Consider the following 276,591-nt stretch of genomic DNA (forward strand, 5'->3'; position numbering starts at 1 on the left):
GGTATCAGGGAATATTCCTGGTCCTTCTCACTTGTTTCACATGCCACTCTGCAGAGCTAGGTTTTATTATTGTTTAAATAAATTATATTTTTATGGTAAACAAAATAATGCATGTGCTTAAGTTTTTTTTTTTGTTTTTTTTTAAAATCAAATAGCACTAGAATGTCCATGAGGAAATCAAATGTCCCTTCCTGCCTTTTCCCACTGTCAGCGTTTGGTTGGTGTCAGCGTTTGGTTGTTCTCTCTGGTTTTGGGCTCCAGGTAAGATGTTTATATGGTTATTTCTTGATGTTCCGATGCCAGGTATTTCTGCGGCCGTCCTGTCCTGCAGAAGAGGCTTCAGCCCTCCTAAGCCCACTACTCCCACCTCCCCAGCCTCACTCCCCACCAGCACCAGAGGGCTTCATCCCAGTCTTAGGCAACAGCTGGTCAAGGGTTTTGTGATGATTAGGTAAATGTTCTTCTCTGAAGGTCATGAAGTGGTCGATGACAGTTTCCCCTTCAAATTCACTTGCTTATGCTCTGGAGTTAATGCTTTTTTTTTTTTTAACTGCAAGGTATTTTGAGATAGGATCCCTCTAATTTTTCATTCCATCTACTCTGAACCTGGTGCTACTGTCAAGTGTCCTGGCATTGCGCTATGTGACAGAGTCCCTTTCACCCTGGGCCTTCCTGGCAAAGCACTCTAACTTCCGTGGCCGCTTCTCTGTGGTGCTGGGAAGGATCCTCCTTCCTGGGCGATGGACGGCTCGGCCGCCGGGTGGTTCTCAACCCCCAGGAGGTGTGTGCTCCACAAGCTTCCTGGAAGGGGTGCTGGTGATTTGTTTTGTTTTGTTTGAGACCTTACATTTCTGAAAATGTTTGTATTCCAGTCTCATACTTGGCTGGTCCATTCCAATAAGCATACAATCCAGGCAGGACATTCTTTTCCCTTCCATTTTTAAGGCAACTGATTGCTCTGTCATATTCTAGCTTCCAGGGTTGACATGAGAAGTCCAAAGTCAGGTTTCCTGTTTTGTTTTTTAATAGTACCAGGGATAGAACCCAGCAGTGGTGGACCATTGAGTTACTAGTCCATTATCCCCTAGTCCTTTTCATTGTTATTTTGAGATAGGATCCCTCTAAGTTGCCAGGCTGACCTCAAATTTGCGATCCTCCTGCCTCAGCCTCTGAGTAGCTGGAATCACAGGCAATGCCAGGGTTAAAAATTTAAAAATGACCAAAACAAAACAAAAAAACCCCAAACATGTGCACAGAGTTGCAAAATCAAATTATAAGCCTTTAAAAAAAAAAAAACAAAACAACAAAAATATTTGCCTCATCTGATCTCCTTCCAGCCTGGTGTCTGCTTCCTGGAAGTGATTTTTTTTTTAAATATTTTTTTTTTAGTGATATATTGGCCCAATATTTTTATTTTGTTTATTTATTTTTATGTGGTGCTGAGGATCGAACCCAGGTTCTCACACGTAAGAGGCGAGTGCTCTACCGCTGAGCCACAACCCCAGGTCCCTGGAAGTGATTTCTTTGGATTCTTCTGAACTTGACTCCATATTTGAAAACAATACACTTGTGCTACTCCTTATTGCTCCTTCAACGTCAGCCTTTCTATTGTGGAAGAGGAGGGTTTTGCCCACTCTTTCTCCTTCCTTACCATCCCCTCCCCTCCGCACCCTCTCAGTGTGACTATCAGTTTTGGGTGAAGTCATCATGGTTTACATGTACCGTATAAACTTTATGGCCAATTGAGCCATGACTGGATTTCAGGCCTTGGGTGACTTCTGAGTTTCCCTAGAGATTAGTAATTACCTTCTTGCTTGGACTTATTTGGTTTTCTTTGGATCTATCACCAAATTCTCTGATAGAGTGGAAACATTCCTCTCTGGATAGCAGCAGAAGTCCCAGGGAATCCGTCCCAGGGAATCCATCCCTGGGTTCTCCCTCAGGCAGCTCCTCCTGGAGCCTGGGTCACACCTGCCCTGGCTGCTTCTGGCTACAGGGCCCTCCCATCCTGGGATCTGGATTCTTTTTTTTTTTTTAAGAGAGAGAGATTTTTTTTTAAGAGAGAGAGAGAGAGAGAGAGAGAGAGAGAGAGAGAGAGAGAGAGAATTTTAATATTTATTTATTTATTTTTTTAGTTCTCGGCAGACACAAGATCTTTGTTTGTATGTGGTGCTGAGGATCGAACCCGGGCCGCACGCATGCCAGGCAAGCAAGCGTGTTACCGCTTGAGCCACATCCCCAGCCCCTGGATTCTTAAATTTCCTCTCTTGGATTAATTTCTAATTTTAGAGAAAGGGTGTCTGGAACCTTCCACCTTTTGGAGCTGCTGTGGAGAATCAATACTGGGCTGGTTTCTGATCTTTTGTGTGTGACTCTCCCTCTCTGGAGGTTTTAGAATTTCCTCACAATGGCATTCTGAAACGTTGCCATCCTGTGCCCAGTATGGTCTTTTTGCACTTCTGTGATGTTCCTTTCCGTTGAGAGGCTTGTGACCATGAGTCCCTGAGCGTTTTTGGTGTTACATCTTTATTACTTTCCTCTCTCCATTTTGCCCTATTAGATATGGGGTGTTAAGTGAACACCATCCCAAAATGGGACACTCTAAATCCAGACACTTCAGAAAGGGTATATCCCACAAAAATGGGGTGTCTCCTCCCAGCTCAGCTGATGCCAGTGAAAGGCTCACCTGGCCAGAGCTTCCCGGCCCTGGGTGCTGGACTCCCCATCCCCAGAGATTCTGGTGGGATGGGTCAGGGTGGGGTCTGAACAGCTGCATTTTATAATCTTTCAGGTGAACCTCATGAGCGGCCAGGGCTGAGACCACGGGGCTGACCCACCACCCCATTTCGAAAGCCCAGCCAGCTGTGTCCTGAGGACCCTGCTTGCTCACAGGGAGCTAAGGTGGAGCTACGGCCGGCGTTATGGGAGGCTGGTGTGGGGGCTCTGCTGGGGGGAGCCTGCTCTTGAGAGAAGGCCCGGCTCCTGCAGAAGCTTTCAGAGGCTTAAGAATACTATTTGCAGCCCAGGCCCCAGAGCACCCACAGGCTTCCCAGCCCCCTCCCCAGGAGAGCAGCACCCACCTGCCTCACTGCATGGCTAGGTTTGGAGCCTGCCTTGTGCCTGTGGTTGTCTCCCATTCTTGGGGAGGTAGAAGTGGTTTCATTTTCAGATACAGACCTAGCGCCCAGGGGAGAAGGTAGGACTGCCTGCCTGGGGCCAGCTGCTGCTATCACATCAGAGGCACAGACCTTAAGTCCAGGCCTTTCCTCCTCCACCCAGCTCACGCCCCATCACTATTTCATTCAACAAACATTTAATGACTTTCCTGGGCTCTGTGCCAAATGGGCACTGGGGGACAGTGGTGGGCAAAGCAGTGGATCTAATGGTCTGCTTCCATTACTTATGCCATCACTTCTCTCCAGCCAGCTGGGGGCCAGGGGACAACTTTGTTTTTGCCCAGCCTCATCCAGCACAGGTCATGATAAGGCCTGGGGGACATTAGGAATTACTGTTGCCACTGTTGTTATGTCCAACAGGAGGGGGCCAGTAGGGCTGGGCCTGCCGCCAGCAGAAGCCACATTAACAATTAAGGTCTTTGCGACTTTCATTCCACCCTCACTGCATGAAATATTCAGGCACCAGAGGAGATTGGTCTCAGATCTCTGCAGTGGGCAAGCTGGGCTGTGGGGTGGCACTGCTGGCTGTGGACCCTGGGCCCAGGGCAGCCCTGAGGCCTGGCATGCAGGGAACATCAGAGGCTGTGGGGCTGGCTGGGTGTGGCCTAGAGGTGCCTGATGCAGAAGGTGCAGCTGCTGACAGTCACAGAGATACACAGCTGGGCTCAAAGACTGTGTGTCTGGGGCCTGGGACTTATCGCCTAAGTAAACCCTGTAATTATCTTACAAGCAGCATAATCACGTTGCATTATATTAGTGCAAGCATGAAAACATCAATTTGATAAATACAAACATTTCAAATAAATCACAAGTGGGTAAACCTGTTTCTTCTCCTCTCCCTTCCCCTAGTACACTGGGTCCCTTGAGTATGAAGTTGGAGTGGGCTTCTCTTCTGCTGAGAGCTGAGAGGAGAGAGAGAGAGAGAGCAGGATGTGGAGCAGGAAGGAGGAGGTCTAGCCTACCAGTGGTGACAAATGGTCAGTTAGCAAGGACAGGTAAGGCACAGCCTGGACCCTGGGAGCAGGAGTGTAAGTTAGCACTTGTTTGGAAAGCAGACCAGTCCATCCTCTGGTCCAGCTGAAGTGTGTGCACCACAGGACTGACTCAGCCATTCTGTCTGGGTCCAGGCCTGAGCCAAATTCACGCTCATGTGCATCAGGATGCATGTACAAGACTGTCCACAGCAGCACTATAAATGAATGACCTTCAATGGGAGAGTAGGCTGTAAAAGACAGGTGCATACAACGGATACTAGATAGCAGCTTTACTTGACCAGTGGCAAGTTTGCCCCTGGAGGCCATTCAGTAATATCTGAAGATATATATTTTTTTCTTTTTTGGTACTGGGGACTGAATCCACAACCTTCCGCATGCTAGGCAAGTGCTCTATCACTGAGTACATCCTCGGCCCTTTTTATTTTTTGAGACAGGGTCTCACTAGGTTGCCCAGGCTGGTTTCGAATTGAGATCCTCCTGCCTCAGCCTCTGAGTTGCTGGGATTACAGGTGTGCACCACCATGTATGGCTCAGTTTTTGTTTTTTAAAAGTGGGTGAAGGGGTGCTACTTCCATCCAATGGGTAAATGTTGGTAAACATTCTACAATGCTTAGGACAGCACCTGCCCTCCAACTCCCCTCCACTAATTAAAGATCTATTGGGTCTAAAATGTCAATTGAGGGGCTGGGGTTGTAGCTCAGTGGTGGAGCACTTGCCTAGCATATGTGAGGCACTGGGTTTGATCCTCAGCACCACATAAAAAAATAAAATGAATAAAATAAAGGTATTGTGACCATCTACAACTAAAATAAATTTTTAATTTGAAAAAATTTTTTAAATATCAACTGAGCTGAGGTTGAGCAATTTGGTATACAGCTGTGAGAAGGAATAAACTAAGCTACATATGCCATCATAATAATGAGTGGAAGTGGCAGGCTGCAAGTGTAATGTCACTTAAATAAATTTCAAAAGCATGCAAACATCCAGCACTGTGTCATAGGGGGACTGCGGTAAGCCTGAAGCAAGTGCAACATCGCACAACATTCAGAGCCCTGGCTGTTCTGGGAGGGGGAGGGGGAGGGCTGGGGTGGATTCCTTCAGCTGGGTGGTGGGTTCCCTACTCCCTGCTTATTAACTAATCCATTATGAAAATAAGTGCATCAAGGTGAGAGTTAGTCCTGTGAAGAGCTCAGAAGGGTGGTAGAGAATTTCGGTGGCTCCAGCTTTGAATTGAGGGGCAAGGAGGGGTGCAGAGGCCAGCACCTCCAATCCGTTCCTTTATCTCCACTCCTAGGCTGCTCCAGTCTGACTTATCTGACCTCAGTGGCTCCTTGATGTCTCTGCCTCTCAGCTGCACATCCCCTTATGCCTCCAGGCTCCGACTCTCTAAGCAAACCTAAGTCTGGCCAGGTCTCTCTTCTGGGCCTTCTGGTTAGACCTGAGGTACTTTACCAGCATAGGAGGCTTTCTGGACTTCAGCCCCACTAACTCCCTAAAAAATCAGTGACTCCAGCCAACTGTGGGGTGAATGAGTGTTCACTCCTGCAGACCTCCAGTTGCTGCCCCGTAGGGGGTCAACACTGCAGCTCCTGCCCTTTCCCCTCCCACACGTGGAAACAAGGACACTCCATTACTGAGCTCTGTCTGGAGGTGCTGTATAACCTGCCTTCCTGGCTTTCTCTGATTACCATTTCTCCCGCTGACCCTGCATTTTGGAGAATTTTATCTACCATGTGTTAGCATGGGAGTTCTCAACCCCACCTCTTAAAAACACCGTGTGGCTCAGACCTGACACCTACATGCCAGGGACGGTGGCAGATCAGCTCTGTTCTAAAGGCTCTCAGCTTTTACTGAGCAGCTCAAGGACTGCTGGAGCTCCAGGGTTTGATTTTACTTTGCATGACAAAGCATAGATCTTGTGACTAAAAGCTAAAAGAAGCTCTCTTGGCATTTCACCATGCTGGTTCTGTTGGACTGTGTTATGGGGGGCATATGCCTCTGGTTGGACCCCAGCATCCAGGACCCTCAGGGAGGGGGCTCTGCCCTGGAAGTCCCTCTTGCTTTAGAACCCTGTTTCAGCCTTGGGCCCTCTCACTCCTGCCATCTTGTCCTCTTCTGCCCAACCATGTCCTTCCTCAAGCCACACAAGAACCTCACCTCTAGCATCTTGTCTTGGCTCTACAGGGAGGATGTTAGCAAAGCCCTGGAGGCTCTTGGATGGGGCACTCCTGTCTGAGCACTCTGCAGGTGATACCCCATTTAGGTAAAGGCTGCATTTGGTCTTAGCTGAAGCTGTGGCCTTGGAAGATCAGGGGTGCAGGCCATGGGAGAGGATAGCACAAAACAGAGAATCATCTCAGCAACTTCCCTGGTGAGTTAGGGTGTCCTGTAGTGTGTCCTGTGTCCAGCCTTCCTGGGAGCAATTGCCTGTACATAGACTTAGCTCTGGGTAAGCCTCTGGGCAGCTGGTTAATATGGCTTTCTGGGGGTTAAAACATATCTGCAGCTTCCTCAGGCACAGTATGAAACCCCCTCCTTCTCTAAACGCAAACTGGGCTGGGCTGGGCTGGACAGGCAGAGCACAGTGCTCCAGCAGGAAGGACACCCTCTATTCAGCACTGACTCATGTGTGCTGAGTCTGGGGAACCTCAACAGCAGGGTATAACCTTGGAAGCACTTTGCCTAGCCTGGCCTCTCTCCATCACCCTCTCCTGACCATCTACCTGGAAAAGGAGGTGGGTAGGTAGGTAGGGGACCTGGTACTGAATCTGGACCTCTCTGTATGGACCCCATCTCTTTTCCACACAGGGGCCAGACAGAGCCTCTTAAAAGGTAAGCCAGGTCATTCTACTTCCCTACTGAATAGTATCCCCTCAGCTTTCCCAGCTGCTTTAGACCCTGCACGATCTGGCCCTCTGACCCCTGAGAGCATCTCTCACTCAGGGCAATTCTAGGGTCTCTGCCCCAGCTATTCCCTCCACCTAGGACGCCCTTCCCCCTTCCTTCTTCCTCATCGCCCAGATCTAAGCTTCTATAGTCGTCCTAAGTCTCTCCCTGACCAGGGAGATCTAAGGCAACTGATGATCACTTTTTATGACAGCACCTGTCTTAATTCCCTGCACAGTACTTAAGACAGTCCCAGTTATCTTGTTTATTATCTTCTCCCCCCTCCTTCTCCCAGAATGCCTGAATCCCCAGAGGGCAGTGGCTTCTGCTGTCCTGTCCCATGCAGAACCCCCGGGGCTGGGGAGGGAAGTGGGGGCTAGAACAGGTCTAGCAGAGAGCAGGCTCTGGGCACACAGTTGTTCAATGAATGGTTGAGCAAACCTAAATGGGGACATTAGCTGCTTCGCGGGCACGCGCTCCAGGCCGTGGGCCGCTCACGGTAGCGTGCTCGGGTTTTTATCTCCTGGCGAGTCCCAGGGGAGGGACACCTCCCTCCGCCCGCTTTCAGCAGACGCGCGGTAAATGCGCTTTGGGGACCAGAGGATAATAGCCTCTAGCGTGGGAAGATCGGGGTGCCCCGCACGGTTACTGGTGGCAAGGGGATTTTGCAGTCGCTGATCTTCCCCGGACTCCGGCATTAAGGCCCCAGTGCAAGACTTTCTCCACCTTTCCCAGTGGTTTCCACAGCGCGAATTGCAGATTCCCGTCCGATCCCAGGGATTTAGCGGTGGAGTCGGTGAAAAAGTAGGGCTCTGAGCGCCGCTCCCACTGAGGGGCAAGTCTCGGAGCCCTCGCCCCATGGTGGCTGGGACCAGGGTACGGATCTTGCTCCGGGACGCGGCTGGCAAGGCCCTGGCCCTTCCGGGAGCAGACGCCGAATCTAACCCCTGGGCCAGTGGAAGCGCAGTCCCACGGCGAGCTCTACGAGAGAACCCGGGCGGAGATGGGGGCGGAGGAGCCCGGGGGCAAGGAAAGGGACAAAGAGCGGCCCGCCCGACCCCCCACGTAGGAGTCCTATTGTTCGTCAAGTCTCACACGGTGCCGAACTCGGGTGCCCTCGGGAGGCGGGGGGGGGGGGGAGCTGTCGCCTATATTCTAGGCATTTGTTTATTAGGGGTGAGAAAGGGAGGGCGGGGGACGCGGGACCGGGAGGGGGCTCGGGTCCCATTTCCGCGCGTCGCCTTTAAGGGAAGCCCTGCCCTACCTTTCCCACCGTCCCCCTCCTCTCCCGCGGCCGTACCTGCATTTTAAAAGCGCCCTGTAGCCCTGGGATTGGCCAAGGCCGCGTCCTCCCGGCGCAGAAACTTGAACCGCGGGGTGGCTGGGGGGGGGGATGGAAACCCAGCGGACGGACAGTACCATCTCCACGGCTTCCCCCGCGTGTGCCCCTCCTCTCCCACACACCCCCAGAGAGGCCCAATCGGACGGGCGGGAGGGCGGGACCGCGGCTCCTACGCGCCTCTGGCAGGGCGCCGGGCGGGCGGGCGCACGGCGATGGGGGACGTGGGGGCCGGCCGCGCCTCCGCCAGCCCCCCGCACTCCCCCGGAGGCGGGGCCGGCCCGCGGCGCCCCGCCCCCTCCCCGCCCGGGGTGGGCGGAGCGGCTGGGGCTCCGGGAGCTGGGCCGGGGGCGGGCCTCCGCCTGCTTCGCCCGAGCCTGGAGAACCCCGGCACCGCGGCCGCCGACGCAGCAGTCGTCCTCGCTCCAGAGCCCTGAGGCGCGCGGGCTCCCGGGCGGCCCAGGCGGGTGCTGCGTGAGGGCGCGTGAGGCAGCGTGGGGCTGGCCGCAGGCGCCCCTGTCCGTCCCCCGCCCGCTCGCTAACCGGCCCAGCCAAGCCCCCGCGCGGGGAGCGCCGGCCCGGCGAGGGCGAGGGCGATGCCGCGGTGACGGCCCCGCCATGGCGAAGCCCCCGGCGGGGGCGGCGTCGGCGTCGGAGGAGCTGAGCCAGGTACCGGACGAGGAGCTGCTGCGCTGGAGCAAGGAGGAGCTGGCGCGGCGGCTGCGGCGCGCGGAGGGCGAGAAGGTGGGCCTCATGTTGGAGCACGGCGGCCTGATGCGCGACGTGAACCGGAGGCTGCAGCAGCACCTGCTGGAGATCCGCGGCCTCAAGGACGTGAACCAGAGGCTGCAGGACGACAACCAGGAGCTCCGAGAGCTGTGCTGTTTCCTCGACGACGACCGGCAGAAGGGGCGCAAGCTGGCGCGTGAGTGGCAGCGCTTCGGGCGCCACGCGGCCGGCGCCGTGTGGCACGAGGTGGCCCGCTCGCAGCAGAAGCTGCGGGAGCTCGAGGCACGCCAGGAGGCCCTGCTGCGCGAGAACCTGGAGCTGAAGGAGCTGGTACTGCTGCTGGACGAGGAGCGCACTGCTCTGGCTGCGTCAGGGGGCGCGGGCGGCAGCGGCGCCGGAGGTGCGGGCTCCCGCAGCTCCATCGACAGCCAGGCCAGCCTGAGCGGGCCACTGGCTGGCGGCGCCGCCGGCGCCGGGGCCCGCGACGTGGGCGACGGCAGCAGCACGTCGAGCGCTGGCAGCGGCGGCAGCCCCGACCACCACCACCACGTTCCACCCGCTCTCCTGTCTTCTGGGCCTCACAAGGCTCCCGATGGCAAGGCTGGAGCCACACGCCGGTCCCTGGACGACCTGTCGGCTCCGCCGCACCACCGCAGCATCCCCAACGGCTTGCACGGTGAGGATAACCACCTGCCGCCCTGTGCGGGTTCGCAGGGCTGCTACCGCGCTGGCGGCTCGGGTTCGTGCGGCCCTGGGGTGGGGAGAGGCGCCAGTCCTGGACCCGGTATCTTCAGCTGGCGTCGCACTCTTCAGCTGGCGTCGCACTCGGTCCGGGCGAACCCAAATTCACCTGCATGGGGCTTTGGGTGGGGGTAGTTAGTCAAGTGATGATGCGTGTTCCTGTCCAGGTTAGAATCCGCGGCCGGCGCTGTCCTAGAAAAGTTTCTTGCCTGCGGAGTTGTCGGTGTTACAGTCCAGCACTGCGGCGCTGGCCGGGGGCTTCATCCCAGGTTGGAAATCCTTGTCCCGGGACCAAAGGATCTTCATGAAAAAAACTGAAAGGCGCTTTGGGGCACAAAAGAATTTCCCCATACTTGGAGCAACAGGCGTCCCCCAACCCCAAGGGACATCCGCGGGGGTGCTGTGACTGCATTGCGCCTCTGCTTTCCCCAGCTGCATCCTGGACTCTCAGGGGTCTGACAGACCAAAGGCAGGCTTGACACCTAGGCTGCTGACCAGAGTTCTGCACTTCTGGCCGGGGGGTCTTTCTCAAGGCTCTGAGATTTAGAGATGTAGTTGGAATGGATTCTGGCTTTTCACCTCTGTGTGCCTCAGTTTCCTTAGTTGTAAAGTGGAGAGGATGATCCCTGCCTCCTGGATTTGTGGTGGAGATAAGGCTCCCGAAAGGGTTTGTAAACTGTTGATGGCCTTTCAGGAAGTACAGTGGTCATCTGTGGCTAGGGTGTGGATGGGAGGATCTTCAGGAAGGCACAGCACTATCTTCAGCCATGTTGCTGCAGAGGGTGTCCCGATCTGGGTTCTGGGAGCCCAGCAGCCTGCCCCTGTCCCTGCCCTCTGTTCACTGACTCTGCCCTGCCCCTTCCCTCCTCTCCTGCCTGGTGGATGACCGTCCACCCTGTTCTTTCACGTTTTTGGAGGCTTCTTCCTGGTTCTGATGGCAGTTGCTACTGCCTGAATTATTTTCCTGGTGGTGGGGGACAAGCAGCTCTTTCTGGTTCTCCTTAAAGCTTTTTCCCAATTCAGAGAAAAAAAAAACATATATATGCTTTAAGTAACTGCTCTTCCTCAAAGTGACAGCCTGAGCCATGGAGGGACACTTTCTCTTTGGTTTGATGACTGAGTGACTCTGAAAGCATATTGCGGGTGGGAAAAAGAAGAGTGGAGGTTATACCTGTGGAGGTGAGGGACAGCATAGCAGATTTTCCTTTATTTACCCCCCTAAGCCTGAGTTCAAGGCAGGTCTGGGTTTGGAGGGATATTTTGTTACTGATTAGCCATCTACCACTACAACTCAGGTTTCTTTTTGTAACTCTGCATCCACCCCGCCTCCAATCCCAGGCTTCTTAAAGCCAGCTCCAGTAGCTCAAAGTTAAGTGGTTAAATTTGGGGGGAATGCACCTGTTATTTAGAGTTCCTTGGCCCCTTTGACCTCATCTTTGGGAGGGTCAGTTTCCTGGGCCTCAGTTTCTCCAAGTGCAGTTAAGGAGGGAATGTCTGCAGCCCTCTGTCTGGAAATGAAATGTTTCTGGTTTTCAGCTGCGTCATCCATGACACTTGGCAAGAGCGATTCTCTGCGGGACTGTGGAGGGCTTGAGTGTCCTAGACGATGTGCAGGGAAGGTCTGGCATGTTTTGTGCAAGGAGACACATCTGGGTCTGGCCCAGAGTTTCAGTTGCAGCAGTGAATAATGCAGGAGAGGGAGGCTGGGCTAGACTCTGGGTTTTCCACCCCCTGGGCCCTGGTAGGTGTGGAGATATCCGGTTTCCTGCAGAATCCCCAAGTCCCAAGTCCACTTGGAACAGGTCTGCTGCAGATTTTGTAGCAGCAAAGCTTTGGTTTGGGGGAAAATGAAAACTCGGCATTATTATCATCACAAATTTCAGTTACAGCTGGGATTTCTTGTTTTGTTTTGTCTTTTAAAGCCATGGGTGGCCTTGAGATGTTCTCCTACCAATAGGAACAGAATGCCCAGGACCAGGAAAGGCCCTTCTCTAGAAACCAGGCTTTTCAATCCTGGGACCTGTAGCTTTAAGTTGGTGAGGTTCATGGCTGAACTGAACGAGGAAAGGAGCCTCTGTCCAGGTGCTGGTGAAAGTGGAGAAGGTAGTGAGTGGGCTTATGCCTTGGTTCCTGGGCTCAGTTCGTGCTCACAGAGGTAATATTAGCCTCACTTTGCAGACATGCATGTGGAGGCTCAGAGAGGTTCTGGCCTTGCCTTGGAAGACAGCTGCCATTGGAAGTACTGGTCCTAGGTGGGGTCTCCATCAGGTTATCTGCTCTGGCCTGTCGTCATTCACCTTAGCTATCAGTCAGGGCACCCTGGTGGGTCCCCATTCTTGATTCCTGACCCAGTGTTGCCCTCCTTCTCCATGCTGGGAGATGTCGCTTCCTTTGGTGACCGCTGAGCAGATGGTGGAGAGCCCCCCTTCCCAGAGCATCAGGCTGCCTTGCTTAGAATATTGGCTTCTTTACCTGCCTTGGGCAAGTTAGTCCACTTTGCCCAGCCTCTCTCTGCTTCTCTTCTGGAGGGTGAGGCAGAACCCAAAGGGCCCCTTTACTCACATGAGGTCAGTGAGGTCGGCTTCTGTACACTGTGGGTCTCAATAGTTGCTGGCGTCCTGGGAGCTTGTTAGACACCCGTTGGCTTCACTGCCAGACTCTGCTTGCAGTTTAGGTAGCCTGCCTGAAGGTTTGCACCTGAGCTTTATGTGTAGCTGCACCTGCTGCTGGACCATCGTGGTCCTGAATCCTCTGTGGGGAGGCTTCAAGTGGCAGTGGTGGGACATGGCCATCTGTATTCAAGGCAGTCCCTTGGCTGAGGCAGGCCTGGCGGGCCTGTGAATGCGTATGCAAATAGGACTCTCTCCTGAGCAGTTTTTTCTGGAGGTCTGGCCTAGGCTGTCTGAGGTCTGGACCAGCTAGGATGCTATTTGCTCCATGCCAGTGTTGTACTTTGAGAAGCTCAAACGTCAGAAATTCAGGTTCCCCCCTGGAACTGATGTGATCTGCAAACAAATGCATTTTCATTTCTTTTCCCTGCCCTTCCCCCACCCGGTGAAACCCATTGCTCCTCCTTACCCCCAGACCTGTCCTGCCCTCCTCATGCCCCATGACTTGTTCCCTTGTGGCTGACCCAGAGAAACCTCTGGCAAGCCCATGAATGGGTGCCATTTACTTTTTAAAGTTTGGGTTGAAATTTTGAGCTTCTCAAAAGGAGCTGGGTTTGTTCTCCAGCTTGTGTTTTTAAAAGGGAGGGTGGGGCAGGGGTAGTTTGGGCCTTTAAAAAAAGACAGAGTATACCAGCCCTGAATGGGCCTTTTCTGTGGGGCCTGTGTGTGGCTAATAAGGCCGCCTCTCCTAAGCCCAGCTACCCGGAGCAAAGGTCACTGAAGATAATGGGGTGAGTTATATAAGCTTCTTCCTCCCCCACCTGACCCTGAGGGATCTGTCCATGGCCTTGGAGTTCTGGGCCCTCAGGACCATGCACAAAAGTGGGTCCAACTGAGGAGCTGTCAGTCAGGTGGCCCACCCAGCGCTTTACAGTTTCCCGCAAAGAGCTTTCTAGTCATTCTGCTTCCCAGGACGGAGGCCTCAGCACTGGGGAAACTGAGGCTTGACTAGGTGTGTGGCTCTAGGTCTTGGCCTTTGGGGCCTGGGATGAGTCTTGGGTCTCCTGTGTCAGCAACCAGAGCCTGTTGCCCTGTTCCTGCTGCCCAGCAAATTCTGGGGGCGAGGCCGTGTACAGAGCAGGGTGGCTCCTCTTCTGCAGGCCCTGAGCCCTTTCCTGCCATCCTGTTCCCTGCTGCAGCTGCCTGTGTAAAGCGGTGACCCTCCTTCCTTGTGATTCTTGCGTTCCCTCACTCCTCTGATCTGGACTGGCTTCTCACGGCAGTGCTCATGGTGCCAGAACCCTCACACGCTGGGTCCCTGAGCTCCCGGGACACAATATTGTCCCAGGACCAGCACGCTCTGGGAGGAAGTCACTGTTGCTTGGTTCTCTCTTCTACCTGTGGGCTGTTCAGCACCACGTCTGTGCTGCTCATTTGCACAGCGAAGGTCTAACTTTAGGCAAGTTCTTGAATCTGTGTGGGGCCTCTGTTTTCTCTCTCTCTCTCTTTTTTTTTTTTTTTTTTTTTGTGGTGCTGGGGATTGAACCCAGGGCGTTGTGCATTTGAGGCAAGCACTCTACCAACTGAGCTCTGTCCCCAGCCCAGGGCCTCTGTTTTCTCATCTGCAAAGTGGGAAAACATGACCAGACCTTGGGTTGAGGGAAGAGGGAGTGTGCTGACCTGTGAAAACTGCAGCGTAGCTAATCTCCAGGCGACAGCACTCAGCTCTGGGCATGACCGGGGCAGTGTCGCTGCTGGCTGGGGCTCTGGCTCCAGGGTCAGAGAGCTCTGGGTGAATCTGGCCTGGCTGCTGCTCTGTGACTTTGGAGCTTACCAAGCCTTCTCAACCTTGGTGGCTGCATCTGTATCCTGAGAATAATAATATCCTGGTCCTAGAAATGGACTCTAAAGGATGGGTTTTGTGATCTTTCATTTTTGGTCTGGCCCTTGTGGATTGGCCTCCCTGGGGCGTGGGTAGGGAATTCCCAGACACAGGCTGTGAGCGGGGCCCTTGTACCCAGCGCTGTCTCAGAGCCAGGGTCCTGGTCTAGTTGAATAGAAGGAAGATGGCATTCAGCTAAGGTCTGGAAATGGGGTCTGGACCAGGGTTTTGAGAGCCCAAGGCCTGCAAAGCATACTCAGGTCATGGTGGGGGTGGGGGTGCTGTTTGTAGCCTTAAGGTGCTAGGATTGGGGGTGAGAGCAAAGTTCCAGTGGTTCAGACTTCAGCACCCACAAAACGTGGTGAAGGTGGACCATGCGGGCTCCAAAGCTGGGAGCTCTCCTTTAGGGGAGGTGTGCTAGCACCCACCTGGTGAAGGGCATTCCTGAGCCCCATGTGGATGGGGCTTGTGGACACCCTCCCACAGCTCTCGGAATCTTTGATTGTGCTGGTAGAAAATTGTCAGGTGGGAGGGTGGGGCGATGTTGTCAGGGCAGCTGGGAAGTGGGATTTGGAGGTGGTGACAGAACTTGCCCATCAAACAGGAAGGGAAACATTAGCAGATAATTAGTGAGCATTTACTACACCCGGTTCCCAGCGCCTCCTGCATGTGATTCATGTCATCTGGCTTGGGGAGTGGCAGTTCAGGAGCATCAGTCTGGGGACTCTCAGAGGTAAGGGGGAGGAAACTTGGACCTCTAGGGATGACCATAGCTAAGACAGTGGCTGCAGGACAGAACTTTCTCTGTAGGTGTGCCGACCTGGCGGATCTGTTCCGTGCTCTGCCCCCCCGGCCCCTGTCTTCCTCCTTGGACCTCTGACCTGTAGGGTCAGGTGGTCCTGAGCCAATGAGAGGCTCAGGCAGGTCAGCACCTGTGGGAGATGCTGGCTGTCCTCCTGGCTGACATGGTCTCTCTGCATTCTCTGCCCGCTCACAGAATAGTCGTGGCCCACGGCTGCTCTTCCCTTCCTACAGCCAGGGTGGGTGTCTGGGATCTGTGCAGGGACCTCCCTGGGATCTCAGACTGGCAGGTATCTAATTCCTATCTCCCTGGTGCATCATGGAGAAGGGATCCCAGTGGCTTCCCAAAAGGCTTGGGACAGAGGAATAAGTGTCTCGTTGATAGGATGGATTCTCCTTTTATTCCAGAATGCCAGGAGTGCTTCCCCTTCCATCAGAAAGAACCCAGAACTGGTCATTGTCAGATATCCCCTGTCCCCACAGGCAGAGGGCTCTGGGCAGGCCTGGAGCAGGGTCACCTAGGGATGGATGCCTACTCTTCCCTAGTCTCTGATGATCTCCATCTCCCTGGGGAGCAGAGCAGAAAGGTCGGGGGTTGTTGATCCCCCTGCAGATGCACTAGCCACTGTTTAACAAAGGTGTGGTGTCTAATGAAGTGCTCAGGTGAAGGCCCTTGGAGGCTGAGGTCAGTTTCCTGATCCTTCTTCCCTGTTCCCCAGAGGCTGGGATGGACTGCTGTTTGCTTAGTTCAAGATGGGCCGTTTCCTCTGTTGCGCTGTGGGGTGTGTCTGGGAATCCACGTGAGCATTTACTGAGAGGTCTGCCCCCTTCCTTGGGAAATGTTCTTGGAGCAGTTGGTGCATCCACCACTGATGGTATCTTAGAAGGAGGAAATGCCAGGCTCCGGAGAGCCGGAAACCCCGAGCCAGCTGCAGGAGCCCTCAGACACTGAGATTGGGGAAGGAAGGGGACATGGCCCAGGTTGGCCACATGGTGCAGTGGGGGAGCCCTGGCAGCCCCGCCCCACCCAGGGTCCACTGTTTGCCATTCCTGACTGTGTTTGTGAGCTTGCAAGGCTGAGTCCCTCCCTGGTCCTCTTGAATCCCAGCTTGACACTGATGGGATCCAAATGTCTTTTGGAACCAAATGTGTGCCTGTCCGGCTCTGAGATCTGTTGTGTGTGTGTGTGTGTGTGTGTGTGTGTATTACTGGGGGTTGAATCCAGGGGCCTAACCACTGAGCTGCATCGCCAGTCCTTTTTATATTTTATTTTGAGACAAGGGTTCCACTAAGTTGCTCAGGGCCTTATTAAGTTGCTGAGGCTGGTCTTGAACTTGTGGTCCTCCTGCCTCAGCCTCCTAATTCTCACCATACCCAGCCTGCTTTGTTTTATCTCACTTGCCACTCCCATCAGTGGGGATCTCCATTGATTGGGAACAGGCTCAGCATGGTGAGGTGAGCCCCATGAAGTCACATGGGGCCAGTGGTGGGAATGGAGGTGGACTGGGAGGTCCTGTCCTGCGACCCTGCCTGTGCCGTTTGCCCTGCCTCCTGGTGTGTTTCTTCACCAGACCCTGCCCTCTTTGTGCTCTGGGGGCTTTTGGGCTCTTTGGGTGGGCTGGCAGCTTAGGAAAGGGTGACTGAAATTCGGTGCCCTGGGCCAGCATTCTCTCCTCTGTAAGATGGGAGGCTGGGCTGGGTGGCACTGAGGGTCCAGAACCAGGTTGCACAGACTCAGTCATGGGACAGGGCCACCTCTCTGCCCTGCTGCAATCACATTGGTGGCCTGGAGCCAGCCTTTTATATTTCTGGGAATTCTCTTTCTAGGCCCCCAGGTTAGCGTTTTGTTTCTTCCCTGGGGTTTGGTCCCCAGCTTGGGGCAAGTCGGGGGACTGTCCACTGGGGTGGTGGGGTGGCGTGGTGAGGCTGCCTGTGACAGCATGGTGCTGCTCTGAGGCTTTGAGATGGTGACCTGTCCAGATGCTGGCTCAACTGAGACCCCTGCCTGGGTCAGCCCCTTCCCCTGTGGCCTGCTGGAATGACCTGCCTCCCCGTCTGGCTAACTCTGGTAAAGGCCTGGATGCTGGCTTGAGGGCCAGAGAACACTGAGTGCTGACTCCTGGGGCGGGTTTGCTGGGGACAAGGCTGCATGTCCTCAGCAAGTTCCTCTGTTTGCCAGCGGGTCCCTCCCAGGCTGTAGGTTCCCGAGGGCAGAGCCCAGTCTTCCTGGTGTGCAGTCAGTGCTGGAGCTGGGGGTGGGTGAGTGGATAAGGTGCCCCCTCCTTTGTTTATTAAGCTGGATGGTGGTCAAGCCACTTGTGACCCCCTTTTCTTTTCCCACTTGCTGTACTTGGCACCAGATGGTGTTTAATTACATCCCCCTAATCTAGCCTGCCATGGTGGTGATTTGCTCAACCCTGCCTTCCCCATTCCCCTTTATCACTCTAAAAAAGATACCTTTTTTTTGCTTTTACTGGTGGTTCCTCACCATGGCTGTATGTTGGTGTTCTGTGGGCTTAAGAAATAGTGCATCTGGGCCTGGCCTCAGAGATGGACGTGTGATCGCCAGGGCTCCGGAAGTCCTGCCCACTGGCCAGAGCCCTTCTGGGAAGATGCAGGAGAACACCTGAAGGGCCTGCAGGGGTCACATGAGCTGGAGATGGACCCAGTCAGCAGGTCAGCTGGAGAGGACACTGCCCCATGGAAGGGCATCCTGGGGCCTGGTGGGCTGGGCCTGGAGGTGGTATCAGTTCATACTAGTGGCAAGGCTGAGACGGCCTGCTTGGGTTGCTCCCTCATTGACCTTTTCTGCATGGACACTCAGGGAGGTGGCTCTGTTGTGCTCAGCTGGGGGCTTCCAGGCCACAGTGGGAAGCCCGCAGGTCCCCAGTGCTGGCTCTGCAGTGGTGCAGCCTGGCTGGCACCCAGCTGTCTACCCTGGGAGCCCTCAGGGACTGCCAGGCTGCACTGCCACGGTGGGGCTCCGCCTCCCACACCCCGTGGCTGGCACTCGGCTGCCCCGAAGCAGGACTCTTTAGACTTATTCACCGGGGCAGATGCAGGCTGGATTGGTGGCACTGAGATGCAGCTGTAAAGAGTCGACCCATTTCCAAAAATAGACCAGCCACTGTCAGGGGACGCATCTCTTTGTCTCCCCAAATCTATCTTTCTGCCGGCTCCCAGGTGGTAAGGCAAGAAGGAGGCCTGCTCTTGTCTAGGAATCAGAGGCTCCTGCGAACGTCCTGCTCCCCTGCTCGCCACAAGGCTCCGATTGTGTGTGGGCGCTGAAGGAGCCTGCCTGTCACCACGTGCGGCACCGGCTGGCCTCCCTAATGAGCCCTCTCTGGGAGTGGCCCTTTGTGGCAGGTTCCGGCCACGCTGCCCGCGCCAGGACTCCATTTCCCGCTGCTTGGCTGCTTCATATCCCTTGGTGGCTGGTGGGACAATAGGAAGCCCCCGCCCCCACCCCCCAGCCTTTCTCCTTTTCCTGTATTTCCCGTATTTTCTAGAGTGCACGCACACCACTTTGATGCTGGGACAGAGAATTAAGAGGCAGATCTCTCCCTCTTACAGGGCCCCCCTTCTCCCCGAGGCCTGGCCCCCTTGTCTTTGCCCAGACCCTCCTGTGCCCCCTCCCCCATTATCTCCTTTTGGGCTTCTCCCCTGGATACAGGCTCCTGTTTCCTGATGCAGAGCAATCAAAGAAAACCCCTCCCCTCTTCCATCCTGTCCCTGGGGCCCCTCCTTCTCCCTGGAAGGAAATTTGTGTTGCTTCTTGCCCTGGGCAGCCCCAGACCCTGGGCAGGGTGGCTTCTTCTCCATCCTCCCCTTTCCAGCCCCTGTGGCTGGTGGGAACGCCGTCCTAGGCTGCGCCGCTGCTGGTCACCATCCTCTCCACTTCACCTTTCTGGGCCTGGGACCCTGCCTCTCTCACCTGTGTTCCTGAGCCTCTGCTTCAAGGTCTCCTGGCTCTGGCCCTGAGCTGTCCACTAGCCCTTCAGTTCAGTTTAATTACAATTAAGTGGCACAAGACCTTCTAGCTTCTCAGCCTCACTGGGCACCGTGTGTGTGTCTGGGACCTTGTCAGCAGTGAGATGACGAGTGCTCCGTCCCTGGGAGTCCTACAGGGCAGCTCTGGGCTAGACCGTCCTTCCCTGGGCCATGCGGCTCCCACTTGTCCCCAGAAGGAAGTCTTGACACCTGAGCATGGTGTCAGGGACTCCAGTGCCAGCCTTCCTGACGTCTCCACCTGGCTGTGGAGTTCTGACCCTGGACCTGCTTGTCAACGGCCCTCTCCTGCCCCTGGACCTGCTGAAACCCCACCATCCTGCTGAGGCTTAGGTCGGCCCTGGAGGAGAACAGGCCACAGGGCACGTGACCTGCAGCCCTCATCCCCTGGTACCCTGAGCTGGGCTCCTGGAGGTGTCCCTGTGCTGGTGGTGCCAGGTCCTCTGCGTGCAGGAGATGGCTGGTGGCCCTGAGCCGTGGGCGTGGGGGGTGGGTCCACATGTCTGTGCAGAGAACCCAGACTCAGGGAGGCCGCCCAGCTCCAGGGTCTCCCTGGCACCGGCAGAGCCCAGCAAGCTCCTTCTCACTGCCAGCTTCCTATTCTCAAAATGAGGCCAAGAAGGATGAGGATCAGAAAACAAAGAAAATGGCTTTTGAGCTGGTGGGGTGGAGCGGGGCGTTGGGAGAATAGACACGGGCCAGCGCCACACTCCCTGCCGGCTCTCCCCTTCTGAGGATGCAGACCCGCCTCGGCCACATCCTTATAGGCTTGGAGCCTGGTTTCCCTCCTGCCTCCGTGCCGTTGATTCCCTGTGGCAGCCACAGCTGAGACTGGCAAGCGGGCAGGCGCCTCTAGGGGTCAAGTGAGCTGCCTGGGTCCAGCTGTCTGCAGTGAGGCCATTACACACCACACCTGGGGCTCTGGCCTTGGGCCTGGTCCCTCTGCTCTCCACAGCCTCATCTGCTTTTGCTTTGTGTGTGTGGGGGGGGAGAGGGGAACTGGTGATCAGGGTGACATCAGGGGGGTGACATCAGGGTATTCCTAGTGGCATAGGCCAGAGTGAGACTGGGTCTAGGAGCCTGTGGACTTAGGCTGTCCACCTGGCTCCCAGCCCTGTGCCCTGCAAGGGGTGGCTTCATCTCCACAAAGGGACCTAGAGCATCCCTGACCTTGTGGTGGGAGGGTCTCGGGAAAGCCCCTTCTAAGCTCTTGTCTAACTCTGGACGTGCAGGGGCACTGTGGGTGGAGGGGGAGCTGTGGCGGGGACGCCTCCTGTCCGTGTCCCTGGAGTTTCCCAGTGTCTCTGCTGCCCAGGCCTTCTGTTCTCCTCTCCTCCTCCTGGGGGGCATTTCTGGCTCAGTGGGCCCCTCCATTGTGTCCTGTCAGAATTCCTCCTGCTGGCAGGTGGGTGCATCCCTCCAGGAGGGTGATCAGGAGGCCCTGGGATGCTCCCCGCTAGGGTGATCCCTGGCTTGGGTGCCTCTTGGACCTGCAGAGCTGCTAATTCCTTTCCACTGAATTAAGAGCTTGTTGCGGGAGTGCTGACCTGGTTGTGGGCAACGTGATCCGCCCGAGCTGTGTGGGGCTGAGGGTTGTGGGCACATGCATGAAAGACCCCTTGTTTTCCGTGCAGCCCAAACTGTGTGAGCATGGAGAGGCAGGAGAGTGGCCATCCCACGGGTCTGCCCTTCTGCTGACTGCAGCTGTCTCTTTGACTCCCAGGACCCCTGTGGCACAGGAACTTCCTGGCCTGCTGCTTAGTTTTGGGGCTGGGGACAGGAGGTAGCTGCCCCAGGCAGTCCCTACTATCTCCAGTGAGCCTTGTTCTCCTTTCTGGCACTGACCACTGGTCAGTGGCCTCTGCAGCCATCACCTGCTGTGTCCTCAGGATCACTTAGCCAAGGGGCTGGTGGGCTTCAGGGAACCCCAGCCTCTGAGGTGACTGTGCACTCAAGCGCTTTCCTTGGGACACTGTCCTTGGCTTTCATCTGAGGCTGAAAGTGTCCCAGGGCTCAGGAAAGATGAAGAACCCTGGTCGTAGGTTTGGCGACGTTCCTTCTGAGGCCTTTAAAAAAATAACAAACTTTAATGCATGTTCACAGTTAGGAAATGCCACACAGAACCTAAAGGCATAAAGCGGAGTGGAACCTAAGTTCTTGGGGGGCGAGGGTCTCTGGACATCCCTGCAGCTCTGCTGTCCTATGAGCACTCCGTTCCCCTTGTTCATCCGTCCTCAGAGGTCACCCGGGTGACGCTGCGTGTGCTTCATTCCTGAAGCCGTTTTTATTTGTGGGAGGGCTTTACGGGTTGGGTACATGTTTTCATGCCACTCTCTTTGCTGGCTTTATTTCTGGTTGGTCTCTGCCCAGTTTCCTGTGGGTGGATCAGATCTGTGGTGCTTACAGACCCCCGAGGAACTTGGGAAAGTTCTAGAAGGCTGGGCCCCTCCTGGTTATCACCTGGCCCGGTGGCTGCTCCCAGCCCAGCTTCCCCTGCCCAGGGTTGTTTCCACAGTCCTGCGGTGAGGGTTTAAGAACCTGCAGTGGCTGTTTCTGGCTTCAGGCTGTCACCTTCCAGGTGTGCCTCGGGTGGGGGGATGATTGATCTGACCCAGAATCCAAGGCAGCAGCCAGAGGGGTCCTTTTCCTCCCAGTCCCCACCCCAGGAGGCTTCCTTTCCCCAGCTCACCCACAGGCCTCACCGGCCAGACCCCACAGTAGCCCTGGGACTCGGCTATTGAAGGCAGGGCAGAATGAGAAGGGGACTCATTTCCTTCTTTTGAATGGTGACCTTGGCCTCTCCTTCCTTACTCCTGCAGACCAGGCCTCTGTTCTCTGATGACTCCTGACTATGTCTGTGGGCTCCCTTTTCTCTGACTCAACAGACGTGCATTGCATGTTCGCTTCAATGAGACGAGCAGGCTCGGGAGCTGGGCTGAGGAGGAGGCGGTTTGTGCACCCTCAGGGCCAAGGCTGAGGCCGGCCACCCTTGGCCAGCCTGACCTATATCTGCCTCCAAAAGGTGCTAATGTATAGAAGTCCCTCCTTGTCCATGGGCATATGCTTTCCAAGACCCCAGTGGATGCCTCTACACAGGTGATGGGAACAGTGGGTAGTGTATGCAGCGTGGATACGTTGGACCAGGTTGATTCATGTTCCAGGAGAGGCAGGAGGATGGCATGAATTATTCTGGAACTTTCCATCTAATATATTTGGGCTCTGGTTGACTGTGGGTAACTGAGACTGAGGAAAGTGAAACCATGACAAGGGTGACTGCAGAACTGGAGGGCCGCCTGCCTGCAGTGTTTGGCATCCTGCTGGGTGGGGAAGCCTCCAGGACTTAGCCCAGATGCCCTCTCGCCAGCCCCCCTCCTCCCACGGTGTGCTGATTGGCAGCTGGAAGAGCCCCGTGGAGAACCCTGCTTGGGGGGCCCTTGCAGCCTGGGGAGGAGGATACGGGGCTCCAGGAGGGGGCTGGGAGGCAGAGGCAAGCTGGGAGGGCCCAGGGAGTATGCAGGGTGCTGGGCGGGGGCTCCCTGCCTCCCCAAGGAAGTGGAGTCTTCTGGGGAGAGTGATGTGGCTTTGTTTATTCACAGCAACCGAAGCTTCCGAGACCGACTGTGGTGTGAGGGGCTCCAGGCTATACTTCAGTGTCCTGCCTGTGTGCCCAGGGGTGGGCTAGGACAGGCAGGGTCAGCCTCCTCTGCACCAATGTGGGGGTCAGAAAGGCCCCACAGCCCTTGCTTGCCCATGACCATGTCCTGAGAAGCATGGCTGTCCCTGGGTGCCTGGGCCTCTGGGTCTGTGCTGTCCCCCACACCAGGCCGTCCCTGAGTGGGGACTGAGTGGAACAATGCAGGAGGCAGATCCCAGCCCCCCGGGGGGGGGGTGGCCGTCTCACCTAGTTGAGGAGCTGAGAGGGCAGGGCCACCTGGGCGCCCTGTGGAGTGGCCTGAGGCTGAGGGCTTTCTAAGGGCCATCGCATAGGGGGACGGAACAACTCCATGTGTGGTATTTCTTGGTTCTTTTTTCTTAAAAAATAAATAAATTTAATAATAAGATCTTGCTCCAAGGCCTAGAAGGAGACAGACTTAGCATCAGGCCCTGAGCTGTTTTCTTGTCACAAGCCACCAGGCTTCGCCAGGAATTAACTGCCTGGTGGAAGACGGGGATCTTCTCCTGGGGCCTGAGTCTGAGTGACCAGGGCAGCAGGGCTGTGGGCCCAGGGTGCCTTGCTCAAATCCCAGGAGCTGCCCGACAGCAGGGGCAGCTTGGCCCGTGGGCCTGGGCACCCCCTCCTGCCTTTGATCCTGTCAATACCTTCCGCAGTGGGCCCAGGGGCAGTTTGTGGGGAAGAGGAAGTGGATCTGGCTGTCCTCTGTGTGGTACCATCTTGTGGGGCCACTCCCTCCCACACCCACCACGGGACCAAGCAGGACAGAAGGGCAGGGGACTTTTGGTTGTCCTGAGCCCGCCTGGCATGATTTGGGGCTGTGACAAAGGAACAGCTTCCTACTGGCCCCGGGAAGGGGGACAGGGGCTTGAGGGGCAGCGGTAGGGGCTGTGGAGGAGCAGGAGGTGGGAGCCTGAGTGAGATAGCTGGGGGCTCTTGGCACCCCTGCGGGGACAGCCACACAGACGGTAGGGCCTTCTTCCTAAAGCCAGCCACAGTGCTGAGCCCCTGTGATCCCAGTGGCTTGGGAGGCTGAGGCGGGAGTATCACGAGTTCAAAGCCAGCCTCAGCAACTTAGTGAGGCCCTAAGCACCTCAGTGAGACCCTGTCTCAAAATAAAATATTGAAAAGGGCTGAGGATGTGGCTGAGTGGTTGAGAACTCCTGGGTTCAATCCCCAGTACCAACAACAAAAAAGAGTCTTCTTTCTAAAAATGGATGTACTTGTCATTAAGGGCCTCAGCAGTAGGCTGGGGGTGGGGGCTGCTTGCAAATGTGCAAATTAGGAACCAGAGCTCCTCCAGTGGGTGCCAGGCCTGGCATTTGGCAGGTGCCCCCACCCCCTCTGCCTGTCTCCTGCCTGTGGGAGTGGAACTTCCCTGGTTCAGCATTTGAACCTTCAAAATCTTGCGTTGTTGTCTTCAGCCCCAGTGCCACCAGCATGAGGGACATTAGTGGCAGATGGACCTGGGCCTCTGGTCCCAGCCCCTGGGTGGTGTCCTGCTTGCCTCTGCTTGAGAGGCCCATGGGGTTGGCTGTCTCCTAACTGGCTTTGAGTGTGGGGAGGAGGAAGGGCAGACTTCTTGGTGGCAGCCCTGGGAGTCAAGGGTCTGGTCTGGCCCAACAAGGCCTGGGAGTCACTGCCGGGTGCCCCTTCCTTGGGGCCTCATCTCTAGGGCCCCCTGAGGTCCCCTGAGCGCTGCCATTTCAGGGCCTTAAAATCACACGGAGTCATTGTTACCGATTGGCCTGGGCATGGCTCCGAGCTGGGAGGGTGACCTGGAGCAAATGTTCTGCCCCAGAAGCTGTGCGTGGGGTGGGGGAGGGGCTGCTGTTGGCGGGCTCCGTGCCCTGGGCCCTGAGCAGGGCCACTTCCCAGTTTCAGGCCTGAGGTCCTGGGGAGAAGGGGCTCACCCACCTACCTGCTGCATTTGGCAAGGGACTGAGGCAGCCCTGTCCCGCTGACTGCTGGGCAGATCCTAAGCGAGGAGGTGACGTGGTTACCTGACTGGCACCCTGAGCGTCCATGCCCCCAAGAAGGTCTAGAGGGGCATCTGAGCTCTGGTCCTGGCTCCATCTCTGGGATCCCAGATGAACCATCCAAACCCGGGCGCCTCACCTCGTTTGTTCCATAGTATGGGCTGTTGAGGGCCAAGCGAGACGTGTGGGTGACACACTGACTATCACCGTAGTGGAGAGGGTGGCAGCTGATAGTCCCCAGGCACACTCTGTATCCTCACACATTCAACTCGGCAGCACTGAGGTGCTTCTTACGCTTTCTCGGAGGCTCCAGGGGAATCGGGGTGCAGGCCTGTCGGCAGGGTCCCAGCGTGGGAAGCCGCCGAGCAGGGGTACTGGTGGCTGCCACCTCGCTGCTTCTGCTTGCTTCTCTGCACTTCCAGGAGCTTCCCCTCCCTGTGACTTTTCTGACTCCACAACTACTGCTGCTTATTACAGAAAATTGAGAGAAATAACCATCTTCCGCCCCCGTGCCCAGACAGCCCTGTGTAGCACTGTGACGAGTGGGGACACTGTTGTTGCCAATGAGCACATGTCCTCACTTACCCTGGAGGACTTGCTGCCGAGTGGCGTAGTAAGGAGGCAGTTCTTGCCTGGAGGGTGACTTCCCCCTCTGGGGGCTGCGGATCGGTTATACGGACTTGAAAGGTGGGTGATGGGAGAAATCTTATGGGAACCTGTCATGGTGGCACCTGCCTGTGACCTCAGGGACATGGAGTCCGAGGCAGGAGGATCACAAGTTTGAGGCTACAACTTAGTGAGATCCTGTCTCAAAAAAGGGGCCTCAGGTGGTAGAGGACCCCTGAGCTGAATCCCTCGCACTGCCCCCTCTTGTCCCTAAAGCTGCACAGGACTTTAGGTCGCCTGCTCTGCCTGGCAGGTGTCTCCTTGTGTGGTCATACTCCCCGATGTTGCTGCGTGCAGCCTTCTAAATACACCCTGGGATCCCCTGGTAGGGCTCGGGGGGCCAGGACCTCCGCTGGTGTGACAAGCCACATGAGCACCTCTGGGGTGGGAGTGGGGAGCCAGGTGGCCCTTTCTTTGGCTCTGTGGGAGGGCACACAGGCAGGGCCACTGCAGTGAGGAGACTCACAGCCTCTGGCCATCACACTGGACAGACGTCCTGCCTGGGTAGGGAGGGGGGGCAGCCACCAGCTGCCATCTCACCTGGTCCTGTCAGGTTCCACCCCAGCCCCTATCACCTCCTTGCGTGATTTGTCACTTATGGAGATACAGAGTGTCACCTGTACCTCCACAGTTCTTTTTTCATTGGGGAAAAGCTCGGAAGACATGGAAAAATTCATGATTGAAATTTTAAAATCATGTATCATCTTGCCCTCACCAGGGCTGCCATGTGCCCCCCGACCCAAGATCTGCCAGTTGTGACGTCTCAGAGAGACGCCGTGCTTACTACCGGCAGTGCAGAGAGCTCACTTCAGACCCAAGCTCAGATTCTGTCTTTCTTCCATGCACTCATTTCCCCCCCACCCCCTCTTTGTCTCTGGTGTTCCATGAGATTTCATCTCATGTATAGATTTGTTATTGGCACTTTTAAAAAGTAAATTTTTTTTTTTTTTGGTACTGGTGATTGAACCCAGGGGTGCTTAATTACTGAGCCACATCCCCAGCCCTTTTTGTTTTGAGACAGAGCCTCCATAAGTCGCTATGGCGTCACGGAGTTGCTGAAGCTGGGATCCTCCTGCCCCAGCCTCCTGACTCACTGGGATTGCAGTGACCAGCAAGACATGCTTTTTAGAACACAAATTTCCCAACTTGCTATTGCTACAATTTTTAGTTCCAGCTCTTTTTACCTGTTGAGAATGTTTTATCCCATCTTTGGCTCTTCTCTTATGTATCATTTTAAGGGGCCCTTGGCTTGTCCCATCATGTGGACAGAGGTCCTTCTGGGGACCTCAGGGTGTTCAGAAGTGCTGATTCTTGGTGCACTGATGAGTGTGGGCTGGGTCTTGGCTTGGGGGTCATGGGTCCTGACAAGGGTCAGGAGGCACGCCTGGTGCCCCCTTTGAGTAAGGTGACAGCTTTGGAGCCAGGTGGGCTCTGCTATTGTCCCTCTCTCCCCGTCTCTGGGTGTGATCACCCCAGTTGGCTGGGCTTGCGTGAATGTGAGGTGCATATATGAAAGCTGCCTGGACAAGACCCCAGGCGGCAGACCATGGCCCCCGGGGAGGAAGGGGCTGCAGTCTCGACCAGTCTCATCCCCTCCATGAGCCTGCTTCCCTCTGGAGGAGTTGGACACACTCAAATGTCCTTTGTGGGCTTGTTGGGGGAAAGAGGAAGGATCCACATGGTGCACTGATGACCCGTGCCCATGTCTGAAATGAGGAAGACTCCAGAGATTAGTATTTTAGGACTGATCAGGCCCCCCCACCCCGACTGCTGGCACCCAGGGCCTGCCTGTGCCTGCCGGGCAGATGCTTTGCCACTAAGCCACATCCCCACTCCTGCCTCACCTTTTGTGATGGCTGGACCACACAGCCCAAAGATGGTTTTGTCTAAAATAGCTGCTCACATCTGGGTCCATTTCCCAAAGGTCGTGGGCCTCCTCCGCACTGTCCTGTCGACAGGATGTCTCGCTGCAGGCCCATTGAGAAATCCCCCTGGAAATCCTCCTTTGGCCCTGGCGCAGGCAGGCGAGAGAATTGAAGACAATGGGGACAGGGGAACAAAAGGCACAATTGTTGGGGCTGCCGGGCAGGGGGTCAGCGGATGTCCAGGGCCAGGGCCGCAGACCCATCTTAGTCCATGGATTTCTGCCCTGGGGATGGCCGTGGTGGTGCCCTGGGGAGGAGGGGAGGGGAGGCTGACCTAGCTCCCAGGCTCCACACTCTGTCCTCCTGCTGGCAGTTCCTTCCAAGAGGTAGGACATGGACATTTATCCTCAGGGGCTGTGTCCCTTGGAGGCAGGGTTCCGACCCCAGTGGGTCTGACCAGCTTGCCCTGGTGGAGAGGTGGTCTCTCATGAAGCTCCAGGTTGACCAGGCCCTGCCCACCCTGCCTTGTCCTTCTGCATCAGGCAGCTCAAGATGAACCCGTGCCAATCTGATCACGGGTCTGTGACCTTGTGGCTTTGGGCACACCTGCACTCCTTCTCCAGTGCCCCCTCTGCTCTCGGCCTCCTGCTGCCTGTCTGCCCCCAGGGCCACCACCTGCAGCCCTCACTTTCCCCTTCCTGAGCGTAGCCTCCCCCTGCACCCAATCCTGTGGGGACCCCTCAGCCTCAGCATCAAGATCAGTGTCCTGGGAACGAAGCTGGAGGTGCTCTGCCATCTGGCTCTGATTCCTTTTCCAAAACCTCCCACCTGTCATGGATGCTTCTGTGACCCCAGGCTAGTGGTCCCTGAGTAGGGTCCGTCCCTGACTCCCTGCCTGGGCCCTGCAGCCTTCTCACCCTTCAGTCCCCTCCCCTCCTGCACTTGGGATTCCCACTTGTTTTAAAGGTGAGGCTGAAATGCCGACTCCTCTTGTCACTTTTCCAGCTACCCTCTCCCACCATTGTCCCTAAACTCCCTCTCCCTCAGTGCTGGGCATGTGTCAGCCCCTTCTCTGCACTCCCAGGGGGGCATGATCCTGTCTGTCAAGACTCTGTCACCACTGTCCACGTGGGGGTGTGGCTGTGGGTGTGACTTGCAGGTGCTGGTGACCTCCTTGGAAGGACAGGTGAGGCCTGGTACTGAGACCTGATACTGGACCTGCCCATTTCAGGTGCCTTACTGAGCTGCCTGGCTCTCCTTCCCTGAGGTTCCCTGGGTCCAGGTTGCTGCTTCCTGACCCAGGGCTCTGGCCACCTTGCTGGCTGACCAAGTTCCTGGAAGCTCTCTGCTCTCTAGCAGACACCCCAGGAAGGTGAGGCTGAGACCCAGGGGCCAGCCCCACCCCAGTGAGTCACTTGGAGGGGTGTGGTTTGTCATGGCCATGGCTGGGGTCACTGGCCCCTCCTCCCAGCTGAGCTGAGGGACTGAGCCAGATGGTGATGGGCGTGGGCAGGGAGGTCTAGCCTCAGCCCACCGAGTCAACAGCCCAGCTGTCCTGTGCCTCAGTTTCCTCATTGCCAAGAGGGTCAGGAAGTGAGGCAGGCAGGAGTGGGGTGGGGTCTCTCCCCAGCCATTCCACTTCCCCCTCCCAGCCACTCTGACTCACAGGCCTGCCCCTGCCTTGCTGAAGGGCCACAGGACAGCTGACTTCGTTGTCTTCATGTCCCATGCCCTCCTGGGTAGCCTGTGCACCCAGGCTTGCCGGTCACAATCCCAGGTCCCAGTCCTTGCCTTCCAGCCCCTTCCTTCCTTCTGGGTTTCCTGCCTGGGTGGTTTGGGGCTGGGTTCCTGGAGAGACTGCGAAGAGCAGGGTGTGAGTCAGCCAGCCGGTAGCCGGGAACGCCCTGGGACCTGTGTGGGTGCCCTGGCTCCTTCAGGGTGAGTGGGCAGGAGCCGGGGCGGAGGTCCCGCTGCCCTGCCCCCAGCCCTAGTTCTCCTGGCCATGGAGTCTGCAGCCAGCTTCTCTGCTTTATACCCACAGATGCAGCAAGTAGGGACCCTGTGGCCTCCTGGTGTCCCCCTGACTAGCTACCCAGACAGAGCAGGCCCCAGAGAAAACTCTGGGCCCTGTCCTGGGCCAGTGCCAGGCAGCAGGCAGGAGTGAGGAGTGGGGCCCTTGATTCTTAGGGTGCTGAGGAGCTTGACTGGGGGAGGTGTGAGTGTCTGTGTGTCCTACACCTGCGCGGCCCGTACCTGTGCTGGCCTTGGACCCTGTGTCCCTCCCCCATGGCTGTGTGCAGTGGCTTAACCTCATCCCCCCATGGCTTCTAGTTTTGCTGTTGATCTTTCATTAACCGCCCACACTGCTGGGCCTTGGCGGGCATGGGTTCATGGGGAGAGAGGACAAGTCTATTTCCTTTGATGCAAACGCTGTCGCTCCCTCTCACTCCTCCCAAGAACAGCACTGACTTCTCTGAGCCCTTTCCTAGGGCGCATTTGAAAATCTGGCTGGGATGTGACTGCCCACGAAGGGTTTGAGGGGACAGGTGGCTGTGTGTAACCCTGTTGGTGCTCACATGCTCCCCAAGCCCTCTGTCCATCCACGGCCCTGCTGAGCGTGTGGAGCAGGGGGCTCACTGCCAACTTGGCCACGCTGTGTCCCACAGGGTGGGTGCTTAGAGCTCATAGCCCCTCTGCATTGCTTATGGGATGCTTCCTGCAGATGAGGAAACCAAGGCTTGGAGCCCCAAGGAAGCTGTGTAGGTCATGCCCAGGAGACCCGCCAGACCCAGGTGGCCCTGAGCCTGGAGGTACCTCCCCTTGGACACACAGTCCCCTAGGCTCCCTGGTGTGTCCCCTGAGAGATGGGGCTAGGGAGACCTAGGCCACAGTTCTGCCTCTGGCCATGGCACCAAGCCCAGTGGAGAAGTGGAGGGACTGCCCCCTGCTTCATGAGACGCAGTGTCTTCTACAAGGTGTTCCTGTGATGTCCCGTGTCCCACACCCCAGGGAACCTGCTTGGCTAGTGGAGGAAGAAGAGCAACCCTGGCGTGCTCCAGGGAGACCAGTGTGCCTTGGGCTCCTGCTGCCCAGTGTCCTCTCTGAGAAGTGGGCTCAGCCAGCCTTCTGCGGGGCTGCACAGATGGTGCAGCAGCAGGCTCTTCGGAGGTCACGAGGCAGTGCTTAGCAGGAGTTTCCTGAGCCCCTGGAACGGGGCCACCCGTGGGAGAGACTTGAAACCAGAGAGGAGCTGGGAGCGTGCCGTCTGGGGTCTGGAACTGGCCCACCTCTGCACAGCCTCGTCCCAGCGATGTCTGCTTGGAGTCTCAAAGCCTCTAGAACCTGGACCTCCCAGGTTCTTGAGGTGAGGCTGCCAGACCAGAGAGGCAGGTCTGCTGATGTGGTTTATGGGAATGTGGGGATGACACTGTCCTGTTCTGGGGTGAGGACAGGCAGACCAGTGCGTCATCAGGTATTCTGGGGGTGACCCTCCTCCAGACCTGGGCTTTTCCTGGGCCAGCCTAGTCCAGAAATCTCAGCAGGAAGGGACTCCCTGACCATGCTCAGTGCCTGGGACCCCTGGCCCTGGGCCTAGGTGGCTTAGGGGTGGGTTTTGGGGGGCCCTGCGTGCCTGGCTCTGGCTCTGTTTGCTGAAGGGACTAGGAATCCCCACAAATGGACAGTTTGACAGTGACCTGTTTATATCTGGGGTGCACACTGGCCTGCCTGTGTGGATCTCGGCTGCTCTCTGGGGATGGAGGGGATGTGTGTGAGCCATCCCTGGGGACCCGTGAGGACTGTGAGCTGGTGGTGGAGGTGGCTGGTTCTCCCTGGGTCTTCTGGGGTAGCTTGAGTGCTGGAAGGGGGGTCACCTAGGCCTGCAGGTTCCTGATTGGTAACTCAGAGTCCCCAGTTCCAGCCAGCAGTTGCAGAACACAGCTCATCTGTGACGTCAGCCTGTGGGGGTGGTCCCCTTCCCTGGCAGTGGCTCCGTTTGTCTTGTTTGGTCTCGGATGGCCTGTGATGGCCTGGGGACTCAGGGCAGGGCTGGAATTCTGGCGTGGGGCAGCCTGATGGCTGCAGTGCCTGGTCACAAGGGCTCACATGTGTGGAGCAGGATTCAGAGAAGGCCCCACAGTAGGTTGGGGGGAGGGTTACCATGGCTGCCACATTATGGGTCATTTAGGGAGGACAGTGTGCTGTCACAAATATGTGCAAGCCATTTCTTCCAGAGTTGGCTGCAGGTATTTTTGTCGCGCTTTGAGCTTTGGGGAGAGTTTTCTCCCTTTCTGGGGTCCTTGTGTCCACCCTGGAGGCACACTGAAGGGGACGAGGCTGATGCCGGCTGAGCTCTGGAGGGTATACAGGAGGCGATGGGACTCTTCAGCTGACGGAGTGCTGCGGGACCCAAGCTTGAAAGTCATAGGGCCTCTCCCAGCCTCCTGAAGTCTCTGCCACTCCCCTGGCACAGTCCCACTGAAGGATCCGAGTCCCTGTGTGCTGGCCAAGGGTCGAAAGTAGCCCGACCCCCTCCCAAGTCTCCTGAGTAAGGGAGCTGGGGCAGAGCAGGCTGAATCTCAGGGGTGGTGCAGTTAAACAGGAGGAGGCCGGCCAGGACAAGCCACCTTCCCACTGAGGTCTGAAAGGCCATCCTCTGGCTGCAGTCCCCACCCTCCAGGAAGCCCAGGCATCTTCTCTGTGACCAAGTCACTTGCTTCTCAGGGTCTCTGAATGTAAAAAGGAGGATGACCTGGAGTGGCCCAGGTCCCACTGAGTGCCTTCCAGGGTCCATCTCTGGGTGGGGACCTGGCCGGGGTGTCCTTTATCTACTAGTGCCCCTGTGCAGGTCCTTGGCTGGTCCAGTTTGCATACGTGGCAATGGGTTGAGGAACATACCCTGGTTGTGGGTCCAAGGGCCGCAGGGCCAGCAGGCCAGCCCAGTGTGGCCAGGGCAGGCAGGAGGACCTGTGATCGTACTCCTCCTTTCTCCACCCTCACTCCCTGCATTCCCTGCATTCCGCTGCCCTCTCTGGCTCCCACCTCCCTTGCTGGCCAGCCCTCCCCTCTCCTTCATCTTCACTGCCTCCCTGCCCAGGGCCTGCTTGGAGTTTTCAGGGGAAAAAGTGCCTCAGCTTGGGGGTGGGGGTGGGTGCTGGGTGGGTGTCAGGGCTGAGGTGGGGTGAGAGTGAGCCAGGGGTGGGTGCGGCACTGGGAGCCTCTGTGAGTGTGTCCCGGATCCTGGAAAGGTTCCCTGAGATCAGATCTCGCTGCTCTGTGATCTCGCTGCTCTGGCGAGGAACCTGCGCAGAAATCCCTAGAGCCATTCTCACCTCTTTATGGAGCGGCCCTGGGGACCGGGGCTTGCGCTGCCTTGGCTGAGCGGTGGCATGTTAGCACAGCTGGGCACTTTGGAGGCATAGCGTGCATATGTGTGTATGTGTGTGTGTGTGTGTGTGTGGTGGTGGGGGGGTGATGGTAGACGCAGGAGGTGCTCAGGAGGACACAGGAGGACAGTAGTGCTCCTGTCCTGCAGGTTCTGTCCTGCAGGCACCTGGCGGCTGAGCTGCTCCTTCCATCAAAAAGGATGTTCGGAACTGTGAGCTCTAAATGGCAGCTCCTGAGTGTGGTCATTCCGCTTGTCTTTCCCATTCCAGGGTGACATGGAGGGGATTCCAGCAAGGCGGGATCTGGACAGCCCCCCTCATGTGAATGTCGTCCAGTACTCTCGGAGAGTCCAGAGGTTGCACGGCAGGCTTGCGCAGGCACTGCCATTTCCAGAAATCCCAGACAGAGATGTGTTGGGGCTTGCCCTGGGTCAACCAGCAGTGCAGTGGTCTCTGACAGCTGTGGCAACGGGGCCAGCTGTGGAACTCCTGGCTTCAGGAGAAACGGTGGTGTGTTGTGCCTGGCCTCTTGATGCCCCCAGATACCCAGTGGCTCTACCTGCCCCTTCTTGTTCCAGGCACCAGGCTCTGTCTCACAGTGTCTCCCATGGTCACATGGTGCCCCTAACTCTGAGGTTAATATTGTCCCACCTTGTACGCAGCAGAGGCAAGGCCCAGAGGTCAGGCACCCTGGTCAGTCACCCTGGTATCAGAGAGGAGGAATTGGATCTCCTTGCCCTCACCCACCCCCAGGGTGCTCGGGGCATTTGTTGAGCACCGGGCTTAGTTTCTGGGCCCAGCGGATCCTTTTGTGAGCAGGATGGATGGCGGTCTCCCCGGGAAGACAGACTAGCAAACAAGCTAGTGGACACAATGGTTTTGCATGGTGGCAGGCCTGGGTTCTTAGAAGAGAGACCAGGGGAGGTGGGCTTGGAGCTTTTCTATCAGGGAAGGTGTGGAGCTTTCCAGAAGTGCCCCGAGAGACCCAGAGGAGGAGGAGCCATAGGATCAGCACGGTATCCAGAGCTAGCAGAGATGGGACCACCACAGCTTTACGTCTCCTGGTTCCCCGAGGAGGGTGGGCTTGGCATGGGGCTGGTGCAGGTGGGAGGTTGAGACACTGGTCCCTGCCCTTCAGTGCCCTTGTGCAGAGTTGAAGAGAGGAGATGGTGACAATGATGTGGGACAACTCTGACATCCTGGTCTTAGGACTTGTGTTATTTCCTGGAAAAAAGCAATTCATTTTTGAAGGAGGCTTAGCGACCCCCAGGGAGTAGAGGAACTCCCAGGGAGGACCACAGCTCGACTATCCACCAACTCCTCTGGGGTCCCTCCTGGGCTGATATAGCCAGGCCAAGGTGACGAAAGCCCACCCTGGAGGTTCGCCTAGGGCCCACTGCCCTGTGAACATGAGCCCTCAGGCTAGAGAGGGTATGTGGGGAATCTGACCCCTGCCTCTGACTTCCAGAGACTTCCAGAGGCTGGGATGGGGTCAGGGTTAGGCTTAGTGTTACAGGACCCAGCCCAGGGAGCTGCCCCTGGAGACAGTCACAGCGGCCTCAAGCTGGTCATCTACTTTGAAGTATTCCTATTGTCAGGTCCCAGACAGGCCACAAATGACCCTGTGTGTGTGATTCAATTTCCATCCACCTCTTTTCCCAGGAGTTCCTAGCATCATAAATCTTCCTGCAAAAGGGGAGGAAGGCGGGAATCCAGGAGGCTATAAGGCATTTTTAACATCTGTGACCATGTTTGATGTTTTAAGGATGGAGGCTCCTGTCCACTCCCCAGGAGAGGGTGGTTGGGCCTCCTGTCCAGGGAGCCCATGACCATGCCTTGGCCTGCTATGCTACTTCTTTGGACTGCTTTTCATCTCTCCAGCGAAGCCCGTAAGCCCATGATGCAGCTCCGTTGTGCGAATTCAGCGTGCCCAGGTAGAGAGGCATTTGGTCACCACAGCAGTTGGGGTTGGTGTGGGTTAGAAATTGGTAGCCATTGTTCCAACAGACCTGGGCCAGGCGGCCTGGGGGAAGATTTGGCAACAGGGTTAGAGGCCTGCCTGTCTTTGGCCACTCCAGGCTCTCCCCAGGACAGGTCCCTGGCTGGTCCCTGGGTTTGGGAGAGGAGGCAGTGGCCCCTGGCAGGGCTTCTTTTGTCTTCCTTTACTCTCGCCACCATTCCTTCTTCCCATCTGGGAGGCTGGTTGGCAGAGCACTCGCAGATGGCACAGGCAGGGCAGGCAGGGCAGGGTGGGGGCACTGTGGGTGGGGTGGAGACTGCAGGGGCTGGCTTTATGCCGGCCTGGAGCTGGAGAAGCCTCCGGTGGGGCCGTTAGACAGGAGGTGGGTGGCCCTCCCCCTGGAGGGAGGAAGCCCCTTTCCATTGTCTGGATCTGCTGGTGGGGGCTCTGCCACCTCCCCATTTGGCTCCTCCTCCAAAGCCATATGTACTTGTCAAGGCCACATGGCCCATTGTGGCCAGGGGCTGACAAGGTTAGCACCTGAGTGTGGTGGTGCTGGTGTCTCCACTAGGAGCCCCCCGTTCCCAGGGCCCATGGGTCATGCCTCAGGCCCTGGAACTGGTTTCTGTCTGACCCTGTGGATGACAACCCTGCCCCTTTGGACTCTGCCCTCCCCTGTTACCTCCCCAGAAGCCTCAGCTTGGCATAGAAGTTGTCCCTATCCAAAGGAGCACACAGGCCTGGCACTAGCCCCTGCTGCCCTGGGTTCCACCTGGGCCTTTGCTTCTGGCCGCTGCTGTGATTCCTTATCCTAAAATGTGTTGACCAGAGACTTGCACAGAAGGATGAGCTGCAACCAAGGGCTGCCCAGATTCCTGCCCATTCTGAATCTGACAGTGGGAAGAGTGTCATTGGGGCCCCACTGCTGGGGCTCACAGACTGGGCACTGCCTGCTGGGTGTTCTTGGGCCTGGTCAACCCCTGCACCTCTTTCTTAGTGGCAAGATGAGGAAATGCTAGAACCTTCCTAATGGCAGGGTCGCAGTGAGGATAGATGGGATGAGGTATGTCAGGTGCTCAGAAGAGACTGAAGTCTGTGGGTGGACATCACTGGATTTGGTCTCAGGAAGGGTCATTGCAAGTCCCACATTAAAAATCCCCCTCGGGAGCTCTTCCCACTACACATGGTGTGAACGACACAGGTTAAAGCTGGGGATGTGATGAGCCCCTTCAAAGTGCAGCTCCCTGTCCTGGGACAGCAGCCTTATTGCTGATGGTCATCTGAACCTTGGCACCCTCCGTCCACCGCCTGGGAAGTGTTGCTGCTTAAGTGTGAGGTGTGTGATGCTTAAGCTGGAGACGAAGCTGCAGAGAACCAACATGTCCTGAGCTGCAACAGGGCTCCCTGGGTGGTGTGGGTGGGATCCCAAATTTGAGACTGGGCCAGACTGGCCAGCTCTTGGTTCTGGAGTGTCCTGGCTTTGTGGCCTGGGGCAGTTGGGGCACTGTCTCTTGTCTTCTTGGAGCCACCCTAGGTAGTTGGCCATGGGTTTTGGCCCGTGGTGCCAGGGACTAGGCCATCATCACCTAGACACCCACAGTGGTGGGGTGCTGCCTGGGGGCAGGGCCATCTTTGATGGCACCTGGAAACTTAGGCTCAGGTGTCCCGGGAACCTGGGGCTGTGCTGGGCACTAGCATCTCCAGGAGAGAGAGGCCCTCCTTGCCTCTAGGATTTACCTGGAAGGTGAGGTTGAGGGCGTGGACCCTGCAGAAGTGTCTTGGGAGCCCCTCCCACATCACTCCAGTTCTGTGGGTGATGTACGAGTCCCCACCCCCGACTACCGGTCCACGGCCTGGCTGGTAGCCTGACTGAAGTCACGTTGGATTTGCCCTTTTCTCCGAGAGTCTGCATCTGGCTTCTGGCCAAACCACTAATAATAATGCAACTCAAAGTGATCCTTGCTCTTGTGGATGTGTGGCCTGGTCTGCCCTGTCGCTCCATGCAGAGGGAGGCTCAGCTCCCTTCTCCCGAAGGGAACCCCCTTGCCCTCCACCAGACCCGCTGTGCCCCATGGCCATGGCCCAGGGTCCAGCAGCCTCTTCCCTCGAGCCGAGACCTCATGTCCTTGCCTGGGGTCCCATCCAGCCCATCAGGAGGGTGCTGTCTTCTGAGCACCTAAGAGTCTTACAGAGGAGCTTCTGGGGCTTGCTCGCCTCTGAGAGAAGCTGGGAGATGCCCTGAGATACTTCTTTTTTTTTTTTTTTTTTTTCTTAAAGAGAGAGTGAGAGAGGAGAGAGAGAGAGAGAGAGAGAGAGAGAGAGAGAGAGAGAGAGAGAGAGAGAGAGAGAATTTTTAATATTTATTTTTTGGTTCTCGGTGGACACAACATCTTTGTTGGTATGTGGTGCTGAGGATCGAACCCGGGTTGCACGTATGCCAGGCGAGCGCGCTACCGCTTGAGCCACATCCCCAGCCCCCTGAGATACTTCTGGCGGAGGAGGTGAAGGAGTTAGGAGGGGTGCGGTCCAGGGCCCAGCCTCCCAGAAATGAGCCCACCTGGCTGCCTCACCAGCTGGGGGCTGGGCCCTGATTATAGACCCCAAGCTTGTATCAGAAGTTGCCATGTTGATTTGTCACTGTGTCCAGAGAGCGTCCTGGGACTGGGCCATGGTGCCTTGTGCTTGTCATTTCATCCCTCTGTCACCCAGACCAGGAGCTGCCTTCCACATTTTGTAGGTGAGGAAGCTGAATCGAGGTCCAGAGATGGGTTTAGCTGGAGGGAGACTGGTGTGGGGACTTGGGGCAGCCCTGAGCTTGGCTGTAAAAGGGCAGAGGTGCTCAGGGTCTCTTGGAGGGGCTGAGCGCTGCCTTCTGGCACCCTGGGTGTGTGGAATGTCACAGCAGCACTCTGATCTTGGAGGCCAGGGTGCAACAGATCTCCCTGGAACTAACCCACCCATCTTCTGCCTCTGCCACTCCCTGGTCAGAGCCATGTGGGTCCCTTCCCTTTGATGGAGGATGAGTGAAGTGACCAGAGCCGTGATCCCCTGAGGGTCACTGCTGCATGCAGAAGACTGGCACCCTGGCCAGGCAGCAGGATGGGATGGTGTGGGGCTGGGCACCTTGTCCAAGAGCCAAGGTTTGCCCATGAGTCTTTTTGGGGCAGAAGGTGTCCCGTAGGAGGTGGGCTTCTGCCCACACCCTGATTTTGAGGTTCCTCTCTGGGTGGATCGGCCCTGGATTCACAGCTTAGGCTTCCTCGGACCATTCTGGGTGACATGGGCTATTTACACCACTGCCCAGAGCCTCGTTTCCCCACCTCTACATTAAAGCAGTGATGGTGTTTACCAGGTAGATCTGAGATGACCCAGGTGGTCAGAGTGTGGCCTGTGGTGAGTGTGAGTAGGTACTGGCAGTGTGGGCGATGGGTGGGTCTTCACCAAGCCAGCGCCCAGAAAAACCCTGTTTCCCTTTAAGGCAGCACTTGGTAAGATTTACCAAGTCACAGCCAGGAGAGCACAGACTTCCTTCTTGCTCTGCCTGACCTGCGACCACTGTGAGGTTGCCCGTTTGCTGTCAGTGTTGTCTCTGTCAATCTGCCTGGTGGACGGCCAGCACCCAGAGCATTTCTGGGTTGCACACGGACAGTGCACCGAGCCTCTGGGCTCAGGCTGGAGCAGCCAGTGCAGCCACATGGTGATGGCTGCCTTCCCTTGCCTTGGGCTGGGGAACCACCAGCCTGTCCTCATTTGTCATTATGCCTCCTTTGGGGTCCCCCTGCCCTCCTGCCCTGGCTGCTGAATGTCTATTGGTGTTTGTTGCTGCTCAGCTGGACCATGGGTTATTAAGCTGCAGGGCTGGTGGGCTAGGCTGGCATCCTGCTGGTACTGCTCTTCCTGGCTGCCCAGGCAGGCTGCCCACCTTCCAGCCACTCTCCTGGCTGCATACATACATCATGGGACAGTGTGGGGCCGGGCACCTGTTCAAGAGCCAAAGTTTGCCCATGGGCCTTTTTGGGGCAGGAGGTGCCCCGTAGGTGAGGTTGCCCATTTGCTGTCAGCGCTGTACCATCCGGGGGTTAATGCATTCAGGGTGTATCAGCAGCAGAATTGTTAGGCCTCCATTTATTCTAGAACTCAGTTTGGTCCCAGGTTGGGCTGCCATCAGGTTTTGGATGGTCTCTCACAGAGGGTCCTAAGGTGGCTAACTTTTATATGCAGGACTGAGGCCCCTCATGGGCACCCCTCTCTTTCTGGGCACTGTGCTAGATATGGCTCCCTCGAGAAGTAGCAGGCCTCCCATCCCCTCCAGGGCTCAAGCTCCGAAGCCTGGATAATCTTGCTCAGAACCGTCCAGCGGGTGTGGAGGAAGAGGGCCCTCTCTGGCTCCAAGGGGTATGTGAGGATGGGACCAAGGGAGGAAGGGAGCAGCTCCAGTTCATGTGGGGTGTGGAGACCAGGGATTCTGAAAGAGAGCAAGAGCCCATTGTCCCCAAGGGCCCGTGCTGTAGTTTCAGCTGGTTCTCATTGGCAAAACCAGTTGGGGGACAGTGAGGTCAGTGGCCCGTGACTAAGTCCCCAGTGCAGCCGCTTGACTGCGTGCTCTGAGGCCTGCGGCTGTTGGGGGAGGGCCTGTGTCCCTGCCTCTGTTGAAGGTGGCTGGTAGCCTCAGGTGGTGGCTGCTGCCAGCCAGATTCCTGTGTTCTGGAGAATTCTATGGACAAGCACACATTCCTCACTGAGGGTTCCCTCCTGCATTTGCCCCCAAGTACCTTCTCACCCTGTCCAGTGTCCCTCTAAATTGAACTCAGTCTGCCCAGAAGGACCCTGATGGCTAGGTTTCTGTCTTTTTGTAAGGAAATGTAATCGGGACAGCTGTGGAGGGGGCTTAAAAGACTGGGCTGTTTCCCACAGTGTTGCAGGATGCGCCCAGGGCAAACCACCACAGGTCTCCACCTCGGTTTTCCGCCTGCCTTAACCGGGCACTTCCCACCGCTGAGACCGTTTCAGATCCTGGGCATGCATCACAGGCCAGATGGGTCCTGCCCTCGGCGGCCCAAGTCAGGTGGTGGAGGCTGATGTGGGGAAGGGTCCCGAGATGAGATCGGGTCCAAGAGAACTGGAGGCGCGGGTGGAGGGCAGATTGCTGGTGCCACTTGCGGGGTAATCCTGGAAGGCTCTGTCGGGGAACAGAAGGGAGAGGCTTCAGAAAAAGCCCAGATGCCTTCCTGTGGAGCCCAGTCCTGGATATGCAACCTGGTGCTCAGCTTGGCCGAGTTCTGAGGCTGCTGGCTTTTCCACCCCTTTTGTCCTGTGGGCAGCAGGGAGCCTGGTTCTTCCCTCGTAAGAGGAGTAAGAGGACCGGGTGCTAACCCTTCACCACAGAGGATTAAACAATGCTTTTAGGCCAGGAGATGGTTGATGTGTCACATGGCTGACGTGAGTGTGAGTGGGGCCAGCCTCTCTTGAGGGCAGTTTGGCAATTTCTAGACACTTACAAAGGCATGAACCCTTTAACCCAGCAACCCCGCTGCTGGGACTTTGTCCTATAAGTAAACTGGCAGGCACCCTTGGAAATGGCGCAGGTGCAGGCCAGTCACGTGAAATGGTGCTGGAATGGTGAGCGCGGAGACGGCCCAGGGCCCCACGACCAGTGGGAGCCCAGCATCAGCTCAGCCCACCTGCTCCGGAGTGTGCTACTGCAAAGGCCCCTTACCCAGGGAGCCAGGCTGGGCACGCTGGCGCATGTGCCAGCGGCCCATGGGCGGCATGATTTATGTCTGCCGGCTGGCAAGCAGGGCTCTACTGCCTTCTGCCAGCATCGTGGGAAGCGTGGTGCCTGGCGTCTTCCTGCCCACTCTCTCACCTCCCTGTTTCCTCCTGGAATCTCGCAGATGCACAGCCACTGTGCAGTCACTGGCTGGTGCCTGCCTGCTTCCTTGCGGGGAGGTACCTACCCCAGGTACTCCAGTTGGCCCAGCCGTGCTTGCTCATGCCCATGAGCTCAGGGAGCAGGAGGCTGCAGGGTAGGGGCCGGGTGTGTGTCACTTGGGCCAGTTCCCAGGTCTCCTGCCCACAGCCCTGCAGGGGCCGACAGCATGAGCGATTGGCTTGCCGGGGCTGCTCACCAAGCCACGCCATCTGGCGGAGCTATTGTTGACCACACAAAGGATGGAGCGCGGCAGGGCAGGGGCAGGGGCCCGGGCCCAGGCCCAGGCCCGAGGAGTGGACAGAGGCTGGGGGAGGGTGTTGCCTGTGCTCCCAACACACCCTGCTCCTGGAGGCACCCATTTTTCCTGCCACAGTTGAGGTTTAGATCTGTTATTGCTTCTTGGGTTGGGGTGGTGGGGGGTGAGGTGTGACTCTACTCCCCCCCCCCCCCCCGAATCTTCAGTTAGCGTGTCTTAAACCACTCTTGGTTCTGAGCTGATTTATTGCTCTGCTAAGATGCAAAGGCAGTTTTATGTACTAGGTAATTAAGTGGCATTATGGACGGCTTGAGAATAAGTGGCTGCTGTTTTAATAATTGAAATAAATGACCCCTTGACGGCTGCCCAGCTCGATGTTGTTTTCCAGTGTCAAGACCCGGAAAGACAGAGTGAGCGTTTGAGTTCATGAACACCTGTGTGTGCACGTATGTTTATATGTGTATGCCTGCATGTACATAACCTGTATGTGTGTATGTGTACCTGTGCACTCATGGGTGCATGTAGGCGCCCGCCTGTGTACCTGTGTGGCTCTGTGTGTGGACCTGTGCACTCAGGCAGGCTTTAGCTCTTGTTTCCTGTGGGTCAGCCCTGGTTTAAGCCCCTGCTCTGGCCCCTTGTGGGAACCTGCTGGGTTTCAACTGGGCTGATTCCACCTACCTCATGGCCCCTGCCCAGCCCAGCCCAGCTCCGCTGTTGAGCTTGCTGCCTGGAGGGTACTGGTTCCTGTGCTGTGCCTGTGTGACCTACCTTTATCACCAGGACCACCCAGGGGCTTTGGGGACTCTCAGGACTGTCCCAAGGTGACCAACTGAGCATCTTCCCATCCCAGGCCTCAGTTGCTCTTTCTGAAAAATGGGAGGTTCTGAGACAGTTTCCTGCCATTTCTGTGCCCAGCTGTGGCTATGCCGTGACTCATGGAGAAGTGGCAGAGAGAGTCCAGAGACACCATCATGGCTGGGCCAGGGCGAGGCCTGTCCTGCCCCTCCTAGGGCAGCTAGCCAGCCCTTGGGGATGAGTGCCACCCCTCTGCAGGTGGCCCTGATGCATCCCTCTGGCTTCCTCCGGCTTGCTGCAGCGAGGGGGAAGAACCTTGTCCTGGTGTCTGATCCCAAGGCCAGTGTGGGGCCAGCTGGGCAGTGTGGGTGCCTGGGCCTGCCCACGGGGGCAGGTGTGGGCCTCTGGGCTCTGGGATTGAAGCCCCTCCTTGCCGACCCCGAAGCCCCAGCGTGTCTTCTCTGAGCGTCTTTTTCAGCCGCCTAAATGGAGTGCTGCCAGAGTCGGTTGGTTGCCCGAGCAACCCGCCCAAGCTCGCTGTGGTCCCAAAGCTAAAGACCCAGACAGGCTGAGTTCTGCTCCCCACTGCAGCGGCTGGGAAGGGTGCCTGAAGGCAATCTTGCTTCTGAATGACCCCGGGGTCTGTGGGCATCCCTCCTCCATGGAGTGGCTGACCTTTGCCCCACCTCCCGTGGATGGAAGGGGAGGCCCCTGTGGCCCAGGAGGGAGGCCCCCCCCAGCCCTGGGCTGCCTCACCAGGGCCTGCCCCCACTGTTGCTGTCCCCTCCTGTGGCGTCCCTGAATTTTGCAGGTTTGGGTGGAGGTAGTGGCCAGGGCTCTACACAGCTGCTGGTCCTGAAGTTGGGGAAGATGCCTAGTGTTGGGGACATGAGAGCCTCTGTCCCACTTCCCCTTGCTCCCCTGCGCCTGGAGTGGGGCTGGCACTACCCCAGCGGCTCCTCTGTGCTCCTGTGGACCTCAGGCTCCTGCAGGGCTATGGGGTGAGCTGGTCATTGGCCAGGATTTGGAGGCAGATTGGAACAGTCCTGAGAGTCCCCAAAGCCTCTGGGTGATCCTGGTGATGAGGCTAGGAGCTGTTGGTTGCTGAACTGGGGAGGCTGGGTGCTCACAGGGCTTCAGGTTGTGATTTGGGAGCCTCTTTCCAGTTTCCCCTTCTGGGAGCTTCCTCAGCCCCTGAGTGCGGGGTTTGTGGTGCCCAAAGACACCGCACATGCTGCCCAATAGCTTTTGTGCAGAGCAAACGGGCACCTCTTAGAGTGACCAATTGAGAAAGACATAATGAGGTCAGATGGAGGGCCGTGGGAGGAGGGGCAGTGAGCCCCAGAGTCCCCTGAAGCTGAGGAGGTGGGGCCCGAGGGAGGGGTTGTCTCATGCTCGGTTGAGCAGGGGTGGCTGGTGAGCCGTACCTGGGGACCCAGGCAGGCCCGGGGGTCTCTGGGGGTTGTCTTCCTCCTCTGCATGGGGGGGAGTTTTAGATCTGTTCGCTGGTAGTAAAGCGCTGGCCGGCGATGTCTGTGAGGCATGGCCTTGTGGTGCCCTGTCCCCAGTGCTGGAGAAGGGCAGTGAACCTTCTTAATACCCTGTTTTTCTAGTTGACCAAAGGGACTGCTCTACCAGTGTCCCCTGGAGGAGGCCAAGGTGGGCTGAATGCTCTGCTGCTCTATGAAGGCCGAGAAGGTGCCCGCCTCCTGACTTGGGCCAAGGCACACAGAGCACTGGCCCATCGCGGGGCTGCCTAGTCTTGGTGACATATGAGAGTTTCGCAGGATACCCCAGTGCCTGGAGGGATGAAGTCCCAGCTGGTCTTCTTGAGGCCTGTGGGCCTGGACTGGGTCTCCTTGCCCAACTCGGGGTCTTTTCACACCTGCTTTCCAGAGGCCCATTTGGCCTTGAGTCTAAGAGGGACCCAGGAGTGTGGCATGTTGGAGGGCCTGGAGGTGAGTGCCAGCAGACCGTCCTGCTCACCACCTGCCTCTAGCTGCCATCTGGTGTGTCCGTCGAGGTCAACCCTGTCGTTCATTGTGTGGAGCAGAACCCTGCGGCAAGTGGATAACGTGGCCTTTAGTGGCTTTTAGATTCTGTTGAGGAGAGCAGCGGAACTCTCCTCATAAATGCAGCCTGACCCAGGGAGGGGACAGGAAATGCTGTCCCATCACCTGGCCCAAGCTTCTGCTGGGCTGTGGCCTAACTCTGGCAAGGTGACGTTGGGTATTGGGATAGGAGGACTTTGTAGGGGACCAAGGACCAGGTCAGACAGAGGTCATTGGCCTAGCCTGCTGGATGGGCTGGATCCACTCGGCAAGGGACAGCAGGCCAGGGTCAGCTGGCCTCAGATACAGGGCTGCTCCTGCCCCACATGGTACTCCGGAGGCAGTGCCAGCCAGCAGGACGGAGTTGCCTTTGGCAAGCTCTGGGCTGGAAGGAGGGCCCTGGGCTGAGTTGTCCTTGCTAGGAGGGGCCCTGCTGGGACTGGGCTCTCTCTCTGCTAAGCTCTTTGGCCCTGGGGCCTGGGGGTCCATTTCACTGGGCCCACTCCGTACATCTGGATCCCACTGCACCAAGACAGACCATGGGCAGCTCCGCAGGGTACGGACTGGCTTCTCAGCCCAGCTCTGGGTTCCCCGTGTTGCCTGGGGAGGCTGTCCCTTCTCGGGGTGCTGGGGTGTCAGGGCAGAGCTGGGCTGTGGCGGTTGACTAACAAGCCGTGTGCTTTGTTTTTTTTTTTTTTTTTTAAAATATTATTTTAGTTGTTGATGGACCTTTATTTTTTATTTATTGATTTACATGCGGTGCTGAGAGTTGAACCCAGTGCCTCACACATGCTAGATAAGTGTTCTACCACTGAGCTACAATCCAGCCCCTTGGTGGTGTTTTGTGACGGTGTCCACCGCTTTCCCTGTCCTGGAGACTTCTCTCCAGGCTGGGGCTGCGGGGCAGGGGGATGTCTGGAGTGCACTGAGCTCCTGCCAGGTTCCAGCTGGGGCTCCCTTTGTAAAACCCTTATCCACAGCACTGAGTGTCACCTGGGGGCACCTGGGGGTACCTGGGGGTGTCTCTGAGGCTCAGCTCCTTCTTTCCAGGGGCCTGACCTGCAGCCTGGAGCCTCACCTGGCACCTGGGCAGGGCAGTTGCACCAGGTGCCTGTCACCCTCTTCCTGCCCTATAGTTTGCTCAGGGTGACTTTGTTGGCAGCGGTCCCTGCTGTGATCTTACCAGGAGTGTGGTCATTACCATTTCCCAGACAGGAAACCCGATGGGGAAATTGGCAGGCTGTCCTAGGTTCTCCCAGCCGACCCTCCTGCCTTCTGTGTGTGGGGGTCTGCAGGCCCCTCTCTTTGCTGGGACTCAGAGTGCAGACTTTGGTGATGTCCCCTCAGAGGCTACTCTGGCCGGAGAGGCCCTGAGTCCCTGGGGCTGGTGCCCAGGGCCTGTCTGCTGGCAGGCAGTTGGCACACATCATTGCCACCAAGGGGTGAGAATCACAGCAAGGCACTACTGGTGAGTGGCATCAGGCAGAGTTGATTTTTTAAAAGATTGCCAAGATGTCCTCAGAGGAACTTAGGAAGATGTGGAAAAGAAAAGCCCAAACCCACCAGCCCCGTCCCCAGTTCCTGCTCTCACGACCCTCCCCATGACTCCCCGTCGTCGGTTTCCCTGGAGTGTGGTGTGCTGGCTGCAGGTCAGTCCCCTCCACGTGCCCCAGGGTTGCTTTTCTCAGCTGCGTGGGCCTTGGTGGGGGCTGAGCAGCGTCCCTCAGGGAGGCTCTCGCCAGGCTCGCTGCTGCTGGACGGGCGCCAGCGGCTTCTTCCTGGCTCCCCTTCCCCACAGGGTGTGGTGCATTGGCAGCGTGGGGTTCGCCGGCCCAGCTGGGTCCTCTGCAGTCGGGCAACACTGGAAACCGGGTCTCGGGGGACCCTGCGCAGCCCCAGGTCCGCCCGCCTGTGCGGATGTCTGCTGAAGCGGGCGCTGCGGCGGGTGTGGGGTGCTGCATTTTCTGTGTGAATTCCTCCTTCTGGCTCCTTGGCATTGTTTGAAAGACGCTGGACAAAATGCACTCATTTTTTCCTGTGCCTCGGTGGTGACAGTACGTGCTTTGCCGTCAGCACAGGGGATTCAGGCACCTCTTTGGGGAGCAGATCAGAAAAGCTGCCTGGGATTTGTTTTAGGTCCCCTTGGAGTCGTCCCCAGGGACAGCCATCGGGGCAGGTAGCGGGGAGCCCATCGTGTCCTCAGAAGCCTGTCTGAGCCGGGATGTCCCAGCCCGGCTCACCACTGAGCCCGGCCCGGGGGGCCATGGTGAAGAGCTAGACAGCTTCTCCCGTGGGGCTGGCTTGGTTTATTTCCTTCAGGACTGATGATGTTTAAAATGTACCCTTTTATTACAGCTGGGGAAACTAAACATAGGCAGGAAGCCACCAGCCCACTTGTCTGGTGTCACAGAGCAAGCGAGGCAGTGGCCAAGGGGCCAGTGTCCCTCAGGTGGCTCTTGTGACCTTGAATAGCCTGACTGCAGCTGGTAGGTCCCCAGACTGTGCCCTTGGGAGTATGAGCCTGGGCCTTGGGCGTTCAGGTCCTGGCTACACCACTTGGCTCTTTGTGACCTTAGGTGAGTCGCCTCGTCTCCCTGGGCCTCAGTGTCCCCTCTTATAAACGGAAATACTTATATTGCCCTCAGGGTTACCATGAGGACCAGCCAAGGCGGCCAAGGTGAGTGCACGCCTGGAGCCCTGGGGTTCTGGAAGTGGGACGGGGCTCTTTCTCTTGGGACAGAAGTTCCTGCGAACCTTCTCTTAGATTCACCAGTTGCTCTGCCTCCTGGTGCTGTCTTTCTCTAGGGACTTCTTTCCTGAGCCATTTGAATGAAGCTGGCCTTGGTACATGGCTCTGCTTGAGCACTTTGGTGTGCGTTTCTCAGGAACAAAGACTTTGACATCCAAAGAGCCAGGACAACGATTGCCACCAGGAGGCTTGTCATTGACGGGTGCCTCTAGATTGATTTTTTTCCTAATCCATGATTACACGTGGTAATTCCCTCTTTACCTTCTGTCATCTGAAACCTCACCACCCCTTTTTGTTGATATTTTGAAGAATGTAGAGGAGAAGTTCTACCCATTCAGCGCCATCTGCTTGTCGTCATGTTGAGGCTGTGCACTGGGGCAGAAGGAACGGGGCCTGTGGTGTCTTCTGCCAGGGGCTCTGGGGGTCTTGGTGAGCATGCCGGGTCCAGGGGTAGGCAGTCCCTGGTGGGACGCTTACTGTGTCTTTGTAAATGACAGCTCTGTGGTGGTGTGTGCGTGTGCGTGTGTGTGGGGGGTGGTACCCCGTCACTCTGCCCCGGAGCTACTTCTCCAACCCTTTTTCAAAAATGTTCATTTTGAGGCAGGGTCTTGCTTCATTGCCCAGGCTGGTCTGGAACTTGAGGTCCCCCTGCCTCACTGTCCATGGATGTGCCACTGTACTCAGCAATAATGACTGACTCTTGGGAGCACTTGGAGACTGTGCAGATCCCCCCCACTCCCCCAGCAATGCTGGGATGGAGCCAGGGCCTCGTGCTGCTGGGCAAGCGCTGTTCTGCTGAGCCGAACCCTGGCCCAGGCGGCCACCTCGGTCTCCAGCAGACATTCGGGTGGGGTAACTGTGTTCTCTACCTTCATCCTCCTTCCTTCTGGGCGTGAGCCCCTGCTTCCTTTTTGACCTGTGTGCGGATTAAAAAAAATACATATATCAGTGTGGACTCTTAAAATGGGAATTTTATTTTATCCGGCAGGTTGTAATCCCAGCTCTCCTAATCACTATCATTGTCATCTGGCCCGGGACAAGCAGCTGGCTCTGTGCCTGGGAGGGGAAGGGACTCAATGGCCTCATGTTCTTATAGGGCTGCTCTGGGGCCAGGGCACCTGCTCTTGGCCTGGTGCTGCTGCTGGGTTTCCCTGTGGCTCTGGACGTGTTGAGGACACCTCAGGTCCCCCAGTTCTCCCTGGTCCAGGAGAGGCTGGGACAGGCTGAGCACCGAGGCCCGCTCCTCTGTCACCTGCAGAGTGATGACCAGAGGGTGGCTCCCTCAAGCCCTGCCCCTCCTACTCACCTCAGCTGGCCTTCTGAAGGCTCAAGGCCTGTTGTTTTTGTTGGTGACCAAACATTGACCTCATCCTGGCTCTGCTCTCTGCTGGCCTTTGTGGCAGGCACCGTGGCGTCTTGCCTGGGTGAGCCGGGCTCCCCTGTACCTTCCCATAGGTGGCCGCCAGTGCAGGAAGGTCCTTGGAGGCTGTCAACTCCTTTGCTGTCCAGAGTGGTAGTCTGGGCCCAGAATGAGGAGGAAACCTGCCCAGCGTCACACAGCAAGGTGGTGGCAGGGCCAGGGCTGGAGCCCAGGCCTCTGGTGCATGGGCTTCACTGTCACTGCAGGAGCCTCTGTGCCCCCTTACAGTGGCAGGTTTCATGGTGGGACTGCAGGGGTGGCCCTCCGCCTCCGAGAGCCCGAGGTGGATGTTTGGTCCCATGGAAGGAGCTGAATGCCCTGAGAAGAGGAGCCTGAGTCTGGGGCCGTGTCCAACCTGGGCAGGTGGGGGTGGCCTCTTGTTGGCAGGGGTTCTCATTTGACAGCTGGGTCGTGGTCCCTGCTCTGTCCCTGTGCAGGGTTTCAAGCAGCTAGAGAAGCCCTGTGTGCAGGACAGTGAGGGTCCCCAACAGTCTCAGTGCCCCTGCCTGAGTGCCCATGTGCTGGGACTTGGCGTGGGGATGGTTGTGCTGTGCCGGAGGCAGTCTGCGGGGCTTGCCCGGGCGTGTGCACGACGTCTTCTCCAAATATCCCATGTGCCAGACCGGCACACCCAGCGCAGGACCTCACCTGCAAGGGCCAGCAGGGGCCAGGGAAGGGGTCTCCCTACAAGCGGAGGCCTTGGCCAGAGGCGTAGGACTGTGGAAGAGCTGTGTGTTGGGATGACCACAGTCACCTCCGGTTCCTAGAGCTGATGGGCAGGTGTGAGAGCAGGAAGGGCCTGGGAGGGTGAGGCTGGGGAGGCTGGACACAGTGTGGAGGACTGATTTTTTTTTTTAAATTTTTTTTTTTTTTTTGAGAGAGAGAGAGAGAATTTTATTTTTAATATTTATTTTTTAGTTCTCAGCGGACACAACATCTTTGTTGGTATGTGGTGCTGAGGATCGAACCCGGGTCGCACGCATGCCAGGCGAGCGCGCTACCAGTTGAGCCACATCCCCAGCCCAATGTGGAGCACTGATTGACCAGGATGTGGCGCTGAGCTCACCAGCAGGTGCCGTGGTGGGGGAGGGGTGGGCAGCAGGCCTGGCCCTGCTCTGTCCCTCCAGTTAGCCGCACTCTTGCAGAGCACAGAACTGGAAGAAGGCAGGACGGGTCTCCCTGGTCCCCATGTCTGGGCCAACCTCTGGGATGGGGTAGGCAGAGATTCCTGAAGAGCCCTGGGGAATTGCTCCCAGGCAGCACCCGCTCCAGCTCCAGGGCCTCACTGGGGTCTGGTCACCGGTGCCAGCCCAGCCTGGCTGCGCCTTTTAGCCCATGCCCACTGGCCTGGCATGCGGTCATGGGTAGCCATGAAGGCCACCCTTGTGAGGCACAAGACTGGGGCTGCCTCTTTCCTTCAAGGCTGGCCCTGAGGAGCAGGCCTCCCTTGCAGAGGCCACGCCGAGGCTCAGGGAAGTCAGTTACTCAGGTGCTGTGGGGAGTGAGCGGCCCCTTTGGGTTTGAACCCCTAACTTGTGCTGGTGAAGACTCTGGCCTGCTACCCCAGCACCCCTCGGGCAGTCCTTCCTAGTTGGAGATGAGGATGCCGAGAGGCTCAGAGATGTTTAGTCAGGGGTGTGTGGTCACCTGGCCTGGCAGAGGGCCAAGAGCCATGCAGGAAGTAGAGGGTTTTCCAAGCCCTGCCCAAGGGCTGCCCATGACCTTTGAGCACTGGAAGCTCACGCCCCCCTCTTTATGGAGGAGAACCTTGGGTCTAAAGAGCAGTGGCTCCAGCGGCTCTTCTGGTGAAGTAGTCAGGCCCAAGGGTCACCAGGTGGGCTGTGAGGCAAAGCCAGGGCAGGACAAGGCTCAAGCAGGGGTGGAAGCTAGGGAGGCAGCCACCTGCATCAAGGTGCAGGCACCTGCAGCTGGCCAGCCCCTCCCCAGGGGGGGAGGTCGGGAGCCTCACATGGGCGCTGAGGCTTCTGCCCTGCACATGCAGCCAGCCCAGGCCTCCGCTAGCCCAGGCCTCCCCACAGGGGCTGGTCCGGGGTCCTCAGTGCCTTCTGGAGCAGTCCTCATAAAGGCTCAGGTGTGGCCCAGTCCTGGAGGAGGCAGGTGTGTGGCCTTCTCAGCAGGTGGCCCCACAGCCCTCCTGCAGCCCTTCCACGCAGCAGCCAAGCGCCCACTGGCAGCTGGGATGAGCTCTCTGTTTCTAAACAGCTGCTCAGTGGGGCCAGGCCAGCCTGGCTAATCCAGGCTCATCTCCCCATTTTGAGTTCCCTACCCTTAATCCCATCTGCAAAGTCCCTTTGGCCATGGGAAAGACCGTTCACAGATCCAGAGGTCGGGATGTGGACTCTTTGGGGCGACATTGTTCGGCTGACTGCCATTGAGCAGCCCAGGCTGAGCACTCTAAGCAGAGTCAGGGTCTCAGGTTGCCTCTGGGGGAGCTGAGGCCTGAGGTCAGGTAGAGGGTGCTGCTGGACCTGGGACCCCCAACCCCGTTCCTTCCTCCAGGCCATACTGCCCCTTCTGAGTGGAACCCCAGGCCACCCCGTGCTGCAGCTTCTGTTGTTTGCAGTGCAGGGCACCGATGAGCTCCTCTTGCCACCGCCCCCGGCTGAGAGGACTTGGCTCTTCTCCATGGCCGGAAGAAGGTTCCCTCCCCAGGAACTCTGGGAGGAGGGCACATCAGACCGGCTGGCTGGTGACCATTTGGTCAGCAATCGCCCTGCTGTTGGTTTCACGGGAAGTGGGAAGTCCGGCAGCTGCGCCGACGCAGGTCTGTCTGGCTTCTCCCTGGGTGGGTCCCCACCACGCTGTCTAATTGCAGGGATGCCGCCTGGTAGGAGATGAGTCGCATCCCTGTGATGCCCTCTGAGTTCTCTAGGCCTCCTGCCCTCCTTCCTCTGGGGCTTGGGAGTAGGGTAGGGCTTGCTAAGGTCACACAGCAGGCTGGGCAGGAGGGGACCTGCTCTGGCCTCTGTCTGCTGGGGTTGGATCAGAACCCAGGGCCTTGTGCATGCGAGGCGAGCACTCCACCGACTGAGATAGATCCCCAGCCCTGACCGTCTTTGTTAACCTCTCCCTTTTCTTTAAAATTAAGAGATAGATTAAAAGTGCTCAGCTTAGAGGACAGTGAGAATCCCCAGCTGCCCCTTATCACAGGGTCAGTAAAGCATCTGCGCTTCAGATCTTGGCCTTTTAAGAACTCTGTCTGGGCAGGCGGCGCCTGGAGTACCCTGCCTGGGGCTCACCCCTCTCCTGTAGGTCGCCTCCCGCTCCTGCCTGGTGATGACAGTCTGCTTTATATAAATACCGCCAGGGAACTTGTTCCCCACCCCCCCACTGGGTTCCCAGGACGCGTCCCTGTTGAGATGAGTGTTTCTAGTTGGTTTGTTTCTCCTTTTTTTTAAAACTGGCACATCAGGGTGGGATTTGTTGTTACCTATTTGTACCTGTACACACTGCGGCAATAGAGTTTGGTGGCTGTCACTCCCCAGTATGTCCCCTCCGTTGGTTCGTGTTCACCTGTCTGGTGTTTCATGGGTTCTCCCGGGGAGGGAGGAGGTACAGAAGCTTTCCATTTCTTGAGAATACGGCCCCTATGGCGGGCACGTGTTGTCTGCCTGTCCCCGTGCTGTAGTTTGGTCCCCGTGCTGTAGTTCCCAGAGGCTGTGAGTCTTTCGGCTACAGGACGGGCCAGGGCGTGTGTCCTCTGCTGTGTAGTCAGCATCCTGCCGCGGCACCTGGGCTCACGTGTTCCCGTCACACCTCTGTCACACCGAGGACTGGGTGGTATCTCACTGTTGTGGCGTTTCCTTGGTGACACCTGCAGTTGGGCATCTTCTCACCTACTTCTCAGCCACCTGGTTTCCTCTTGTGACTCACCATTTTTTGCCCCTCCTCCTACATCTCCTTCTGGATCCACAGGAATCTCTGCCCATTTCTGCAGTGGTCAGGGCTTGCACCTGCGCCCCCCACCCCCACCCCGCCGGCTGCTGTTTTCTAACTTTGTTCCCATCTCTGTTGATTAAGAAATCCTTTTCTGCTAGGTAATCCCAGTGGCTTGGGAGGCTGAGGCAGGAGGACTGTAAGTTTGAGGCCAGCCTCAGCAACTTAGCAATGCCCTGGCTCAAAATAAAAAAAAAATAAAAAGGGGCTGGCTCAGTGGTTAGGCACCCCTGAGTTCAATTCCTGTTACAAAAAACAAACAAAAACAGGAAAACAAAAAAATTTTCCTACCTGAAATTTTGTATTTAAAAAAAGCCTTTAAAAATTAATGGCTTTATTGAGATAGCGTTCACTTGCTCTAGAAACATGTGTGTTTGCATATATGCATTCACATTCCTACAAACACACACACACACACACACACACACACACACACACACACCCCTGTGGAAGGGTGTGGACTGGCAGACCTGCCTGGAGCCCAGCTCTTTCTCTTGCTCTGAAGGCCTTTGATCCCCTCACCTCCAGCCACACCTAGGTTTTCTGTCGGCTGAGCCTCCTGCACCACTTATAAATGGCTGGGTCCCTGGGGTCCCCTCTCCTGTGCCTTCCCACTGTCTTGCCCTGCCCTCTCTTGGACAGAGGGCTCCAGAAGGCGGGGTTGTGTGGTCATTCTGGCCCTCACAGAGTACCTGGCACTTGGTAGGACTCCCTTGACATCCAGCAGTGGAACCGCTCCCCACCCTCTCAGGCCTTCCCTTCATGTAAGAAGGGACTGGCCCCTCCATCCCAGGGCTCAGCAAGTGTCCCTCCCCTCCCTGCAGACCTGGGCCTGCATGCTGAGTCCACCACCGTGGACCGTGCTGTGGCTGTACTGTGCCGCTCAGCTCCACCGATGACTAGGCAGGGCCAGGAGGGCGCGGGCTCCCTGGGAGGAGGCCAGAGGCCAGATCTGAGCAGTCCCCAGAGCAGTCCCCGCAGTCCCCATGCCTCGTAGATCAGGGGCTCCGGATTCCAGGGGTGTGTTAGAATCACCTGGAGGGACTTTCAGACAAACACTGATGCCCAGGCTCCTCCCCCAGAGAGCATTTTTTAAAGTCATTATGAGTGAAATTGGGGTTGGCAGGAGGGTGTCATGACATCACAGCCATCCTTGCTGGCCACTGAAAAGACCGTCCCTGCTCCATCACCCCCCATCCCTGCTCCATCACCCCCATCCCTGCTCCTTCTTCCCTTTGTCCTCTGCTCCGTCCCCCCTCCATCCCTGCTCCGTCCCCCATCCATCCCTGCTCCACCCCCACTCCATCCCTGCTCCACCCCCCCTCCATCCCTGCTCCATCCCCCCTCCATCCCTGCTCCGTCCCCCCTCCATCCCTGCTCCATCCCCCCCTCCGTCCCTGCTCCATCCCCCCTCCATCCCTGCTCCACCCCCCCTCCATCCCTGCTCCATCCCCCCTCCATCCCTGCTCCATCCCCCCCTCCGTCCCTGCTCCATCCCCCCTCCATCCCTGCTCCACCCCCCCTCCATCCCTGCTCCATCCCCCCTCCATCCCTGCTCCGTCCCCCCTCCATCCCTGCTCCATCCCCCCTCCATCCCTGCTCCGTCCCCACTCTATCCCTGCTCCGTCTCCCCCATCCCTGCCCCGTCCCCCCTCCATCCCTGCTCCGTCCCCCCTCCATCCCTGCTCCGTCCCCCCTCCGTCCCTGCTCCGTCCCCCCTCCATCCCTGCTCCGTCCCCCCTCCATCACTGCTCCGTCCCCCCTCCCATCCCTGCTCCGTCCCCCCCATCCCTGCTCCGTCCCCCCTCCATCCCTGCTCCATCCCCCCCTCCGTCCCTGCTCCGTCCCCCCCCCCATCCCTGCTCCGTCCCCCCCATCCCTGCTCCGTCCCCCCTCCATCCCTGCTCCACCCCCACTCCATCCCTGCTCCACGCCCCCTCCATCCCTGCTCCACCCCCCCCATCCCTGCTCCGCCCCCCCCATCCCTGCTCCGTCCCCCCTCCATCCCTGCTCCGTCCCCCCTCCATCCCTGCTCCGTCCCCCCTCCATCTCTGCTCCACCCCCCCTCCATCCCTGCTCCACCCCCACTCCATCCCTGCTCCGTGCCCCCTCCATTTCTAATTCCTGTGGGGCTGCGGGAGGCGGGATGGAGAGGGGGCCCTGGCCTGGCAGTTCTGTGTCTGCACATCTCTGGGAGGGCCAGCCTGTGGGCTGTGGGTGACCCGGCCAGCCCCAGAAGCCTTCCTCACTCCAGATCTGTGCTCGCCTTAAGCTTGGGGCTTGCCCAGTGCCTCCAGGGGGGTCCTGGAGGAGAGATGGACAAGGTGAGTGCTGTCCAGAATGGAGGGCCTGGAGCTTGGGCCCTGCAGGAGGGCCCCGAAGTCCCCAGGTACCTTGAGGAGCAGACAGCTTTGGGAGAGGAGGGATGGGAGGGGAGGAGAGGGAGGGGAAGGAGGTGGCCTCCAAAGCCCCTTCCCTCTGCCTCAGTGGGTGGCCCAGAAGAGCCCCAGGCTTGGGGACACACACACTTCAGATCTCATCTTGCTTCCAGGAGCTTTGAGCCTGGGTAGTTTCTGCCCCTCCAAGCCTTGGTTTCTTCATGGGGAGAATGGGTGGAAGTTGTTCTTCCTTCTTGATAGGATCAGAGTTCAGAATGAGCAGCCTCAGTGGCCATGGTTAACATTCCAAGAGCCTCAGACTCCCAAGGCTGGTGGGGGATCAGCAAGGTGGAGTGGAATTTTCGCTCTGGATAGATTCATAGATCCACCCTTTCCCTGCAGTCTTTTCACTGTGTGACCTAGGCCTTGCTGCTTAACCTCTCTGAATCTTAGGTGTCTTCTCAATGAAGGAAACAGGGCTAGCAGTTACAGGAAGTACTCAGTAACTTGGCATGGTTCGCAGGGGTGATGGGTCTCCGAATACATAGTAGATACTCATTAAAGCCCGTTGATGTGACTGGAAAGAGGGTTCCCTTCTCAGTGCCTTGCGTGGATGTGAGAGCCCTTCCCAGGTGCAGGGCACTGAGGTGGCAGAGGTGGCAGACCATGGGGCACCCCCACTGGTGGGCTGTGGGCAACTCGGTGAGGGGGCCCAGTCGGCACAGCTCAGTGCTGTGCTGCTCAGGGGCATCCCTACAGCAACCTGACACTCCTGATGTGCCCCCCCAGCCCTCTTGCCTCATCTATAAACAGAGTCCATGTCCCATTCAGCCTGCGCCTGCTGGGGCTGCCGCGTCTGCCAGAGGCAGCTGGACTGGCTTGGCCCTGAGGCCAGTGGGCACCAGCACAGGTGCTCCTGGACTGTGCCCACCTCCCTGACTTTGCTCAGGCTGTGCCGGGTGCAGACCAGCCTTGGTCTCCCCTGTCCCGCGTCTGCCTGTTGGTCTTGCTCGCTCTTCGGTGCCCAGCCCGGGGCCCGCCTCCTTCAGGAAGGATCCCTGGTTTCCTCGGCCTGGGCGGTGCCTGGTCACGTGCTCTGCAGCAGTGTGGCTGGGGGCTCTCCCAGAGTGGGCTGGGCCGCCCCCGCTCCTGCAGGTATCTGGGCCCCCTGGGAGAGCCCCAAGTCCCCATGTACCTTGAGGACACAGTGGACCTTGGGCAGGTCACGACTGCTGAGTGTCCCTCATCTCCTCCGGAAGACCAGGTGCTGCCACCCATAGGGCTTGGCCCTGCAGGATCCGGGGAGGCCGGGCGGGCTACCTGGCACGAGGTGAGGAAGCAGCTTCCTCATAGCCCGACCGGGAGCCTGCAGCCTCTCAGAGGCTCCTGCCAGCAGAGGGGCCGAGCAGAGGCCATGCGCCCGCTGTCGGCTTGCTCTCCCCTCATGACGGGGAGCTCGCCGGTGGCCTGAATAGCTGTGAGATTTTGTGACTCTCCTTTTGGGCCGCAGATCTGAGGATTCATGCTCTGTGAGAACTGGGTCCTTGGTGATCGTTAGGAATGCCCTGGTCCCGGGACTAGGCAGTCCCGAGGAGGCACCACTACCCCTCTTGGCCTCATCAGCCCCGAGGCTTGCCGTGGACCTGCGCCAGGGGACCTGGCCTTGCTGGAGTGGGGGGGCTGGAAGGGCTCCTGGACCTGAGGTACCCCAGCTCCGAGACCTGTTGAACCTGCCAGGCGGGCCGTGGCGGCAGGGATGGAACTCATCCAAGGACCAGCTGCTTCCAAGCAGGACGGGCCACTGCAGGAAGGATGGCCAGCGTGGCCTCTGCTGCCGCGTGGAGCCCTGGTCAGGGGCGCTGGCGCGGGGTGAAAGGCTCAGGCAGCTGCCTCTGGAGCCTGCAGGGAGACCCAGTCCAACACTTCGGGGCCTGTGGCCCCCCTTTACCTCCCTGAGCCTTATCCTTGCCTGTAACCGGGGGTCTGCTCCCTGCTGACGTGTGAGACGCATGGCTGTTCTGGTAGCAGGTGTGGTCACTGGTGGCTGTTGCTGGAGTAACCGTGTCTTGTTCCAAGTCCCTGGTATATGGAGCCCCCTGCAGCTGGTGGCCCCAACAGCCCTGGATGTCAGTCTGGTGCCCATTCTTGCTGGCCTGGCCTGGCCCGAGTGACCTTGTTCTGTGCCTTGAATGGGGGTGACGGGACCTCCCTGTGGTGGGTAAGGTCTCAGGTTGCCTGTGAGAGCCATGCACACTGGGGACAGTGCCGTCACCATTGGGAAGGAAGCAGGAGGCCCAGGTAGAGACTGAGGTGGCTCCATGGTGACAGAGCAGGGGAGTTCCCCGGGGCTGCTGGGTTTCCTGCTCTGTGTGGAGTCTGCCCGGTAGGCCTGCTGCCCTCTGGCCCTCAGGCTCACCTGCAGCAGGCCAGGCCCCGCCCAGGTAGGTCCTGGGTGGGAGGAGGGAGCAGAGGGCGCCAGCTCAGGGAAGAGACCCTCAGGAGCCACTTGTCCTAGCCCTGCAGCCCAGGGAGGGAGGGGCCTGCGAGTGACAAGGATGAGTTGGTGTATTCTTTAATGAGGCCTTCCCCCCACGGAGCCACCAGCCTGGGGCTGCCACTGACCCCCTTAATGAAGTGGAAGGAGGAGAGTTTAATCAGCCGAGCTGCCTAGCGGCCTGTGGAGGAGGCCCGAGGCTGGTGTGGCTGGGCCTCCTGCTAATGATCTGCCACAAAGCCAGTGGTCCCCAGACCTTCCAGAAAGTGACAAAGGAAGCCATAACTAGGACCTTGCTCAGAGAGGTGTGGCTGGGAGGGAGGCTGAGCTGTGGGGACCCAGGGAGGGGCCTGGTGGAGTCCAACTTTGCTTCCTCCTGGAGGAGGGCAACTCTGCTGGCATGTCCCCAACGCCCTGAGGCGGTCACCATCTGAGCTCACCTCCACCTCACCTGTCCCTGAAGCCTGCCCCGGAGCTTTCGTGTCCAGGGTTCAGGTGGGTCCAGGTAGTCTGTGCCGGCCTGTGAGCCCCTGGACGGTGGTGCTGAGCCCCCAGCACCGCAGGCCAGTGCCCCTCCTGCTGGCTTCCTCCGTTCCCTGCCTCCAGTCTCCACCCCCTACCTGGGATCCCTGTGGTCACCTCCCAGATGACCCAGGGCTTCTTTATTTCCTGGGCTGCCTCAGAGGCTCCCAGCCCTTGGGAGGTCACTGAGGTCACCGCGTGACATGCTGCAGTCAGATCGCGGACCTGAGCTCGGCCTTCTGTGTGCGGCCCCTGCGGCTCCTGGCCTCCCCGCACCCTCCTAGCTCGGGGTGTGCTGTGTCCACTGCTCTCAAAGAGCTCGTTGCAGCCATGGCTGCTGGCCATGGGGGCTTATGGCCTCTAGAGCCAGGAGGCTGCCTGGGGACATCCTGCAAGGCAGGGAGGTGTTCCTGTTTCTGGCTTTTTCCTGTGAACCACTAATGTGCAGCTGATTGGGGTGGGGGGGTTTATGGAGGTGGTCAGATGTGGCTCCTGGCCCTTAATTCCTGTCACCTGGACACAGCAAAGCCTGGAGAGGAGGCTGGGGGTGACATCATGGTGCCAGGAAGGAAGCCAGGCCAAGAGGGCCTGTGTGAGCCAGCCCCTCTGCCTACAGTTTCTTGGAAGGCAGGGTGGCCTCATGGTCACCGGCCGGTCCCTGCACAGAACTAGAACAGAGCCTGTGGCAGACCCTGCAGGTCTGTGCCCCCGTCCCCTGCTTGTCCACCCAGGGGAGGGGGCACCCCAGGAGGGCCAGGCAGGGCTGTCTTCCAGTCCCAGGAAGCTGGTGAGCTGAGAGCTGGATCTGGATGGAACCCCCAGGATTGGTCCTAGTGACCCCAGGAGTTGTCAGGGGGGTTTCTAAGGGGACGCCTTGGCCAGCTCAGCCCAGGGTCCCTCCTGTGGTCACCTTCTCATTTTGCCTAGAAGTGGCCACTCTGGGAGATGCTGCTTCCCTCCCCGTGGCTCCAGTCCTCGTGACTGAAAGCCCTGGCATTAATCTAATGACACGCCAGCTCCAAGGAGCTGGGAGGTGCCTGGTGATGTCACACGTTGTCAGGGCTGCTGGGAAGGTCCCCTGGGAGCTGGTGGGGCCAGGGTCAGGCTGGAGTCCCCCACCCCTGATCAGCTGCACCTCTGTGAGCCCAGTGAGGACCCTGAAATGGGGAGGTGCCTGATGCAACCCATTCTCTTAGTTTATAAAAGAAAGATTTCTTCCTGCTGTAGATTATTTGAAAATTGACAAGGAATTATTTTAAAGGTAACTTTAAAAGCACTGTTCCTCATCTCAGCAACACTCCTGGTAGTGATCGATGCACTTCTTTCCTGAATCTGTGTCCGTGTGTGGATTTGTTTCTTGCAGTGCCAGGGGCTGAACCCGGGGGCGTTTTCCCCTGAGCTGCCTGCCTCCCTGCCCCCAGGCCTCTTATTTTGAGACAGGGTCTTCTTAGTTGCCCAGGCTGGTCTTGAACTTGTGATCCTCCTGCCTCAGCCTCCTGAGTCCCTGAATGACAGGCGTGGCCACCTTGCCTGGTCCCCCAGTGCATAGATATTTTTAAATGCCGCAGCTATTATGCAGATAATTTTGAGTGCGGTTCTCTCCACTGGCATTTTAAGTTGTTCTCACATTGTTCCGGAGAGAAACTCCTCCTAACCCTTAGCACGTGATGGGGAGAGGGTGCGCTCAGCTATTATTGGACTAATCGCTATTTCCAGTTTTGGCCACTATAGATCTGTCAGCAGTCTTGATAATTAGAATTAATTCTTTGTGATAGATTCCATTGGAATTAGTGGATGGTCAGAAGTATTTTTAAGACTATTGTGTTGTTCTTTTGAAATTAAAAAGGAAAAGCCCAACAAACCCCTGTGGTCTGATTTTTATTTTGTTCTGTGCAGCCTCTAGGGCTTTCTGGGGCTGGGCTCTGGTCCATGTTCATGTGGGCCTGGTAGTAACAACAGGTGACCTGCTGGGTCGTGCCTGTGGGTCCTAAGGCTCAGTGCTGGCCATGGGTGGTGGGGCATGGTTGGGTGACTTGTGGGCAGCCCGTGTCCCTTCTCTTAGGGCCAGCCTGTCCTTGCTCTGTCCTCCTACTGCTGGCTGAGGAGGTTGGTCTCAGACCCTGTTGGTTCAGACAGGGGCAGGGCCACCCAACAGAGGTGCCGAGGCTGGATGGGACTCGGTCCCAATCCATGACTCCAAATGTGGTCTGGCGCAGAAGGGAAACCCTGGGAGCTCCTTGCTCACTCCACCGAGGTCCACAGAGGGAGACGGGAGGAGCACACCCACCTTCTGGATGGTCCTGTGGTTGTAAAGGGCAGTGCACCAGACAAGGGCCGGTGGTCACATGCAGGTGGCTGGATCTCTTCCTCTGTTCAGTGCTGTGCCTGGGAGCCCTGACCTATGGGGTGGGTAAGGGTTTTGTGGCTGCGCCCCAGGGCTTGCTTCCGCAGAGTGCTTGACGGGGGGGTTGCCCAGAAAAGGCCGCTCCTCCAGGGTCCTCCAGCTGCTCCCCGCAGCTGGGGACTCTCGGCTCTGACCTGTGGGTGGGCCTGGGTGCTGGGAGGGGCAGAGAGCGCATCCCCTTGTGAGCAGGGATACTTTATTCCTTGTGGCCTCCTCATCTAGAAAATGCGGACAGTGGGTGCTTGACCCTTGTGAGGGTCTAAGGAAGCTCTGGGTGCAGGGCTGCTGCATGTGACATGGGGCGGTGACTGTCCCCTTCCTTAATCCCTCCCCAGACGGGGACCACAGGTGGTCATTTGGGGCTTGTCTTCGTTCAGTGTGGTCTTTGGAGTGACCTGGCCTACTGTGCCCAGATGGCCTTCTGGGAGCCCCAGTTGCCAGGGCATGGGAGGGAGGTCTGGGAGCCCAGGTGTGCCCGCCTCCCCGCACTTGCCCCTGGGCCCCAGCCTTCTGCCCTCGTGCCAGGTGGGGGAGTGTGAGGCTGCTCTCAGCACTGACTGACCAGTAAGTCAACTGAGGCTGTTTTATAGTGGTGGCCACCGGGCTAGCCAGGATCCCTGCCAGACCACCCGGGCGGGACTGAGTGGAGAGGCTGCCTCCTGGGGCTCTGGTGCAGGTGGGAGAGGCTGGAGCCTCAGATCCTCATTAGAGCTGCCTTATCATCCCCCAGGGTGGGCGGGTGGGGTCCCCTCCTCTCCAGGAGCCTGTGCATTCCTGAGCAGTGACCGCTGGGCATGGAGGGGGACAGAGGGCCTAGCCACAGTGTGTGGGGCTGGGCCTGGGGGCCTGATGCTGCTCAGGCAGGACCAGATGCTCTGCCGGGCCCTGTGGACCTTGGCTGAGGGGGCAAGGGCTCCCCATGGCCCTCCGGCTGTGCTTGGGGAACAAAGTGACCCACAGCAGGCAGATCAAAGGCACAGGGAGTGAGCATTGGTGTGGGACCAGGGCATGGGCTCCTGGAGGACCTTACCAGGCAGGACCTTGTGGGGTCATGACCAAACCGCCACCCAGGAAGCTGCCCAGGCTGCCCCATCCGGCCCCTGGTTAGAGCTGGTGGGCTCTGGGGACAGGGGATAGCACTCATTACACATGAAGACCCCTCGGGCTCTGGGGTCCGTGGGCCTCGTGCTGGGGCTGGACAGACGCTTCATGTTCCTGTGACATCCAAGCCCCCTCTGTCCACCTGGAGTGCAGGAACCTGTGGGGTCTGTTCCCAGCCCTGAGTCCCCTGAGGCAAGATTCCACAGCTGCCTTTGGTCAGAGGGTCTCCCTGGTGCCTCCTGAGGTCAAGGGTCGGTGGTGCGGGGTGGGGGGGCGGGGAGTGGAGGAGGGCAGGCAGATTTCCCTCCTGCAGCCGTCTGCACTGGGGGTCTGCTTGGCCTCTCCTGGCCTAGTTCAGAAACTGGGCTGCATGACTGGGGAGTGTCCCTCAAGGGTCTGGCAGGGTGTCCAGCACCTGGCTCCTGACTGACCTAGTGATGGGAGCTGTGTAGGAGAGGTGGTGCTTCCCTGAGTCACCCCAGGACAGGTGGGCAAGGGAGTCCCGGTCAGAGAGCCAGGCACACCCTGAATGGGTACCAGGGTACAGGTTGGGGAGACCAGGTGGCGGCTGAGGGAGAGTCCGCTGGTGGCTAACATGCTGTCTGCTTCCTCCGTCCTCACAGATGCCTCGTCCACCTACATCCGGCAGCTGGAGACCAAGGTGAAGCTGTTGGAGGGTGACAAGCTCCTGCCACAGGTAGGCGGGCTGTAGGGGTGGTGGCCACTCACCGAGGCCCTGCCCCAGGCCACCCCGTCCCACCTTCCTTGGGCTCCCCCAGCAGTCTGTGACCCCCACCTACCCGCTGCTGCCTGGGCCGCTGCTGGGAAGCCCCCGTGGGGGATCTGCCGCCACCTGGGTCCCTTCCAGGGTTGCCCCTCCCACTGTGCTGTGTGGGTTCCACAGGCCCTGGACTGCAGAGTGGGGGGAGAACAGGCCACGCTGGCCCTCTGTCAGACAGGCCGAGCATTGCAGGAGCCTTCCTCCTGCCTCGCCATGTCCCGCCTGCTGGTGTCCCTCTCTGGGCTGGGGTCCACCCTTCTCCCCCAGGGCCTGGCCCCACACCCACAAACAGTGGAGGCAGAGCAGGTGTGTGGGGACACGGGTGGAGCCTTGGTCAGGGCAGGTGAGGGAGCAGGTGTGGTGTCTGGTGTCTGACCTTGCAGGTCCTTCTGTGAACTTGGAGGACACAGGTGTCTTCCCTGCTGCAGGTGGGGTGGGTGTGGGCTGGTGATGGGAGACTTGGTCCACCCCCCTGTGTCTGGGTCCAGCTGCCTGGCCCTCTAGCCACCTTTCTGCTTGTGCTCATGCCTGGCCTAACTTCAGCCTCCCCGGCCCTGCCATACCTGCTGGCCCGTGAGTGGCCAGCTCCAGATGCCCAGTGTCTCTGGGAACTGACTCTGATGCCATTGCCAGGTGGCCCACTGGGTCGGCTGGCTCAGGAAGCCTGCCACACCCTTCATGCCTGCTGGTGGCCCCTGGGCCGTCCTGTCTGCCTCTGTGGACAGTGTGGTGACCCTCTGTGTGCATCCTGGTCCCCACCCCTGCTGGGGTGCTTGAGGACGAGCTGCAGGGTCTCTGTGGTCACCTCTGTCTCTAGCTCTCAGCATGGCCAAACTGGATGGAGCACCCTGGGAGCCCGTGGCTGCGTCTCACCCAGTCCTGGCCCACGGGGGAGACTGGTTCTCGCTCAGAACAAGAACCAAGGGAGGGCTGCCCACCGGGCTGCGAGGCTCCGGCTGTGGCGGTGATCACGAGATGGCCAGATAGCCTGGCCTGGGGATCTTGAACAAAGAGGTTGAGGCCGTGAGAGGGAGGCTGTCCTCAGTCTCAGGGGCTGTGGCATGTGAGATGTGACAGTTCTGACGTTTAACTCTTGTCAGTGACATCCAACCGAAACCCCGTCCCTGAGCAAAGCAGGGAACCTGCCCCTGGTGAAAAGAAGGCGCGAGGAATATTATTCTTTGAAACATCATCAGGTGATGTGGCCTTGGGGCTTGGGCAGGAGGCCAGCAGCCTCCCCGGATTCCCGTCCCCCACTGCCCTGTCCCTCCCCCGTGGCCTCTACTTAACTCCAAAATAGCTTTAATTAAAAATGTGCCGGAGTGTTCAGAGGCTAAATTATTGTATCGCAGTTCGTATTTTCTCTCTCCTGTTGGCTTTAAAATTCCATCAACACAGCTGCTTCCTCTGGGATGATTCATCTTGAGACGCCACACACGTTATTACTCTGCCTGTGGATTCTCTGTGCCCAGCCGGCCTGGGGTGGGGGCAGCTGCAATTGACGCTGGGGCCTCTGGTTAATCCCCCTGCTGGCTGGTAAATGAAGCCTGAATGTGCTCCGAGAAGCCAATTTTACAAAAGAGCCCACGACGCTTGTGGTGCTGTCACAGCAGGCCAGGGGACTGGCTTGGGGAGGAGGCTGTGACCCAGGCCCGGAACTGTGAAGGGCCCCCGCCTGTCTTTCCTCCTTGTCCCCGTGCCCGGCTCTGGTGCTGCAGGGCTGCTGAAAGTGAACTGGGGTAGACAGGAGGTCCCAGTGGGGAAACTGAGGCCTGGACGGGGAAGCAGCGTGGGTTGGCTTGGGCTGGCAGGACCGAGTGCCACCCACCGGGGCTCTCCAACAACCCAAACTGACCACCTCACAGTTCTGGAGGCTGGAAGTCCAAGATCATGTCCAAGATCAAGTCCAAGATCAAGGGTGGGCAGCACTGGTTCCTCTGAGGCGGCTCTCCTTGGGGTGTCTTCTCCCCAGGTGTCCCCATGCCTTTCTGTGTCCTTACTTTTCTTTCTCAGGAGGACACCAGTCATATTGAGCCAGGACCCACCCTAATGACCTCTCTCACCTGGTCACCTCTGTAAGATTCCATGTCCACATAGGTTGCATCGTGGCGTCCTGGGAGCTAGGACTACATCACACACATTTTGGGGGGCACACAGTCAACTTGTGCCGTGGGGGTGGTGGCCAGATGGCAGAAGGGGGTGGGTTGGGCACTGGAGGAATCTGAGCTCCACCAGCCCCTGGGCTGGCCTGCTGGGTGGCCTTAGGGCACCCTTTGTCTCTGGTGGCTTGGTCTCCCAGCCCTGGGATGGTGGCCCCTGAGAAGTGTCCCGGGCGGGGCTTGCCCTGGTGACCTTTCCCTGCTCCCGGGGGCCTAGGAGTTTTCTCTTTTCCTTTTTTGTGGTACTGGTGGGTCAATCCCAGGGCCCACTGTATGCCAGGCAAGTGCTCACCACTGAGCTACAGCCCGGCTCATCGCATTTCCCCCACTCTAAGGCTGGATTTTGCTCAGCTGACTTGTGATCTTCAGCCCCCGAGCCCCTGGAGTCCCAGCGCCCCTGTGTAGGGCCAGCCTAGGACTTTGAAGGACCCGGTTAACTGTGCTCCCTTGGCCAGTGGCTTGGGCCCGGCCCATCCCAGAATGAACTGCTGTGCTTTGCCCTTTGTCAGAGTTTTAAACAGGCTACAGGACAGGGAATAATGTGCCACCAATCTGAACCCATCGCTGACACCTGGTGTTCCCTGTGTCCCTGAGGAGAGCAGGTCCTGATCCTTGGGTTCCTCCAGAGACACCGACCTCTTCGCGTTCCTGTGATGGCAGTGTGCCTCATGGGCATCTTCTGTGATGTGCTGCCTTGTTAACCAGCTCAGAGTGCCCTGTTCTGCCCACTGGTACCTGGGCTGGCCAACTCATCCCTGTACTCTCTGTCCCGGCAGCGTAGTCTCTGGGGCTCTGGAGGACTTTAAATGCTTCTTAGGAGACCTTAGAGTCTGGCCTGTCCCTCCCAGGAACCCCCTCTCCCCAGGCTCTGAGCAAATGGTCAACCTAGCAAGTGGGCAGGATGAGCAACTAGAAATTCCACCTTTCTGTCCTAGTGTGGTATCCACTACAGCCAGATGCTGGGCAGCAGTTGGCCAGGGCCAGGCCTCTGAAGCCAGAGGGCCTGTTGTATCTCATGAGTGCCACCTATTGCCGATGTCTTGGGGGGCACCAGAATCAGGAGGCACCACACAGCTTTGTAGGTTCAAACAGCAATTCTTTATTCCCGATCTCACACCAGCCTCCACACACGTTCAGGGGCAATTCCAAATGTCCGATCCCAAATCCTACTCCACGAGGCTTTTTCCAAATCCCATTTTAATCTCACGAGAACTCAACAAGCAGCAGGAACACCCTAATCCCAGCAGCAATAATCTTCAACCTCAACTTCCCTAAAACCCATATTCTTAAACCGGGAAACGCCTTAAACCCAAGGACCGGGATACTTCCTCAAACCTGCAGGATACTTCCTCAAACCTGGATCCACCCTCGATCACCTTGAGCAGGGTCATCTCACTAAAGCACACAAGCAAGGTCGCAGCAAATTTCCAAGGCAAGTCCATTTAACATGGGGTACACTGGCAAGGATTACGATGCGTCATACCTACTTGGTAATGGCCCTCAGCAACCTATCAGATGGGTGATGTTGCGCAACTGGCTGTAACTCTGTGCCTCAGTATTCTCTGTAAAATGGCCACTAGTGGCACCTGCCGCGTGCATCCTTCCCTTAAACTGGGAAGTCACCAGGACTTGGAGGTGGCTGGTGGTGAGGGTTGTGGTACCCAGCGTGGCTCCCCCTGGGTGTTGTGAACCATCCAGTGACCCTTGCCAGCCCCTGCTTGACCTCAGTGTATGGGCAAGCAAGCAGAGGCCCAGGAAGCTGGCAAGCGGATCGGATGTGCCCAGCCCAGTGGGGTTGGGATTTTGCAGCCTGACCTCCTCCCAAGTCCCCCTGGCCTCTCTAGAACAAGTAATGAGTCTGTTGGAGGAGCCAGAGGGGCCACTCTGGTCTGCGTGCTGCCCCACCTGTCACAGACCATGTGGCCCTGGGTGGTTCACGTAGTGTTTGAAATGGGATCTGGGGTATGAGGTCAGATGGGGAATGGGGGACCCAGCCCTGGCTGTGCAGAGGGGGCAGCAAGAAAGGAAATCCAGTGGGTGTTACTGGGTAGCTCTTGTGAAGGACCTTGCAGGTCACTTGTATCCTGAGGACGGAATGGAGGCCATATGGGGTTTGTTCCCTACTGGCCTGAGCGAGCTGGGGGCTTGGGGTGGCTCTAGGCAGCATACCGCCCCAAGGCCTCCCCGGAGGTCTGCTTACCCTGAAGGGTATCTGGGTACTTGGGCTTTTTTTTTTTTTGGTACCAGGGATAGAACTCAGGGCCACTCGACCACTGAGCCTCACCCCCAGCCCTATTTTGTATTTTATTTAGAGACAGGGTCTCACTGAGTTGCTTAGTGCCTCACCATAGCTGAGGATGGCTTTGAACTAGTGATCCTCCTGCCTCAGCCTCCCAATCTGCAGGGATTACAGGTGTGCACCACCGCGCCTGGCTGGTACTTGAGCTTTGGAAGGGGCCATGAAGGGGTGGGTGCTCCTAGGGACCCATTTCCCAGGAAGTAGTAGGTAACCAACTACTCCTTGTTGAATCTGGAGTTTCTGAAAACACAGAGCTCCTGGGAGTGGCGTGGGGACCCCCCACCCCAGCCCTTAGTGTGGGAGAAGCATGTGGCTCAGCCGAGGTCCCGTGGCTTTGGGCTACCAGGGGCTGAGGAAGGGGCTGGGCAGAGGTATTGGTCATGATGATGCCGTTCTCTTTCCTTCCAGCTGCCCCGCCCCTACGGCCGCCCAAGGAGGCCCCAGGTAGAGCCACTGTGTGTGTGTGTGTGTGTGTGTGTGTGGGGGGTTTGCAGTGGTGTTGGGGGCAGGGGCTGGTCTGTGTGCTGTGTCTTCTGAGTCCCTCCTCTGTAGTAGCACCCTCTGTTCCCTCCTGGGAGCTGACTGCCTCCCAGGGTGCATTGGTCCTCCCTGTAGGTTCTTCTTGGGATCTGCCCTATGGGAGCTGGCATTCATCCCCAGCCTAGAGAAGCAATGGGCAGAGTCCTGCAGCGACTGCCTTGAGGGCCTCCTCAGCCACCCTTCCTCCCCACAGGGCTGGGGGTGCTGCCCACTCTGGCGTGCTGGAGAGTGCTGGCCAGGGCAGCATGAGTGAGTGGTGCAGCCAGGCTTGGGACCCCCTGGCTCCCGGGTGGGGTAGCAGCAGCCCAGGCTGCTGAGGTCTCGGGGCTCCTGGGTTGGGGGTCCATGTAGATTGTGCAGCTCCCAGGGCCTGGGCCAGCGGCTGAGCAGGAGGTTCCCTGGGCTGCTTTTGACCCCAGCTGGGGAGGGGTTGGCCAACCTGGCTCCCACCGTGCCCAGCTCTGAACCCCAGGGAGATGGGCCTCTGGGCACTGGCTACTCTCCTGCCAGCCCTCAGGCCTCCAATGGCCTTGTCTTTGCCCCCTTCTGCCAGTCCTGAGATTGCCCACCCAGAGCGCCTGCCCATCATATGACCCCCCAGGGTCATGCACCACCTAGCCTTGCCTTTAGCACTGTGGGCATGTGGGGATGGGACTGTCCTTGGCACTGCAAAGTGTCTAGCAGCCTCCCTGGCTTGTACTCACTAGATGCCAGTACACACCACCCCAGCTGTGGCACTCAGATGCCCCCAGGGGCAGAATCCCCCCCAGTTGAGAACTACTGACCTATAGCAATATGACTAGGTGCCAGGCCCTGGACTTGGGACTGCCCAGCCATGACAGTGAGAAGCCAGAGTCCTTGTGAAGTGCCGAGGTACCCCCTGCCAGCCGCTCACAGCCATGAAGACTGACATGTGGGTACAATCCCCAGACCCTCTCTCTCTTGGTCCAAGTGAGACCAACTTGGACAGTTCCTGCCCAGGGTGTCCTGCAGGGTCAGCAGAGGCCATTTCTCTTTGGAGACCACCCCTTTGTTCAGCTCTTCACCCATAATTCTTCAGCAAGCTCCTCCAGGGGGACTCCACCTGAGACAGGTGACTACCTGGAGTCCAGCAGCTTTGGTCTGGATCAGGTCCATGGAGCACAGGGCAGGGTGTGGCCCTGGCTGCCCCTGGAGCTTCCAGGGTAGCAGGTGGGGGCATAGTCTCCTGGAGTCCTGCAGCCCAGCCCCTGCTCTAGGAGGACCAGCCAGTCCAATGGGGAGCCATCCCCAGTGTGTCCTGGATGGAGTGATGTTCTTAGGTTGCTGAGGCCTCAGGTGTGTATTTGGTACCAACCATTAATGACACTTCACCAGCCACTGGGAACTCCCACAGGGGCCTGGGGCGGGGAGGGATGCTGATGGACCTGTAGGGCAGGTGGGCCCTGGGCTCTGATCTTATCCCTAGGTCTTTCCCACATTGCCTCTGGCCCCCTACACCAGGCAGAGGTGGCCCATGGGCAAGAGTGTGATTGGCAGGAAGTGGGGCCTGAGCTCCTTCCAACCTCCTGACTGCAGCCCCAGTCCAGGAACCCCAGGATGTCCACGTGGGCTTAGATACCATCTTGGCCAGTGTCAGTGTCTGCCACCGCGGCCCCTGAGCCTCCCCTGCCACACCTTGAGGGGGGGGCCCTAGGCGCCTAGCAGCCCAAGGCAGGAGGAAGCCTGACAGGGAGAGCCTGGGGACAGGCCTGCTGGCACCTACGTGGCCTCTTCCTGAGCCTGCAGCATTCTCCATGCCAGACCCTGTCATTGGTGTGACCTGTTCAGGGCTAAGGAGGATGTGGTTATGGTGCTATCTATCTCCTGTCTGTGATTCTGGACCCTGGCCATGCCTGGCTTCCCTCCCGAGCCCTGTGGGGTGCCCAGGAGGCCTCTAAGGAAGGAGCAGCTCGGCAGGTGACCTAGCCCGAGAGAAGCCCACTGTCCCCACCACTAGGGCCTGCAGGCTGAGGCTAAGTCCACAGTCACTTGGTGGCTCCATGAGGGTATCCAGCCCTGGTCACTCACCCAAATCAGCCTGGGGCTGGGCCTGCTGGGTATTGCCGGGAAGGGACCAGGCACTGTCTCAGTGCCTGCCCTCCTTCCCTGGCCCCCAGCCACGCCTGGCACACAGTAGGTGCTGATGCAGACAGGGTGCTTGAAGGGCTGAGAGTCCTCTGGGGTAGGAAAGGGGGACAAGAGGAGCTCTTCCCGAGCAGAGCCCAGGCAGGGGACACTGCCCACCCCTGCTGGCCAGCCACTCCCCTACAAGGGAGCCCCAGTGGACAGGCCAGGGATGTTTAGAGCCTGTTTGTCTCCCCACCTTCTGTTCAGCCTCCCTGTGACAGGCTCGCCCCAGCGAGTCTCTGAGGCTCTGTCCCGGGGATTGATGGCCTTGCATGCCTACAACTGGGTGGCAGGGGTCCTGCTGAGGGTTTGCAGGGCTGGGAACAGGATTTGGAAGTCCTGTTCCAGCCCCAGCCAGGGAGGGTCTTTCTCAGGGTGTGAGGGATCCCTGGAAGGCACCTCCAGGGCAGGCAGGCACGCCTTTCTGGGAGGGGGGGAGAGGAAGTGCTCCCTGGCAAGGCCACACACTCCCTGCTGGCTGGAAGGTGATTTCACCCCCCCCCCCATGAAAACCCAGGGCTTTTGTGCTGCCAAGGGATCCACATGGCCAATAGCAGCATTTTTAATTTGGATTTAAGTGCAGTAATGGTTACTCATTTGATGGGTCATTAGTCACATTGCCCCTTAATGAGAGTGCTTGTGTGTCCCCCCTGCCTGCCTTCCCAGCTTACTAATAAAGTTCTGTGGACGTGCAAGTGTTTATAGATGCTTATCCAGGCCGATAACACCAAGGAGGTGGCCTGGGGAGGGAGGAAGCCCCAGCTCCACCCTCCTGGTGTGTTCCATGTTTTCCGTAACTGCCTGAGTCGGCCTGGGAGCCCATTTGGTCCTGGGCCAGAGAAGCATGGGGAAGGGAGGCTTGTGCCCAGAGTTCTCCAGCCAGTGTGTGGGTAGGACCACCGGCCCCAGGGTCCAGGTCCCTAGACTGGCGGGCAGGAGAACTGTGGCTCCCATCTGAGTTTGCCCCTCCTGGCTTAGTAGCCAAGGGGCTTCACTATGCGTGGTGGGTGGGCCGGGTGCCCTACAAGGGGCCTCTCCGTGTCTATGTCAGCCTTAGCAAGAGTAGCATCAGAGGACAAGGACTTCGCACAGCCTTCTGCCACCGGGCTGTTCCCGTGCAGACAAGCAGCGCACCTTCCAGGAGGGACGCTTCTGTCACCGTCCTGGTCAGGAAGATGACTTGGCTCAGAGCTTTGCCATCGAGTGGAGCTGGGGGAGGACCTCGGGGCTGTGATGGTTACCCATGGCCGGGTGGCGAGTGCTGGGCCCAGGCTGGGTGTTCCTCCTTCTCCTTTTCTTGGTGCTGGTGGTAGTGGGGCTCCACTTGATCGGAGTCAAGTGGGAGATTTGGGGAACCTTCTTGGCTGGGGACCTTTAATATCTCTGGGTATTGAGGCAGGGCCAGAGCCAGGGGCATGACTGTGCCATTGGGTGATTCAGGTAGGCTCAAGCCTTTGCAGGTGATGCCCACTGGGTGGAGCCCACCATATTTTGGGGGCTACCTCATGAGGGTAGGTCACCCCTTCTCACTCCTGCACCTCTGAGATCTTGGATCACACCCAGGTCCTCCCGAGGAGATGAGAGGAGGTGGTGGGAACAGCATCCAGCCCTGGTGCTGCCTGGCCTTTGAGAAAACAGATCAACTGACCCCTGGACACCCCTTGCTTCAGGCTGGTGGGTCAGATGCCTGGCAGTCCTTCTAGTGTCACCCTATCCCCAGCACCTGCAGGACCCTGCCAAGGCCCTAGACCTGAAGAAGGGAGGTCTGACCCTGGATCCCGTGGGGTGGGGGGGTAAGGGGGTCCTGTGGGGAATGGGGGCTGGGCCCATTGGTTGGCAGGAGGCGAGCAGAGTGTGAGTCAGGTGAGGGGGCTGGTGAGTGGGGAGACTCCAAGACAGGGCTGCTGCTCAGCTGGCCCCCCCCCGGCCCTGGCCAGGCCCCTCTCCTCGGCGGCCTGGGGACTCAGCCGCCTGCTGATTTATGGACTTTCTGCTGCACTTATCTGCCCAGGCTTTCTTTCATTTCCTTTGAAGTAGAGAAGAGTGTTTGGGTCAGAAACACTGCCCCAAGGTCTGGTGACTCAGAAGGAAAGGTACCTTTGCGGGGCTGGAGCAGGAGGGAGGCCGGCTGGACCGAGCCTCCCGCCCACTGGTATCCCTGGGACCTGTGGATGCTCTCAGCTCCTGGTCCTGCCCCCTCCCACAGCACCACCCTCAGCCTTGGCTTCTGAGGGGACCCACCCAAGGCCTGTCTGCTTTGGCTTCCTCCCCCCTCTCCAGTGCCAGGGCAGCAGGCCCAGCTCACACTGGTCCTCGTAGGTTCAGCTGGACAGCACCCAGGGCCTGCTTTTGGGAGCGCTTTGTCTGATGGTGGAGGTGGGCCGAGCCCTGAGGAGGCTCATCTGGCCGGGGGCCACAGAGCCATGGGAGGCCCAGGGTGCAGAGGCCATCCCCTAGGCCCTGGTGAGGGACACTGGCCTGTGACACTGGCAGGACTCCAGTGCAGGATGTTGCAGTGGAGGAACAGGGTCGGGGTGGGGAGGGCTGGTCATTCATCTTCTTACTCCTTGGTGGGCATGAGTTGGGGGGACAGACAGAGGCCATTTGGCAGTGGCTTCGAGGGCAGGAACAGCTGGGTGGGGCCCTGGGGAAGTGTGTGGAGCAGGCCTCTGCTGTGGGGAGAGACCCTGTCCCCGGGGAGCTGCTCAGCCGAGTGGCGCTGGCCCTTGGTGGCTGACACCTAACCTCTCTCGCTCTCTTGGCAGCAGACAGGCCCTGGAGAGCTGCGCATGCTGCGGAAGGGCTTTTCTCCCTACCACTCCGAGTCCCAGCTCGCGTCCTTGCCACCCTCCTACCAGGACTCCTTGCAGAATGTAAGTGTCCACCCCAAAGAACCCAAGTGCTCCTGGTCTGTCTCTAGTCTCCTTCTGAGTTCCACAGGTGAGCTGCCCAGGGCACAGGGTCAGTCCCACGTCTCCTCCTCCCCCCATCCACACTCATTTTTAGCCTAGCACTGTCCAGGTCAGTGAAAGCTGAGGAGGACCGCCAGCCCGCTGTGCCCTTCTTCGTGCCCCACCCTCCCAGGAAGGGGCCCGACCTCCCACCCGCACAGCCTCAGAAGGGCCCAGTGTGGAGGCCAGAGGTGAAACACATGTGGTGACTCTGCTGGACATGTTGGGACAGTGTTTAGAGGTCACGTGAGCTGGCAGCTGAGCCATATCCCTCGTTCAGTCCAGCCCTTTAGCCTGTGTCACTTGGGCGCAGCGGGAGAGGCTGTCTGGCTGGCCTGGAGTGCAGGGTGGGGTTGCTGCCCAGCCTTGGACCTGAGCGTGGAGGGGCCCAGGGTGGTGGCTCTGTTCTGGACAGTCCTCCCGGGGCCTCTTCTAGGCTCCTACTGGGCTCTGCCCTGCTCTGGGAGAAATGACCGCTGGGAGTTAGGTCAGGGGAATTGGCTACCTGTCTGGGCACCCATTGGGGCTGCTCCCTGTGGATCAAGTGCCCATCACCATGTGTGACTGCAGAGACAGCCTGGGAGCCAGCCCACCTTCCCTCTGCACCAGATGTCTGATCAGCTCACTTTCCTGTCTGCCCCATGGGGACACTGCTCCACATGTGTGCGGGTGCCCCTGAGTGGGGGTCTGCAGGTCTGCTGCGTGGTGTGGAGGCTCCTGGGCAGTGTGTGTGGAGCGGTCACACCCCTGGCCTCTCCCCTCCACCTTGGGCCCTCCTGGCCTCGCTGGCTCTTGATGTCCAGAGGTGGGCTCCTGTAGGCCACCCCTCCTACCCAGGAATGCAGCTGTGGACCCAGGCCCTGCCCCTCGCAGTGGTCCCCCTGGGTCCCTTCCCCAATCCCTCATCCCCTCTGCCCTCCACCCATCCTTCCTTCTGATTGGATAGGGAGCAGCAGCCGCAGGCATGAGGCCTGGTGATCTACAAACTGTGAGGTTCCTTGCTGGCTCCTGGGCCAGCCTCTGGGGAGTGCTGGCTGCCCTTGGGCTCTCCAGCCCCACACCCAGGCCTCTGGGAGGCAGCACCCAGGCAGGGAGGGCAGGCGGCTCTGGCTGGAAGGCATCCTGCAGGTCTGGTGTGGCTTTGAGCCTCACTTCCACCCAACTTTGGAGAAGAGGAACTGAGGCCCTGGGGTGGGTGGGTCGCAGAGCCCTCCGGTGAGGGTGTGCTGGGGCCTGTGGGCCTGGAGGTCAAGGGTCAGTGGGCGGCTGCAGAAGCTCCCTGCTCCATGAGGCTGGGCAGAGTGGGGGGTCCAGAGAAAGTGGTGGGATGGGCTATCTTGGGGGAGGCCAGTCACTGAAGCTGCTGAGGCCACTGCAGAGGGCCAGAGGACCAGAGGACCAGAGACCAGGCCATAGGGAGTGTCCACAGGGCTTTGGGCCTTGCTGGGGCCTGGAGAGCCTGATTTTGGCACTTGAACCCTCTGTGTATGAGGGGTGCCAGGGAGGCCAGTGCTCCACACCTGGGCAGGTCTCCTTGGAGCCCACTTGTGCGTCCTGGGGCACTTTGAGGGTCCTGCAGTACAACAGGTAACTAAAGGTGGGCACCCCTTTCCTGCCTGCTGGCAGTTGGCGTGAGCCCAGGCAGAGGTGGTTTGTATTTTTTGGCCTCCTGACAGACGGTCAAGGCTTTGACAGGCCCCTTGGGGCAGTGGTCTCCACACCTTTTTTGGTGGGGCAGGTAATGACTTTGTGTCTGAACCTGTAATTCAGGAGTTCTGATAAATTCAGAGTTGTACCTTCATCACAGTATAACGCCCCCATCACCCCAAAATGCCTTCTCACCCCTCCTCCTCTTCGCTGGGCCACCACTGCTTTTCCACTCTGGGTCCGTCCATCCCTGCCACTGTGTACTGGGGATGCACTGGAGCGTGGCTTTGTGCCCGGCGTCTCCCAGGGTGCTCGGGTTGCTGCCCACGTGGCCTGGGGCAGCCCCCTGTGCCTCTGCTACCTTCCATCTGCTGGGGCACGATGGGGCCGTGTCCACTCTTTGGCTGCCGTGGAGCGCGTGGCCTGTGGGTTCCAGAACTAGTACTTCGTGGACATGCCCTTTCCTTAGTCCTCTCCGGTGTCCACTGCTCTCCCGCTTTGGCACAGCTCTGGTGCCCACAGCCCTGTTATAGGCCAGGTCCCTTGCTTGCAGCTGCCTGGCCCTGCAGCCTCACTCCTACCTTGGGGATGGGCTTGGGTGCCTTGTAGGGTGGGGGAGGGGACGTGTGTAGGAACCATGGTACTCCTGAGTGGAGGTGGCACTGGCTTTTTCAGCTGTGGCCAGGAGTCCCGACGCCAGCCCCAGTGCACCACTCACTCACCGCGTGTTTGGACAGTGGCTGGTGTCGTTTGCAGGATGCCCAGCCATGCCTCCCTGACACCTACTGTCCCAAGTGAGGTGGGCAGGATGGGCTGGATCACAGCTGCCCACTGCCCCAGCCTTCCTTTTGCCATTGCTCTAGGAATCAGATGCTGGAGCTGGGGGTGCCGACAGAGCAGGCAGTTCAGGAGCCGGATGCCAGGGCCAGCTGGCACAAGGTGTTCCCTGGGACAGGGAAGGGTATGGGCTCTCCAGAGAAGGGAACCAGGCCAGGGTCCCTGTATGTGTGTGGCTGGCACCCCCTGCTGGCTTCTGGGGGGAGTGCAGCCATCTGTTCAAGTCCCAGCTGATCTCCTGTGCCCTCCCCGGGAGGACTACCCCACACTCCTGCTTGGTACTTGTTTGCCCTGGTCTGGGCCCAGAGACTGGCAGCCTGAGCTGGACTCAGAGAAGCAGCCCTTGAGCATTCCCCAGGGCTCTGCACACTACCCGGGATGCAGGCCCCTGACGGCCAGGTGAGGAAGCAGCTCAGAGCCAGCTGGGCCTGGCCTCAAGTGGCAGCCAGAGGAAGCTTGTCCCGGCCTGGACTTCTCAGTCTACTAACCTGCTAGTGCTTCTTGTCGTTTTCTTCCTGGCCCCAGGGAGGCCCTATAGCAGCTAGAGGAAGAAGTGCCTGGTACCCATGGCCGTCTGGAGTGAGGGGAGCTCGGGGTTGGAGCTGGGCTATGGCCCTGGGTCAAAACTAAGCTTCCCAGAGGATGGTCCCCACCTTGCCTCATCCCCTGACCAGCCCACTCCATGCCATGTGGAAACTGGCCCCTGGTGGCCGACTGGACCCTTAAGACAGGGCCAGGCTGAGAGCTGGGAGGCTGACGCAGGACCGGCTGGGAGGGGCTTTGGATTCAGGTAGTGGCTTCAGCCCCCCAGCCTGCTGTGCCAGAGCCTCTTGCCCTCCCGTTACCCTGGCTTCCTCTGTAAAACAAACCACGGGTCCTACACAGTCCCCTCCCCCACCCTGCAAGGCACCATGCTGTCTACAGAGGACCTGGCATGGCGGGACCAGAGGGGCTGCCCTCTCCAGGCTTCGCACTCTCTGCTGCCCACCTCCCCAGCCCCATCTGCGCCTGCCTGGCTCTGGCCCCACACAGTTGGGACCTCTGACTTGAGCCAGCCGGGAGCTAAGGTGTGATTCCTCCCACAGGGCCCTGCCTGCCCTGTGCCCGAGCTGCCCTCGCCCCCCTCCGCTGGCTACAGCTCTGCGGGACAGAAGCCCGAGGCAGTGGTGCACGCCATGAAGGTAAGGGCCCCACTGCCCAAGCCCGAGATGCCCGGTGCACTCTGGGGCCTTGGAGGCCACCTGTGCTCTCTGTGCGCAGGGCATCTGAGCAGCAGGGTGGGGGATTTCGCCTCTCAGCCGGTGGCTGGGGCCGTGGCTGTCCAGTGAAGGACTCAGAGGTGGGGAGTGGGGACTAGTGTCACCTGTCAGCCCTCCCTGAGCTACTGCAGCTGGGGAAACAGAGGCCTGGTGGGGGAGGACAGGCATTGCCCTAGGGCCAGAGATCTGGGGCAGGAGTGGGTTGGGACCGAAGCCCAGGTTTCTTCGGTGAACCTCAGCCTCCAGGTGCGGGGGCAGGTCTTCCTCATGTCTCCAAGGGCACCCACACCTGAGCACATCGCCTGCCCCACACCCCTCCTTCCTTCCCCTGTGCCAGGAGCCTCGTGTGGGGTGTGGGCTGCCCTGTGCTGTTACACGAGTGAGTCCACCTGTCTGAAGTTTGTCCCTGCCACCTGGCCACCCTTGTCCTGGGTGACCCGTCCCTGAGTCAGGGATGCTGCTTCCCTTGTATGGAGACCGTGGTGTCGCAGGGTGAAGAGACATCCACACCCTGCCCCCCAGCAGCTCGGGACCTCAGCTTCTCCGTGTAGCCAGGGAAGCCAAGGCTGCAGGGGTCAGGTGACTTGCTGGAGGCCTACTGCTGGCCTCTGCCCCACACTCTGGGACTGATCTTCATCCTTCAGGTCCTGGAGGTGCATGAGAACCTGGACCGGCAGCTCCAGCACAGCTGTGAGGAGGACCTGAGCGAGGAGGAGAAAGCCATCGTCCGGGAGATGTGCAACGTAGGGCGCTCCCCGGGCTGCGGTGGGGGTCTGGCGCGGGGGCACAATGAGGTTCACCTGGCGGGTCACACCCCTCCCTGTGTAGGGCTGTTTTGCACACACTCAGCTGCTGCCCTGGGCAGCTCCAGAATGTTGGAGGCTCTGGACTCCCTGGCCTGTTGTCACCCACTCTACTCCCCCTGCCAGAGGGCCCCTGACCATGGCTAGGTCTCTCCCTCCCCAGGAGTGCCACGCCTGGGGCTTGGAGTTCCCCACCCCAGCACTGCTCTGGTTCATCCAGCCCTGGAGCCCTTGGGCCCTGGGTGTCTGACCCTGGCCTCCCAGCTCACCTGTGCCCCCTGGCGGCGGCTGGCCTTGCGTTTAGTTCTCAAAGCTGAATATGCAGACCTGCAGGCCTGGGCTGCCCCGTCTGCCTGGGAGAGCCTCGTCCTTGGCCCCTCTGACCACCAGTTGACTTGTTGGACCTTTGCAAGAGCTGTGGGGAAGGGCTGTCTTAGGTCCACGGGCCCTACAGAACAGCCACGAGGCCAAAACTGCTCCGGGGCAGCCATGATTGGGGTGGGGCAGGACCAGGCCTCAGCACCTCCAGGCCTCTTGCGGCCTCAGTCTCCCTTCCTGGTCCCAGGGCTCTGAGGACATGGGCGATTTGCAGGGATAAGGCAGGAGGCATGCGCAGGCCAGCGGTGGGCTCAGGCGGGCCCTCCACTCACGTCTTGCCCTTCTCTGCAGGTGGTCTGGAGGAAGCTGGGAGACGCTGCCAGCTCCAAGCCCTCCATCCGGCAGCACCTGTCTGGAAACCAGTTCAAGGGTCCTTTGTAGGGCCATTCTTCACGGATGTGGACTGGCCCCTCCCAGGGCTCCCAGGCCCTAGACGAGGGCAGGACTCTCGTAAGCCACTGTCTTTCTCTGGTGAGTTGTACATAGGACACGGACCACCCTGGCTGCGTGCCGAGACACTCTGTCGGCCAGGCCTCCGCTCCCGCCTCATGCACCAGCAAACTGCGAAGATGCGAAGCCGCGACTGCTCCCTGGTGGCCAGAGTGACCTGGCTCCCTCTCTGGCCTCGGGCTCCATTTGCAAGAGGCTGAAGGCCCCTGCTGGGATGCCAGGCTCAGGGACTGTCCAGGCTTCCGTGTCCTGCCCTCGATGTGGGGGCCGCTCATCAAGCTTTCCATCCTCCTGGTGCCCCTGTACTGGACAGAGGCTGTCATCACCTGAATCCTGACACAGTGGCACCATTTCCTGCCCTGCCATGGTCAGGACCCCAGCTCACCCAGCACTGGGTCCTCTGTGTCATGGACAAGGAAACTCACCATGTCTGGCTGCTGGAGCTGCTTGGGGCTCCCAGGCCCTTCCTCTGACCTTGGCCCTGGGAGCTTGGAGTCTCTGCTGTTGGGGGTTGGTGCCAGCCACCCTGATGCCAGTTGCTGCTTGTTTTTAGTGTTCCCCCTCCCTGATGCCCCCAAACATACATTCTCTGTGGTCTCTGTACCCTGTGCCAGGGTTAGCCCCATCTTTTAGGGTCCCTGCTGCCCAGCATCCTACCTGGGGCTCACAGGAACAGGGAAGGTCCTGGAGGGCTTCTGGGCTGAGCTGCATCTAGGGATGGGTAGAACCGGGTCATTCGGAGTCCCTGGTCAGCTGTGGGGTGGCTGCCTCCAGGGCTGGCTCTACCTGGTCACTGTGGACACAGCTACAGGGGCTTCTCATGATGAGTATTCTGTTCTCTTTTGGAAGGAAGGACCCTGACTTGGTTCTGGCTTTAATTTACTGTGTGACCTTCATGAAATCACACAGCTTCTCTGGGCCCCTGCTGTAGATGGTCTCAGTCCTCACAGCTCACAAGCCAAGGCCAAGCTCATGTTGCTGCCTTGCTGTCTCATGGCAGGTCACCTCTTCTCTCCAAGCCTCAGTGTTCTAAGCTACAAAATGGACGCCACCCTCCTTACAGCAAGAGACCTTCAATGTAAATGATCCCGTATAAACCATGAAGTGTGATAGGAAATATTTTTTAGTCTGTGAGAGGAAAATGAGGCCCAGGAAGGGAGGTGATATTGTACTACTACACATAGTGCCCTGGCTACGGGGGAGATCCTAAAATCTCTAAGAGGGCAGGCCATTTTGATGACATCCACGCATGCACGTAACTGGCCAGCCCCAACCCCGACTCACCTCTGTTCACTTCCCGCTGTCAGCCGTGTCTCCCCTCCTCCGATGGTACTTGAGCTCCGTGCAGCAGGTACTTGAAGGGCCCAAGGAGCGTCTTCCTATCAGGCAGGTCTCATTCAGGCCGAGCCAAGGATGGGGACCAGGGCAGGGGAGGGCAGATGTCTTCCTGCTGTTTTCCCCAGCTGGGGACCCTCTATAGGGAGTGGTTCCCTTGGCGTTTGCCATCTGCGCCCTTGTGTCCTGCACTCAGGGGAAAGGCCCGCAGCCCTTGGCGTGCCCTGGGAGTGCCAGCTAGGTGCTTCAGGGCTGGGCCTGCTGCTCTTGCTGTGGGCGTTAGCAGAAAGCTCTTCCCAGGAGCTGCTGCCTGGTCAGGTGATGAGCTCCCTGTCCTCAGGGGTCTGCCCCCATCTACTGGTCATGGTACTGCGTCATGCCTGCCTAAGCGGGAAGCTGGGCTGGTGACACACATGTCCCTTTGGGTGTGGGTCCATGCTGTGTAGGAGCCCAGTCCGGGAGCCCACGTGTCGTGTTTGGATCAGGGTGGCTTGGCCACCACTGAAATAAGCAATAAGGGCTCCTGGTATCTGCAGATCTACCCAGGGAACAGCCTGGAAGCCACCTGTGTCCTGAGGGAAGTGACCCCATTCCTGGTGCTGTGGAGGCACCAGGGGTCTGTGGAGCACCTCCTGCCTGCCAGAGGCCCCTGAGTCCACACAACAGTGGACAGCTTTCTGGGACGGGACTGTGACAGTCATGTCTTCAACGCAACAGTTAGTAAAAGCCAGCAGCAGCAGGAGCCCAGGTGCCCTTGGCAGTGGCAGAGCCACGAGTGAGCTGGGGTGGGCCCCACCGGGCCTCTCACAGTGGGGAGCCTGTGGCCATAGCTCAGGGTGACACCGGGTGGCCCTCCCTTCTGGAGCCTTAGCTCTGAAACTCCTGGGCAGGGGCCAAGGGGATGGCCTTTCATAGAGGCCCCTTTCCGTTTCACATGCTAATTCTCAATCCTGAAGCCCAAGGACACTCAACACTGGCTTCAGTTCCACTGTGACAGGTCACCCTTCTGGTCCCAGCCCAGGTGGCCTCACCTATGCTGGAGTCAGAATCTGCTGAGCACATTTTTTTAGGGTGGCACATTTTTATCCAAAAGTTATTAGCTACACACCAGTGTTTAAAGAGGAAAAAGTGACCTTTCATTTGTTTTTTCTTGAAACTTGAGAGGAAAAAAAACAAAAACATACTACTGATTTTTTTTTTTTTTTAAAAGAAACAAACTAAACGCATGGCTGCAGAGTGCTAGAGGTGTCTATTTTTCATACTGTGGGGAAAGTACTCATGCTGCTTTTTGGAAACAGGCTGGGACGTCTGGTTCCTGTCCTGGGCCGGCAGCTATGCTATTTTCTGTAGAAGGTGACCAAGGTGGACCTGCAGCCACCCCCACAGAGCCGAGCCTGTGGATTCCCGCCTGTTTCTACCTTCTATTAAACCACTTTGATTTGTGGAGAGAATAGAACTTTTTGATAGTGTGGTAAAAACATTGATTTGAACTATTTTAGTAAAAGGAGTAACAAATAAGATTGTGACCGTGTATACTTTGAGCTAGATAAATAAAGGCCTCTTTGCAAGCCTTCTGGTTGGTGCTCCCTGCTCATCTCTGTTGAGGACTGAGGGGTGGCCTGGAGCCATGGCCCAGCAAGCAATTCAGATGGGGATCAACTGGCACTCTACCCTTGCCCCATACATTTGGCCCCTCAAGTGGATGGTGGAGGCCACTAATTACTACCCACAGGTCAGGAGTGGAAAGGATTTCCCATCCAAGCCTGGTCTCAGGAGCTCAAAACTGGTCTGGAATTTAACCAGGGTGGTTAAAATCACATGCAGAGCCACACCTTAGTGTCCCCAGAGACATCAGGGAGATGGTGGGGTCAGGCTTTCCATCAGTGCCCCTCATCCCTCCTCCAGCTGCCTGCAGTACAGGAGGAGAGAGGGGCTTCTGTGATAGACTCCACAACCCCCAACCCCACCTCCTGCCCTGTTAAACAAACAAGGGGCAAGTTCCAGAACTGATTTTATTTGGATAACTGACTGAAGGAGACTTGTTTGTAACCAGGATGGCATTCACAGTATGTTGTTACATTCACACTTAAAAAATATATCTCTATGTACAGGAATTTGCAAATAGATGTAAACATACATTACTTTCCAAGTACATTTCTCCCCTTCTCCCAGGAGGAAAAAGAAATAAGCCATCCAACAAGGCCACCCCTTCACAATAGTTTAATACAAAGGCTGCAAATACCTCTAAATCAAAAAAGTGGTTCATCTGACCTATTGGGTCTCATGGGGAGAACACCACTGAATGACAATAATGACAACAGCTTGACCTCAGATGGAACTGGACTTTTTAAAACTGAGTTCCCAGGAAAAATAGGCACTGATTTCTAGAAGGAAAGTCACTCCTTACTGAAGCTATTTATTGAGCCAATATGGCTGGTTAACATTTTCACTAGTATAAAGTAACCCAGTGCAGGACTCTCAGACGTTGTTAGCTGAAACTGTACAGTCAGACTGCAAGAGGAGCTGCCTAGGCCACACTGAAGCTGGCTGTCCCCGTCCTCCAGGTGTGAGGACCACCCCAATTTCATCCCAGGGATCTGGCCCCTCCCTTCCTTACTGCAACTGTCTGGCATTATACAAGGTCCCCGCTGCTTACACTTAAACTACTCTTCAAGTTAATTAGAAAAACTCTTGTTTAAAAAAAAAAAAAAAACAAGGAAAAAAAAGGCGTCAGGTTATCTCATCCAGGCCGCCCTCCCCAGTCCCCCAACAGGAGGCATGCCAGGTGGGGGGATGGGCGGGGGCACAGGTGGCTGTCCTCCAGGGGGCACTGCAGGAGGCGGGTAGCTAGCCGGCGGCAGGCCCAAGCCTGGAGGAGGGTGAGGTGGGACTGCATGGGTGGGGGGCAGGCGAGGGGGTGGGGGTGGAAAGTTGGGGTTGTAGGTAGGTGGAGGTGGTGGGTAACCAGGAGTAGGGGGTGGAATGGCAGGTGGGGGGAAGGAGGCTGGGGGAGGAGGCACAGGTGGTGGGGGTGGGTTGGGGGGATAGACATGGGGGTGGTAGGGAAGGTGAGCTGGCGGGCCATAGGCTGGGGGCAGGGCGCCATAGGAGGGGCCTTCGGTCTTCATCATGGACTGCAGGCTCTGGTAACCCTCTCCAGACATGTAGGAGCTGGTGGTGGACATCCCCGTCATGTAGCTGGAGGGGGGTGGGGGTGGGGGCCGGTGTGGTAGAGGTGGTGGCTGGTGCACAGGGGCCGGGTGGGCCGGAGGAGGAATCTGGACTTTGGGGAGGTCACTGGCATCCACCGGGCCAGGTGGCTCGGCCTCGCCTAGAGCAGCAGCGAGGGGAGGCTTCCGGTCTGTAGAAGAGAGACAAGTCAGTGCCCCACCTGTGACTTGACTAGGTTTCCAGAGCCGCCAGGTACAAAACCACAGGCATGACTCCTTGAGTGAGAGCCCTGAGCCAGGAGCTCTCAGCCCACTGCAGGCTGTGAGGGCCACTGCTGTTGCTGAGGGCCACCTTCACAAAGGTGCAGGGAGCAACTGACACATTTGTAGTCTTATGTGCAGACCAATGTCCTAAGGCCAGCAGTTCTTGCCCTGACCTGTCTCCTAGGCCCTCCATAACCATCTCCCAATGACCCCGGGCCTCTCCTCAGTGCTGGGTGTACAGCTACAGGGGCTCCGCTCAGCACCTCTAGCACAAACCAGTGCGGGCTCCTTCAGCTTCCTGCTTCTCAAGTCCCTGAGGCCCCCAGGGAGCCAGGGCCACGCTGCAGCACCACCTGCAGCACCTGCGTTTTGCCAAGAGTCTGCGAGCTGGTCAAATGAATGAGGTGCTGGTTCTGGTTCTGTTACTAAAGAAGCCAGGCTGGGCTTACGCTGTTCCTTGAAGGATCAGTGTGTCCACATGCGAGTGGCAGGCAGCACCTATTGTCAAGCATTCCTGAAAAGTTCCTGGGCTCAGACCAGACCATGGGCCTCCCCTGCAGTGTTCCAAATCCCTTGGCCCTCACTCCTTTCCCAAAGCCTCCTCTAGTAGGTTTGGCCTGGGATCCCAAGTCCCGGTCAGACCCTTGGAAAATGACATCAGAATATCCCATACCACAGGTAGCTCAAGACTTAGAATGTATGTCTTTCCCTGAGGTAGCCCGAAAAGAGCACAAGTCACAGAAAAAAGCTTCTGGGTATAGAAAATGTGAACTGTGCAGGCAGTTTCCAGCTCCCTAGGCACTGGCCTGTGCTCTCTTGGGCTGGGCAAAGCACATCATGGCATCCTGATTGTGCAGACTTGGACACTAAGCACAGAAGAGACCTGCCTAGGTACCAGACTACTGCTCTCCATCAACACAGAAACTGTGGCATCTGCCATTCCCTATCCTCACCAAAATGAAGCTGAGCAGAACTGCAGGCTGGCAACAGACACACCAATGGAGCTGCCTGTGCTAATTGGCACCCCTCACCAAGGGAGGTAGGACAGGCCCCCAGGTGAGGGGCCCTTGACCCTTGGTGTCAGAAGCTGAGCAGACCAATTACCAATTCCTCCTGTGTCACTCCATGGGCCTTCTGGGTCCACACACATCCCCTTTACCTTCCAGCCTGCGACACTCAGCTCAGCAGCCTCTCCTGTCACCAGAGCACCCAAACTTGCCTTTTGTGATACTGCTCTACAGAGGCCTGTCCATGGCACTGCACCCTTTCTGCACCCTCCCTTGCTGGCACCTGGCTGCTACACAAGGCCCCAAATTGCCACTAAACCTCACTTTGAGCTCAACCTCTCTCCTGTCATGCTCTTGTGCTGCACAGGAGCAGTGACTGCCTTCTTCATCCCCTAGTGCCCCGACTCTGCCTCCTGACCTTCCGCACCAGACAGCTATGAATGGGCCTTGCCTAAGGAGCCCCTGTGACCTGGGCTTCCTTTGTAGCCACTTTCCCCTTTGGGAGGTCCTGCTATGGCTGCCAGGTTCTGCTTACTCCTACCACAGTCCTCCTAGTGGCCCATCTGGCTCCCAGGTCCTATCTGAGAGCTAGGCCTGTCCACCTGCAGTTGTCCATGGTAGAGCTGCCTGTGCTGGGCAGTGCCCCTGAAGGGCCTTGAACATAGGCAGGGGCACCTCACCAACTGCCCCGTTTCCCAACTGTGCCACATCCCACATCCCTCCCTAGCGGTGGCTCAGCCCCTAGTACTGGATTGGGGAACTACTATTGCTGAGTCGACAACCACTCTACAAGCACTAAATAAGCAACTGCAGCATCTCTCCCCACCTGCCCTGTACTGGGGATGGAACCCAGGACGCTCTACCCTGAGCTAAGTCCCTAGCTCTTTTTATTTTTAAATTCTGAGACAGGGTCTTGCTAAGTTGATAAGCCTGGCCTTGAAAGTACAATCCTTTGCAGGTGTCTTTTAAAGCAAGGTTCGTATTAAATTGGAGATTGTGGGATTTGGCTCCAAGTAGAAAATGATGCTTCCTTTTCCTCAAAGCATATAAAGTTACCATGAGTGGATATGACAGAAACTCAGCTAATGAGCTGCATGTCTGTGCAGGCATGCATCAACTTGAGCAGCGTCTTCATATGCTCTGACCAACAACTCCAGTTAGCACAGCAGACTTACAAGAGGCCAGGGAGGTCTCCAGACTATCTACACCCTTCAGAAAACACGCCAGCCCTGCCTGCTCTGGTTCAATGTTTCAGCTTCTGAGATGGTGTACAGGTAAAGAAAGCTATTTCTAGTGCTGAGAAGCCTTCCAGCTCAGTGTGCCTCTGAGAACCTGAAGCCCTTCCATTTCCTCTCCATGTGATTCTGCCTACAGCTTACTCTTCTAATTGCACTAAGAAGACATCTTGCCAAGGAAGCAGATATGAGAGGCTGGAGTCTCACACCCATAGCAGTCCTGCCTGGCTCTGAATCAATGTTCACTGTTAGCAGGATTTTATTTTCCTAAAATCCATTTATCTGTGTAGTTCAGCATTTCTGGATGAGATCAGAGGGTAGCAGATATACTGAGGTCTAACTGCAGAATATCTGGTTTGTGATGCAAATGGTTTTTGAAAGCTCCTTGCTCGTGGCTGTCTCTGCAAGCTGCCCTTCTACAGGCTTCCCCAGCACCCCCACACTGTTCTGCTGTCCCACCGGAGCTGCAAGGATGCCAGCTAAGCAGCCTCAGCAGGCACTCACCTGGTGGTGGGTGGGCCGGAGGCAACGGTGGGTGAGTGGTCTCTATTTTCGGGATTTTAGGTGGTGGTGGTTCTACAAAGAAAAAGTGAATTAAAAGGCCATTCATACCAATTCCTGTAAATAAACATGCCATAAGGAGAAAAAGAAAAATGTATTATCAGAGATTTCTTTGGGAGAAAATGAACAGATATGACTATTGCTTTAAGGGAGCCAGGGGAAGCTCACTGCTGTGAGCTCATGAATCCTGCTCCAAGAGCAAAATGATTCAGGTATTACCCTCTCCCACCCCAAAACAAGGCCTGCCGACCTCCTCCAGTTAGCTGGTTCTCCATATCTAACTATGTGTCCTTAATGACCACTCAGGACAAGTCCTTTCATAATACAAAGAAACAGCATAGCACATCTCAGAGAAACCAAAGAAAGGCCCTGAGCAGCAGTGCCATGCCACTAGGTCCCCTGGTGCTTACTAGAGAATTCGCCACCTTTTCATTTGTATTCAGACATTGAAGTTTATTTTCTCACTCTCAAACACTAATTTCCAGTTGGCAGCAAGCAGTGCATTACCCAGAGACAGCGGCACAGTCGCAGACAGGATTCACAGTGCCCCAAAGCACCAGTGGCTGGCGCACACCAGGTGGAGGAAATGGGCCATGCTTTGGCGCCATGTTGCCAGCCTCCACAATGACAACGCTAGGCCATTAGGACAGGCTATAGGAAGTCCACACTCTTCTGTTTAAGAAAGGCAGGAAGCACGCAACGCAATGGAAGACAAACTCCACCTTACTTTCCTGTTGCAGCTTTTGTTCTGAAACTCTGGACTTGCCTGATTCTCTCTTGGACACCACCCTGATCACCGTCTCCCCTGGCATCGCTGACTACTTTCTCTCCTTTGCCTTAAACATGAGTTATTAATTCAAGGTTCAGGGACCTCTTTGTTCTTTACCCTCTTCTTTGTTGACTAAGCCCTGCTCTGTATAGTAAATCTACATTTCCAGCCTCTCTCCTCCAACACCACATTTTAACCCTGAGCCTCCAACTCACACTTGACCTTTCCCTCTGCTGCTGGGAAATGGTTGCACTCTGTCTCACTTGCTTCCCAAAACTAGTCTTGATTAGAGCCTCCTGACAGCAGTATGAGAGTGATACACTCTCATACACCTATAATTTTTAACTTTCTAACAGTCACGTGAAAAACTAAAAGAAGTTGAAACTAATTTTAAATAACTTGATATATCAAAAATCAAATTTCAATGTGTAATCAATACAAAACTCCATTCAATTCACAAGATTTTTTTACATTCTCTTTTCTTGTGAACCTGTGGAGAGCTGAGGTGTGTGCACCGTGGGGTGTGGCAACCCAAGTCAGCAGCATCTCTAGCCCTTGCCTGCTGGTGGCCTGCAGCGCACGGGATGGTAGAGTTCCTAAAAAACACCACATCCTGGCCCTTCTGATTCCAATGCCACCACTGTGTGTCCCCACAAGGTCCCACTTGGTGCCTACAAGCTTCTCCCCTCATTTCCCATGATTTGCCCTACTTCACTGCTGGCAGGACCTGCTCTCCAATGAATGTTACTCTACTGTTCCCCTGCTCAAAAACCTCCATCAGCTCCATTGCATTTGCAAACCCCGTGCTCCTAAGCTGAGGTCTATGACATGCTGTAAGCCTGAGAAGCCTCATTTTCCATCTTATCAACAGATGCTCCCTTCACCTCGCCATCAGAGCAAGACTCTGACTCTCAGCTCCTCTGCACGCCTGCCCCCTTCTGCCTGATGCTCCCGCCATCGGCTCAAAGGTAGGTCTTTCTCCAAGGTTACACAGGCCCTTCCTACCTCTCTACAGCTCATCTCAACTGCACGCTCCGTGCAGCGTAGATCACAACCCACTCTTGCATCTTACACTTAAGGTCTGTCAATTTGGTGCTAAAACAACCTTCACCTTACTGAACTCATTCTCTTAAAGATGCCGAGAAAAACAGAATTTTATTAAAAGCTGCAGATTTACAAGTTTTATGAATAATTCACTTGAATCAACAACTAAGCAACAAAGGAACGAGTATATTTGCCTGTGCCTTTAGAGAGAGCAGTGTGAAGGGATGGACTGGCACAGAGACAAACATGTCTAATTTTCTGTTTGGAGTCTCAGATTTTGCTCATCCTGTTCATTTCCCATATAGAAGCAAATTAAGCAACTGTGGGCCCTACGAATGTGAACACAAAACCCAAAGTGTTTTCCAAAGAGGGCTCGCTTGTCCCAGCAGCAGAGCTCAGTGTGTGGCTCTTCAGGAACATACAGCCCAGCACCGCCTGTCCTTTTCTTTGGCCCTTGCCGCTGCTGCCACCGTGAGGACAGGCAGTCCCTGTTTCCCTGCACTCCTGTCTGCATTGCTGCAACCTGTCCTCCTTCACCCACAACTGTATTTTTACACGTTAGTACATTTTTACTGCCAATAATGTTTCAAGTATGGATCCCTTTGTCAAGATACAATCTAAAAATTATAGTCCGTTGATAAGCAGACAAGAAATGTGCTTTTTCTGGCGGATGGAGAATTTCTGAAGAGAACTAAGGTTAGGTTTTAACACTAATCTATACCTGAAAGGAAATGATGCTAAGGCTTTACATAAAACTAAAGTTGTGCATAGAGACACACAAAACTAAGAAATATTAAAATAAGAAATTACCTGCTGCTTTGCTCTCTTCTTTGGGAGAAACCACCTGTTACAAAAGAAAATACACAACTGTTAACTGGGATCCAGGTTTTGGTGAGGAAAAACCCTGGGCACTAAGAGAACCACAGCTGATAGAATGTGGCCTCAGACCACAATTATTTGTGCTTTGTACTCGCAGGGATAGAGCTGGACACCTAACAGGAAATTCCCGCTCCCTCCCTCTTTCTCTTTCCAATCAGACAGGATGTCTGTGCACAGTGAGTTCTCAGCAGCACTAGCTCCAGCCTCTGCTCTGCTTGATCCCCAGAGCTTGCTGATGAGTGCTCACTACCCACAAGGCTTTTTCCAGTGGCTGTGCAACATAGGGAAAATAGACTTGAGCTCCAGGGCCAGAAACTTTTACAAATATCCTGTGTCACTTACAGAACAGAACACCAAGGAAGGAAATAGAAGGCACAACTATTCAATCAGTCAGTGCACCGTGGCTGGACTCCCTGGGGTGGAGGAAACGGTCCTCACTTTAGGGTCAGTCAGCTGCACATCATCAGCAGCCAAACAACCCTATGAGGGGGAAAACCCTGACAGTTTCGGAGCCCAGTCAGAGATGACATATAGTGAGGCCTGGAGTTGAGGGAGAGAGCCCTCCTGGTTCTCAGAGGGCATTAGTTTTTGGGCTCCCTAAGGCAGAATGGAAGGAATAAAAAATAGGTAGAAAAGAGACATAAAGAAGAAGTATGATTTTAATTCAGAAGTTTCATATACTTTTCCAGGCCTATCTCTACCTCAACCTATTGGCTGTTAATTAATCCCTAATAATTAGATTAAGAGAAAAATCACATTTTTAAGAAACCTATAATTTAGGGGACTTTCCAGCTACTGATGGAGATGAGATACTGAAGACCTCAGTCTAAAGATCCCAAGTTTGACTGGACAACCAGAAGCCATCTTGAGATCACTAAATTAATATATCACTATTTCATACCGACCACTCCTTTAAAAAAAGAGTGGGGAACCCCAAAGTTGCATCTCTCTCTCTCCAGATGGCCTCATTCTCTCCTGCATGTGTATTTCTTGCTTTATTCTCAAAGATCTCTCTCTCTTGAGCTTGCCCCTATTCTCCCTGAATGTGTATGTATATCCACCTTCCTAAATAAACCTCTGTCAATGCCCCTGACCGGTGTGTGCTGAAATTCTTTTCTGTCATAAAAATCAAACACCCCACTGGCCCTGAGTCAAGTTTCCCCCTTTCTTTGGAAACTTGTCAGGCCCTTCTTCAGAGACACCACTTCTCCTGGGACATCCCCGCTGATGCCCAGCCTGAGTCTGGGCCAGTCAATTCTTGCTCACAGTGCTCAGTGCAATGCCTCAGAAACGGGACAGCACTGAAGTGCGCTGCTGCCACCTGGAAAGCCCACTCACCACGGCCCGCTTCGCCTGTCGGGGAGGACTGGGCTGTGGGGACGGCTTCTTGGGTGGCTGTGTGGGCGGCTGCTGCGGCTGCTGGGCTGACTGCTGGGAGTCCTTCTGCTGGGGCTGGGCTGGTTCGGAGCCTTGAGACGGTTGTGACTGTTGTACTTGTGGCACTTGTGGTGTAGGCTGAAGAGATGGGGGCTGTTGCAGCTGATGGGGGGTGTGATGAGGCATCTGTTGTTTTCCTTGTGAGTAAAGATCCAGGATCTGGTGGCAGATATCTAAATGACAGCCAACAATTTCACTTACCACAAAAAAAGACATTTTAAATCAAATTTTACCTATGGAAATCCTAGCTATGATTCCCCTACAAGGACCAGTAATCAAGAATCCCATTTGCAACCCACCCCATCATTGCTATGTGCAAAACTGGGCTGGAATTTTAGCTCATTAAAACTTTATGCTTGGAGAAAGCAAAAACTGTATTAGAGAATTACAGATGTCTCTGAAAAATGGCTTACAGATACCTATTTGGGGAAATTCACTCTTGGGACTCAGTATTTACAGGGACATTCTCAAGGAAGCTGGGCCTGCTCAGATTACCTTCCAAAACATCAACAGGGACATCTTGAACAAACTGCTCCCACCATCTCCTATACATGGGTTTGGAGGTCCATTCTTGTATTTCAAACTTGCACAAGCGTCCTGCGAGATACATCACGGCTACTGCTATGATCTCTGGTTCCCATTGCAGTGACAAGGTGGTGCAGAGACTATCTCAACAAGGAAAGAAAAAAAAAAGACTTCTTGTGTATAATCTAATATTTATGGTCACACCAATGCATGGAGATCAGAAGCCATCTATTTGCATGTCAATTTGCTTAGTCATCTAAACATGACTCAAGTGTTATAAACAAAAAAGCAAGTCTTTAGGTACCAAAATAAGCTACTTCAACCATCGTTACTTATTTGAATGTTCTTTAAAGAATTATAATAATTCTATTATGTTCAAAAACTGATAATTATGAAACACCAAAGAAAGATGGTTTACATACTTTCTTTTGGTGTTGAAATCCTGGCCCCTGCACTCCTCTTCAAGTAAAATCTTATGGGAGGTCAAACATCCTACAAGTCAAATCTAAGAGGAAAAAGCTGCTGTGCTGTCATGGGGCAGCTGGCTCCCAGTCATTGGCATTCTGAGGAACACACTCAAATGCCATCACAAAAAAACAAGTGGGCTCAAAGCAGGCAGTTGTCACAATACTCCAGGGTGTTGCTCTGTACTTAATAGATTTCAGCTTTGCACACTACATGGCCCTGCAGGGCGGGAAGAAACCCATTTGCGGAGAAGCAGATGACCTGGACTTCAGCCCCCAGCTCTGCCACTGTCACTTCATACAAAGCAAATTAATTTTTTCCTACTATAAAAGGAAGCATTTGTATTAAATGACCCAGAAAATCCTTTTAATGACATCAATGTATGAACATGCATACCTGTCATTTACAAATGTCCACGCCATTTGAACCAACTTTTGAATTTTATTTTTATCACCTAGAAATGAGGAAAACAGGTAAATCAATAGAAATGGGGCGGGGAGGGAGAATTCAAAAGAAGCAAAAGCATTTAAGACCTACTGTGTGTCAGCACAGCAAAGATCTTTTGTCTGAGAAATGAGGACAAACAACATGCGTCCACATTCTACCTCTTGTTCTTTTTCCACATGACCTACAATGAACCACCATTTATGGGAAACCTAGCTCTGAAGCTAATTTTATTAGTCTATTTAAAAAATTCTGACTCATTTTCCTGTCTGCTATCACTTGGCAACTGGATGACAGAACCTGTTTATGCATAAAAGGAAACACCATTAATGGCCAAACTACTGAATTGTCTGAACGAGCTATGTCCTGGGTAATGCATTAATACATCAAAACTTCCTATTTTCCTCTTCTGAGAAGCATAAGGGGAATATAAAAACTTCGTTATGGTTTAAATATGAAGTGGTCCCCCCCAAAACACGAGACAATGTAGCAATAGGTGAAATGATTAGATTATGACAGTAGTAACCTAACCAGGGGATTAAACCAGTTGATGAATTAATAATTTGAAAGGACTGCTATGCTGGGTAGTAACTGTTGGCAGATGGGGAGTGGCCAGAGGAAGTAGGTCATTGGGGGGTGTGCCTTTGGGGTTTATAATTTGTCCCTGGCAAGCAGAGCGTGCATTGTGCAGGTGCTTTCTCCTTCTCCTTCCCTCTCTCTCTCTTTGCTTCCTGGCTGTCAAGAGCTGAGCAGCTCTCCATCTGCTGTCTTTCTGCCAAAATGTTCTGAGTCCCCCATGCCTACAGCAATGGAGTCAGCTGACCACGGACTAAACCTATGAACTGTGAGCCAAAATAAACCTTTCCTCTTCTAAGTTGTTCTTGTATATTTTGGTCACGGGAACAGAAAGCAGACTACCACAGACTTGATTTCAGAATGCAAACGGTCTTCAGTTGCAATGCAGGGAATTGAACCCAGGGGCTCTTTACTGAGCTATACCCCTATCCCCTTTCACTTTTTAAATTTGGAGACAGGGTCTCAGTAAGTTTGGAGGCTGGTCTTTCTATCCTCCTTGCCTCAGCCTCCCAAGTCACTGGGATTAGAGGCCTGTACCACCATAACCAGCTGGAAAAGGTCTTTAAAAAACTTTTTCCGGGCTGGGGTAGTAGCCCAGAGGTAGAGAGTTCGTCTAGTACACTGGAGGCTCTGGGTTCAATTCTCAGCACCACATACAACAATAGATAAAAAAACAAAAAACTTCTTCTTCCTTACCTTTAAGTTGTTTTGCATATTTGAGCAGGAATTGGTATGGATGTTCTACCTGTAAATCAAACTTTATGGTCTGTAGTAAGATTCTCTCCAGAACCATTACTTCTTCCTAAAAATAAAATAACAAATGCTGGGACAGTATTTATAATCACAGGTCTCAAATAGCATTAAAAAAGAGTAAACATTTTCATCTATTTTCTCTTCAAATTACACTTTTACTCTTTATTCCTTCTCTCAGGCTCAGACAGTGATAAATTTCCAGAACTTACCACAGAAAGCCAAGCCAATCAGATGGTTAGCTTAAAAAACATTAGAAACAAAATAAAGATCCTTAGAAATGTTAGCTACTTCCAAACATGCAGAGTCTCACTTTACAAAAGAGACCTTTACTTGATAATTTAAATATACTGTGGTGTCTTTTGAGATTCCCTTGAGAGAATGAAATCACCAAGGGATTTTTACAGGAAACTTGCAGGAAGAGATTGTGACAACCAGTTTTACAAAAACTCACAGTAAGTTGTATTTGTGTGTGTGTGTGGGGGCCACATCATTTTTGTTTTTAAAACTTTCACTTATCTAAAACAAGCTGTCCCAACACTGTCTACTGAATGAGGAATCATTTTTCTTTTCTTTGAACTGCAGTCTAAACCACACCCACAATGTGGATAATTCGTGCACTTATACACATTTTTCTGTTCACAATGTGAATAATACGTGCATTTATTCACATTTTTCTGTTACATTTAATCTTCTCCTGCAACATGATTAAAAGAATTTGGAAGGGGTAGTTTTATTATTGATCCTCCTTTTAAAATGTTTCTTGATTTTAGCATGTTCCTCACCATCTAGATTTTACTTAATAATCATCCCAGAAATAACCAATAAATAAATAAATGCAAACTACTGATATTCTGATAGAGAAATCATTAAATATATAGAATGACTAAGGAAAATGAAGATTTCTAAATTATTTGAATGATCGTATAATTTTAAAGATTATATTATAAATATAAATATTTATATTTTATTTAAATCTTTTCAATCCTTTAGTAATATTCAAGCTTTCTTCTCTAGCCTTCACAAGGATTCTACAAGGGTTAACGATGGATATGTATTTCCTGTGTGTGTGTGTGTGTGTGTGTGTGTGTGTGTTTGTGGTACTGGGGATTTAACCCAGGGACACTCTACCACTGAGCTATACCCTCAGCCCTTTGTTTAATTTTTTATTTGGAGAAAGGGTTTTGATAAATTGTTCAGGCTGGCCTCAAACTTGAAATCCTCCTGACTCTGCCTCCCTGGTCGCTGGGATCATAGGTGTGCACAACCATGGCCTGGCCTAGGTATTTTATTTTACTGTTGGTATTGTAAATGGAATCTCTTCTTTTCTCATACTCTATACCTAGTTAATGTCCCTAAACAGGTACTTCTTGACCACTATACAATCCAGCAGTGAAACAAAGTCAAGACACTGTGTGGAAGAATGATTAGAGAGAATTACTTGTTTGGTATTAGAGGAGAAAGAGCCTTTTAGAGGACTGAGAATTCTCATCATTAATAGTCATACAAACACTAACTCTGGGAAGAGGAGCCATGTAGGTGGCTGGCTTTCATTTTGAAGTACAGTATATCCTCACAGAATACTGAGATGACTATATAATGATTTATTATTTCAAATGGCATGGCAAGACTAAGGTTTTTCTATCCTAGTTTCCCAAGCATTCTTTTATGAACACTTTCTAAAATCTCTGAAAGTTTTATACAGTAAATATAAATTCTGCCTTTTTTGTTTCCCCTTGGGACTGGGGACTAAACCTAGGGGTGCTTTACCACTGAGCTACCTCCCCAGTCCTTTCTGTTTTTTGAGACAGGGTCTTGTTAAGTTTCCCAGGCTATCCTGGAACTTGGGATTGTCCTGACTCAGCCTCCTGAATGACTGGGATTACAGGTGTGTCAACACCGGGCTGCTACCCCCTTTTCTGACTTTTTATTGTTAAAAGCTACTTAAAATGTTTCTTTCAAATTTAGACACAATCTTTTTCCCAATGTGCCAATGACTTCCAGGCTGTGGCCCACCGAGTATTACAAGACAGCCCAGGCCTGCCCTCTCTTTGTATTTCAAATATTCAATAATTGAGTAATTACAGGTCTCCTGCAAACACTTTGCTCAAGGGATGCTCCACAGCAGTCGTCTGCTGCATCCCCAGGTGGAATGCACCTTGAAATGTCCTTTTTTTTTTACCACTGATCATGATCAGACAGCTATTTGTATGATTATTTTATTAACATCAATCCTGCCACTCAACTCCACAATCCATGATAGTAAAAAAATGTCTGTTTACCAAGTGTTTTATGTCTGGTGCTTAATAAAGTGGCTGAAAACAAATATTTGCTGAATCCATGAGAAATTAATATTACTGGGGAAAACTACACAGTTAAGTAAAAAAGTTCCACACAAATCATGACTTTATTTTCCTTAAATACTTTTGCTGCTTCCCTCAATAACCACCTTTCTACCAAAAAAAAGTCTCCCCTGCCTCCCCCGACACGTCAGAGACTGCACATGCTGCAGGAAGGGGCAGAGCGCCTCACATGTGCAGGTCTTATCAGTATGACTAGCTCCCCTTCCCTAGTTTATGAAGCTTTAGTTACAGAACATCTACTTCACTGTGTCTGGACAGGGCCTTGGTTTCCTGATTTGATGGAACAGTGGGTACAGATGGAAAGGGACACCTCAGGATAGAACACACCAGCTGCTGCCATGCATCTACACCCTTCCTGGTCCCAGATGTGTAAGACACTTAATCTTTAAGTGGCTCAAAATTGCATTTCTGATTATTGTAAATAAGAATTTCTAACAGGTTTCAACTTTTAGAAAGAGGTTAGTGAACTTAATAATTAAACCTAAGGGAAAGGATTATCAACAATGACAATGCATACAAAGCGTTAATATTAACTGCAAACACAATAGGTACAAAAGTGTTCTGGGCCTCTGTTAACTCTGGAATGAGGAAATGACTACACATTTCACACACACACATATAAACACTGCTTGACAGAGAACAGAATAGCTGATGTGAGATAACACAAGCTACATAGGCAAGATAACTACATGAATGTGCTGAGCCTCATCACCTTGGCTTTGTTTTAACTTTGATTTTGTGTTTCCCCCATAACATTCTTTTGTCATTTTTTCAACAAGTTTCAACTGAATGCTAGGCCAGCTGCTGTGCTAGCCACCAGACACAGCCTTGCTCTTGAAGATCTTACAGTTGAGGAGAGTTAAATGTGATTGATTATTTGATATGCGTAGTACTAAGTAGAATCAGCCTAGCTTAAAAAGTCACATATTGCAGAATTCCAATCTGTGACATTCTGGCAACTGTAAAACTATGGAGATGGTAAAAAGAGCAGTAGTTGCTAGTGGTTGAGGAGGAGGAAGGGATGAGCAGGCAAAGCACAGAGGAAAACACACCATGATGGAGGATACATATTACACATTTATCCAGACCCAGAGTGTATAAAACCAAGACTGAACCTTAATGTAAACCATGGAATTATCTGCATGAAAATGATGTGTTGAGATAAGTTCATCAATTTTTAACAAATGTACCACTCTGGTGAGGGCTGCCAACAATGGTGGAAGCACCGTGCACTGTGGGACAAAGGGGACATGGGAACTCCCCATACCATCCTTTTCATCTTGCTATGAACCTAAAACTGATTTTAAAAATTGATTCTTAAAGAAAAAAAAGTCTATCAATTACAAGCTGTGATAAATATATTATTAAGGATAATTAACAAGGACTCTAAGGATTACAAGAGGGGGGACCTTGATAGGAATGAGGGTGGAAGAACACTGACTCAGAAGCTAGCTGGAAATGTGACCCTGCTCTCCCTATGCCACCAAGTGCTGACAATAAGGAGAGAATTTTTGCTCATCGCTCTCATGTGTCATTGCCCTTAAGGGGCTCAGGATGCTGCTCGGCACATTGGAAAATACTACCTCATCTTCTCTTCTGTCTCACCAAGCAAAGGGTGTCTTCTAAATAAGGACCCTTTAAGAACTCACAGGCCTGGCAGACAGGCACTAGGGCCATTGTCAGCTCAAGAACCGTATCACAGGAATCAAGATTTGAAGGCAGGAAGTTACAGTTCTTACCTTTGGATCATCTCCAAACTGGCCAAACTGTACATCGTTTAATAAACTACGAGCTGTTTTGATGATATCTTTACATTTTTTTGGTGTTTCTTCTACTTTCCCAGCCAGAAAGAGACAACAAGCTCCTGTCACCTAAGAGGGAGACAAAAGCTCTTGAATTTTGTTAGCAAAGGTCATCCACGAATAGATACAAGGGTTTCTGACCTTCACAATAAAGGAATCCCTCTATTCTCCTTGTCATTCATCAATATGCTGATATTCTAAAAAAAGTCTAAAGGATATTTAACACACCTGAAAAAAAATTAGGCTTTGTAAATTATTTAAAAAGAGAAAGATTAATTTTCTTTTGCCTATACCTTCTTTCCTTCCTGTTGCAGTCTGAATGTGTGTGTTCCCTCAGAGGTCACATGCTGAAACTGAATGCCAGTGTCGTAGTATCTACAAGTGTTTTTTTTTTTTTTTAGTTGAAAAAAATTTGTTCTTTTTAGATATACATGATAGTAGAGTGTACTTTGACATTATAAATGCATGGAGTGTAACTTATTCTAATTAGGATCCCATTCTTGAGGTTGTACATGATGTGGTGTTTCACTGGTGGTGTTTTCATACATAAACATAGGAAAGTCATGTTAGACTTATTCCACTGTCTTTCCTATTCCGATCCCTCCTCCCTTCCCTTCATTCCCCTTTGTCTAATCCAATGAACCTTTATCGCTTGTTTTGTGTTAGCATCTGCATATCAGAGAGAACATTCAACCTTTGTTTTTTGGGATTTGCTTATTTCACTTAGCATGATAGTTTCCAGATTCATCCATTTACCAGCAAGTCATAAAGTCATTCTTTTTTGTGGCTGAATAATATTCCATTACGTATCTATACCACATTTTCTTTATCCATCTGTTGAAGGACACCTTGGTTGGTTCAATAGCTTAGCTATTGTGAGTTAAGCTGGTATAAACATTGAAGTGGCTGCATCACTGTAGTATGCTGATCTTAATTCCTTTGGGAATATACCAAGGAGTGGTATAACTGGGTCAAATGGTGGTTTGATTCCTAGTTTCGAAATCTCCATATTGCTTTCCAGAGTGACTGCACCAATTTTGCAGTCTAGAAGGGGAGTTTTTGGAAGGTGATCCCCTCATGAATGGGATTACTGTTCTCCCATCATCAGGGGAGGACACAACAAAAGGTGCCCTCTATGAGGAACAGACCCTTACTCGACACTGAACCTGCCAGTCCCTCGATCTTGGACCTTGAACTCTTCAGAACTGCGAGGAGTATGTTTGTTATTCACAGATGATCCAGCCTAAATGACTGTGTTATAACATCCCAAAAGGATTAAGACACTGTCCCTTCAGTCGCCTCCAGCTGATTGCAGTCCCTGTGTCACTGAGGTGAGAGCTGCTCTTTCTTCGTTGTCTCCTGACCCACTCCTATCTTTCCACATTCCACGCTCTTCACATAATCAGGATCACACTGGATGTCACTGTGCCAGGGAACAAAGCTCATTTTGACACTGTCTCCTTCTTCAAGAAATCATAAACTAAAGAGTAAGGCATACAAATCAAAGCAAAATCTTAAAACAAAAAACTACCAAAATGAACCTTCCTCGTAGGTCTGATTCTGTCGTCTTTTAACCAGTTCACTGTCTGACTGAAGTCAAATGTCCTCAATCTGATATTCGAGACTCTCCCTGGTTTACTTTCCCATGCAGGGTTTCATCATTCCCCTCCTGACAGATGGAGTTCCAACTGGGCTGTTAGTGTGCAGTGCCTTCCCTGCGTCCACTGGACTGCTCCCCTAGCCCATCTTGGCACACCTACACCCACTACCCTCAAGACTTAATTTAAACTGCTAGCACTTCCTCCCTTGCATGTTCACTGATCCCTCCAACATGTAATTAATGTCCCCTTGAATGCCACAGCCCTGTATCTATACCTCTCCTACGGCCTCACTTAAGTTCAGATTTATTTTGGAAAAGGTAATAAGAAAGTACCCTTTCATACAAAGTGCAATATGACTGTGGTTTCTACTGACCTAAGTAAAAAAAGACTTGAACATGGTTAATTGGAAAATACAAAGTTCAAACTTGATTTTTTAAAAATACACAGTGTCTACCAGATAAAAATCAACCCTTTCTGGAAAATAAAACAAGACATTATAATTAGTCCACCAAAATGTAAGAAACAATAACATGTAATAGAGAATGACAAAATTCAAACACTTACATATCTTGGGAATTGCTTGAAGGAATGGAACATATAAAAGCGATGAAAATAAATTATTCCAGTTGCCAGGGTGTCATAGTGTCTGTTGTTCTAGTTAAGGACTTTTAGTCAATAATTTTTTACAGGTTATATTCTTAGTTAAACGTAGAAAAGAAATAAAGACAAGCAACAACGTCAGCAGCAGACAATACCAGTGGCAAAGCAGGTAGATGGAATCTGAGGGACCAGAATTCTGATACAAGCCTTGCGACACACTTCAGCTGAGATCTTAATGGGTGTTGGTTTTCTTCCTGGGGCCTGACTGCTCAGTGGTTAAGTCTACACATTTAAATGTGAACTAGAAAAAGGAAAACCCCTGCAGAGCCAGGCAATCAGAACAAGAGTCAAACAACAAGGATATTTAACAACTGTCCTAGAACAGAGAAATGACTGGATATTTTATCTACAATATCTAATTAATTCTTGGTGGTGGTGGGGAACCTAACTGTAACAGATTCCAAGAAAAATTAGGATACAGCCCCAAACGTGTGCCCACATCAAAGATGAATCTAGCCCCTTCTCGCCGGTACCGGGCCTCAGTGGCTGGATCGAGTCCTTCAAGTTGCGAGGGTGTATGAGCCAGGTCTTTCTTATCCCAGTACCAACATGGTTTTGTGTGGTCCAGGTTTGCTGACGTTACTGAAGGGCTTGAATTTTCTTTATTCTCCTTCATTTATTGGAGTAGACTTGTTCTTTCCAAAAGGTTGTCTGAAAACTTTAGAATCCTAAGAGAAAAATAAAATAAAGATGCAAGTTGAAAAGGGATGCTAAACTAAGGAAACCTAACCATTACAGGCAATCTATAATGACAGAATGCACTTGATTTTGAATCAAAACTCCCTACAGAAACTGTGCCATACTGATTGCCAGTTAGAACCAAAGGCTAACCTCCAAAGCCAATTCAATACACCTACGTGACTTTAATATCAATAAATCCCAGATGTCATGATTACTTAGAAGATCATTTTCTCCTCATCTGGAACATAAAGGTTTAAATCTAGGTAAAATATTGGAAGAAACTAAGCATATCTTACACTTCCTTTCTGTCTTTATTGATAGAAACTGTTTTATGTTTGTCTAGATTCCATTCTTCAGTAAAGCCCAGGTCTGTCTTAATCTCCTACAAAGATTTATGCTCCCAAACTATCCCTCTCTCCCATCTAGTATCACATTTTCCCTTTTGTAGTTCACTTGCCTTTACCTAGGCACTTTAACTTATAAAAGCCATAGGATTTGGTGAATTCACCTCCAGGAACTGAGCAATATGAACCAGCGCACGTGTGGGGAGGCCTGAGAAGGTGGGTGGAGGGAGGCAGTCTATGAGGAAGGAGGCCTTCAGGCTGTGCCTGCTTTCTCATCCTTTCCCTTTCTTTCATTCGGAACACACAGATTCTCGAAAAGCTGCACATCGACAGAAAAGAAAAACAAGGAGCTCATCTGGAGGCCATTCTAACATGTAAGTCCCTTGTGAATTGGCTCAGGGGCAATACACATTTTTCAAACGTGGCAGAAGGGTTCCAAAGGAGGTGGCCGGAGCCAGGTTAGTCTGTTGAGCAGAAAACATGGCTGTGGCCTATCTCTGGCCCACCAGTTCATTTGGAAGCCTAATTTGCTCTGCATACCTGCCTTATTTCTGATGGGAAAGGTGAAATGGCAGAGCTGAGTAGTCTCCTCTTCCCACCTGCTAGCCCTAAAGGGCAGCTGAGATTGTCCTACAAATTTATACTTTTGTATACAATATTGATTAAATTGGGCAGTGCCTGGTTGGGGGAACAGTTAACTAAAACCCCAGAAGCTATTAATCCAAAAGTTCGGCGATTTACTGTTGGCAAGGCTAAGGAGAAAGCAGCGGGTGTCTCAAATATTGCCAGTGGGAGAACAAAATGGTACAACTGTCACAGAGGGTGAGTTGGCCATAACTAACAAAATGACATACACATTTGCTCTTTGACCAAGCAATCCCACGGCTAGGAATCTTCTCTAGAAACACAGTCACAAATATAAAATAACATATGCATAAGATCATTCCTGCAGTGTTATTTGTAATGGCAAATCCACAGATAACCCAAATGTTCAGCAACAAGGAACTAGCTGAATGGAATATGGTACATGACTATAGCAGCACACTCTGAGGCTGTTACAAAGAATAAAAATGGTACTGTAAGGATTGGAGAGATTTTCAGAATCGGCAAAAAGCAGGGTGGTATACACAGAATGCTAACGTCTAGGTGAGAAAGGAGAGAAAAGAACTGCTATTTTCTTGGTCCCTAATTTTTTTTCCAATTAAAAAAAAAAGATTAGCAAAAGGAAATGGGGAAGAACAGGATAGAAAAGACAGCGATGGGAACAGGACTTCATTGAGTCTTTTTATATAGCTGACTTTTAGAAAACCTTTTATTTTAAAAATATGTAGCTTTACAGAAAAATTATAAAGATAGTACAGAGTTTATCAATGCCCTTCACTCAGTTTCCTGAGTTAACACCTTACATAAACATGGTGCTCAGGATTTAATTTTGGTATAACAGTAAAGAAACTACAACTTTTACTTGGATTGTGTTTCCCCACAATCCCTTTTTCTGTTCCAGGATCTGATCTAGGATGCTACACTGCATTTAGTTGTTGTATTTCCTTTGCACTGTCTTCTTACAAAAATCGCTCAGTTTTTCAGTCTTCCTTGTTTTCCATGCCCTGGTCAGTTTTAAAGAGAAGCAGGCAGGTCTTCTGATTTGTCTGTTTTCCCAGGAATGCAGTTTTAGGGGAGAATGCCACAGAGTTTAAGTGTCCTCCTCATCACATCATGTTAGAGGACCGGTGACATCAAGAGACTTTTTATAGCTGAGGCTAACTATGACCACTTGTTAAGATGGGGGTCTGCTAGGTTTCTCATTGTAAATTATTATTTTCCCCTTTTGATTTTCTACTTCAGAAACCAGTCACTAGATTCAGCCCAATGTCCTTACTGGAGGATAAGGGAACAAAGTTCCACCACCTTTTTTGAGGGAGCAATATTAAAGAATCTGTGGACATATGTTAAAACCACCATAGCAATTAGTAAATACTACATAATGCAAACAAGTATGTAAATACATTTCTTCTAAGAGAGTCACCAACTAATTTTAACATTCATCCAAGAATCCTGCCTAAAACAGTTTGTGTGTGTGTTTGAGACTGGGATTTCTCTATGTTGTCCATAGCTCTGGGTTCAAGCCATCCTCCTGCCTCTGCCTCCTGAGTAGCTGGGGTGACATCTGGCTGTTGTGTTCTTTTCTGGTGTTATTCTTCAACATCGGGGAAGCAAGGACTCGTCACCGGCCAACAGCGGTAACAGCAGTTAGCAAATGGCAGAGGCACAATCTGTCTTACTTCAGACTAAGATACTGTTCCTCAATCCAGACACTACTTTGTTTCTATAAATAGAACATTACATCTTGGAACCATTTTTTTATTAAGACAGGTCTTCCTCATCTGAAATATAGCTGAATTTTTGCAAATGTAGTCTCTTCCAGTAAATTTATACTTTGTCACTTTTGGTCTTTAAGAACTCTGGGTGTCATCTAACATGCTTCCTACTTATCATTCAATGGTTTGAGTGCATTCATTAACTTGAGAATTATGCATCTTACATATTTAGCTAGTAATTAAAAAGTGCCCTTTATTCAAAAGGGCAAAATCAAAGCTCCATAGGTTCCCTCTAAAGACCCCAGCTTCTAGGCTACTAACAAGCCACTAATCAACATTTTAGGTTTAGTAATCTGAATTGATTTAAATTACCTAACTATATTTTAACCAATGTACATTTACTTCTTGTGTCTACTAGGCAAGATTATGTTTTGTGTTCTAAGGAAATCTAAATGGATTTATGTCTAACAATCTCCCCTTTACCAACAGTTAATAAACTTGTAACAAAAGGAAATATGATTTGTGTCACATGGCTTTTCCTTATTGAAGTTTTGCTGGCTTGGAGGACTCAGCTCTCCTTTCCCAAGTACTATCAAGCCCTTTTTTGGCCCTTCCAACGATTTCATAAAACCGATCATTAATAAGTCCTTGTACCTAAAGTCAGCTAATTGCTCTCTGTGAAATCAGCGACAGGCCAGACTCCAGTCTTCTATCATTAAGGATTCCTCAAAGGTTATGAACAATGATTTTACAATCTTATATGCAATTACTCTGACCTTAAAACTACAAATTAGATTTAATCCAGTTAGATATTCTTTATTTTTTTATTTTTATTTTTTACCATACGATTTATTTTTATTTTTTTTTAGTCATGCATGACAGCAGAATGTATTTTGACATATAATACATACATGGAATGTACATACATCAATCATATTGTCTATTCTATTCTGCTGCCCTTCCTATCCTCCCTACTCCTCCCCTCCTCTCCCATCCTTTGTCTCTATCCAATCTAAAGTGACACTTTTTTTTTCCTTTTTCTCGTCACAACATCATATATGTATTCTGTATAACAATGAGGTTCTCCTTCTGTCTTCCGTTCAACTCTCCTTCTCCCTCTTTTTCCCTCCCATCTCTCTTCCCTATTTAGTGGTAATCTTCTTCTCATGCTCTTCCTCCCTATCCCATTTTGAGTCACCCCCCTTATATCAGAGAAGACATTCGGCATTTGTTTTTTAGGGATTGGCTAACTTCACTTAGCATAATCTGCTCTAATGCCATCCATTTGCCTGCAAATGCCATGATCTTGTTATTTTTTAGTGCCGAGTAATATTCCATTGTGTATAAATGCCACATTTTTTTAAATCCATTCATCTATTGAAGGGCATCTAGGTTGGTTCCACATTCTAGCTATTGTGAATTGTGCTGCTATAACATTGCTGTGGCTGTGTCCCTGTAGTATGCTCTTTTTAGGTCTTTTGGGTATAGTCCGAGAAGGGGAATAGCTGGGTCAAATGGTGGTTCCATTCCCAGCTTTCCAAGGAATCTCCATATTGCTTTCCAAATTGACTGCACCATAGATATTCTTTATAATCTTCTCAATTACCTCAAATTTAACTCCTCTTGTCTTGTCCTTAACCCAATTTTAGATTAAAAAAAAAAAGCAGAAAACATTTTTTTCTTTTCATAGTCTTAGTGAACTCAGAGGTTTTGTAATAAATTCCTAAAATGAATTTGCACATTTTATAAGCCAAAATATGAACAATTTTTTCTTTATGATATTCAATTTTAGAAATGGCATTTAAAATGTAAGAACCTCATTAACAATTGTTTCTGTATTGCTTGTTGTTGCAAACTACACTTTCAAATGGAACAAATTTAGTTAACTATGATTTTTGCTGGAATCAATTAATATGCTTGGATAATACATTACAATATAATTAAAACGAGAGAAAAGGAGAGAAAACTCCTAAAACTAGACATCAATGGTAGCCACTGGAAAAAACCCTAAGAGTCCTGGATAATTATTACATTTATGGTCAAGATGATTTAACAAATAAGCATCTTAGGAACGCTAACAATTTTAACTAAAATATCTATCAGTACCATTAACAACATCATCCATTCTTTCTTTCATTTGGCAATATAGCTGACTAAATGTCAGTGTTCCGGGTGCTGGGGATCGAAAGCTCTGCTCATTCTACTAACATCATTCACAGACACTTTTAATGTGTGCTTACGACTGCAAGGCACTATGCTATAGATGTGTAAAAAAGGATACATAAGGAGATACACAAACCTTATTAACTTTGCCTTAAAAAAAAAGGCCAGTTTTAAGTGACTGCTCTTTACAAGACGTTCCTAACCTCAGATGACTTAGCGAAAGCTCCGTTTAATTGGCAATTCACACTTAGGGACTAATCACTGAGCATACCCTATGCAGATAATGGTTCAGAAAGTTTTTAAACGTATACCTTGTCTTACAATAACGACCAAACCAACCGCCCAGGAGAGGGTGAATGAGGAAGACATCTGGGCAAGAACGAGCTCGCCGCGGAAGTGCCTCCTAGTCCCACCCTTGCCCCGTGGCCCGGCGAACTCCCAGGTCCGAGCAGTGCAGGTGTGGGACGGTCTCCGAGGTCTCACACCTGCCCAACCACGACCCGCCACGAAGGAACAGGGAAATGGGCCCTCTGCGGCCGGGTAAGACCCCCCCACCCTCTTCCCGCCGCTAGAAGATCCTCCAACCCCAATCGCGCCCCAACAAATCGAACGCCGCTACCAGTTCTAGGGTGCTCCAGACCTCCCAGCGCCGCCCTGGAGCCTCAGACCCTTTCCCGAAAACCACTCCCCAACCCCTCGTCACCAGCTAACTTCAACGTGCATGGGGGCTAGCAGAAGGGGCGAAATCTCGGAGGCAAGAGTCCTCCAGCGGACGGCCGCAGTTGGCCGTACCCTACTCCGAACTCCAAGTACGCGGAAAGAGGGCGGCGCGGCCCGCGGGCCGCGGGTCACTCACCCCTCGCCTCAGGCAAGCCCCTTAGCGACGTCTCTCCTTGCCGATTGCGGCCATCTTGGAAGTGGAATGTCGGGGAATACGTCATCACGCTGCGTCTCGCGACGAAAAACAAACGACTGGAGGGGCGGGGAGCGTCGGCCGCTCATCAGCCAATCAGAAGAAAATACAGCTCCCAAAAGCGGAACGAACCGCCAGTTCCCTCTCCACTCGCCGGGCGGATCAGTGGCTGCTGCGTGTAGGAGGAGGAGCCAGCCAAAGGGTCCTTTCCGTAGGCCACGCCCCCTTGGCGAAAGTGAATTCGGAAGCAACCGAACCTGCTAACGGAACTTGGGCCCGGAGGCGGGGTCCAGGCTGCCGTTACCCAATCAGAGCTCGGACATGGACAAAGTTCAGCCAATTGTGGTTTCGGGGCCGGCGGGGGCCAAGTCGGCCGCTCTCGCCCCCAGAGCCTCCCGCCCAATGGCTGCACAGGACCCCAAGCGGAACGGCCGCTGGGCGGCGGGGCGGGGCCGCGCCCAGGCGTGCGAGTCGCTGACCAATGAGCGGCGGCGGCGGTGGTCCGGGGGCGGGCCCGGGGGCGGGAGAAGTCGGGTTGGGCCGCGGTGGCGGGGCCGTCTCAGGCCGCCGTCCCGCCCCTCCCGTCCGGCCGCCACCGCCGCCGCCGCGGCCTGGGGGTTGGTTGAGGCGGACGGTGGGGTCCGGACTGGACTGTGGCGCCGCCGCTGCGCGAAAGGGAGCGGACAGGTGAGCACCGGCGGCAGCCTCACGCGCGCGGCCCGCGGGCCGCGGGGACAGTCGCACTGTCGTCCCCGGGCGCCGCGAGGCCACCCTCCGGCCGGCCCGCGCCGAGTCCAGCCCTCGCCCCCGCCGGCCGCTCCGGGCCGCGGTGGGCGAGTGTGCGCGTGGGGCCGTTCACAGAGGGCCTGCGAGCCCGAGGCCACCCGGCCTCTGTCCTGTCTGGCTTGCCGGGGCGGGGGCGCCGACACCCCATTCCGCGCCAGCCGGGTCCCGGTGGTGGCAGGTGCAGGGGACGTCCCCCGCGCCGCCCGGTGTCCCCGGCCCCTCGGCGCCGCCCTCGGGTGGGGCCCGGGCCCCTCTCGCGCGCAGGTCTCTGGGCTCCGCGTGCGCCCGGGTTGCGCTCTCATTTCCTTCCTCCCTTCGGTCTCCCGGCCGCCTGGGGGAAGGTGATGTGGTTTTTATGCTTCTCGGTCTCCCAAGCCCCAGCGCCCACCGGGGCGCCCGCGGACCAGTCCCCGCTCTCTCCCTTCACTGCCCAGTTAAAAAGACAGTCGTAGAAAATAGGTCATCTTTCTTCCCACGCGCCCCTGGCCGTGGTCCACACGCGCAGTGCCATACTAGGGAGAAGAATTCAGTGCTTTAGAGTTTGTTATTCCGGTTTTAAACTCTTCCTCCTCGTGGCTCCAGCCTAGCGAAGCAACTCCGCCAATTCCTCCGTTTCCACTGGGGAGAAGGAGGCGATTAGTGACGTGCGCCACTTGCTGCGGGGGCCTCACCTCCGCCTGGTTGTGTAGGGAGGAAGACATTTAAGTGTTTCAGAAAAATGCACGCGTTCAGAATCACTTAGGACATACTCTTTTGCTCTTTTAAATAAAAGGGGCGATGTTTCAAAAGCAAAAATGCTTTTAGAATGTGTTGATAGATTAATTTTGCCTTTTCAGAAAGGACTATGATGACATTTTAAAGCTGAATTGATCAGTAACAGTCTTGGACAGCTGTTTAAGTGAATATACTCCAAGAATATAGTAAAACACAATCAGCTTTTCTCTCTACCTTTGAAATTTGCAAAGATTAGCTCGAACCACGATATACATACAGTGCTTATACGGGTTACTTTGCTTGAAGTCACACCTTATCAAATTAATCTCAGCGTCTGCTGTGATTAATATTTTGGTAAAATTCCAACAACTTGGGAATGAGTTTTTCTCTGACTTAAGAAAGTAGTTTGCAAAGTGCTGTGCTTAACAATAGAACAACCTCTTTATTGGGATCCCAAACAACCTTGGGTTTTGAGCCTTCCACTCCCACTTTCCTGTCTTGCCCTCCTTTCTCTCTGTGTATTTAAGATTGTAAATTAATATCTGAAGTGGATCTCTGGTCCGAACAGAGTGAAATGGTTGTCACTTTTCTTCGTTCTTCCAGTGTGCTATCTGTGCTTTTTTTTTTTTTTTTCTTGGAGTAGAAGTGATGTTGGACTTGAAGATTAAAACATTTATGCCTGTATGTGCTGCAGGAATGAGAGTTTCTGTTCATTCTCTGTCTATAAGATATAGTGCAGTGAAATTGTTACTAAGAAAGTAGTGTTGAGCTTCTCTTCCAGGTCATGGATATTTAGGCCACATTGAGTGAAGAATAAAACTTTCTTTAGATAATGAAAGAAATGTGAAGGCTGAATTCAAATATTTTCTGTTCTTCAGTTTAGTTACTAGGAAAGTTTTTGAGAACTCTGATCTAGCCATTCAACCTCCTAAAAACTTGATGCTTTCATGCCCAGAATGGCAAAGATGACAATGCTAGGGAAAGTATCAATATCAGCACAACAAGGGTTTGCTTATAGTAAAAATTTAGTGGATGATCTTGGCAACCAGTGAAACCCAGGTACAGACCCTGTGAATTCACAGGGAGTTGGTTGCAGGACACTCCCTCTGCCCCCATAGCCAAACTCAGGGATGCTCAAGCCTCTTCCATTAGATAAAAGTATGTAGTATTTGCATATAATCTGTCTACATCATCCCATAAACTTTTTAGTCATTTGTAAATTACTTATAATACCTAATATAATGTCAATACTATGTGAATGGTTGTTGTAAATAGTTGTTATACTGTGTTATTTAGGGAATGATAAGGGAAATAGTCTGTACATGTTCAGTATGGATTTTTTTTCCCCAAATATTTTGATCCATGGTTGGTTGAATCTGGATATAGAACCCAAGAATGAGGGTTGGGAATGTGTGATTGTACATAGTTTATGTCCTATGGAATTTTAGTAGAAATATGAGTAAATATGCTGTCTCCAAGTCAGGGTTCCTCTGAATGCTTTCTGACTAGATGTCAATTTAGTTTAAGACTTTAAAAGCCTCTTAAATGTTTGAATTACATAGTCTCCTTTTTACTTTCACTAACTGAAGTAGCTGTTAGAAATGTAACTAATAACACTGTATCTTTGTTGTGTATGGTTTGATGAATGTCTTCCACTGGGAGGTTTTTTATCTTTGGAAACCTCACCTACTCCTGGCTACAGTGCATGGTGCTTCTGTTGGGGGTGGGGAGGAAGTTTCTAGTAAGTGTGTTTCCTCTCCCTGGACCAAAGTCCTGGGAATAGAACCATGATCATGTTGCCCCAGAGAGGAAAAGGAGTCATTTATTAATGTGACATTCAATATTTTTAATAGAACGGTTGAATATATCTTCTTTCTAATGTTACTTTGGAAGTTGCTAATGGCCAGTTATTTGCTTTCTCAATTGGCTTATATTTTCACCTTTATAGTTATGTTGATTTATTAGTGAAAAATATTTTGATTTTCTGTGCATCCTTTTTCTCTTCTTACAGTCAGAAACATTTTTATCTTAAATATCATTCTGGTTCATAGTTAACGAGTTAGGATTTAAGGATTCCTTACTTAAAAGTTTGTATGATTTTCACTTTTGTTGCAGTTATAGGTACACCTTACTTGGCAAAATGGATTGCTATGCATTGGATTTCCTCTTACTAATTCATTTTCCTATTCACAAAATTGAAGATATTCATTATTTTGATATGAAAACAATAGTTTTTACTTTCAAGTTAAAAATATATTTCTGACAGTATTCTTATATTTTTCTATTACAAGGGGTTTGACAATTTGTAAACAAACTTGTAGAGAAGTTTACTAGTTTACTAGTCTTATGAAAAAAACTTAATTCACAGAAGCTTATTAACCTATTAATAAGTCCAGTTTTTTGTTGTTAAATTCACCTAGCTGGCAATTAGCTACATAGACCCCATTTCCATTTAGGAGTCTCCTCTAGGTTTTTGTAGTAAACAGATCACAAATCAGAGGTACCAACATAGTTATTAACAATTTGAACCTGAAATAAACTTGAACAAAAAAATACTTCATATGATAATGAATCAAATTCTAATACCAAAGTTAAGACTTTGAAATTCTTCCCCACCCCCCTTCTTATTTCAAGTATTTTCCAAGACATGAACTATCTAGATTAAGGTAAGTCCAAACCCTCCTGGCTGACAACGGAAGACAGGGCACACTCTCAAGTTAAGCTTTTGTAAAGGCTCTGAGTGGCACTGATTACCAAGCCACAGTGAAATTTTAATCTTTTACAAGCCTAGCCTCAGGAATGGGGTGGGGAGAGGGGAGAGCAGAGCAGCAGCAGGAAAAAATATTTTCACTCTTTAAGAAGGACTGAAAAAAAAAAAAAAGAAGGACTGAAAATTGTGTAGACAATATAGATAATCATGTGATAAACAAGAACTCTTTAAAAAATTTTTTGGGTTGGTAGTAACAATTGTATATACATAGAATTCTTAGTAAATATGCAGTATTTTAGGTTTGTTACTATCTGATCCTGACTTTCACTGCCCTTTTTTTAAATAAAATACTTCACTAGAATATAACAAGATCTGTGGATTTTATTTTATTAATTTTATTTTTTATATTTATTTATTTTTTTAGGTGTAGATGGATACAACACAATGCCTTTATTTTTATGTTGTGCTGAGGATCAAACCCTGGTCCCGCCCATGCTAGGCGAGTGCTCTACTGCTGAGCTACAATCCCAGCCCAAGATCAGTGAATTTTAAAGTTTCAGTTTTGTAAAATAGACATGACTCTTCAATATTATAGTTGTCTATTAAGCATATTCAAGAGAAAGTAAGAATTATCATTAAAGTTGCTTTTGCCATAAAGTATTTACCTGTAATTTAATTAAATTTACTAGTAAATTTTTCATTTGTTGATTGTAATAATTTAGCATTGTCATGGTTACCTAATTGGTTTGTGCAGGTTTTTGATGAACAGCAAGTGTGGCATTGCAGAACTCAATGCAGGATGCGCCTGATTGGGTGGAAGCTCCTTTGCAAGTTTCACTCTTGTCTCAAATTAAACCTCAGGCCACTCCTGACAAGGCAAAGAATAGTTTTATACTTTTCAAAGACCAAAGAGGGAAAACCTTTACCCCTATATGTTTTATTATTGCAGGAAAATATGGTTATTTTGACATTAGGGATAAGCAGTGAACTTTTGGGCTTTCATAAATGTTGGTTTTGAGCTGAATCCTTGATGTTCTATTATTGAGTATCAGTAAAGTTTGTCATCAAGTGTGCTTGTCAGACTGCTACCAACTTGAGTGTCATCTTGCATACATCAGCTACTTTCTTTAAGGATCAGCTTTCTCATCTATAGAGGGGCATGATAAAAATTTTTGTAAAATGCTCACCTCAGTTTCAATACATAGTAAATGACCAAATGAGGCAATTATGTAGAGGTTGATCATGTTGGGGAATTGCTACTGTAAATGACAGGGATGACACCATTTTTGGCAGCCTGGAATGTTATCCTGAAAGAAACAGCGTGATAGTTACCATGAATAATCACCTTAACTTCAAAATTTCAGTTGTTTAATATAGCACATCTGTTTTGCTAAAGTTAGTTTATGTGATGAATAGCTTTAGTTGGTTTATCTTGTCCTGAAGGCTATGGGGCCATGTCCCTGTATTTCAGAATGGATACTCAAGAAACATGCACCAAATAAGTGAATGTATTCTCGGAGAAAAGCTGGAGCTGTTTAAGGAATATTATTGAGTTCTGTGAAGGCAGGAGTCCCACTGAACTGGACTCTTCTCTGAGCACATCTGAAGGGTTTTGTTGACCTTTTAAGAACTGGCCATCCAAGTGCAATATACCTAAGTGGTTTTGTTCACTCTTGAGAAGTATTTCTTGAGGGGCATGTTAAACTTGGAGAAGAGAAGACTTTGGGGAGGACATGAAAGCTGTCTTCAAAGAATTTGGACAGGTCCAAGAAGATGACCAGGCCTCACTTGTAAGCAGTGTATCCTGGAGGAGGCTGCCGTGGAATTGAACAGGCTGCAGGAAGGGCAGCAGCACTGCTTCTCACTGAGCATAGGTGGCCAGGATTGGCCTAGCAGTCAGCCTCAGCTTGTGCACTTGTCAGCCAGAGAGGACATGTGCCATGTCCTGCTTGTCTAACGGGTTTCCAGACTTAAATCAGGCAGTTGGTAACAACCGTAATTGCTGCTTAATGTTAGATGCCATATGTAAAGCATGAGGGGGCTTGAGGGTTAACATAGATAACCCTGAAGGTCTCTTCCAATCTCGATGCTCCACAGTTCTGGAATCTAGGATCCTTAGGGTAGGAGTAGGAGTTCTTTGAAGGTAATTTCTTAGCAGAAATTACAGTGTCTTCTTTATGGTAGAAAGATTTAATAGAAATGTTTATTTCTACCAACTGATTCCTTTTCAAAGTTTTTTTTTTTTTTTTCCCCAATTTCTCTTAAGTAGGGACCTCAGTTTTGGGGGGGAGAAAGGATGCCTTATTTCTTGATTTGAAGGGATGGCACAAACTAAAGAACATTAGTAGATGTTTCGGTACAACAGAGAGACAAGGTAAAGGTGAACCCCAACATGCACGCACTGCCTTGTGACTGGGGAGGCCACTTATGGCTGTGGGGAAGTCAGCCTAAGGCTCGGCTCTGGTCACTGTCTTGCAGGCTGTGCTTTTCCAAAAGATTCCTACCATATTAGACGTGGGGACCCCCATCTTGGATGAGTTAGTTAACAGTCACCCAATTCTTGATGGATTTTGTCTGCTCGTTCAGGTAACAAATCCTAGTGGTCACACAAATGGGGGTCATTTTTGCTCATGGCAAAATTTTATAGTTCGTAGAGGCTGCTTTGGCTTTTCACCAAGTGTAACACAGACTCCAGTTGTCAGGGTCTGTTTCTTGCTATCTTAAAGGAAGACCAGACCACCTTGTTGGTTCTGCAGCTTCATCAGGTTCTCTGCATGCTCCCTCTCCTCCTGAGATTGGTAAGGAGGATAGAGCTCCCTGTTGATCTGGTGGTTAATGGCCTGTAAGTCCTGCACACCTGCTTGCAATGAGGACATGGTTGTCACAGCAGGTGGCTGTGCTGTGCTGCAGTGGCTTGGGGAGGGACTGATCTGGAGGTGGTGGACCCTGGGCACTGTGAGTCAGTGGGGGAGGGCTGCTGGCTTATGGGCTGTCTGGAGTGGGGTACTTGTCCATCCAAGCACTGTTGAAGCAGGAACCTGAAGAGCCTCGTGTTAATTTAAGTGTGTTTATAACTCAATTCAACAGATTAAAACAAAACTATTATGTATCAGAAGTGGTTTTAACATCTTTAATATTATTGTGTAAATTAATGGAGAGTGACAACTTTTTAAAAGTCTCAACTTGAAATGCATATATGACAACCCAAAATGTTCTGTACAAAAATTGAAATTTTACATGCATCTTGTATATCTGTGTTCATCCTGGTACTTAAGTAGCTACTGCTTTGGTTTCTTGATACTTTTGAATCATGGCACATTAGTGTCTCCTTTAGTTAGAGTGTGGAATGATGGGTGCCTGTGAGCCTCTTAAACTGGTATAAGTTAGTATGGTATATTTTGCTACTGAGCCTGGCTATTGGGTAAAGCCAGAACAAATTTCTGATACTAACCACCTTCAGTTAACTGGTACATGTGAAGCAAGGATGTTATGTACATGCCTTATCAGTGTCTGCAGGAGAGAAAACATTGTCCAAATGCCTTTCAGTTTCCTCATCTGTCATCCTGCAATTTGTGTATTTAATTCGGAATGTAATAACATGACCTGCAAAGTATTTTAGTGAAATGGAAAGAAATGTATTTCCTGTTCTTCCACACACAGATTGAGCACACTCTTACCTGCTCAAGTGCACTTCTCAGCTGGGGGCCTGAGGGAGGAGGAAGCCATTCCCTCCTCAGTCCAGCTGAAAAGTTGGGTTAGTGCAAGCTGCCCCCCAAAACAGATGCTGTGCTTGAGCTAGAGTTTCCTGGATAAATTGCCAAATAAGTGCAATCAGAAATATTTGTTCTTGTTATACTTATTTAAAAGCATTTTTTTTTTCAGGAAGAACTCAAGCAAAATATAAATATGTATCCTTTTCATTTAGAAGTTAAAAAAACTGTACTGAATTGTATCCTTTCAGTATGTGTGAAGTATACTTTGTAAAAATGAGCTCAATGTTTAGCACACCTTCACCCTGTGACCTCTCCTCATTAGCTATGTTTCCCAAATGTGCTTTATCTTACTTTTCTGGACCGATTTATTTTACTCTTTATATGAAATAGAATCATTGGTTACAAGTGGTTGGTTACGGATGGCCCTGTGTATCAGCAGTGTAAGTGATGATTGAGTGTGCCACTTACTTTCCTCTGTTCTGTTAGATGGGGAAATTGCTGATGGACTTAATAATTTATAGTGTTTTAAAGGGCCAGAATTTTAAGATCCTATAGGTTTTAAAAATATCTTAATGGTGAAGAAGTAGGGATGAATCAAACCTTAGCTTCGCTGTTCCTCTTTATTTTGGGGGTGACCCTTCTTGTGATTCTGATTTTTTTTTTTTCAGTGCAGTTCTCTGTCAGTCCTATAGTACTTCTCTTCACATTTTCTTTGGTCTTGAGTATTATTTAAATAATTTCCCCCCCTATACTTAGAGTTTCCCAAAGATAATTCAATAAGTATTTGTAAATTATGCCTGATTTCAATATAAACTTTGGAAAAAAATATCTTTCATTTAGCCCTGTACCTCTGGCTAATATTTGTAATTTAATGGGGAGGGGGAAGAATATGTGTTAGTGTATGTTTACATTTTTCCAATAGTATTGACTATAAATATTGGTTTTTATAGAAACTTGCTAAATGTCTAATAGGCTTGTGCGCTCTTTCTCTCTCTCTCTCTCTCTCTCTCTCTCTCTCTCTCTCTCTCTATAGAGAATTAAGGATGTCTATTTGATTTTAAGGATGTCTATTTTACATCATATCTCTTTGACTATTTCATTTGTTGAAACTTGGATTTCAGCTGAAATCACAATGAAAATTATTCATTCTGTGTAGCACATTTTTGAATCATAAGCAAAAAGGGTCAGTAGTTATTTCAAATCCATAAGATTGGCAAAATCATGTAGCACAGAGCTTTTTTGTTAGCTAAAAAAGGTAAAGTGGGATTTAATTTAGAAAACCACCCATACGGGATACTAACACCTTCTCAAACTGACTCAAAATTTAGTCATCCTTCTTAAACTGTGCTTCATTCCTTGCCCTTCTGTGTTTAGTTCTTACATATTTTAGAAATTACCTTTGCTGCTTTATTTTGGGTGTGACCAGCCCAAAGGTCTGGCCTCCATCATTCATTGTCTTTTGTAGTAGCTGGCGTTGTCCTAGGCACTGAGACACAGAGAACTTGTTTAATTAGCGCACCTATATTTATAGTTCAATTGTATGCTAATCTAGGATTTCATGTTTGAAGTGGTAGGTGTGCTGTTTGGCGGCTCTGGTCTCTTGGCTGTTACAGCCCTCTCTAAGCTTTAAGATGAGCTTGGCCATAGCTCTTTCTTTTCTGTCAGAAATGGACTGGTTACTGGCTGCTGGGCATAGTGGCACATGCCTCTAATTCCAGTGACTTGAGGGCTGAGGCAGGAGGATTGCAGGTTCAAGACCAACCTCAGTAATTTGATAGGACCCTGAGCAACTTGGTGAGACACTGGCTCAAAATAAAAAATAAAAAAGGGGGCTGGGGATGTAGGTCAGTGGTTTAAAAAAAGCACCCTGGGTTCAATACCCAGTACCAAAAAAAAAAAAAAAAAAAAAAAAAAGGAAAGAAAAAAGAAAGAAACTGACTAGTTCTTATTGTCTGTCTGTTTTATTGCCTTCAAACAAAGAATTTTGCTGGCTTCGAAGAAACCAAAAACACTTTCTAAATTTGTGTTTGTTTTTTCAGTTCATTGTTGAATTTAATATCCTAAGCTCTGGTTTTCCAAAAGAAACCCATTTTTAAGTGTGATATTGTATAAGCTGTACCTTAACCTTAATCCCCATGGCATGGCCCACCTATCTATTCATCTCTATATATACACATTTTCATTTTTACTTGTAAGAGTTATGCTGGTTCTTTAGTGGAACTGTTAAATATTTAGTCCAGTGTTTCATTTCATGGTGGGCATAATTAGTAACACTAATATATCCAAATATGATGTGCAAAGATTTCTTCTTTCAGCAGACATTTGACCATCTACTGTATCCATGTTGCTGCACTTGATCCTACAGATAATATAGAGCTGGACACTTTAGTTTCTTCCTGCCACAAGACAACAGGTTAAATGAGCATAAAAGTAATTTATACTGCAGTGGGTGAGGACAAAGGCTCTTAGCTATGCTTGGAGGTGTGGGGTGGGAGACCCTGTGGTGAGGCCAAGGATTAAGGGTATCCAGGCCAGAGTAACAGGGTAAGAAGTGTGTAGAACTGGGAATGATAACCAGACCAGGGGCCAAGAGAGGACAAAGTGTGGGGAGCTGGCAAAGTGCAACAGAGAGCCTGATGTTTTGGGGGGTGAAAACAGGTTAATTTGAGGCTCCTGCCTTCCAGGTGCTTTGAGTTAGGAATGTCCCACAAATAACTAGAATACAGTGCCAGACCAACCCAGAAGCTGATAAATCTTATAGACATTGGTGGCCCTAAGCTTAGAGGAGCACCTGAATTAGTAGTCCCTTCCTCCAGAGACTAAGTTCTTAAAGGTAAAGGCTAGACCATGTGTTTGTGGCTGTCTGGATTCAATGTGCTGAGAACTCTGGGAGCTCTCTGGACTGCAGAACCTTGGAACCCTGTCTCTGGGTAGAACAGATTAAGAGATAGCAGGACCTAGGATCTTGTGCCCTAGGGAGTAGCATTCTCTGGGGACAGGGATAGGTAACTCTCCTCCCCCTTAATTAAGATGAAGATTCTTCCTGCCTAAACTAGGGTCAGAGCTTTCTCTCCCTTAGGGGCTATATCCCTGTGGGAGGGAAAGAGTCCAAAAAGCCTAATAGACTGAACTCCAGGATAAGCCCAGCCTTTAGCATCTGTTAATGACCTCAAATTTGATTAACCCTTTCTTCCTGGATTAAGGAACTTTCATGGGAGTAGGGACTGCAAGGAAGAGCCTATAATTTCCTCTAGAGCCATTGGGGACATTTTGATGGGGACTTAAGTTTGTGGAAAATTTTGCCAGGAGAAGACAAGGGCATAGACAAGGGGTGACTCCATGCCAGAAAAAGGGATGAACACTGGCAAACTTCTGGAGCCATGTTGTGTAAAGGATGGGCAGAGGAAAGCCAGACAGAAAAGGGGGTTGAGGCAAGTCACCCTTCCAAGGCCTTGCTAGGGAGGTCAGGTGTTATCCTCTGAGCTGGGGAAAAACTTTAAATTGAGAACAAGAAACCTACGTAGTATGTAATTCCATTTGTATGACGTTCAAGAACAGGAGGACGGATCAATGGTAACATAAGCCAAACCAGTGGCTACTTCTCGGTGTGGGTCTAGAGTAGGAGGGGCTGGAAGAAGGGCTGGCCTGCTCTGGGCACTCCCTGCCTTTCTGCTGGTGGTAGCTGTGCAGGCCAGTGGAGGAGCCGTGGATCTGTACTTTGCTGCCGTGTTTTATACTTCAGGTTTTTTTAGGGCTAACCGTGGGCAGTGTGGTGCAGGAGATCAGAGGCAGAGGAGTGAGTGGGGATTTAAAGAGCTGGCCAGCAGGGTCTTGCCTGGGCAGGTGACTGTAAACAGCCCGCAGGACTTCTGAAGGTGGCAGCCAGCATACCTCGTCTTCAGGGTCTAGTTTGCTAATGTGTTTTGAAGTTTTGCCTCTGTTGCATTTCCACATCTACTGGTATTTCTAGAAGCTAGCAGTTTTCTGACTGAAGAAAATAAAGAAATGTGAACAATTTGAGTTGTAAGTTCTCTACTGTAAGAAAATTGCTGTCAAAGGAATCTGTTGTTTTCAAATCATGGTGGTCATATGTTTAATGGTCCCTCACTTGGAGCAAGAATTCAACATTTTCTGTAAGTTCCAAGGAAGTAGAAACCTGGGTAGAAGCTTCAGAAATGAAGATTTTGACCTGACCTAAGAACGCCTGTGTGTGGAGTTCTGGGTTAGAGGTTGGGATAGGGAAGTAAGTAAAGCAGAGAAGCCCCCTCAGAGATTCTCTTGTCTGGAGTGGGTGTCTGGTGTTTGAGCCAGTCTTGACACAGTGGGTTCCAACCCACTGTAAGATCTACAAGAACTCCCAGAGGTGTAGAGGAGAGAAGGTCATGACCAGGAGGACCAGCAGGGCTCTCAGGGGATGCAGAATTTGTGGACATGTTACTAAAATGTTGCATGCGAGGGGGGTGGGGAAGGAGAGGACAGGTGCATCAAGGCATGTGCCAGAGCTTGTGTGAGGGACTGGGAGTCCTTGGTGTTCTTGGAACATAAGGTGCTGGCAGGTGGGTGGCAGCATGAGGGTAGATGCAAGCAGCAGGAGGGGGCTTGGCCAGGGCCATTCATAAGAGACTAGTGTCAGGGTCTAAGCAGGAGGATGAGCTCAAAAGGGTGTGGAAGGAGGTTAGAAGAAGGTGGCTGGAGCCACTCAGATGCACTGAGTGACCACTGCCAGGGACATAATCCAGTAGTGTTGGTCAGGACCTTTTAGCCCTTTGGAACTCTGGAATGCCATGCACTTCCTCCCTGCACGTGAACAGAGGCGGGTGGTAGTGCTGCTAAGTTCAAATTCTAGTACTGCCTCTCACCTGATGTGTGACCTTGGAAAGAGGAAAGATTGACCTTCCTGAGAATGTCAGGGTGATGATGTCAACTGCCCAGAGCATCTGGGAAAGTCACAAGAGGAGCTCTTTCTGTTCCTGTGCCTAGAGAACAGGCACCGAATACAGGGCAGCTGTGGCCACTGCTGTTACAAGCCACTGGCCTTGGGCGCATGCTGAGGGTTGGTGGAGAGGTGAGGGGCTGTGGGTCAGTGAAAAAGCCTGTTGTGTAGCCCTGGGTGTGTGCTGCGCAGGCTGGGGCAGAGCAGCGTGCCGCCACAGGCCCTTGCTGTTCAGGGAAGGGGGAGGATCTTGCAGCTCTTCATGGAAGTGCCCTTCTTAAGCAGTTCACAGGCTGTCACATGACAGAAGGGTGTCAGCAGGGCAGAAGGGAAAGGCCATTGAGCCAGCACCAGCAGCATTTCTTCCTGCCAGGCCAGCAGAGCCACTGTATGTAGCAGTGAGTAAAGTCCTTGTTACCTGACTCTGTGGTGGCTTGGGTTGTTTTCAGGTTGAGTTCAGTGGTCCTCTGTAGAGATGCCTTCCACGGCTACTGCAGGGTCTGAAGTTTAGAGGGTGGAGGTACTCTATCCAGGCTGTGCCCTTGCTCTTGGCTTTGAGTGAGTAATGACAGGGAAGGGGCATTTTCCTTTTTGGAAGACAGTCCTTTGGTGTGGGAACTGTGCTAAGCTGTTCCTCCTCCTGCCCTCCCCTCACTCATCTTTTTCTGCTTTTGTCCAATTCCTTTTAATTCTGCAACAGTTTTACGCATCTTTACTGGTGCCCTTTTATTGCAGGATGACTGACAAGATATTTTGCACTGTTTTTTAGAAGATTTATTAGATCCATGAGTCATGTGTTATTTTTTTACACATTATAAAAGGTACACGTCTTAGTAAACAATGCTCTTTCCTGTTATTTTAGTACATAGCCTTATTTCCATGGATTCAGTTACAATGGAATCAGTGATCTATTTAACTGGAGAATATGCATTCTAAACCTGTTGTCACAGTTTTCCACACTTTAATAGTCATTTCTTTTTTTCTTTTTTTTTCCCCTTTGGTGCTGGGAATTGAACTCAGGACCCTGGGCACACTAAGCATGTGTTTTACCACTGAGCTATACTCCCACCTACCTTGTTTTTTTTTTTTTTTTTTTTTTTTTTAAACAAATAAATGGTCCAAAGATTACTTGTTGGTGCTTCCTTGAGAGCACACGTGGTGTGCTGGCTGGGGCTGCGCCAAGGAGGTTGCTGGGATGGTTTGCTCTTCACTGCTCCACTGACTCTTGGCTGGACTGTCTCATCTTCCTGGGTCGCCACCCTAACTAATATTCTTCTCTCCTGAGAGTCACATTCAGACTCCCAGGCAGTAGCCCCAGTCCTCTCAGCTGGCCGGATTGCTTCTGGCTTCCCTGCAGAGGCCTCATGCTTTGCTCAATCCTGTCCCATCTTTGGATTGCCCAATTTGGATGCTTTTCACATCCAAACTCCTTATTTCCTTCAGGACAATGTTATAAAATGTCTTCAGACAAACATCATTGCATAGATGTGTTTACCCTGAGATAGTTCTGTGTCACACTATCTCATATTCTAGTCATTGCTCATGTGTCCAGTGATACAGGACTCATGAGTGGTTGACCTGCTAGACCTCATCTAAGCCCAGGGTCTATGTGGACTTCCTGGAATGCCATGGGCAAGGCACTCAGGATTCTCCATGGAATGGCATATTGGAATTAGACTAGCTGTATAAAAGGTTTTCAGCTGTGTAAATTCTGATCTGTCACTTTTGATACTTACTGCTCCTAGGAATAGATGCTTTTAAAGGAAAGTGGATAGAGAATATTTAGGTCTTTGTGTCCTTATGGTAGTGTGATGTCTCTGGTACACACATGTGCAGTGCACATTTGTCACTGTTGTTCCTGAAGTGTGAACATTTTAGTTTACATGATAATCTCTGCACAATTAAACAATTTTGGAGTACAGTTTGCTTCTACTCTAGTTCTTATAAGTGAAAAGGAATAAACTTTTCTTCCAGAGACTGCCATGAAGATTTTTTTTCCTATTTGAAAGCCTTCAGAGACTAATTTACACATTTCTTTTTCTAGAAGGAAACCTCAGGACCTGGCATGTGAGTGGTAAGATTTTAGCATCTCAAGATGAAGACGCTGCCATGCTATATTTTATTACTTGATTTTGTTCTTTGTTAATGTGACTTTTTTCTTTTTGTCTTCTCTGTTTTGTAGTCAGAAAATGGGTAAGAAGAGTCGAGTAAAAACTCAGAAATCAGGCACTGGGGCTACAGCCACTGTGTCTCCGAAGGAAATCTTGAACCTGACCAGTGAACTGTTGCAGAGTAAGTGCCCCTTGGCTATCCCTGGGGACACAATGGTCGTGCCTTTCTCTGCTCCTCATGTCCAGTGTGGGTGTCAGGCTCCTGAGGATGAGAGTGTCCCTCGGGTTCCACTCCCAGCTTGTTAGCCACGTGACCCAGGCAGTTACAGCCTTTCCCTTCTGTAAAGATATGGGGGGTACTGTACCAGTCGGGACATGTCACTGTTGAATGCAGAGCCTCTGCAGCCCAGACATCACACCTTGGACCTCCCTGGGGACCCATGGAAAAAAACAAGCTCCACTGCTTTTTAGCAGTGTAGCCTCGGACAGCCACGGAAGCCTTGAGGCTCAAGTGATCTTCAGTAAACACGGGTTGGTGTCTCTGAGAGTGTGACGCAGACCTCATGAGATCTTGCATGCAGGGTGTATGCCAGCCGACAGCCCAGGCCAGCCATCCTGCTTCTCAGGGAGTAGCCCTTCTAGAATGGCTCGTTTTATTTTCAGTGATTATACAATAATGCTCCTGATTTTCACATGCTGAAATCTGAGAGTTCATTGTTCAAAGAAATGAAATATCTTTAGTGTCTGTGCTTACTTTAGTAAGCTGCTATAATTTGGTGAGTTTTAAAAATTGTGAGTTCAAGTTGTGCTGCAGATGTCTCAGAACTGTGATCATTCCATTGATTTTTACCCCTTAGGTTCAGATCATATGACAGCTAAACTTCATATGAAAATTCAGCTTTTCCTCCCTGATGGAAAGCAGGCAGCAGCCAAATTGGGGTCAGGTCCTTCCCAAATGCTCTGTGATTCCTGTGGGCCGCCGCAGGGCTCAGCTGTCCTTACCACCCATCATCTGTCTCCCCCTGCTGCGCCTGCCCTGCTTTTGGATAGGCTCCTGTCATTTTCACCACCTTACTCCAGACCCCAGTCAGTGCTGACTAGCGAAGAATGAAGTCAGACTGGTCATCCTTAATAGTTAGCATCCAGCGTCTAACCAGCTCATGTTGATTATTTGCCAGATGTGCTCTTGTCCACACAGGGCAAATGGGCGGGTAGGGACACAGGAGGGTTCTCTCTAACCTGGTGCCATATTAAAGAAACAAAAAGCCAGCTTGTGGCCTTCCAAAAGGACCAGCCCTGATTGACGTTTTTTCGGTTCTGTAGTAGAGTCTGAGATGCTTGTTGAGCAAGGACTATGCCACCTCTTTTGTAACTACCCCAGAGTGCTTAATATAGTGCTATACACAGGCATGTGCAGTGTTTGTTTAGTAGTGTCCTTATGTCCAATTGACTGATTTCCTGAAAGAGCCATCATCATGGGGCTTAACTGAAGACATGTTGACTTTTAATATTACCTTCTGTTTACCATCTAGAGGGGTTCTGGGGAAATATTTTGCATTTTTGTTTAGTTTTTTTTTTTTAGATTTTACTGGTTTACAAGTATATTCTGAGGAAAGTTATTAGAATAGCAAGAACTGGTTGGATGGGAGCTAGGCCTTCATGGGGGCACCAGAGCACATTTTAGTGAGGGGCACTTTGGGGATTCAGAGAGTTTATAGGCTTTGAGAAGTGTTCCTGCTTTGTATTGCACACATTTATTATTGTGGCTGTAGTAACTCTGTCCTTTAACCACGAGACAATGACAAAATCCAAATCCTCTTTCTTTTCTTCTGCTGTCTAGTGGATTAAGTTGAAGGAGAGGAATGTTTTACACTGTGACTCTTGTGTTACAGAATGTAGCAGTCCTACACCTGGCCCAGGAAAGGAATGGGAAGAGTATGTACAAATCCGATCTCTGGTTGAGAAAATACGGAAAAAGCAGAAAGGTAAATTGCTAGAATGAGAATCATGTGTGTGTGTGTGTGTGTGTGTGTGTGTGTGTGTATTTTTTAAATGATGGATATTTTATTCATTTATTTATATGCGGTGCTGAGAATTGAACCCAGTGCCTCACACATATGAGGCAAGCACTCTACCTCTGAGCCACAACCCCAGCCCCGATAATCATATTTTAATAATGTCCTGTGGAAACTTGGCATGGGTCAGAAGGTTTTGAGAGTAATATAGGTCTCATGACATCTGTGCCCATCTGTAGAAAGGCTCCTTGAAACCCAGAAGGAGAGGGCCCTGGGAGATGGTTCCCATTTCTGAGAGCACAGGGTGAAAATGTGAAACTTTGGGGTCAGGAGGTAATGTTTTATATTGGGGGCTAAAATGACTCTACTTTTATATATAAAAATATTATATATTTTTATCACATGAAATATGTATTTAAATCTTGTTTTCATGCTGTTTCCTTTTGAATTTCAGGACTATGCATAATACTGTATATAACAACACACAGAGAATACGCTGATTGGCTAATGTCTTATGTGTTTACGATCAACTCCAACACATTTTGATTAACTGAAAGAGAGTTAGTCAAGTAGTGGTTGAGCTGCACCTTCACTTGTGTTGTGCTTTAGCAACCATCTTACTGACTCTCAGCCAGGCGGGTAGTGGGGCCAAGTGTCAGGTTGTCAGCTTATTCACTATACCTATTGTTTTTGTTCTATAAAGCATAAAAAGTGAAGATTGGTATGCAGAACCATGCAGAAAGTAGAAAGAGAAAATGTAAGCATGCAGTGGAAAAGACTTGGGCAAATCTTCTCAGATTCCATTTCTTACTGTCACGGAAAGGAGTCAGAAGAGGGTTGTTTATATGTGCTGTATTAAATGATGTTCTAATGATCTGCTGTACACATCTGTAAACATGTAGTCTTTAGCTGGAGTGGTCTGAAGTGATGAACAGGTTCCTTTATAATGTGTTTACTTACACTAAATAGTGGATGGTGCTAGTCCTCTCTCACCAAATAGGCACCCAAATAATGTTTGTATTTCTTGAGTTTCTCTTCTGAGAAAATATTGCTTCCTATGGCTGACACTAAAGACAGATCACTTATTAGTCTCAGTGAGGGAAGAGAAAATCCTGTCTAGACGATCCCCACCTCAAGTCATTAGTCTTAGTGGTATTTCTGTGCATCTGGCACAGCACACCAGTGTGCTGGGCAACCTCACCTACATGGGGTGAGATGCCACAGGCACCTGTTCTTCGCCCAGCTCCTAGTACTAATAAAGTGCCTGTTCTTCCCCCTACGTTTATCAGGACACAGTGGTTTTTCCTGTGCATAACTTTTCCTCTTTTGGAATATTTCAAGCATGCTGAAAAATCCAGAGTATAGCAGATGCGTTAAGAATCTACTGCCCAGATTGAGCACATGCTAAAAAAAAGTTGCTTTGAATAAGTTCTCCGTTTTTTTTCCTCCTTCTTTCCACCTGCTCGTTCACTTCCCTTCCATCCTTTGTAAATTTTTTTATATTTATTTTTAGTTGTAGTTGGACACAGTATCTTTATTTTACTTATTTATTTTTATGTGGTGCTGAGGATCGAACCCAGGGCCTTGCCCATGCTAGGCGAGCACTGTACTGCTGAGCCACAACCCCAGCCCCTTGTATTTTTTATAAGTAATAAAACATAGCTACAGCTAGAGCCCCTCAATTCCATCCCATTGTATATATTCCCTCCTCATGTGTAACCCCATGGAACTTCAGATACAGCCATACATGGTTGTAATTGGTATTTAAAATATTTATCTACATGGTGTCTACTTCCTTGATTTTTTAAAAAACACATTATGTTTTGAGTTTTGTTTACACTGATACCTGGAGTCTGCTTCATCTGGATTTTTCTGTAGTGCTCTAACTTAGATCTTCAGGCCTGTAGAGCATTCCCATCCTTCTCGAGGGCACACATGTGAGCTGCTGGTTTTTGTTTAAATAGCCAGTGTGAATATGAGTGAAGGCCTGCTAGGCTTGTGAGGGGAAAGCATTGTGCCAAGCCATCGGTAGTGGCAGCAAAGCTTTTCTCCCCTCCATCATGTTACCTAATTGTACCTCGTGTTCCTAGTACCAGGACTTGTCCCTCTACAACTGATGGGCTAGGGAGATTTTAATTTGCCTTTCCTGGAGCTTGTTAAGGTGTACTCTAGGACTGTCTGGGTATTATTCATTTTGGTTTCCAGATTGAAGTTAGGACCGGATCTGGTGTGAATTGTGCTCTACTTCTACTTTCTGAAAGCCATGTGAGTGATTTGTGTCTTAAAAGCATCTCTTGTTTTCTAAACATGGACAATATAGGTCTGTCTGTTACTTTTGATGGAAAAAGAGAAGATTACTTTCCCGATCTAATGAAATGGGCCTCTGAAAATGGGGCTTCTGTCGAAGGTTTTGAAATGGTCAACTTCAAAGAAGAGGGCTTTGGTTTGAGAGCAACAAGAGACATCAAGGTGAGTTTATAAACTATTGGTCTTAGAGGGTCCAAAAACATTTGAACCATGGTGTGTTGAGGGTACAGGATGTGGTGTAGATGCCTGGGGCTTGTCCTTGACCTTGTGGCCAGACAGGCAGCCTGCCCCCTCTTGTGGGCAGGCCTAGAAGAGCTTCAGCCCTGCCAGTACTTCCTCCTGCGGAGCCACAAGTTAGTTCACATGGCCAAGCCTCTGTTAGACCATAGAGCATGCCCCATGGCATTTGAGATTTAACTGAAGAAGAAAAGTGAAGAAAAAAAGAGCACACAGGAACTTGTGACAGATCAGAGGTGGGGCTGGTGGAATGGGCAGTGCCGAGGGTGCTGATCGGCGTTCTGGGTAACTGCGTGGATGAAAGTACCACTATTCAGACACCGTAGCGGAGGCAACAGGGAGAGGAGATGAGAATTCGGCTTCTGTAGAGGGGAAGTGCTTCTTCTCCATGCCGGGTCCTTCCTTGCATGTGAAGGGAGCAGCAGTAACTTGGCACTTCTGGCCTCCCCTGCCTGCCACTTAGGCCTTTCCTGAAGAGAAAGCCGACTCAGCCTGTTTGCCTGTTTGGGAGATGGAACAGGGCTCGGCCTTTTCCTCAGTGGGAGCTGCTTGCCCATTGTTCTGCTCTGCCCTTTCCACCCCACCAGCTTCATAGGGGCAGGCACACTGAGGGGCTATGGGAACAGTGCTGCTTGTGACTAGATGGGGGCAGTCTATTTCTGGGGCTCAGCAGGTGATACCTTTGGGTGACCATCTCTTGTATTCTTCTCTCTCTCTCTCTCTCTCTGTCTCTCACTTGGTTCCAAATTTGGTTAGAGGAAATGGGTGTTATGTGTTTGGGCCTCTCAGTCCTCCAGCAAGAGTTTTGGTCAAGCTGAAGTTAACCTTTCATTGAAATGCTCATACCCTCATTAGGTATTAGTGAGTATTAGGTACTCACTAAGTTTAATATCTCCTATGTGAATGGTATTTTCTTTGTTGTTAAACCAGATTTCCAAAAAAATTCCAGAGTTTCTTCCCTCATGGTGCTTATCATCTATAGTATGGGACAAGACACATAAAATAATTCAGATAGTAGACATTAGTTAAGGCCAGATGTCACACACTCTTCTTGTGTGTCAGGTGGGAAGCCTTATTACTGTAGTTGCTGCCCAGAATGTCTCAGCTGTGGTCTGTTGTACCTGTATCCTTTTGGGGTATGGGAAGCTAAATGGCAGACACTTATTCCTCACAGTTCTGAAGGCTGGAAAGTACACAATCAGATGCCAGCTTGGCCTGGGGACCTGTGTGCGTGTTTTAAGCAGTATAGATACAGAGAGAGAATATGCCAAAAAGAAGCCAAAAAAATTCCATTTTGCCAGAAAATAAGATAGTCCTTTGGGGAAAATATTAGTAAAGCAAAGTCTGTCTTCTGGTGGGCTTGTGCTTTTGCTCTGAACAGCTGGAGAGGAGGATGCCTTTACAGCGGGAGCAGTTCATAGTGGCAGACATGGTTTTTGTTGGAGACAGGAATTGTTTGGTTTTGTTTTTACAACTTAAAATATATATATGCAACAGAGAATAAAATAAACACTCTTTGTGCCCTACTTCAAATGTTATATTTGCTTCAAATTAAAGTTGAAAGTTCTTTTTTTGATCATTTGCCTTCTTGGTATAGATAGTCACACAGTATATTTAGTTTTCAGTTTTTCTACTTGAAATAGAATTTTAAACTGTGCCTCCACTCATTTAACTGTGATATAAATGCTTACATTGTAAAATATATCTGATATTGAGAAAAGAAGTGCTGATACACAACCTTAAGTTGTAGTTCATGTGTGATTCAATTTCTGATCACAAAGTTGGATTGAAGGTTGTAACATGTTTTGATGAGTCTACTATTTTTATTTTTATTTATTTTTTGTTCTTTTTTTTTTTTTTTTTAGGCAGAAGAGTTATTTTTATGGGTTCCCCGAAAATTACTAATGACTGTTGAATCTGCTAAAAATTCGGTATTGGGTGAGAATAATTTCTGTTTGTTTAAGGCAAAGTGCAAGTGACAAAAATATATGAAATTCTATTTTGACACGAAGAGCCATGTTTGGTTGTTTTCTCAACTGGAGAAATAGTCTTTTAAATTCGCATGAAATGTTTTCCATTCTACATCCAAAGAGTGATGTACATGACTTTAAATGCAATGAGATCTTTTAGTTTTGTCTATCATTTCCATGTATGTTTTGAATGATTCTTTTTAAAGAGTCTGTGGAACTTACACTGCTCACTTCTGGATTAACTCAGGGCCCTTGTATTCTCAAGACCGGATTCTTCAAGCCATGGGAAACATAGCGCTGGCCTTCCACCTCCTGTGTGAGCGAGCCAGCCCCAACTCTTTCTGGCAGCCCTACATTCAGACCCTCCCCAGTGAATATGACACTCCCCTCTACTTCGAAGAAGAGGAAGTTCGGTGTCTTCAGTCGACACAAGCTATCCATGATGTCTTCAGCCAGTATAAAAACACAGCTCGACAGTATGCCTATTTCTATAAAGTCATCCAGGTGAGCAGGGTGGCCTGGAAAAGGGGACTTGATACTTGCATGTATGTCCCACTGACATCTTGTTAAGGATACTTAAAACACTTTGCTTTTCAAATTAAAAAATATTCAAGTATATTTCACTGTTTCCATTTTTATAGAAATTTCACTGCAGTACAGTTTTGAATGTATCTGACTTCAACATTGTCTAGGGTTATGCAGCAGTTGTTCCTGAGTAGTTACTAAATCACTTAGCTTTTTTGAAAACAAAAGATTATGATGAAATCTTAAGACTTGTAAAGTATATCTGATACAAAATGGTGCTCTGTGTGTAAAGTTTCCAAGAAAACAAGAATCCATTTTGGGGTTTCTCCTCTATATGTTAGTAGTAAAATATTGATAATTTAGTAAATTACAACATGATTTGTTTGTTTTTTCAAAGTGTACTGTGTGTCACAGTATCATAGATTCTAAGTTCAGGTGTCATAAAGGGTCTGCAGGAGGCAGCAAACACTTGAGCTGTATCTGATTATGCCTTTCTGTGTCTTGCTGGTTTGTCCACCCTCATCTTGCATTTCCAGGTTCAGTGCACTAGGAAGGTTCAGGCCTGTGCCCTAGTGTCCCCCACAGAGCTTGGGGAGGGGGGTCCCTGCCATTTTCCCCTTCTTAGTGCCCAGGGATCAGCTCCTGGGCTTCTGTATCTGATCCAGGACACATGGGACTGGGAACTGTTTGCCCCTGTTCCCTTGGAGTTTGACAAGCTGCATCAGACTGATTTGGTTGTTTTTTAGATGGTCTGTCCCTGCTGTGTTTTAGTGCATGAAGTGGTACTCTCATTTCATTGCTCCAGTGGTATTGTTTTCCATTCCACTGTTTGAACTTTACAGCATGTTTACTGTACATTGTGTATCCTCCCACCAAATATTTCAAATATGTCTAAAGTTGATTTTTGTCCTCAAGTACAAATCACTTTGCTTTTCTAAACTTTAAACTTTAAGAAGTATTAAGAATGGTCATACAGTATGTAGATAGCTTTTATTTCAGGTTTGCTTTACTAATTAATTAAATCACTTTTTTGTGGCTCTGGAGATGGAACCCAGGGCCTCACACATGCTGGCAAGTTCTCTACCACTGAACTATAGCTCCAGCCCCAAGGGTGCTTAATTTAAAAACTATTGATGGGGTCAAACAAACCTTGGCCTCTTCATTTAGTATGCACTATAATCCTGCAGTCTAAAGTTTGGTATGGCTCTTTATGATCTGAAAGGGTTGTACTTTCATTCTTATTTCTCAATTTTGTAGTTTGAGAACTAAAAGAAAAACTGATGTTAGCAGATTTTAATCTTCGTCATTTCCTATTGTTGGATGACGACTTGCAAATTAACTCTCTTCACGACTATTTTTCTTAAATCTGGGCCTTTATTACTTGACAATTGCTGGGATCCTCACCTCCCAAGAGGCGTTGGCTCTGTAGTCAGGCTGAAATTCAGAAATGATGGTAAGTTGTCAGTGATGGTGATGTCATTATCTGACTGGTGCAATAGAATTATTTATATATAATAGTGGCATTTGTTATGCCATGTTTGTACGTGCACATGACATAATTTGCTTAATCTCATTCTCCTTTCCCTCCGCTTTCCCTCCTTTCCTTCTTTCCCCATTCACTTGCTCTACTCTACATATCTCTTTTGTTATTATTGTTCTTATTATTTTAATTAGTACATTATAATATGTACATTATAATATGATTCCTTGTGGTGTTTTCATATGTGGACACAGCATAATTTGATAAATTTCACTTCCCAGTACTTCCCCAGGCCCTCCTGTCTTCTTTCCCTCTAGAATCCCTTTCTTTTACTCTGTTGGTCTCCCTTCTGTTTTCTTAAGATGTGTTTCTAACCTCCCACCCCTTCTCTCTCTAGCTTCCACATATGAAAGAAAATGACTTTCTGAGTCTGATTTATGTCAGTTAGCATGTTATTCTGCAGTTCTAGCCTTTTCCAAGCAAATGACATAATTTCATTCTTTCTTAAGGTGGAGTAAAACTACATTGTGTATTTGTACCATATTTTCGTTACTTGTTTGTCTGTTGGTGGGTACCTGGACTGGTTCTATAACTGGCTATTATGAATTGCACTGCTATAAACATTGGTGTGCATGTATTACTATAGTATGCTGTGTATAGTTCTTCTGGATAAATACCAAGTGGGATAACTAGGTCATATGGTGATTCCATTCCTAGTCTTTTGAGAAATGTTCATACTGATTTCCAAAGTGATTGAACTAATTTGCATTCATACCAACAATATATACATATACCTTTTCCCCTTCATCTTCACCAGCAATTAGTCACTTGTATTTTTTTTGCCGGGAGTTGGGGGGTGGTGTTTACTGGGGATTGAACTCAGGGGTGCTAGGCCACTGAGCCACATCTGCAGCCCTATTTTGTATTTTATTTAGAGAAAGGATCTCACCAAGTTGCTTAGTGCCTCGATTTTGCTTTGACCTCGTTATCATCCTGCCTTAGCCTCCCAAGCTGCTTGGATTACAGGGGTGCGCCACTGTGCCTGGCAGTTACTTGTTTTTTTTTTTTTTTTTTTGGTAGTTGTAGATGGACAGCATGCCTTTATTTTATTTATTTTTGTATGCGGTGCTAAGGATCAAACCCAGTGCCTCACAGATGCTAGGCAAGTGATCTGCCACTGAGCCCCAACCCCAGCCCCAGCTATTGTACTTTTGATGATTGCCATTCTAACTAGGATCAGATGAAATCTCAGTGTGGTTTTGGTTTTTATTTCCCTGATTCTAAGGATGTTGAACATTTTAAAAAATACATTTGTTGGCCATTTGTATTTCTTTTGAGAAATGCCTTTTTAGATCATCTGCCCATTAATTGATTGGGTTGTATTTCTAGTGTTAAGTTTTTTTTTGAGTTTTTTATATAATCTGGATATTAATCCCCTGTTGGAAGAGTAACTGGTAAAGATTTTTCTCCCATTCTGTAGACTTGCTCTTCACACTCCTATTTCTTTTTGCTGGGCAGAAGCTTTTTAATTTGATGCCATCTCACTTATTAATTCTTGGTTCTATTTCTTGAGTTTTAAGAGTCTTATTAAGGAAGTCAGTGCCTGTGTCAATGTATTGAAATGTGGACCCTATGTTTTTTTTCTAGTAATTGCAGTATTTCTGGTCTAATTTCTAGGTCTTTTATCTACTCTGAGTTGATTTTTGTGCAAGGTAAGAGATAGGGATCTAGTTTCCTTCTACGATATATGAATATCCAGTTTTCATAGTACCATTTATTTAAAAGATTGATTTTTCTCCAGCATTTTTTTTGTCAACTTTGTCAATTTTTTTAATTAAAAAATTCAATTTGTCAAGGATTTGATAACCTTGTCCATGTGGATTTGTCTCTGCATTCTGTTCCATTGGTCAACTTTTTTTAGTTGTAGATGGACATAATACCTTTATTTTGTTTGTTTATTTTTATGTGGTGCTGAGGATGGAACCCAGCGCCTCACATGTGCCAGGCGAGCACTCTGCCGCTAAGCCACACTCCAGCCCCTCCATTGGTTGTCTGGATATTTTAATGCCAGAACTATGCTGTTTCTGTTACTGTAGTTCTGTAGTATAATTTGACATCAGTATTGTGATGCCTTCAACATTGCTTTTATTATTCAGAATTACTTTGGCTGTTCTCAGTCTTTTATTTTTCCATTATCAGATTTAGGGCATTTTTCTAGTTCTGTGAGGAATGTCATTAGTATTTGATGAGAATTGCAATGAATCTGTAGATGGCTTTGGTAGTATGGCCATTTTGACGATATTAATTCTGCCAATCTAAGAACATGGATCTTCTAAGGTCTTCAATTTCTATCTTAATGTCCCATAATTTTCATTGTAGAGTTCTTTAACCTTATTGCTTATATTTATTCCACATACTTTTTTCTCAGCAGGTTCATTACTGGTATATAGGAAAGCTATTGGTATTTTTGTTTGCTGATCTGCATCCTTCAACTTTGCTGGATTTGTTTATGAGCTATAGAAGTCTTCTGATAGAGGTTTTTTTTGGGGGGGTGGGGGGTCTTATAAACATAGGATCTGTCATCAGCAAACAGAGATAATTTGATTTCTTTTCCTATTTGTATCCCTTTAATTTCCTTTTCTTGCCTGATTGCTCTGGCTAGAGTTTCAAGTACTATACTGAATAGGAAGGGTGAGAGTAGACATCCTTGTCTTGTTCCTATCTTTAGAGGAAATGCTTTTAATCTTTCTCTGCTCAGTGTGATGTTGGCTTTGGGTTTGTCATAGACAGCTTTTACAATGTTGAGTAAGTTCCTTCTATCATAACTTTCTCCAGACTTTTTCACGTGAACCAATGCTGGGTTTTGTTAAAGGTCTTTTCTGCCTTGGAGATGATCATGTGCTTTTGTGATGACAATTCTTCCGAGTGCTGCCTGGGCATGGGTGTTGTTTGGATGTTTCATTGCACTCATGTGTCTGTTTCACTGTTAACTGTGTAGTGTAACTTCGCTTCAATATATAGCTGTGAGTCACGAAGAGGTTCTCTTTCATATCTGTTTAAGAGCTAGTTCTCTTTAACTCCTTGAAACTTGCCTCCTTAGTAATGCTAAGGAGACTGAATCATTCTGCTTTCTACAGAGGAAATGTGTTATGGTTAGCATCTCAGGAGTTAGAGAATTTAAAAAAAACAAAAAACAAAAAAAACCTCATTCCAGAAGTATTTCCAAAAGTGTTAACATTTTCACATGCCTTGTAAGAACTTATATAGTAGTGAATATATAATACAATATAATATAATGATTTTTATAACTTAAAAAGAATAAAAATAAAAAATGAGTACATTCTTAAAGCCTTAGTGAATCTCCCTTTTTAAAGCAGTAATTCTTTTTTATTAAAAAATTTAATCAATAAATGTGCAACAAGATATATACAAATGCAGAATACCAGATAATCAAATGTTGACTTTTTTTTTTTTTTTTTTTTTTGGTAAATTAAGCCAGTATAAAGATTTGGAAAAAATATTATGATTTGGAAATCTGACTGAATATTTTTCTGACAAAAGTCTCCAACCAAGGAGAGGGCAAAATGTGTCTGTGGTCATATAAATTAGTTCTTTTGTTCCACATTATTGGCTCTCTGGGCATTGGACAATATTTGGAGACATTTTTGGTTATTATACTGGAGTTGGGGGTGCTACTGGCATCTACTCTGGGAACACTGCTGAACTTCCTGTGACATAAAATGTCATCAGTACTATGGTTGAGGTGCCTCACTTTGTATTTATATAACAAAGTGCCCCTGTACCCATATGAATTCTGAAATAACCATCATTGAGAGTTACTTTACTTGTTAAGTGAGAATCTTCCTGTTTGCTAATCACAGCCCCTCCCTGGCTCTGGCTGCTTGCTGTGGTTAAAATAATATATTTTAGAGCTTTTTCTTTTTTCTTTTTTCCTCTTTTTTGTTTTTCTTCTTGTTGCCCTTTAGCAAACAACCCTTCCTCTTAAAAGCCTACAAACATAAGTCTGAGTTTGGAGTTGTTTGGCACAGTGAGGACATAAGCATAGGGAAATAAAATACTGGAGAAAAGTAAAGGTGAGGGTTAAGTCACTCTCGACAGAGCCATGCAGATGGAGTAAGGAGTCCAGCCATGAGCCTTGGCATTGCCTGGTGAAAGTGAAATGTATGTGGTGGGATGGTGTGGTTTCTTCAGGTTAGCTGACATCTCACCAGGAAGGGGCATTTGAGTGATGGAGGAAAAGAACTGTGGTCCCCAAAGGGGGCAGTGTCATCTGAGTGTGGTCCAGGAGCTGAAGGAGTTAGTTGATGATCTGTCCCAGGAAGAGACTGCTAGCCGTTTGGTGAGAACACAAGCTCTGTATTAAGACAAGCTTGTGCTGAAATCCTGGTCTCCATCTTAGTTGCTATTCAGATACAATTTGGTATTAGTTGCTTTACTTCTCTGAGTTTGTTTCCTGATCTGTAAGAAAAAAATATTAAGACCTATTGAATTGTCATCCAAAGTTAGGTTGTTTATCAGAGTACCTCGAAGCACAGTACCAGGCTTCAGCCCTGGGGTGGTGGGAATAGTTTTTTCTGAGAATCTCAGAGTGTTCAGTGGATGGAGCCACTCTCCCTAGGACAGTACAGTGCCTGAGAAGGGTGGGCTTTGTAGCTGGCCTGCCAGTGCCTGCCCAGCAGTAAACTCTGTTCCACCTAGGTCAGGTCTTTGTGCTTCCCTTCTCTTCCTGTGAAGGAGGGTAATTGCAGCCTCAACTCTCAGGTTGCTGAGCTGGAATGCAAAGACCTGTATGGAACCCTCAGCATGATGCGTGCAGGCAGGGCTCTGCAGAGGAATGCTCCACATGTGCTGGTACCAGGTTGTGTTTCAACCTTTGAGACCAAGAATAGGGACTAAGCCCACAATGACTCACCACAATCCCAGGGTTGCCTGTAAGTCTCATGTTGCTGTTGTTGGTTTTTAGACTCATGTTTTTAAATGCTGAAAATTTATACAGATGTTAATTTATACAGATGTTTGCTGTCATTTTAAAATCGTGTTAAATGACTATCAAGCCAGATCAGCACTGTAGGAAAACAACCCCACCTCTAAGAATTTAGGGTGTGTCACTGTGTAGTGTGAGAAGCACAGTATTAACCTGTCAATGAGGTCAGTCAGCTGTGGTTCTTTTTCAGAAGAAAATGTGACCATTACTAGCATTGGCAAAAATAAGCAGCAGAAGGGTTCAACACAGACTGGAAATACCTAGCTTTTGTAGGATGCTTCTTAGCCAGCAATTCCGATTACGCAGCCTAGAATGGAGTTTACTGCTGGGCAGTGAGGGTGGGAGCTGTGGGCAAGGAGGGTTTTGCAGTAGGATTCAGGAAATGGAACAGATTAAAGGAAAAGTGATCTTGTTGAAAGCCATCTTTTCAGTCCAACCCTTTTTCTAGTTTTAGAATGTTCTCATCACTTCTGAAAGCTTTCAATGGTAAATCACGTGAATACGATGTAGACCTTGTAAACCTGTTGTTTGCCCACCTTAGTAGCAAACTAGTTATCTTCCCTGTGCTTTCCAGGATGTTAGATTTCTCCTTTTTAGTTGGTCATGTGCATTATCAGAGAGAGAGGGGCCATTATTAGTTCATATTTAACATTTTCATTACAGCAGTCTGCCATCAGGTGGGATTTGTGTGTGTGTGTTTTTGCATTGTGGCTATTAACTTTTTCTGAGGATATGAGGAAACATTGGTAGTGGAGGCGATCCAAATTCCAGAACCCCACCTCAGTTGTCAGTTGTGACAGAACCCCGACTGCAGTTGTCGGTTGTGGTTTCCACTTAGCGTCTCACCCTGGGGCCATGCCAGGCTCTTTCTCTGAGCTGGTGCCTGTTCTCACTCTTCTTTTCTGACTGTATTTGAGATTCTGCTGCCATGGTTAGTGTTCATTGAGTCAGTACAAGCACCACTCCCTTCTGGGCGTCCTGGCAGTGACCCTGGTCCATGAGAGGCTCTGGACAAGTGTTGATATTCCATGAGCCTTATGTGGTGCTCGATCTTCAGGATTTGTATTCCAGCAGCACAATTACTGACTTCTAGTGATTATAAGTTCCATAGGTAGTTTTCTCTGTATTATATTCTTATTTTAATCCTCATTTTCTCTTTGTTGTCAAAAACTGGGAAACAAATTTCCTGTGTGCTCTCCTCTTCCCATACTTCCTTGGTGGAGGACTCTCAAGGTGGACACTTGTGTTCAGGTTTCCTTCTGTCTTTAGTGATCTGAGAGTTTCAAACAGGTGCTTGGGCTTTAGGATTGTCAGTGGTCCTTCCAGGTTTTACATTGTATTTTTCTTGACATGCTTGGCATATATTGTATCCTTTTAGAGATAGTTTGTAACTGGAGCTTCAGACCCAAGGAATTCTGAGCATACCTGGGTTAAGCTGCAGCACCTGCTGGTGGAACACTGAATTGCACTCAGTAGCTGAGGAATCTGAGCACCCCAAGCCCAGGAGCTCGGTTTAGAAATTGTGGCTAAGCCAAATGCTAGAGGCTTGTATGGGAGAGCCCTAAGTGGGGAAAAATTTCTACTTGCAAAACTGGGGTTGGAGAGGAAAAGAGGACCTATGGTGGAAGGAAAACCTGGTGTTTAAAGTGGTTGCTGAGACCCCAGCCTGTGAAAATACTCCAAGCAGAACAGAACATACCAAAGGGCAATTCCATGTGGGGACTTGTTGCATGGTAGCATATGACCAGTTTTGTGATAGAAATCAGTGGCTTAAACCCAGCTTTGAAATAGTTCATGTAAAAATGAAGCAAATACTATCAGATTTTACTAAATATACCTGAATGATAGGTTCTACCCATATCATAAGAAAGAAATTAATATATCTTATGCATTGACTGTTACTTAATTGATAATCAGTCCTATGTAACAGGTGCTCCTGTGATTTGACATGCCAGCTTGTCCTGAGATTATCTTAGGCACATGCACATTTTTCTTTGTTGTTGAGATTGAATATGATGCTTTTTATGTAAGTACAAAAATATAGTGTTTAAAAGAGGCATAGCCATAAAATTAATTGCTGTTTTTCCATTGGTTTCATAATTTAAGTGATTTGTACTCCTCACTTGAATTTCCTCTTTGTGTTGATCACACAGTTGGAAAGGCACAGGATAAGGTATGCAGTGGAGAAACTCACTGATGCATTAACAGTTGTGAAATTTATTTTAAGGCAGGCATCCCTTGTGGCAAGTATCTGCTTGTCCTGCCCTATGCTTTAAGGTGGAGTAAGGTGATCTGGAGTTGACTGTCTTCCTTGAATAGGCACCTTCTCCCCTAACCAGGACTACAGTGGCAGAGAGATGAACACCATATTCTGCTGTTGCTACTGCTGTGGCTCGCCTCTGAACATGGGGCTTGCCAGGAGGCAGAGCACGGTGTCACTTTTGGCTCTTGGCATCCCATGGCAGTTGTGGCTAAATACAAATAGTTGCTTCTCCATTTCCCATTGCATTCCATCTACCTGACAGAGCCACACAAGAGTAGCACAAGATGTGAGTTTCCAGAGATGTGCTTAGCTCGCGTTTGCATATTGCTGTCTCCTCCACACAGAAATCTGATGATACACAAGGCCTCTAGGAATGTGCATCAGTTGGATTAAAAAGCTCTGGGCATCAGCTTATGTTAGTTCCTCTTTATCCCTGCGGAGCATTGTCTAACACTGGTCCCTGAAACTGCAGATAGTACCCAAGCCTGTATATATTTTTCCTATACATGCATTCCTATGATAAAGTGTAATGTACAAATTAGGCACAGTGAGAGATCAACAATGATAACTAATAGTAAAATAGAACAGTTATAGTAATAAAATTGCCAACATCACTACTCTTGGGCTTTAAGATTGTTATTAAGTAAATTCTGGGTTACTTGAACAGGAGCCCTGCAGTGTTGGGACAGTTGATCTAGTAATCTAGTTGTTGCTGAATGACTAACAAGTGTGTAACATATGCACCAAACAACAGGATGATCCATGTCCCTGTCAGGATGGAGTGGGGTGGGTTTCATTACAGTGCTCAGAACAGCACACAATTTAAATTTTTTAAGTTACTTCTGGAATTTTCCGTTTAATAATTTTGGACTCTGGTTGACTGCAGGTAACTGAATTAGTGAAAAGCATTGTACTCAAGTTAACTTCGTGGCCTCTACCCTATGCTGTGGCCTCTTGGGTAAGGGGGCTTATTGTGCCTTAGAGAGTCCCTGAAACTCATGAAGAAATATACTCAGTGTCTAAAGCTGTCTATGAGTATGTGCATAGATAGGTATATTTCAGTGGGGCTCAGGGAAAATATGCTCTGCATTCATTGAACTTTCCTCCTCTGGCAGCAGAGCATGTTGCCAGGAGCTTCAGAGTGTGCACAGGTTGTGTTCCACATTGTCATTTCATGTGAGGCTCCTCTCCTTGTTCGGCTTCTCTGCTCTCTTGGTTCCCTTCCTTCCACCTGGAGACCTAGGCAAAGCCTCCTCCCTGTACCCCAGGCAGCTTCTCCTAGCCTTGGCTCTTCCTACAGTCGCTACCCCATCTGTTTTGTTTTCTTTTTAACCCATCATATCCTCTTAATGATTTAATTAATTCAACTGGCATTTGTTGAATGTCTCATAAGTATGAGCTGTCACACTTAGAGATAGGGCCTTGTATCTCTGGGGATACAAAGTTGTGATATCATTCCTGCCCCATGCTTGGAATGGAACCTAGGGCCTCATGGGTTCTAGGAAGTGCTCTACTGTTGAGCTTCTCTCACTCCAGGTCTACAGAGTTCTTTTTTTAAATTTTTTTTTTTAGTTGTAGTTGGACTCAATACCTTTATTTTATTTATTTTTATGTGGTGCTGAGGATTGAACCCAGTGTTTTGCATGTGCTAGGCGAGTGCTGTACTGCTGAGCCACAACCCCAGCCCTTACAGAGTTCTTTTTGTTTAAATTTTAAATTTGAAAGAATTTTAGATTTAGGAAAAGGGTACAGAGTGCTCACTCACCTCACCTAGCCTGGCCTAGAGTTGATGTCTTATAGAACCATAGCATAGAGTGTAGATCAGAAAGTTTAACTTGAGTATGGTACTAACTAGTCTGCAGATGGCCCATTAGTGCTCTTTTTTCCATTCCAGAATCCCACATTGCATATAGTTGTCATGTGTCCCTTCCTTGTCTTCCATGACCCTGCCCTTTTTTTTTTTTTTTTCCTGGGGGTGGGGGCGGAATTGGATGGAACCCATGGACTCTCTAGTGTTTTGAGACAAGGCCTCAATAAGGTGACCAGGTGGTTTTGAACTTGGAATCTTTCTGCCTTAGCCTCCCAAGTGGCTGGGATTGCAGGGTGAGCCACCACACTCCCGCTGACCATGGCATTTTTGAAGATACTACTGGCTAGCCACTTTGTAGAAGTCTCCCATTTGTATTTATCTGATATTTTCTTGTATTTAGACTAAAATTATGCTTTTTTGGCTGGAATACCATGGAAATGAAATTGTGTCTTTCTCAGGGGACGTGAGTCAATGTCTTTATTACTGGTTTTTCCACCAGAAGTTACTATTTTTTTTTCTTTGTAGTGAATGAGTACCTTGTAGAAAGATGGGTTGAGACTATGCAAAATGTCCTGTTTCTCATATTGTTTTCATCCGCTGGATTTGGCATCCATCATGATTCTTGTCTGTAGTAGTTATCACAATGGTGTGTGCCAAGTGCTAATTTTCTATTTCTGTTTTTTTTCCCTGTATATATTAATTGGAATTTTTACTTTAAGGAATAGCTGTCCTACTTTCCCATTTATTTATTTATTCAGCTTTTTATCTGAAGTATAAAGTGGCTTCCTCGACACTGCTGTCCTGGCCTCATTCCCATGTAGGTCTCTGGAGGAGAAGGTGTTCCACATGACACTGTTCTACTTCATAGAAGTGAGGGAGCCGAGGCAAGGGTGAGAGTGGGAGAAGCCAGTAGGACAGCTGGAGGATCTTTGGTGATGGGAACCAGAGGGGAAGTTACAGGTACTGGGAGGGCAAGAATGTTTTCAGTTTTTAGATTGTTCACCTGACTTGGTTGGTCCTTTTCCCTCTAGGTAAGTAACTATCTTTGCAGCATCCCAAAGGGACTGTCCTGAAGAGGAAATGCAGGGCTGACAGCCAGGTGGAGCATCTCCCATGCACATGCTAGGGAGCATAGGGTTGCAAACAGAAGACACTGTGGGGACAGATCTGAGCCTGCTCAGGGCTGCAGACCATGCTCATGCCACTGTTGTCACTAAAGTGAGGAACTTGAGTTCAGTCTGAACAGCTCTCCGTAGCTCTCTTCTGAGGACTTTGATCCTTTCTGTTGAGTCCCCATTCTGCACCTGGGGATTTGGAGATGTTGAGCAGCCTGCCAGGTGCTTCCGGGCCTGGTTCTGTATTGGAATTTAGAGCAGCTGTGTTAGATTCAGGGCCTGAGCTCCTCGATGTGGGGCTTACCAGGCTGCAGTCTCTGTCTTCTGGTTTGTTCCTGGTCTTAATTTTGGGACAGAGTACTCTGATTTTAAGCACAGAGCAATCTGATGTAAGAATCCCTCTCTTGGGTGTGGCCTGTGGGATAGGGGTGTTCTTCAGGACCATTCTGGGAGCCTGCTGGACTTCCCGTGCAGCTCTGTGGCCTCCCAACCAGCGACAGAGGGCGTGCATTCCTAAGGCACCAGCCAAGTCCCACTTCCCAAAAGCTACGCGGAAGCTGGTGGTGTACTGTTTTTCATTGTGATACTTAATGATTCAACCTTTAGTGGTATGAAAAATGTGAATAAGCTAGAGCTTGGGAACTGAGCCCAGCCTGGCATACTCTCTGGAGAGTTGATTGGCTTGGCTGGACCATGGGCTGTCTTGCTCAGATGCCCTGACCTCTGTCCTCCCTTGTTCCTGAGAGCCGACCTTAGTCATTACTAATTTGTGTTAAATGTATCAGAGTGTCTTGTGTCCTATGTAAGGCTTCCAATTTTGTAAATTCATTCTAAGCATGTATCTGATTTTCATCATTTTCATAAATAAAGACTGTAGAAAAAACTTAATTTGTGTTTTTAACTATATTTATGTGCTCTGTATGTTATCACAATTCAAATAGAGTCTTTGCCTTCTGAGAATTTAGTGTTCTTTGTTTTTTCTATTTTTTTTTTCTGATTTTAGTTTCAGTGGTCTTTGAGGCACTTGAGAAATGAAACACTTTCTCTCTGTATCTGTGGTTCTATCTTGTGTCCTCTCAGTGGTGGCTGAAGGGGGTTACTGCTGGAGGATACTGAGTAGTGTGTCCATGTGAGGTAGGAGGGTCAGCAGCCCATGCTCAGTGTCCTGTGGACATTTCTCAGGTCTAGTTCCAGAATCTGCAGCTGCCCTGTTGACTAGTAGCCCTCCTGCCCCCTTGTCCCATGCCTTCCTCCTCTTCCTCAGTTTTCTGACTTGTTCTTGGCCCCTTTAGAAAAACTTGCAGGTTTGCTTAGGAATTGACATCCAAAAAAGCAGTGGATATAAATCAACCCCAGTTTCTCCATGTTGTCCAGATGGTTAGCATAGCACCCATGTGGGTGTGGCAAGCAGACATCACCAGACACATCTGAGTCCCTGTTGTTAAGACTGGGGGAAGGTGGCCTATCCAGAAGGAAAGACATGCCTGCTCTGTGCCAACCACTGTAAGACCTTTCGTGGCTTTTTAAAATCTTGGTATGCAGGTGTCAGAAATGCCTGCCTGACTGGAAAAATCTGCCTTAGAATCAACCAAATAGGAAGAAACCTCTAGTACCAGTTTCAGGCTGCTGATAGTTTAGTTTGTGTCTGAGACGTCCCAGTGGAGGTCAGAAAGATGAGGGCATCCCTCCCTAGACCTGCCAGTGCATGCATATGCCAATGGTGGGCCTGAGGCCACTGAGCCTGTTACTGCACTCAGGGCTTTGTCTCAGTTTCACAGCAAGGAAGCAGGCTGGGGTGGAGAGCTCCCTGGTTCCTGGGCAGCCCATCTGGGGCTGGAGTCGGGATGCACCCAGCCCAGCCTTACTCGTCCTGGGCCTGCACGAGAGCCAGTGACTCTCCACAAGTTTAAAAACAGAAGAAGCTTCAGGAAGATCTTTCTTGAAACCTGGTCTTTCTTTTTAACCCCAAAGGTCTGTATTTGATGAATAAGTTTCCTATTCATTCAAACAGGAATTGTAGGCTCATTTGAATTTCAGTGTGTACCGCAGAAGAGGGGATCTGCTACATCTCTGAGGAGGCTGGGTAAGTGTCCTGTGAGAAGGTGCCTCTGAGTGGAGTCGTGTGTGATCATCCACACACCCTTCCCTGCAGAACTGTGGCTCTCCCTTCTCCTGAGCTGTGTGGCTTGGGCTGTGACCATCCTGGGGCCCCCCTTCACATCCTTCCTCTGCTCCAGGATGAAAGCACGAGGAGGCAGGAGAGAGGGCAGATTTGCCTCCATCACAGCAAACGCTGCTGGCTAGTGGTTGTTCATCTCTTCAGACCCGGAGACTCTCAGCAGCTCTGTGGGGAAGCACATTGTGACTTCCCACCGCTGCACTTTAGTGCCAAGAGGAGTAGTAGATGTGAGTGAGGTTACAGTGCAGTGGTGAGATGATGGCGTCGTGGGGACAGCAAGCAAGGGCATGGCTTCCTCTGCTGCCGTTAGTTCCTAGGGAGCCATTTGTCAAGTGCAAGTACCGGCGCTGCCTTTGGAGGGGAGCCTGGTTATTAGTGTTCATCATGGAATGTTTGCAAAGGAGGATGAATTGCTGTCTGCATTTGCATTTTATGTTGACACTACCTAGTATTGAGACTGACTTAAAACTCTGTTTTGAATATCTATTGCTTTGAGTACTTGGGGACTTACAGTTCGTTCCAAGAGGGTCATTTCTTTTGCTCTTGTGGAAATTCATTTTAGTGGTAAGTTGTTTCTGGGCAGATTGTCCCTTTTTAAAAAAGCCCCCGTAGTTTTTTAGATAGCCTTATTAATGGCAGATTCTTTTGGCTCTCCTCTGCCATCCATGCCACACCCAGCTTACAGAGCACTGTGCATGCATTGTCTTGTGGAAGGTAAAGTAAGACCTTAGAGTCTTAGGTAAGTCTGGTCAGGTTAGCTGGAGTCTTGAGTCTCCCTCCACTGTAGAAAGGGGCTGTGTGGGTGGGTGGCAAGGCTGTGCAGGAAGACAGGATATATAGAAGTGCCGGCACACAGCCCCTGACCCCTGCACCCATGTGTGGAGCTATACACTCTTGGTGGTGTCAGCCCAACATCCTTCCAGGACCAAAGCCTGTCTCTGGTGGACCACAGTCCTGCTCAAGGTCAAGAGTTTGCAGGACAGCCCTTTCTGTGTTAGAGGACAGTAGTTAGAAAGCCACTCCTTACATAGATGTAAAACAGGCCTCTCTATAACCTTCATCTGATGTTTTTGAAGAATAAGAGTTGATGACATCTTTTGTCACAGATAGTCTTCATCCTACACAGCTGCAACTTCTTGGAGTCAACTACCCATGAAGTTAACCAGAATAAATTCTGCCTTCAGAAGCTTACACTCTGGGCCTGTGGAAAGCAGTATATTAGGACATGGATTCAAAGTGAAAGACGAACAAACTCAGAAAGGAAGGGCACTTCCAGTTGAAGATTTTTGTTTGTTTCTGTGCCCAGGGTCTTGGGTATGCTCATGCTTTACTATTGAGCCACACTCCAGCCCAGTGGAGAAGTTTGAGGAGGATTTTTTAAAAGTTTTGTTGTGTGGGAGAAGTGGCATTTGCAGAAGACCATTGTCATGTTTGATGTGTTAACCTGCACTGGCCCAGGGCCTTGTTATGAAATGTTTTCACGTTCAGCTTCACAGTGGCCCTGTGTAATATGGATATGTCACTCGCATCCCTTTTAGGAGATCATATAGCAAGATTCCAGGGATGGCTTGGCTATGCCATGACCATCAGAGGCCAAGACCTGTAATTTGGGCTGGAGTATGGCTCGTTGACAGAGCACTCCTAGCATACTTGAGGTCCTGGGTTTAATCCCCAGCACCACACACACAGAAAGAAGTATTGGTGGGCATTGCAATTTGGGCCACTGTGGCAGTGTCCTAGAGGTGCCCTAGTGTTCGATTCCCTCTTACCTTGCTATTTCTCCTAAAATAGATTACAGCACATTATGTGTTCCCTCATTTGTCTGTCTTCCCCAACCTGAAAGTGCACCCCTGAGGCAGTGCCTAACACAGAGACCATGCCTGCAGTAAAGTAAAGTAGCCAGTCAGTAGCTGAAACAGCAACCAACTGTAAAGCTTAATAAAACTCTGGGCAGACTATGCATTCTTTGGTTTCATTCTTCAAGCAGCCTGATGAGAGGGTCTGGTTACTTGGGACCACCCCCCTACACCCCCTCTCCAGCCAGGAAGGAGTCAGGCTGGGTGGCACTTTCAGAGGCCAAAGCCAGTGATCTATGTCAGCCGTGTGCTCCCTGGCCACTTGAGAGCCACAAAGTCCACTGTTGAAGGCGTCTGCTAGTGGCTTTCCAGAGCCTACAAGTGGTCAGGAGCAGACCAAGTCTGTATTCCTCAGCTTGATCCTGTATTTCATGGGGACTTTTGCCTATTCTCATTTTCAGACTGCTTCCTAAGTTTCTGGATTTGTAGAAGATCTCCAGTAGTGACTCCCTGATGATGTGGGCAAGGTCAGTTTTTTTTGTCTGGAGAGATTCACACTATTTAAAATGTCTGGGGGCTTTCTGTTGCTTTGGATTCATTTTCTTCCATCCAGGCCATTGTTCTTTCTTCCAGAGGGTCTTGCTGGTCTTGCCCCCTTCAGTCTAGCTATACCCGCAGAGCTAAAAAGGTCTTTTTGGAATATGAGTGACAAATCACTATGGGCCATGCCTTCCCCTTACACCTGGAGTATCCCCCAGAGGCAAGGCTCGCGTGGCATCTCCAGCTCGCCGTTCCTCACCATAGCCCTCCCGCTGGCCTCAGGCAGCTCCCTGGACTTGCCAGGCCTTTTGGACTCATTCATTGCCACTTGCTCACTTTCTTCTCCAAGATGAACGCAACTCCATCATCTTCTAGTTTTAGCTTAGTGACTTTTGCTGAGTGCAGCTGTGCCTAACTGTGGAGGAGATGTCCCGTCCTCTGTTTCACTGTTCTATTCATTTCTCGTAAAGATGCACCGCTGTCTGGGATTGCTTTTGTCTTTCTAGTAAAGTAGCCAGTCAGTAGCTGAAACTGCTTCCTCTGACATGAACGTCATTGGCAGGGCCCTCTCTGGACCAGTGTATCACTGCTGCCTGACATAGCACCTGTCACATGAGGTGGCTCAGGCAGTACTTGTCAGTGGAAGAAGGAATTGCCCTCTAGTTCCCCACATCTAAGTCACATGTGGCCTGGGCCTGTGGGTGGTGAGCCTCCACACACATCCCAGCACCTGGTTGGGAAGGCGTGTCAGGCTCGGTCCAGCCACCCCGCTTCAGAGCAGCGACCTCAGACAGGCACTTTCCTAGTTTACAAGATGGGTACTTTTGTCCCCACTGGGGCAAATGCTCAACCTGATGGAAGCAGCGTACCTGAGGACCTTTGGGGGCTCAGCAGAACATCTGTCCCTTTGCTTGCAGACTTCTGTGGCCCTACCACAGGTGCTGGTTTTTGCCTGTCTTCCAAAATATGCAATTCACAGTGAGGGAAGAATTGGTCAGGTCCTGGGCTTCCAGCAGAGTTATTCTAGCCGTTCCCCAAATAACTGGCTATGTTCTTGGGTGATTGTATTTTCCTCTTTCTTACAAAAGTACCTTCTTTGTTCTCCACAGGATGAGGTGGTATGAAATAAACTACCATAACACTGCCAACTCCGGTTTTCTTTCTCTGCTCACCCAGTGTTCTCTCTAGGCCTCTTACCCTTAGATTCGAGAGTTCTCTGCAGATGTGCCCTGTATTATTTTTCTTGGCCTCCTGCCTGGTCGTCTTTGAATAATGTGCATGCCCCCTCTATCATGTCCCCTGTGGGGACTCTGCAGCCTGGGCTTTCTGACCACACCAAGGCATTTCCCTACTCAAGTGAGTTGCCCCTCTTCTGTGCTGTTGTGTAGATGGCTCCAGGGCCTCTCTCCTGTGGTTTCCTCCTGGAAATTCCTGGCTGTCTCCACCCCACACATGACTCTGGCCAGCACCCTGCAGTTAACAGTTCAAAATTTGAGTTAAAGTTTGGGGGAGCTGTTACTTTTGGGCCCACCTGTATTCTTCACCTTGGAACTCAGTTACATGTTATAATTTGGGTAACTTTGTACTTTCACAGATTAATATTATTCTTTCAGCTTAAAAGAAAATCAGTTCCAAAACATAGTATGGCTATTATGTTTGTATTTATTTATGTCCAGTGTCATTGGGGAAAAAATAATATTAATTTCTTATTCTTTGAAAAGAAGTTAGTAGCTATCTATTTAAAATATTTTCTGGTAGTCCTGGGCTTTTATTGCATGTCTCTCCTCCAGTTCAACAGAAGATAAGAGTTATAAGGAGAGATAAGAGTTACCTGAGGGCCGTGCCCTGTAGGAGTTGATTGTGGAGGTGAGAGGTACACAACAAGCAGGAAATGTTGAAGAGCCAAATGGTAAAACCGAGGTGGTGGCTTGAGATGCCAGTGGCTCTTGTGGCTGAAGTATGGATCAAGTGGCTGTTGCATTAACACCTCTGTTTATGTGACACCTGAGCCTCAGTTTCCACAGGTACAACCTACCAAGTGTGTTTCCTTTATTGACTTGGGGATGCAGCTGAGCAATAATCAATAGAAATGTGCTTCTAAAGTACAAAACAGCCTATCAGTATAACCTGCTGGAAGCTGGATTACAGTATCTTCTGTGATGTGGGACAGGAAGGTGCCTGTACAGAAGTGAAAGACAAGGGGTGGCAACAGAAAACCTGTCCACCAGAGCAGGACAGCAGTGAGGGGAAAGTGGGTGGGTAGGTTCTGGCCTTGAGGAGACTTCAGCACGTCTAAGAAGCCGCAGGGGACAGGAGCCATGAAGAACCACACAGCCATTAGACAGAGCTGGCTGGCTTGCTCAAAGATAGCCTTGTCAGCAAGAGGTGGCTAGGAGGCCAGAGGAACAGTTAACCTGGTGATTCTCGATTCAGGTATTCACAGGTAGAATTGACTAACTGATGTGAAAAGCTTGGGAGATCATCAAGGATAATCTTGAGGTTTCTGGAATATACAGGTTTTAGCTTTCTTGCTCTAAGTGACTTTGACCTTTCTCTGTACCAAACCTTCATGCTGTAGAAGGGAAATCTTTGGTACCAGATTTCCAGCTTGTCTACACCCGAGATGCACCACAAGTCATCTACAAGGCTTTGCCAGAATTTCAGCCCAGGCAGGTTTATTTTGTACTTCAGAATCTGTGTTTCAAGCAGAAAGCTTTTGTATGCAGAAGTCAAGCCTGGAGCAGATTTTTATTGTTAAATTATAAGCTTTTTGTGAAAGTGAGGGTTTTAATGGGAGTGCTCACCCAGCCTTCACCATGGTGACACACGGTGGCATGTCAGAAGGCAAAGCTGTCAGAGCCAGCAGATTTCAATTTAAATACGTCAGTGATTTCAAGACCGACACTAATGAGTTCTAAAATCTTTGTGTCAGTCCATGTTTTTTCCTTAAATGCTGTGAAGTCATTTAAAATTAATAAGCCAGTTTTTATTTGATAGTGTTTACATGAGAAATGCCGCTATCAGCCTTGGAGGCCTGCTCTCATGTGGTCTTTTCATTGGTTTAAAATGAACTAGAGGCTGTGGGTTCTGGAACTAGGAGGACATTGGTTTCCTGTTGAAGGTCAAGTGGTCTAACCAGAGTAGCACGGGTGCAGCTGCAGGCATCCAAGTGTGGACACCATTGACTTGATGTGAGTGGTTAGTGACAAGGAAGGAATTTCAATTAATGTAGACACGAACTGAGGTTTTATTGGGTTGGTGTGATGTTGAGGTCTTTAGGAATAGTGTTCCAAAAACAAAAAATCCCATCAGGAAGAACCCCTCCCTCTCTATCTTGTCTCCTCCCTCTGTCTCTCCTCTGCTCCCCTCCCTCCCTCTCCTCTCCCTGCCTTTTCCTCTCTTTCACCCCCCACCCCACATCACACTGTGTCTCAGGCCCTTTATCTTACGCTGTTACCCCAGCCTCTTGGTGAGTGCCACTGACTGTCAGGTGCTGGGCTCTGCAAAGGTCCTCCGTGCTTTCTGTTGCTAGGAGCTTTCAATCTGGTGTGAGTCAGGTGCAGTGCAGTGATAGAGTAATGGGAGTGGGCAGCCAGCCTGGAGGCAAGGGAAAGAGCAGGACAGGTTGGGAGAGGGGAGAGTGGAAAGGCATTGTTGGGAGGGGCTGGTCACTGAGCCTGAAGCAGCTCTGGAAGTTTTCCAAGTGGAGGCAAAGGATTCAGCCTGGCCACTTGGTGGCTGCAGCACATCCTGAAGGGAGGAAACAGAGTGACCAGGCTAACCTGTCTCTGTGCCAGGATTTGCAGTAAGCGTATTTCCACAGAGTCCTCACCTAGTCCTGCGAAATCTAGTTACTACTGTTGCCCATTTGACAGGTGAGGAACCTGAGGCCTGTTTGTTTCCTAGTCTTTTCATGACTTTAGTTTCTACTGACTGTTGACTCGCCAGGACTCGAAGTATCCAAAGGCAGGGCTTGCCTGGGTCGTTTGTGGGCTGGAATAGTTTGGCATACAGGAAGAACTCAGTAGACACTGAGTAAGAAACACAGCTCCCATGGGGGGCCAAGGGTGGGTAGTGGCTGGGTTGGCAGGGCCAGTACTCTCAGTACTTACCCAGCACACTGCTGGGCCTTCCTTCTGGTGATGGCAGGCACACCTCCCTGCAGAGCTGCTCCACAAGAACATGACAGACGATGGATGGACTGAAGCAATTGGCATAAAGAGAAGACTTTGTAAGCCAGCCTCACTGACGTTTCCCTTTTGGATGTAAGTGGTACTTAATCTTGGCAAGAGCTTCCAGTGCTGATAGAGAAGTGCTGTTTGAATGTGGGCAGAGGCTGTGTGAGGCCTCTGGTGGCCCAGACCCTGTCCTGCTCACCTTTCTGATGGAGATCTGGAAGGCATGCTTATCAAATTTCCAGGCAATGTGAACCTGAGGAGGAGGGTCCATAGTGAGAGCTGCTTGGTACTGGCAGGTTGAACTTGACCAGGAACCACGTGGAGAATGGTAGGAGTGGTGGGCAGACTTCATTCTGCACGGCAGCCCTGCTCCTTCCTCTCTCACACTCAGTGATTGGTTTGTGACCGTGGACTAGTCATCAAACTCTATGCCTCAAGTCTGCACACTTATTTTTTTAAAGAAGGGGAGAAAAAAACTGCCCCATTTCCCCTACAGCAGTGTGAGACCAGGTGAGAAATGTAAGGAAAGATGCTTTTAGGTACCCAGTGCTTTACAAGTTCATGCCTTTTCAAAAGCTGCCTGCTGCTGCCCCTGCAGGTGCTGAGGCGGGGATTCTGGGGTGAGGTGTGACTGAGGTGAGGGCCTGTGGCTGTTCTCCCAGTTACTACACAACTTGATGTGTAAGGTACGTGGTGTGTAAGAGTACGCACTTCAGCTCTGCTCTCTTCAGGCCCGACTCACTGGCTAGTTGCAGAAATAAGGCAAATGGGGAAAGCTAAGTGACAAACATAATAACAGCTTTTCCCAATGAGGCTCTCCCCAGTTGGTATAGGATCAGTTACTAAACTTTACGCTAAAATTGCTAAGAGGATTCTAGAGACAGGAAAGAGTCACATGATGTAAGGGGTTGGCACACAAAAAAAATATACTTTAAAGGCAGTAAAGATCAATAACTTTGAAACATTAAAGTATATGAACTGTTACAGGATTCGTCTATAGTCGGTGCACACAATATATATGGCAAGTGATACGAAAGGATAGGTACGCGCTCTACCACTGAACTACAACCTCAGCCCCAAATATGTACCTACTGATGAATAATAATGATAGACTTGACTACTTCACTGATTCCTTAAGGTGCCTAATTTTAATTGAATTAATATATAATTTAAGATGAGATGGGGGATAGTAACCCCTGTAGCAAAGATTAAAATAGTTTTGAAATTTTTCTGTTTATTTAATGTTTTAAAAAATTGAGATTTAATATATACTCCATATATAGTACACATGCATTAAACATAGATTAGTTTTATACTCACGATGTAGCATAACATTTCTAGCACCCTGGGGAGTTCCCCAGCATTGGTTCCCAGTCTGGGCCCACTTACCCTTTCCCAAGGGTGACCATATCTGATTCTGTCACCCTGAGCTCAGCCTTGCTTGCTTGGGAAGCTCCTCTGAGTAGACGTGTCGGGATGGACTCTCCTGCATCTGAGTTCTTGCTCCCTGTCACATCTTGGGGTGCATCTGTGTTAGGTAGAGCAGTGGTGGAGCTCCTCTTGGCTGCTGTATGGTTTTTCAGTGTGCAAGTGGGCCGTGATTTTTCATCTGTCTTCCTCTGGTGGGCACTCTGGTCATTTCTAGTTTTGGCTATTACAAATGAAGCTGCCAGAGTCATCTTGCTGTGCCTTCTGTGGATACACCCTGAGTTTCCTCAGGGTGTTCTCGTGCCACTGGTAAACCTTTATCTGGAGTGGTTGGAGGAGGGTGCCCTCCTGCCATGGTGCATTCAGATGGCTCCTTCCTCACCTGTCGTGGTCCTTGAGAAGTCCCTCCTCATGGTGTTGGTCTCCACTCCTTGCTCCCTGGTGGTGCCCAGCATGCTTTTGTTGCTCACTGATTGTCAGATTTCCTCTTTTTTAAAAATATTTTTTAGTTGGACACAATACCTTTTATTGTATTTATTTATTTTTATATGGTGCTGAGGATTGAACCCAGCGCCCCGCAAGTGCTAGGCAAGTGCTCTACCACTGAGCCACAACCTCAGCCCCTCCCAGATTTCCTGTTTAGGGATGTGGCTATCAAACCTTTTGCTCAGTAAATTTTTTAAAAAATGCTGTATTTTCTTTAATTCAATATATCTGGAATATTTTAAAGCACGTAATAAATAAAAAATTACTAGTGATACATTTTTACATTATTTTCTTATTTTGGAAATCCAGTGTGTATTTTTAGTATTATTGATTTTTAAAATGGTGATGAAATATCCATAACAAAAACAAAATAGACAAAAAAATTTTGATGGTCACTGTCTTGTGTAACCATCACCACTAGTTATTCCTAGTACTTCTTCAGCACCCCAGCAGTCTGTGAGCAGGAGGCAGAAACTCCAGGTCTCCCCGCTGCTGACTGCTCTCCTCCAGTGTTTTCTTCTTTCCTGTTCGTCCTTCACAAGACGTTGGTTTTGTGACTATCATCTCCTAGTTTGTGGCTTGCCTGGCCTATTTCTGAATACTATTATTTGATGAGTAGAAGCTCTTAATTTTAATAAAGTCTAATTTATCGGTTTCATTTTTTAAAGAGAGTGCTTTTTGTATCTTTTTAAAGAACTCTGTGTAGCCCAGTGGTTCTCAACTGTGAACTGAGCTGTTGGTCCTGGGAAGATGGAGATGTTTTGGGCTGCCCCAGCTGGGCCAGGTATGTGCTAAACATCCTGCAGTGCTCAGGCAGCCTCATGGCTAGGGACCGTCTGGCCCCTGAGGTAGACAGGCTGAGCTGGGAACGTAGCTTCGCAGGAGGCCTGAGCACGTCCTCACGCTGACTTTAGGACGCTCATGGCTTGCCTTCAGTCTGTGGGCCATTTTGCCTGCATCCTTATGGATATGAGAAGGATTTGGGATAGCTCTTATTTTGTCCACATCTGTGTTCTTTTATTTAAAACAAAACTCAGTACCTTCACTACTAGGAGCTTTCTATGGGACATATTAACACATAAAACTGAAGTTTTGGTACTTGGTAATTTAAAAAGCAGTTTTTGAAACATGAAGGTAAATGGGCTGGTTTTTGTGGAAGCTAGAGATTTTTCCTCTTTCAGTCTAATCATTAAGAACTAGACATGGATTCCTTGTTACCTGCCTTTAATTTGAAGAGAAATCAGAGGTGATTGTCTGTTTTATGATGCATCTTCCCCCTGCTTAGCCTCCTTCATAGGAGTATTTACTTTTTGTGTGTGTGTGTGGGGGGGGGCAGTGAGGATCGAATCTGGAAGCATTCTACCTGCTACATCCTCATCCCCACACACATACTTTAAAAAATCTTATTTTGAGATAGGGTGGCCTTGAACTTGAGATCCTCCTGCCTCACTCTCTGGAGTGGCTGGGATGGCAAGCGTACATCGCCTTGCCTACCTGCCTACTTAAGGGCCCCTTGCCTTTCCTCTCCACCTGCGCTCCTGGTGCTTGCCTGCCTTTTTTCTGTCCTTATGCTCCCTTCTTCACATTTTCTTCCATTTTTCTTCTTTTATTTTCCCTGCAAATATGTTTAGTTCCTGTTTCCTAAGAGGCAGAAGGCAGCAACAATCTCCGAGTGCCTGAGTGCTAGAGGGATGCTGTGGAGCTGAGAGCAGTGAGTGGGGAATGGCTCACAGCTGGTAAAGCCACTGAGATCTTTAACGCACTGCTGTGGCAGAGCCGAGGCCATCTTGGCTGATGGAGTGTGATGTGCTTGTGTGAATTTTTTTGAGACTCAGAAGTTGATAATTTTAAAAATTTTGTCTTTTTCTTGGAGACAAATTGACACACATTTATCATCCCATAGTTTCTCTGTGCTGGGGATCCAGGCCTGGCCCCACTGTGTTCCTGTGCCAGGGCTTGAGGTACAGTCCAGGCGGGCTCTCCCCTGCAGACTACTTGGGACAAATGCTGCCTCCAAACTTGTACACAGGGCAGCTGCAGGAATTATCTCTCCTAGGCCTCAGTTCCTTGCAACATCAGAAGCCTATGGTTTTTACCATATTCTGAAGCCTCCTTGGCCCCATTGCCCTTGTTCTCCCTGCTTTGATTCCTCCTCTGGTCGATTATTTTCCCTGAAGAAGCCTCTTCATCATTGTCTCTGATTTACCAGTGTTTTCTAAGTCCTTTCTTCTGGGAGGCTATGAACATGAGAGGGTAAGCAACAGTAAATGGATAGGCATTGCCTTCAATTTACATGTAGTGAATCTGAGACCAGACAGGTGGCAGCTGCTTGGGGCTCCACATCTGGGATTGTCCCCAGCACCCCTACTGTGGGCACTGTACTCTCGCTGCATGTCCTCCTGTGCTTGGACCCTAATGGCTTTGTGCCCTCTCACCTACCACTCTCTTGCACACAAACCTTAGTCATTTGGCTTCCCTGAACAAGCTCTTCCTTCTCTGCCACTGCTGTGTCTGTTGCTTTGTCTGAGATGTGTTCCATCTCCCTGTCTGACTACCTGTCCACCTTCAGAGGCCCAACTCTCAGCCACCTCCTCCAAGACTCAATGCCAGATCAGCTCTTCCTGAGAATACCTGTTGCCTCTTCCTTGTAACACCAGAGCGTGCCGTGTACCCTACTGTGTTTGCCACCTGGACTCCTTGCCAGCATCATGGGCTTGGTGAAGGCTGGGAGTCCATGTCACTCATCCACTCAGCACAGCTTGCCCATGGTAGACACTGCACTGTGGATTTTTGGGGGTTGATGGAGGAGGCTTTGCTCCAAAGCTTTCCACGGGCCTGGAGCAGCACTGAGCATGCCTTTTTTCTATCCTTGGGATTAAGTCACACATCTCTCTGACTTCACTTCCCTTGTTCTTTTCTATAAAATAATAGCCACTTTGGTAATTTTCCTGAGATGATCAAAGCCTTTCTTAGAAGTTTCTTACCCCTGCTCTGTTCCTATTTCTGTGCAGGTGTAGTTCATCCTGTAGTCCCAGACTCACCTGCTCACTGGAGTTTCACAGAAAATATCATATTGGGTTCACACCCCTTGCTTTTTTAAATGGGTATATACTTAAGCAGGTAGGAGGTTAAAAGATTTGGTTGTCCTTGTGACCAGTAAGTACCTCATTTACTAAAAGTTTGGGGGCATTTTCAGATAAAATGGAGGAGCCATCTTTTTGTAATCAAGAGGTTGGTTTTCCTTGTCAGCTTCTAAGAATAATTTTGAAGCATTTGGCTTTACTTTTCAAACTAAAAGGTTAACTGGCCAAATGACCAACAACCCTTCTTGGGGAAATGGCATAGATCATAATAGCAGTGCAACTAGGAAAGCATGCATGCGACGCCCGGTAGCACCCAGGCGATCACTCAGAGCCCTACACAGTCCAGAGCCGCACGTCGCAGCTGCTCCACTGCCTGAACCCACGCAAGTCATTCAGCATGTTGGGGTGAGCCTGTGTGAGGATGGGGGCGGCAGAGCCTGTGGACATGATAGCAAAGCCACTTTGAGTGGGCACCTAGGAGGCCAGGTGGTCCTGAACCTGAGATCTGAGCCTGGGCTGCTTTCCTCTCCAGGTGTTTATTTAAATGTGCTTTGTCTTGGAGATGCCCGCCCCCACCTTTAAAAATAAAGGATGAAGCCTTTAAAAAGAATAATAAAAGGAATCTACACGCTGGTCACTCTCACTATGAGAGCTCAGGGCTCAGTGGGGCCTTCTTCTGGCCCTTCTCTGCAGCTTCCTTACTGGCCTGCCTCTGCCTGCCCTTCACATCCAGGATGCCCTATTACCCCTGTCACACTCGTCTTTGGTGTGACTTTTGGCCAGTGAGGGTAGAAGCTTCATGAGGGTAGAAATGCATCTGTCCTGTGCCCTTATTTTCTGCTTCACTCAGAGTGGGCGCTCCACGACTGTTTGCTGAATGAATGAGCCATCGAGTGAACGCCATAAAGCAACTGGACAGCAACTTAATATGGTAAAAATCCAAAGTTCCAAGGGGTTCTGTAGACTGCAAGGTTAGGAATTCAGAGGTCACTGGAGGTCACATGAAAGTTGAAAGGAAGAGGAATCTTAACTTTGTCTTAGGGTTTGGCTGAGTGAATCCGTGGGAGAGGGGGAAATTATTCCAATCTGGGAAGTTGTGAAAATGGGGAGAAAGTGTTTGCCACATCAGGTTTTTTCAGGGATAAATAATTGAAGATCACTTCCAGATTTTGCAACTTTGTTTTTTGGAAACTAGAAGGTGAGTGGAAAGAATAATGGTCATTTTGCTGAGCAGAAAATCTTAATTGACAAAGCTAATGATCTAGAAAACCTATGTTAGAAAATGTCACTTTATTACATGCGTCTGGAAGTGCAGATGGGAAAACAGATTTTTTTCTTTTTGCAGTAGATTCATTAAGTGTTTAGGAAGAGATTCTCTCCTGTACCATCTTCCACAGCCTGAGTAATTTGAGGCTGCATCTCAACTGCCCGTCGTCTGTGCTGGATTGCTTTGTACTGAGACTGAGGCCCATCCCTGGGTTGAGGATGGCACCTGCCCCATGCCTGTTCACAGGTGGACAGTCCCTGTACCACTGACCTGCTCCACATGAGCGTGGCCAAGACTGAAGTCTAGCAACAGCAGGGGCTTGCTGCCTGCCTGTGTTTGCTAAGAATATTACTGAGCACGGATGTTCTAGGGGGCCCACTTTGCACTGAAGTTGGCTGGACATGGGCAGGGTGGGCCCGGTACTCCATGTTCCAGGCTTTGCTGGGACCGAGAGCAGCTCCTTTCTTCCCCTTGCAGGACTTTCTTGTCCTTGCATGCACCAGCCCTCTTGGCTGTCCTGCCCCAGAGAGTTAAATCCCAAGGTGTGCGGCTGCTTGCGGCTGTTGTCTTGAAGACAGTCTGCTAACCTTTCCTTTTGCAGAGTGTAGGACTCGTTAGTTCCACAAACCTGGTGGAGTGTTATTTCTTGTGGTAATGCAGCAATTAACCATCCACATGGAAATTATTTCCAGTCCTGTCTCTTTTTGTCTGTTGCCATTTAATTGGAAAGAAGTAGAGAGTGTTTCAAATAAAGTTGGTCTTGCCATGATTGCGATCAGTGTCCCTGTGCCCTCCTGCTGGCCTGTCCCTCCTGCCTCTGTGGGTTACCCAGCATTCCCACATGTGAGCATGACACCCCCACAAGTTCCTCAGCACCCCGTCTCCATCCCCCACTCCCTGGCTGTGAGCATTGGGAAGAGTGGCCAGGTGCTGTGACCACAAGCTCCATGGTGACTCCAACCTCCACTTACTCCTGTTCCACTGAGACCATGTGATGAGAATCCTGTCTCCAGTTGGCCCGTTGTGCTTTTCCCTCCATTCCCCCTGAGGAAGAGTCCCCCTGACAGCTGAGGCAGCCCTCAACAGCACTGCTGCATGCGCTGTCCCTTCACTTCCCTTCATTGTCATTCTTCTGTCCTGGCTTTGTCCCCTTGGCCTACAGTCAGAGCCTGTGTCTTTGAGATACTTTCCTATCTGCTGCCTTTAGTCACAACATTCATCTTCTAGCCCCTGCAGCTGAGCTCTGCCCGCTGCCCTTCCTGCTGCCCTGCAGGCAAAGCACCCAGGGGTCTCCAGGAGCCCCAGCTCACCACTGTCCAGCGTCGTCGTCCTTCAAATGCACATCCTTCCTTCCCTACAGACTCTCTCTTCCCAGGCTTCTCTGGCACTGCCATGCTCTCCCCTGAACACAGTTGTTCCCAGAGTTTCTAGGCTCTGGGTTAGGAGCCAGCCGACCTGCTTTTCAAAACCCAGTTCCAAAATCCTTTCTCATCTATCTGATGATAGTCAAAACATCATCTTCATCAAAAGATGGCTTGAATCAATACATTGACTTCTGGCTTTCTGTTCCAAGTGAACAGATTAACAATTATCTGTTTTCTAGGTAGTGCTTAAAAGACATGCACTGATTAAACTATTCCTTCATGGAAAACTTGTTTCCAGAGATCGACTGTTCCAATGAAGTGGTACTACTCTTAGAATTTCACCATTGTTTTTTCAGAGGAAATACTCTGAAAAAACAATGGTGAAATCTATTCCATAGCTATCGATCAGTAGAGCCTTTAATCAAGAAACTAAAGCAAAGTATAATTTTTATGGGAAAGGAAGTGATCAGATTCGTCTTTTCCCACTTGTACTAGCACTCCTCCATCTGTTCCCTGGGCAGTCCTCACAGGATAGAAACCAAGTCAGGCTCCACAGGACCCCTGCGCCATGTGGCCTTGCTCCTTTCTTTTTCTGGACTTTATACCTGTTTGGTTTAAAGGCAGAGTTGAACAGTATTTTACAGGAGAATTTTTCTTTATGACTTTGTTTCCTAAGAAATTTCAATGCCAATAGGGAAATATCCAGCAAGTCCTAATGATATCTTAATATCTGCTTTTAAAAATGTTTTCCTTTTTTTTGTAGAGTGATGTTCATGATAGTTTTGAAGCCTATTTTGGACCTTTACCGAAGTGAGAGGGGGAGCTTTTTTTTTTTTTTTTTTAATCAAATCGTGTTAGCTTTTCATCACTAAAGGAACACCTGAGATAATTCACTTACAGGGAGAAAAAGTTTATTCTGTTCACAGTTTTGGAGGTCCCAGGACAAGGTCAGGGGCCCCATGCTTCAGGCCTCTAAAGGGTTTTCTAACAAAGCAGCACATCATGGTGGAGGTATGTGGCAGAGCAACTGCTCATCTCATGGCCAGAAAAGAAAGACAAAGAGGAAGGGTAAGGGCCCAGAGTCCCATTCCAGTGACCTAAGGGCCTCCCACAAGGCCCCTCATCCTGAAGTTCCCCCAAGGACTGAGTCGGTAGCACATGGTCTGTGGAGAACTTTCCTTGAAACACAGCACAACTGGAGACAGATTTCAAAAAATTTTGCTTACTCAACAACACACAGCCCTCTCAGCCACTCTCTCCAATGACATGGACATTTTAAATTACATTCGGGTTTTCAGATGAGCATCTTCACTCAAAACATTCTGTTTTGACTCTTAGTAAGTCATAACCTGATAATTCAGTTCATGGCCATTTTAATGGGAACATTTTAGAAGTAATGCTAAAATTTTCGTGTTATTTATCAAATCTCAGGGTACAGTGTTTGGAAGGTCCCTTAATAATGGAGATTATCCAGACTCTCATGAATGACTTGATGTTCCAGAAGTAACTTTGTGACATCTTGTCTAGAGATACACATCTCTCTGTCCAAGTGAGAACATTTGTCATTTAGCTCTTCCCACATGATCTTGAGAATAGTGTTGGGATCTTCTCCTTGGTACTTTTTTTTCCCCCTGACTTTATTTTATTTATTTACATGTGCTGAGGATCGAACCCAGGGCCTTGCACGTGCGAGGCGAGCGTTCTGCTGCTGAGCCATAACCCCGGCCCCTCCTTGTTACTTTTTGAACACTCTTTAGGCATAGGAAATAGAGACAGAGAGGGAATGTGGCTGAGCAGAAACTGGGCTCCTCAGGTTGCTGAATGTCCTGTCCGACAGTACGACTTGCACAGGCCTCTGTGTGTGGGTGCCTGGTGGAACTGCACACCTAGCCTCTGGCAGAAGAGGCTTGAGCTGTGTGCATCCTCCTGCAGACCCATGTGACTGGCCTCCGGGCCTGGTGCAGTAGGGGCCTTGCCCTAGCTTTTGTTTTCGGTGGGATTTACCTGAGTGCATACATGGCAGCTGTGACAAGGTGATACGTGTGGTACATGGATTCACGTGGTCTTGAGATGGTGAAGTCTCAGGCTCTTTCCCTTGTGGCAGGCCTCCTGGGACATCAGGATCAATTTCTTACATTGGGATATGGCCCATCCTTTCCAGAACCCTAACAATCTGATGCCTGCAGGTTCTCAGATCCTGTGGTGTACCAAATTTCTCATGGGCTACTTGTAGACTTCTTCAATTTCCTTTAGACCTGTGGCCTGAACATCTAAGAGACCAGAGTTCATTTTCCTTTTTAAAAGTGTAACCAAGGAAATGAGCATACATAGGTATGTTGCATTCATGTATATGTGTAGGTGTTTGTGCTTGTGTTTGGTACATATGTGCTTTCTGGACTGGAAGGGTTTTTATTCATTGCTGGGAGTGGAACCTGGAGTCCCATTCATGCTGAGCACACTCTACCACTAAGCTACGCTCTCAGCCCCAGGATTCCATAGGCACAGTGAAGGGTCTTGGGTGAGGTGATGTCTGCATTACCATCCAGGTCTGAGACTTCATGATTGAAGATACGTTTTATAACTAAATATGGCATCCTTTCTGTTGGTTTGGAAAATAATAAGATTCAAAGTCTCAGTTTTCTTATTGCCTGAAACTAGACTTCATATCTTTTATAACAGAGCTTGTGGTGCATTTTAGATGAGAGCAGTATTTACCAAGACCTTCCAGAATCTCACCAAACAAAAATGTATTTACCGTGTCAGAAGTTAAAAGAGTTACTTATGAAAGTAGGGCAACTATGCAGCCTTTGCCTTAAAGTAAACTTCAGAAAACAGCTCTCTGGGTTGTTTTTCTAGTCCCCTGGGTTATTACCTGGTTAACCTTGGGCATGCCATTAGCCTCTCTGCCGCTCAGTTTCCTGTCAGTAGAACGGGGCTAGTGACAGTGCCTCTTTCAGAGCAGTTTGATGATTGAATCCTACACACATGAAGTTCTCCAGAGCACCTGGCCCTGAGCTATGAGCAAGCCGTGACTGTCAGTGTCCCTGTCTCCTGGAGACGTGGAAGGCTTCCCAAGCACAGCCGTGGCCATTCCTTCTCCAGCACAGGCTGGAGTGCAGGCTCTGATGTCAGCCACCCTGTAACAAAGGGGGCTTCCTGGTGGCGTCGGGGCACTCCTCACTGATGGTGGCCATGCTGGTCATGCCAGCCTCTGTCATTTAGACAGAGTGCAGGGTATTTATCCCTCACCAAAACCTAAAGTAACTGCGGGGAAGAGTAGGGTGCCGTGTGACGGAAGGGAAGCAAATCCTCCTAGCCTGCTTTTCCGACGGCAGATGTGTTCCTGTAAAACAGTACCTGCTTACCACTTTGTTTTTCTGGTTGCTTTACTGAGAAGGTTGAGAAGTTGCACTTGTATGTCCCTTCTGAATGAGCATCTGTCCCTTGGTGGAACTGACTTTTTGCAGACCAGAGAATGAGGCTTGATCATGGCTTCAGGTCTCTGGTCAATCAGCAGGTTGAGCTCTCTGGAGCAAGAGGGTGTCCAAAGGTGAAGAAATGAAGGATTTGAGACCCTAAAGGAAGTAGCTTGCCTGACGGCCTTTTCACAAGGGGACCAGTGACGCACTGAGATGGCCTAGCAGGTTCCTGGGCTAGTTTTTCCAAGCACATACTGCATGTTTGGGGGTGAGTTGGGTAGGGAGGGAAATTTGTGACCTTGTGGCATAGAGGACTGAGGGAGTTGGTCTGTTTTGCTCTTCATGTTTAAAGATAGGTTTGAAAAAACAACGGAGGTTCTTTGACCCCTAGGTGGCAGGAACACTTTCTGTTCACAAGAGATGGGCATGATGGAGTATGGAAGAGAAAGATAGAGATTGCTGGGTTTCTGGAAGTCCATGGGAAGTGCTTTGTGGCAGGGTGCCCATGTAGGGTCTCAGCAGGGACGAGGCTACCTCTCCTCACCTTGGAGCCTTGTTTGAGATGCTGTCACCTCCTTTGTTCGCACTGTCATTCAGGCCATTACAGACAGGCCAGTGGGTGGTCTCCCAAGTCCAGGGTCACAGCTCTCCTCCAGTGTCCAAGAAGGGGCAGGAGTCTTTCCTCATCATTTGGAGAGAGAGCGTGTCTTTGAATGAGGCACTGGGCAGGGTGCTGGTGACTCACTGGTGGCCAGAGTCCCTGCCTTACTGAGCTTACCTGGCTGGCAGGGTGTCATCAAATGCCCGTGGCATACATCACAAGTGGGGACTCGGAGCAGTGGCACCCAGGAGGTTGAAGAAACCAGCCCTAGGGGGATTGAGCTGTGCGTCTCACACCATCTTTTCTTTCTCTTTTTACTTCCCTGCTCTGACTGTGCCTCTGGACAGTGGCCCTGCCCCAGGGTGTTAATGATGTCTCCTCCTGTGCCAGGCAGAGGCGTTAGTGATACAGTGTTGTGGATGGATGATTTTCTTCTGTTAACCTCTCTTCAACTTTTTTTTCCTAAGCCAGTTAATACTTGTTGAGTGAATAATTGATTGACAAAAATGACTGAATTTGGTTCATAGTTGATTGTCCTTCAGGGGATACAAATGGTAACTAATAAGAAAAGTTACAGAACAGAATCACTTTTTTTTTTGCAACCTTTCATCAAATTACCATTCAATTTAAACTGCCTATAGATTATAGATTCAGTCACCTTAAAAGTAATTTTATGAATTTATTGAACAATGTTATTTCTCCACTAATGTCATTTTTTAAAAAAATTTTATTATAAGGTAATACACATTTGTTATAGAAAAATTTTATAAGTGAAAAGCAAAAAGTCTTAACTAAATGTGTATCGATGCAGTTAAATTTTTATTTGATCATATTGAGTGAATTCAAAGAACTGTATGATGAAAAATTCCCCAAAGAGTTGGATGTAATCTATGTTTAAAAATAAAAGTCTTAAAAATTGATTTTTTTCCCTCAAGGGCAGAATATATGAACCGTGCTTTGATTCTGATTTATGGTCATCAAAACTAAATTTTAGGTTCAATAGATATTTTATAATTTGTCTGTTAAACTTGTGCTATATTCACTTAGAAAATAAAATACAAGCGGAAGGGTTAATTGACCCCAAAATTTACTGTCTTGCATGATGCTTTCCGTTAGCCTTCATCTGGGGAGAGAGGAGAAACCTCGAAACATTTGATGTGAACTCCTCTCCTGCCTGCCGTCTTTTCAGGGCTCAGTTTGCTGCCTGTTGTTTCTGCCTCATTTCTCCTTCCTTCTGCTTCCTTCAGGAAAGCCTCTTCTGCTCCCTCTGTCCCTTTCCCTCTGCCATGGGCTGGCTGTGGCTTTTCTTCTTTCTCTTGGGTTTGCAATGTCAGAGCTTTTGCTGGGGCCTATAGTGGGCTCAGGGAGGGCGCCACAAGCCATCCTGCCAGGAAGTTCTTCGATGGCACTGAAAGACCTGGAGGGCTCTTGGCCTCATGAGAAGGGGTCACAGTTCTGAATGCATGTGGCTGCGTCCATCGTGGAGGGTCAAATGCGAGGTTCTGCACCGATTTCATCCTTGTAGAAAGAAGCAAAATGGGGCCATCACTGGCTAGGTGTGTCTGTCCATTGCTGTGTAACCTGACTCCCTTTTAATATATGCTTAAGAAGTAAAGCAAAATGCATCCAGATGTATTTTAGTCAAAAGAATTCAGTTGCGTGGTGTTATGGCTTTTCATCAGAACAAGCTAGGTATAACTTCTAAAATACATTTGGTCCTTCCTGTAGCTGTTGGACAGAGCAGAGTCACTGAATTACCATGCATATTTTGGAAATGAATAACTGATGATGCACAATAGCAGGATATAAGTTCTTTAAAACACAGTATTTAGGAGCCATTTTTATGAACCAGGCCACTTTTCTTTGGTACATTTGAATGCCTCATTGGGGGTGACTCTTCTTGTATTCAATTTGATTTTCTTACAGAAATCAGTCTAGGAAGAGAAGACCCAATTTTGAGAGATGTCTTTGGTTTCTGGGCCCTTCACATTTTCTAATCCTTTCTCCTCAGAGCATTTTGAATCTTTCTCTAGGTCAAATTTGTTGCCTTTGAGCATTGTTTTAGGAATGCGTCTCCCTGTGTTCAGGGAAGTGCTTGTCTTTATTTTTTAAATGCTTTTTGCTAAATGTCGAAAACAAAACCATCCTTGACTCAAAAGTATTTTGTTCCTGTGCAGAGCTGTTACTGTTTGAAAGCTGCTTCCCATGCTAGATGTTTCTGAATTAGGAATTCACCTAATAACGAATTCTGCTTATTTTGGTTCTCTACAAAGGTTTGTTGTATGAGCTTAAAATAAGACTGCAGCTGATTTGTGTAACACATATTAAGTGTTTATTTAGTGTGAGTGCACGTCTGTATCTCTCGTCTCTGATCAACCTGAAAAATTTGCATGCTGCGCAGCAGCCATTTTCTTTTATACTTTATTAAATATCTGTCAATTATAAATATCAAGGTTTTACATTAATGTCAAGATAGTACATCAAAAATTCATGGAATATGTGACTTTTTCCAAGGGTATTTAATACTTAATGCATTTGTGTCATTTTTCTTTCCAGAGATATTGACAGGTTTTATTAAGTGTTTGTTAGGGAGATTTCATTTTTATCAAGGGACTATAAAGAGAAGCTGCATGCTAAATCAATTTTTTAAAGCCAGAATATCGTTCATTTTTTTCATCTTCAAACACTTATAATCCATAGGTTTTATTTAAATTTCTTCTTGGTTTATTTTTGTTTTATGTGAGTGATAGTTCAAGACAGAACTTTAATAAGGATCAAATATGCTGACTGTAGTGGTTTTTAATTTCCTTAAGCATCTCTACCAGACCCATGCAATATGGTAAATTCTTCAAAATGTCATACTTACATATTTAGCAATATTGCTCCTTTTTATTGAAGCCAAACAAACAATTTTAGATATTAATCTTCCCAAACGCAATGATTATTTTGTACTAGGCCCAATATCACTGTCTCACCAGGAAGGCCTCCTTGTGATGGAAAAGGAAGCAGGAAGAATGCTTTACCCACTGCCTGGTTTCACTTGAATATTCCAGAATCCTCTTTTTTAATAAAGCAAGCTCTTTAGTGCTTCAGGTCTGAATATGAGCTGTGGCAGTTGTTCATTTCCCCAACTTCAAATATTTATTATGTTCAAGAAGGTAAAAACATCAATCACTTAAAAAATACGCCAGAAATCCAAGGCTGGTTTCTCCATGGTATTGGGGGGAGCAGGATAGTTGGTGGCTTGGCAGACTGGTCCTCTCATGCTTCTGTTGGGCCGTGTGCCTGAGAGGCCCGTGCACTGTCATCTTTCTGACAGTGGCCAGACAGGCTATCTGGGGACATTCCTCATGTATATCTGTCTTGGAAGCTAGTCACAGCTAAAATCAGTTGGCCACAAAGAATATGTTTTCTGTTTTAATTTCACATTTTTATTTTTAGAGTGCAGATTAGGAATGTCTTGTGTTAGAAGAGGCTGTGATGTGGCCTGAAGTCACACGGGAGCTGCTCCTGCAGCAGGACATCAGTCATCCTCTCCAGGGCCCAAGAGCGTTCCAGGAGCTTTTCAGTGACTTCAGATTAACCTAATTTCTGGAAGAGACTTTTGAACCTTAACTTGCAAACAGAGAAAGGCTTGCTTTTTTTTGTTGTTGTTGTTGTTTTTTTTTAATCATACTTTCCAGAGCCTCAATGAAATTTGTTTGAAATAGATATTTATCTTATCCTTGTTCATTCCTTTCAGAATAGGCAAGACATTTATTTTTCAACCTAAAATATCTTTCATAGACAGATCATTTGCAATATTGGAATGTTTCAACATCCTCGTAAAATTATTACATAATAAATTTTATACATAGGATAGAGATTTTGTTGTAGCTATTGCTGCTGTTACTGAGGACTAAGCTCAGGGGCTCTCAATCACTGAGCTACATCCCCAGCTCTTTTTTCTAAATGTTGAGACAGGGTCTCCCTATGTTGCCTAGACTGGCCTGCAATTTGCAATCCTGCCTCAGCCTCTCAAGTTGCTGGGATTACAGGTGTGTGCCACCAAGCCCAACTTGGATAGAATTTTTTTAGAAACCAAGCCTGACCAAAGTGAAGTTGAAATCGTGGCTATTCTTTTTAACCCAACTTTGGTTTACACAAATTACTGTTGAAGGCCTGCTCCTAGGCAATGACTTAGGCCTTGGCTCATAGAGCCCTCTCCCCTGTGCTGCCAGTAGATGGCGCTGGTGTCATGTGGTGAGAGCCCTGCCGAAATGGAAGCTGCTTGCTTTCTCATTGTGTCACATTTTGCTTCAGTGTAACTGTTAAGTGCGTGTGTCGGTGGCAGAATAGCTTTTATACCAGAATTGCATGCAGCAGGCACACCCTGTTTTTTAAAGAAGAACAACTATTTCTAACAGATTCTGCAAATATTATATAACCAAACAGCCAAAATAATCCTCAAAAATCAATCTGAAAAATACATTTCTTTCTTGATTTTTTAAAAAATGATTCAATCAGGATTATGAGCATGAACTTGTAAGTTGGGTAAGAAATGTATCTAAAGAGTAGGAAAGGAAACATTTGGGAGGGTTAATCTTCCATTTGTTGGATCCCCAAGGAGGGCACCCAAGGTTGAGTGGTTTTGTAGGGTCCAAAGCTGTTAAAGATATGCCAGTGTTGGGAGAGTCTTCCTTGTGTCTCTGAGATCCTGCATTCCAGTTCTGAAAATTGTCACCATGTTTTCTATTTAGTAAATCAGACTTTTGGAGGAGGTGTTAAATTTTTAGTACTTACGGGATTTAGCATTGAAATTTACTGTTTCAAGATCCCATGAAATTCCATAGTTTAAGTGAATTTAAATATTTAATAATACCAAACCAACATTTTTCTCACCTTCCAGACTGAAAAGAGGCAGGTGTGCAAAGTTTCAGTTGTTCAGATAATGTGAAATTTCATTTTAATATAAGGGAAAGGAAATTTTAGCAATAGAATCCCTTTCTTTACAGTTTTAGAGTTTCCCTGTGGTATTTCTTGTTATCAGATTGGGTTTAGACTGGGCTGGGTACGTAGCTCAGTGGTAGAGCTCTTCTTCCCTAGCAGACACAGGCCCTGAGTTCAGTCTCCAGCACTGCTAAATAGATAGATAGATAGATAGATAGATAGGGCGGGTTATCTGCTAACTTGTACTTTTGAATGGAAACCTAAACATTGCCATGGTTAAGTTTAATAATTAAATGGAAAACATGAGGCTTAGAGCACAGTCTTGCGCTTCACTTGTTACAAAGGAAAGGAGCAAGAAGCATCAGTCCTCCGGGCTCTCAAATCTTCACTATAGCTGATGGTATTATTGATTTCTCCTCCCAGAGACAGGATTCCTGATCTTCCTGAACTGACTAGGACATGCTTCTGTGTGATGTGTTATTTTGTATGTTGACTTAAAATGTTATCTCCTTTAATTTCCCTTTATTATTACAAATATGCATTTTAAAGATTAGATGAATGAGTTTTACACTATGACTCTTCTTCCAAAGGGTTAAAGCCAGGCTAGGAAGAGGGGAGAAGCAGGCACCTGGGAGCTAACACCCAATTGGCAGTCTTTTGTAATATATAATTTGCCTAAAATTGCGCACTGAGCACAAGCTTTTGTTTTCTAATTGATTTACGGTTTGAGCCACTTTTACCTCATCCCCTACTGTCCTGCGTACGGTGCCAGCGAGTACATTACAGTGAGAGATGATAAATTACAGTGCACTCGGAGTGCCAATGCGTCAAGAGCAAAAACTACTTGCCGCTCGGAGCTCCCGCATTGACAGTGCTGCAGACACGGCTCCCAGAGCTTCCTCTGCGTCTCAGAAATAACCGTTTGTTCATTTGATCACTCGCTGCAATCTGTCTATCAGACTGCAATTGAAACTGAAGATTAAGATTATACTCTTACAGCTTTTAATTTCTTAATTGAGACAAAGTTTTAAGTGCTTGAAAGGTCTAAGTTGGGGCAGGGGGCGTTGTGAAGAGAGAATACAAAATGTAGAAAATTTTCTCCTCTTAGTGTGAAGTTAGGGATATTTTTACCGAATGTTCTTTTGTCCAGAAAAAAAAAAAGGAGTATATTTTAAAATATGCCGATTTCTGTTTTATCATTATTTTTTTTGTTTGTAAAATTTATTTTCTAATCTTATAAAACTGTTTTTCTTGACTTTCTGTACTTGATTGGTGTTTGCCACAGATATGATTCATTTGCACATACATTGATCCCCATCAAATTATTTAAGTCAGAGAAAAGTGAAAGAACTTTCAATTCATTATAGTGCCTTTAATTGTTCCTTTTACTGATAAAAGAAGAGGTTTGAAATCTGTTCCTAAGGCCCATACAGAAGTCACAGCCTGGGATCTAAGGAAAGGCTAAGGTCAGCCACCTAACTTTACAGGCTCCCTGTGTCTGTTCAGGAGCACTGGCCTTTCTGAAGTCAGTCCACCTTAAATTGTATTTCGTACAGTGTCTCTGAGTTCTAGGACCGAAATATGAAGGAGCAGATTTATGGCGTCTGCTGGGCACAACAAATTAAGTTGACAGTGATGTATGAGAGCGTGATAGCATGATGATCCCTCAGTAGCGCGGCTGGACGCCTCCTGCTTCATTTGGCTCTTGTTAGGATCTGTTAGGCAGCTAAATAATGAAATTCTGCTGACTGATTTCTGTTTTCCCTTTTTCTCTTTCACCTCTGCTTTCTAAAACTTCTCATTCCCAGACCCATCCTCATGCCAGCAAACTGCCCTTGAAGGATTCTTTCACTTACGAGGACTACAGGTTGGTGAGGGTTGGGGAGAATGTGGGGTCCTAGAAGAGAGGGCAGTGCTTCACTAAGTGACCCGCTGTGACCATTTAAAGCATCCAAGCAGAGATGGTCTCAGAAGTTACAGTGAGCAGCTTGGATGAGTATTGGCATTTTAATAGCCATCTAGAAATTGCCATTAACCTATAGTGGTAGAGGATTGGTTGAGGTAGCAGAATGATACTTGAAATTAATATTAGTGTTGGGCAGTGCTAAAGGATGCTTTTTTCCCTTTTAAATAGATTGTGTTAGCATAAAGTGGAGACTGCGTTTTGAACTGGAATAGTTGACTCACTGGGACAATGTAATAAAAAAAAAAAATTGCATTCCACAGTTCGTACAGTCCTCACAGGGTTTCTGATCAGAGTCCTGCCGTTTACTTTTCACAAGGCTGAAAATAGGCGCGGAGTCAGCGTTTGGGTGAAAGAGTAGAAGCTGGTGGTTGTTGCTTGTCGGGACCCCTTAGAAGGGCCGAGATCAGTGCTCCCAGCCCTCACTCCTGGCTCTTTCCTCCGGGAGCATCCTTCAGAGCCACTTGCTCTGTCCCCTCTGACTCTCCTTTCCCTGCCACTCCCCTGGCTTTCCCTCAGCCCTGGTCTTAGTTTTAAGTGAGGTTGAAGAAGGCCAGGCATTACTTTTGGTACTAAGGAAAGGCTTTGGAAATTTGTGAGAGGTCAGGCGACCCTGCATTTCTGGTTATTTCTTAGTGAGTTGGCTTCTGAATGTCCCAACCTAATTAACTTTTTTCTTATCATTACAGGTGGGCAGTCTCTTCTGTTATGACACGACAAAACCAAATTCCCACGGAGGATGGTTCCCGGGTGACCCTGGCCCTGATTCCTCTATGGGACATGTGCAATCACACCAGTGGCCTGGTAACAATCTCCCCCCTGGGGTCTGGTGCGGGAGGCTGAGCCCAGCTCCAGCAGACATTCCACCCGCTGTCCTGTGTCCCCTTTGCACCTCCCTCCAGCAGCTGCCCTCCCCTCCCGCCTGGCTGAGCCTGGCTGAGCGGAAGCTGGCTTTCTCTCACCTGTTAATGTCACACTGGAAATGGGAGCTGGAGTCTCCTGCCTCTTGCAGAAACCGCAGCCGGGTGCATTTATCCGCCAAGCCTCATTTCAGCCTACGCATCATTTTCTTATCTTTCTTACCACAGTCTAAACCAAAGTTTCTTTCTCCTTTTTCCTTTAAAAATACTGACTTATTGAAGATCTTTATTCTTTTTTGTTTTCCTTTTGTGATCCTTTTCTCTTTTTTTGTTGACTCTGTTTCCAGTGAGTTCTCTTCTCTGCTTCTCCCCACCCCAGCCCTTGGCTTTCTCGACCCTCCTGCTTTGCCCATCAGCCTGTGCGGAACAAACTGCCCTGGTGTGGGGAGGGTCATGCCCTGGGCCCTGGAGCGCAGGAGTCTTTGGCATCATCGATGCACTTGCACTCGATGGAGGAACAAAGGAATAGGGAGGTTTAATTATTATTGATAATTCAGCGGGGAAAGGGGGTGCTCAGCTCTCTTGGGTTCTAAGTGACAGCTTAGGTTAAAGTTCTATGTTCTAAGAAGGATTTTGTGGTAATACCATGTAGAAACATAAATTCCTAATAATTTTGAATTTTTAGATATATTATTCTGCTGGTTTGGTTTTTGATAATCTTTTTCAGCATCCACGTTCTTTGATATTATTAACAATATTATAAATAGATTAAAGAAATGCTATAAATAATTATTTCACATCTAACTCCACAAAATGGCCAGAACACATGTACCATGTGCCAGACACTTGAGAAATCCTTGTGCTAATTTGAGAAGGTCTGGCAACAGGTACTCTCTCTTGAACCTTGAAAGTATTTAACTGTAGCAAGAAAGAGTAGTTCCACTTTTATAATTACATTTCTGCCTTAGTTTTGATATACTTAATTTAATTAGCAATACTAAGAAATAGTAGCATGCTTTATGTTTTCATTAATGAATGTAACTTTACATTTCTTTGTTCTTTTTTTCCTTAAGGGATGTTTTTAACTGATTAAAAGCTTGAAATTTTAAAAATTTTCCAATAGCTTTTACTATCTGACCCTAGTATTTTTCTTCTGTTTTTGGCCTAGATCCTTGATTTCCAGACTCCATTGATCATTAGAATATATATTTTATATCTAAAATGAAAGAGGATGACTATTTTATTATAAGTCAAAAAGAAAGAAAGCACACGGCAGCATCTAGTGAGATGAGAATCTCTTACCCTCCACGGCCTCAGTCCCTGTCCATGGGATGCCCCCACCCGGCGTGCACACAGTCACTGTGTGCGGTGCCTTCCGAACTCAGACTATCAGCTTAATTTTCTTTCTTTTTTTTCTTTTTCTTTTTTAGAATTTTAATATATCAGACACCAGCTTTTATTGCTTCCATGTAAATGCCGTGAAAGCTATTCACTTTTTTGAATTTATCTCAAATTTAAATAATGAGCTTATCCTGATGACGCTTGCCATATTTTCCCTTACGCAGTTCCTTTGGTCTGTGGCCTGCCACAGCCCTGGCCAGCACATCTCTGGCCTTTTGAAGGGGGGTCACTCAAGAAGCTGGTGTGTGTCTGGAAAGTAGTGCCTTTCCCACACGCCTCTCTCTGCACCTTTGCTGTACCAAGACCCGTGGCCATCGTGAGGTTTGGTGGGAGACACGGTGCCGTAGCTAACACCTTAACGTGGCATGTCATTGCATTCACAGTTCATCTATTTTTAAAAAGAAGCACTTGGCCGGCTTCTTCAGGCAGGAGGGTTTCTTTTTTGTGTGCGTCTGTGCTGATGCTTTCTGGTTGTAGGTCCAACCTGGCCCCATGATGAAGGGATAGGTAGATTGAACACAGCGTCACCTCTGCTTCCCACAGTGGCCCTGAACCTGTCATCAGCACAGGTTAATTCCAGAGCAGCAGGTGTGGCAGCCAGAAAATGCAGAAGACAGTGGGAGGCCAGCACCACCCGGGCCAGGGACTCCGGCAAGTGGGAGTGGATTCTCCAGCCACCTGGAGAAGCAGGTTTAGGAAAGGCATCTAGCACAGTAGTGAGCCACAAGAGAGAACAGATCTGTACATTTCACATGCTTGAATCAGAATTGATGGGAGCGCCAGGTGTCCTTTCTTGGGGTTGTTTGATTTGTACAAGTAGGACACCTCTAGGAGGTTTGTGAGCTGGTAACTTAGTTCCAGTGTGCAAGGTGTGTGTGACCCTGCCAGCCGGTGTGGAAGCATGGCAGAAGACCCGAGCAGAAGGAATGAGGCTCTTTTTCAAGGTCTTTCTGTTTGTGTTTTGAAAAATCTAAAACTTTTAGATTTGAGTCTTAAAGGCCCACATCTTTACAGTAGTGGACAAGGCCCCTGCACCTGTCACCACTATACCACAGCTACCACCCACCTCTGGCTCTCAGCTGTCCTGTAGATGCCAGCACGCACCCACCTCAGGGCCTTTGCACTTGCTACCTGAGACACTTGTTCCTCAGATGTCTCTGAGACTTACTCACAGGAACCTCCAGCAGTGCTGCCCTTGCACACCCTTGGCAAACCTGCCACACCTCCTATCCATCAGTCTTCCCTTCATGTCCTTCCCACCATTGTCTATATGTTGTATTTCTATCTATTGTATTTCTACGGGGTTGTTTCACGTTCTCCCCTGTTAGAATGGAAGGTTCATGAAGGCCAGGTGATTTTTTTTTTTTTTTTGGTCTTATTCAATTCTCAGTGTCTTGGTATATTCCAACACCTGGTATTTTTTGAGTGAATTCATGAGTGGAGAATAAATGCATGTAAAACATATACACCCATGCTTGGAAAAAAGACCGGAAAGAATAATCCAAAATGTTAATGTGATCATGATCTTTTTCTTCCTTCTGTTTTGCTTTTGTATTTTCCAAATTTTATTTGATGAGCTTGTATTTCCCTATTCCTTTCTCCTACAATAATGAAAGTAATATGATACATACTTAGAGAAGATTTGAAAAATACAGAAGAGAGGAAAAGTAAAATGTCTGTAGTCCCCATTCTGTTTTGGTCCTGGGGGACCTGGGCATCATGCCCTTTCTCTGTGTCACAGTATAAAAGGTAACTTAAGCTGTAGCTCAGCTTTGGGCCTGGTTCCTGAGGTTACTGTGCAGTTTAAAGCCACCTACAGCTGAGAGCACAAGTCACACAGCCAGCCACTGCCCGCTCCCTGATATGCTCTGCCACCTGCCTTTTTGTGCCACCTTCTCCAAAATTAACCAGCCAACTCTGACCTACTGCATCCCTACCCCTCTGTTGGGCACTTGAGGCTCCCCTGGGCCTATGCTTATATATTTTATTTTCCACCTGTGTCTGTCCCACCAGACTGTCCCTATGGATGGGGATTGAGGCTTTTTTTTTTTTTCTTTTTTTTCCTTTTTCTGTTTTCCGAGGGCCTAGCTCAGGACCTGGCATGGAATGGGCACTCAGTAACTTTTTACAGCAGGGAGTCAGCTGCATGGGTGAAGAGGAGGTGGATGAACCCCAGGGCTGTAGACTTTTGCATACCTGAAAATTTTAAAGTTTTAATTTCTCTTAATATGTACAGGATTTAGAGGCAGCTCTTCTGGTCCCCTAATGACCCAGCGTTAGACAAAGGTGGTACTGCCAGTTGGCAAGGGTCCTGCAGAGACCCTGCTTCCCTCAGAGCACCAATGCATAGGCACAGGCTTTGTGTGGAGTGTGCCCACGTCACCTGCTGGCTTGCTGCTCTCGGGGATGCTCCACAGCAATAGTTTTGTGCTCAGGGATTGTGTTTGGTTCAGACTATCAAGTGGTGATAGCTGTAGGGTCTCTTCCAGGAGTACTTCCTTCATCTCAGGAATCACTGGTGTAAGTAGAATTGACTGAAATGCTCAAGTGGCCCTGAGCTCAGTTGGGAGGCCTTCAGATGCACCCTTTAAGTGCCTCTGGAGACCTTTTATCCTTTACTGAACAAGAATTTCATGATGCAAAGAACAGGTGCAAGGGCCTCACTGTTGTTCTGTCCCTTCTCCCTGGCTAGATCACCACTGGTTACAACCTGGAGGACGACCGCTGTGAGTGTGTGGCTCTGCAGGACTTCCGGGCTGGAGAGCAGGTAGGTTCCCCACAGTGTCTCAGGTGTGGCCAGCCAGTGGGCACTGGGGAAATGTTAGGTTGGCCATTTAAAAAGGTACTGGACTCAGAAAGGAAACTTGGGAACAAGCAGATTGGAATAAGCATGATTATTCTATAGTAAACATATTATGCTTTGGGTCCATGAAGAAAAAAAAGATTTAAATGCAGTTATTTGCCCAATTGACCTAATATTTGGAACACTTTTAACTGAAAATAAACTTTGTCTTATGACACTAAAACAAATTATTTCATAAATTACATTGCTTTTATTTCTTCCTCTCTTGATTCTTTATAAGAGGCAATAGTTAACAAGCGGTATTTAAGTGGCAAAAACATAAGGGAATCAAGACCGAAACATCTGTCATCGTGTGCTTCACTTTAATCTGTGATTTTTTTTTTGTGTATCTAATGATTTGGGTGGGGGCAGGGGTAAGCTTTTCATTAAGTTTGGAAATACACATCTATGAATTTTACCTTCGCCCTCCCAATTTCACAACCATGCACATAACACATGACGAGAACTGAAGGCCACTGACATCCCAGTTGAGACAAAATGAAGAACATAGTCTAACCAAGTGCTGATCTGCTCTTTCTTCAGAAAAGTGCATGAGCCCCTGCTAGATACAGAACTGCACTGGGTGTAGAGATGGATTTCTGGCAGGCGTTGCTCTAAACTCATGTTCCAGAAGGGACTCTCCTGTATGAAAAGGAGAGGAAGACATGGTGCATTCTAGAATGTAGTCCTAAGGGAATGGTCAGGCTGTGCCTTGGAGGGAGACGGGGGTCATAGAAGGGACCCGGGGATTCAGGGTCCTCTGTGCCTAGTCAGGACCTCGCTCCCTGTGGTGGTGGATGTGGGTGCTTGGCCCCACCAATGGCAGGCAATTTGGGAAGTTTTGCTCGTGCTGCACTTGCAGCACCAAACAGGTGGAGGGTTACTTTAGAGCTGTTCTGTCTCCTTAATGTAAAGCAGCAGTAAATGTGGGAGAGCTAGCCCTGTGCTCTGTGGTAAGAAGGCTTGCTAAGTTTGTTTTATGTCCCTTTATTTTCTCTTTACTGCATCTCAGATTTACATTTTTTATGGCACTCGGTCAAATGCAGAGTTTGTGATCCACAGTGGTTTTTTCTTTGACAATAATTCACACGACAGAGTGAAAATCAAGCTTGGAGTGAGTAAAAGTGACCGGCTGTACGCCATGAAGGCCGAGGTGCTGGCACGTGCCGGCATCCCAACGTACGTACAAAGCAGTCGTGGGCCCCTTCCTGTGGCACTTGCAGTATTTCCAGTTCCATGGTGTTTAATTGGTGTGTTAACAAAACTTCTCTCCAGTAGTTTGTCTTAATCCCTTTATCCCTGTTACACAGAGCATTTGGGCCGTGGAGATGCACAGTGATTGACCACAGTTCTAGGTAGACATAATGGTGTCGCTGGGAAAGCTCTCAGTTCCAGGGGATGAGGCCTGCAATCCTCATTAAGTTAAATAAGCACTTTGGTATCATTAATGTCTTTCACCTTGAAAAGGTTAATGACCTGGATCAATTTGTTTCATTTAATTCTTTGCCACCATTAGTTTCTGTAATGAAGTCATGATCCTCAGTGATTTCAAGAATTCCTGGTTAAATTCCTTAAGATTTTCTTGCATTTGAGGAGTGAAATGATAAAGAAGACAAGAATTATGATTTATTAGTCCGCTAGGGAATGGAGGAACCATTCTTAATGAAAATGGATTATCCAGACCTTTTCTTATTGAACTTGTCAATATTTGATTAATGATTAAAGTGTGAACTCAACATAAATTATTATTAACATTTTTAAGAACCGTGGGTGTGTTTAATGCTCTTAACATGAGCACACGGCCTGACTTGAAGGCCAGTAGCCACTGGGCAGCTGCAGAGGTGGCTAGTGCCAGCTATCACCTGTCCCTGACTGTCAACTCGGCACCCTGTCTCCTGCAGGGCCTGAAAATTGCCCTTTGGTAGTTGCAGTGAGCAGCCAGAGCAGTGCACCCCACTTGCCCTTTTGAGGATGGCCGGGTGCTGCCGGCCAAGGCCCTTGGAGCAGGTCAAGGTGGCTGACTCGGCTTCTCGCTCTTGTCAGTTCCAGTGTCTTTGCGCTGCACTTTACGGAGCCGCCCATCTCTGCACAGCTTCTGGCTTTTCTCCGAGTGTTCTGCATGACCGAAGGTAAATCATTTTATGAAAAAAAAGATATATAAAGATTTCATGAAAATGTAAAATGTAACTATTCAGTTTGAAGATAAAATGGCTTAAAACTATAAAGTGCTTTTGGGAAGTGGGAAGACTGCAGTATTGGAGAAAGAAGGAACTGACTTGTTTTATTCCAGAAATCTTCAATGTCTGGCATCTTAGAGTGAATGACAATGCAAACATTTTGCAAAGAACACAGAATATCCTCAGCTACAGCCTCTTATGTCAGTTCCAGAAAGAGTTAAATATACCTGTTAAGCATCCACCTTTATGTTTGCTTAAGACACTTATTTTTTTTTTTATTCTGAGTTCTGATCTCATGTGGTCAAATCTAAATTCATCCTAGAATGTACTTCTTTATCCTAGAATGATTTCCCCCCAATTCCCTTGTCCTGATGTTTCACTTTTGATCATGTTTGTATGTGTGTTGCTGTTGTTATAAACTGCCTTAAATTCTGTGCAGAACAGATTGGGTGGGTGTAAGTGAATGACTGGCTGAGCAGATACAAGTGTTCTGGAAAGAGCTGCTGGGGTACCAGGGACAGTGCAGTCCTGGTCAGAGTGGCCTGTCATGGCCGAGAGACAGGTGTACCCTGCTGTCTTCTGCCAGGGTCTCAGATCTGTGCCCAGAGAGAACCTCTGCACAGACTAGGCTTTGATAGTGGGCTGAAGGTAGAAGAAACTTGGTCCCAAAATACAGGGAGGCTATGTAGACACCAACTACAGAACCAGACAAAGTGCTCCTCAAGAGCAGCCACGTTGCTGCAGATTCACTGTCATTCAAGTGGGAGCTCTTGGTGCCTCTTGTACTTGATTCAACCTTCTAGTTCAGGGAAGGTGATTAAGGGACCCTTGTGGGCTTTTCTTGCATACACACGAGGATACAGAGTTGAATGTCACAGTTCATATTCTTGGGAATGTATAATTAAGGGAGGTAAGGGTGATAGTAATTCCTATAATTTGTGGCATGCTCACTGTGTGCTGGGCACGGTGCTCAGTGTGGTACAGACGTTACTTTCAATCTGTCAGCCTGTGGGATAGGTATTCCCATTTCACTGATGTAGAAACTCCAACTCAGAAGACAGAAGCTTGGCCAAGATCACCGAGCAGGCAAGAGATGATCCTGACTTAGCTCCCAACCTCAGGCTGCCCAGCAGGCAGAATGAGGCTCAGGAACCATTGAGGAGGGGGCTGACATAAGCCTGGGGAATCCCGTCAAGGAGTCATTTGCTAGAAGAAAGCTTGGACGGGAGCCTGCTACAGAACCACCCAGGCAGGCCGCCCTGCATCGTAGTCTTAATTCCTTCTGGGTTTTTCCCTCCCATAGTGTGAAGGGAGTCAATCTTGCTGCTGGGTGGAAGGGGACAGAAAGCTCTACCCTGATCCTCTGGCTCTCCCTCATCCCTGGAAGAAGAGACAACTGGGGTGGGGGTGTTGAGGAGGGAGCACAGTAGTAACTTGGTACAAGGAGCGTCTGAAAAGAGATTCTGCCTCCAAGAAAGCACATTTTTTAAGAAGTCTCCATTGCTTTATGCAAAGAATCGAAACTGAAGAATCCAGAGTCTAAAAATCCTGAATTTTATCACATTCTTTTGCTAACAAATACAATTCGATAAATCTCTTTTGAACATTAGGTAACATCTATTTTCTTTTTAAAAAGCTATTTGAATCATTTTAGGTTCGCTGCCTCTCTTTGGTTTCCTTTAGTCATGGGAAGACAATTTGTCATGCCAAGACAATTGATGTATTCTTTGAATTACTCCAACTAATACTAATAAAAGTTTGGTTTGCTGGCAGCAGCAGTTCCTCAATTTGAATTGTAAATAGTGACAGCTGTAGGGCATTTTGCTCTGAAAGAGATACTGTCTCACAGTTACATAAGAAGCTGGTGTATTTCTTGAGCATGAATAGCACGGGCACGTTTGGTCTTTTGGAGATAATGTGCCAGGAGATAAATACTCAGAGCAGTTGCTGGATTCTTCCCTCTTCTTAAATATATTGAGATGTTCACTTATGTTTATTTTTACTTCCTATTTTAAATTCCTGACAAGTGAGAGATATAGGCCCATTTTTCATTAACTAAGATTTTTGTAGTCCATTTTCTGGTTTGTTCTGACCGTGGCTTGTTATGAGAAGAATGACTACCAATCGGCTGTAAATCCAGAGGGATCCCTGGGTTGCTGCGGCTGTTGCTTGTGTTCCCTGTTTACGTTATTCAACTAAGTGTCTTTTTGACCCAGTTGGAGGGATGGAGCCCCTGGTTAGGAGAAAGTTATCATCAAAGCATGGGGTGTGTGGCCACAGGCTGGCTGTCCTTGAACAGCTTCTTATGCAGCCATCTAAAGTCTCAGTGCCCCTTATAAGAACAGTGGTCCCTGGAGTGCTTCGACACTGCTGGATCTGGACTCCCAGCAAAGGGGCCTCCCTGGTTTCCTCATCTGAAACTTGGCTCTAGCTCTACTTTGGAAAATCTGGCCTGGTCAGTTAATCTGGGGGAGCTTTTAACCACCTTCCTGTAAGATGACACTGTTGGAGAGTACGCTTTCTAAGGCAGGTTGCTTTAAAAAAGTGAGAGGTAGCGCCACTGTCCCCACTAACAGATTCCTGTTTGTACTTCTTGTAGAGGAACTGAAAGAACATTTGCTCGGAGATAATGCTATCGATAGAATCTTCACCTTGGGGAACTCGGAGTTTCCTGTTAGCTGGGACAATGAGGTCAAACTTTGGACATTTCTGGAAGACAGAGCCTCACTTCTTTTAAAAACATATAAAACAACAATTGAGGTAATTAGATTGATAAATGGCAATTTGATTTTGTCATGTGTTTAGAGATGTTTAATAATCTGTATCTTCCTAAATGTAAATTTCTCAAATTCTTTAGCAATTAATTATGTATTGGATATTTTTCATTCAATATTAATATTTTTTCTATTAATGCACTTACCAAAAATTTATATTGAGGCATTCATTGTTGACTAGAAGATAAAATTATTTAGTACTTTTTCTTTTGTTTTTTAAAGTTCCTTCCTTCCTTTCTTTTCTTTCTTTCTTGGTACTGGGGATTGAACCCAGAGGTGCTTTACCACTGAGTCCCATCCCCAGCCCTTTTTTATTTATTTAGAGACAGGTTCTCACTGCATTGAGTAGGGCCTCGCTAAATTGTTGAGGCTGGCTTTGAACTCCCGATTCTTCTGCCTCGGCCTCCGAAGCCACTTGTGCCACTGTGTGCCTGCATGGCCTACTTTTTTAGTTTCTAACTCACACGATTCGACATTTGTATTTGTGCTTTCAGGCTCATCATTGGGCCACAGGCTCCAAGGTCTCCTTTAGGTTCATCCCTCTATCTGCCTCCACCCAGGCGCTGCACTGGGGCCGAGTTGGTGAGCTGCTCTGTCTGTGATGGCTGCAATTGCTGTAGGTTTTCTTTTTGTTTTATAACAGTTTAGGGTCTAACTCACTACAGTAAGGGTCACAAGCCTGAGGTGTAGTTTTGATGGAAGTGTCTAGAAATGCAAGCATTGCACAGTGAAGTTCTAGAACCTTCCAGCACCCTAGTAAGTCCCCTCCTTCCCCCTCAGTGTCCTGCCTATCACTGCAGCTTTGCTGATTTAGATGACTTGTCATTAACTCTGCTTTTTTTTTTCCAGGAAGATAAAGCCGTACTGAAAACCCATGACCTTTCTGTTCGTGCAACAATGGCCATCAAATTACGCTTAGGTGAAAAGGAGATTTTGGAAAAAGCAGTGAAGAGCGCGGGTGTCAACCGAGAATACTACCGGAAACGCATGGAGGAGAGGGCGCCGCTTCCCAGATATGAGGAGAGTAACCTTGGGCTGTTGGAGGGCAGTGTCGGGGACTCGAGTCTCCCCCTGGTCTTGAGAAACCTCGAGGAGGAAGCCGGGGTGCAGGAGGCCTTAAGCCTCAAGGAGGCTGTCAGCAAAGCCAAGGCTGCAGAAAACGGGCTCGTCAATGGTGAAAACTCTATCCCCAATGGGACCAGGTCCGAAAACGAAAATCTAAATCCAGAAGGAAGTAAACGAGCAAATGAAGAAGCCAAAGAATCTTCTTCAGGTAGCACCGAGGAAGCAAGAGAGCAGCTCTGAGGCACAGCACCGTGGCCGGCAAGCCCAGTTCAGCGGAAGCGTGTGGACAGTCCATGTACATCGCCGTGTTCCCTGTTAACATTTTTCTTTCTGCAGAGAGGAAAATATGTTTTTGCTGCTTTATATAAAAATGATTTTTTAAGTTATTTTAAAGATCTAGCTTCCCTTTTGATTAAGATTGCCATCTTGCTTCTAGGCAAAACAAATAAGTTAGCAGCAGCAAGGGAGGAGGCGCCTTTGGAAGATTCTGCAGGCCCGTGACGGGCACTTGTGTTTTCTTCCTGGGGAAGAACTCGGCTCCTTGCTCAGCTGTGCTTTTGTGGGCCTGTCAGCCTGACGGCCGGAATTAAAGCTTGCTCTGCCTCCTGCCAAGAAGCGTCGATGGGACTCTGGGTGTTCAGCGGGAAGGTGGGGACACAGCGCAGCAGAAAGCAAGAGTGAGGGTAGGAAACTAAATTTAGAGTCTGGGCAAAATCTTTTTTTTTTTTTCTTCTTAAAAAATAATAACCCAGTACCAAAAGCAAAGGTAAGGTGGCAACCTTATTTTTAATAGTTTTAAATGTTGATGATAATCCTAATTATATAAATATATATACACACACATATATATCTAGTGATTTCTAAAGATTTGTTTACTTTTTGTGTTTTGTTTCACTGTAATGAGAAATTGTCCCTTCTCCTGGAATCCAAGTAGGACACACATCCTCCTCCTAATTTTAAACGTTGGCTCTGATCTCAAAGTGGTGCGCTTGATTCCCAGTGTTGGTGACAGAGTCTGCAATCACAGGGCCCGCAGCCTTGTGTGCTGTGTTCAAGGTGAGGCGGCTCCCTGGCTTATCTGGTTTCACAAGCTAGAGATTTTCAAAGCTACCCTTTTGAGTAAAATCCCTTATTAAAAGGACAACATGGTTAATATTTTTGTCTATTCCTTTTCTTTGGAGTGGGGCAGGCCATTTGGGTAGAGCTTTCCTGCAGACCACCTTCTTATTCCCCAAGCATTTCTGGAAAGTTGACCTTGTGCTGTGAGTGCGGTCCTAGGTGTCGCGAGGGACGAGAGCCGTGGGGCCCCGAGGCCAGCAGTCAGCTTGTTGCATGGGCTCCAGATAGGCAGGCAGCAGGGCCACATGGAAAGCAACACTCGGGTTTTAGGGGAAGCAGGGCTGGGACAGCGCCCTGCATGGCCTGAGTGGAGCTGTCCCCAGGAAGCCTCCAGCGTTCAGGCCAATGATCGCCAACTCCTGAACCACCAAGGTTCCTGTTGTTTCTGATGTCCTAACTACCAAGGACATTGTTTAGTTTGAAAGATGCTGGGTAAATTATTCACTCATCAGTTTGATAATCGCTGCTGCAGTAGGTAATCCTATAGACCCTTCCGCGTACCTCCTTGGAGAGATTCAGCTCTGCAGACAAACTGCTGGCTTCTCTCCTGAGGGTCTAGATGAGCAACTCTAACACACGGCCCGTCTCTGGGAAAGCTAGGCTCGCCTGCTGCATTGGACAGTACTGCAGCTTCATCTCTGCTTGGGGTCAGGGATGTCCGCTGGTGTCGGAGCCTGCAGTTTCCCCATGTGTCTGTGTTTGCAGTTTGAACTTACTGTGGTCTGTGATGGCCGGCTCTCAATCAGCCCGATACCTGGGATACTTCTCCAAGATGTTAGGTTGTATGTGAAGCTTGCACGCTGATCTCCAAAAGGCATAGGCACTGTGGTCCTTGAGGGGTTTTCTTAGTCAGGTATTGAGGCCCCAGAGACTAGAGCTTTTAGCACTAACGTGCCTATAAATATGTTTTCTCATTGGATTAAAAGTTTCCAAGATTTTAAAACTGCCTTTTAAAAACATATATACAGTTCCAATGGAGCATCATAAGACCAGATAGTTCCAGGCTATTCCCTGGAAGGGTTCAAGTTCAAACTTAGCCAAGAGAGCCAGGATTCTGAGCCCCAGTGCTGCTGCTTCCTTTGCTGGGGTCATGGTGACTGTCCCTGGAGCCTCAGTTTCCTCATGTCCTTGTAAGATGAGAGGATGGCTCTAAGTCATCAAAAGTCCCTGCTTAAAAACCCAGGGACTGTTTGTCCTGTCAGTTAATTCTCCATCCGCAAGTCTATTTGTGAGTCATTGGACCAAAAGTGTCTGTGTAAGTTATGCTTCCAGTTGAGAACAGCTCTGCATTTGTGACATAAAATTGGCTCTCATTGAACAGAACTTGGTTGATGTCAGGAGACAGAGCATCATTGAGCAGTGCTACTGTCCTGAATTGGTCGAATTGCCCTATGAGGACTCTGAGGCAGAGGAACCCCAGTGCTGCTAGCTGCCTGCTCTGCCCCTTCCCCTCCCTGCCGGCAGCCAGCCGCGGTGCTGCTCGCAGACATGTGGCTGCCACTTAAGCATTGGAAATGGAGGGAAAGTGGTTAAATTGGTATTGAAGCACCCTCGCTGCCATCTGTCATGAAAATAGGCCTTTCTCTCAAATCATTCTAAAGTTCACTTTCTTCCTAATGCTTTTGGATAAGAGGCTGTTGAGGCCAGTCGCTGGGAAAGTGCCACCTCTGCCTGTTTCCTGGTGCTGCGTGCTATCAGTGTAAATAGCATTAAGTTTCATCGGCCTACAAAACCAATCGGTTTTCCATGCAGATTGGCAGTGGTGAGGTGGTTCTCCCCAGTAGTGTCTAGAACAGGTGCACTAAAAGATGCATTTAATTTCTTTTTTTTGAGAGGTGGGATAATGCATTTTAAATCTTCCCAGGTTCCCATGTACAGGGTCATGCTAAATTAAACCTTCACTTAAAAATGAGGGAATTAGATTTTCTGCAAATTGTTTATTTGTTTGTTTATTTGGTGGCTAATATGCACGTGTTAGAGTAAGAGAATAAGAAAGCCAATCCAAAAGAAGTGCCTGTGACGTGAGGTCAGAACTGTGAAGAAGGACATTGCTGGCAGGTGGTGGGTTTCAGAAGGCCCAGGTGTGCAGAGTGGCCTGTCATGGGAACTATGGGGAACAGCTTTCTGTGGGTATGGTACTGTATTCCTGCTGTCATTGATCCAGCAGGGTGTGTCATGGAGCCTCACTGACTCGAAGGTTTGCCTCGCTTTATTTAACATCAGTCTAGATGGGTGAAGTATGGAATCCAGTGACCTTGTTAAGGATCACCCTACTATTTGAATCACCAGCCCCTTATATAATGTATTCCTGAAGTTCTGTGTGTAAGCTGAATTTGAGTAACCATTGTGTTTAAACGCAGCTGCCCTGCTGGACCTGGGTGTGCTTGAGTTGGGAGGGGAACCTTAGCAGGGACATGCGACCCATCTTCCCATTTCTAAGGGGCTGTTTGTGAAGGAGGGAGGGTGGCACTGATCACTGCTAGGTGGACGGTGCGCTGGAGCACCCACTGCTGTGGCCAGGATGGGCTGCCTTCAGAGGACCCAGGAGGGAGAGCATGAGGCTTGCATCCCACAGGCCTGGTTCCCACTGTGGGCTGGGGCAGAGCTTTGCTGGCCACCCTTCTTGGAGTGTCTTGGCCTACTTCTGGAGAGTTCTTGAGGGCCAAGGAGGGCACATAGGCTCCCTCCTGCCCTGTGTCTGGGAGGCATTCAGAGAACGTTCCTCCTTACTGTTTGCCCAGCCTGAGGTGTTCCTGGGGTTCAAGAGCTAGTGGGACTTGGGGTGCCAGAGTCCTCCCCCGTGGACTCCCGTGTGCTCCAGGAGCACTGCTGGTTTCCTTCGGCAACCCAGGGACACCGGAGAGGTGCCCAACCCTCGAGGTGCTAGGCAGACATTCCAACAAATCCCACAACTCAGCAGTGCTGGGCGCCAGGGAGGGCTGGAGAAAGTGGGGAGGACCCTGTGCACTGGAGGGGCCCAAGGAAGGGCTTAGGCCTCCAGGAGGAAGCCTGGGGACACCGATTGCCAGGCCCGAGCTCAGTCCCTCTGAGGCACTCATACAGAATCATCCCGTCCTGTGGCAAATGAACTTCTCTGGGTGCGGAAAGGCAGTGATGGCCAGGTCCCTTCGCCTTGGTTGCCCCCTGGCAGGGCCCTTAGAAGCAGGCTAAAATGAGAGAAGCCAGTGCTGGTGGGTACACTCTCACTGGCATATGGAGTCAAGAGCAACAGCTCCAGGGACATGCTTGACCAGCTCCAGCTCCTCGCCTGTAGCAGTGCCTTCACACCCTCTCACTGATGTGGGGCCACTGTTCTTAGGCAGGCAAACTTGCCAGGTGTGTCCCTAACACATTTGTTATATGAACATGTTGTGTGTGTGCATGTGTATGGGCACAGACACGCACCCGTACATACACTTGTGTATAAAACTTTACCAAAGCTCATATTCTTCTGCTTCAGGCACCAGAGAAGCCCCTCGGCATGACGCTAGGTCAGACTTGGCAATAAAGGAGCCGGTAGACACTGGTACCAGTGCAACTGCACAGTCCTGTCGGGCTCCTGTTGGATTCCTGGTGCCCTGTCCAGCAGCCGGAGCACAGCTGGGCTCTGACGGGCTGCAACTGGCTGAGTCGTCACAGTGAAGTGGAGGCCTGTGTGCAGATCATAACTGACACTCTCAGCAGAGAGCCCGCAGGCGTGGTCTCACGCTTCCCCCATCTCACTCCTAGGCTTCCTGTTTCTCCTTGTTGGACCCCACCCTCGTGAGTGTTCTAGTAGACAGGGGTCAACTCATTGCCTGGACCTCAAACACCTTTTTCCATCTTAACCTGTGGTTCTGGAGGAGCAACGTTTAGGCTAACAGGTCTGCTTAAATCCCTGGCAGCACCTGGAAGGTCCAGAGTGGCTGCTTTCCGCTGTTCCGCTTGCTCTTCTGCAGTGGTACTGGCATCTCTCCCGCCCTCATGCCCTCTCCACCTCACACTTGCTCAGAACTACTCCAAGGAGGAGCTGATGAACACTGCTCTCTCCAGTGTACATGCCCGCCGAGACACAGACTCTTCCAGAGTGTCCGCATTTAGCCAGTGAGCAAGCCCTCAGCCGGGAGGAGACCACTCATCCAAGAAGCCAGGGCTCCAAAGTCAGGCAGATCAATAGCAGAGCTCTGACCCACCCCAACACCACCATCTGTGGCCCCAGCTAGTCTCTCGATGCACAGCACCTTGTTTCTTGTCTGTGAAGTGGAACAGCCATATGAGATTGACAGCTGTGATGGCTCCCGAAGTGTCCTATCGAGCACAAGGAACAGAGTGGGCAGTGGGCATTCATTCAACCTGGTTGCCCTGGTTGTTGAATGAATAACAGTAGGAAGCTAAAGAGCTAAAGCAGGGGGACAATCAAAGGCACTGATCCAATGCTGCAGAGGGCTAGGTGTGCTGTGGATGGGACACTTCACCGTCAGCCCTGTGGTCCAGTGTGGGCCGAGTTTGCTGCTGTCATATCCACCAGGCACGATCCAGACTTGGCAGGTATCTCAAACAGGAAATGTTTATTCTATCCTGTGTACCACATGTATTTCAGCAGGAACATCCAATAGGCACCCTGGATTTCCTGGCCATAAATTTTCAGGTAAATTTTACAGGCAACTCAAAGCAAACCTTCCCCTACACGTCAATGCAAATGACAGCAGGACAGCAGCAAGAGGTGGCAGTGAGAGCCGGGCACCCCAGCCAGCCTAATTTTGGAAGTAATTCTCTAGCTGGCCCCAGAGCATGTCACGGGAATCCTAAGATACATTGAGAGCCACAGTTACTGCTAATTCATACAGAAATCAGTAAGAGAAAGTTCGTTTTATTTTGGTCATTGGCAGTTGTCAACCTAACTAGCTTTGGGCTTATGTTATCAAACGGTGTTGACACCATTTAAGACTGCAGTATAATTACTGTCAGGAAATTCAGTCCTAACACTCCTTGGATTTTCAAAGGACTAGAATGGGTGTTTTGAGAGAAAAAATTTATATATATATCAGGAAGAAAGGAAAATGGGATTTTAGTGAGTGTTCTGCTCTTCTGTTCTGAGCATCAGCCTGGGTCAGATGGTCATGTTGGTTGCTCTGTCCTTTCTACCACCCCTCCTCTTGGAGGGCAGGTGAGCGGAAGCCCCGCACTGCCACAGCCGTCAGCTGGTGCCCATGAGGGAGCTCTGCAGCTGGATGTGCAGCCTGGCCTGCGCACATCACCACACGTTGAGATGCTGTGGGAGCCAGTGACTCATGCACCACCAGCTTTAGCAAAAGCTACAACTTGGAACAGCATGTTCACTGAAGGATTCTGGCTACTTTGCATAAGTTAACTAGATTGAGTGCTCCAAATGCCAAAAGCCAAGTGACGTTCGCCCCCTGTGTTTTCTTTGCAGTGACTAGTCTGTCTCCTGGTATTCAGCACCTTTGACCTCAGGCTGGTGGAGGGAGGTGTGGCAAGGAGCCACTGAAGAAGTGCCTCCTGCCTCAGGGTAGGTGCGCACCCTACCTGGTAGATGCCCGGTCAGTCTTTTCTGAGGCCAGAGTGCCAGAGATTGAAGGCACTCTTCCCATGGGCATCCAAGTGGTCATCAGGAAGCTGTGGCCACCTGTCCACCGCAGATGCTAGAGCAGGTGATAAGTGCCAGTGCAGTCACCATGATGGCCTTTGGAGTGTCCACCTGGTCTCACCCAGATCTTTCTTCCTGAATATGCTTTGTATCGGTGTCATCCATGGGTCACCCCGCAGTCATTGGAGGACCTGGTGCATGCTGGGCTCTGCGTGGCGTTGGGGCTGCAACCAGGGATTGGCATGGGCTGCTTATGGACAGGAGACCCTGGAAGAAGAGGACCCCACCCCATCCTGCAGGCTGGTGGGGCCTTGCGGGGGAAGTTCTGTTCTCTGAGGTTTAACATACGCTCCATTTTCCTGTTCCTGATGGAAAACAGGCTGGACAGGGCTTGCATCTCTACAGACCACGAAATTATAGATTACCTGAATATTCTCTCTCCATCCTTTGCCTTTCCCTCCACAGAGGTTCGTTTCTATTACCAAAGACTCCATGTGTCTTTTTTTTCCCCACAATGTAACTGCTTTAGAGGCCTGCCCCAGGAAGCTAGCATTATCTAGATACCACATTTCCAGATTTTCTAGCAGTATGGGATCTTGCTAAAGAGTAGTACAAATACAGTGAGGCATCGGGACAGCAGAGCTTAGGGGTGACCTGGAAAGCACAGTGAAGTCCCTGTTCCCTTTGCTGAAGTCAAAACCTGTTGTGAGGCTGGTACAGGAGCAGCCCCTTCCCAACACCACTCACACCCACTGCCCAAATGAGGCACGTCCAATGCCGTCTCTTCATCCCATTCGGGGCCCCAGTTGACTGTCATGGCCACCCCAGCCTTACCCACTGGGGTACACATCTCAGCTGGACAACTAGCAGGTGGGCTAGGAGGCCCATGCTCAGCCTGGACTGTGCCTAAGCACAGGCCTTGGCCTCTCTCTTTGTTCTGTTCCTGTGACAAGTGTGGTTATCTACTGCCTCCACTGCTGTACCCCAGCAGTGAGAATCTCTGTCCATGAACATCGCTTGGCTGGAAACCCAAACGCACAAGTCCACCTCCTGAAACAAATATGAAACGCCCTTAGGCATCCAGTCATCGCCAGGCTCTCAAAGAAAGCCAGAATTTCCTGCAGCAATTAAATTGCATGATTGGATAGAGGGGAAATTTTATAATTGCTCACAGGTAGCAATTTATTAGGATAGATGTTACTTATGACGTGTGTCAAAAAGGTCAAAGTTTATACTTCCTTGGACATTAACCTAATCTTTGAAACTCTAAAAGTTACACTTTTTGGTCATTAATTTTTTTTACAAGCAGAGATTTTGACAATTAACCCAGTTAATAAAGGTCAAATTTCAATTTTTTCCAATTTCTGGAGCATTTAACTTATTCCTTTTTGAAAATGGGAAGATAGTGGATGATAAATAGTTATTAAATGAGTACAAGGCTGTAGTTCTGCTGTCAGGGGGATGATTGTGAAACAGCTGATACTGGAAGAATAGGGTGGCTGTGTATCTGATGGGAGGGAAAGTAGATTACAAGCTGAGGAAATAGAAAAATTAAGCCCAAATAATGTGGCTGCAAGTGGGATAACGTGAGTATGTGCTCTTGTTAAATCATCTCAGGATTCTAGTCATTCAATTATGTAGACTTCAGCCTTCAGCTATGGGATCTACGCAATTTAAAATAAGTAATTTCTGCAGACTTACAACAAAGTATAACTTGGGTTAAGAACCAAAAAGTCTCCCAACAGGCTGCCTCCCTCAGATGAATGCATGGCTAGACAGGCCAGCAGAATGATCAGAGCAGCCAAGTGGCCGAGGGTGAAGGCCGGGTAGCAGGGAGCCCACCTGGCTGTCAGCTGTTCCTCCACACACCCACCAGCAGCAGCCCCTGGGCTGGACCTTGGCAGTGTGAGAGATGGCAGAGAACATCCACAGAGCCCTCCCTGCCACTGAGCAAGACAAACCAGCCCCCTCTCCTCTGGCTATGGTGGGGCTCAGCAGTCAAGCGCTCACTTGCCTGGGTGGCTCTGGGTTCAGCCCCAGCACTGCAAAAACCACCCACATGGCCTCCCACCCCGTGAGCACCACCTGGGCAAGCCCCACTTCCCCTGCTCTGGCTCTGCCCCCTGGTGGCAATGCCAGCTGGGAGGGAAGGCCTGCCAGGGTGCAGCCAGGGAGACCTAAGCAGAGTCATGCACTTTCCTGAGAACAGGTACCTTCCCAGACCCAACCGGAGACCGGTGACAAGAGGTGACTTTTGGTTCACACTGGGGCATTTAGACTCTGTTGCTGCTGTGGTGTTCGATCAAGTCTCAGGGTTGACGTCCTTTGTGCAGACTGACCAAAGCCTAGAGAAGAGTCCCGCAGGCCTCTCCCCACCCAGCAGATACCAAGGCTGTCCTGGCAGCACCTGCCCCACCTGCGCCCGGGCCCCAGTATCCTCCCATCCTGGGGCCAGGCACCCTCTGTGCCCCTCTCACTTGCAGCGGACCTCTGAGGCCCGGCTTATCTCCAGGACATGTCCAGCACATCTCTATGTCCCTGCTGTCCCTTACGCAGAGCAGATGCCCAGAACATGCTGCAGGAAGAGCCCAAGCTCAGCCCAGAGGGCTCAAGGCTGCTGAGCCTCCAAAGTAGCCTTCACACACGCCGTTTAGAAATTCGTCGGATGTTGACTTTATAATGCTTTACTCCTAACAATCCGCCATCATGGTGCCTGAGGTAAGTGTGGAAAACATGTGGTTGGGCGACACAAATGTGATTCAGCAGCAAGTCCCGGGGCGGGGACATGTGCCATGGGTGGTGAGTGCCACTGTACGAGGGGGTCTCAGGGGGGAAGAGCAGGAGAGCGGGACAGAGACACCTGCGGGCTGCAGGCCATGCTCTGGCACCCTTGCTTAGAGCCCTTTGGTGAGGCCGGGTGTTGAAACCTGCTGGCTTTGCTTTTGCCTGCCATAGTTCCCCTGGGGTCTGATCCCAGCCTTCAGGAGGCCACCTTCCCAGCCTCTGCCTGGTGCCCATCTCTTTCCCCCACCTGGTCTCCCTGCAGCTCCCGCCAGCCTCCTCCTGGCCCTCTGCACCGATGCCTCTTCAGTGCCCCCATCCCGCCTCCCGTTTCCTGGGTACACTACTTCTGAAATGATATTGCAACTACTATTTGCTCTGACCCTATGTGGGGCCAGACTCCCCCAAAGTGGAGAGAATTAGGGGCTCATGTGGGCACATCCGAGGGGACACCCTGAGGAGGAGGCATGGGAGCTGGCCCAGCAGACTGCAGTCTTCCCAGTGGGCAGGGGTGTGGGCGGGGTCCCACATGCTCTGGGGCTGGGCTGCTGTGCAGGAGGAATCCTTGCAGGGGACTAGGCTGGTGATAGTCTCCCACGGCAGACAGAAGCAGCTTTCTCCTCCAGGGAGGGGCTCTCTGAATTTCCATGAGGTCCCAAGCTAGAGTGGGAGACTAGGCTCCCTGCAGCTGTGAATCCTGCCGGGGTGGGGGCACAGCCCTCTGAGGAGGGTCCAGCACCAGGAGGAGAGGCAGCCTGAACAGGGGTGGCTACAGTCCTCAAGGCCCAGGGCCACCAGGCCATAGCCTGGGGACTGGGATGCCATGACTCTGAATGGCTTGAGGGAGGGATCAGGTTTCCTGGGGAAGAGAGCGCCCCCACCCCTGTCACCTCACAAAGCGCAAGCTGCGGTGACAACTCGGAGCCTGGAGAAGGTGAGTAGAGCTCTCCTTCTGGGGCCTCTTGGGTCTTTGCAGGGTCATCTCACTGAACTTCAGCTTCTCCGCCTGTGAAATGGGAGCCCAGGGAAGGCTCAGGGAGAATCGCTGGGACACAACTCCTGCCCGACTCGTGGTGGGCGTGGGGTACGCAGGCCCAACCGGGTCTCACGGGAGGCAGGGTGTTTGGTGGATGAGATACATCCCCCCACAGCTAAGTGTCCAGGAAGCCGCAGTCCTTCTGGAATCCTCCTGCCCTGACTTATGTTTCCAGCAGGGTCCTTTAGGTCACCCTGTCTGCTCCTGCATCTCCCTGTGTGAGAGCTGCCCCCAGTTGCAGGGAAAGCCTTCCCAAGCCTCCCGCCACACTCAGAGCCCATGTGAGGACAAAGTTGGTGACATAAAAACTTTGCAAACTGCTTGACCAAATACTCTGTCTAAACAAGTTCAAAGACTTTTTTTGAATAAACTAAGAGAAAATATTTATAACATCAACCCAGAAAATGACTAATATCTGTATTTAATAAGGAACTCTTAAAGATTGAAAGACAAAGGACCCAAAACTTGAAAGTCAAATGTGGAAGACATGAGCAGACAATTTACCCGCAAAGTCCTCAAACATTAAAAAAGAATCTAGGGCTGGGGTGTAGCTCAGAGATTGCCTGGCGTGTGTGAGACACTGGGTTTGATCCTCAGCATTGAAAAAATATAAATAAATAAAATAAAGGTCTTGTGTCCATTTACAACTAAATTTTTTTTTAAAAAAATTTCAAATTCACCCATCATTGAGAAGTGCAGTTTAAACAACACTCAGGTACCAGTTTTTACCTATCAGGTTAGCAAAAATTAAATTGTGACCACACAATTTCTGCAAGACTGCAGAAACGGGCCATTTCCAAACCAAACAACATGTCCGCTTAGCTTTCATTTCAATGCGGCAGTCTCACATGTGGGCATTTATCCTGAAAATACTCCACAACAAAAACAGTCAGACACAGGTTATTCATCTCAACATCGTTTGCAACTGCAAGATACAAGAAACCAATGTGCACAAATGGGAGGGGGTGTTGAATAAACTCCAGTACGTCTGTGCAGTGGAGTAGCATGCAGCTGTGAAAAAGGACACGGGACATCATCATGATCTGAGAGGGTGTGATTTCCAGGACACTGTTAAGTTAAAGAAGAAAAGAAAGGGGGACAAAAATGAAAAAGCAAAGTATTTAGAACTTGTATAATGGTTTTTCTTTGGGTAAGAAAGAAGATATGAGAAAATATATCTCTGCTCAAAAAATACTGGAAGGATAAAAATCACTAAAGAGAGTAGGTGGGAAAGGGGTGGAAAGAGGGCGGAGGAGAGAGACCGGGGCTCTGCATATAATTTTGAACAACTCTGACTCTCTAAATGGCTGCATTGCTTCCTGAGCCCTTCACGTGTACCCTCAAATACCAAGACACTGGGATATGGGGGGAGCCCCAAATGGAACCAAACAGTATTATAAGCAAATAATACACCACCCGAAGCGGGTGGGAAGGAAGGAACTAGCCTAAGAACCCTGGGGAAGCAGCATCCTGCCCAGGCCCTGCCAGGCTGCAGAGCAGCCTGTCTACTGAGGCTAGGGAGTGTGCGTCTCAGCAGGTGGGGCTGGGCATTCCACATCCACCTTACAGCCACAAAGACAGAACAAAAAAGTCATTGCATTGAAGGCAGAGTGGAGGGAAAAGTGGCCAAAGGGGTGGTGGTGTTGGACGGGGAGCCCAAGGGTCACTGTGCACTCTGGGTTCTCAATATGCGATAGGCGGACACAGGGTCACAGGTGTACAGGGTCATAGGTGTGTGTGTGGCAGGGCCTCAGCACGTCTGTCCTCTCCCTGTGCTTCTCAGCACCATCTTCTGAGCAGGCCTGGAGGCACAGAGGCCCCAGAGCCCCCGAGCACATGGGCACACAGTCTTACTTTCTAAGCAGCACTGTCCAAGAGAGGCTCCGTGGAGAAGTGGTCTCAGGACTGGGGAAGGGACTCTGTGGGAGGAGCTGTGACACCCTGTGGTGTCAGACAGTGAGGAAGTGCTCAGAAAGCACAGACAAGTGGGAGGGACACAGGAGCTGGAATCAAGGTGCTCCCAAGACCTGCACAGTGGCCCACGCCTGTAATCCCAGTGGCTCGGGAGGCTGAGGCAGGAGGATCGCAAGTTCAAAACCAGCCTCTGCAATTTAGCAAGGCCCTAAGCAACTCAGTGAGACCATGTCTCAAAATCAAATACAAAAAAAAGTGTTGGGGATGTGGCTCTGTGGTTAAGTACCTCTGGGTTTAATCCCCAGTACCAAAAATAGATAAGTAAATAAAGATGCCTGAGGGCCAAATTACAATAAACTCAACAACAAAACAGGTGGCTCTAGTAGGGATCGAGATGCCTAGGATCAAATAAATATGCGTGGATTGGTATTGATAGAAGTAAATGATCAGCTTGATAAGTGGGCAGGAGACAGTTCTCCCTTCAGTGGAATGTCTACTGTCAATGGAAAAGGAAAGAACAAAGTTGAAAATCCACCACTAGGGAAGCAACATAGTGATGATTTTTGCAGATCAGACCCAGGGGTGGATGCGAATATTTGTGGGCCAAAGTTTGAGAAGAAACAGGATTCCCACAGTCCCAAGTGTCCTCCCTGAGACATTTATTATTTGCAAAGGAAAGATGGTCACTCTACAGTGGAGAAGCTGGCAGTGATCCAGGCTAACGCCACCAGGATGAGACATCGACACCATGATCCCTGCCTGGAAACACCAAGGACACAGGGTCACCTCTGGCCAAAGAGGCACAGCCTCACCTAGACCCTGAGAAAGCGTCAGACACACAAACGGAGGGACGTTCAACAGAACAACCGAGAAGAGACCTTCCAAAGTGTCGGTGTCTGGAGGAGGAGACTGAGGAACTGCTGTGGATTGGAGGGGACCAAGAGGGATCTACAGCCAAAGTAACGCGTATCCTGGACGGGACCCCGGGACAGAAAGAGGTGTCCCCAGGTGTCGTGGGAATCAGTCTCCAGTTAGTTAACAGTGTTGGAGGACGTTGGCCTCCTGGCTGCTAAGGTCCCAGGGTGTCATGAGATGCTAGCCTGAGGGGACCCAGGGCGAGGGAGATGTGGACACAGTACCATCCCTACAGCTCTTCTGCAAGCCCACAGTTAGCGCAGGAGCAAAACCGTGCCCAGGCATGCCTGCCTGGTGTGAATCCCATCCCACCACTTCACCTGTGCCACAAGGTCCCTGTGCCACCGCTGGAAGGAGTGGGCCTCGTGCCGGAGCTTTGAGGACCGTGCCCAGGGCCGGGGCTGCATTCGGGGCCCAGGGAAACCAGGTGCCGGGCTGCCCAGGGAGCATTTTAATTTCTTTTTAAAAAAAGTACAGCAAGAACTGCGGACAAATCTGTGGCACCACATAAAGGTTCAAGTGTTGCTTTTTTGTTTTTAAAATGAAATCCCGAGGGGCCAGCAGGCCACACAGAGAAAGAGGATGGCGCTGTCCCGGCAGCGGGCCAAACCCAGCCTCTGGCCCCGCTGGCCGGCGCCGCATCCTGGGGGAGGGGAGAACCGTGTGCCCAGCTGTGTCCTGTGTGAGTCACTGGCCACTCCAGACCCTCCCGGGCTCCCCTGGCCAGCATGCCTGCACCGCCTCTGCCTACCTACCTGGCCTCCTCCCTCCCTTTTTCTGATCCAGCTGCTGCCACCTGCCAGGTGACCGTCCCCTCCACCATACCCTTCCAACACTGCAGAGGAGACCTTCCCCGTGGGGGCCAGCCAGGCCCCCACACCACCATAACCTTGTCCTGCACAACTGCTGCCCTTGGGGGCTGGCACAGGCAGAGGCAGAAACGAAGGGACAAGTTTCCAAGAGCTGTCCCGTGGGCTGGCACGGGGGCCGCCTCAGAGCGCTGTTCTGCCCCTGCTGGGAGGCTGGCGGGTGGATGTGCAGGTGTGTGAGCGCATCGTGCATGTGACTGTGTGCAGGTGTGTGGACACGTGTGCGAGTGCAGGTGTGACAATGTGTGTGAGACCGTGTGCACTCGTGTGGAAGCAACGGGACCCTGCAGGTCGGCACAGAGCGCTGCCCGCGGCCCCGCACCACTGGCTCCATGCTGCCTCCGTAGGCCGCACTTGTCTCCTTTCTCCAGAGGAGGAACTGGGCCCAGAAAGGCTTGTCACCTGCCAAGGGCGCACTGCCCCAGAGGCCATGCTCCCCCCGCTGGGTGGCTGCCGCCCACCAGGCTCATCCTTCCCCCTTTCACGACAGGTACCAAGTGTCTTCCCATGAGCTGAAGTCCTTTCCTGGTGGGGCGTGGCTCAGATGGCACCTCCTCCAGATGGCCGCTCCTTCTCTGCCTCTCCCAAGGCCTTCCTGGCCAGTCTTTAACGATCTGTCTCTGTGTCTGCCTCCACCACTGACGGGCCACCTCAAGGTCAGACCCTTGTCCAGTTCAGCTTCGAGACACTCGTATTTCTAACCTGGGTCATAGCCCAGGTCCCCGCCCTGAGGGACGCTCCCAAGGAAAACCACAGCACAACGGGTGCCGGGCACGCACCAGGGTCCTACGCCATCTCACAGCATCCTCGGAGGCTCCTTCTCCATCCAGACGGCCAGGATCCCTCGGCCTCAGGCCCTTCAAGGATGATGCTGAGCCTCCAGGCCCAGGGGGAACGCAGACTTTGTCACCCCCACTTCCTGGAGGAGGAAGACTGAGGCTCCCAGAGGTCAAGCTCCTTCCTCTCATTTGTGCCTGGCGTTGAGAGGTTCAAGGGGTCTCCCACCCACGGATGGCACTGCCAGGAAGGCCTGGGCTGGACCGGACCCAGAGGGTCAGCCCAGGTCCAGGATGAGGAAACCGAGGCACCACAGTCATGTAACTCGGTCCACCGCTGGGACCAGCTTGAGCTGTGGCTGAGCCCAGCCTCGTGGCTCTTCCCACCCTCTCCCACCACTCCCCACGGAGAACTCGTGCCCTGGGAGCTCCTTGCAGGGTGCGCTGGGTGCGCGTGTCAGAACTTCCACCCAGGACAAAGCTGCCCACCCCTTTTCTCTTCCTGGAAAACAGACTGGCCTCCACCCCGCCTGCCCCTCGGCCAGGCTGTCGGAAGGCTGCCTTCGTTCACTCTGAGGCACAGTTCACTCGGCCACCACCGGCCTGTCTTGAAACAGAGAACTGACATTCTAAAGAGGCTTATTCTCCAGGACAGAGAGGCGCTCTGGACTCATGGGTCTGGGTGAGCCCACGTGGCGGAAGTGACGAGGCACAGAAAGCTCAGGGCCAGAGAAGGAACCTCAAACACCAGGGGAACTGAACAGGCCCGGGAGGGAGCACCTGCAGACCCACAGGCCCTTCTCAGCTTCCAGGACAGCGACCTCACAGCCCCCGTGGGGCCCACAGGCCTAGAGCAAGCCCCTGGCCTGCAGCCTGGCCCAGATAGGCAGGGTCTGCGGTGGGACTGGAGCTCAGTGCTCCTGGCTCCTCGGTCAGTGGACCCTGCTTGGGGGGCACCCTGCAGTCCCGTTCCAGGGGGTGACCCATCCAGTGACCACGTGAGATGATTCCAGAGGTGCAAAGTCCAGAGAAGGAAAGAGGAAAGAAAGGGAAAGAAAGGAGAGGAGAGGATGAAGCAGGATGGTGGGCCTTACCACAGCAGGTGGCGGCCCAGGGAGGCCTCTCTGAAGGGATGGTGAACACAGGAGCTGAGGCAAGTCCCCAGGTGGGCAGAGCTGGGCGCTGGGTGGAGGGTGGAGGCAAAGGATGGCGCCCTGGCTGGAGCTGGGCAGGTGGAGGGTCAGCGGCTGAGTGGGTGGGTTAAAGGTGACAGAGGACTGAAGAACAGGAGCAGGGAGGGGGAGACTGGGGCTCGGCTTGGGCCACGTTCCATTCAAGATCCCTGCCAGGCTGGTCACCAAGCAGAATGTGGCTGGCAGGTTGGAGCAGGCCACTGAACTCCCCGGGGCTGAGGTCTGGCCCTGAGGGCGTGGGTAGGTCCCCTGGGACTGAGGGCAGGACTCCCCAGACCCCGGGCGGGTGCCCTGTCCCGATTTTGCAGCATGAGGTCTGGTGCAGGCCCTGAACCAGGCTGCACGAGCCTGGAGGGGCCCGTCCTTGAAGGGGTGGCCCCACACCCTGAAGGTGACAGCCCAGGAGAACTGAGTCCTGGGGTGCCTGAGGGCTCGGCCTCCCCTGGCTTTGCAGGAAGGGGGGCTTCCGGCTTCCTGTGTCCATGTGACCCCCGCTACCCCAGAGATGCGTCTGCCTCTGTGTGCCTGCAGATGAGGGACGCTGTGGTCCAGACCTGGCTTCTCTGTCGGCAGGGTCCGGTGCTCAGCTGCCTGGGAGGGCAGAGCGTGGGTGCAGCGGGGAGCGGGTGGATCAGAGGCTCCGGGAGCTGACCAAGCTTCCTCCTGGTGCCCCGAGTTCCTCAGGGACAGTAACGTCAAGTCCTCATCAGGGAACCAGGTGGGGGACAGGTGGGCTCGGGAGCCAGGTCTGGGGAAAGAGGAGCGGGGACCCAGGAAGGGGCTGCTGTGTGGCCAGGGGCTGAGAGGGACCTGATGGCCTGCCAGTCTCTAGCCACTGTGAGTGTGAGGTGCAGAGGGTGAATCTGGTCACTTGGCAAACCCAGCTCTGGGTGGGGGTTTAGAGAAAAGGGATCACAAGAGCCGGGGACACTGGTTGGCTCTCGGCTGGAAAGGAGACAGGTGGGGCCTTGAGAGGGGGTGGGGAGTCAGGGTCTCTGGACCGGAGTCTTCAGGAGGCCCCGGCCCTGGGAGGCCAGAGGAGATGGTCAGGGAGGGCGGCTGGTTGCTGTTTGGAGGGACAAGGACACAGTCAGGATGTGGCCATGAGGCAAGGTCACAGGGAGGAGGCCATGTGCGGGTGACAGCTTGTCCTAGGTGTGGCAAGAGGGCCACATTAGCAGAGTTGTTTTGGAAAGTTTTTTTTTTTTAAATCTTTAAAATTAGTGCACAATAATTACACAGAATAACAGCTTCTGTGTGGTCTCATATTGGACACTCCCACCTGTCACTAGCTCTCTCCACCCCTCCGCCTTCCACTTCTACGTCGTCTTCTTTTTTTAAAATTGATTTTTTAAAAAATTAAATGACAGCAGAATACATTACAATTCTTATCACACGTCTACAGCACAATTTTTCGTATCTCTGTTTGTATATAAAGTATATTGACACCAATTCGTGTCTTCATACATGTACTTTGGATAATGATGTGCATCACGTTCCACCATCCTTGCTAATCCCCTACCTCCTCCCTTTCCCTCCCTCCCCTCTGCCCTATCTAGAGTTCATCTAATCCTCCCAGGATTCCCGTCCCACCCCACTATGAGTCAGCCTCCTTATATCAGAGAAAACATTTGGCATTTGTTTTTTTTGGGATTGGCTAACTTCACTTAGCATCCAATGCCATCCATTTACCTGCAAATGCCATGATTTTATTCTCATTTATTGCTGAGTAATATTCCACTGTGTATATATGCCACATTCGTCCACTGAAGGGCATCTAGTTTGGCTCCACAGTTTAGCTACTGTGAATTGTGCTGCTATAAACATTGATGTAGCTGTGTCCCTGTAGTATGCTGTTTTTAAGTCCTTTTGGTATAGTCAGAGGAGAGGGATAGCTGGGTCAAATTCCCAGATTTCCAAGAAATCTCTATACTGCTTTCCATATTGGCTGCATTAATTTGCAGTCCCACCAGCAATGTATGAGTGTGCCTTTTCCCCACATCCTCACCAACACTTATTGTTGTTTGTCTTCGTAATAGCTGCCATTCTGACTGGAGGGAGATGAAATCTTAGAGTAGTTCTGATTTGCACTTCTCTAATTGCTAGAGAGGATGAACATTTGTGGATTGATCGTAGATCCTCTCCACGTTGTCTTCTTTGCCTCTCGATTCCACTGGGAGAGACAGCACTTGGCTCTGACTTTCTGAGCCTGTCTTATCCTGCTTAATACGATGATCTCCAGCTCCATGCATTTTTCTACAAATGGTGTCATCCTTCTTTATGGCCAAATAATACTCCATTGTATATATAAACCACCTTATCTTTATCCATTCAATGTTCGTTGATGGCACCTGGGCTCATTCCATAATGTGACTGTTGTGATCAAGCTGCTATAAACACGGGTGTGCTGATACCTCTGAGGTATGACTGATTCTTTGGAATAAATTCCGAGGAAGGGCACAGCCGGATCCTTGGTAGTGCTATTTTTAGTTTTTGAGGCGCCTCCATACTGGTTTCCACAGTCGCTGTACTAATTTACATTCTCAGAGGCAGGGTTCCCCCCTCCCTGAATCCTCACCACCATTCATGGTGATTTGTGACCCCGATGACTGCCATTCTCGCTGGGAAGGTGGAATCTCCGTGTAGTTCTGATTCTCGTTTCCCTGCTGGCTGAAGCGGTTGAACATTTCTTCCTGAGATTTTTGGCCATTTGTGCTGCTTCTCTTAAGACTCATCTGTCCAGTGCCATTGCCACCTATTGACTGGGTTTTCTGAATTTTTGATGGTTTGTTCTTTCAGGTGGTTTTTGATTTCTTTAGGTGTCTGGATGTCAGTCCTGGTGGAAGTAGCTGCCAAAGGCTTTCTGCCTCCGTAGCTGCCTCTGCCCTCCGGTGTGGGGCAGCGGCTTCTGGTTTCCAGGCCTTCCCAGCTGTGGACTCGCCGTTGTTCCCTGCGCTGCAGGAGTCCCATCCAGGAAGTCGTTGCCTGTGAAGGCATCCTGAAGTGCTTCCTGTTTGTTTTGTCCTGCAGTTTCACGTCTCTGATTCGTTTTGAACGGGACTCCTTGCATTTACCGAGGACACTATCCTGGACTTGGCTAGGGGCTGCTGATGGCCCTGTCCCCGCGGAGACCGAAGGCTGCAAACGGAGCCTGTGACCCCAGCTTGATGAGACTCCTCCGTAATTTCTGGTAATGACCAAGCAGAACTGCAGAACAAGCTCTCCTGAAAGGTCATTTATCCAAGAGAAGAAAATTATTAAATTATTTCTTTTCTGGGGGCTGTCATCTCTGGCTTTAATTAATATCAAACGTGTACACTCTTGGCAGTGGCTTCACATGTTCAGGTGGACTTCCCCATGACATTTTTAATACAAAAAATGTAAATCCCGCTGGGCGAGTGTGAGCTGCGGGCACTCCTCAGTGTCTTCTCCGTTGCTCGGGAGCCTTGGCAGCGGACATGCTGGCCACAGCCAGCGGTGGGCACGGAGGGGGTCCGGGACACACTGGAGCAAGGGCTGCCAGCCTGTGTGCCAGCTCGTCCCTGGCTCCCCGCTTCCTTCCCAGCATGGAAGCCGGGGATCGCCCATGTCCAAGTCACAGAGCGCTCTTACCTCCCTCTGCCTCAACCTCTTCATGAAGAAAGTGGGGCAGGAGTAGCACCTGCTTCACCAGCTCGTGTCATGAGTCACTTCAAATTCTGCTGGAGAGGCTCGGCTGACTGTGGTGGAGGGTTCTCTCACTGTGCCCGTGCCGCGATCCCCTAGGCACCCAGGGGCACCCACGCTGAGCTGGACAGATGTGCCTCCCACCACGTCCAGTCCCGTAGCTTCGAGCTTCAACCTGGGGACAGCTGTCGCCTCTTCTCTTGGGATCCCCAAAGCAGGTGCCCATTGGGTGGTGGTCGCATCGCCTCTACCACAGGGCTCTGGGAAATGGGAGCCAGCCCTGGGCACAGGACATGGCGGGGGGGGGGAGGGCGTGGTCTGGGGTCCAGGGGGCGCTTTGGGATGCAGGGACCTCTCTGGACTTCCAGGTCCCTCCCCACAGCTGTGGACTGAGCCCAATCCTTTCGTTTCTGTTTCCATTTTCAAACAAGAAAAGCGAAGTGCTGGGATTCGCCCCAGTCACTGAGCTGACTCTGAGGGGTCAGGAGATGCGCACATTCCAGGAGGAAGCCTTGTGACTCCACACCCCTTGTCAGGACCCTCCATGAGTGCCCGGGGTGCCATCAGTGATGAGCAAGGCAACTCCAGGTGTCCCTTCTGGTGGCTGCCCACTCAATGCACCCACAAACCCAGTGAGAACAGCAGAGAACTTCCTTTCTCTGAACCCCTTATTTGAAGGTGCTGATACAATGCCCCATCACCCCACCCCATAAGCACACTCTTTTTTCTCCTTTCTGCCAACAAGGACACTTCCTCGTCACACCCAACCATCCGGATCAGAACACTGACTGGCACTCCACTGCCATCCCATCACCAGACCTCACGTGGGTTTCTTCACTTGTCCCTGATGTCCTCTAAGGCAAGGGGCCCAGGGTCAGGGCTGGCATCTGGCTGTCGAGCTTCAGGCTTCACCCGCCTCACTCTGCCAAAGTCCTCCCAGGCGGCCTTGACCACCTGAGGACTGCAGGACGGTTATTTTGCAGAATACTCCCCTACACACACACACACACACACACACACACACAGGGGTGTGCCCTGGTGTCACAGATCAGTTCAGGCCTGCCTCCGTCAGGACCCCTCCAAGAGAGGCTGAGCTCTGCTCCTTGCACCCCACCAGCTGGACAGGGCTTTGATCTGTCCCATAGCCAGGGACGCTGACTGCCACGTTTGCCAAAGGCAGAGTTAGTTACTCTTTTTCCTCTAGAGAGTGAGTGTGGGTGTGTGTGTGTGTGTGTGCGTGTGGGTAGTGGTGGCGAGGGGACAGGTAAATAGCCATGCCTGGTCTATGGCTCCCCTTGATTCTTTAGGTACTCGCAGGGGTATGGGCTTGGTGGCAGGGAGCCTTCGCCGCTGGCCCTGTCTCCTCTCCTCTCCACGGCTGCCTCCCCCTCTCTCACGGGAAGATGGCCCAGGTCTGTCTCGTGCTCTCTGTTCCCTGCCCTGCAGCAATCACTTCTCTGAGGAGCCTCTGTCGTTTTTGTTTTATGTAAATTTTTAAATTTTATATATGACAGTGGAATGCATTACAATTCTCATTACACATCTAGAGCAAAATTTTTCATATCTCTGGTTGTCTACATAGTATATTCACACCGATTGGTGTCTTCATACCTGTACTTTGGAGATCAATGATCATCACATTCCACCATCATTAATTACCCCCTGCCCCCTTCCTTCCCCTCCCACCCCTCTGCCCTATCTACAGTTCCTCTAATCCTCCCATGCTCCCGCTCCCTATCCTACTATGAATCGACCTCCTTATATCAAAGAAAACATTCGGCATTTGGTTTTTTGGGATTGGCTAACTTCATTTAGGATTATCTTCTCCAACTCCATCCATTTACCTGCAGATGCCATGATGAGCCTCTGTCCTTTTACTGAAGCACAGTGGTTCCCCCTCATCCTCAGGGGACCAGTTCCAAGACCTTCCAGTGGATGCCTGAAACCACAGATAGTCCTGAACCCTGTATATGCTATGCTTTTTCTATATATACCTACCTGTGATAAATTTCAGTTTATAAATTAGGCACCAAAAGGGATTAACAGCAAATAATAATAAATAGAAAACTTCAAACAATATGCCTAATGAAAGTTCTCTCTCTTACTCTCTTTCAAAATATCTTTTTGCCTTGGTAGATTTTTGTCCCTTACTTATTAAGTTGAGAACTTCAACTTTTTCATTTAGAGAGAGCACTTTTCAGCTTCTCTTTGGCATATCTGAATTGCCAGCATCACTACTCTCGCACTTTGGGGACATTATTAAATAAAGTAAGAGTTATTTGAATATAAGCACTTTGACAGCTACTGAATGACAAACAGGTAGGTAGCATATACAGCATGGATACCCTAGATAAAGTAAAGATTTATGTCTTGGGAGAGGTAGAGCAGGGTAATATGAGATCTTATCATGCTTTTTAGAACAGCATGCAATTTAAGACTTATGGATTACTTATTTCTGGAATCTTCCAATTAATTTTTTGGACCATGGTTAACGGTGGGTAGTTGAAATGGTAGAAAGTGAAACTGTGATAAGAGGAGACTTCTGTATTAGTAACTGAAGTCTGGATGCTAGGTGTACTTATTACTATTGGCACATCAGTGTCACAACCCTCTCAATACACAGAACTGAACACACACACATCCACATACACCCATTTACATTTTAATTTCTACATTGTGTTATACTGTGACCAAAATACCCGAAAAGAACAACTTAGAGGAGGGAAATTTTATTTGGGGCTCATGGTTTCAGAGGTTCAGTCCGTGATCTGCCGACTCCATTCTCTGGTCCTGAGATGATGCAGAACATATGGCAGAAGGTCATGGAGGAGGAGTCGCTCAGCTCATGGCAGCTGGGAAGCAGAGCAAGAGAGTGAGGCCCAGGGACAAAATATGATCCCCAAGGTCACAACCCCAGTGACCTGCTTCCTCCAACCACACCCCATCTGCCTAGTCTACTCAAATGATTAATCCATCAAGTGGATGGATGAATCCACTGTCTAGGTTATAGCTCTCATAATCTAATCATCTCACTTCTGAACATCTCTGCATTGCCTAACACATGAGCTTTTGCAGGCCCGACTCATATCCAAACTGTAACGTCCATTTAGCTCCCTACAGTGGCCTTGAGTCCGGCCGACAATTCTATTCAGGCACCACAGCATCCACCTAGTGTTCCTCCTTTGCTTATTTGTAACGCCCTCCTCCCGAAGTGAGAACCGAGCCTCCCATTATCCCCCATTATCCCAGGATTTCCTCATCCATCAATCCCCTGTACACGGTCTGTCTGCCATTGCCACTACCCTCTCACCATTGTCACCCCCTTGAGCGGGGGTTTTACTCACCCACCTGTCTCTGCTGCATCTCTGACAGCCCCATTTGGGCAGCACACACCCCCTCTCACCCAACTGGGGCCTTTGATGCTCCCTGTCATTGGTCCTCAACCTGGGAAATCTCATCTGGTGTGGACCCCTCTTATCCTATTTGGCTCCTGCACCCCATGTGCAGCAGCCCCACCCTCCTTGCTCTGGGGGGAGGGCATCTACCTTGCTCAGTCTTATCCACCAGCCTTTGGACTGATATTTAAGAAAAAAGGCAGGCAGGCAGGCTGCTTATTAGATCTTAAATTAAATTTAGTAGACATTGCCAAATTGGTCTCCAAAGTACTTCACCCATTTATAATCTACCAGCCGTGCAGGAGAGAGCTTCCCCACGTGCTCTCCAATACTTGATGTTGGCACATTTAAATTCTTGCCAATCTGATCGGAAAAAAATGTCAAATCAATTTGCATTTCCCATTTTTACTAATAAATTGAGCATCTCTTAGTATGTGTAGTAACCCTTTATAATTCGTGTTCTGTATCTTGTCTGTTCATATCCTTTTCCTATTTTCTTGTTGAAGGAATTCTTTATATATTTTGAATACTAATCCTTACATCACACGTGTGTGTGTATGGATATATATGGATACACGCATCCATATATATGTTTGCTATATATGTAGTAAATGTGCATTCTATACATCCATGTAAATGTAGGTTTTTTTATTGTAAATATTTTCTTCTTATCTGACAATTCTCTCTTAACCACAGGCTTTAAAATTCTGTGGTTTCATTTAACTTTTTGCTTTTCAGTGAATCTCGTTAAAACTCTTCGAGGTCATAAATGTATTTTTCTGATTTCTTCTATTGCTCTTGCAGTTAAAGAAAATATTTGTGTCTTTATTCTATTAATTTTTGTTAATGGTGCGAGGGGGGATTTTAATTTAATTTTTTTCCAGGTAGTAAATTGTTCCAACACTTATCGAATCATCCACTTTTTTCCCCACTGATTTGAAATGCCAACTTTATTCATATACTAAATTCCAGTACATACATGTGTCTGTTTTTCCATCTTCTATTTTGTTCCAAGATCTATTTATCTATTCATGTGCTAATATCACATTATATTTATCAAAATTACTTTATAATATGCTTTGACATCTTGTCGGGCAAAATTCCCCTCTTTGTTTTTTCTTTTTTCAAGCTGTCTCGGCTATTCTTGAACGTTTGCTCTCCCTCTTGAACATGAGAATCCACTTGTCAAGTCCTATTAAAATCTTGATCAGACTTTGATGATTGGGGTTGTGTGTCATTTATAGATTTATTGGAGTATTAAAAGGGAGTGAACCATTCCCCTGAGCATTGAGACCTGGCACTGGAAGGTGTCTGGGGATTATTTGCTGAGTCATGAACTGGCTCTCCAAGGAGGTGGCCTCCTGAGCTCACCGTGTGGCTGAGGCTGTCTCTGGGTGAGTCTGGGTTCCTAGCCTCCACAGGACGTGAGGAGCAGAGTGGAAAGACCCAAGGAAAAAGCCACTCCCTGGTCCTGGAGGGCGCAGCCTCCGGGGCCTTTGCAGGATGGGTAGGTTTTCCAGGCTCTCCCGGAAGGCATCCTGGCAGGAGGAGGCTGTGACGGGCAGCAGGACCAGGCTGGGGGCAGGGTGGCCTGAGCGTGGGGAACTCAGCTGGGCCTGAGCCCTGCGTGGGTCTTGCTCCAGGCTTGTCTGACTATGGCCCCTAGGCCACGCACGTGGGGGCGGGGGTCTGAGGGCGGTTGTCAGGTAGAAGGCTGGGGACCAGATGCAGAAAGCCTGGTGTGTCCCCAGTGTGGGGACAGAGAGGGGACGTATGGACCAGGCCGGGGTGTAGCCGAGTCTGTGTTTCGGGGGGCAGTGGACGTCCTTGTTTATTAAAGGGTAAGTAACAGTGCGCTAACTCCAAGCACGTCCTGTGATGATCCTCTGATTGGAACTCAGCTGAACGCAGAGCCACAGGTCTGGTCCAGGGCACAGGATGCAGGCCACTGTCTAGAGCTGCAGTGTGGAGGTGGGGGAAGGGAAAGCGCAGCGGGCACGTGGTGATGTGAAATGCAGGCTGACTCTGGGTGGGTTTCATCATGTCTGAAATTTTCTGTAAACAACGCACCTGGGTGGACGCCCCTGCCCGCACCTTGATGTGCTAGGCTCCCACCACCCCTGCCTTTTTCTCTGCTCCCTTTCACGGCAAACCCTCCGACTCTGTCTCTGCCCATTCTTTATGGAACGTTTGCTTCAGTAGTGAGACTATACTAAACAGTGTTTGTGGAAATGCGTAAGGTAGATACAGAGTACCAATCCACAAACCCTCAGGCACCCATGGTCCAGTTGAAGAGCAGGATAATAAGAGATTTTATCGTGCTCTTCATAACCGTGTGCAGTTGAAGACTTTGGGATTATTTACTTCTGGAATCTTCCATTTAATGTTTTGGACCATGATTAACTGTGGGTAGCTGGAACTATAGAAAGTGAAACTGTGATAAGGGGAGACTTGGCTTCACATTGACTCTGAAGCCCTCTGAGGACCCTCCCAAGTCCTGTCCTCTTCCTTCTTTCAAAGGCAATGATACACCCCAATTTGTGCTTATTGGCCATTCTCTCCCGTGTTCTTGATCGTCTTACCACAGGCCCTGAACGATGCGACATTACTTAGTTTTTCATGGTTTTGAATCTAATAGACTTGAATAATTTTGTGTATATGCTTTCCCCAGCCTTTATTTTTTCTTTTTTTGCTTCATATGAGGTTCCTGGGATTATCCCTTTGTGTATATAATAACTCTTTCCTTTTCACTGTGGTGTGCCATTTCTGTCCTATGAATACAACACAGTGGATGGCTCTTCTGATGGTTTTGGTTGATTTTCCCATCATAACAGTGCTACTTGTCCAAAGCTCTGGGCCACCATCTTGATGATGGGAACCTGGGGGTGGAACTCGGGGGTCCCAGGAGATTCATTTCTTCAGTTTTACTACGTATAAAAAGTGATTTCGACTTTTTTAGGCAATTTAGACTCCCATCAGTGTGAAATTCCCATAGTTCCACGTTGTCATCAATAGTTGATAATGTGGTTGTCTAAAATGTTTTTAAAGTGTGATGGGCACTCTATTTGAATGATGTCATGACCTGGCACGGGATTCTTGGTTTACTGCTTCTTCCCACTCAGCAGAGTCACCCACGTTTACAGAAACAAAACAGACACCAAGTCTCAGGTAGAATTAGCCCTAGTGACATTTCTAAATTCCAGGGGAAACTTATAAAATATTTCAAAATTCTGGGGAAAATTCCACTTACTAAGAGATTATAGGCTAAAATCAGACTTCTCATTTGCTGCCCAGGAAGTCAGAAGACAGAGGAGTAATGTCACCATTGAAATAATGCTGCAAGGTCCATATTATTATCACCCCCACTTTACAGATAGAAATTGGAGAAGTTAGAGCAAATTCTTAAAGGTTAAAAATCTAGTGACTTATGATCCATATCTATACTGTTTGACCCCCAAATACACACTTTGAACTATAGATCTTAAATAAGATTGGAGTAACAGGAAACTGTTTAAACATGGAAAGCCCTTTTATGGAAACAAACAACAAAAAAAAATCTCTAAAGCCACTGCCATTAAAGTTAGGACCAAGAGGGAAATGCCTGTGACCACCACTGTCACTGAACACTGGTCTAGATAATCCAGATGGAAAAGAAAACGAGCATATATATATTTCTATATATTTGAAAAAAGTGATGAAACTGTCTTTGTTTACAGATGATCTCATTATGTAGCTCAGCATCCAAGTGGATTTAACCACGGCAAAAAGCCAAGAAGGCTGGATACCAGATAAATAAACACCAATGGAAATGGAAAGCTCATCACATTCACGATGGGAAGAAAGCCACATTTTAAGTGATAGAATACAAAGCATGGGTCAATGCTGAGTCCATGTAATAGAGGATTTGTGGAAGTGCAGAGTCTATAAAGAGGAACAAGCCACAGGCCCACAGGTACCCTAAGACTCAGGACGATGTATGGACACAGAGCCCTCACCCAGGTCCTGTCCAAATAGCGCTCCCGTTGGAGAGGAAAGTATCACTGAAAAAACAGCACTCCTGAAAGTAATGTGAACATTTGATACAGTTCCCGTGAAAATTCCTACAGATTTTTTTTTTTTTTGAGAGTGAATTAGACAAAATAATTTCAAGGTTTATATGGACAAATAAGTACTACCAGAGACTCAGAAAAACGAAACAAAACAAAACAAAAAAACCCCCAAAACTTTAAAGGACAATTAGGAGAGCGTTGTCCTTCTAGATAATAAAACTTCCCATAAATTTCTTCTGATCAAATAAATAGGGAATTGGCCCAGAAATCATTGAAAGGAAAAAAGAGATGCACATGTATGTAGGTAGCTGGTATTAGGACAACATTTCTTCAGTCAGAGGGAAAACAGATTATTTAACAAGTGGTTTGACACAACTGGCTGTCACCTGGAAGGAGTCAGGACCAAACCCTGTGCCAGGTACAAACATCTGTTCTGGATTGAGTAGTGGTAAGCGTTAAAGCTAACATGACTAACTTTAAAATCCACTAGAGGACCTCGACAATGGATTTGAGCTCCAGAAAAAAAGACTCAGCAAACTTGAAGAAAGATGGATTAATAATAGGGGTTATGCAACCTGAGGAAAAGAGAGGAAGAAGAAAAGGGAACGGAGCTTGGAGAGGCGTGGGGCCGACCTCAGGGCGTGGGAGCCCAGGGGGAGGGGACTGGCAGGAAGCAAACTCAAGAAACAAGCGTTGGTAACTCACCCACTTTTGGAATAACATTAAGCATTCAGAAAGCTCAACAAACTCGATGAGGATAAATATAAAGAGATCCACAAACAGGCTCACCAGGGTGAGATTACCGAGAGCCACGCCCAAGGAGAAAATGTGGAAAATTGAGAGATAAATCACATCAGTTCTAAAGGAATTCCAATAAAATTAATAGATGACACCATACAGATTCAGAACAATCTGAAAATGAAATTCAGAAAGTAATAGTACTAAAAAGAAGGAAATTCTTATACACAAGACTTATACTCTGAAAACTATAAACATTACTGAAAGAAACTAAAGACCTAAATAGACGCCCCATGATCATGGACTTGGTATTGTTAAAATGTCAATAATGCCTGCATTACCTACAGATTCCATGTCATCCCTATCAGAATCCCAACTGGTTTCTTTATAGAAATTGCTAAGAATATTCCGAAAATTCATGTGTAATTTCAAGGAACCCAGAGTGCCCAAAACAACCTTTAAGAAGAGAATTAAGTAGGTCTCCCGCTATCAAAATTTACTACAACAACGAAGGCTGTGTGGTACCGACATAAAGATAGACACGCAGGCCAGCAGAACAGAACTGACAGCCTAGGAATAAACCCAGGTCTATGGTCAATGGGTGTGCAACAAAGGTGCCCAGACTATCCATGCAGTTGAAGCCAGATTTAAAGTTAGGTAGTCAGTGTAGTTAGGTAAATCGGGTCTAATACGAGTAAGGTCTAAAATGGAGGCCATGCTGATTGATGTCGCGTCTATCAATCCAGATTGATTCCCGGAACGCAGGACAACTCATGGAATGTTAATGAAGTCCGGGAAAGGCCCTAGGCCAAAGTCCACCCCAAAGAAATGTTAATGGAACCCAGGAAACAGCCCCCAACAGATTTGGAGATAGCCCCTCCCAAGAAGTAATAATGAAGTCCTTCCTGCCCAGATTACTTGTTTGGCCCACCTGTGTCCCACCCCTCGGGCCTTCCCACCTACATTCCATCACCAAAACTATAAAAAGGGGAGACAACCGCACTTCCATGGATTCCACCTCTTGCGTCCCCTTCTTCCTCTGGGAGAAGTCTTTTCTGCTGTCCTTTAATAAACTTCTACTTTCCACTCTGACCTTGCCTCGGCTTGCTCTCTGGTGTTATTCTTCAACATTGGGGAAGCAAGGACTCGTCACCGGTCAACAGCGGTAACACAGTGAGGGGAGAGTAGCCTTCTCAGGGTAACGGGATGACTACATGGTGATACGCAGAAGAGAAAGCTGGACCCCTACCTCACACCATGTACAAGAATCAACTCAACATACATCAAAGACCTAAACTAAATGAAAACTCTTGACTTCTGTTCAGCTCTGGATTGATAGACACGACATCAAAAACCTGCAGCAACAAAAGAAAACCAAGATACTGGAACTTCAGCGGACTTTTGAGAAATTTCAGGTTCAAAGAACCCTATCAATAAAGTGAAAAGGCAACTCACAGATGGGAGAGAATATCTGCAAGTCATTTTCTGATGAGGAACTCATGTCGACAACATATAGAGAACTCATAGAACTCGATACTAAAAAGACAAATAACCCAATTAAAATAGGCAAAGGAATCAAGTAAACGTTTCTTCCTATAAGATATACAGATGACCTAACACAAGAAAAGAAGCTCAACATCTTTAGACTCTTCAGGGTGGTGCAAATCAAGACCCTAGTGAGACTAACCACCGACATCCAAAGCGTGGACAGATTGGAAAGGCGAGTGATAACTAGGGTACGGAGAAATTGGAGCCACCAGGCATTGCTGGCAGGGTGGTTAGTTGGTGCAGCCACTTTTAAAAACTGTCATTTCCTCTAGTGATTAAACCAGAGTTACTATGTGATCCAGCAATTCTCTACCTAGGTATCTACCCATGGAGTAAAAACATATGCCCGTACAACTAATGCAGGGATTTTTATTGCAACATTATTCATAATAGTCAAAACCCAAATATTCAACTGATGAATGATTAAACAAAATGTGGTCTACGCATACAATGGAGTATTATTTGACCATTAAAAAGGAATGATATATGGACACATGCTTCAATCCCCACTGTGGTCCCTATAAGTCACTTAATCGAGTAAAGAAGCTACAAAAGATTAAGTTTTGTATGACTTCAGTTATATGAAATCTCCAGGACAGGTAAATCTATAAAGACACAATGTGTAGCTATCGAGGGGTGGAGGGTGGTGTTGTTGAATGGTAAGGGAGTGAATTGTATCTGTATAGTAAGTGTTCTGAAATTGAGTTATCTGTGAGTTATTAAAAATTAGTGAATTGTAGCCTTTAAATGAGTCAATTCTATCTCATTAAGGCTGTTTTTAGATTTTTTTTTCCAAAAAATATTGATTCAGAAGGATTTGTATGAAAAATGGTTAAGTGTAAAAGAAAGTTGTGACGTGTTAAAGGTTGAATCTTATGTCCCCCAAACTCACATGTTTAGGCCTAAACCCCAGTACTGCAGAATGTGACCTTACGTGGCAATAGGGTTGTTGCAGATGTGATTGGTTAAGAGAGGGCTGGAACCGGAGGAGGGGGGACACATTTGAAGACAGACAGGCAGATGTGAACATGCAGACAGACACACAGAGTGAGTCACGAGCCAAGGAGTTACCAGAAGCTCAGAGAGTGGCCTGGGACAGAGCCTTCGTGGCCCTGCACACACCTTATCTCAGACTTCTGACATCAGACTATGGTGAGACAGTGATTTAATATCATTTAAGTCGCTCAGTAGGTGATACTTTGTTATGGCAGCCATAGCATATGACACCCTGAGTGACGGTGGACAAGGACGTTAATCTGTGTGTCCATGCTCGAGGAAAGCCCCTTCTCCCAGTGTTAACGCTGTGGTCTTAAGGGGCGCCGTGGGAAGGCCATTAGCTTCACAGTTAGGCCCCCATGGCTCCAAGTGCATGAGTGGGAACTATTTTCTTACACTTAAAAGACAAAAAGATTTTAAAAAGAGAGCCGGATGCAGTTTGGGGTCCTTTTTGCTTTCTTCTTTCTTCTGCTATCCTTTCCAGTCCTCATATATGTTGGCCGACTGTGTCCTCTGCAGCAGTCACAAGGCAGGGAGGTGCCCTTGGCCTCTGTCCTGGGGATTGGAGACTGATGAGGGTGTGGAGGTGACGGTGGGCATGGAGGAGGAGGGAGAGGAGGACGAGGTGGGGTTGATGCGTGTTCGGATCTCCAGTTGGCACGCTCTCTTCCCATCGGGCCTCATTTAAGGCTCCAGGACAATATTCTCCATGTACGAATTTGGAAACTAAGGCTAAGCCAGGTTAAGTGACTCATACAAGGACCCACAGCTAGTCACCTGTGGGGCCAGGATCTGGACCCAGATGAGCCCTCCTTCAAGCCCCTTTCCTTCCAATCACAGGGACTTCAAACGCCACGGAGGTGGGGGTGGTATGGTGTCTCTGCCCTGCTGCCCCATCCATCAGGCCTCCTTCCGGGTCTAGCTGGAATCTGCTCCTCTCAGTCAAAGCAGTCGTGGACTGCAGCAACAACTGGGACCCCTCACCCTTTCTCTCTGCCGTTTTCCAGCAGCCCCAGTTGGTTCCCTTCGGTGGGGGAGACCTGCATTATTCAAGCCCATAGAATATTCAGCTGCTGGGCAGAGGAATGGGCCTGTCAGGCGGCTGAGCTGTTCTCTCACAAAAGGCCCCTGTGGGCTGGGGAAGCTGCAGGGCTCAGAGAGGCAGCCGGTGCCTCGTGCTAGGACAGATGTGTCGTCCTGGCCTGACCCAGGAGGGGGCGCGGGCTGTCTCCGCCACCTGATGGATGTCCTCATTTGGGGGAATGCATTATTGAGCACCAGGGCTCTTTCCAAGCAGACTCCTGGACAAAATGGCTCAGCTGTGTCCCCACTGGTGGGGGCCCCAAGCATCAAAGACTCCACCCCCAGCACACAGGGCCTGTGAGGACCTTTTGGACTGCAAGAGGATCCTTGGGAAGTGGACTTCCAGTAGGAAAGCCCGGCATTTGGAACATGTCGGTCTTCAGCACTGTGGTCAGCCACGGGATTCCGAGTACTCGAGGCTGTCGGGCTGGCGACCCTGGTTTTCTGGTGATCTGCGTAAACGGACCCCCTAAGCAAGGTGTGACACACTAGAGCCCATGCTTCCACAAGCAGGGGACTTGTCATCCTGGAAACTTCGACCTCTTCAACCCCTGGGTCTGGTTCTTGAGTGCCACAATGCCTGGGGTCACAGTTCTGGAGTCCCAGAGTCATGGCTCCAGAATCCTTGATGGGTAGCTCTGGAACCTCAGAATCGGTGGTCCTAGTACCATTGCAGGCCAGAAACTGACAGTGTTGCACTTTGCCCTTTGGGGACACAGCCCATTTAAGAAAATCCAGCTTATGGAGCTTGCACCTGGCAGGAGTGAAGGTAGGTGCCTGTACTTGGTCCTTAAAGAGACCGAGGGCTGCTCTGTGGGCTGCTGTGCTAAGTTGCTCAGGCACTGATTAGGGCTGCTGCTGCCCCCACACCCTTGTTCCTGAGTTGCTTTACAAAGGATGACAGACAGGAATTGGGCTTGGAATTGAGGGTACAGGGTGCCAGCGTCCACCAGCCCACTGGGTGTATGTAGGGTTGGGTGCTTTAGCCCCCCTACCCCACTCCGCGGTTTCTTTCCATTCCACTCTGACTCTCCTCCACTGGACTCCTCAAAGTCCCAGGCATAGGATGTTCCAGAACTGGCCAGGAAGAAGTCCATGAGCTATTTTACTCACCTGTTCCCTCAAGAGCTCAGGAGAAAACCTCGAAGGGGGGCACACCTGCTCACTGTACCCTCTTCTCCAGCTGCCCCGTGGCTCTGGGAGACTTGGGGGCTTATAAGGCTCTGCTTGAGTATAGCTTTGCTAGATGTGATTTCCTCATCTTCTCCCCATTGTACAGATAGTGAACCTGGGGCTCAGAAGACCCTTCTAGATTGGGATTTCTCCTCCTCAGCCTTATTCACATTTTGAGTGGGGAGTCTTTTGTCATGGGGGGCTGTCCTGTGCACTGCAAGATGTTTAGTAGCATCCCTGGACTACACAGTGCAACAACCAAAAAGGTCCCCAGACCTGGCTGAGTGTCCTGAGGGTGGGAACACTGGAGCATGCATTGAGTTCCTTAGCCCCATGTTGGTTCCTGAGGTGGGCCCCCCTGGCCCCCACCAACCCTGCCAGCTTCCTGTGCCTCCCTTCCTTCATTAGGATCTGTAAAGGATGATCCGATTATTCCCATTTCACAGAAGGAATTAAAAGGTTCAGAGTTAAAAAGAAGTTTAAATCATTCAAGGCCACACTGCAAGTCAGTGGTAGAAGTGAGTCAAAGTCCTATCTCTTTCAACTTTACCACACCATCTCCTTCTTTCCTGCTGAGGTCCTGAGCCCTCTCAGTCAATCAACAAACAGAATTTATTGAGTACTATGGACTTGACCCTATTCTAGAGAATGAGGGGAGTAGTCAATAGAATCCACAAGGATCTTTGTCCTCACAGGGCTGAGGACAGTAGTGGGGTGTGTGTATGTGTGTGTGTGTGGGTGTGGGTGTGGGTGTGTGCACGCGCGCATGTGCGTGTAATACTCTGCTAGGAGTTGGGTTTGAAGACACTGAGAGAACCCCATAGCTCAAATGGCCCTCCTCAGCTGGACTGGTGACTCAGAGCTATCAAAGCTGTCAAAGCTATCAAATAACAAAACCAGTGGATCTCCATTTACCCTGTCACCCCGGGATGTAGAGTCCAGAGAAATGTTAGCTCTAGAATTTTTCTCTAGCTCCTGGATGCTCGACTTCCCAAAGAACAGGGATGCAGCTCCGGGCAGGCCTCCTGGGGTACTTTACATCCTCTCATATCCGTCCAACAGTGAGCGGGTGCCCAGCCTGGCTGCGCAGACCCAGACCCCCATAAATTATGTACATCACTCCCATTTCTATATGGAGGCCTGCAGAAGTTATAACTCCCATTAACTGGCACTGCGCGGGCGGCCCAGCTGTTTCTCCTGCTCTGGCCTGTCCCGGATGGAAGGGACTGGCTTGGCAGCGGGAGGCCCGGAAACACTCCTCTTCTCTGGGCCTGAATGCACAGCACTTGTCACTCCTTGGCAGAGAAACCTTCTGTCCACAGCAGGTATTGTGCTGGGGCCTCGCTAGCTGGTCCAAAGTTTGAAAATCCAGATGGAGAGGAATCGGGCTTGGAATTGAGGGTACAGGGTGCTGACGTCCACCAGCCCACTTGGTGTATGTAGGGTTGGGTGCTTTAGCGCCCCCCCCCCCCCCCCCCCGCGATTTCCTTCCATTCCACTCTGATTCTCCTCCACTGGACTCCTCAAAGTCCCAGGAATAGAATGTTCCAGAACTGGCCGGGAGGAAGTCCCTGAGCAGGTGGGAAGATGATCCTGGCAGGCCAGCAACAATTTTCCCAACTATTTGTCCCATTTTGCAGATGAGAAAGGAAGCGACACTTCCAGGATCACTGGGAAGTTAGCTGTGGTGGCAGCCAAGACTCTGAGTTCTCCTCACCCAGACATGTATCTGGCCCTTGGGCCTCGGAGCAGGGCCAGCACTGCTTTGGACAGTTCAGCACCAACTCTTGGCCGGTGCAGCCACTCCCACTGGAGGACAGCCTACTGATTGGTTCAAAGCTTGTGGGTGGAGTTGAAGACCTGCCACAGCGGGTGTGAAATCGGCCAATAGGAATGCTCCATACCAGAGCGCAGCAACCCGAGCCAATCAGAGCCCCTCTGAAAGGTTCTAGGGGTGATCCAGACTTCTCCCAGATGTCGGTCCCTGTGCGCTCACCATGCGAGGGTACAGCCCTTGCCTTCTCCAGCAGCTTCTGGTACCCAGCCAGCACCCTGGGACTGAATTTCCAAATCGTGCCGCTGCCCCCACATGAGAACTCAGGATGTCCCTGGACCAGGACCAAGTCAGGCCTCTGGAGGTGACTAGAAGCTGTGAAGCAACAGACGGCCAGGTACAAGACTTTCAGCAATGTCACTCCTAGTGAATTCCATGCTTTCCCAGACAGACTGTTGAAGTCATATATTGCAAGTCTCAGAGATATTGATCAGCATTTGTATTTAGAAAAGAGGCAGCTGTTTCTGTGTTGAAGGTGTCTGTCTGTGGTCCCTAAAGGCCTGGGAATTTGGAGCTGAGGGTCCTGAAAACCCCAACTCCCAACTTCCCACCCTGGAAAGGCAGCCCAGGGAAGCGGAGCCTGGCCCCCATCCAGTCTTGTGCTCAGTTTTCTTTGCTTGGGAGTAAACTCTAGGCCCCTTTATTTCCCTTTCACCTAACCATGTTTTTGTGGCTGGTTGTAGTCAGAGCACTTGAGGGGTTGTTTATTGAGTGTGTACTGGCTTCCTGGCTTATGCTGCTCCTTTTGCATAAACTATCTTGAAGTAGGTAAAGCCCTTGATGGTAAGCTTCCTCGTCTTTTATATGAAGATGGAGATTAACTAACTTACCCAATACCACAGCTCTAGGGGATGAAGCAGCCAGACCCCGCAAGTCAGCTTCTGATTCCAGTGCCCTTGCGCCCACTCTTAGCCTCCTGGGGGGCCCTTGAGTTGGCTATTGAAGGATCAGGCTGGAAAGGTCTCATTCGGTCCTGTGTGTACCGTTCATCCTTGCAGCAAGCTTATCTCAGTGTTCTAATAATTTCCTTCTTAGGCTTCTTCATAATCTCCATACTTTTCTTGTTTACTCACTTGCTTTCTTATTCATCGGTCTCCCTCTGGAACAGGAGCTCTATGAAGCAGGGCTGAGTGTGTTTATCCACCTCAGCATCCCCAGGGCTAGCACAATGCTAGCTCTCAAGGGATGTTGGCTGAACATTGGATGAATGGCAGGAAATCCAGAAGTCAAGACCTGCTTAACTGGTGAATGAATGTGTATGTGATCGGGACTGAATAAATATTTGAATGAGTGGATGAGCTGGTTGGAGTCAGGGTTTCCATCGATCAGGTGAGGCTGGTCCCATTCATTGCTATTCTGTTTACTGTGGGGAGGGCTAGATGACACACATGAGGAAGTCATTAAGGTTGGTCACACATTTTCTACCTGCCCTTTTGGGTGCACTTTTGGAATGCAGTTCCCTGCCACCTCGAAGTTAAATGTGGCCAAGGGACTTCTTTGGTAAATGAAATATGTGCAAGTGAGGAGTATTTCCTCTGGATAAGAGCTTTAAAAGGCAGTGAGAGAGTCACTGTCCCCAACCCCATGATGACAACCGGGGAGGCATGAATCAACATGTTGTCTCTGGCTGCTGTAGGTCCCTAAAGGACTATGATGAGCCAAGCTCCCCTGCCAACCCCAGCTAAATATACAGTGTGAGTGAGAGGTGCACTTGGTTGTGGTGTTCTGGGCTGTTATTGCAGCACAACCTAACCCATCCTGACTAATAAAGTGTGGGGGTGACTTGTGCTGGGCTGAGAGCAGAGTAGGTGGTCCACAAATGGTGGCTGGTAAGGGTCTCTTGCTCATCACAGTTTCACAGGCCTCCTCTTTCCCAGATGCCAGGGATACTGTCTAGGGACAATGGAGACATTTTTCTCTAGCTCTTTCCCAGTTGGCTCTGCCACAGGAAAGCAGAGAAACCCAGACATGAAGTCACCACTTGTTTGCGGCAAGAGAGCAAGAAAAAAGCCACAGCAGTATTGTGTTTGCCTTATTAAGGCTCATTTTCTCATTACAATTTTCCCTCCTAATTGCTAATTTTTCCAGCTTCTCCAAGAGCCATTCTACTTCCGCCTTGTCCCCACCCCCCCAAGGGCTGGTGCTTCGAGAAACTGCCACAGATGGGCAAAAGAGAAACACACATGCTTGTTTTTAATTTACTTGAAATCCTCTTTTCTTGGTGCTTTTGGGACAGGCAGCTGCCAGGCTCTTCTGGCCACGTGGTGGGAGACTCATCCCTGAAGACTGGCCCTGTTGGGGATGTTCTTGGTCCTGGTCCATGACTCCATGCCCTTCCTGAGGGCCTGACGTTTTGGGAGTAGGGTGGCCCTCTCCTGGTCAGGATTTCTGAGCCTTGAGGGCACCTTGGAGCAGCCAGCTGAGAGCAGCCATGGTCCTGAGGCCTTGGTGACTGGAGGAATCCCTGATTAGGCACCATTTTGTGTCCAGAGCTGTGCCTGGGTCTGCTCCACTGTGCCAGCTGGGCCTCTGCTGACCCCATGGTGGGAGAGAGCCGTTGTCACCCCTGTTTTCAGGAGGTGAAGCAGACTCAGAGGACTGAGGTGCCTCCACCAGTGCTGGTCTCAGAGGTGCAGGGGCAGAGCTGGCCTGTCTGTCCGTTCTGCCCCTAGGTTCCTTCCGTACGGTAACCTGTCCTGACTAGTGAGGAGCCTGTCTCAAGTGACAGCACCTTTTCTGAGCAAGAGTTTCTGTCAGCTGTACCTCGATTCACTGGTTACCTCCTGTGGCTTATCCCCCCTGAAATCCACAATGGAGTTTAATCCCTATTGTGAGATATTCAGGGTCTAGAAACCTAATCTGACAGTGATGTTTAGAGGTGAATAGGTTAGATCAGGGCATCAGGGAGGGGTCCCCATGATGGAGTCCTAGTGGCCTTTTAAGAAGAGGGAGAAGCAAGACGCACATGCTCTGCCATCTCTCAAAATAAACTCCCCTTTCTTTATAACTGACCCACCCATGGTATCGTGTTAACACAGCAGAGAGCAGATCACTGCCCCATGGGCCTCTGGTAGACCCCTTCCCTCACCATGTGACTGAGGGGATGGACCAGATGGTGTCTGTGGTCTGATTTTTGGGATTCCAGTCATAGAGCACCACAGGCTCCCAGCTCCCATGAGGAGGGGAATGGGGCCTTCCGACGTGGCCTAACAGGTGGAATCAGCCCCAGGAGTCGGGGCAGGAGAGCAGTGGGTAGTGGCTGCACTGGCCCTGTTGCTGGTAGGTGTGGCAATTCCCCTCTGAGCCTCGCCTCCGCTCCTGTGGAAGGAAGGTCAGACCTCCCCTTCGGTGATGGGGATTGAAACGTAGGGTCAAGCTGTGAGCCCAGTGTCTGGCGACGGAGGCAGTGCTAAATGTGACACACATGTTTTAGAATTGGAGAAAGCTATAGCTGTTCCAGACCCCAAAATTGACCTGGTGCAATGCTTTTTACAATTTGGGAAACCAAGGTCAAGAGAAGGAAATGCTTGCTTGCCCTGGGACCTACAGAGAATTCACAGAGTTGAAGGCAGTCCTGGCCTCGGGCACCTTCCTGTTTTACCTTCCTCCCTCGTATCCCTACCATGGAAAAACAAAAGCCTGTCGGTGCTCCGTGGGTAAATTCCTGCTGAGTTGGAAATTGTCACCAAGGCAGGAGGAGCAGGGGGCCCACACGGTTACCAAAAGGCAGGGCAGCTGGGCACTGTGGCACACACACCTGTAATCCCAGCAACTCAGGAGGCTGAGGCAGGAGGATCGTGAGTTCAAAGCCAGCCTCAACAACTTAGCGAGGCACTTAGCAACTTAGCGAGACCCTGTCTCTAAATAAGAACTACCAAAGGATAGAGGATGCAGTCCAGTGGTTAAGCACCCCTGGGCTCAATCCCCAGTTCCAAAAATCAAAACAGGCAGGGCGGCAGGAGGGGTCCCCAAGCCGGGTCTCAGCAGCTCCCTGTCTGGGGACTCTGGGCGAGGGCTAATGTCACAGAGCCAGGAAAGGCCCTGCCTATGAAATCTTCCTGGGCCACTCTACTGCTCAGATGCAGCCATAAGCCAGGGGACCCCGTGTCCTGCTCCTCCTGGGAGTGGTCCCAGCTCCCTGACCTCCTGTCCATCTGATGGAGGATGTGGGGCCTTTGTGGCCCAGGCCCTGGACTGTCCCTAGAGCCCCCAGAGAGGAGGCCTGTGCCCTCTTCTCCAGGCTGAGCCTGCCAACTTCCTCTGGCCCCTGGGCCACAGGTTTGGACTTCAGCACTTTAGTCCCCCGGTGGCCGTCATTCAAGGAGTCATCCCCGGGACTCATGTAGGATGGACTGGCCCTGTGCCCTTTGGGGGACACCTCTGTTGAATGGCCCTCTGTTTCCCACCCTCTGGACTCAGCAGTCCTGGCTCACCCCTTGGGCCCACCCTCAGGGCTGGCTGGGGGACGCTCAGATGGAACTCTGTCTCCTCCTAATGGGCCTCACCCTCCCACATTGCAGTGAGGGTTAAAAGCCCCCTGCAGCCATGGTCTTCCTCATCTGCCTTGTTCTACAGATGCAGCTGGGGACCAAATATGTCCCCCGCCAACTTCTATGCTGAGACCTAACCCCTCGGTGACGGTAATCGGGAGGAGAGATTTGGGGAGGAGAGGGGTCATGAGAGCAGGGCTCCCAAGAGTGGAATTACAGTCCTCATGAAAGAGACCCCGAGAGCTCCAGCACCCCTTCTGCCGGGTGGCAAGATGGCCATCCAGACTCTAGAACCAGCCCTCACTAGACACGGAGTCTGCCGTCTCCTGGACCTCCAGAATGGTGACAAGACATCCCTGTTGTTTATAAGCCACCAGTCTCAGGCATTCTGCTACAGCAGCCCGAGTGGACGACAGAGCCATCTGGACATAAAGGGGGCTTGTCTAGGGCCAGGTGAAAGCCCTGCTCCTGTCTTTGGTTCTCAGAAAGGTGTTTCCCGGTGGTGGGGGGGCAGTGAGCTCCTCTTTGGGGGAAGCTCATCTTCCTTCCCAACCTCAAGGCCTTCTGTAATTCCACCTGTCTGCTGAGCTGCCTGGGTCTTCCAGCTGGGAAGGGGTGAGACACTGCCTCCCTGGGAGGTGTCCTGGGGGTCAGCTTGGAAATCCATGGAGGGGGCATAGGTTGGCTGCCCAAACCCAGTCTGCCTCTAGGCTCCCCATGTGACCCTGGGCTCACCCTCAGCGCCTCCTGCCTGTTCCTCACACCCATGCAGGTTCTGAGCCTCACACTGCCCCACCACCACCCCGTCTTTGCTTCTTGACTCCTACGTCGCCCTTTGGCTCCCTGCAGGAGCCTCCTGTCTGGTCTCCCTGCTGCCTCCCCTGCTCCCTCCCAGAAGCCAGCTCGCCCCTGCTGCAGTCTGTGCAGAGACCCTGTCTCTAAATAAAAAATCCAAAAGGGCTTTCCTGGGGAGAGTGGGAGTGTGGTGCCTGCCAAGCACGACCTTCCTGTCACGGGCAACAGGGTTGCCAGATAGATTCTACCCAAGTGCCAACTCCAACCAGTTGGCCTGGCTGCTTGGAGCAGGGAGCCCAGAGTGTCCATCCTGAGACGGACTCTGAAGCGCGGGACTCCCACCCCGGTGGGACCAGTTAGAAGCGGTGCCCTGGCTCTAGAAGGAAGAGCAGCACGTGTGTGTGTCTTGCCGGCCCTGACCGCAGCGCTGCAGCTCTGGTCTGCCTGCCCAAGCCTTCCTCCCCACTGACCCGCTCACCCCACACGTGCCGAGGGCTTCCCCAACTCGCCCTCCTCCTCCCCTGCTCCTGTTCACATGTCCGCAGCTGCCTTTCCTTGGTGTCCTCCAGACAGCTTGGACACTCCTTGTTAGAGTGCTTTTCCATTCGTGGGGAGTCCAGCCAGTGTGGTCTGCAGCCTCCTCCATGGTGTCCCTTCCCACCCTGTGTGCTTGGTGGCCGGAGTGGACATCCTCACCTCTGCTGGCCAACAAGGGACTAATGGAGCAAATTGGTTGTAGTGACAGCCACAAACTGGAGCCTACGTAGGCAGAAAGGAAGGTGCATGGCCCAGGTGGGCAGCTGAGCTGCAGGGAGGGAAGGACGTGGCAGGACTGCAGGCCGAGGACCGTAGGGGCTGCAGGGCCTGGGGCCTTTCCCTCCTTCTCTGTCTGCCCCTCTTGTTGGCCAGCCCCATTCTCTCTCCACACTACCTTCTGCCACAGGGCAGGGGATAGGTCACTTCTGATTGGCCACCTGGGCTAGATACTCCCAGTGGACAGGCAGCTGTGGCCAGAGGCAGGCTGTCTGAGAACAATATACTCCCGGAGCAGCCACGGGGAAGGGGGTCCTGGAGGAGGGGTGGAGGGCAGATGGACACTCAACAACCTGCCAAGCTTCCTCCTTCTCTGTATGCAAATGGCTGTGCCCAGAGCCTGACCAGGCATCCAGGGTGTGGGGACAGGAAGGGAGGAAGGTGGGTTGAGTGAGTGGGCGAGGCTGGCAATGGGGGAGCCAGTTTTGAGAGCACGGCAGGGGCCGGGGGAGGCCTCCTTCCACACACTCTGCATTTAATCTTCACGCTGACCTTCCATGTGAGTGAAAGTGCTCCACTCTCAAGGTCACACGGCGAACAGTGACCAGCCCAAACCCGCAGGGCACTTAGGAGCCTACACAAGACCCCCCTGCGTCCCAAGACCCAGAGAGGGAGGCACGGAGAAACGAAATGACCTGCCCAAGGCACGTGGCTCATTGGTGGCCAACACAGGACTGTGTGACCTCCTGTCCCTGAGCTCTGAAGACAAAACAGCCAGGGTCATGGCCCTGCAGCTCTGGCCTTTCCGAACGCTGGGGCGTGGGAGGGAGTCAGGAGACGGCTTCGAATCCGGGGGTCACACCAAGCAGTTGTCTTATAATTCTTGTTTCTACTGCCCTGGAGTTGTCTCTGCCTCCGTATGTTAGAAAGAAAGAAAACAATTTAACGACAACAACACGGAGAAACTTAGATCATTTAAAAAAAAATACAAAAAAGTCTGACTTATGTGAAATTTAATTTAATTTATTTTTATACCAGCATCTGTCAGTTCAAAGAACAGCAACAAAGTAGCCATCTGTGCTTAATTTCATCAATCCACTGTCGATGGTCACGTGAGCGTGGCTTTTGGACTGAGGCACAGCACGTGGCTGATCTCAGCCACCGCCCCCCCCCAGGCCCTCTGTCCAGGCAGGGAACAGGGAGCTGGTGACCAGCGTTCGGGGTGGGGGCTCTGTGCAGGAGCAGAGGGCACAGCATGGGGCACCCGGCTGCTAAACTTGTCACTAAGGAGAAAAACGTTTAGTCCTTGACATCATATGTCCCCAACTCTTCTTGATCCCTTGCTTCCACCTCTGAAACTAAGATGGGGAAACTGAGCCCCAGAGCATCCCTCCCGAAGCTGACCAAGTCTCCAGCCCTGGTTGGTCCCACTGCCAAGCGCACATTCTTGCCAGCTGTGTGGACCCCTGAGCTTGAAGCTCTGACAAGAAAACGACAAAAAATATTCTTTGGGCCTGGGGATCTCTGGGCACTGGAACTTTCACAGTCAAGGGGAGCCAGGCCGGCTCTGCCCCTGGGCCTGCTGGCCCCTGCAAAGGACTGTGTGGCGGTTGCTTGTGGCTAAGCACCTCCCCAGTCACTCGTGCTAGGGTCCTTCCCACTGCGTGGACCTGCTCCAGGCTCCCTGGAATTTGCTCAGGTCATAGGACTATGTGAGGTGAGGCCAGATCCACTTTTTTTTTTTTTTTTTTTTTTTTTATGCTAGGGATTGAACACAGGGCCTTGTGCATGCGAAGCAAGCACGCTACCAACTGAGCTATATCCCCAGCCCCCGTCCACTCTTAAACAATGCCCATTCTGCCCGGAGAAGCCCAGAGCTCCTCCAAGCCTCAAGGAAATGTTTCCAGAAGAATCCTAATCTGCAATGCTTGACCTCAGGACCTTGGGATCAGCCAGGTCTCCCATAGACTCACAACTAGAGGCTGGAGAAGAGGACAGCCCTTCACGGGACCAGGAGCCCAGTCCTGCCACCTGGATGGTGCAGCCTTAGGGTTTATGTGCCCACAAGGCCAGCCTGTCCCTGCAGTTCCACTGTGGCCTGTTCTTTCTCAAGGGGGCTGGGGTTTGGGGGCTTTCCTGGGACCCCCTTTCTTTGCGATTCAAGGAACAAACCCTAGGCTCAAGCCCATGGCAGAGTTAGGGGGGCATGGTCTTGGCACAGCCCTTTTCCCTGATGGAAAAAAAAAAAGACCCAAACCCTTAAAACCAAACCCAAAGAATCCCCAGTAGGGATTCCTGGGCAAATCGCAGCTTCATTTATTGCGGAATTAGAAGAAGTAAGAGAGAGTAAGTCAGAATCATTAAAATATAGATCAAGAAAGTCACATTTTCGATTTGCCATATTAAAGAGAAGGGGGAACACGCCAATTGGCTTGTCATCTTCTCATTAAATAACAGATGGCGACTGAGTCACCGCTCCCAGCAGGCAGGACGCTGCTGGTCTGCTGGCTCCCTCGCTGGGGCCCAGCCACTCGGGACAGGGACTCGTGGGGGGCAGAGGAGGGGGAAGCCTGTCCTCCCTGTCCCCCACCACCCAGCTGTGCAGATCTGAAATGCCGGGCCCTTCCTTCTAGACAAAGGGTCCTGAGCAGCCTGGGTGCCCAGCACCTGCACCCACAGAGGCCCCAAACTGGCATGTTCTTGCCAGAACGTGGGACGTGGAGTCAGGATTATGGGAGAGGATGCCCAGGTGGAGATCGGGAGGGGAGCAGGACCAGGCTCCTCTCGAAGGACCACCGAGGCAGGCCACCCCCAAACCTCCACTGCCCCGGAGGGCTGGATCCTCAGGGTCCCCTGGGCCTCTTCCTCTCTTACATCCCCACACCCACCTTCTCCATCCCCTTCCACATAGGCTTGTTGGACATCTGCCACCTACCAGGCCCAGGGTGGCAGAGTCCTTTCCCCGAAGGGCTGTCACTCACGGCAGTGACGCCGTTTCTGGCAGGTGGATGGTGGGAGCTGTGTCTCTCCCTGGCCTGTGGCTTTCTTGTGGTTGTTCTTGGGGACTCAAACACAGACCCTGCTCCTGTGGTCATCTGTTGTGAGCAGTGTGTCCTGTTCCCATGGAGCTCTTGATTGGCTGACACCTGCCCTAGAGCAGAGGCCATGGTTACAATGTCCCCTGGGGGTGGGGGTGGCGGAGGGAGAGCCTGTGATGGGCTGGTGATTTTAAATAAGGTCCTTTCAAGGGACCAATGTGAGCCAAGTAGGATTCTCAGTCCATCCTCCCTGGTCACTCCTCAGGTGTCCTAGGCTCAGTTTGAATCCAGGCAGAGCAAGGCAAAAGGCTTTTAGAGGACCGAAAACTTCACTGTGACCAACAGCAAATGCAAACTAGTTTCTGCCCAATTCAGAGGACAAAAGGAGCAGGGCTCTTGTGCCAATCATCCAGGCCCCTTGCACTCTTGTGCCAATCATCCAGGCCCCTTGCACCATCTGTGGTGAGGACCCTGGGAACAGCCCGCAGGAGAGAATCAACTTGGCCTCTGGAGTCCCAGCAGCGCTGTGCTTCCTCAGACCTGGTTCTTTCGGCTCCTAGAGGTAAGGACATGGTTCCTCCTGGATCCTGCACCAACGCCTGGGTTGACACGGGCCCTGCTGTGTCCAGCGTGGGAGCCGGGCACATTCTTCACTTCGCTCCCTGGGTGTGGCAGGAGCTGTCCCTGAACCCGGGTGTGGTGCAGACGAAGCCAGACAGGCAGGTGGTCCCTGGGACACCTGGAGGGCTGGCTCTGGCACCTGTGCTGGCCTGTCTGGAGCTGTGTGTTCTCGGGTAACAGGAACCCAGGGGGGATGCGGAGACGGCTGGGGCCAGGCTGCTCCCACAGGCCGGCTTTCCCACTGCGACCGGCTGCCTCCAAGCAGCATGGAGGGTGTCTGCCTGACACTGCCTGGGAGTTCCTGTCCGACCTGAAACTCCAGCCTGCCTGCCCGGACCTTCACCGGCTCTTCTGGTCTGCAGGATAAATTATCAAATTCTTTGCATTTTTTTTGTGCAGCACCATCTGGTCTCGTTGACCTGCAGCCCCTGATGAATGGGGTCGAGGTCTTCCTGGCTACCTCGTCCGCTCATATTTTCCACCTGTTTGAAATCAATATTCTCCAGTGGAAAGTTAGGACAGGTCCTTTAGGGTGCCACGCACGGTCCAGCTTTTCTCCAGATAGCTCGGCTGGCTCTCAGGTGCACACCCGCTGGCTTGGGCTGCCCGATGATTTCCAGGAGCCCCGTCAGCTGCACACTGGACTCACGTTCTCCCATCACCTGGGTGTCTGGGAAACTTACCCTCACAGGTGGCCACAATTCATCATGTCCAGAAGGCTCATCCCGTGCCCCCAGGGGCCCTGTTCCTCCTGGCTTCCTGCAAAGGTCCCCAGCACCCATCCAGTCACTCAGCTGAGGAACCTCCACTCCTATTGGCTGCATGCACTTACCTCCTGAAGCCTTCTAGAGTCTTCCCTCTCATCCCCCCTCCCTGCTCCTGTTGAAAGAACCCTGTGATTCCCCTGCCTCCTCTCTCCTTCCTCGCCAGACAGTCACAAGAGTCCTCTCTGAGGCACCAACCTAATAATTTTGCTCTCCTTCTGGCTTTCCTATCTTAGAGATGAAGCCCTGCTTCGGTGCAGCCCACAGAGCACTCCCGAGCTTGGACCAGCCTTCTGCTCTGCCTGCCTCCCTCCCGCTTGGTTCCTCACCCTCCCACCAAGCTGCTCTCCCCTTCAGCTCTCACATGGGAAGACCCTTTCTGCCCTCTTGTGTCTGAGACACTTCAGTGACTCCCTCTGAACCTCCTTTCCAGACTTGAGTATTTCTTCCATACCTCATAAATGCATCTGGAACAGTGGTCCCCCTAATTTGAAGTTCTGTTTTTTGAAGTTTATGTTACCCCAGCATGCTCTGAATGTATGAAATGGAAAATTGCAGAAACAAGCAATTTAGATAGTGCACTGTTATGAGTAGCATGATGAAATCTCACATGGTCCTGTCCCAACCTGCTGGGGTGTGAACCATCCCATTGTCCAATGTATCCTCGCTGTATATGCTACTCACCCGGCATCATCATGGTTTGAGGATCTGGATCAACTGAAGCAGATGATCCTCCTCCTGATGTATCATCAGAAAATCAATAGTAACTTGATGCTACTTCATAGGCCCTGTCCATCTCACTTCATCTCATCACATGGGCACTGTATTGTGTCAGCTCCCATCATCACAAGAAGAAGTGAGCTCAGCTGGGCACGGTGGCACACACCTGTAATCCCAGCAGCTCGAGAGGTTGAGGCAGGAGGATTGTGACTTCAAAGCCAGCTTCAGCAATGGTGAGGCACTAAGCAATGCAGCGAGACCCTGTCTCTAAATAAAGTACCAAAACAGGGCTGGGGATGTGGCTCAGTAGCTGAGTGCTCCTGAGTTCAATCTCTAGTACCAAAAAATAATAATAATAATAATAATAAATTAAAGGAAGAAGAAGTAGTGAGCACAGTATAATCAGACATTTTGAGAGAGAGAGAATATTCACTTTTATAATTATTTGATTATTAGTCATTCTTGTTAATCTCTTATTGTGCCTAATTTATAATTTTTAGCTCTATCATAGGACGTATGTACAGGAATAAGCCTGGTTTATACAGGGTTTGGTATATCTGTAGGATCAGGCATTCACTAGTGGTCTTAGAATGTATCCCCCCATAGAAAACGGGGACGACCGATTTCCCTACCACCTGTGAGCTCGGTGTTCACCGGAGGTTGTATCCCCTGGTTTCCTTGAGGAGACCTTTCCAGCCCCCTCTGCATCTAGGGGAGCCTGTGACCAGCTCCCCCAGTGGGATCTGAGGGGAGCGATGTGCAACTCCTCCAGGCAGAGCGAGGGGCCAGCTCCTCTCCCCTTTGGCCTGCTCATAGGCTCAGTGCCGACTTATATGATGCTGGAGCCCCCCAGGAGCAGTATTCTGGGGATCTGAATCCAAATCTGGAGGAAAGCCATCCACTGGCCAGAAATGCCTGTTGGGGGATTTTCATAAGTGAAAGCTCAACTTCTCGATGTAGGCTGTGGCTGTGTTTACAGCAGCAGCTGATGGTACCCTCCACCAAGGGTCAGTCCACTCCAGCCCATGGACTGTTTTTATAGATCAGGTTTTATTGGAACACATGTCGGTGCATCTGCACATTGTCTGTGGCTGTTACTCTGCAGTGGCAGAGATAAGAGTGGCTATGAGGGGGACTATGGGACCTGCAAGGTGGAAAATACTCTCCACCCATGATGCAAAAACTTTACAGACCAGCGCTTTAAACCAGTATGCTCTTCTGCAGTGTCACTGCTGGGCTTGCGTCCTCGCCTGAGGCAGTGAGGAGGCAGGGCTGCCCCTGCTGTCTGACCCCAGAGCCCAGGGGCGCTCAGGTCACAACTAAAACTGACCCGCAAGGAAGAGTACAGCAGGTGGAGGTGCCAGGGTTACCCCAAAGCCTCTTCATTTTCATACTGTCAGATATCTAGATCTGAGTCACTTCTAAATGTTACTCATTTTTGTGGACTCTGATTTCCTTTGGGGATAAATACTCTACCCCTCCCTGGCAGGTCCGAGCCCTGTCTTTCACTGCAGGGGCCCCTCCTTCACTGCAGGGCCCCCCTCTTCGGTGTGTGAGGGTGTTTGTACCCGCTGTGTTCCAAGCCTGGTCTTCCCTGGATTCTCATCCAGTTCCCACATGAGACCTCTCGGGACCTCTCTCCCGACTTGTGAATCACTGGCAGTTCCCGGCTGGCCTTCCAAAAGTTCAGCAGTCTTCCTGGGAGCCCCACTGACATTACCCAGAACGTCATGTAGAGCCCTGTCAGACACCATGTGACAACACCAAATGTTATAAAAACCTGCACAGCTCCTCAGCATTCTGTGGAGTCTTGTTCTGCATTATGTCCCCAGAGGACACTCCTTGGCATTAAAATACTGCACTGGTTAAACAGGGTGATGGAGGCAAAGTGGACAGATGGCTTCGGATGCACCTTTGTCCAGCTACCTAAAGCAGTTTGCAATTCAAGCCAAGATGGACGCTTAAGTGAGCTAAAGCCAAGATAAACAAGACAGATGCCTCCTCTGGGGACATTTATTCATCAGCATGGCACTCAGAGTCAATCAAAATAGAAACGCAATGACTTTGGGGGCAATCCTAAATACAATCACACACACAGACCATCTCCCCCCACACACACACACCACTGTGGAGTTTGGGAGGGAGGGATGGAGACATCGGCATGTGAGCATGCCCAGGGCAGGCTTGGAATCAGAGGGCTTAGGAGCTCAGGGCTCCTATCTCCTAGGCCTTGAGACTCAGGTGGTATCACACTTGGCCCATAGAAATGCCTAGAGACATTTGGGATCATGGGATGGATCAACCTCTCTTTGCAACAGTGAAAACCTGAGGCCACAGAGAAGTGGAACCCAAGACCACAATACTGGAGTCTCTGTTTCCGGATTCTCCATCCAATTAACTAAAAATTGAATTTTAAGCAATGCCCACCTGTACATGGAGCGTGTGTCTGACAGTAGAGGATGCCCGCGGCAATTCCATGAGGAAGTCAGGGCAGGGACTTCGTTTGTGTTTTGCTGATGAGGAAGCTGGCACACAGAGGAGAGGAAGCCCCCATTGGACTTGGGCCTGTCTGTGTTGTCCTCTCTGCAGACAGCAGGACACCCAGCTGGGAGGCACTGTAAGATCAGCTGGTCCAGAGGCTGATGGGGACACAGACTCTCAGGCACATTATCTGACCTGCCCAAGACTCCTTGGGTGTCAGGGTCAGGTCCTTGGGTGCTGGCATCAGATTCTCATTGGTTCATCTTTCCGGTGCCCAGAACACACCTGGAGGACTTGGAACACTGGGCACTATTTCCAGAGCAAACGGATTTGCCCATAGCCACACCTGCTGGCTTCATCATGACCCTGTGCCTGGGAACTGGTTGGCCCTGTTTCCCCCTTGGACAGATGTAAGGAGTTGAGTGGGCTCCAGGGTTGGCCAAGCCTAACAGTGTGACGGTCACCAGGGAGCCCCTCCCTGGCTCTTCCTTGGGGCCTGGCTTGTTGGGCTTCGGGAAGCAGCAGCAGGAGCTGGTCCCCATTTCTAGCCCGTTTCTCCCAGCCGGTGCCTCTTGACTCCTCAGAGTGGATGCCATCCTTGTGCCACCTCACCCTCTCTCTGGCCTCGTCCCTCCTCTGTGGAGGGAGGCTGGGTGTGCCTGTGTGTGCTCGGCATCTGCACACCTTGACCTCTGAGTGCCTTCCGCGTCCCATGCTTTAGGCACCACCTTTTTCTGTATCCAGGAGAAAAGTGTGAGGCTCCTGGGGGCGTACAACGTGCTCACACTTCGCCTTTCGCCCAAGGACCCCAGCAAGACAAGAGCTCAGGTCCCACCGACGTTTAGACAGAGCTGGACATTTCCACCTGCAGCGGACTCTTTCTCGCGCTGCTCAGGATACCACAGGGGCACGCGGCACTTCGGGTATTTACATCACTTAGACTCAAAGACCCTCACGGGTGGGTCCTTCTTCCCTCCTGCAGTCTGAGGTGTGCAGGGCCCCTGCCCCAGCGTCCCTGCTGTGCCTGGCTCAGGCGCTCCCCCTTGCGGCTGGAGGTCTTCATAATAGATAGGAGAAGAGGGCCCCTCAGCAGAATTGGCTGGGACGCCCAGCTTAGCTGTCCAGATTCTGGTTTTTGTACCAGGATGGCCGAACGCGGTAAGCAAGAGACTCAAGGCCACCTGGCCAGATTTCTTGTTTCTTAACATGATTTACCCTTTGAACTGTCCCCGGGGACCTTCTGCCAGCTAACCTTTGATGGGGCTATCCCAGCACCTTGACTTTTAGCTCACAAAATGATCAACTAATGAGTAATTTCTGGCCAAGAAAGTATAAGCAGAAGTGTCCTGCAGGACTTTCAGGAAGTCATCTATTAAAGGTAGGAGCATCTGCTTCATTCTTCCTCTCTCCGGCTACCTGGAGCACGGATTTCGATGACTGGAACTCTAGCTGCCCTTTCAGACATGTGTGCCATACTTCAGTTGTCAATGGCCTAATAAGTCAGAAAGAATCCAGGTTCCTGATCCCTGTGTCCTTCACATCAGTATTTTTTTCCCTGCTTCCAGATTTCTTTGACGTGAAAGAGAAAGGCATTCTTATGTGTTTGAGTCACTGGTATTTTGGGGGCAGGGGTTCAGTCACATGCAGTTGAACACCCTCTTGAAACACCAAGCAAGTTGATTTCTAAACAAAGAGGAGCTCTGGGGGCTCTGTAGACTTTATGCATTTCCTTCCCAGTGGTGGCTAGAGAGCCTGTCTCGTTAAGGGGACACTCAGATCCTTGTGTACCTTGCTTAAGAACAAGAGACAATAGTTACAATCTGTTAGTTCCATCTGTTTCCATAAGAGGGGAAAATAGTTACATGGTAGTGACTGTAATTCTAGGCCAGATCGAGAGGATTGTCCCAGAGTCTCCTGAGACAAGGAGGACATTGGGGGCTGAGAGGACGCAGAGGAGACCCTTGTGGAACCTACCTATCAGGGGCTTGTTATCTAGCACTGACGGTCTGCGATTTCCAGGGCCTGCTCTCCTTCAGTATGACCACCTCACTCTGCTCCTCTTGCCCGGACTGAATACACCCAACGACACACTGTTGCCTGCAGGTTACGGAGGGTAACGTGAGGCTCAGACCCACTTGGCTTGCCCAGGCAGAAGGCGGGTCACGGGTCTGCCCAGCTCCACTTTGGAGGATGAACAATGTAGCAACCACAGGTCCCAAGATGTCCCAGGGAAATTCTGAGTTCATGAAGTTGCTTTTTTCCCCTCCTAAAGCACACTCCCTGTGGACAGGTCTCACACACTCATGCTGAGTTTTAATTTGGAAAACATATTGGTCATTGGGAGAACAGATTTGAAGATCGTTACCTTCCAAAGTTGTCAAGTGGTTAAGAGAAGGATGGAGGAAGTGCTGGGGAGGAAGGAGAGAGCGGGAAAGGCTCCCTGGAGGAGGGGACGGTGGGTGCAGGCACTTACTGTGCCTAAAGGTAAAGAGTTTGCGATCACAGGAGGGCAGGGTGGAGAGGCGTGGGGAAGGCAGGAGCGTCCTGGGAGAAAGGAGCAGGAGAGCAAGCACTGGGCTCAGGTGTGCCTGGGGGGGGTGCCCGGTGGACACACCTGGATGTGTATCCGCTAGTTAAAAGCAAAGCAAATGAGAATCTAATATCATTAGATAGACTCCAAGGCAAGGCCGAAGGATGATCTGAGTGGAAAGGGAGCATGATCTACGCCACAGGTGGGCGATACGTGGCCTCATGTCATGGGCAGAACTGTCAGGGATACTGGGGTGATAGCGATGCCTTAGGAGCAGAGCTTCAACACATCATTTTTAAGCAATAAGAAATACATTTGTAAGAATATATTGACAACTATTATGATCAACTAAGTTTCTCCTTTGTACATGAAAGTTAAACATGTGCCTTTTTTTTTTTTAAAGATTTTTTTTTTTAATATTTATTTATTTTTTGGCGGACACAACATCTTTGTATGTGGTGCTGAGGATCGAACCCGGGCCGCACGCATGCCAGGCGAGCGCGCTACCGCTTGAGCCACATCCCCAGCCCAGATGTGCCTTATTTTCAAATATCTGTAGGATACTGACCTGAGCTGAGAATATATTAATCCCATTGGTCTCCAAAAAATATAAATTTCATAGAGTACTCCTCTGATAAAAAATTAAACCATAAACTGGCACAGTGGTGCATGCCTGTAATCCCAGCAGCTCAGGAGGCTGAGGCAGGAGGATTGCAAGTTTAAAGCCAGCCTCAGCAACTTAGTGAGAACCTAAGCAACTCAGCAAGACCCTGTGTCTAGATAAAATATAAAAAAAGAGCTGGGGATGTGGTTCAGTGGTTAAGCACTCTTGAGTTCAATTCCCAATACCCACCAAAAAGATTAAACCATAAGTAATTAAATTTTCAAAAAGTATTCTTAGTAACTATTAGAATGCAGAGGAATGAAATACAATTTACAGAAAATTTGGAAAATAATGAAAATAAAACTACTATAAGTTATAAGAATAAAGGTATTCTCCAACGTAGATTCATGGTATCAAGTATGCAGTTTATCAAAAAAGAAAGCTAAAACGTGTTATTTAAGCATTCAAGTCAGTGAACTAGAAAAGGGCAATAAAATAAGAAAAGATAAAGCCAAACTCAATGTGGCCGCAAACAGCTGACGGATGGGAGTTGATTTGAAAAATAAAGTAACTTCAATGATCTGGTAAGTCTAGTTAAATAAAAAGTTATAAACTATCAACAATACCACAAAGGGAACATCATTGCTGACAGTTGATGTACAAAAAGAATTTTATATGTATTTACTTATGCCAATGCTTTGATGATCTTAATGAAAATGGGCAATTATCCCAAACATTATAGATTATCAAAACCCCTAACAAGATTCAAAAACTTCAACAATTATAGAACTCATTGAGATTTTCATAAAAACATTTTGAAAAGATTGCAGACCAGGTAATCTTAAAGGTAAGCTATTAAGAACATTAAAGGAACAGATTTTATATAAATATATATATATGTGTGTGTGTGTATAAATATATATAAACAACTTTTCCAAGGCTTAGAAAAGACCAAAATCCCTCCAAATCATCATACAAAATTAAAATAATTTGTCACCAGAAATTATTGTACCCCAAAACTTAAATAATATATCCCTAAACTTAAATAATTGGCCCATCTCATCTATGAACACAAATGTTAAAATTCTTAAAAAACACAAATCAGATTCAATGATTCATTAAAGTCCAGTAGACTCTGAGAAATGTAAGAACGATTTAATGTTAAGGAAAATCTATTAGAATAAGAAACACATCAACAGGTTCCGTTAGAAAAAGCACGTGATTATCCCACCAGATGCCTACCAGCATTAGATGCGGCAAATGGTTATTCCCGTCCTTAGTTAGGTGCTATCATTGGACGCTGGATGGTCTTGTCCTGTGTGGACCACTGTGCCACGTACCTGGTGGGGTTTGTGTTATTAAAGCCCAATGACTTGAGATGGGTCTTCTCCACGTGGCCGACCCCTCCTCCCCTTGTTGAGACTGAACCCAGGGCCCAGCACACACTACTAGGCAAGCGCTGTACCACTGAGTTACATCCTTAGTTCTTTATTTTATTTTGAGACAGGGTTTTGCTCAGTGGCCAAGGCTGGCCTTGAACTTGCAATCTTACCATCAATATTTAAGTAAACTTAAAAAAAAAAAACCCTCTTCCTTGTCCCCCATGGCCTTCCTGTGAATCCTCACTTTCCCCCTCCCTTTACACTGGAACTGGACTTCACCCTCTTCCAAGTGTTCTTCCAGAAGTCACAGCTGATCTGCATGATGCATGGCCACCTGTCAGTTACCAGTGGCATCACGCGGGGACCGAAACTCTCCAGGACTGATGCTCTCTCCTGGGAGGTGGGCAGTGTTCTGTGTCTGGGTTCAAGGCCTCTTCTGCACTGACCAGGGTGCCCAAAAGTGGAAGCTGCATCTCTTGGTGTCGCTCTGAGTGTGCCTTCCTGCTCGTGGCAGTTCTGCTCTGGGTGGTGACCAAGGGACTCAGTTTCCTCCTCCTGTTTTGACAACGACAATCTCCCCTGTCCAGATGGTGCTTTTCCATTTTACAAAGCACAGGACACAAGTGAGCTGTGTCCCCCACTTTTGCAGGGGACAAGATGGAAACTCAGAAGTGCCCAGCATCAGACAAGCCTCACACAGAGCTGGAATGAGGTGGAGTGAAACTGGAAGCCCCTCCTCTGCGCCCTGCTTTGATGGGAGGTCACCTCTGCAGGGCTGTGACCCTGCTCCCTGGATCTGGGGTGGGTGAAGCCTGCCAGCAGGTATTTTCCTTGGATTGGAGACTCAGAAAGTCCCCTTGCTTTCTGGAACTCTCCCCCGTCCCCCCTGGAGTATTTCCCGTGGGCTCAGCAGCCCCCTCTGGTATGCATTTGGGGTCCTGCCAAGAACCTTTCAAATGTTCCCCAAGAAAAGGCCAGACCTGTTCTTTGGGCTCCGAGCTGGCCAGATACCACTCATACATGCTGCATAGAAATAAAACACGGAGGTGACAAGCAGCTTGGAGAAGTTGAAATGTCAGCGCGACACCCTGAAGTCTCCTCCGAGCATGTAACTTAGAGCTGGTAAAGGTTGCCCAGAAAGCAAACTGTGAGAGAGGAGCCGAGGGAGGTTCCTCGTCTGGGTTCTCGGAGCCAGGAGCTCCAGAAGAAAGGGTTTTGGTGCCAGCAGCCCACCCTGACTCTAGGCAAGCCATCAACAAGTGCCACGTGGCTCACTCCCTTCCCCAGGCGCCAGCCCTGCCAAACCACTTGTGGCTCTCGGGAGCCCTCGCCCCCACCTCCAGCATGCCCTTCCTCAGGCACCTCCTGGCTGCCTCCACTGACCTGCCTCCTTCAGACCTCAAGCCCCTGAAGTGTGGAGGTCACTTGCATTTCTGTGCCCCAGGACCTTGCTGGGGGTACTTGCCCAGGGAGCAATGACACCTCCCAGAGCTCTGTGTTCTGCATGGAGCTGGGGTCAAGCCTTCATGTCCTTCCCATCTGTCCTGGCAGCCATCTGAGTCCAGGTGTCCGATGCAAGGACCGGGGGCATGACAAGGGGGGTCCTCCCACACGCTTCTCTGCTGAGCTGCCTCACAGGGCCTCAGCTGCAGAAGGGTGGGCACAGATGACCGCTAGGGACCCTTTCAGGCCAGCTCTGTGCTCGGCGTGGCGTGGTATGAATTCCCCTGGTCTCTTGGAGTTGATTTCTGCTAACTTCCCAGCCTTGACTTTGGTTCCCCCTGGTGCCCACCCACCCTCTGCTTCTTCCACACCTCGGAAGGGGCCTCGCAGGTGGGGGGCCTAAGGCTGGAGCTCTGTTGGCCTCACAGTGAGTCCACTGGTCGGTAGAGTTCACGTGGGTGTGTGCACAGCCCGGCTGGGCCCTGCTTGGGGCAGGAGGAGCTGTCCTGGCGGGCAGGTGAAGCCTCGCCAGCCAGACGCCCAGCTGGTGCAGAGCCACCTTCCCTGTCTTATCCACTCTAGGTATGGATCGTGGTGTCTGGAAGCTGCAGCGGCAGCCCTGCTTCTTGGAGCCAGAGCGGCATGTGAACTGTGAGCACCGTCTACCCTGCGTGGGAGGCGGAGACGGCTTCCTATTTTAATCCTCTCGAGACTCCAAAGGTTAGTGATTTGTGTGGATCAAACCGCAGGGTCACACACGAGCCCTCCACAGATGTTCTTGTCGGCTGCTTTTCGTGGTGGTGGGGGGGGCGTCCTTCTCGAAGCCGTCTGGAGACCCTGGGATGAGATGCTCCCAACTCTGCATCTCCTCCGCATTGGAAAATCAGGCTGCGGGGAACCTTTGCAAACCCTGTTCCCTGAACTCCCTTCCTGTGAACAGTTGGGGAAACATGTTCAGAGTCAGACGGGCACAGAAATTTACATCCAGGTGTGTCCAGCCCCAGAAGGGCAGGAAGCTGAGGATCCAGGGGAGTTGCGAGGCCCAGAGGGCTGGGGGCAGCCGGACCCGGGGGGGGGCAGAAGGCCAGGGGCAGGAAGGCCTGTGGGAGCCATGGATGGTTTTGGAGCAGGAGAGGCAAATGCCCTTTGGCATGTTGAAGGGAACTGAGTCTGGCCTCAAGTGGTGCAGGGGGCTGGGGTGGGACGGGAGAAAGGCTGGGGACTGCCTCCCCTGGGAGGCTTCTGGCAGACAGGTGTGTTGAGGAATTCACAGCAGAGATTGGGCTTTGGAGGGAGGAGAGGGGAAGGAAGGGCCTGTGGGCAGAGGGCACGTGTGTGCCTAGGCAGCCAGGGGAGGCCCGGCTGTGCGTGGGGACGCTGGGTGTTCTGAGGTGACCGGAGGGTTCTTGTCAATGTGGCGGCTGTGAGGAGCCAGGCCGGCCTGAGAGTAGAAGCCTTGGGTGCTGCAGGGGGTCCAGGCTGGAGCATGTGCCCAGCTGGCAACTGGGGGACAGCCTCCTGGCGGAGAGGGGGATCCCAGGGCAAGGAGCAGAGGAGCCCCATTTCCCCAGGTGGCCCTTTCACAGTGGGGTTCAGGCTATGGAAACTCAGGTCAGCAGAAGCCAGTGAGACCCTGATGTGGCAGGCAAGGGTGTGGGGAGGGGGCGCTGGTGGACCTTTAGTGACCTTGCCCCTCAGCTCTCCCTCCCAAGCTGTCTTTGGACATGCCACCAGGGCCAGATATGACCAGCTGGAGATGATGCTTGGACTCCTCCCTGCAAAGTCCTGGGATAGGACAAGGAGAAGTGGGGGACCTGGAGCAACCAGATGTGGAGGTGAAGACCCCAATTCTCCTGAAGGTGGCATGGGGTGAGCAGCCCTTTCCTATGGCTCTGGAGTGATCCTGCTGTCTGTCTGTCAGTGTGCGGGTGATAGTCTGTCCTTCCTGCCAGTGGCTGCTGCTTCCTCACTGTGCCCCCTCAGGTGACCCTGAGTACCCTGGACCTCGACTGAGAACCATCATCGCCCCTGCCGTGGTCCTTCTCTCCCTCCAAGGAAGTCACCTCTGCAGGCTCAGTCCTGGGCACCTGGCCTTCTGACTCCTGCCCTCACCACTTTGTGGGGAAGTTCCTGGAGGCTCCGTTTTGCAGATGGGGAAACCTGAGGCCCAGAGAGCTCAGCCAGTCAGAGGCAGAGCAGGGGCCGACCCACCTGCCCGACAGAGCAGAGCTTCCTGGACACCCAGGGTCACATCCACCTCCACCCCAGAAGGCCGTGGTCCAGCCAGGCTTGTCTCCCTTCCTCTCAGAGGACAGGGCTAGTGTCCACCTCTAAGGGGCAGGGGAGTAAAGCTGGACAGGGTCAGAGGTGTGTGAGGCACCCACATGCTCAGAGAGCACAGCTGTGGCCACCGGGGTCCACTCCCAGCCCTCTTCCTCCAAGGTAGGTGCCGCTGACCCTGCTGTTCTGCACCCAGCAAACACCCGCTCCTCGGATTCCCCCCAGAACATCTTCATTAGCTAGGCTGCCGCCACAGGATCCCACACTCTGGGCAGTTGGGACAGCAGCCATGAATGGTGGCAGTCCTGGAGGCTGGGAGTCAGGTCAGGCTTGGGCAGGGCTGGTTCCTCTGAGGCTCCGAGGGAGGACCTGCCCCAGGCCTGGCTCCTGGTTCCTGGGTGGCTGTGACCCCTGGCATGGCGTGCCTCCTGGATGTGCCACTCTGATTTCTGCCTTCCTCTCCATGTGCCATTCTCCCTTGGTGCTGGGTCCAAGTGTCCCCTTTCATAAGGACACCGTCATGCTAGGCTGAGGTCCCCGATAAGGGCTGCATCTGAATCTGGACCCCATTCTGTGCTCATCACGGCCTGTGAGCACCTGGTTGGGATGGCATGACCCAGTGTGCAAGGAGACAAGGAGCGCAGGGTCCCCAGCACGTGAGAGAGGGCCCGCGTGGCTGTGTCCATCCAGTTATGGGCTCCGGTGGCCACTGGCCTGATCCACAGTGGTGCTCAGAGCCTCCTTGTTGGTGATGGGGGTGTCTGCGGAGTCCTGCCCAGAAGCACGGAAGCCACTTGAAAAGACAGGAAGGGGTTTCTCACCCCAGGCTCCAGCCCCTGCCACACTGAAAGATCAGGCTCCTGGGATCACCGCCCTTCACCTCCCTGACTACTTGAGCTGGCCCTTTATCCAACCCAGAGACCCGGGGAGCGGCTGGCCTAGGGTTAGGGCCTGGCAGGGGGGGTCAGCGGTGCCCCAAGTGCAGTCTGGATTCCATTTGCCACCAAACCAGCTGGAAGTACGTTGGGCCCCAGCGCAGGATCTCTTCATCCTCCAACTGTGCTGTCTCAAAACTGGAGGACAACCCCTTTGAAATTGGGTCACTCACTGCTGGTGTGTGGAGTCCCCAGAGCAGGGCGGGGGTAGCTTGGCTGGCAGTTTCCCGCCACTGAGTTGCTCTGCCTGGCGCTCGGGGTAGCAGGGGGTCTGTTCCAGGCGGGGGTTCTGTCTTCAGTTGCTTCAGTGGCTAGAAAGAGCTCTGCCCATCAACGTATCCTGACAAGTTATTGTCACTTGCTGGGCCTCAGTTTCCCCATCTTTAAAACATGGAGATGGGTTTAATCAGCTTTTTCACTGCTGTGACCAAAGGACCGACCAGAACAACTGAAGGGGAGGACAAGTGTACTTAGGGGCTCACGGTTTTAGAGTCTCAGTCCATAAGTGGCTGGCTCAAGGTGAGGCAGGACATGGTGGAAAAGAGTGGCAGAGGGAACCGGCTCACATGGTGACCAGGAAGCAGAGACAGAGACTCCACTGGCCAGAAACAAATGTATAGCCATAGCGGTGCCCAGTGCCCACCTCCTCCAGCCACACCCTTCAGTTACCATGAATCCTGATCAGGGGATTAGTTCACTGATTGGGTCAAGACTCTCACAACCCAGTCACCTCCTCTGAGCTGAGTTGCACTGTCTTTGGGGGACACCTCACATCCAAACCATAATAGACAGAGGGCTTAGGTGATGTATTGGAATCATCCCCCATTGAAGTGAAGGTCCTGAAGACTTGGGAGCCGTTCTCGAGGGACACATGGTTGGAATGTGTCATTTGGGGGAAGCTGAGCCTGAGATGACGGTGCTGAGCCTCCCAGCTGGTCACACTCCAACATCTGTCCTACTCGCTGTCGGCGGGATGGTTCCCGTCTCCACCCCTCGTTTCTGCCCTCCTCTGCGCGTGACACAAATCAAATGGCAACGTTTGGACTCCAGTCAACGTCAACTTCGATCAGCTCTTTCTGGCGTCAGCCAGAGTGGCGTAGCTGACATCTAATCTTGGAAGACCAAGCTACGTTTTCCAGTGCCACCACCCTGAGCTGGCATCTCAGGAAGCCAGCGAGCATTTTGAGCGAGCGTGTGGGTGATTTCACTCTCCGCTGCTCCGTGAGCAAACCTTGGCTGCTTGTGGAACGGTGGATGGTTTCTTCGGGGCAGGGTGGATCTACCCAGCCGCGCTCTCTGCTCACCTCCATACTCGCCAGGTTGTCTGCCGTGTCCACAGCGGCATCGCCGGGCTCACTGAATTCTGGGAGGAGACCACATGATAGATGGACAGCCGGGACTCTGGCGACAGAGAAGGCACCAGAAAGGAAGGTGGATTGTTCAAGGTCATGCAGTCACCTTATCCCACTCTCAGTCCTGGACACTCACTGCTGAGGGCTGGCCAGTTGCAGACCAGGCAGGCAGATCTTCTGGGGCTCGAGGGTACCCCAGTCAGGAGCATCTTGCCTGCTTGGTGGCCATCACTTTGGCACATCCACTGGAGGCTCTGGTGCCCTAGGGTCAGGACGTTTGGCCTTCAGGAGCCTCAGGGGCCACAGAGTCACCTGGGATGGGCAACCAGCACTGCTCAGGCTGCTTGTCAGGAAACAGGGGCCATAGCGTCCTGGTGCTTGGTCACACTGCAGGACACCAAGGGAAGGAAGCACAGCAGTCGGCGGAGAGGACAGAGAGGGTTCTGCCTTGGGGGAGACTAAGGTCAGAAGCCACCGGGGGCCTGGTACACAGTGGACACAGAGGTGACTCATGCCCAGGGGAGGGCTGGGCAGGAAGACTGGCTGCATTCCCAGTCTGTCTGTCTGTCCATCCTTCCAAATCTGAAGAAAGCGAGGGAATCAGAAAGAAAACCCACGGCAGGAAGAAGGAGCTGTGAGCACGTGCAGGGCGAGGATCACGCGCGGCTTTGTGTGGAACATTTAGAGGCTAAAAGCTAGTTCCTTGGTTGAGTGAAGCTCACATGTGGCTGAGTGTCCCGATGCTTGCATTTGCTGAAGGTGACAGGGCCTTGCTGTCAGCGTCCTTGATTCACCAGATACACCAGGAGCCTCCAGGAGCCTTGTGCGCGGCCCTGGACCTGGGTGGAGGCACAGCCTTCCTGCAGTTCATGGCGCAGGCTTGCAGGGGCTCGGAGGCTGAGCTCTCGGCTGGGCTCTCGGCTGCGATGGTTCATTTTACGGCGACTTGGCTGGGCCACGGGGTGCCCATGTATATGATCAAGGTTATTGTTTGGACAGACTAGGGGAAGCAGATTGCCCTTGGCCTCCCAGTCAGTCGAGGGCCTAAATAGAGCAAAAAGGCAGGAGTTACTCCTGCCTGGTGGCCTTTGGACTGGACGTTGGCTTCTTGCTGTCTTCAGACCTGCACGGGGACCTGGACTGCTGCTGGGTGTCCAGCCTGCCCACTCCCCTGCACCCCACCTCAGGGTGCTGGGCACAGGTCCACCCTCAGGAGCGATGGCATGTCTGTGTGGTGGCTGAGGGGCTTGGAGCCGTGTCAAGGAGGAAGCAGACTGAGTTTGCCTCTGAAATTCTCTGGGATGGCGGAAGTCTGCTTTTTTAAAAGCAAGCGAAATGTCACACTCCAGGAAGGGAGGTGGGGAGGGGCATTTAAGTGCCTGTGTGAGTCCCAGTCCCCTATTTATTCCTTAATTCTTTGGAGGACCTCAGGCACCCAGGATCTGATTCCAGCGGTCCTTGGTGGATGGCCATGCTCTTGACTGGCCTGATGTGTTCCTCTGAATGCATGGCAGTCCCCCTTTGTGCTCGAGGACATGCACAGGATGTCCCTGGTGCCTGAAACCGAGCTGGTCCCAGGCTGTGAGCATACACACATATACACATCCTGTGTGGATGGACCGATAAGAGCTAAAGTTTAATTCATAACAGGCACAGTAAGAGATTAATAATGACTTATAAAATCGAATGATTATAAGAATGTGCTGTCATAAAATTTATTTAAAACATGACTTGTTAATATTAAAATATTAGACAAATATTTAAAATATTTAAATACTTGTTTAAAATATTAGACAAATATTTCTGGAAATTTCCATTTCATATTTTCAGGCCAGGGTTGACCTCGGGAACTGACACTGCAGACACTGAAACCTCAGATGAGGGGGTCTACTGGAATATACAATAAACCCCACCGTCCACCACCGACAGACACAGATCCTGAACAGGGTCCGTGACCTACTCTACCAGGGGCCTCTGCTGTCCCTCATCCAGGTGACATGCTGCTGAATCTTATATTTGAATAAAAAATAAAATGACATCGTTTTCACAAGTAAGTTTTGGAAGAAGCATCTTGTTTAGTTTTATTGTTTCTTCTTAACCTCTCTTCACCTTCCCTGAGCTGTGCGGAATCAGACGTTGCGTCTCCGGGTTGCGGACGGGTGAGCAGAGGCTGCTGTGGTGCGTGGACCAGCCCGAGGCCAAGCCCCTTCAGCCTGGGCTGCTGGCCCGGGTCAGTGGCAGCAGAAGGGCTGGACTTGCTTGTTCAACACAGAATCTCCAGGGTCTGTGCGTGGAAAGCACCCAGGGGAGATCTGTCGAGTCAGATGACCCCACAGTGTATCCGTGTCTCAGAACGTCATCTTGCACCCCGTCAGTGTCTACCATGGTCATGTGTCAATTAAAAACAGAAGTGATCAGGCTTGTTCCTGAGGCCAGCTTCCTTCCCTGTGTCTACTGTGAGAGGGCTCTTCAGGGACCGTCGGCAGGACCCAAGGTGACCAGACTGTCCTCACCAGGGTGATGTCCAATTTCCTAATTAGCTTTCTCTTTCAATAAGGGACAAATACGTTTCCTAGTCCACAAAATCAGGGGCATAAACAGAGTGACAATTCTGGCCACAAGTGACATTCCTGTGGTCAGCTCTACCTGACCCTGGAGGGCTGCTGTGGTCCCTGGTACCCGTCCCCTCCTAACTGGATCTGATGCCCAGCAGGGAGCCCTGCTTCCTGTGGCTGCCAGAGCCAGGGCCGTCCGTGGACCCCAGAGGTCCACTGCTGTCCTGGGTGCCCACAGAGGTCGGGAAGGCCTGGCGGGCTTTGCTCTTGGGAGCAGCTGTGGTGTCCTGTTCCCAGATGCCCCCCAGCACCTGTGGTCCCCAGGCTCAGCGGTGCCTGCTCACTGCTTCTTAGGGCAAGTTCTCTGTCTCTTAGAAAAATACAGCCCTGGATCCTTGGTCCTTCCAGACAGATAGTAATAGCAATAATAGTAGCTACCATTTAGTCTCTGTACCAGCAGACATACCACACCACACACGTTACTTGGATTAATCCTTATTATTATCCCCATTTCACAGATAATGGTGTTGAGCCTCAGAGGAGTTAAGTCACTTGTCTCGCGTCACACAGCTAATATGGGGGGAGCTTGGGCTCAAATTAAGTTCTGGCCAAGCCTGTGTTCTCAGTCACGACAGCTGAAAATGTGTTAATCCTGGGGAGGGGGACAAATCGGGACCCCCATTCATGGCCAGTGTCTCCCGGGGCAGGGCATTGGGTTGTGGGGAGGCACAGGAATGGGTGCACAAGCTCTCTGAGGCTCCACAGCCCGCCTGGGCCGGGGCTGCTGACCCTGCTGTCAGATGAGCGCACCCAACCCTGGCTCAAGGGATGTAACAGGGAGGCCGTGCTCGGGCCTCACCGTCCCGACCTGTGTGCAGCAGGCCGGAAACCAGCCTTGGCCAAAAGTGTTTTCCTAATGCCATGTGTCTACCTCGTCAGGGAGGAGCATGTCCAGCTGCCCTGTTGGGGGCCAGGACAGCCAGGCAGGAGACCAGGCACACAGGACCGGGGGAGGAGGACTGGAATAGGCTGAGGCTTGGAGCCCCAGCGGTCAGGAGTTTTGAGGGCACAGGTGTAGCAGGAGCCACAGAGGAGGGAGGTCAGGAGCCGCTGGCCAGACGTAGGTCAGGGAGAGCGGTGTGCGGGGGACACCCACTGGACAGAGTTGGGGTGGCTGTGCCACTAGATGGCTGGCTCCCAGGGCAGGGCCAGGTCTCTGTCTGGCCCTTCCCAGAACTTCTTCCTCATGCCGTCTCCTTCCCCAGAGGCCTGGAGGCAGGAGTTGGGGTGCTGGGGAGGAGACCCCCCTGGGGCAGGGGAGCCCTTCAGCGTCCCCAGGAAGCTCGTCAGCGTCTAAACCTCTTCCAACAAGGAGATGCTTCCTGGAGCCCTGGGCGGAACAGAGAGCCACAGAGTCCTGGGGTCGCTGCCAAGCACCGAGTTCGCTCCCAGGTGAATGCTGGGGAGGCGGGGAAGCAAGCATACGGGTCCCCGCACCCTCCACCCTCCCCGTGCCCGGAGGTGAGCTCCTGCGCAGATGCTCCCAGGAGCCGGCCCTGCCCGCTTTCCTTCCTGCTCCGTCGGGACTCTGTCACCCGGCTCTGGGTGGGCTCCGGTGATGGGCACTGGGGTCACATCAGCCTCTGCCCTCAGGGAGTCACAGGGAAGAGGAGGAGGTAGAAATGGGAGGTGACAGGCGCCCTGCGGTCACGGGGCACCCTCACTGCCCGGGGAGGCCCAGGAGGGCTCTCTGGAGGCAGGGGCCATTGTGGTCATCTGGAGGAGGCCACAGAGGTGTGTTCCCACTCACTCGTGAGAAGCTGAAGCTGGGCAGTGGCAGCTGAGCTCTGCCTGAGGGGGAGCACATGGCAGTGGGCAGGTGAGACCAGGGCTGGGGGACACAGAGGGTTCTAGACACACCTCGGCAGCCGCAGACTCTTCTTCCCTGAACTGCTTGGTGGGCCTGGGGGAGGAGGGGCCAGTGCGTCACCCCCACTAACCCACCGCTGGGTGAAGGTGCCTGAAGGGCAAGGTCCGGCAGACTGACCTCAGCCGTGCCCAGGCTGTGTTTGGCAGGACACTGAGTCCGCAGGTGCTGTCCAGGGAGACAGCTGTGTGCCCAGGTCTTGATGGTGGCCTGAGCCTAGCAACCAACACCACTGTGTTGGTGACAGTGCCACATGGGGGCAGCATCCATGTCGCCTAAGAGGGTCAGCTCCTCCACCAGCTGGCCATGGGCTCCTCTGTGGGGCTCGCAGGTCAGGTGCACCTGAGCAGGTGCTCAGAATCATGGTCCCTGTGGGCTGGCTGGGGCTCTGAGCCTTGTACGTGGGGGGGATCAGGACCATGGCCTCCTGGGCCACCTCACAGGGTGGAGCCCATGTGACAGCCCCACTGGAAGCTGCACCTCCGTAAAGTGCTGTGTTTCCCTGGAAAGAATCACCCATTGGCCATCTGCTGTGTCAGGGGCCCACTGTGTCCTCCCTCCTGGAGCCCTTCCCCGGGGCACTGGTCTAGGGAGGAAACGGGGTGGGAGGAGGTGAGAGCCCCGCCCATGCTCAGCTCAGCAGGGGAGTTTCCTCACCTCCTCCACACACCCTGGCCAGGTGGGTGGTCAGCCAGCTGGCCCAGGCTCAGACCTGCAGTGCTCCTTTCCCAGGGCCCGTGAGCACGGTTCCACAGGCCACGGCACAGCTGTTCCAGGGTCTCTTCCCTGGCCTCCCTGTATCCCTAAGAAGCCACTTACGGGGCCCTTGGTTGGGGGACAGCCAGACCCATCTGACCCCTTAGTCCATTCAACTCAGCTGACCTGGCCTGCACTCCTTGACCCTTCCCTGGGGGATCTCTGTGCCCACTCTAGTGCCCACCTACTGTCTGTCCACTCTGAGTGGACCCAGAGTGACCCAGGGGCACAGCCCACTAGCCATGGCAGAGGCACCTGGGGTTAAGACCAGGATTTCCCAGCTAGAGTGGCGCCCCCTGGTGGCAGGAACACAGAGCGCAGTTGCCCGTGCCCTCTGCCCCACCCACAGGGAGATGAAGTGGTTCTTGGTGCCCTTTAAAAGTGGGTCAGGAGGCAGCTTTGCCTTCATTGTCTTCAACAAGGACCATTCACGTCCTGCGACTGCCTCAGAGAATCTCTGTCATCTGCACTTCCACAAAATAGGATGCCCCTGGATGGGCCTTGACCTTTTCTTTAAAAAAAAAAAACCACAAGATTCCGAATTATAAAAACAGAGTGGAGTGACTGCATTTGCCCAGAGGATACATTCCAGGGTCCACCCCTGCACCAGGGTTTGTCCATGGAGCTGGGGGCCTCAGAGGCCCGTGGCCAGACACTCCTCTTTGAAGCATTCTGGGTTCATTTCCCCAGTGCTAGTCTGAGGCAGCTGGAGGTATTATGGTCCCGGTTTTATAGACGAGGAAACTGAGGTTCAGAGAGGCACTGAGTTTCATAGGGACGGGTCAACTGTGAGGCCTGGGGCTGGCGCACGTGCAGGGCTGGTGCAGGGCGGGTGTGAGCCAGGTGCTGCCAGGGGACGCTTCTCCTCTCCCCTCTCCAGGCTCTCAAGGTGACGGGCTGCCCCTCTTACTGTGCCTCTACTGAAGACGGCACAGTGCCCCCCGGATTCCCTGTGGGTCACACAGATGATAGAGCATATTATTCTAGAACCACGGCATTAATTAGCACAAGACAGAGGGGGACAGAGGGGGACAGAGGGGGCAAAACATGTCCGAGGGGGCAGCAGAAGGGACAGTAGGGCAGGCTGTCTGCGGGCCAGCCCTGTTCCCAGCTCCAAGGCTTGGTCATGTTCCTTGTTTTGCAGACTTGGCTCTACAGCCCTGGGGACCGGCCCTTGTGTGCTGTGCTGGCCAGCTGGGCGGGCCCACCACACGCTCTCCCTCCTCCCTTCCCTCTGAGTGTGGCTCTGTCAGCCCCGTGGGGAAACCCAGGAGGCTGCCACCTCCAGTCCCACCCAGATCACGGCTGCCTCCAGTGTGGGCCTTGAGACTTGATGTCCCTCTGGGTGGTTGGTGGCCCATCCGTGGTGCTCATGGGTGTCCTGGGTGTGTGTGAGTGCCAGGGCCACCCATGGCAGGCTCCCTGGCTTGGGACAGCCAGCTCCACTCAGCCTTGCCCAGCCCAGTGGCCCAGGCCTGGCAGCAGGTCACTCCCCGGCTGGCTGCTGCCAGTGTCCTCTCTCTTGTTAGGAGGCCACCTCGGGTGGGGAGGCAGCCAGCACGAGGACTCAGACCCTGCCACCTTGCCCTGTGACCTCTCTGCCACCGCCTGGTACCCTCAGGTGTTCTCTTTCCCCCTCCCCAGAGAGACCTGGTCGTGGGTAGATCAGTGAATGCACTTCCCAAAGAGGTGACCAGCCGGGAGAAAGAAGCTCACCCCTGACCCTGCCAGCTGGCCTGGGGCGGTCACTCTTCTCCCAGCACCAAGGGCCCAGCAACTTCTGCTTTGCCTGGGAGGGAGGCCGGGGTCTGGGGACACGGTCAAGGGCACCAGCTGCTGCGGCCTCTTGGTGCCCCGAGGGAGGGCCCTGGTCCACGGGAGGGCGTCTCTATCAGTCAGGACCCACCTACAGTAAACAGCAGCCCAGGGCGGAGTGCAGGGAGTTTTCAAAGGTACATATTATTATTGGGGTGTTTTAGTGCTGGGGATTGAACCCAGGGCCGTGTGCATGCGAGGGGAGCACTCTACCAACTGAGCTATATCCCCAGCCCCTCAAAAATACAGATTATTTTCAATTGACACATAATAATTGTGTCTTTATGGGGTACAGTGTGACACTTCAATACAGGTATACAGTGCATAACGATCCCATCTGAGTGACCGGCATATCTATCACCTCGAACATTTGTCCTTTCTTTGTGATGTGAACATTCAAAATCCTCTCTCCTAGCTATTTTGAAATGAATGATTAATTGTTGTCACTATCGTTACCCTACTGTGCTAGAGAATATTAGGAGTTATTGGTCCCCCGGGTCCATTAACGGCCCTCTCTTCATCCTTCCCCTGTCCAGCCTTTGGTAAGCGTGATCTACTCTCCGATTCAATGAGATCAACTTTCTAGTTTTCACTTAGAACATTGGGTATTTGTCTTTCTGTGTCTGGCTCATTCCTCTTAACACTGTGTCCTCCAGTTCATGCAAATGACCTGCTTCTGTCCTTTTTTATGGCTGAGTAATACTCTGCTGTGCACACATACCACATTTTCTTTATCCACGAATCCACCCATGGACCCCTAGTTTGATTTCATGTCTGGGCCACTGTGGATAATGCTGCAATGAACGTGGGTGTGACATGTCTCTTTGACATACTGATTCCATTTCCCTTGGATACAGCCCCAAGAGTGGGGTTGCTGGATCAGATGGCAGTGCTATTTGTGGTTCCTGAGGAACTCCCATACTGTTTCCATAATGGCTGTGCTAATTTACATTCCGGTCAGCAGCGTGTGGGCGTCCTCCCAGGGACTTTTTACAGAGTTACAGGAGCCGGCTTTGGAAAGTCGCCTGAGCCAAGGGCCTGCAGGAGCAGGAAGCTTCGCATCCCCCCCGGCCTGGGGCGCAGCCCAGCACCAGAGCCCGGTGAGAGCCGGGGCGGGGAGGGCCTCGGGCTGGAAGACGAAGCCCCTGCAGAGAGGTGGGAACAGGGAAGACACAGGACCTCTGCTGCACTGTCCACCTCCGGCCTCCATGGCTGGACTCTGCAGGAGGTCACAGGGTCAAGCAGTTGAGGTGGCCCAGCCATGACGGCGTCGGCCCCTGGGCCGCAGAACTGGGCAGGGAAGGGCGGGCGAGCTGTGGGTGTGGCCCGGGGCAGGTGGGAGACACTGCAGGTGGCCCTGGCCCTGGCTATGGATTCCAGGGTGTCCAGAGACACCACAAATCAGAGGTCCCGTGGCCTCTGACTGTCAGAGTGAGGGTGTGGGTTTCAGAGCCGGGGTCGGGACGAGGCCTGCAGGGTCTCCCAGGTGGGAGGCCCTCCAGGCACCTCCCCACGGAGACGTGCCCCACAGGCCTGCAGCAGGCTGCCAAGGGACAGTCACCGCACACAGCGGCTGGGCCTTGGTGCCACGGAGCCTCAGGGCGCCTGTCCCACGCCCTTGTCAGTGCCCCTTTCCAGCGAGGTCCTCATGGCCCATGATGTTTCTCTGCCAGGCTCCCCCGTAGCCTGCGGGCCTCCCTACGGGTGACCTCCTCCCTCTGGACAGGGGGTGCCCTTCACAGGACACATCCAGGACCCTGCCGCTGAGGGGAGAGCTGAGTGGAACTGGCCGGGCACCCTGTCGGCCGCCTCTGTCCCTGGCTTCCCGTGCTCCTGGCTGTTCCCATGTGTGGCCACCAGCTGTCATTTCGGAGGCCAGCGGTGGGCTCTGGGTGATCATTTACAGGTCCCGAGGGGGAGATAAGGCCTGGCTGTGCCCTTTATGGGTCATAAAGAGATGGCACGGCGGGGGCCGCGCTCCATGCCAGCCCCCTTGTCTCTCTGCCTATCTTTTATTGTCCACTCTTATCTCCTCCCCTCCCACGCCCCGCCCTGCGTAGATCCCCAGGACCATAACCTTCTCCAACCGCTGCCGGCTCCCTGACCTTCTGCCCCAGGTGCAGGAGGAAACGGGATCCGCGGGCGGGAGGCTGGGCAGCCCAGCCCAGGGTGGCCACATGGCAGTGACCGGGGCTGGGTGGAGAAGAGCCGTCCAGGCTGGGGGCATCCTCGTCCACCTCCGGCGTCTTCCTCCTCCACCAGCCAGCCCGTGCCCAGGGCAGGGGACGGGGTGGGGTTCAGCCCATTTCTCCTAATCTTTTCCTTCTCTGAGCAGAGACTGAGGCAGCTGATGGGGACAGGCACTTCAGAGTCCCCAGGGACCCTTAGGGCAGATTCAGGGTCTAGCACCATGTTTAACCCGTCTCTTAATGGTGACAGGAGTAGTCCCCAGTGACATGTGACATCCCTCCTCAGTTTGGGTGGAAGCAGGACAGGCGGGAATCTTCAGGGGTCGTGACCCCTGGTCCCTGGCGGAGAGGGCAAGCGTCCTCATCTGCCCCAGAGAGCCATGGTCCTACCATGACGGGGGCCGAGAGGGCTCTTATGCTGGGACTAAAGCTGGGACTAAAGGGGGACAGCTTTGGAATCACCGAGCCCTGGCTCCAGGCCTCAGCACCACCGTGGGACAAGTCCACCTCGGCATGCTCTAATTCCCGTTTGCCAAACAGGAGCTTGAAGCCCCTCTCCAGGAGGTGATAAGAACCGAAGCACGGCTTGTCCTTGCTAGTGGCAAATGTGTGACAAGAGGCGGTGTCTGCAATGATGCTGAGACAGACGCCCATGTGCCTGAGGACATTGGGACCCAGAGGGACAGAGGGATGGTGGGCGGGTCTGTCCTCCGCTGGGTCGTCCCTTCTGTCCTGGACTGACCCCACCGAAGTGCCTGTTCCCACCACTGGCCAGGAGTGGCATCCCTGACCTGTGGTGACAGGCCAGCAGCTGTGGCCATGGTCCTGCATCCCAGGGACGTGTGGCATCCCGGGGGTGGGCTGGGTGCCCTCCTGGGTTCCGACCCCTGGTGGGCGTCCTGGTGCTGGGAGGCCGGGCGCCTGGGGGTGTCCAGGGGTGCCCGGGGCCCTCCAGCGGCCTCCTGACTCACTCTCCTCGGGGCCCAGCCCATGTTTGCTCTGTCTTTCTGGGTTTCAGCCTTTGGCCAGCGGAGGTTAAAGATTACTGAGGCAGCTGACAATAAAAGTGCCCGGCGCGCTGGCCTTTGACCACCCATCGGAGGCAGGGGATCGCGGGCTTGCAACCGCCACAACGGCCCGAGTGGCAGGGTGCGGGTGGGCGCGGCCACTGGTATTAATATTAAGAGGACAGTGGCTCCTGCTTGGGCAGCCGGGCCAAGTTTCTGTTTTATCTCAGCCAGGGCCACAATGTGGCATTGTTCTCCACCTCCAAGGCCACGGTGCAGCCCCAGAGTGGACCAGGGACAAACTCTACCTGGAGGAGCAAGCCCACACCCCGAGGTGGCTGCGGGCAGGGCAGGGGCGGGGGCGGGGCCTCCATTTCCTCCTGGAAGGGGCGCACTTCTCATGAGAAGGTCTGGGAATGGGAGGCCCTGTGGCCTGGGGAGCCCCCGCTGGACCTCGGTTCCCTATCCCGCAGGGGGGCCCACTTACGCCTGGGCCCCAGGGCGGGTGACCTCACCTTCTCTGAGCTCTGACCTGAGCAAGCCATAATGCTTTCCCAGTGCCTCAAAGAGAACCACTGGACACAAAGGAAACTAGTGACATTGAAATGCAGTTATCAAAGTGTTTAAAAACAAATTGGAGATAATACATGGGCTTCTTTATGAACCCAATAAATGAGAAATCCCAGCCACAAGGCTATCGACTCCCATGGTCTCCAAGCAGCAGTGAACGAACCCCGCATTGCAGGTGTCTGCAGCAAGGCCAACGGGGACCGCTGCGTGTCTCAGTTTTATTTTTTCCCCTTTGCCTGTATTTCTTTTAAAAATGATTTTTATCTGAAATAACTATAGACTCACAAAAAATTGCAAAACTTGCAGAGAGGTCGGACTCTTTGGTGATCACTAGCTTTCCCCGGGGTCACACGGTGCACGGGCAGGTGCAGTACGGACACCAGGGCCCTGACTGGCGGAACACACCAACCAGACGAAGGACCCCGACTCAGATTTTGCACTTCTGGCCTGCACTTCTTACTGTAGGTCTGCGTACAACTCGATGCCATGTGGCCACAGATTCATAAGCTCCCACCACCATCAGACGCAAAGTTCAGGCTGGATGTGTAGCTCAGGGGTAGAGCCCTGGCCTAGGGACACCTGGGGTTCCATCCCAGGCTCTGCAACAAATAGAAAAGAGACAGACCTCTTCTCTCGGTGCCCAGCGGCTGCCTGGTGCTGCCCCTCTGTGTGTCGCCTGCTCACTCTCCGTAAGCTTCCTCGTCCCACGGATCCATTCTCCTCAAATCATAACAGTTAACATGCTCCACACCTGAGCAAGTGCTTTCTCGTGTGGTGAAGGGGCAAAAACAGATGGGAAGAGGTTGACCGATTCCCCGAGGTCACCCAGCAGGGTGGGTGCCACCTGTATCTGGGTCTTTTCTGTTCCGCTTCAGCCATGAGCTCATCATAATCCCAGGTTTGAACCAGGAAACCTTGGCTCAGTTTCAGTCCTCTCACCCAGTAGCTGTGTGGTTTGGGGTACATCCTGAACCTGTCAGATGAAGGTTTGTTTCCATGAGGTGAAGGAGTGCTGAGCCCACTTGATGAAGATGGTAAACTGGGAGGGGACGGCCTCACACCTGTGGTGGGCTCCCGGTGTCCTGGGGAAGGCTGCCACTGCTGGGGTGGGAGGTCAGGGCCACAGCACCCTGGAGAAGCGCACAGCTCCTCGCACACGCTCCGATGGATTCTCCTGACTTTCTCATTGTCACTTGTGTCACAGAGAGCACCTGGCCAGGAGCCCCAGCAGTTACAGGTGGCTGGAAGAAGGGCCAGGTAGAAAGGTACCCGGAGAGATTCTGTGCCCCCAGGAGACTACGATTGATTGAAGAGATACAAGGAGCAAAGGCAGATCCGCACACACAGCGGCGCACCCGGCCAAGCTTTCTGAGTTCGCGGGAATCCTTTCGATTGCAAGTAACAGAATCTCGACTTAATTGGCTGAAGAGGGGGACAGAGTGTGGTTTGTTGGTTCCTCCAGGGCCCGTTCCATGGAGCCTTGGACAACTCTGCACCCCCTCCCCAGCCCTACCTCCCTGCCTCCGTGTGTAGGGCAAGCTGGGGAAGAAACGTGGCCAGAGGCAGTTCTGGAATCAGACCTTCCATCCTGAGGACTCGCCCAGTTCCATCTAGAAGACTCGGGGAGGACGGAACCAGCTGGCATCCCCGGGCCACATCTGGACTATCCACCATGATTAGAAGGCCCAGCCTCGATCACAAGCCCATCCCTTGGGCAGGGGGTGGGACTTGTTCCTCCAAGACGTACCTGGGCTGGGCTGGGCTGGGCGCAGCCGGGTGAGACTGTTAGGGAGGGGGCCGGATGTCCAGGGAGGGCATGGGAGACCTCGGGAGGCCCCCCAAGGATCTGATCAATTATGGGATGCACACGTACCACATGGCACAATGGATCCCACTCTTCTGTCCAAGCTAAGGAAGCCTGAGGCTGGTGGAGTGATCTGGATCAAGTGTGGACGGACCAGGACACGTCTAGACTCCACTGGGCCCTCTTCTGGACCAGTCAACGGGCTGGGACAAGATCTCTGGGTTCCTCAGTTTAAGGAGGCCAGGTCACATGGATGCTGAGTGTCCCCAGTGGGCTGAGTGCTGCACATGAAGCAACGAGTCATGTGGACATCGCTTCGCCTCGGCTGGCCTGATTGTGACACTGCCCTGCTCACAGACCCCAGGGTCCCCAGGGCTGGAGGAGGGTGGGAACTCTCAGCTTGGCATCTGGGCCCCACCGTCCACCATCTGCCTTCCTTCCTGGGCCATCACTGTCCTCCTTTGTTCCCTGAGCTCATCCTGCCTTTGCAGGCTTCTGTTTTTGTCCACTCTGTCCCCTCTGCCGGGCGTGCTCACTCCTTTCCTGTCTTGCCCCAGCCCCACTGGGCCCCCCAAGGCCCCATCCACACACAACCGAAGGGGTTCTCCTGCAGCTTGCTGCTCGAGGGGAGAGGGGCGTCACAGCAGCAAGAGGCCAAGAGTCAAGGACGCCACTAAGGCCCCACCGTGGAGGTCTGGACTCCTGAAAGATTTTCAACCCTGCCTCTCAGGAGAGAAACATTGGCTGACTGCTTACAACCTGTTAGGTGAGGACCCTGGAGCTCTGGCCCAAGATGCCGAGGCCCAGGACACTGCTCTTGCGATGCTCTGAGGGGAGCTGAGACCAAGAGCCCCACATCGTGTCCAAGCTAAGGAAGCCCGAGGCTAGTGGGGTGATCTGGACCAAGTGTGGACAGACCAGACCACGCCAGACTCCACTGGGCCCTCTTCTGGACCGGCAAAGTGTTTCTGCCAGAGTCCAGCAAGGAGACAAAGGCACTGAAGGAGCTTGGAACCTGAATCACACAATCTTCGAGCCCAAAGAGTTTCAAGCCAAGACCAGCTTCAAGTGGCCACATACTAGTGGCCATCCCAGGTACTGACAGAATTGAACCCAAATTCTCTCTGGAGGACGCACTTTCATCCCAGCCTTTAAAAACTTATACAGTTATTTAAATTCAGTGGGAAGTGAGCAATTCCTATGCAAAAATCAGTGGATACACAAGGAAACGGGGGATGGGAGACAGCAGAACGAGATCCTATACAATCAGATACTAGGATTATTGTGCCACTAATGGGAAATTATGTTTAATATATTCAAGAAATAAGAGGAGATTTAAAATGGATAAGAAACAAACAGATTATAAAATGAAGCTCTAGAAATTAAAGAAATATGATAAGAGCAGTTAAAAATGTAGTGGACAGAATTCAGACAAAGCTGAAGAGAGAATTAATAAAATTGAAGATAAAATAAGGAAATTATTGAAATATGATCCCAGCAATAGATAGATATGGACAATAAGAGTCTAAGAAACCTAAAACATGGAGAAGTTCAAATGTTCTTTTTTATTTTTAAAATTCTAAATTATTTATTTTTACCTATTTTTGATATTAGAGATTGAACCCAGGGGCACTTTACTACTAAGTACATCCCCAGCCCCTTTAATTTTTATTTTTAAATATTGAGGCAGAGTCTCACTAAGTTTCTTACATCCTAATTTGCTGAGGTTGGCTCTGAACTTTCGATCCTCTTGTCTCAGCCTCCTGAGTTCCTGGAATTACAGGTGTGGGTCATCATGCCCAGCTGAAATGTTTTTAAATTAAACCTCTAAAAAGAAAGGAGAATTAGGGGCTGGGGTTGTGGCGGAGCAGTCGAGCACTCGCCACGCACATGCAGGGCCTTGGTTTCGATCCTCAGCACCGCATGAAAATAAATAGATAAAATAAAGGTATATTAAAAAAAGAAGAGTTAAAAAAGAAAAGAAGAGAGAGGGGGTAGAAGGAAGGGAGAAAGGGTGGGGGAGGTGATGGGACAAAGCCAATGTCCCAAAGAGAGAATGGTTAGAATACTCAAGAATTGGGGAAAGAACAATCCTAAGAGGCTAATAAATTCCAAGTATGTTAAATTAAAAGAAAAACATGAGACAATGAAATTATCATGACGACAGAAACAAAGAAAAGCTTTTATAAAAAAGCAGAAGGGAAAAGAGAGATGACCTAGGAAGTAGGAACAGGCAGAGAATTGGCTTTTCCACAGGAACAACAGAAGGCAGAAGCCGTGGAATGGTGTCTTAAACACCAAACGTGCAGGATTAATATCAAACAAAATTAGGCTTAATCACAAAACTTACAGTTATTAGCTGAATGAATTTGAGGAAATTGCTTCAACTCTTGAGTGTAGATTTGTAATAGAGTAAGTGGTGATAAAGGTGATGTTCATGGAGTTTTTGTGAAAAAAAAATTAGATAATGCACATGAAACACTAAGCTTGGTGCATAGTTGGCACTTTGAATCTCCATGTGAATCTCAACTTGTCAGACAAGGTCTGGAAATAGAGGGACAAGTGTCCGTGTTTATCCACTTATCCATACTTACGGCTACATTCAACAAGTGATCAAGCGCTATTAGTATATGGGAGCCACCATGCCAGGACATTCATATGCATTTTCTTATTTAATCTTTACAGCATCACTGTGAATTAGGCAGTTGTTTGCCTCATGTATTTAAAATTGTATCTATTATAAATTTGAGATAGTAAAATGTACATTTTAGATAGATAGAAAAAATGGATATTAAGTTGATAGTTTTAAGTGAAGCACCAAGACATTTTAGAAATTGACGTTCAAACATGAGAACTCTGGTGTAGGAAGACAGTGTTCAACAAGGTGTCTAAGCCAGGAGCACCTCATGGTGCATCAGGGTGGGTTTGCGACACTGGACTACACCAATATGCAAGCAATCATCTGTGGGTAATTTTAAAACAATAACCAGACCCACAAAAAGGTGATTTTTTTAACACTTTTCTTCTTCAATATGATAAAATCATTTTCAGGAAGAATTATGTACTAATCAATAATAATTATTATCTTGGTTGTCTCTAAAATCGTAAATTGCAAAAAGAAATTTTAATGTTAAATATATTTACATTCAGTTAAATATTTTATATATGAACTCAAATTTGCCCTTGTCAAACACAAACCTCTCAGTTTGCAAACTTGAACGGTTTCTAACCATGGTGAGCTTACTTTCCAAGTGAGCCCATGTAATAGAGTTCAATGTGGTGGACAGAAAACCATTTAACAGGAAGTTCTCTGAATTAACTTTCACATCAGATACAATATTTAACAAGGAATAAGTAATAAAAATGTGCTGATGCTAAGCTAACAATCGTATTACTAATAATGGCAGCAAGTATATAGAGCTGAGACCAATGAAAGGTTTCTCCAGGAGAAGCATTTTGTCACTGGTATTATTTAGGATTGTCAGTGCATGGTGTTAAGAGCAAATCACCTTTTTGTGGGTCTGGTTATTGTTTTAAAATTACCCACAGACGATTGCTTGCACACAAGGTGTGGTCCAGTGTCGCAAGCCCACTCTGATGCACCATGAGGTGCTCCTGGCTTAGACACCTTGTTGAACACTGTCTTCCTAGACCAGAGTTCTCATGTTTGAACGTCAATTTTTAAAATATCTTGGTGCTTCATTTAAAACTATCAACTTAATATCCATTTTTTTCTATCTATCTAAAATGTACATTATACTATCTTAAATTTATAATAGATACATTTTTAAACTTAGTATTATGTTTATGTCATTTATTTTTCCCTTAAAGTGACATTGAGAGATTTTCAAATGAGTATATGTTAAAGCAACAATAACATGGCATTTTATAGAGGAGAGGCAACTAATTTTGGAGGTCCAGTCAAGTCTTGCTCAACAATTAGGACATATTCTATAAGACCCCTGGTTAGGCGATTTCATTCTGCTAACAGAACTTGCACAAAGTAAGACAGCTGCAATGTCACTAGGTGATATAATCTTTTCCGACTGTGTTTCTATATGTGACCCATTGATGACCAAAGTGTTGGTAGGCAGCATGGGACTGTAATTTAAAAAATTGCAGCATAATGTACATATAAAAATGCACACACGGGCTGGGGATGTGGCTCAAGCGGTAGCGCGCTCGCCTGGCATGCGTGCGGCCCGGGTTCGATCCTCAGCACCACATACCAACAAAGATGTTGTGTCCGCCGAGAACTAAAAATAAATATTAAAAAATTCTCTCTCTCTCTCTCTCTCTCTCTCTCTCTCTCTCTCCTCTCTCTCTTTAAAAAAAAAAATGCACACACTCTACATCATATAACTTAGTGAACTTCTCAAAAGCCAGCCACTTGTGTGGCCACTATCTATATTAACAAAAAGAAACTTCCCAGCGCCTGCTGCCAAAGAGGGCAGCTCAGACCTTTCCTACCTTTGCTGCAAAGACCTGCTCTGCCGGCATGAAACGGCCTGTTCTCCTTTCACTGTCTGCAGCACCAACGTCTGGTTGGGACCCTTGTTTATGCTCGAAATTGATTATTTTTTCCTTGATTACTAAGAGGTTTATCATTTTATTTTTTCCAAAGGATCATTTAGTTTTACTCGTTCTCTTTATTATGTATTATTTCACGGATCCCTATTTATTGTTTCTTTGTTTCTGCTTTCTTTTGTTTTGCTAAAAATATATATTTTCATTTCAAGATATAGTAGCACATAACAGATTTTAGGCCTTTCTTCTTTTCTCTTATGTCTTTTAAAACTGTCACTTTCCCTTTTCCGCCACGATCTGTATCTCACTCTTTGTCATATTTTTGCTGTCATTCAATTAAGAATATTTGCATTTTTGATTGCGATTGTTTCAGAGCCCTGGGTTATTTAGAAGTGTCTTGTTTAATCTCCCAGGACTTGGAGCTTTTCGAGCCACCCCTCTGTTATTGATGACTAATTTAATTCCACTTAAGTCACAGAATAGGCTCTGTATGAGTCAGTCTTTTGAAGTATATTGAAACTTGTTTTAAGGGCCAGCACTGATCCATCTTGAAGAACGTTCTACATGTACTTGAAAAGTGTTTGTATCCTGCAGACGTTGGGTGGATCACACTACGGACATCAGTAGTGTGCTCGATGGTGTTCTTATATCAGTGATTTAAAATACACCTTCAGTTCTCCAACTGTGTTGGTTTTCTCCTCTTCCCCTGAGTTCTACCAGCTTCTGTTTTGAGGATTTTGAGACTCTTTTGGGAGGTGAACATTTATTTATTACTGAATATATTTCTGCTCTGTTGATTCTTTTATCATTATGAAATGAAACGTCCCGTTCTTTCTGGTAATACTTCTTACTGTGGAATCTACTTTGTCTAGTATCAATATAGTCATTTGAATTAGTCAGTTTGCCAAGAAACAGAACCAATAGAATATATTTATATTTATTGTTTGTTGATACATTTCTATTATATATCAGTGAAATTCATTGTCACTATTTTTTATTTGCACCATATTTAACCACTGAGCCACATTCTAGCCCTTTTTATTTTTTATTTGGACACAGGGCTTCGCCAGGTTGCTGAAGCTGGCCTGGAACTTGCCATCCTCCTGCCCCAGCCCTCTGAGTTGCTGGGCTTACAGGTGCGGCACTACTTTTCAGATTGGCTCACATGATCACAGGAGTTGAGAAGCACCAGGATGGCACTCTGCAAGCTGGAGAGCCAGAGGAGATGAAGGCTCAGCACTAAGGACACCTGTGGCATGGCCTTCAGCTGGAGGCTGCAGTCCCAAGAACCTCTGAGGGCCGCTGGTACCAGTCCCAGAGTCCCAAGACCAGAGAACTTGGATGCTGTGTTCAAGTAAAACAACAGGAGGTAACTTACCCGACTCAAGGAAGAAGAAGGGGGAGGGTCATTCTGTTCCATCAAGGTCCCCAGACACATGGAGGGCAGGTCCCTCTCACTCCACATGGCAGTTTCTGGGAACACCCTCCCTGGTACCTGAATGCGTCGTTTACCAGTTTTGTAGGCATCCCTGGATGCACTCAAGTTGCCCCCCAACATCGACACTGCCCCTGCGTGGCTCACGTTTACATGGTCCACCTTTCTTCCTTGTTTTGCTTTGAAACTATCCATGACTTTGTATTCAAAGAGTATTTCTTGCAGATAACACTTAGCTGGGTTTTGCATTTTTATCTTGTCTGATAATCTGGTTTTTTATTTTAGTGTGTAGTCTATATTTAACCTGATTATTGATTTGTTATCATTTAGGTCTATCCTTTTGCTGTTCTCTATACCTTTTCTCTTTTTAAAATTATTTTTCTGGGGGCTGGGGTTGTGGCTCAGTGGTAGAGCGCTCACCTAGCACATGTGAGGCACTGGGTTCGATCCTCAGCACCACATAAAATATAAAGTTATTATGTCCATTTACAACTAAAAATATTTTTTAAAATTATTTTTCTATTTCCCTTGTGTTTTCCTCTTAATCACATTTTGTTGTTTTATGTAAATTCCTCCATTGGCTTGACCGCTTTATCAGCCCTGTTTTTAATGATTGTTCTAGAAATTACAATATGTATCTTCATCACAGTCTACTTAGAGTTTGTACTGAAACACTTCAGATAAAAAGTAGGAAATTTGCAACAATGTTTTTATTTATATGTAACCTCCATATTGATTATAAGCCCATAGTACAGTGTGGTTAGTTTTGCTTTAAATAATCATACGCCTTTGCAAAACACTAAGAAAAACATATCCACAATACCCACACATTTGCCGATTCTTGGGCACTTTATTTTTTTCCTATAGATGCAAATTACTAGCTGGTGTCATTCCCTTCAGCCAGCTCTTTAGAATTTCCTGCGCTGTAGGACTGAGTATCTCTCTCTCTCTTTTCTCACTATTTTGCTTTCATTGTTGAGGACTGTTCTTGCTGGGTATGGGATTCTTGGTTGGCAGTTTGTTCTTTTGAATGTGCTCAATACATTCTGGTCCTCACTGTTATGCCCAGAAGTTGCTGGTTCCTTTTACTCCATGTCCTGCTCTGTTCTTCTCCACATTCAAGGATCTCTCCCCATCTCGCTTTCAGCCTTTCGACAACCAGGTGCCGGTGTCTCATTTTCTTTGTGTTTATCCCACTTGGATGTTTTCAGCTTCTTGCTCTGGAACTTCAATTTTTTCATCAAGGTGGAAACCTTTCTCCCGATGTTCTTCAGCCCTTTTCCGTCTGCTCTTGTTCTTGAACTCCAGTTCATCTGTGTGGCTCCTTGATACTTTCCCACACGTCTCTGATGTTCAATTCCCTGCAGCCTTTTTTCTTTCTGCTTTGGATTGGAGAGTTTCTATTCATTTATTTTCAAAGCCACTGAAGATTTATTTATCTTCAACTTCCTTCAGCCATCTCCAAATTGTTTTTAAACACATCTAGTAAATTTTCCATTTTAAATGAAAAATGAGAAGTTATATACTTTTCAGCAATCGGGTATTCCTTTGGCTTTTGAAAAAATTTCATTTGCTCTGTTGGGGTTTCCTATTTGTTCACTCATTAGGACTACATTTTCATTTAATCTTTTAAAATACTGCGTTTCTTTTTATTTCTTTTCAATATTTATGGCAGCTGCTTTGAGGTCTTTGCTAATCCAATATCTGTGCCACTTGGTGAGGAGCTCTGTTTTGCTCTTTACCTTGACTGTGTATTAAGTTTTCCTATTTATTTACATGTCTAGTATTTGTTTGAAAACTAGGCAGTGTGAACAATGTGTTGTAGTGATCCTAGATTCCGTTATGTTTTCCTAAGTTTTCTGGGAGGTTGGGAGGAGATCTAGGAGACAGTTAATTTTCCAGGTCTTAATCTTTAAATACCATCTTTTCCAAGCTGAATATCTCCAGCTTCCAGCTGCTATATTTTTAGCTTGATTCTCTGGGTCTCCCCTGCAGAGTTTGGGGGACAGGCAGGGATATGGACAGTTGGTACCCACCTTTTGGAATCCACATGTGCTATGACATTTTTGTTCCTATAGTTTCTGTCTTAAATTTCTAGCTGCTCTGTCAATCTTATGCTCTGACCTCTGGCACCAGTAGGATCCAGTTCTTGGCTGCCTGAGGTGTGCAAGTTGGGGAATGCCCTTAATAAAAAAAATACCGCAAACTTAGAGTTCCCTCCCATGACATTCTGTCTTTCAAGGGTGGAACCTCCTCTGGTTTCTGTCTGCTTTTCCACCAGCCTTCCTGGATTCTTTCCTATGTGTGTGCAAATCAGCAACTGGTCAGGAATTGATGAAGAGTTTACACTCAGGTTTTTTTCTTCCATGTGGGACTTCTTCAGTTCTACCCAGAGTTGCCCCCTCGCTTCCAGGAACACACGCTCCCAGCTACTCTGCCAACCTAGAGCTACCTCTTCAAGTCTGTGGGAATGAGGTTTTCCTTCACGGAACTTGTGAGGCTGAGAGGTCATCTTCTGTCAAGAAAAAAACCCATAAAATTGCCATTGTTTTTAATCGCAACGGTCACCTTATGAAAAAAGACTCCTTTGGTTTCTGTCTCCTTTTGATGGCTGGACAATGCCTTTGAATAATTTTTCCTCTCAAAAATTTTGACCAGATTTTATAATTGCCATCTTTGAGAGCATTTGCGTGATCAACTCTGCCATGACGACAAGCCACAGACATCGAAATGGCATCATTTCTAAAACTCCATTTTCAGTATTCTGTTGTAAAAAAATAAAATGACATTTTTATATTGATTTATTCTCTGGTAATCTTGTTAACGTCACTTACTAATTCTAACACTTTGAGGATTGTTTTGTAGTTTTTTTTTACACCTGCCATTCTGTTGTCTGAGAACATGACAGCTAGATGAAATCACTAGATTCAGTCTTTTCCAATCCTGATACCCTTTATTTATTTATTTTTCTTTATGGCCCTGTTTAGGATTTCCAGAACAATGTGTGTATATAAATGGTGGCAGTGGGAACGCTTCTCTTCTTTTCCATATCCCAGGCAGAGCAAAAGGGAGATCATCACGGCAGGGTTTTTAATAGATACTCTTTACAAGAGTATGGAAAGTCATTTCTAGGCTGTTTGCTTCAAAAACATTTTTTTAATTAGGAAGAATGTTGAATTTTATCAAATGTTTTTCTGTATCTGTTGAGATAGTAGTTTGCTTTTTCTGCATTTTCTGAGAACGCTGGGAATTAAATTGGTTGTTTTCAAATATTAAAAGAGACTTGTATTCATGAAATTAACCAAATGTGCTCAGTGATCTCGCTTTCTTTTAATAATCACTAGATTCAGTTTGATGATATTTTGCTTAGGATTTTAGCACCTGTATTTGTGAGGCAGACTGACCTGCAATTTTATATTTTTGTCATGTCTTTATCATAATTTTGACATCCATCAAGGTTGTGCTGGCTTTCTAAAATTAATAAAAAAGTACATCCTCTTTTTTATTCTCTCAAAGTTTGTTTAATATTGGCATTGCTTTTTTTAAAGTGTTTGAAAAAATTCACCAGGGATACTGTCTGTGCCTGGATATTTCTTTATAATAAGATTTAAAATTACAAAATAATTAAAAAATTGTTTTAGTTATATGCTGGTTGGATTTTCTATATCATCTTATGTCTGTTTTAGAAAGCAGATTTCTAGGACCTTGAATGTGGCTTCTAAATGTTTGAGTATTTTGGAAAATAATTGTTCATTATGTGCTTGTAGGGTCTGTAGTGATGTCCACATTTTACGTCTGACATTAGCCATTTCTTTCTCTGTCTTTTGGTCTCGATTGGTTTTTCTAAAGTTTATCAGTTGGATCATTTTTTTCCAAGGGACAGTTTTTACCTGTGCCAATTTTCTGTACTCTGTGTTTTCTGCTCACTTCACTTATTTTTGTCCTCTACTGTATTTCCTATTTTTGTCTTTGTGTCCACTTTGTCCCCGCCCCCCACCAACTTGACATCAAGTTTCAGTCTTTCTTCTTTTGTAATATCTGCTTTTAAGGCTATGAATTTCCCTCTAATCATAACTTTAGCTTTGTATCATATCTTTATGTGTAGTATGTTAGGTGTCAAGTCATCCAATGTATTTTCTAATTTCTACTTTTGCTTACTCTCTGACCAATTGGTTATGTAGAAGTATTTCGGCTCATTTCCAAACATTTGGGGGACTTTGTTTGGTTTTCTTTTTGGTTGTTGATTTCTGACTTAATTCCACCATAGTCCCAGACCAGACTCTGAATTATTTTAGTCTTTCAAAATTTGTTAGGAATCAATTTATGGTCGAGCCTTGATTCTTTAAAAAAAAAATTTTTTTAACTTATCTGGATTTTCTAGTTGTTCTTAACAGGCATGTTGGTCTATAAGGTAGTCCATCATAGCTAAAAGCAAGTTTCATAGCATCCTGATTTAATTATTCTTCTACTGGTAAATATTAAGTTCATCTTCAGTCTTGTCTTATTGAAAAGTGCTGCAGTGGACATCCTTGTAACTAGCAGTTGAGTATTATGTATGATTCTGCTAGAGAATCAGAAAAGCGTGGTTGAGAGCATGTTGCCCATGCTCCAGGGAGCCCCCAGCCTCATTCCCAAGTAGCTGGGGCTACAGGTGGACTCCTGGCTTTAGATTCTGATCCTTTATCTTGCTAAGAATATGGACACCCACACTTCCTTCCACGTCTATTGAACTTGTTTCCCAGATAAGTTCTGTGATCCTACCTGTTGGAGGACTACCACCCCCATACAGGGATAGAGTGAGCATGATGGAGTGGTAAGAGCTGCCAAAGCTTTGCAGCTGCATACAGATTTTCTGGGGGGAGTGGAGAAGGAAAGAGGAAGAAACAGACATTTCCTGTTTCCTTGGTTTATTAATTTGTTCACTTAGACCATCCCACTGGTAGTAATTGTACAGATGGATGGGTCTGGCTGTGACTCTTCCATCCAGGGACATCCTGTGCTTTGACTGTGGCCTCCTTCCCTGCCTCTCTCCCTTCCCCTCCTGTTTCCCTTCCACCCTGTTCCCTTCCCCTTGCCCAGTAGTCCATCTCAATTCTTAAAAAACATTTTTAGTTTTCACACATGAGAGAAAAATGTGATACTTATCTTTCTGTGTTTGGCTAATTTTATGTAACATGAAAACCTACAGTTCCATCCATTTTCCTGAAAGTGACATGATTTCATTCTTCTTCATGGCTGAAAAAAATCATGGATATATCATTTTATCTGTTCATCTGTCAGTAGGCACTAAGGCTGACTCCACGTCATGACTATGAAGAAACATGGTTATGTAGGTGTCTCTTGGAAGCTGACCTCATTTCCTTCAGTTATATACTTAGGAATGGCAGAGTTGGATTATTCAGTAGATTTTTTTTTTAGTTTTTTTTTTTTGTTTGTTTTGTTTTTGAGGAATCTCCTTACTGTTTTCCATCAGGGATTCACTATTTTACACTGTATTCCTTTTTCTCCACATCCTTACCAGAATTTGTAAATTTTTTTGGTTTGTTTTCATAGTAACTATTCTGACTCAGGTGAGATGAATCTCAATGAAGTTTTGATTTGCATTTCTTCCCTGATAACTATAGATGTTGAACATTTTTAAATATATTTATTGGGCCATTTATACTTCTTTTGAGAAGTATCTGTTCAGACCATTTACTTATCTATTGATTGAATTATGTGTTCTCTTGAGTTACTGGAACTTTTTTGAGTTCTTTATATATTTGGGATATTAATCTGTCAGATGAATTGCTGACAAAGATTTTCTCCCTTTTGCAGATTGTCTCTTCATGCTGTTGGTGGTTTCCTGTGCTGTGCAGAAGATTTTAAATATGATACAATCCCATATGTCAATTCTTGCTATTATTTCCTGAGCTCTTGGGGTTCCACTCAGGAAATGGTTGCCTGTGCCAATATCTTGAAGTGCTTCCCCTAGATTTTCCTCTAGTCGTTTTAAATCTTCAGGTCTTACATGAAGGTCTTAGATCCACTTAGAGTTGATTTCTGGGTGGGGTGGGGATAGCAGTCTAGTTTCAATCTTCTGCAAGTGGTTTTCCAGTTTTCCCAGCACCGTTTGTTCAAGAGGCCGTCTTGTCTCTGGTGCTTGTTTTTGGCATCTTTTTGACAATTCGATGACTGTGGATGCGTGGGTTTACTTCTGGATCTTCTATTCTGCTCCATTGGTTCAGGTGTCCACTTTTATTCCAATACCACATCGTCGTCTTCTTCTTCTTTCTTTTTTTAAATATATTTTTTAGTTGTAGATGGGCCTTTATTTTATGTATTTCTATGCGGTGCTGAGGATTGAACCCAGGGCCTCACATGTACCAGGCAAGCGCTCCACCACTGAGCCCCAGCCCCAGCCCCCACCTTGTCTTCTTAACTGTGGCTCTGTAGCATATTTTGAAGTCAGGTATTGTGACATCTCCAGCATCACTGCTGTTGATCAGTCACTTTGGCTATTTTGGGGAACAGATATTTTCTATAGGCTTCAATTCACTTGGACTCCTTTGACTCTTCCTAAGTTCTTTCCATACTTGTGTTATAAATCAGATATTCTTATACTTTCCTTTGCCTTGCAGTCTTGTTTAGGAGGAGACGCACTGAAGGTCTTGTAGGATAATAATGGGAGGCTTGATCACAGTTCTGGGGTTTTGACCAGACTGGGTTCTGGTGGTTGCTGGTGGTTCCTCCTGGAGGTGGGGACTGGGGAGAACCGTGTCTCTGGTATTCTCCCGGGGCCATTCTCACATCAGTCTCTCCCCTCTTGCGGGGTGTGAATAGACTCATCAGAATCAGAATTGGGTTGGGGTAATAGCACAACCATGCAATTCCCAGTGACAGGCTGCAAGAAGCTCTACAGGATCTCCTCTCTGAGGTTTATCTTCACACATTGACTGTGAGGCTCCAGGCCCTGCCCTTCACCTTGGAGATGTCTTTGACTGGAGAGGGCCTGAAAGATCAGGCCCTCAGCTCAACGTCCAATTTTTCCTCCACTAATTCACTCATTTATTCAAAAAAAAAAATATTGAGCAGAACGCTGGGCAGATCATTAATTTAACAAATATTGTTAAAATCCTGTGGCAATATCTGTTCCATTGATGGGGACAGGGCGGTGAACAACATAGACATGACCTTCTGCCAATTTGGAGCTTACATTCTGATGGGTGAAGGCAGACAATTATCAAAATACTTAGGATGTGCTGTACTGACACGGCAGTAACTGCTACAGAGAAAGAGCAAAGGAGGGCAGCCGGGGAGGGCGTGGCCATTTTACTCTTTGAGGGGTTCCTTTATTGGACATAATTTCAGAGTAGTTACAGAAAAGTTGCAAGAATGATCAAAATTGCTTTGGTTATTCTGAACTTTTTTTCTAGTTCTGTGAAAAATGTCATTGGGTATCTTGATGGAGATTGCATTGAATCTGTAGATCGCTTTTGGCAAAACCGCCCTTTTGACGACATTAATCCTGCCTGTTCAGGAATGAGGGAGATCTTTCCATCTTCCAGTATCTTCTTCAGTTTCTTTCTTCAGTGTTGTATAATTTTCATTATGTAATTATAACTTCAAAGAGATGAAAGCCCTCTTCGGTTCAGTTTATTTCAATTTTTTTTTTTTAGGCTATTGTGAATGGAACTGTTTTCCTGATTTCTCTTTAGGTGATTCATTATTGGTGTATATAAAACCTGCTGATTTTTTTCCTGACACTTTGGTATAGTTAATAATTCACAGGAACACCTCAAATAGTAATAGTGCACTACATTTTCTTTCTTCTTCTCTCTCTTTCCTGTGCAAACTATTTAAGAGAAAGAAGCCTCTTCATCCTTAAATATTTCACTGTGTATAACTTCTTAATTTCTTTTATGTAACCACACTACAGTGGTGAAAAATCAGGAAATTAACACTTGATCCAAAACTATTGTTAAAATATGGTCCTTATTTAGATTTCACCAACTGGGCCTATAATGTCCTTTGTACTCCAAGAAGGGCCAGGTCATCTGTTGTGCCCACTGGCCCTGCCTCTTCAGGTTCTGTCTCGTGACCCCGACACCGCTTAGTGTACTGTCCAGTTATTGTGTAGAATGGATTTGTTGCTAGCTCCTCATATTCAGGCTGGGCACTCTTAGCAAAGTACTTCAGAAGTGTGTCCACACCAGACGCACTGTATCAGAGGCACGGGCTGGTTAATGCTAGCTTCGATTGCTTGGTTAGGTTGCCATCTGCCATGTTTCTCCTTATTCCTTTGAGTGGACAATGGTATTATAAACCAAGATCTGCTCTATACATGAGCCCATTGCTACCAGGGTCTCAGTTGACAAATGAAATTTTACATGGACACGTGTATACATAAACGTGACCCAGGTTTTTTCTTCCATCTCACAGATGAGCAATGTTTTATGGTTCCTCTTCATCTCTCAACCTCAAGTTCAGTGGCAGCGATGGACCCCTAGGGAGTTACCACCCAGTGGGTGATGTGCTGGTCTGCCCTGGCCCCAGAGTGGGCTGCATTCGAGCGAGACCTGCCACTGGAGGCCTTCTTTCCCCATCCAGAACCTAAAGAAATGCCGATCCCCGGATCCTCCAACTCTGTGCACCCCGTGGAGTAACATCTGTCCTCACCCACTTGACCCTGAGCATCTTTAGAAGCAGATCCCGAGTCCCTGGCAGTGTGGAGTGTTCTGGGCTCCCCGTTTCAGCATCAGGTGGAAACGTGGGGTGCACAGGGCACAGCAGGGCAGCTGAGACTCATCAGCGTGGCACTGTGTTTGCCATGGCAGGAGAGGTCTCCTGGCTGGGATCCCCACGCCCATCCGTGGGTGCCCACGTGGAACTGTCCGTACTCTTCACTTCCTGGACACCCACTTCCCCAGGTAAGTCTCTGTGTTCTTGAAGAATGTGTGGCCTCCCTTTAGGGGTGGGGGCTGGCTTCTCAGGTGTGGAGCAGGCCCTTGGGAACGTAAGTGGCTATGAAGAGGGATGACTGGGGGTGGAGGGCATGGAGGGCGTGTGTGTCCCCTCCCCAGCACATTCTAGGCAGAAGCGCAAGCCCCAGTATGACGGTATTAGGGCGGGATTAGGCTGGGGTGGAGCCCTCATGAATGGATTAGTGCCTTTATAAGAAGAGAGACGAGAGAGACGATCCCGTTCCACCATGGAGGTCACAGCCAGAGAGCAGGCGAGCACCTGCTGCTGGATCTGCCCGCACCTTGATCTTGGGACAGAAATGGCTGATGAATATCGGTCCTTTAAACCTCCTAGTTCTTGGTATTCTGTTAGCAGCTTGGACTGAGACCCAAGGAGGGAAGCCCCCCGAACGATCTGCTTCCCTTCTCTGATGATCAAACTGCCCCCTACCTGCATGTCCCCCTCACCCTGTGGCATTCAGGTGGCTGGGATTCATGAGCCTTTCCAAGCCTGCATCAGGCTGACAGGAGACTGAGTTGTGTGGCTTCCCAGCCTCGTGTTTCTCTTTTGCTGCTTGGAGGTTGAGAAGGGGTCAGCAAAGGGGTCAGGGAAGGGCGCGGGCAACTGTCATGGTCCTGGAGGTCAGGGGCACGAGGTCCCCCACGGCTCAGGCACTGGCCCTGGACCTGCACCCCTCCAGCCTCCCCCTGGCCCAGGCTCCCTCCTAAGGTAGGTGGACTGCATTATTTCTTGGTTCTTTCCAGATTAAAAATTCTCTGTTCTAAATCCGTCCATCAAACACTATTTTGAGGGCTTTGAAGAGAAACCTGGGTGTTTTTACTTTCTCTCACACACCTACCTCACACCTTCCCAAGTTCTCAAGGCTCTTTCAACAGGCACGTCAAATGGACACGGCTCTGGACTTGGCAGGGTGTGTTCCTTGTGAGCCTCTCTCTAAGGGGCTGACGGGTCACTTCTGAATCCTGCAAGTTCATTTGCTCCTGACAGCAGATGGCTCGAGAGGGCCGTGTTCTCCTAGGTCAAGGCTTCTCTGTGGCCCGGAAGGCTTCAGGTTTCTTCCACAGGAAGGGGCAAGTGCAGTGCTGGTGGGTAAAGAAGTTGCACCTTTGATAAACATCAGAGGATGGAAAGAAACAATCCCGGTCCCCTCAGAGTAAGGTGACACATCGGGTCCTGTGGTCTGGCACTGAGCCACGGTCCTCTCCCCAGCTGAAGGCTCCTTTGCCCATCCCATCAATGCCTGTTAACTGAGCACACCACGTCCACATGACAGTGGACAAGCAGGCAGGCCCTCCAACACTCAGAGAATGGCTACATTTCCCAGCTTCCCTTGCGGTTTGGTTGGGCCATGTGACTAGTGCTAGCCAATAGACTGTCAGTACCAGAGCTGGGCGTCACTCCTGGGATGAGACTGTGAAGAGCCAGTGTGACTCTCCTGTCTCCTTCCCCTGCTGTGGTGGCCCTGCAGGCCACCAGAGGTGGCCAGCAGAGCAGAAGGACTGTCAATCAGCCTAAGGAAGGAACCTGACCAGTTCAGGCCCTGCCTCTGCTGGAGATGCAGGGCCGTGCCTTGGGTTCCCTCCTGTTTGATGGGTGCCAGTGTCTCAGTGACAGGGCTGGTGTGCTGGAAGAGCAGATGTCTGGTGTCCAGTCTGTGCCCGGCACATGCAGGGGCACAGTCCATGTCAGCTCTCGTCTGTGAGCCCAGCACCATGGCCTGGCTCACAGTCTGTCGGCGAGGTCACACGGGCCTGCCATGTGTGTGCTGGTCAGACTTGCAGAAGGCTGGGCCAGGGCGTGAACCCAGAGCTGCTCCAGAGTGTGAACCCTGCGCCGGCCTCCCCCTCGCTGCACACAGGAGCAAGGTGCAGCCCGCCTCGGCCAGCCGCCTGCGCCCGGGGTTCCTGAAGAGTTTGCACGGGGCGGAGACGAGAGGCTTCTTTCTGGTGTCCCACAAGCAGGAGTGGGATGGGGGTCACGTGTTTGCCTGAATGACTTCTGGAGTGGAGGGGGAGAGGGAACAGGGCGTCTTCACCCTGATACATCCAAGTGTTTCTCAGTGAAAACGAAAGAGAGGCACCTTTTACCCCAGTCCACTTTCCTTTGCCCCTCCTGGCCCTTTCCCACTGCTGTGAAGAGGAGCTAGTTGCTCTCTGCCTCTTGCTTTTTGTCTCTGTTTATGAAGCCCAACCACATGCCAACACCTCTCTGTAGGTTACAGTCTTATTTTAGGGCCCCCTTCTGCAGATGCTGAATCTGTGGTTACCAGAGGGTGTGATTTGAGGCCACTATGAATGTCCTTCAGCCCCCAAATATTTCCTCCACGTAAGTATTACTTGAAACCAAATCCTGCCATTATAGCTGGAGCTTGAACTAGGTGCAAAGGGCTGAGCAGTGACAAGAGGCTGCTTGTCGTGGGATGCAGGAGTGGGACATCAGGATGAACCTGCCACAGCCCCTGCCCTGCCCCAGGAAGACTTCAGTGCAGCCATTATTGCTCTTTTTCAGTTGACACAGAGCCCCAGCAGTTCCTGTCAATGGTTCTCTTTGCAAATACAAAAAGTGGGAGAAACTCTCCACAGTGTTTGGTGGCTTTCTAGGAAAGTCCTGTGTCCTCTAAGCCCCTGGGGCAGGGGCAGCGTCTGTCCTTCAGCTCAGCTTTGCTGTGTGTCACCCTATGTCCACCATGCAGTGGGAGCCTGCAATAGTCTTCCAGAGCTGCAATGACAAACTACTGCCACCTGGGTGACAACAGATGTTTACTGTCTGACAGTCCTAGAGGCCAGAGGCCTGGATCAGAGAGAGAAGTAAAGAAGTCTCTGCCTCCAGGGAGCGCGGGCCTCAGAGGAGAAGGCTGCGGGTGGGATACTTTGAAACTCCAGAGCAGTGAATGTAGACCTAGAACTCAAAAGAGCAAGATCTAAAAATCCTGCCTTGAATTTTTGGCTTTTATTTTATCCAAGTCTGGACTCCGTGTCTGACTTTGTCTCATGGCTCCCGGGAGAATCTGAGCAGGGCAGGACTCTGCACTATGGGGCCATGTTCTAGGAGACGAGTGCTCCCGACAGCTCAGGGTGGAAGCAGAGGTGTCTCAAGGCCGGCTGTGAAGTTTCCAGGAGGTTCCAGGGGAACATCCTCTGCAGGAAGAACGCCAGCCATCCTGTAGCCTTCCTTGTTCCAGAAGGCTCCGTGGTGAATACATAATTAAGCCCTCTGTAATTACCAGTTTGAATCTGCCTAGGACACTAGGGTTCCCACCCCCTAATTTACCTTATAAATTTATTCTGCTAAAAAAGTCGAAAATGTCAGTCTTCTGCGAAAGCTGCATAAATGAATTATCTCCCCGGATGACAGAAGGTGGGAAGGAGGAGGCAGCTTCCAGAGGACATTCTTCATTGTGAGTGTCTGCAAGTACCCCACACTTAGCTCGTACCCAGCAGAGAGCCCGAGACGGCTTTCTCTGAGGGTGGAGAGCTGGGGGCCATCAGGTTCTGTTTAGCGTCCCCAGCATGGCAAGGAGGGACAGCTTTTAAAACCAGCTGGCCTGAACTTTTTCAGAGAGTTGTGGAGACTTTTCAGCCTTGGGTGATGGAAACCCCCAAAGAGAGAGAAGGAAGGAAACACTGAGGCAGTTGATTAAGCAGGGTCCCCTCCAGCCACTGTCCACCCTACAGTCAGGACACAGCCCTCCTTGGACTCTCCCAAGGAGGAGAGTCCAAACACTCGGCTTCAGAGTGGGCTCGTGGCTCCCCAGATTCCTCTACAAAGAATAGTTTAACAAAACTATTTATAAAAATGTATGACAAATCTGTAATGTCACATTAGGAGGTTTGGGAAATAAAATGCTTTTTTAAAAAAAACCCTCTAATCGCAAAACCCTAACACAACAGCAGCCCTCATCTCTGAATGGCCTTCTAGTCCTTTGTCCCCTCATAGGTAGTCTGTTCCCCAACTCCCAGTAATTAGCCAAATGGCTCAGCTGTTACAAATTTTAATTTTTAATTTTTCGGGCAGATTATAAAACCCCTATGTGTGGACTACAGGAAATTTGGGGACCAAGAGAAGAAAAGGAACAGTGAGGATTCCCCCTATCCCCCATCTCTGAGATCACACCTGCTGATGTGTGCGAGGTCCTTCTTCCCAGTCCTCCCCTCATGGGCATGGCATTTCTAGTTTGCAGATATATTTATTAGGTCTTTGCATTAGACCTAGCTGGCTCCATCAGTGCATAGTAGGGCACACTCCTACTATGTACCCGTCCTGAGCAGAGGAGACAAGGCAGGGCCCGAGCAGTCTGCTTTGAGAAGCTCAGAGCCCAGTGACAAATACCCCTCCTTCTGTCAAACTAAGATGTTGCCCTCTGGGTATCCCCAAAGGTCACCCTGGTCCCATGCACCACATAGTCGTGCTCTGGCTTGCATGGGTCTCCTTCAAAATTCATCTTGAAACTTAATTCCCACTATGGTGATCCTAAGAGGGCACCTTTGGGGAGGTGATTGATAATGGGGACTCCATCCTCATGAACGGATTAGTGCCTTATAAAAGAGCTGGGGATCTTTTGGCCCCTCTTTCTTCCACTTGAACCCAGTGCCTCTAGGAGGTGCACATCAGGCTGTTGGTGCCCAGCCCCACATCTCTCACAAGGTCGCAGGAAGGGCGAGCTCAAAATAAGGAGACAAAGGCATTTGTATGCTTTGAAACTTTTTATTGATATTGTCTGTTTCAAAATTTGACCAGCAGAAGTTTCTGTCTGACCCCACTCCCTCCTGCTGCACCTTGAGCCCATTTCTTCTGCCGCACATCTTTTTATCTTTCCCCCTCCACCCCTTTCCTCTCTGCCACAGTTATTTGCTTTCATAGCCATGGTTCATGTCTTCTCCCATTTTACTGCTTCCCCCCAAAACTCTTCTACTGAGCTGGCTTTCTCTGCTCAACCCAGACCTTGTTCTTCTTGGTCATTTTCTCTTCCTTCCTCCATGTCCTGATCCAGAATCAGTCTCCAGCTGCTGGCTACTGGCTGGCAGGACAGCTGGAATCGGATCTGGTGAACAGTGTGCCGGTTATTCACAAAGTCAGACCTGGTGGTGATTCTGCTCTGCCTCGAGGCGATGGGCCATGGGCTCCCTGAATAATGGGGAATGAAAGCCTTTCTCATCCCAGGATTAGGTAAGATAAACTGCCTAACAATGTAACTATTATTGTTGTTATTATTATTTTTGGTGCTGGGGATTGAACCCAGGACCTTGTGCATGCAAAGCAAGCACTCTAACAGCCCCTAACAATGTAATTGACCCAGCAGGCCATGGAGGTCTTGGAAGAATTCTGAACTCTGTGATCAGGACCCCTGCCCACACTCCTTCCTCCCATGGCATCTGGGACACACGTCTATCCATGAGTGAGCACTGTTGGGGGGCTGAGTTACAACTGCTACAAACAACTATGTCACTGGCTTTTTGCTTTACCTTGCTGGAGTGATGTGTCAAGTTCAGGTTTGTCTGAACTAGAAACCTGGATACTAACCACTACACAAAATTGCCACTCTGGGCCCTGGCACCCTGTGGTGTGCTTGGCATGAAGCAGGCTTCCCATCAACATGTGTTCAAGGAACAAATCACAGCGATGCCTATAGCGACGAGAGCACTGTGGGGCGGAGACCAGGTGGTTTACTAAGGCCCCCTTATCCCTACTTTCCAAAGTCAGCCCCGCAGGTGTGCTGAGCCCCAGGGAAGAGGGAGCCCACCCGGCCAGAGATGTGATGTCCTTTCTCCACGCTGCTTGGCACCTGAGCCCTTTCCCCAGAGCTGGAGCCTGCAGGTCTGTGCCCCCGAAGCACGCAGGGGGCCAGGTTTTACAGGGCAGGGAGCAACTCTAGCTCCAGGCAGCAGGCAGCCCTCAGGGGTGGTGGGGAGGGGGCTGACCCCTGGCCTGACCATCACTCCTGGCAGACAGGTTTGGGGGGTGGACGTCTCATCCAGGCCAGGCTCCCATTTTTCATTTAGTGGAAAGACTTGATGGACGCAGTGTCGGTGGCGGAGGCTAATTGCACAGAGCCGGGAGCTAATGCAGCCGCTGTAATTCTTGTCACCTTCTAACCACTCAGTAGGAGCTTCCGATGAATAACACGCGGCGTTCAGGGGCTGTGTACATCAGTCGCATGTGTCACTGGCAGAGGTCGGGCAGGGCCCTGGTGCGGCGGGGGAATGCAGTGCCGCCTTGCCAAGTCCTTAATTAAAGGAGGAAATATGTCAGAAGCTACATGACCAGTGTCCAGCCTACAGAGCATTTACAGTGGCAGTGAAAGTTGCAGTTAAAGACTTTGATGGGAATCGACAGCACAGGAGAGTCCCCTCATCTCAGGAGGAGAAAGAATGTGCTTCCTCAGGCCTCTGGGGTGAGGCCACCAGGTGGAGAGGAGCTCCAGCCTGCTCGGTGGTCTTCTGCAGCCCCCTGGCAGTCCAGGGGCTCGCCAGTGTTTGCCCCTGACTTGGGAACCGTAACCCTCAGAGATCAGGAGAAGCCCGAGAATCAGACAACTCAATAAAGCCACATAAAACATCCGACGGCTTTCATACTTTTTCACTTTCTTTAACTCAATTTATTTTTCATTTTGTGGACAGAGATTTAGTCCGGGTATTAGTTTATGATTTTTACTGAAGGAATTACTCAACACACACACATATAAAAAGGAAATATTATTTTTATCATTTATTTTGTGCCATGTATACCATAGGAGGAAAAAAACGGAGTGAAATCACTTCAGTACCGCTGTGTTTTTCATTACAAAGTTATTACATATAGAAATTACTCCAAATTATCTGAAATGAATGGAAATTATGAGGTTTAAATTCCCCAGGTTACTACAGGCACAGCTCTGGAAATTTATTTTGTCATCTTGCTGAACATAATTGCTACAACAAAATTTCTTCCATTTTACAACTGCGGCATAACTTATTTATACCGGTGTAGCTGTAATTTTACATCAATAAGTTGCATGGGAAGGAATACACAGGTGGTAATTGAAAACAATAATTTGTACTGAGGTCCAGGTGGAACCGTTGGCTCAGAAAAAGGCTCCAGTTCCTGTCGGAACAGCGTTGTGTGTCACTGTGGCCTTTTCTCATCCCCTTAGCCAGCACCAGTAGAACCATCCAAACACCTTCCATCATGGCCCGTGGCTGCCACGGGGACAGCCACGTTTGTCCTCCTTTGCACCGTGGCCCATGCATTCTGATGTGGAAACTGGGGACACAGGACTCTGGGGGCGCAGGGGAGGCCTGTGCTGCTTCTGCACCAGCTCCTGCCTTTTTCTTCTTCTCTTGCTTTCCAACTTGCCTCTGGGTTGGGTGCATTTAGGTACCCGGAGCTAATTAAGGTGTTTGATAGATTTCAATTGGAGTATGAGTTCTTGCCAGAAACATCAACGATTCGATTCCCCAAGCACAATGCAGAGTGTTCAATCCACTAATGCTTTATACATTACTGTGTTCCTTCCCAGCCGGAATGTGTGGTCTGGGTACAATACCGAACCGGTCCCCAAACAGGCGTCCTCACTCTTCAGTTCTCTAATTGTCCCTGTTAAGCAGATACAAATAATGAAACTGCAGATGCCTGTGCTAAATCCCAGCAGCTGAGGAATCCATCGTTTGCATCTGGAGGTCCAAATACAGATTTTTAACAATTGACCATAAATCTGCCCTACTTAGAATCCAGATCATCGGGGTGGTCTGGACACAGGTCAGAGATGGGCTCTTTGCTCCTGTTCAGGGCTCCATTTCATTATGCTTGCGGGAAAGAGCGAGAGAGAGGGAGGCAGAGGGGCTTTGTGGCAAGTTCAAATGGTGAATGTTATTGCCACATCCATATTTTAGAAGCCATTGTTGTTTCAAAGATCCCAAAGGCTTAAAATCACAGTGAAATCATTTTTTTTAAAAAAAGACCTGGATTAAACTAATATCAGAATGCACAGCAATGCAGCCTCTCGGTTTTCCCTGGGTGGCATTAATTATCTTTTGTTGTAGCAAATTGTCTGCCTTGTAAATTGAGCTGAAAGAGCATCTTCAAGCCGATGCATGTTTTAATATGTACATAATGGAACAACTTTTAAACTTCCACGTTCTATAGAAATATTATTCCATCTTCAATAATGCGTCCTCAGTTAAAACTGTGGCGTGGAGCGTCATTGGTTCGCAGCCTTGGCCCTTCTCTATTAAACAGAAGGGAAGCCACTTCCATGTTTTCTAGGAGACAAGCTACCTTTGTTGAATTCACTCGAAAGCATACGTGGCTGTTTCTAAAACTACAAAACAACAGCTGAGCACTCCCAGAGCCCTTTTGCTTTTCTAGCTCTAGAAGACATATCTGAAACAAGGTGTTGGCTGGTTTTTATTTTTATTTTTTGCTAAGCGCCCCCTTGCAGCACCCTCATTAGCTGCGCCTTTCCGAGAGATGCTAGCCTGACTCATGCTTCTCTCTCCTCTGTTCTTCCAGAAGCCAGTGCTTCCCCCTCACTTCCTAGTGCATCACAGCACAGATAGGAGTTTTCAGAGCTGGGCTTGGGGTGGGGGAAGAGCTCTCCACTGAGTCAGACTTGTCTACAACTCCAGCTTAGCATTTACTGAAACTTCCTCTTTCTCAAACTGCTTAAGGATACAAACTAATTAATCCTCGCAGCCTCATAAAACCCTTGTTAGGAAGGTGATCATTATTGCCCCTCCCCATTTCCTATCACCAGACACCTCATTGTCGTTCCAGTTCCTAGCGACAGCGGCTGACAGCCAGAGTTGGAACTGAAAATTCCCTTCTGAATCCCAGTGTTTTCCCCAGATGAACCTTTTAAACTCCCTTTCTCTTCCTCATCTATGCTCTAAATAAGGCAGGTTGACGGTCACCGGACCACTGAATTCAAATTCTTGTGTGTGTGTGTGTGTGTGTGTGTGTGTGTGTGTTCCAAAAAGAGCTTTCCCCATCCAGCAAAATGGTCCCCTTTGCACTTTCAGTGAGATAATTTGGAGACACAATGACATGAGGGAATGCAGCAAAGAGACCCTTTGTACACTACATGCCACATCCACACACGCACACCACAGCCACTCAGATCTCTGTATATGTGAGGGGTAAGGGTGGGATTTGGTGAAGTCTGATCATATACATGAACAATATTTCTCCCAAGTCGACCAACTGGGTGATGCCAGTCCCTACCAAATTTGAATTGATGACTCAACTAGAGAATTAAAATTAGCAAGGCAAGAAAATTCCAAATGAGGTGAGAAAGCTGTAGAAATAGTTCCAGATCCCCTAGTACCGAGCCATTCAATATCATTTCTGATGACAGGGACAGAGCTAGGAACATTCAATGTGGGTGTGAATCTTTTTCATATACGAGGAGCTGGGTAAGTATTTTTTAAGGAAAATAATACATGAATCAGGAGCAGTGAATTTGATTTAACCTCTTGCAGTCTGCAGAGATGGAGACAGCAGACAATGGTGCTCCTTGGTTTCCTAGAGTCTGTTCACCCTTCAGGGAGCTAAACAACAGTCAGAAATCTGCTAGTGTTTCAAGACCTGGTATTACTTGTAGAAAAAAAATAAGAGGCAAACCACTCATGTTTTAACTTAAATGATGCTCTTCAATTCAGCACATAGAAAGAATCAACCAAACAGTGGTTGAACGGTAAGTTTTGTGGTCCTGCCCCTGCTATCAGGTGACAATATAAAAAACCCCTCTCCCAATCCAGCAAAACCTTAATTGAGTGCTTGTGGCACCTAGACATTTGCTGTAATTTTCAGAAATGACATAAAATAATTCTAGAAGAGATGCCAGAAAGCTCAAAAGGCCTCTCTTGTCTCTTTATGCTTTTGGATTTGATAGCTCCTAAATATTCTAGAATCATAAGAAGAGAGATAAGGACCATATTAGGGACCTTATTGATATTCAGATAAATTTGATTTGCTTAGAACCTCCACTGTCATTTGCTTGGAAGTTAGAATAAGTCGATCCACTGATCAGATCAGCACATCACATTTATCCTCATCTTCACAGTCAAGAGTTTAGAGATCCGGAGGAAGAGAAACCAGGAGAGATGGTTTGCTTCTGAATTTGTCACATTCCTGTGAAAATGAAAAGGTTTGTCTTCTCTTTGCACAGATTTTTTTTTTTTTAAGCACCAAAATGAAGCCTAAATTAATTTGGTAAGGTGCCCTTCTTGGGTCTTAATGTTGCTACAAAGTTTTCTGACTACATTTAAGAGGGAGGATCTTTGTTAAAAAGAAAACAACAAAAACAAATGAAATGTCAGTTTTCTCTCTGCAGAGACAGGAGGAGTTTCCATTTCTACTGACACTTCTTATCTTGATTCTTTCCAAATTTTTGTAAAGACATAAGATAAAATATAACAGCTCCCAAGGCAAAGATAACATTGTAGAAACTCTAACAGGGCCCAACCTGCCGCTAAGTGTTGAGAATCATTCAAAGAATTTTAAACAAAAAGCTTGATTTGGGGATCATGGGTCTTCTCAGTCTGCCCTCGCTGTATGACTTGTGACAGGCAGCACACCCAGGGCATGGCAACAGCCACACAAGTTAATAAAATCGCGCTATAATTTGGTGAAATGATTTTCGATTTCTGAACTATTCCTCTATAAAGAAACTATTCCCTTATCCCTTTTGAAGGGGCTGAGACCACGGAGGATTATCTGCTGGAATGCACTGGAAAGCTAGGGTGGGGAAAAAGCAGGGAAATATTTGTGAGTTCAAAAAGCTTTCTGACATCTGGTGTGTGTGTGTGTGTGTGTGTGTGTGTGTGTGTGTGAAGATGGTGTAGAAAATGTGGCATTTATTTCCATCTGATTCCCGTCTATGAGAAGTCCCAGCTTTGGCAGAGCACAGTAGGCCTACAGCAGGTGCTTTAGAATTAATCCGAAGTTTCTTATTAGTTCAGAGCTGGGCTTGGGGTGAGGGAAGAGCTCTCCACTGAGTCAGTCTACAACTCCAGCTTAGTATTTACCCTGTTTCCTTAATTTTTTAAGGTTAGTGACCTGCACCCTTTTGCGGGGTCTAGTTGGGGCTTATTCTAACAAAGTCTTTGCAAATTAGGGGTGGGGGCTGCAGTGACCTCAGAGGGGTACCGGGTGCCCCCTCGCCGGCCTGGGGTCTCGAGGAAGGGGTGGGGCCTGTGCTGCGGGCCCAGCGCGGCCACCCCCTCCCTCCCCGCCAGCCGCCTGCTGTCTGGGCATCAAGAGCGGGAAACATTAGCGTGGGCCAGCTGCCGGAGCCGGGCGGGGTCGAGGGAGAGGTCAAGGTCGGCCGAGAGGCGGCTATTGATCCGGCTTGGAACGCGAGACAAGGAGCGCCGCAAGACTAAAGGGGGAGCTGTGAGACCAGACATTAACAGCTTTCAGCGCTAATGATGCCCGTGCCAGACGGGCAGAGGGAAAAAGAGGAGACTGGAGTGGCGGCGGGGATCGCTGGCTGCCTGCGCCGGGCCGCCTCCCGGGAGAGGAGGAGCAGGAGGAAGAGGAGCAGGAGGAGGAGGAGTGGAAAGTGAAGGCGGAGGGCGAAGGGGCCAGCGCAGGGCTGGGCAGGGCAGGCTCTCCCCGGCTGCCGCGAGGTGGAGCGCGCCGGCGGGCGGCGGCGTGTCCGGCCCTGCGCCTGCCCGCCCGCGCGTCCCTCTTCCCGCCGTCGGGGCAGAGCCGGGCCAATGAGGAAGTGCTCTTTGGGTCAGTCCCGGCCCGCGCCGCCCCCTGCCCGCCACTTCCTGCCGGGGGTGGGGCAGGTGTGCCCCCTCCCCAGTCCCGGTGGCGCGACCGCGCGCGAGTTGGCAGCTGCAGCGGGGACCCCTGAGCTCCCTTGCGCAGCCGGGTGAGGGGCCCTCTTTCCTGAGAGGGCCTTCCCGCTTCCCGCAGCTACTGGCCGGGTCCCCTTTCCTTGTAATCGCCGGAGGGTGAGGGTCATGTGTTGGGATTTCGCGCCTGGGGCCGCAGGCGGCGCAGGGCAGCTGGCACGCCGCGGCATTTGGAGTCCAGACCTGTCCCCGTTGCGGTGTGGGTCTTGGGCAAAGTGCTAAACCTCTCTGGGCTTCACATCTCCACTTCTCAGAAAAAGAGGGCTAATTGATCTCTTAAATCCAAGAACCTGGGTGAATCGAGATGACCACTTTATGAATTTCTTAAGAAGTTTATTAAAGGTGGGTGTGGGCATTAAAAAAAATGTGGCCACTTCATTGAAAAGATTTTCTTGGTGGGGCGGGATGGGAAGAGAGGGATGCACTTCTAGACTTTGGACCACGTGGAGGTGTGTGCGGTGGCGGGGGGGGGGGTGTTGGTGGTGGTGGTGTAGTTGGGCAGCTGCGTGCATCCTGCTGGGCCCGGGGAGGAGAGGCAAACCCGCCCCTACCTTGCGTCACCACCCGCTCGGCCTCAGCCTCGTGTCCGCCGACCCTGAAGCCCACAGTCCGCAGAACTGCAAGCCACTACACATTTTATTGTTATTATTTTTGGGGAGGTGGGACGGGAAGAGAGCTTTTTCTGTCCAGACTCACTCGGTGCTGTGCGCTAAGTTGTTGCGGTCGCCCCACCCAAAGCCTTAATGAAGAACAAAAAGCCCAGGTGCCCCCAGAGGAAAAGGCCCCAGGGAGGCGGCGAGCCTGGAGGCATCACGGCCTTGCCGCAGCTGGGTTGAGGCACGGGTGGGGTGGGTGCCGCGGTGCTCACCCGCGAAGCCCTGCTGGAGCCAGGCCCCAACCCGCCCAGGCCGCCTACTGGCGAGACCAGAGAAACCCTGGGAAGGTAGAGGGGTCCAGACCTTTGGCACACCCAGCCCCGCAGGCCAGGTCATCAAATAGGATAAGTTGGCAGCGACGTGGGGAAGGGCGACGGGAGGGGCCGGTGTCCGCGGGGACTGCGGCCTGGCCTTGTCTGAGGGCCACGGACAGGCCCCCACAACTCCTCTTGTCCTCGCCGGCTGGAGATCAAACGGCTGACAAGGCAGCTGTGTCCTTCCCATTCTGACAGGCAATTTCAAGTCCTATCCTGGGCTGAGGAGCAGGGGGGAGGTGACTTCCAGGTTGCAGTGATTGTCAGAGGGGGGAAGGAGGAAGCTGGGGGGCCTCGTGGAATCACCGGTCTGCAGATATGTGGCCACACCCATTCCAGGGTCAGCAAGTCCAGATACCTCTCCCACGTGGAGCACCCCCCCCCCCTTACCCCCACGCTTCTTGCAGACCCTGGCATTAGGGGTGGGGCGGGTTTGACCTCTAGGAGTTAATGAGGTTAGGGAGGGCAAAGATTTGGGTGAAAACCCCTTCTGCAATGGGACTCAAAGGTCTCAGATACCTGTACCCACACACCCCACGTGCTTTTGACCGTGGCCTCTTAGTATTCTTTATTTCAACCACTTCATTTTGCCAGTCTGTACACCAGGATTTATATGGAGAGACTTTTTGGAAGTTTATCCTGATCCCCCAATAAAACAAAAGTAAAAGCAACCAAGCTACTTTTCCAGGGAAGTGAAGAAGCGATTGATTACATCTCCTAGTTCTCAGGTGGACCCCAGCCTTTTCCCACAGTCCCCCTCCTCCAAGTCCGAAAGAGGTTTTGGGTGGGTGGGGGCTCTCATTGATTCGATTTACTAAACTCACACAGCACCCCGCCCCCCTTCTCCGGGGGTCCTGCTCCCGGGAGGGGAAGTGGGTTGAAGAAGATTTTTCTTTTATATAAAAATATGCTGCCCACCACGCAACTCCCCTTCCCCCAGCTCTGGAGCAGCGGGTGCTCCGGGATAAGACCAGCGCACAAAAACGCGGTTTGCACGTGTGGCCGGCTTGGGCTGC

General features: G+C 50.3%; 3 protein-coding genes across 7 annotated transcripts; 2 read left to right on the top strand and 1 right to left on the bottom strand.

Annotated features, from left to right (window-relative positions):
- The first annotated feature begins 8,808 nt into the window (after nucleotides 1–8,808).
- Nucleotides 8,809–79,879, top strand: Ccdc85c (coiled-coil domain containing 85C). Of its 4 annotated transcripts, none has more exons than XM_026399442.2 (7): nucleotides 8,809–9,801; nucleotides 61,376–61,449; nucleotides 66,400–66,435; nucleotides 71,445–71,552; nucleotides 75,200–75,295; nucleotides 76,018–76,116; nucleotides 76,846–79,879. In XM_026399442.2, exons 1-7 carry the CDS (start codon nucleotides 9,015–9,017, stop codon nucleotides 76,933–76,935), a joined length of 1,290 nt encoding a protein of 429 aa, XP_026255227.1. In that variant the 5' UTR covers nucleotides 8,809–9,014; the 3' UTR covers nucleotides 76,936–79,879. The 4 variants fall into 4 exon arrangements, with proteins under 4 accessions (XP_026255227.1, XP_077655754.1, XP_026255228.1 ...); XM_077799628.1 differs by having other exon boundaries at nucleotides 71,448–71,552; XM_026399443.2 differs by lacking the exon at nucleotides 66,400–66,435.
- A 445-nt stretch (nucleotides 79,880–80,324) lies between these two features.
- On the bottom strand, nucleotides 80,325–104,440 carry Ccnk (cyclin K). The gene is made up of 12 exons (XM_026399439.2): nucleotides 104,254–104,440; nucleotides 99,081–99,235; nucleotides 98,311–98,559; nucleotides 97,796–97,877; nucleotides 95,568–95,699; nucleotides 91,412–91,517; nucleotides 90,092–90,149; nucleotides 89,201–89,370; nucleotides 88,607–88,878; nucleotides 87,200–87,233; nucleotides 84,520–84,591; nucleotides 80,325–81,700 (listed from the first exon to the last, which is right to left on the bottom strand). Exons 3-12 carry the CDS (start codon nucleotides 98,505–98,507, stop codon nucleotides 81,075–81,077), a joined length of 1,749 nt encoding a protein of 582 aa, XP_026255224.2. The 5' UTR covers nucleotides 98,508–98,559; nucleotides 99,081–99,235; nucleotides 104,254–104,440; the 3' UTR covers nucleotides 80,325–81,074.
- A 393-nt stretch (nucleotides 104,441–104,833) lies between these two features.
- Nucleotides 104,834–177,499, top strand: Setd3 (SET domain containing 3, actin N3(tau)-histidine methyltransferase). Of its 2 annotated transcripts, XM_026399424.2 has the most exons (14): nucleotides 104,834–104,997; nucleotides 119,211–119,240; nucleotides 119,349–119,458; nucleotides 121,170–121,262; nucleotides 123,613–123,761; nucleotides 125,702–125,774; nucleotides 126,054–126,310; nucleotides 165,083–165,141; nucleotides 165,927–166,041; nucleotides 170,191–170,265; nucleotides 171,353–171,519; nucleotides 172,384–172,469; nucleotides 175,117–175,277; nucleotides 176,141–177,499. In XM_026399424.2, exons 3-14 carry the CDS (start codon nucleotides 119,356–119,358, stop codon nucleotides 176,594–176,596), a joined length of 1,794 nt encoding a protein of 597 aa, XP_026255209.1. In that variant the 5' UTR covers nucleotides 104,834–104,997; nucleotides 119,211–119,240; nucleotides 119,349–119,355; the 3' UTR covers nucleotides 176,597–177,499. The 2 variants fall into 2 exon arrangements, with proteins under 2 accessions (XP_026255209.1, XP_026255208.1); XM_026399423.2 differs by lacking the exon at nucleotides 119,211–119,240 and having other exon boundaries at nucleotides 104,915–104,997.
- The last annotated feature ends 99,092 nt before the right edge of the window (nucleotides 177,500–276,591 follow it).

This window comes from Urocitellus parryii, chromosome 6 (genome assembly GCF_045843805.1).
Source record: "Urocitellus parryii isolate mUroPar1 chromosome 6, mUroPar1.hap1, whole genome shotgun sequence".
Taxonomy (NCBI): Eukaryota; Metazoa; Chordata; class Mammalia; order Rodentia; family Sciuridae; genus Urocitellus; species Urocitellus parryii.

Excerpts from the sequence above, each read along its gene's own strand:
- Ccnk (XM_026399439.2), bottom strand. The coding sequence starts at position 98,507 with ATGAAGGAGAATAAAGAAAATTCAAGCCCTTCAGTAACGTCAGCAAAC. Across the intron at positions 90,150-91,411 it reads ATATGCAAAACAACTTAAAG|GTGATAAAAATAAAATTCAA; the intron begins GTAAGGAAGAAG and ends CCTCATTTCTAG. Across the intron at positions 84,592-87,199 it reads AGAAGAGAGCAAAGCAGCAG|AACCACCACCACCTAAAATC; the intron begins GTAATTTCTTAT and ends TTTTCTTTGTAG.
- Setd3 (XM_026399424.2), top strand. The coding sequence starts at position 119,356 with ATGGGTAAGAAGAGTCGAGTAAAAACTCAGAAATCAGGCACTGGGGCT. Across the intron at positions 125,775-126,053 it reads TGCTAAAAATTCGGTATTGG|GGCCCTTGTATTCTCAAGAC; the intron begins GTGAGAATAATT and ends GGATTAACTCAG. Across the intron at positions 166,042-170,190 it reads GCAATCACACCAGTGGCCTG|ATCACCACTGGTTACAACCT; the intron begins GTAACAATCTCC and ends CTCCCTGGCTAG.
- Ccdc85c (XM_026399442.2), top strand. The coding sequence starts at position 9,015 with ATGGCGAAGCCCCCGGCGGGGGCGGCGTCGGCGTCGGAGGAGCTGAGC. Across the intron at positions 9,802-61,375 it reads CATCCCCAACGGCTTGCACG|ATGCCTCGTCCACCTACATC; the intron begins GTGAGGATAACC and ends CCGTCCTCACAG. Across the intron at positions 66,436-71,444 it reads GCCGCCCAAGGAGGCCCCAG|CAGACAGGCCCTGGAGAGCT; the intron begins GTAGAGCCACTG and ends CTCTCTTGGCAG.